This window comes from Gopherus evgoodei, chromosome 5 (genome assembly GCF_007399415.2).
Source record: "Gopherus evgoodei ecotype Sinaloan lineage chromosome 5, rGopEvg1_v1.p, whole genome shotgun sequence".
NCBI classification, from domain to species: Eukaryota; Metazoa; Chordata; order Testudines; family Testudinidae; genus Gopherus; species Gopherus evgoodei.
Window position 1 is genome coordinate 75,881,105 of NC_044326.1, and position 288,358 is coordinate 76,169,462.

Below are 288,358 nucleotides of genomic sequence, written 5' to 3' on the forward strand. Positions count from 1 at the left end.
CTTTCTGATGTGCCAACTCAGTGCAGTGGGAGACAGTTTGAAAGTGATGGTGTATTCCAAGTTGAATTTGAAAAGATGATTATGCTGCTGATGTTGAATAGGGGAATGTGATGGAACTAAAAATATCACTTTCAGATTTGTGTTTTCAAATGATTTGCTCACTAGAGCAGCAGTAGGATGAATTATTTTACATGTGAAGGAAAAATTTCATCTTAATGATTTGTGAAAATAACATTTCCTTTTGTGATATAAAGAATAAATAGTGTTAGTGCAATTAGAGAGTTAACTAAATAGCTAGAATATATAAGAACATTTACCTTTGAGGAAAAACACTTTCCTTTTTCAAGAAAAATAAAGCCATGCAAATCTTCAGTGTCCATTTTAAAATCTGAAAAACTTGCAGAAAGGTACAGTGTAAATATACCAATGGGTTTTCAGAACCAGGGGCTAGCTGAATAAAAGAATCTTCAGGTAACCTTACCCTCATTCACCAACTGGAGCTGAGTTTCATGAGGCAGAGGAATTGGCTAGAGAAAGAGCTCTTCTAGTCATCCTACACTGCCATTTTTAGATCTCTGAATCTACCCTGTGGGGTAACCTGCTCATTTTTACTTCTAATTTAAAATGCCGATCCCAGGGTCTAGGCTTTTTTGTGTGTTATGCAAGCCTTGCTTCTTGTCTTTTAACCAGCTCTCAGATAAGGAAAGGCCATTTTGTTAGGTCTGCCTGCCTGCTCAGGAGCTTATCTCCAGAGGTGGTTCTAGAGACAGGGTGTGGCGCTTTTGAGAGAGAAGTAGTCCCCAAAATCGCAATGGTTTCTCAGGGTGTACAATATATGACATTACACATCCTCAACTAAAAAGGGTGGGGTGAGGGTGGGAGGACAAAGGAGGTGGAAGCATTTCTTCTTGAGTACAATAGTTACGCTATGGATTTATATGCCCCTGCCATTTATAGCATCAGAGAAACTTCCAAATATTTAAAAATAGAAATCAAGCTGTTTCTGTCTCCCCCTGCCTGGCCTATAGATTAGCTTAATTAGTTTATAAGGGTTTTGATTTTCTTTTTTCCTACACAAACAAAACAAAGAGGAAAAATCTATGTCAAAGACTTTTGTATTTAATTCTTATGAGGCTAGTTCCATTGTTCTCTTCACTTGTGGAAGAGCATTGGGGTGGCATATCTAAATATTTAGATTGATTATAATCACCACCATTGAAAAAAATATTGGTTCTATATGCTGTATAAGGTATAGTAGAACCTCAGAGTTACAAACATGTTGGGAATGGAGGTTATTTGTAATTCTGAAATGTTCGTAACAGAACAAAACTGCATGGTTGTTCACTCAAAAGTTTACAACTGAAAATTGACTTAAAAAAAGAAAGGGAAAGTTTCAGAGCTGTAATTAGTAGTTTACGTTTAAACACAGTACTGTTCTGTATTTGCTTTCTGTCTTTGCTGCTGCCTGATTGTGTACTTCCAGTTCCAAATGAGGTGTGTGGCTGACTGGTCAGTTCATAACTCTGGCGTTCTGAACTCAGATTCTATTGTAGACCTAACCACGTTCTGTCCCTGAACCAAGCTGCAGCCTTAGTTTGCCAAAGCTGTTGCTTTGCTTGGGAAAAAGTTAGATCCATATACACTAAGATAAGTGTGTTTTAACTATGTTGGGGGACAATAATATTGTACAAATCCCAAGTCCCCCACTTATTATAGTGTAGATAGTTCCTCAGATGTATTGTACAATTGTTACCCTACACTGCTTGAGTCAATTAATTTTAGAATTAACTCTGCTCATATATTTTAAAAGTGAATGGCAATCTAGGGCAATTCCTTATTTGCTTTACATTAAAAATATGGAAGATACACAATGACACACACTATGTCAAATCAACACATTTATTGTATTTTGTAATCCACAAGTGCAAATCTAGCAACAAGTCAGTTTAGCAAATTACAACACACCAAAAGAAATGTCATGTAAATACTAGGGACACTGACAAAGTAACTTAAAGAGCAGCAAAAAAGGCTTCTCAAGTAAAAACAAAACCACCCTTTTCTAACCCTAGCTAAAATGTACACCACCCACATGAGGAATGTTACCGAACATATAGCCCGCTCTTCTGGAATTAATAGTTTGCATTATTCAGTGTGCAAATGACTGGTCCATGCTCTTTATCAACTGATGGTATTTTGGTTTCTAAAGCAAATTCTGCCCATTTGCTCAAGGTTTAACTGTAGTGCCAGTACCACAGTTTTAATGGGGTTGCTGTATTTGTATTACAAATTTAAGATATATATTTTTTAAAAAATGAAGTCCAATTTCAGTGTTTATAATTATAATGTACATAATTCTACCTGAATCCAAATAGGGTAGCATTATAGATACTTAAAAAATTTTAATAACATTCTTTCAATAGATGACAAAAACTTTCAAGTCACCTATGTAATTTTTAAATTAAAATTAATCTAAGTACTGCATATATACTTTCGAGTTGTGTATAAAATAGAAAAGCATTCCCATTAAGTAGATAATTACATTGCAGTAAGAATTTCCCCTACCATTTAGTAGCCAAGGGACAAGGTATATGCTTAACTTTTGCTTTTAAGGAAAGCAAAATATTGCTTTAATTTGTGATTTGGGCTCAAACTGGTAACTAACACCCAAAGAAAGATGGAAGCAGTTTGTCTGTAGGAGGTTAAATTGGATATTTACTTGGACTTCTTTTCTGTTAACAGTTCTTGATTCTTCTCTTTCTTTTGGTATGAAATATATTGATAGTCTGTACCAAAGATTCTATCCCACCATGTGAAGGTTGAAGCATAGTTGCCAATGAAGTTCATGTGATGGAAATCATGAAAACGAGCCCCGGCATAGAAGGGCACTAGATGCAGGGGGCTCAGAGGAATATCGTAGCCACTAGAGAGAACAAAAAAAAAAAAAAAAAAAATACTGAACTATAGTTTTTAGCATTTTGTTTGGAAACAAAACAAACAAACAAACGCCAGGCACCACTGATTACTTCTTGGTTTTCAGTAGGCTGCTAAAATTAAAATATTAACTACAGTTAAAACTCTGAAGTAGTTGCATGAAGAAATTTATTCCACTGTAATACAGAGAGAAACCCATCTATTAGGGCCATAGCACTAAAACTAGAGATTGTAGACATATGGACCTGGAATACTTAAGATGCTGTATTGTCAGATGCCATTATCAGTCTACTCCATTTCCCAAATCAGTGCTTAATTCCAAAAATGCAGAATGAAAAATGAAAGCCAAAACACCCCAAACATCAGTACAATGATAAATATAGAAGAAAGTCTTATGTGGCATCTAAGCCAGAATGTACAGTACCAGATTGAGAAACACTTACTAAATGTAGCTAAAAACCTCAACGTTTAAGTAGTACAACAGAAAGGGAAATGACATTAAAGGATTTACATGTTCATATTTTGTTGGTACTAGAAAGCATCTTACACCACCTAGTGGCAAGATAGTGTTTAGATTTCATTTTTCTATAATATACCTGTCATCCCACCCGTTAGTGTGACCACTTTAGGAAAAATATCCACTGACAGTTGCATTTCAATGTGAACAGCAGATAGAAATCATATTACTTCAATTTAGTTTTAGCCATTTTTATTTTATTTTATTTACGCTGCTGTAGTGTTGCATTCTTCAGTTCATAAGGCTTCAACAACAGCTTCCTCAAATGGAAGTAAAATCACAGAAAATATTAGTTGATATGAAGAAGCTATTTGACCACCTGAAGAATGAGTCACTATTCTAACCTATAATATTTTATAACATTCTTGATCTTTTAGTTTCTTTCCTATAAGTATGTTATAACTACATTGAAATTAGATTAATTAAAAACAAGTAAAGATTGCCCTCAAAGTCCCACAGAAGACTTAGAAAAATGTAGACTGTCATTATTGACCATCACCTGCATGCAATTTTTTTTGGGAGCTGAACTGGGGCCCCTTAGGTTAAGAAAGACAAGCCTTCCTGCACAGGCTATTGACAGAGAAGGTTACGGTATACTACCTTGAGGTCCCCCTCCATTTTAGTAAAATAAAACCTCATTTATTCCATATGTTAGCAAACATTAGGTAATTTGTGTACTAAATATCAGATACTCTCTCTCTCTCGGGCTCCAAGTTCACCAAAGTGACGTGTAAGAGCTTCACTGGTGTCTGAAATTTACCTTTCTTAAAAACAGATCACAAAATGTATAATTCTGCCACTAATCTCACAAGCTGTGTTTCTGGTAGATGCTTTATGAAGTTGTTTTAATGAGTGCCCTATCCTCCCACCCAAGGAGTTTTGCTATTAATATTGCCAACACAGAACAAGAATTATTATTTTGGAAAGGATAAATGGTCGACTACAATACTGAAATAAAAGAAGCACCACAATCCTCCTCTGGCTGGCCTACACTGTGTGGATTTCTATTCATATTGTGGTAAAGAGCCTCCTAGTATCATATATACTAGCACAAAGATAGGTGGACAAGCCAAGTAAGGAAAAATCACTAACATGGAATGAGAGGATTTTACCTGTGTACATCAATGGTTTCTATTAAGCGGCATATTACCCAGGCCCACAGAAGAATCATATGGTTACAGAAAACAATAATGCCAATGAAAAAACCAGCTCCAAGGATAAGTGTTTCCAGTGGATGTGCATACTCTGCTTGCATCCCAAATGGAGTCTGGGAGGAAAACAAAACATATACACACAGTAAGCACTTTTCTGTAGTATGCCAACACACTCAAGAGTCAGACCAGTTTAGAATAGAGGTAACTGTAAAGAGGATGTTCTTGTGGACAGGGCACTCAAGAGACTGGGGTTCAATCCCTGGTTCATCCACTAGGTAGAAGTGATTTGCCCAAAAAGACACATGATCAAGTGCTTCAGTTTCCTAGGAGTGTTACCCTACCTCAGTGGGAAGGACAAAAGCCACTGATGATTTTGAGTCACTTCAGTACTATGTAGTAAATCAAATGATCTCATTAGGGCAATTACAGCAAGTTTTTGTAAAAGCCTTAACATTTTTAAATACCTTCCACAACACAGGAACACATATGTGAGTTTATAAAAGTTTGTATCTATTAATAGTGCTTCAGCATGTAATATTAATATTATTCATAATGTATTGCTAGATCAAAACAGTAATTTGACTGCCAACCAGAATCAGTAAAGTAAAATCAAAGCAGTTCTCAAAGGAAGAGTGTGGGATCCCTTTTTGTCCCTTAGGGACTAACGAGGTCTAAAGTAAGGAAGTGAAACAGTGATTAGGTAATCTTACCACAGGTGAGAGCCTAAGAATATTTAATAGATCATATACATCACGTATTAGATAGTAGCATATAAGCCAGGGGCAGGCAAACCTTTTGGCCTGAGGCCGCATCGGGTTTTGGAAGTTGTATGGAGGGCCAGTTAGGGGAGGGGAGCGTGGGCCAGCCCCCACACCCATCCTGTTCCCTGACAGCTCCTGCTCCTCCTCCCCCCAGTCCCCTGACCCCTGCCACCCCATCCAATCCCTCTTCTCATTCCTGAGCCCCCCCCACCCCAGACTCCTGGTCCATCCAACCACACCTTCTCCCTGTTCCCTGACTGTCCCCAGAACCCCCACCCATGACTGCCCCATCCAACCCCCTCTCCTTGGACCTCTGCCCCCATTCAACCCCCCTGTTCTCCACCCTCTGACCACCTCAACCCCTATCCACAGCCAACCCCCTGACCAGCCCCCCCAAACTGCCCTGCCCTCTATCCAACCCCCTCCCAGCTCCCTGCCCCCTTATCGTGCTGTCTGGAGCACCAGTGGCTAGCGGTGCTACAGCCATGCTGCCTGCCTGGAGCCAACCATGTCATCGCCACTGCACAGCACAGAGCACCAGGTCAGGCCGGGCTCTGCAGCTGCGCTGTCCAGTCGCCCGGAGCACTGCACTGGCAGCAGAGTGAGCTGAGGCTGCGGGGGAGGGGTAATAGCAGGGGATAGGCCAGGGGGTAACCTCCCAGGCCAGGAACTCAGGGGCTAGACAGGAGGGTCCCACGGGCCATAGTTTGCCCACCTCTGATATAAGCAGAAGAATTGTTGGCCTAGGGCGGTTAATAAGACCTTTGAAGAACCTTTTCGGAAATAAGAAGTACAGACAGAGCCTTTTTGGCTTGCTAGATATCCTGTTCAGTTTTTGGACTGTCACATATTTGGGTACAGTAGACCTGCCAGATATACCTCTACCCCGACAGAACATGAATTCGGATATAACGTGGTAAAGCAGCGGGGAGCCTGGGCCCTTTAAAGCGCCGCCTGAGCCCCGCTCCTTTACCACATTATATCCGAATTCGTGTGGAGCCCTGGGCCCTTTAAACCACCGCCCGAGCCTGGCTACTGGAGCCCCAGGGTTCTGGCTGCCAGAGCCCCGGCGGGGATTTGAAGGGCCTGGTGCTCCAGCTGCTGTGTGGAGCCCCAGGCCCTCTAAATCCCTGCCTGAGCCCCGGCGGTGATTTAAAGGGCCCAGGGTTCCACACAGCAGCTGGAGCACCAGGCCCTTTAAATCAACGCCTGAGCCTGGCTGCCAGAGCCCTGGTGGGGATTTGAAAGGCCAGAGGCTCCAGCCACTGCGGGGAGCACCAGACACTTTAAATCCCACCCGAACCCCAGCAGTGATTTAAAGGGCCTGTGGCTCCCTGCAGTGGCTGGAGCACTGGGCCCTTTAAATCACCGCAGGGGAAGCCGGTCCAGTCCGGCACGGCATACCAGCTCTTGCCAGTACGCCGTACCGGACTGAACCCAATATAACGCGGTCTCACCTATAAGGCGGTGAGATTTTTTGGCTCCCAAGGGCCTCAGAGTAGAGGTGTATAATAAGGATAAAAAAGGAAAGTCCCCAAAATCCCTCTCAAATAATAAGATTAATAGCTTTAAAAGCAGCAAAGAATCCTGTGGCACCTTATAGACTAACAGACGTTTTGGAGCATGAGCTTTCGTGGGTGAATACCTCCTCACATGCATCTGAGGAAGTGGGTATTCACCCATGAAAGCTCATGCTCCAAAACGTCTGTTAGTCTATAAGGTGCCACAGGATTCTTTGCTGCTTTTACAGATCCAGACTAACACGGCTACCCTCTGATAATTAATAGCTTTGTTATTGCTAATAAGTAGATAAACGTTATATAATCTAGCGTGTAATGCAGAATTTCATATTTGGTCATAATTATATAACAAATCAGAATAGCATGTTCATAAAAGTAGGATGCCATTCTGGGTACACAAAAATGCACTGAGACTTAAGCATTTGCCTTGTTTATGTACAGCCTTGCGTTTGTGTACATGCAGTCAATTCATGGGCCTATCATCCCTATCTGATCATTGTGTGTAGCATTCTGTACCAATGCTGAAATAAACCTGTTCCTTGGATTTAAATCTGGAGTTCACAAGTGGCTACTGTCTGCTACACCAAGCAGTGGTTGTCTGTTTGCTAAGTTCATAAGGTAAACTATGGATCTGGTTGGTAGTCCTGAAACATCCTTACAAAATGAGAATTATATATAAAATATACTAATTGACCACATCTAAGTTCAGGAAATGCAACACTAAAACAGTTTTAAAAGAAGAACACTGTCAACTTGAATTTTTTAAGACTACTTTTGGAATTATTATTATTATTATTTTTTTAATCCTTAAGAGCATATAGGGTTTTTTGCTGCCCTACTACGGTTTATTATAAGGGTCTTTTTAAGACTGTACAAGGCAAACAATTAAAAGTGACTATATTTAGAATGTTAATTGCCCAAACCAACGTTGCAGATATAAACTTTCAGCTCAGATTTCTATAATAATCTTCGAGTACAATAAAGATTTTGGCATAGTAATCATAAAGCAGAGGTAGGCAACCTATGGCACGAGTGCTGAAGGCAGCACGCGAGCTGATTTTCAGTGGAACTCACACTTTCCAGGTCCTGGCCACTGGTCCGGGGGCCTCTGCATTTTAATTTAATTTTAAATGAAGTGTCGTAAACATTTTAAAAACCTTATTTACTTTACATACAACAATAGTTTAGCTATATATTATAGACTTATAGAAAGAGACCCTCTAAAAACACTAAAATGTATTACTGGCACGCAAAACCTTAAATTAGAGTGAATAAATGAAGACTCGGCACACTACTTCTGAAAGGTTGCCACACCCTGTTATAAAGTTTACTATAATCTTAGTGAAATTTATAGCAGGTTAAAAATCTTCTAACAAATGTGACTGTCAAACTGACAGTGTGCCATTGAATACAACAAATGAATAATCAAGTAGACAGTCACCATCCTGACAGTCAGATGATATAAGCTAGGTATCAGAATGCAGCTGCCATTTGAGTGAAAGGGAGAGAAGAGAGAGTTGTTACACGACATGTTCCATTATATCTATGATATTTGGGTTATTTTAACAGTTATGGAAACCACCTAGCAGTGGTTTACCCCAGTACTTTTAACTGTGCTTAATTGATATAAGAAAAAACTAGCTAGGTGTAAAAATATTTTGTAAGATTGGCTGTTCTCCCAGTTTCTAAATGGATGCAAGATCTATTTAAATATGCTTTATTAATACAGTTTTTAATATAACCATGATGCTTACAATTAACACTTAAGGTTGAAATCATTAAAGTAGTACGTACTATGAACTCATGATGAACTTTATGGATGTACTTGTATATTCTCTTGTGATGCAAGAGTCTATGCAGGAAATAGTGCCAGGCATCCTCAATCACTGCACATCCAAAACACTGGGCAAGTAGCACGTACCTTTTAAAAAAATATATATATATATATTTTGTTAGCTATGGCAAGATTAAAATATATGGAAAAAAAAACAAAAAAAACCAGTATTTTTCTTTGCTAACAGGCCAAATCCTGAAACTTTTATTAAGGAACACACCATTCTTTCATCAGGATGTATGTACAGGGAGAGGCTCTGCAAACTTGGGATGTACATTTAAGTACAGTTTTAACAACCAGATAACAGCATATGCATGTGCTCACACTACACATGAACAGTTCTTTTATTGATCTACTACTAACAAATACCGCTGTAGCGAGGGGGCCCCACTCCGCCGTGCTCCTGAGGAGAACAGGCCAGAAAGGGTGCAGCCATGGGTGGAGCCCCCGCCACCTGTCCCCGCCCCCCAGAAGTCAAGGGGCGGGACAGGAAGTCCAAGGCCACCGCCGCCTGTCCCCGGCCCCCGGAAGTCAAGGGGAGGGACAGGAAGTACAAAAGCCTGGCCCCAGGGCTCAGTTAGAGGGAGACAGCCAGAGAGAGTAGATGCTAGGGCCCGAGCTCCCGCTGGGCCTGGCTTTCCCCTTCCCTGGTACCTGGAGGGGTACTGGCCTGACCTCCCCTGGGGCCAGCACTCAGAGGAGTCGACTGAGCGGTCTGACGCTCGGCCTGTGGAGGAGCTGCCTGGACCTCCCGACACCTGGGACCCCAAGGAGTGGATTGGACCTCCTGACGCCCGGGACCTTGAGGAGTGGATCGGACCTCCTGAACCCCAGTACCCCGAGGAATGGACTGGACCTCCCGACGGCAGACACCCTGAGGAACTCATGGTCTGGGATGCCCCGGACGATGCTGGCAGAGGGCAGGTACCCAGCGAGGGGGAGGTTGGAAGTGGCCCGGGGGCAGCCGACCGCAGTCAGGCTGCAGGCTCGCCTGAGCCAATGGCAGTGTGTTTCGGTCAGGATTCCCCACTGACCGTCAGCAGCGTTAACAGCTGCTAGGGCCCCAGGCTGGAATGCAGTGGAGTGGGAGGGCCTGCGTTCCCCCTGCCACCCCTCCAAGGGTGGCAGACTCCCCCTCCCCTGACCTGAGGAGGCAGTCTCAGCTACCTTGTTGCTCAGCCCCTGCTGAGAGGCCTGAGCCTAGACTGTGTGTGTTGCCCTGCCCCGCCCAAGGGCCGGGGCATACTTATATACTGTTATCTCGTGCTCAACCCCGCAGCAAGGGATGGGCCCGAGGCAAAAGGAGTGAGGCGAGCTGGTGTGGCTCTCCTTCCCCCCTCAAGGAGGGTCGAGCCCTGGCCGCGCTCTACTACAACTGCTGAATATAGTTCTTAAAATTACACTTTTTTTCACTAACAAAACATGTAAAATTTTAAAGGACTATACTCAGTGGTATTTGTCAGCAGATCAATGAAAATTGTTAAATGAGTTAACGTGCATGTGGCAAACTCAGGACAATTAGCTACCAGGAGAGGGGTAGTAATTAGTCCCAGAGGGGTTAAAAGGCCTCCCCCTATCCACTGAGGGGAGATAGCCACGGAGAAACAAGGTTCAGCTGGAACAGGGGTTACCAGGGAACTAATTAGCTTCAGCTGGCCCCAATTGCTGGGGACCTTTTTAAACCCTCCCTGGCAGGGAAGCAAGGGGGAGGAGAGAAGTAGAGTAGCTGCTAGTGAGTAGGTGCAGCAGGACTCTGAAACTCTTCCTGCAAGATAGATTGTGCTCTCCCCAGAAGGAGAGAGAAACTGAGCAAGGGACCTACTGAGAAAGGATTGGCCAGATCCTGTGCAACTGGGAAGGGCTTTTGCTTTACCCAAGCCTGTGGCTCCAAGGTGGCAAGGGACTGAGCCAGCAGAGGAGAGGCAGGTACTTTGCCACAGTGCAATACAGCAAACGTCTTAATTTGGCTGTTGGTACACACATGTTCTCTTTCTCACACACACACACACACACACACACACACCTGTATATATACAAAAGAAAGCAGCATTAGCACTAGAAAGGAGATAACTTAGTACCCTGCAAGAAATTGCATTATATAATAAAAATAAAGTTACTGTATGTAATATTTCTCCTGACACTAAAACTAGGACGAGAGGCACTTAAAAAACGTAAGGGCTGCTATTTAAAAATGTATTGGTTTATGGACAGAAGGATGTGTGCATGATACAGTCTCTTTCTTAAGGCACATAATGCAGTATGTGGGTAGTGCTTCATGTTATTTCTGGAAATGACCCAGATGGCTCAAAAAACATTAGATACTTGCATATACAAGGGTGCTCACAAGCCCACAGATGGTGTCTTAACTTTCAGCCACACTGTATCCCTTTTTGGATTTAGTTTTTCAAATCCTATCCCTCCAGGATTTGAACAACGTTGCAGGCATTTGGCACAATATCAAATATAGAACCCCAGCCTGGTCCCATTATTGCAATGGGATAAACTTCAGGAAGAACAAGACTGGGTCTATGAACTACACATTCATTCAGTACAATCACATGACTGTGCAGCACATCAAGTTCCCTAGCAGCTGGGAACATTTCACAGGTACTGTCATCTGTTCTTCTAACAGACTGTTGAAACAGAAGTACAAACAACACTTTAACAGTTTCTACCTACCATCTTGGCATCCTTTCCCAGTCATAAGGGATACTGAAGTACTCTGTGAAATAGTAGGTACCACATATCAGAGGAAGTTGAATACAGAAGTGATTGAAGAGAAGCGTTTTTAAACACTTCCACTGCTTCTCCCACGTTTCTGGTTTATCCTAGGAAAAAGAAGTTTCCAATCATCAATCCTACTATGCAATATCATTGCAGAAATTCAGAAAAAGTAATTCTGAAGACTTGACTTCAAGCTACAAAAGAGAAAAAGCATTCACTGAATTTTCTACTTTGCCAAGCTATGCTTTAGTATTACAGACATGCAGTGCTGTAATGAACTAGCTAGTCTTTAGGTCAACCACTGGTCTCTACTGGATAAACCTATTCAACTGTGTTTGATACATACTATACTGATAAAAGCTGATAAATATTTTCCTTTGCTCAGTAGTAGGGGTCTGTGCTTTTGGAGAAATTTCTGACCACTGAGTAGTTCTAAGTAGTCTGTGTGTGCATAACAGTGACAATTGTAAAATCTTAGGTGGTCACAAAACATACAATCATATTTTTAGGTGTTAGAGGTACATATGCAGCAAGTTAGGATAAAGTGAATCCTTAGATGATTTTCACTCTTTTAGTGGGTTTAAGTCAACTCATCAAATTAGAAAGAAAGAGGAGCAAATGAACAGACTGATGTGTTAATTATGTGACCTGGAAAAAGTATAAACGAGAAGCAAAAGCCTGAAAGAAAGTGGGGGGGTTTCCTATAATTCTTTTTACCTTTCTAAAAGAACAAACAAACAAATCAGGTCTTGTCTACCCCGGAAGATTATGGGCCACTGGAGAGCTAGCAGGATGACATCACAGCACCAATCAAGCAAAACTGACTGAGATGAACAGCTGACTTAAGTCAAATCTATTTGTTTTTGTTGACATTTAACTCTATCACTACATTAACTTGGGGACAGGGGAGAGAAATCACCTAAAATTTAGCATCCCACCAATTCAACAATTGCAAAAATTCCTAAACCACATCAAAGAGATCCCTGGTTTTGCTGGAGAATGGGTATGGAGGTGAAGGCAAACCCAATAATTTTCATATTTCTTTAAAAGAGCATGAAACCATTCTCTGCTTCTTACATCTGTCAGTAAACTGGCAAGTTTTTTTTTCTCCATTTGCAACTCAGCCTTCAAATTAACCGAATAAAGTCTCAATGATTAAACATGAGATTATTAATCTTATGTTAGACTAAAATTATTCTTTTGGACACACAAAAGGGTCATTTAAAGTATGGTCAGCCCAACTCTTATTCTACAGTCTCAGTTTTCAACCACCTGGAAAGTAGGTTCCTAAGCAGTTTCAATCTGCTGATAGGTAAAAGATGTGAGAGAAAGGTACCAAAAGGGACTGAAGGGAGAACTGTTTGTAGGGGGTCAAGGGATACATGTTACCTCAGTTTCCCTAGAAACCAACCCAGGGTTACACTTATATTGTTTTCTTAAATGCTGCTATTAGATCAAATAGAAAAAGGATGGAGCTTATTCATGCACGCATACATTCATTGCATTCAGACCCTCATGCACCCACATACTCTCACAGGCGGAGAGTTACCAAGGACAGCAGAGGAAGCAGAGCATAGATCTGCTGTGTCCGCCTGCAGTCATGGATCTGAGACAGCCAGCAGGTCACGAAAACAGCGGGCTTGTGTGCATGCCTTTCCCTTTTGGAACTGGGTGACTTGTCACGTACACTGAGTTTCCCTTCTGCGTCCGTCACTGAGAAGCATGTCCAGGCCTTATTCCTTTCATGCATACTCAGTTCTTCTCTTCTTTACAGCACCCCATGATTGCCTTCTCAGGGCAGATTACATCAGACACACCTGACTCCGGGCTCTTTTCTCCTTGCAGTTCCTCTCTGCCCAGTCCGACACACACTCCCTTGTTCACATTCTCTCTGATTGCGTGATGGAATATTGCAAATCTTGAAGGTTTATACAAGTGGTAACTGAAAAGGTTACATAGCTTGCAAAAAAGTTACAAAAAACTTAAAAGGCTATGCTAACAATAACTAAAGTTACAAAGTTTGCCAAAAGGTTACAGAACTTAATAATCATACTAGCAATGACTGAAAAGTTACAAATCTTACAATCGCATTCATCTGGATTGAGCCAAGGCTTTACATAACAAAAGGCACATTGGGTAAGAGCAGAGACAGGGCAGTTCAGAGTGATGAACGGTCAGTGTATTTCTGAGGGTGGAATTTGGGTACATTATATCTCAAGTTGTAGTTATTTTCTTTTTAATACAAATTCCTTTGTGTTGAATTGTTTTTTTTCTGTCCTTTAATAGCAGGTCACATTGGAGACCAAAACTAAAATTAACTAAAGCAACCTTCTTTTACAGTGGTTTGGCCCACAGGTGCCAACTCCGTGGGTGCTCCAGGGCTAGAGAACCCATAGGGAAAAATTGGTGGCCTCCCCCTCTCCCCAGCTCACCTCACCTCCGCCTCTGCCTCCTTCCAAGTGCGCTGCCATGTCCTGCTTCTCCCCCCTCCCTCCCAGCGCTTATGCCACAAAACAGCTGTTTCGCCTGGCAAGCTTGGGAGGGAGAGGGAACACAGCACACTCAGGGGAAGGGGGGGGCATGAATTTGGGGAGGTCCAATAGGGGCAGGGAGGAGCGGAGTCGGGCAGGGGCGCAAGCACCCACCGGAGGGAGGAAAAAAAAAAAAGAAGAGTTGGTGCCTGTGGTTTGGCCACAAATTGATCCAATTCATTTTTTTTAGCATGTAACTTCCAAGTTCTCCTAAACAGCTTTTCTATAAAGTGATAACAAAATAAGTGTTCATTAGCAGTTGTTCGCATTGCAGTCATACCAAACTCATGGATGACTTTACCACTTGCAAGCCTCATTCAGATTAAAATCTATATCATGCCAACATATGCACTTCTCCACTTCATTATACACACCACACACATCCACACCCTCTTAGACGAGTGCAAGGGTACAAAGAAAAGCTGGGGATTAAAGTCTGTTGCAAGAATGTGTTGGACAGATCATCCCATTTAACAGTCACAGCTATGACATCTATATTTTACTTAATATTTTCCAACCACATTATTTAAGCATTTATATACTTAAGTTTCACAAGAATTTTTCAACACTCACTGTTTTAGAACAAGCTTGATTTTTAAATCCAGTACTTAATATGAACATGTAAGTCAGGCAAGTGGGGAAAACAATCACCAGGTTGCATTGGATGGGCAGATTACCCGTTATTATGGAATGAAATTCATTCAGATGTGGACAGCTTGCTCAATGTTTTCTGTACTACAAAAACATTGCATTGTCCCTTCAAGGGGATGTGGGTGGAGATGTCCCACAGGGAAGGCCAGAGGTGTGGCCCCCATCTTGGCACCAAGCCAACATAGGGGAGTACTAGGAACAGGGGAGGGGAAAGGTTCACAGCAGTGATATTTAGACAGAGGAGTGCAAATGGCTCTTTAATATGTCTCCTGCAGTTCTTTGCAGCACATCATATTCAAGTTATTAGCCAATCAGGATGCTTTTACTGTTATTAACCAATTAAGTTATCAACTTGCACTAAGTTATTAACTTATTTGCTATAAGACTATACATACACATACTTTACATATAAAAACTAAATATTTCCTCTGTCATACTGTTTAAATCTCTATACACTACAGTAAATGAAGCTGGCTCTTTTGGGTAACGTTGATAGCTATTTTGGCTCCTGAACAACTGAAGTCTGAGTATCACTGGGATACAGGATCCAGATTTATGCTTAGCCAAGAGCCCATATCTTCCACACATAGGCATGTAGCTTCCATTACATAGATTGGAATAGAACAGTGATTCAAGAGGATGTGCTGCAAAGTCGTCCTTTGCATTCACTTCAAGAGCAATGGATCCCTTCCCCTCCCACAAAGCTGAAGGAGTTCCATCACTAAACCCAGTAACCCGTGGCTTAGTACAGGTGGAAATGAGGTGTGAGCCTTCTATAAAATAGATGAACATATCAAGAACAGATATTTCTACATTCTAAGATTCCTGAACACTTGTAAAATACCAAGTTAGAATATCAAAGCAATCAGAAACCTGTGAATTCACAATTCTTTCTTACCTGCTGAATTTTATACTTTCGCATATAAGGTATAAACTGAAATATAAATCCAGGCAGACAGAGCAAAAAGTAGGAAAGTTCATGAACTATGAGCGATCCCCATGTTGCAATCTGGAACTTGGTGTAATTGTCCAGCATATAGTTCCAAGCATTTTTAAATGGTTGCTGCAGTGGATTGTCAGGCAAGAAAGAGTCGATGTATTCCACAGCCAGATAAGCTGAATTCAGGATGTCAACACTCTCATTGACTGCCATTGTTCAAATATAACACTTCACACTTGCAGTTTCTCTGCAGAATTCTAGAAACAGCCTATAAATTTTAAAAGGTAAAATTGAATTTGTTATTGGCAAATTGATGCTATTCAAACAGCCATATACATAAATTTAAAAAAAGGTTAAATTCAAGGGTTAACAAGTACACTGTAAAAACACATTGTACTTTAGAAAAAGCACAAAACTATGATGTAAACAGAATCAACAGGTCCAATCCTACAATTAATCTGAAATCAGCTCAAGCGAGTAGAGGGCTGAAGGATAAACTTGAAGAGGGGCGTGCATAAGGGAGGGCAAGCAGAGGCATGGGCTCTCCCCAATAATTGGCAGGGTCACAGAGCTCCTCCACAATGGTCAACATAAGAACAGCCATACTGGGTCAAAACAAAAGGTTCATAGCCCATTATTCTGTCTTCCAACAGCAGCCAATGCCAGGTGCCCCAGAAGGAATGAACTGAACAGGTAATCATCAACTGATCCATTCCCTGTTGCCCATTCCCAGCTTCTGGCAAACAGAGGCTAGGGATACTATCCCTGCCCATCCTGGCTAATAGCCATTGATAGACCTAGCCTCCATGAATTATCTAGTTCTTTTTTGAACCCTGTTGTAGTCTTGGCCTTCACAACATCTTCTGGCAAGGAGTTGCACAGGTTGATGGTGCATTGTGTGAAGAAACACTTCCTTTTGTTTGTTTTAAACCTGCTACCTATTCAGTTCTATTAGTGACTCCTAGTTCATGTGTTATGAGTAAATAACACTTCCTTATTTATTTTCTCCACTGATACCAGTCAGCTCTGTGTTTTGGGGGAACCAAGGCGCAGTGTCTGGCCGCTCTGACTCATGAGGGACACCCCTTTCCCTCCCCGCCAGTCTCTACTTGAACCAAGACCAATCATAGAAAAGGCTTGCAGAGAGCAGTGACAGGCATTGGCAGACACATCTAGATGCCTCCTGACAAGGGTGACAAGATTAAGAGATCTCCATTTGCATACAGAATGGAGAGCAGAGACAACTCCGCTAACCTCATCTGCATGAAAGATGGGACAGGGATTAGCATACAGAATGAAGAACAGAGAACCACACTGAACTCTGGGACCAGAAAAGCAGGGAAGTACTGCATCATGGAAATCTCTCTCCAGATGTTAATAAACCTATGCCTGCCCACACCCAGCTGAGCAGTTATCTGACCAATTCTAGTAATTAATCCTTGATTGATATCCAGAATACTGAAGCAGCCTAGTTGCATTGTGAGGCCCCTGGAAATAAACAACCCATAGCCAAGAGTGAGCAGCTCCTATTGTCTAGCCTAAAGAAAACCCTTGAGTCATCAGTTTACCCATAACCTAATCTAGTGTTCTTCCTTGAACCATTGTTGTTTCTCTGCAAAAACCCCTACCTATGTTCAAGTAAGTGTTCTGATGCTTAGATCCAAACTATGCATCAGTTCCACTGGGACTCCATCTTCCCCTGACTGATCGTGCTGGGGGCTCTGTCTGTCTCCAGCACTCAGGACCCTGAGCTACCACCATCACCTGGGAACCCTGACCAGTTCAAGCCTCATGGAGTGGGTGAGATCCCCCTCTCTCGGTTTTCCTTTCTAACTTAGGTATTAATCTTTAATAATGTATGTTATGTTGATTTAGCCCTCCTTGTGTAGTTATCACTATGATTCAATAAATAATTTTTATGGTTAAACTGGTTGCCCCTCTCTCTCTCTCTCGCTGAACTTTACTCTTTTGTGTTTTTAGACTCCCCCATTTACTCTGCAACAACGCTTCTTTTACACGAGCAGTACATTGATAGAATTACAGAACCCTTCCCCACCAGAAGAGTAACCCAAATAAATGATCATACCCCAAAGTAATGGGCAAATCTGGTAACAAATTGATGGAGATACACAGGCAGCACGTGACCCTAATCACGTGGTACAGACCCAAGTAACCTTTCTTTTCTTTTTTCAGATCAAGCTCCTTTAGCGCACTCTCTCTGGTAAGAGAGCACTAACCTTCTGGTAAGAATCATGCTTAAAATACCTGTAGAACTGTGAAATAAAGAGTTAAGAGTAGTGCCTTAAAAATAAAGGTTTTAGAATGAGCTGTTGGTGGGGATCATTAGTGAAATAAGGAAATAGAGATGGCTGAAAATACTTTTTTGCTGCTCACTTGAGATAGGAGAAAACTAACAGGTTAGAGACATGGATAATGAAGAAGGGGATATGCCCCAGGGAAAGGGGGTGTTTTAAGGGTAAGAATCTCCTGACTGAAGCTAGTCTGAGCTTTGAACAATATTGCACAACTTTTAAGCCACATGGTAGTGCAAAGGATGCAGCTGCTGCATGGGCATTATTTTGTGCATGCCTGGACACGGTTGAAATGGTAAAGAAAAGGCAGGAATTAGAGCTTGAGAAAAAGCAGTTACAACAGCATTTGAATAAATGTGAGACAGATGCATGTGAACTGAGAGCAGAAAAGCTCAGACTGCACTTAGAGATATTCAAGAGGAGAGAGACATGGCAAGCAGGAATGCAGAACAGTATAGAAAAGAGTTAACACACACAGAAATTCTGTTAGAAGAAGCAAGAGCAGCAACTCGCTTCTTGGCAGAAGAGAACAGGGCAGCAAAGGCAGCAGCAGATCAGCAGGTGCGTGAGGCAAAAATTAATAAATTGTGTGCCCAACTTAGTGCCCATAAGGGAGTGGTGGTAGCTGTAAGGTTAAGAGAGGCTTGTGATTTGCTCTGTTAACGTGTGTGTGTTCATCCAGTTCTGGAGCTGGACAAACCCAGCCCTAGGGAACTTAGGTTCTGCAGGATAGCTCCACTGGGAGGGAACTTGCATAAGGGAATAGAGCTCCATATTAAAACCCACGTGACACAAGCAGTACATTGATAGAATTACAGAAACTCCCATCCCCAGAAGAATAACCTGAATAAATGAGCCCCTAAAGTAATGGGCAAATATGGTACCACCACACTTGTCATGATTTTATAGACCTCTAGCATATCCCTACTTAGCTGTCTCTTTTCCAAGATGAAAAGTCCCAGTCTTATTAATCTCTCCTCATATGGAAGCCATTCCATACCCCAATCATTTTTGTTGCCTTTTTCTGACACTTTTCCAATTCTAATATCTTTTTTCAGATGGGGCGACCACATCTGTACGCAGTATTCAAGATGGGGGCATATATGGATTTATATAGAGGCAATATATTTTCTTTCTTAATGATTCCCAAGATTCTGTTTGCTTTTTTTGACTGCCGCTGCACATTGAGTAGATGTTTTCAGAGAACTATCCACAGTTACTCCATGATCTCTTTCTTGAGTGTTAACAACTAATTTAGACCCGATCGTTTTATATGTATAGTTGGGATTATGTTTTCTAATGTGCATTTATCTTTACTTGGCATTTATCAACATTGAATTTCATCTGCCATTTTGTTGCCCAGTCACCCAGTTTTGAGAAATACTTTTGTAGCTCTTCAGTTTGACTGGGATTTAACTATTTTGAGTAGTTTTGTATCATCTACAAATTTTGTCACCTCACAGTTCACCCCTTTTTCAAATTTAAATTGCTATGCATGCCCCTGAATCCAAATGTTTCTAATAACTGGATTGGTGGCAAGCTACTACAGAGAATCTGTACCTAAACGTCTATCATCATAAACTCTTAGTTCTTTTAGAAGTGTAACACTGATATCAATCACCATTATAAAATTCTGTTCATTCACTGAGCAAGGAGGCTTCTTCTCAATTGAGTAAAGCAGCTCTGATTATTATTTCAACCTTAAACAATTCCTCTAAGTAAACACACTGGTAAGTAAAATGGCAGTTAGGGAGGCTGAGATAAAAAATGTTCATTACACTAAAAGTAGAACTTTTTGTGGCTAAGTACAGGTGAATTTCTTCAGACTATTCAGTAGTGTTGGTCAACAACTTCCCATTAAATTATTACTTTGGGAAAAAAATGGGGGTCTGATTAAATAAGAATTTTCATGGAAAGTACCTGGCCTCCTCAAGAACTTTTGATTTTGTTGGAAAACCTTCCCCTGCCCCATTTTTGGCCAAACTTTGTCAGTAAAAACTTGATATTTTAAACTAAATAAAAAACAACAACAAAAAACTCCATGCAGCATTTGGGTAATGTTTTGGATAACCATTGCTCAAGTTTAAACATGGCATGTAATGGAAAATTTACTTGCTTAAAACTATTAAATATTTTAACTCCTGAATACAAGGATCTTGTGTGTTACTGCAAATAGTGTGTATATTCACAGAGCAGAACAAAATGATTCAAACTGCAAGATTACTTACTTATCAGAGGCCAAACAATATATACAATTTAAAATCCAATGGCAAAACAACCCATATGTTAAGTTAAGATGCACTCACAAGACCCCATAGCATATTTTCTTTTCTTTTCTAGTCAAGGAATGGAACAGTTTAGGGCAGATACTCAGACCCGAGTGGTTCAGGAGCCAAATTAACCATCAACATTACCCAAAAGAGCCATAGTAGTGTGAATTCATTGTTTGATTTAGTACTATATATTCCAATGACGGGGATTTATATACATATGTTACTCTCACAGTAAAAGGACTAACCAAGTATTTTATCAACTACAACTGGTTAACAACATGGTAAAAACACCCTGATTGGTTAGCAGCTAAAATCACAGTTTTAATATCATGCACTGGAAAGAGCCTTGCAATGGGGTCACAGTATCGCTGGCTTAGGGATTACTTGTAAGGATGCTTTTCCTTCTCTCTTTTTAACTGCAGCATGGCTACAGGTCTGGTTGACTGGCTCGGTAGCTGGCCCTGAGACTAGCAATTTTCACAATGAAATCTGCTCTGACTCTTGGACAAAATTAAAAGCTTGGCAGCAGCAGGGCAACGCACCCAGCCTCCGAACAGCGCGCAGCCCCGGGCGAGGGGTGCCGGGCACACTGAGCTCCCCCCGCTGCCAGGAGACAGAAGCAGCCAAGCCCCCAGCCCGCCACTCACCTGCACAGCGACAGCACCTGCCCCTCACTCACACACACACCTCAGCCGCTGCACCAGCAGCACCGTCACCCGCTTCTCACTCGACAACAACAACAGCTCGCGACTTTGGTTCCCGAAGTGCGCTCTCCTATTGGTCGCACAACAACCCTGCGCCGCTGTGATTGGCTCTCGGGCGGGAACCAGGCGTGGGGCGGATGGGGGTGACAGAACGGTCCCACCAGATGATGATTGGCAGAAGGGATGGAGTGAGCATAGTGAGATCTCGGAGCGCAGCCAATGAGGAGCGAGGAAGCCCAGGTGACGGCAAGACGCCATTAGAAGGAGACTGGCTGAGGGGTTCGCCCCAGGTGGGAAGGAGAGGCGGGGCCGTTACCATGGTTACTTTTTCCCATAATCACTCTCCTAACCGCTTCAGGGGGCTGCTGGGCTCGTTAGACGCTCCGCTGCGGCCTTGAAGGGCCTGGAATCCGCTTTCGGCGTGGGAGAAAGTACCGTTAGGAGAAGACAGCGGGTTTGGTGCGCGCCTTGTGGCTAGGGCAGGGCCGCGAGAAGGCGGTGGGGGAGAAAGGAACGGGCCCAGGTCCCGCCCCACGCGAGCTGAGCGCAGTCCTTCCCGTTGCCCGGGAGCGGGGCTGTAGCGGGAGGACACGCTGGCTGGCGGACTCGTTTTGGAGCACCCCGGCCGAGGTGATTTTCCTCTCGGACCCATGTGCACGCTGTGTGAGTGCCTGGGGTGGAGTGACTGCTTTCTTACAGGCCAGTGGCTCTGAAGCGTCATTGCGTCACGACCCCCTTAGAACCAGCAACATACGGGGACTGAAGTCTGAGCCTGCCCAAGCCTCCTTCCTCAGTACCGGGGGGAACAAAGCCTGAGCCCCACTAAGGGGGAAGGGGGGCAAAGGCCAAGAGCTTCAGCCCCAGATAGAGGGCTTGTAACCTGAGTCTTGCTGCCCAGGGCTGAAGCCCTCAGGCTTTGGCCCCAGGAAGTGTAAGCCAGCCTTGGTGACCCCATTAAAACAGACCCACAGTTTGGGAACAGCTGTTATGGGCTGTCCATAGAATATCAGGGTTGGAAGGGACCTCAGGTCAGAGCCATTGTATAAAATACCATTTGGGCTGTGGGTTTCATAAAGGAAAGTCTGCTTAAATTTAGTGTCTGGTCTCCCCTATTAATATTATAGCCATCACCTGGCCCTATTAATATTTCTCTCAAATAATTCCAACAGGTTCAGTCCCCCATGGAGTAGGCACAGTGTGGTTGTACTCACTGCTATCCAGGCAAAACCTGGGTCCACTAGCTGAAGGAGGGAGAGCTATCCCTTCCTTGTTCTAGGGCAACTGAGACCACACAGGAGGGGATTTAGCCTGATATTTTCTTTTTCTGACTCAGCTGGTAGCTTGATATAGGCCTGGCCTGTTTCACACTTCTGACAAGGAAATTAACGCTATTTTGGGGGTGTTACCACTTAGATTTTCTGCCTTGGTGGTTACTTCTCATGTCTTAAATCATACTCCTTTGAGAGTTAAGATGTACTTACCTGTAAAACAGATTAGCTGCCTCTGCTGATTACATTTCAGATTGTCACCATATAGGAATTAGTATTATGTGTTATTTACCTTGACATCTATTTACCAGTTACAAAACTACAAATAAGCACAATATTTAAAATGAGCTTCCCTCTTCCAGTGCTAGGGGTTGGCAACTAACACCTAAACCAATATGGCTATCTACAGGGTCTAAGGTAAATAATTACAGAGAAAATATCAAGACACAGACACTGAATATCTCTGGCTAACAACCACAGCTGGTGAGACAGAAGTGAGTGGTGATTGGGCCACTCCGACCTCATGCCCTCAATCAGTCGTGACACTGAGGGTGCATGCCAGGCCCAAATAACACTGCTACCTAAATGTCTCTGTTCAAGTATATGAGGTGCAGGTGTGCCAAGAGTGGAATATGAAAAAAGAGAGACACACAAGCACTTGAAGAACTGTGTTCTCTGAGTTGAATAATGCAGTTGAAATTAGAAAGGTCACATCCACTAGTTCTCTAAATCAACAACTTAGAGCACTGAGACACAGTAGTGACCAAAATATTTATTATGAGCTGACCTGTAGGTCAACAGAAGAGAAGACCTAAAAAACAAAGAGGGGAGGAGAGGTTTGATGAGAATCAAAGCAGCAACAACTGATGCAAAGTTGGATGCACTACCTGTTGGAAAAGTACTTGTTGACTGAAGTCAAGAAGGAACTACCTAGAAGATTCTAGATACTGAGATAGTGGCAGTTGATAACATATGCTGAGTGGAAAGGTAGGCCTTGCACCAGGGTAGGCAAACTTTTTGGCCTGGGGGCCACATCAGGGTTGTGCAACTGTATGAAGGACTGGGTAGGGAAGGCTGTGCCTCCCCAAACAGCCTGACTCCCACCCTCTATCCACCCCCTCCCACTTCCCACCCCCTGATTGCTCTCCTCAGGACCTCCAACCCCCCCCCCCCCGCTCCTTGTCCCCTAACTGACCCCTTCCAGGACCCCTGCCCCTATCCAACCCCCCTGTCTCCTGACAGCTCTCCCCCCCAGGACTCCTATCCCCTATCCAATTGCCCTCTGCTCCTCATGCACTTGTCCTTGTTGAACCTAATCAGATTTCTTTTTGCCCAATCCTCTAAATTGTCTAGGTCTCTCTGTATGCTATCCCTACCCTGCAGCATATCTACCACGCCTCTCAGTTTAGTGTCATCTGCAAACTTGCTGAGGGTGCAGTCCATGCCATCCTCCAAATCATCAGTGAAGATATTGAACAAAACTATCCCCGGGACCGACTGCTGGGGCACTCTGCTTGACACCAGCTGCCAACTAGACATGGAGCCATTGTTCACTACGCGTTGAGCCCAATGATCTAGCTAGCTTTCTATCCACCTTATAGTCCATTCATTCAGCCCATACTTCTTTAATTTGCTGGCAAGAATAACATAGGAGACCGTATCAAAAGCTTTGCTAAAGTCAAGGAATAACACATCCACTGCTTTCCTTTCATCTACAAAGCTAGTTATCTTGTCATAGAAGGCAATTAGGTTAGTCAGGCATGACTTGCCCTTGCTGAATCTATGCTGACTGTTCCTGATCACTTTCCTCACCTCTAAGTCCTTCAGAATTGATTCCTTGAGGACCTGCTCCATGATTTTTCCAGGGACTGAGATGAGGCTGTCTGGTCCGTAGTTTCCCGGATCCTCCTCCTTCCCTTTTTTAAAGATGGGCACTATATTAGCCTATTTCTTGTCATCTGGGACCTCCCAGGATCGCCATGAGTTTTCAAAGACAATGACCAATGGCCCTGCAATCACAACCACCAACTCCTTTAGCACCCTCGGATGCAGCGCATCCGGCCCTGTGGAATTCTGTTCCTCTCACTTTTCTAAATAGTCCTGAACTACTTCTTTCTCCACAGATGACTGGTCACCTCCTCCCCATACTGTGCTGCCCAGTGCAGCAGTCTGGGAGCTGATCTTGTTCGTGAAAACAGATGCAAAAAAAGCATTGAGTACATTAGATTTTTCCACATCCTCTGTTACTAGGTTGCCTTATAGACTCATAGACTTTAAGGTCAGAAGAGACTATTATGATCATCTATTTTGACCTCCTGCACAACGCAGGCCACACAATCTCACCCATCCACTCCTGTAGCAAACCCTTAGCCGATGTCTTCAGTTATTGAAGTCCTCAAATTGTAGTTTGAAGACCTCAAGCTGCAGAGAATCCTCCAGCAAGTGACCCATGCCCCATGCTGCAGAGGAAGGCGAAAACCTCCATGGCCTCTGCCAATCTGCCCTGGAGGAAAATTCCTTCCTGACCCCAAATATGGCAATCAGTTAAACCCTGAGCATGTGGGCAAGACTCACCAGCCAGCACCCAGGAAAGAATTCTCTGTAGTAACTCAGATCTCACCCCATCTAACATCCCATCACAGACCACTGGGCATACTTACCTGCTGATAATCAAATAGCAATTGCCAAATGAATTGCCAAAATTAGGCTATCCCATCATACCATCTCCTCCATAAACTTATCAAGCTTAGTCTTAAAGCCAGGTATGTCTTTTGTCCCCACTACTCCCCTTGGAAGGCTGTTCCAGAACTTCACTCCTCTAATAGTTAGAAACCTTCATCTAATTTCAAGTCTAAACTTCCTAGTGTCCAGTTTATATCCATTTGTTCTTGTGTCCACATTGGTACTAAGCTTAAATAATTCCTCTCCCTCCCTAATATTTATCCCTCTGATATATTTATAAAGAACAATCATATCCCCCCTCAGCCTTCTTTTGGTTAGGCTAAACAAGCCAAGCTCTTTGAGTCTCCTTTCATAAGATAGGTTTTCCATTTCTTGGATCATCCTAGTTGCCTTTTTCTGTACCTGTTCCAATTTGAATTCATCCTTCTTAAACATAGGAGACCAGAACTGCACACAGTACTCCAGATGAGGCCTCACCAGTGCCTTGTATAACAGTACTAACACCTCCTTATCTTTGCTGGAAATACCTCGCCTGATGCATGCTAAGACTGCATTAGCTTTTTTAATGGCCATATCACATTGGCGGCTCATAGTCATCCTATGATCAACCAATACTCCGAGGTCCTTCTCCTCCTCTGTTACTTCTAACTGATGTGTCCCCAATTTATAACTAAAATTCTTGTTGTTAATCCCTAAATGCATGACCTTGCACTTTTCACTATTAAATTTCATCCTATTACTATACTCCAATTTACAAGATCATCCAGATCTTCCTGTGTGATATCCCAGTCCTTCTCTGTGTTAGCAATACCTCCCAGCTTTGTGTCATCTGCAAACTTTATTAGCACATTCCCGCTTTTTGTGCCAAGGTCAGTAATAAAGAGATTAAATAAGATTGGTCCCAAAACTGATCCCTGAGGAACTCTACTAGTAACCTCCTTCCAGCCTGACAGTTCACCCTTCAGTACGACCCATTGTAGTCTCCCCTTTAACCAGTTCCTTATCCACTTTTCAATTTTCATATTGATCCCCATCTTTTCCAATTTAACTAGTAATTCCCCATGTGGAACCATATCAAGTGCCTTACTGAAATCAAGGTAAATTAGATCCACTGCGTTTCCTTTGTCTAAAAAATCTGTTACCTTCTCAAAGAAGGAGCTCAAGTTGGTTTGGCACGATCTATCTTTTATAAAACCATGTGGTATTTTGTCCCAATTACCATTGACTTCAATGTCCTTAACTACTTTCTCCTTCAAAATTTTTTCCAAGACCTTGCATACTACAGATGTCAAACTAACAGGCCTATAGTTACCAGGATCGCTTTTTTTCTCTTTCTTAAAAATAGGAACTATGTTAGCAATTCTCCAATCATACGGTATAACCCCTGAGTTTACTGATTCATTAAAAATTCTTGCTAATGGGCTTGCAATTTCATGTACCAGTTCCTTCAGTATTCTTGGATGAAGATTATCTGAGCCCTCCGATTTAGTCCCATTAAGCTGTTCGAGTTTGGCACTCGATATTACTCGGATGTGGTAATATCTACCTCCATATCCTCATTCCCATTTGTCGTCCTACCATTATCCCTAAGCGCCTCATTAGCCTCATTAAAGACTGAGGCAAAGTATTTGTTTAGATATTGGGCCATGCCTAGATTATCCTTAACCTCCGTTCCATCCTCAGTGTTTAGCGATCCCACTTCTTTCTTTGTTTTCTTCTTATTTATATGGCTATAGAACCTTTTACTATTGGTTTTAATTCCCTTTGCAAGGTCCAACTCTACTGAGCTTTTGGCCTTTCTCACTTTATCCCTACATATTCTGACCTCAATAAGGTAGCTTTCCTTGCTAATCCCTCCTATCTTCCACCCTTTGTAGTCCTTCTGCTTTTTCTTAATCACCTCCCTTATTCAGTAAAGGGTCCACACTTTCCTTCACTTTCTTCTTTTTGCTGACATACCTGCAGAAACCCTTCTTGTTACTCTTAACATCCCTTGCTAGCTGCAACTCCCAAGTGTGATTTGACCTTCCTGATTTCACTCCTGTGTGCCTGAGCCATATTTTTATACTCCTCCCTGGTCATTTTTCCAATCTTCCACTTCTTGTAAGCTTTTTTTTTGTGTGTTTAAGATCAGCAAAGATTTCAATGTTAAGCCAAACTGGTGGCCTGCCATATTTACCATTCTTTCTACACATTGGGATGGTTTGTTCCTGCAACCTCAATAAGGATTCTTTAAAGTACAGCCAGCTCTATTGGACTCCTTTGCCCCTCATGTTGTTCTCCCAGGGGATCCTGCCCATCAGTTCCCGGAGGGAGTCAAAGTCTGCTTTTCTAAAGTCCAAGGTCCATATTCTGTGGCTCTCCTTTCTTCCTTGTGTCAGGATCTTGAACTCAACCATCTCATGGTCACTGCCTCCCAGGTTCCCATTGACTTTTGCTGCTTCTACTAATTCTTCATGGTTTGTAAGTAGCAGGTCAAGAAGAGCTCTGCCCCTAGTTGGTTCCTCCAGCACTTGCATCAGGAAATTGTCCCCTACGCTTTCCAAAAACTTCCTGGATTGTCTGTGCACTGCTGTATTGCTCTCCCAGCAGATAGGGTGATTGAAGTCTCCCATGAGAACCAGGACTGTGATCTAGTAACTTCTGTTTCTCTAGGATGAGAAAGCCTCATCCACCTCATCCCCCTGGTCTGGTGGTCTACAGCAGACTGCCACCACAACATCACCGTTTTTGCTCATACTTCTAAACTTAATCCAGAGACTCTCAGGGTTTTCTGCAGTTTCATACCAGAGCCCTGAGCAGTCATACTGCTCTCTTACATACAATGCAATTCCCCCACCTTTTCTGCCCTGCCTGACCTTCCAGAACTGTTTATATCCATCCATGACAGTATTCCAGTCATGTGAGTTATCCCACCAAGTCTCTGTTATTCCACTCACATCATAGATCCAACTCAGGTGGTGGTTTTGTGACATGGATACTTGTTCACTAGGAACTAGACAGAGACCACTTACTAAGGGCTTGTCTACATGAACATTCCATTCACAGAAAGTTGGTGTGTGACTCTACCCCACGCTAGCCTGTCCTGGACTCTGCTGATGAGTATTAACAGTTCATTGGTTCACGTTGGTCCTCTTTGAAATGGGACTAGATCAATGCATGTTACCCAACTGTTAATACATGTCTGCAGAGACCATACAAATAGTCCATCGCAGGCTAGTGTGGGGTAGATTTGCACCCAGCTTGCTGCAACACAGGTCTGGTCTACACTACAGGTTTGTCAAATATAGCAGCATTAAATCGAATTAACCCTGCACCTGTCCACACAGTGAAGCCATTTACTTTGACATAAAGGGCTCTTAAAATCAATTTTTATACTCCTCCCCAACGAGGGGATTAGCGCTGAAATAGATATCGCCAGTTCGAATTAGGGTTAGTGTGGATGCAATTCGACCATACTGGCCTCCGGGAGCTATCTCACAGTGCAGCATTGTGACCGCTCTGGACAGCACTTTCAACTCAGATGCACTGGCCAGGTGTACGGGAAAAGCCCCCATGAACTTTTGAATCTCATTTCTTGTTTGGCCAGTCGAGCTCATCAGCACAGGTAACCATGCAGTCCAAGAATCAGAGCTCCAGCATGGACCATACAGGAGGTACTGGATCTGATCGCTGTATGGGGAGATGAATTCGTGCTATCAGAACTCCGTTCCAAAAGACGAAATGCCAAAATATCTGAAAAAATTTCCAAGGGCATGGTGGAGAGAGGCCACAACAGGGACTCAATATAGTGTCATGTGAAAGTTAAGGAGCTCAGACAAGTGTACCAGAAAACCAAAGAATCAAACGGACGCCATGGGGCAAAGCCGCAGACATGTTGCTTCTACGCTGAGCTGCATGCAGTTCTAGGAGGGGCTGCCACCACTACCCCACCCTTGACCGTGGATTCCAAGGAGGGAGTACTCTCAGCCATGTCTGAGGATTTTGCGGATGGGGAAGATGAGGAGGACCACCCTGAGGAGAGCACACAGTTCACGGTTCTCCCCAACAGCCAGGATCTTTTTCTCACCATGACTGAAATACCCTCCCAAGGCACTATCCCGGACCATGAAGCCATAGAAGGGACCTCTGGTGAATGTACCTTTTTTTATATAATATATATATTTATATAATATATATATATATATATATATAAATACATGGTTTAAAAGCAAGCATTTTTTAATAATTAATATATCCTGAGGATTTGGGATGCATTCGTGGCCAGTACAGCTACTGGAAAAGTCTGTTAACGTGTCTGAGGATGGAGCGGAAATCCTCCAGGGACATCTCCATGAAGCTCTCCTGGAGGTACAGCCTTTGCAGAAGGTTTGTGGGGAGAACCAGCCACGCGGTGGGGGGGAGGAGTAAAATGATCATCCCAGATAATTGGATGGGGGCGGGATTACTTTGGTTTTTGCTGCTGCACGTTAACATGAAAATCACAGCACTCAACAGGCTTTGCTTGTTTGTATGGGAAAGGAGGGCGCTGTTTTATGAAAGTTGCAGAAGCCAAAAGACTATGGCTTACCATGGCTGCCTGCAAGCCGAATTCTGTTGTCCAGCCCTGCATCTGTGATCTCTAACACCAAAGCCGCAGGCACTAAATATAAAAGATGCAAAATGCGACCTTGTACTGAAATCACATGTGCTATGTAATGTGAATAGTGTTGTTCACCATGAAAGAGTATACCCATTGTTCTATAAAATGCATCTTTTTAAATAGTTCTCTCCCTTTTTTCCCTCGCTCCCGCAGCTGCAAATTTTTCAAGCCTCCTTCCTCTGTCCTGAAGGCTATCTCAGATGAAGCGGCAAAAAAACCAAGCATGCGCGATGAAGTGTTCTCTGAGATCATGCAGTCAACCCACAATGAAAGAGCTCATCTGGATGAGTGGAAGGACACAGTATCACAGTACAAGAAAGCAGCCAATGAACATGAGGACAGGAGGGACGAATGTGAGGTCAGGGGGAACGATCGAGATGAGAGGTGGCAGCAGAAAGATCAGAGGAGGCAGAATGCAACGCTGGGGCTACTGCGGACATGCTCCGGCATCTGGTGGAGCTTCAGGAATGGCAGCAGGATCACAGAGTGCCACTGCAGCCCGTTTAACCGCCCTCCCCAAGTTCCATAGCCTCCTCACCCAGATGCCCAAGAATACGGTGGGGAAGGCTCCAGGGACCTAACTGCTCCACCCCAATGGATAGCCTGAGCAACAGAAGGCTGGCATTCAACAAGTTTTGAAATGGCCTTTTCCTTCCCTCCTCCCACTCCCCATCCAGGCTGCCTTGTCAGTTATCTCCCTATTTTTATAATAAATTAATAAAGAATACATGGTTTTTAAATGATAGTGACTTTATTTCCTTTGCAAGCAAGCTGTGACAAAAAGGAGGAAGGCGGGTGGCTTACAGGGAATGAGTCAACCAAGGGGGTGGGTTTTTATCAAGGAGAATCAAACAGAACTGTCACACCATAGCCTGGCCAGTCATGAAACTGGTTTTCACAGCTTCTCTGATGCGCAGCGCTTCCTGGTGTGCTCTTCTAAGCGCCCTGGTGTCTGGCTGCACGTAATCAGCGGCCAGGCGATTTGCCTCAACCTCCCACCCTGCCATAAAGGTCTCTCCCTTACTCTCTCAGAGATTGTGGAGCACACAGCAAGCAGCAATAACAATGGGAATATTGGTTTCGCTGAGGTCTAAACGAGTCAGTAATGTGTGCCAGCAACCCTTTAAACTTCCAAATGCACATTCTACCACCATTCTGCACTTGCTCAGCCTATAGTTGAACACCTCCTGACTACTGTCCAGGCTGCCTGCGTATGGCTTCATGAGCCACGGCATCAAGGGGTAGGCTGGGTCCCCAAGGATAACTATTGCATGTCAATATACCCAACAGTTATTTTCTGGTCTGATAAGTAAATCCCTGCCGTAGCCGTTTAAACAGACACGAGCGTCGTGAACCCTTCCCAGCCATTCCATGTTGATGTTGGTGAAACATCCCTTGTGATCCACCAGTGCTTGCTCACCATTGAAAAGTACCCCTTGCGGTTTATGTACTGGCTGCCCTGGTGGTCCGGTGCCAAGATAGGGATATGGGTTCCATCTATCGCCCCACCAGAGTAAGGGAATCCCATTGCAGCAAAGCCATCTACTATGACCTGCACGTTTCCCAGAGGGACATCTCCACCTTTGGTAGCAGCAGCTCAGTGATTGCTTTGGGTACTTGCATCACAGCAGCCCCTACAGTAGATTTGCCCACTCCAAATTGATTCCCGACTGACCGGTAGCTGTCTGGCATTGCAAGCTTCCACAGGGCTATCACCACTTGCTTCTCAACTGTGAGGGCTGCTCTCATCTTGGTATTCTGGCACTTCAGGGCAGGGGAAAGCAAATCACAAAGTTCCATGAAAGTGCCCTTATGCATGCAAAAGTTTTGCAGCCACTGGGAACTATCCCACACCTGCAACACTATGTGGTCCCACCACTCTGTGCTTGTTTCCTGGGCCCAGAATTGGTGTTCCACAGCATGAACCTGCCCCATTAACACCATGATCTCCAAAGCGCCAGGGCCCATGCTTTGAGAGAATTCTGTGTCCATGTCCTCATCACTCGTCACAGCGTTGCTGTCGCCTCCTCCTCACCTGGTTTTTCAGGTTCTGGTTCTGCATAAACTGCACAATAATGCATGAGGTGTTTACAATGTTTATGACTGCTGGGTTGAGATGAGCAGGCTACATGTTTGCTGTGGTATGGCATCTGAACTGAAAAAAGGTGCAAAACGATTGTCTGCGGTTGCTCTGAGGAGGGGCGACTTACAACATGGCTTACAGGGAATTGAAGTCAACAAAGGGGGTGGCTTTGCATCAAGGAGAAACACAAACAACTGTCACACAGAATGGCCCCCTCAAGGACTGAACTCAAAACCCTGGGTTTAGCAGGCCGTTGATTTCACAGAGGGAGGAGGGAGCAAATGAATACAAAACAAATCTGATCTATTTCTTGTTTTGATCCACTCCATCTATCTTTTACATCTTAGGCTGGCAGCAGATGGTGTAGTACAACTGCTAGCCATCATCATCTCCTGAGTGCTTGGCAGAAGACGCTGTATTATGACTGTTAGCCATCGTCATCTCCTGGATTCTCGCCAGGAGACGGTTCAGTACGACCACAAGCCATTGTCATCTCCTGGGTGCTTGGCAGAAGACGCTGCATTATGACTGCTAGCCATCGTCATCTCCTGGATGCTCGCCAGGAGATGGTGCAGTACAACCGCTAGCCATCGTCATCTCCTGGGTGCTCGGCAGAAGATGGGAATGACCTGGCTGAGTCACTTCAGGTGCCCCGACCGACCTCACCGAGGTTGGCTAAAAGAGCACCCAGGAGTACGATGATGATAGCTACCAGGCATAATGCACCGTCTGCTGCCAAAAGGCAATGAGCTGCTGCTGTATAGCAATGCAGTCCCAAGTCTGCCAGCACCCAGGAGACATACGGTGACAGTCAGCTGAGCGGGCTCCATGCTTGCCGTGGTATGATGTCTGCACAGGTAACCCAAGAAAAAAGGCACGAAACTATTGTCTGCCGTTGTTTTCACGGAGGGAGGGAGGGGAGGGCCTGATGACATGTACCCAGAACCACCCGCGACAATGTTTTTTGCCCCATCAGGCATTGGGATCTCAACCCAGAATTCCAATGGGCAGGGGAGACTGTGGGAACTATGGGATAGCTACTCATAGTGCAACGCTCCGGAAGTTGACACTAGCCTCGGCACTATGGACATACACCACCAGTTAATGTACTTAGTGTAGACATAGGCACTCAACTTTATACAATCTGTTGCCAAAAATCGAATTCTGTAAAATCGGAGTAATTCCATAGTGTAGACATACCCTAATTGTGTAGACAAGCCCTTAGAGCTATCATGGGCCAAAAAAACAGCCATCAGATGGTGGTAATTTGCAGTTACTTATTTGGGGTGGATTTGAATTGGTAACCTAGAAATGAAAGGTTCTATATTCCAGTACCTATTTCCTGAGCCTGTGTAACATTATCATATTAAACTATGACCATGTAGATCATTGTTGCACTGTTATATAATTACAACAAATCTTGTATAAATAATGTCAAGTAAGGTGTCTATGGAAAGGTTATGCTTTGCTGAATATGATTATGCTATTAGTATGCATGTCTCATTTTTGTATTTGAAGTTATGAGTATTGGCTCTATACCTTGATTTCAAATGTTTGCTCCTGGGGTAACGCCCACAAGGTATTTAGCCTGCACATCTTGAAGGGACTGTTCAAATTAAGTGGCTCATCAAGGAGCACTTAACTCACAGTGGACCATGGGAAATGCTTATCTACACTTAATGGACTTCCTGCTATGACTAAGCGAAATCATGTATGGACGTGTGACATGCCCCTGGGACCCCAAACACCATTTCTACCTGTAATTTTCCACAGTGAGAACAATGGGATGCCCTTCACTTGAGAGAAGCTATAAAAGGTGCTGGAAACATCTCCATTTTGCCTATTTCCTGCTCAAACCTCTGGATTATGGCTTAATGCTAATTGGAGCATTCTAACCGAGGGACTGAGGACCTTCCAATCATCTGGAAGCAACCAGAGACTTGACTTAAGCCAGCAGTTTATTCCATCACTGCTACAAGCCTGAACCAAGAATTTCACATTTATTGTATGTATTTGATTCCTTTAACCAATTTTAACTCTCTTCTTTCTTTTTATAAATAAACCATTAGATTTTAGATACTAAAGGATTGGCAACAGCGTGATTATTTGGTAAGATCCAAGTTGTATATTAACCTGGGTACATGGTCCTTTGGGATCAGAAGAACCTTTTGTTTGATAAAACTGGCTTTAAATAACCACTCATCTTTAACTCTTGTGTCTGGCTGTTGAATCCAGGACTGGAATGCTTAAGGAAACTGCTTCTTGTTAGCCAGTGGGGTGAAACAGAAGTTTACTTTTGTTGCTAGTTTGGTATATCTCATGGGAGAATAACAACCAGTTTTGGGGTTTTTCTGCCCTATTTCTCAACAGTTTGTCCTGAATTTGGTATTCCCAGTTGTAACCCACAAAGGCACGGTTACAGCCTGGCAGTTCCCTCTTCAAATCACTTACATTTTATTCTTGTATTTAGGTTCACACATGTTTTTCCAAACAATTTTTGACTGTTTGTTGATCTTAGAAACTTATTTGTTGTGAAGCTTGTGTTTCTCAAAACAAGTTTTAACCAACTCATTAGTATTATGAAACAAAAATACAAACTTTTATTATTTAAAGAAAATAGTTCAAAGATTACAATAGTTTTGGTCATATTTAAAAGGTCATCCATGAATAAAAAGGAGAGTTGCTCTACAAACATGGGCACATACAGTAAGTTTTCATATTTGTTAATAGCAGCTAAGTTACACACAGACAGTTCTTAATACCATGCAAGCTCAGTTGAGTTCCATACATTCATTATAAACTTGCAGTTATGTTCATGCCAAATAATCACCTTTTGATAAAAAGGTAATAAAGGAATTCATCTAAACATGACCAAGATTAAACAAAGAAAAATCATAAATAAATACAGGCAACTAAACTTTTTAATAGAAGATTTTGGCATTATACCATTCAAAAAATGCTGTGTCTTCTCCATTCTCTTTAAGTGGCATTTACTAGTGTTAACCATTGTTATAAAAAAAATACAACTCTGTTTTACAACATAGTACTGGCATAATTCAAGTACTTTGCCAATTATAAATAATATAATAAAGTTCTGAAGAGTATTACTGGAAAGTAACCTATACTCTCACACACACACAAATGCACACTATATTCATGTAATGAAAACTGTTATAAAAATACATGTTTACTCCCATGCCAGCTTGTACTATTGAGGTGGGATTCAATACCCATCCTGAAGACTTACAATTCATGGATCTACAGTCTCTGGGAAAAAATAAGACAAAAATTTACTTTCACCAGAATACACATCACTTTATCATTCTTCACTGAATAATCCATTTGTCAGTCACAACTGACATAAATTTGTCCTTTTGAAAGTGATTTTTTTGTTTAAAGGCCTTGCAAATAAAAACTGTGGTCCACCAGCATTTATAAAAATTCAGTCAGCTGCTGCTCAATGCAGAATAATCCTACACGTTGCTTCTACCTAGAGTAATCTTCATTATCTGTCGTACGTAATTGCAGACCGTCACATCTTCCACTGTGACTCAATGTGCAGCTACAAGTAGAGAAGTGCTTTGATTCTCAGTCACTTCAAAAACACTTGTTGAAGCCGGCCCTTAGTACCTTAAGTTGAAAATCTTTTTGCTGTTCATAATGGTTTGTCAATAACTGTAACACCTATAGAATAAGAAAATCACAAGATTAAAGTGTAAGTTATTTGACCACGTCTTTTCAAAAAAGACAACTTCCAAAAGTATTAGAAGAAATACAAGACTTCATACAATGATTTACAGCTATCAAAAATATATATCTATATGTGCATTAATTTAAGGCAAATGTCCCAAAATGTTCAACCTGTGTTATTCAATACAAAGTTGTTCAAGTTTCCAAGGTCTAATTAACCTTTCACCATCAACTCAGTTTGATTATCAGTAGCATAATATCTCTATCATGCACTTGTTTATATTACACACGCTTTGTTTTCCAAAAAATGTAAGCCAAGATCCTTAAAGGGGTCTGATTTTCAGTGGGTTGATGCCAAGCACATCTAATGATCAGGCTCATTTAAAGTGTGTCAGAGACTGGTTCCTTTAAAGAGAGTCCTGCTCCCCTCAAAATCAGACCCTAAAGTAAGCTTCCAGCCGCTTTAATGTAAATTGTACTTAGTGAATACCGAGAAGAAAATAAAGTGTGCTATCCAAAACAACCAGATTTTTCACACAGTTTTAGTACAATATTTTGCTTTTAAATGTATTTAAGAAAAATATTTATTGTTTATATTATGATAGTGCCTAAGAGTCCTAATCCTGGACCAGGATCAGGCACTGTACAAAAATATACTTTAAAAAACAGGTCTCTCAGTGCAATAGATTTTTACCTGGGACATTTTACTCTTTGGATGTTTTGTCACACACCTCACTTGAGGTACTACTTTCAAATTAATTGTGAGCAGTTAAAAAAAACCGTATACCCATTACCTGCATAGCTCCTTCCAGTACTCATACAAGAGGACACAACTGTCCATTTATCAGTTGTTGGGTTATAATATTCCACTGTTGACAAGTTACAGGAACCATCATCTCCTCCAACTACATACAACAGGCCATATACAGCACAAACCCCTATTAAAAAGGAAAATAGCTGCAATAAGATAGAAGTTTACAGAAAGTGCACACCCATTTGCTTGCTTACACAGTGAAATCATGCCTTCCATTTTGAGGCTTTAGTAAAGAAGCAGAAAATATTAAAGAGAGGTAGAAGCAGATACAGAACAGATACATAGCCACATTAATAGCATTTTAAAGAACAATATATCTAAACTACAGTATATACCTGCATTCCTTCTGCACATGTTCATATCTGCAACCTGCCTCCATGTATTGGTGGCAGGATCATATACTTCAACACTTTTTCTAACCAAAGGACCATCATGACCACCAACTGCATACAATAAGTTGTTTAACACCCCAACACCTGCAAAAATACAAACCACTCAAAGTCAGATAGAAGAATGGCTATGACCTGGACATCAGGGAGATCCAGTACACAGCGTATTTACAAATGTAAATCCTATTTCACAGTCAGAGTCAGGAACCCTCTCAAAAGAAATTTGGGTCAGAACATGTTAAACTAAATAAATGATTACAAATTGCTAAAGGCAAGACATTGATTAGAGGCCTTGTGTAACTGGGCATATCACAGCATACAAAGATGAGAGCTGTTCTCCAACAGAAGATTTAGAATAAGCAAAGAATAAATGTACTGAGTATCTATGAAAATACAGAATATTGGAAGTAAGCACCAATTAGAAATGATACTAAATTATGGGCTATGATCCAGTGGGTCTAATGGAAACAAGGCAAGATGATCCCTATAAATGAATCTAAACAGAGCTGGGTACAATCTACACAGCAAAAAGAAAAGAGGTGCAAGAGTGGCACTATATATCCATCAGAAGTATGTTGAAACAAGCTGACAATGAAGTTATGGAATACTTTACTGGGCATGAACATACAATGAATGAACAAACAAACAGCAAACTACAGTGGGCATCTGCTACAAACCACCAGGACTGGTGGAGAACACTAAAAATTAGTTGAACCAACTCTGAAAATACTCAAAATCCCAAAGGATTCCATACTCATGGGTTACAGAACCCAGTTCTGTGTCAAATAAACATTTTAGTGTATATTTAGCTTTATGTTAAGAACAACTTTATCAATCTATAAGGAAGGAATCAAGGAACTAGTGAAGTCAGACTGGATCTACTTCTTACTGATAAGTATAAACCAACTGAAAATGTGAGAATCCTAGGAAACCCTGGAACCAGTGATAACAGCTGCGTATTCACCACTATAATAAGAAATGGGATAGCAGAACATAACAGTATTAGCATAGTATATTTCAGAAAGGCAATTTTTTGGAGTTAAGAGACTAGTAAGTAATGTATGACAAACAGAAATATTAAAATTCACCAGTACGGAAGTTGGTTAGGGAATCCCAGGAGACAATTATGGCACAGACTGCTAAACAAAAAAGTGTAAGCTATAAGATGTGGCCAAATGTGGTTTCATAAAGAGCTTCACAAAAGATTAAGAGTTTAAAATAAAACCTATACTGCAAAAAAGGGGAAGGGAATCAAATAGAATACACAGGATCAGTTATGGCATTCAGAGAAAAGATATGGTTAGAAAAAGTTAATCATAGGTATCATAAACAGATAGTAGGAGTTAATAGAACAGAAGTACTTTATATCTCTTTTGCCTGTAAAGGGTTAACAAAATCAGTGAGCCTGGCTGTCACCTGACCAGAGGACCAATCATGGGACAGGATACTTTCAAATCTTGAAGGAGGGAAGTTTTTGTGTGTGCCGTTAGTTTTTGGTGGTTGTTCTCTCTGGGTTCTGCGAGTGACCAGACGTGCAACCAGGTTTCTCTCCAATCTCTCTGATACAGTCTTTTATATGTCCAGAATAGTAAGTACTAGGTAGATAAAGCGAGTTAGGCTTATGTTTGTTTTTTTTATTTGCAAATGTGTATTTGGCTGGAAGGAGTTCAAATGTGTATTTTGCTGAAAGGATTTTAATTTGTACTTGTACACTTAGGCTGGGAGGGAATATAGTTGAAACACCCTGTAACATATTCCATCTTAAATTTACAAAGATAATTTTTACTGTTTTTTCTTTCTTTAATTAAAAGCTTTTCTTGTTTAAGAACCTGATTGTTTTTTTATTCTGGTGAGACCCCAAGGGACTGGATCTGGATGCACCAGGGAATTGGTGGGGAGAAAGGAGGGAAAGGGGAGAGAAAGGTTAATTTTCTCTCTGTGTTAGGATTACTTTCTCTCTCAGGGAGAGTCTGGGAGGGGGAGAGAGAAGGAGAGTCTGGGAGGGGGAGAGAGAAGGAGGGGAAGGTGAATTTTCCTGTTTTAAGATTCAAGGAGTTTGAATCACAGGGATCTTCCAGGGTAACCCAGGGAGGGGAAGCCTGGGAGAGGCAACGGTGAGGGAAAGGGTTTACTTTCCTTGTGTTAAGATCCAGAGGGTCTGGGTCTTGGCAGTCCCCGGGCAAGGTTTTGGGGGGACTAGAGTGTACCGGGCACTGGAATTCCTGGTTGGTGGCAGCGCTACAAGTACTAAACTGGTAATTGAGCTTAGAGGAATTCATGCTGGTAGCCCATCTTTTGCATGCTAAGGTTCAGAGTGGGAAATTATACCATGACAATAGGACTGGAAGGGACCTTGAGAGATCATCTAGTCCAGTCTCCAGCACTCATAGCAGGACTAAGTATTATCTAGACCAACCCTGAAAAGTGTTTGTCTAACCTGCTCTTAAAAATCTCCAATGATGGAGATTCCACAACCTCCCTAAGCAATTTATACCAGTGCTTAACCACTCTGACAGGAAGTTATACCAGTGCTTAACCACTCTGACAGGAAGTTTTTCCTAATGTTCTATACCTCCCTTGCTGCAATTTAAGCCCATTGCTGCTTTTTCTATCCTCAGAGGTTAAGAGCAATTTTTCTCCTTCCTCCTTGTAACATCTTTTTATGTACTTGAAAACTTATGTCCCCTTTCAGTCTTCTCTTTTCCAAACTAAACAAACCCAATTTTTTCAATCTTCCCCCATAAATAATGTTTTCTAGACTTTTAATCATTTTTGTTGCTCTTCTTTGGCTTTCTTCAATTTCTCCACATCTTTCCTGAAATGTGGCGCTTAGAACTGGACACAATACTCCAGCTGAGGCCTAATCAGTGCTGAGTAGAGTGGAAGAATTACTTCTGTGTCTTGCTTACAACATTCCTGCTAATATATCCCAGAATGATGTTAGCTTTTGTGCAACAGTGTTACACTGCTGACTCATATTTAGCTTGTGGTCCACTATGACCCCCAGATCCCTTTCCACAGTACTCCTTCCTAGGCAGTCATTTCCCATTGTGTGCAACTGCTTGTTCCTTCCTAAGTGGAATACTCTGCATTTGTCCTTATTGAATTTCATCCTATTTACTTCAGACCATTTCTCCAGTTTGTCCAACCAAAGTGTGAGGTGAGTATCAAGGACTTTCAAAAATATACTTTGGGGAAAATATGTATTAATGGCCTTACTATATAATATAAAGAGGGACATGACCTCTGCTGAAATACTTAAATTTTCATGTTTGTCTTCAATAAGAAAACTAAAAAGGAGGGAGACTGGAGTAATTAGGGAGTAATAAAAGTCTAAAAAAAAATAGGTACCATAAAACATCACTATACCACCATTATAAAATCACATTATCCATTGCTTTATCAGTGATACTCAATATGGACTATCATTCAGGTCAGCTAATGGGTATTTTGGTTGCTATTGTTTATGGCTGCAACATCAATCATAATGCAGTATTGTGTCACTTTTCTTTCTACTGCTCTGTGATCTCACTTTAGTGTAGAGTATCACACAGCACACGTTATAAAGCTTTCAATATGAGAGGGCTTGAGGAAGGATGAGATTTTTAGCACAAATTTGAGATGCAGTCATACAGCCAAACCAAATATATAAAAAGATTGGGTTTCATTGCTAGCTCTCTGATCTAACTCCACACAACTGTAGCTGCTGGTCTTATTGTTTAGTATATTTACTTCTCAAAACCCAATCATTTACCATATTAATTTTTAATACCGCCTCCCACTCCCCTTTGGTCTATCCTTTATTATCCCCTACCAACACCCATTTCCAAGTCATACCTCATTTCTTGCTGCTTCCATCTGTATCTTCTTGTTGTCGTTCTCTTGCATTTTCTGTTCTTTTGTTTTCTTCTCCTGCCCATTTTCCTGGTCCTTGTCTTACCCTTTACCTCTCCCAAAAGACCTGGCGGATATGGGATTTAAGATCCTCATCCCTTTGTGATGCAGCGCACTCCTCTCAGCTGTAGCCAGGAGCAGATATGACTTCCGTCCTTATGCTGATCAGCTGAGAGGCAGGTGACTCTAAAGGGGCCAGGCAGCTGAAAGTCAATCTGTGTGTGAAGCCAACACAAGCATGCAGTGGGAATGGGCAGAAGTCCTTTGGGGTGACCATATATCCAGGAGGCTTAACTAAAACAAGATCAAACTCCTACTTTAATAAAACCTACTGTGACAATAGGACAAATCCCAATATGGAAACATTCTGGTAAGCCAGGATATCTGGTCACTATGATCATATTAAAATACAGCACACTAATGCAAGCAAAACTTACTTTTTTCCAAATTACTGATATAATTTGTACATGTATTTAACACTTCTTTATATATAACCCATTGAATTATGTTAGTAAAGTTTTACTTGAAGGGGATTAAGTAAAACCCTGAACCACTGCCTATTTCTAGAAGTCATGGAGAACCGAAAAGATAACAGAAGACTGGAAAAAAGACAGATGTGGTACAAAACTTGGAAAAAAGTGATCCTGGCAATTACGATCTAGTAAACTGAATTTCAGTCCTTGGTAAAATAATGGAATATAAGAGGGAAAAAACCTGAAAATTTTTAGAGCTAGATTCACAAAAGGACTCTGGTGCCTAACTACAACTTTAGGTGCCTAAATCCTAGAACCAGGTCCCATTGGGATTCACAAATCCCCAACTCAACTGCTACTGATCTGTGCAGGTGCTTATACTAGCTCAGCACCTAATTTTTTGCAACAAAAGTTTCCTAGATGCCTACGTATCTGCCCCTGCTCATGCACACTGCAGTCCACTCTTGATATCTAGTTGCCCAAGTCCCAGAGCGATGCTGTAACCTGAAGAAGAGAGGTGTTCCTCTACCTAACTCACCAGCAAGGCCCAATCTAGTAGCTCCAAGCCTGTCTGCCAGATTGGGCCCCTATAAATGAGCTTCCACAAAACAGCCAGGGAGAGAAGAAGGAACTCCCTCTTAACTTTTAGTCCAGTGGTCAGGATACCCACCTGGGAGGTGGCAGATCTCTGGTTCAAGTCCCCCCACCACCTGAGGGGAAGAAGGGATTTGAACAGGAATTTGTCATTTCTCAGGTAAGTGCTCTAACCACTGGACATTGCGATATTTTGACATGGGCTCCCTCAGTCTCTCCTGTTGAAGTTGTTCCATTGGGAATAAATTAAAAAAATTCACTGGCGCAAGGGACTGGATTCTAGGTCTTCCACATCATAAGAGTACTCTAACCACCAGGCTACAGCATCAGTCTCATGCTCATTCACTCTGGCTCCATTCCTTGAAGTGTTTATTCACAGTGGAGACACTCAGGAAACACCCCCCTCCTCAATATCTCCCACAGAGATATCTAGCATAAGAGACTTAACGTGCTGCCTTTTGTAAATCCCATTCTGAGGTGCCTCTCTCTATCCATTAATTGTATATGGTGCTAAACTCAGACTTTTGGGAATCCCAGTAACTGTCTAAGCACCTAATAAAGTTAGGAGTGACAATGCTCGGTGTCAGCATTCTTATGTTTCTTTGTAATCTAGCCACTGCTGGGTAACTGGGCCATGGGTATTAAGCAACATTAGTTTGTAAAAGCAAATTCTAACTCCCCGTTGTACCATTGGATAAAATAGACATGAGAGCAGATTGAAAAGTGAAATTTTGGTGCAATTCATCAATTACTACTCTTGTTTATGACTCAAATAACTAGCCTGCTTATATGCAAACATTTCCAATCATAAAATTCAATTACAAACTAGTGATGGCTATCACTAATATTATTAGTGCCCTTTTTATAATCTTTTGGCCAGTTTTTAATCTACCTCTCATCTCCAAGCTAATATAAAAAACAGTTACATACCTTTTGTAACTGTTGTTCTTCTAGATGTGTTGCTCATGTCCATTCCAAGTAGGTGTGTGTGCGCTGTGTGCACAATCAGAATGTTTTTCCCCTAGTAGTACCCGTTGGGACAACTGTGGAGCTCCCTGGAGTGGTGCCCTCCTGGCGGTGTATATAGGTCCCTGCCAGCCCACTGCCTCTTCAGTTCCTTCTTGCCAGATACTCTGACAGAGGGGAGGCAAGTGGATCTTGGAATGGACATGAGCAACACATCTCAAAGAACAACAGTTACGAAAGGTAGGTAACTGTTTTATTTCTTTGAGTGATAGCTCACGTCGATTCCAAGTAGGTGACTCCCAAGTATTCCCCCAGAGGAGGAGTTGGAGTTCACTGAGTTGCAGACTATAGCACAGCTCTACCAAATGAGACATTGTCTCTAGCCTGCTGTGTGATGGCATAGTGTGATGTAAAGGTGTGAACAGATGACCACATTACTGCCCTGCAGATGTCCTGAACAGGGACCTGCGCCAGGAAAGCTGCAGATGAAGCTTGCACTCTCATGGAGTGAGCTGTCCACGGTGGGACTGGCATCTTTGCTAGGTCACAGCATGCCCTGATACAAGTCATGATCCAAGAAGAGATCCTTTGGGATCACACTGGTAGCCTTCTCATCCTCTCTGCAATTGCTATGAAGAGCGGGCTGACTTCCTAAATGGCTTTGTCCACTTGATGTAAAAGGCTAACACCCATTTGACATCCAGGGAATGGAGCACACGTTCTCCGTTACTGGCATGTAGCTTAAGGAAGAACACTGGCAGAAAAATGTCCTTATTCATATGAAATTGCGAAACCATCTGTCATAAACAGATGGTTAATGGTTAATGTCTCTTTTACCTGTAAAGGGTTAAGAAGCTCAGTAAACCTGGCTGACACCTGACCATAGGACCAATAAGGGGACAAGACACTTTCAGATCTTGGTGGAGGGAAGTCTTTGTTTGTGCTTTCTGTTTTTGTTCATTGTTTGTTCTCGGGACTGAGAGGGATGGGAGGGACATCATTCCACATTCTCCAAATCTCTGAACCAGTCTCTCATGTTTCAAAATTGTAAGTAATAGTCAGGCAAGGCGGATTAGTCTTATGTTTGTTTTCTCAACTTGTAAATGGTGCTTTTGCTGGAAGGATTTTTACCTCTGTTTGCTGTAACTTTGAATCTAAGGCTGGGAGGGGTCCCTCTGGTCTATATGAATCTGAGTACCCTGTAAAGCATTTTCCATCCTGATTTTACAGAGATAATTTTTATCTTTTCTTTCTTTAATTAAAAGCTCTATTTTTATGAACCTGATTGATTTTTCCTTGTTTTAAGATCCAAGCGATTGGGTCTGAACTCACCAGGGATGGGTGGGGGGAAAAGGAGGGGGAAGGTTAATTCCTCTTTGTTTTATGATCCAAGGAGTCTGGATCTGTGTGAAGCCTCTCAAGGCAACCCAGGGAGGGGAAAGTCTGGGGGGAAAAGGAGGGGGATGGTTAATTTCTCCTTGTTTTAAGATCCAAGGGATTGGGTCTGAACTCACCAGGGATGGGTGGGGGGAAAAGGAGGAGGAAGGTTAATTCCTCTTTGTTTTATGATCCAAGGAGTCTGGATCTGTGTGAAGCCTCTCAAGGCAACCCAGGGAGGGGAAAGTCTGGGGGGAAAAGGAGGGGGATGATTAATTTCTCCTTGTTTTAAGACCCAAGGGGTTTTGGATCTGTGTTCCCCAGGGAAAGTTTTGGGGGAACAGAAAGTGTGCCAGACACTAAATTCTGACTGGTAGCAGCGTACCAGATTTAAGCTAGTAATTAAGCTTAAAAGTGTTCATGCAGGTCCCCACTTTTTGTACCCTAAAGTTCAACGTGGGGAAAAAACCTTGACACCATCTTTGAGAGGAAAGCTGGGTGTTGCTGAAACTGCATCATGTCCTAGTAAAACACAGTATAAGGGGGCTCGTATGTCAGGGACTTGAGGTCATATACCCTCCTAGCCGAAGTCATAGCCATGAGGAATGCCACCTTCCAAGAGAGGTAAAGGAGAGAGCAAGTCGCCAGGGGCTCAAAGGGAGCGCCCATCAGTCTCGAGGGCACCAGATTAAGATCTCATGGGGGAATTGGCTTTCTTACTTGAGGGTACAGTATGTCTAGCCCCTTGAGGAAGTGTCCAACCATAGGGTTAGCAAATACTGAACGGTCTATTGAGCCAGGATGGAAAGCTGAAATGTGGCCAGGTGCATTTTCATTGACAATACTGCCAGTGCCTGCTGCTTTAAATGAAGTAAATAGTCCAAGATGAAGGGAATCAAGACCTGCATAGAAGGAGCACCTGCCTAATGGAATCTGCGCACAGGAGTTCTAACAGGTTCAGCCATGGCACTTTCATGCTGTGAGATGGGGAGACTCTAGGGTGAGGTGCTCGAGGTGGCCGTGGTCCTGTGTGATCAACTCCGGAATAAGGGGCAGAGTTATATGCGTATCCACCAACAGGTCCAGCAGCATGGTGAACCAGTGCTGACGTGGTCATGCTGGTGCTATCAAGGTTAACAATGCCTTGTCTCATCAGACCTTGATGTGGACCTTGTGGATGAGTGGGAATGGCGGGAATGCATACTATAGGCACCCTTTCCAGGACAGGAGAAAGGCGTCCGCGAGCCAGCCCTGGCTGTGATTCAGGAAGCAGCAGAACTGCTGCCACTTCCTGTTGTGCCATGTCATGAACAGGTCTATCTGGAAAATATTGATGGTGACGTCGGAGTGAAGAGACCACTCGTGGCCGTGAAAAGACCTGTTGAGGTGATTGGCCAGTTCGTTCAGCGAACCCGGAAGATACGAGGCCTCCAATTCTATCAAGTGGGTAATGCAGAACTCCAACAGCTTGAGGGTTTCCTGACACAGGGGAGAGGAGTGAACACCACCTTTGGCTTATATAGAACATTATACAGAATATTGTCTGTCAGTACTGATACAAATCTGCCCTATAGATGGGTTTGAAATGTCTAGCAAGTGAGGTGCATCGCACACAGCTCCTTGACGTTGATGTGCAGCGAAAGTTCTGTCTGGACCACAGATCTCGAGTCCTGAGATCGCCTAGGTGCGCTCTCCATCCCATCGCTGACACATCTGTGACTAGTGACAGCGTTGGCTGAGGTTTGGAGGAGGGTATTCCCGCACATACTGTTTGTGGGTCCCCACTATCATAGGGACTCGAGAACCTGGGAAGTAAGAGTGACCAACCTATATAGATGGTCTTGGTTTGACTTGTAAACTCAGGCTAGCCATGCCTGAAGGGGACATAGCTGCAGTCTGGCATGCTGTACCACAGATGTGCAAGCTGCCATATGCCCAAGCAATTTTAAGCAATTCCATGCAGTCATGCTGGGAAATCTGTTGACATCTTTTATGATGGCATTCATGGGAAGGAAACAAGCTTCCTGAAGAGAAGCCCTGGCCAGGGTGGAATCTAGGAGAGCCCCAATGAACTCTATCCTCGAGTGGGGGTTATGGTTGATTTTGCCATGTTCAGGATGAGGCCGAGCCTGAGGAAAGTCATGCGCACAACGCTCATGTGATCCTCCACTTGGGCCCGAGAACGACCCTTGATTAGACAGTTGTCCAGCTACGGGAATACTTGAACCTGTTATTTCCTCAGAAAGGCTGTCACGACTGCCATGCACTTGGTGAACACTCAAGGGGCTGCCAATAGGCCAAAGGGGAGGACTGTGAACTGGTAGTGGATGTTGTTGACCACAAATCGAAGGTATCATCTGTGGGATGGGATTATGGACACGTGAAAGTACATGTCCTTCAAGTCGAAGGCAGCGTATCAGTCCCCCAGATCCAGAGAGGGAACGATGGAAGCCAGGGAGATCATGTGGAACTTCAAGTTCTTCATGAATCTGTTGAAGTTTTGCAGGTCTAAAATGGGCCTGAGCCCACTCTTGGCCTTAGGAATTAGGAAATAATGGGAGTAGAACCCTTGCCCCTGAACTCCAGAGGAACTTCCTCTACCACCTCATGTTGCAAGAGCATTTGCATCTCCTGCACTAGAAGGGTCCCTGAAGAGGGACGTGGAGGGTGGGTGGAAAGGCGGGAAAGAACAGAATTGGTAGACTATCCCAATTCTACAGTGCTCAAAACCCATTGGTCTGAGGTTATTTGAGACCAGGCAGAGTAGAAATGAGATAGATGATTCACAAAGAGAGGGGAAGGATCCGTGATTTGGGCTGGTGCTCCATCCTCAGGTGCATTTTCAAAAGTTTGGTTTTGAGGCCGAGGGCTGTTTTGCCACCGCTTGGCTGTGGCCAGAGGAGGACTGAGCAGAGCGCCATCTGCTACTCCTTCCCCGCTTCCTATTATAATCTTGTCTGAGAGGAACAGAGTAAAAGCGTGGGGGCGGGCTGAGGTTTGAACAGCTTCTGCTGGGGAGTTGCCTGCGAATCTCCAAGCCCAGAAGCCAAGAGTCTCTTTGCTCTGAGAAGAGCCCAGAGCAGTGAAAGGGAAGGTCCTGGATAGTATTCTGACCTCATGAGGGAGCCCTGAGACCTGAAGCCATGAGCTGTGCCTCATGGCGATGGCAGTAGCCATCATGCGGGTAGTTGAATCTGCCGAGTCCAAGGCGGCCTGTGGCGAGGTCCTTGCGACTACCTTGCCTTCCTCCAAGACTGTGCCAAACTCGGAGCAGGAGTCTATGGGGAGCAATTCCTGGAACATGGCCAAGGTATTCCAGGAGTTGTAGCAGTAACGGCCCAGGACCACCCGCTCATTTGCTATACAAAGCTGGAGCCCCCCAGTGCAGTACACTTTCCAACCAAAGAGGTCCAGCTTCTTAGCATCTTTGGATTTGGGGGTAGGCCCCAGCTATCCCTGCCGCTCCTTGTGGTTAGCCACCTCCACCACCAGCGTACCTGGCTGCGGGTGGGTAAAGAGCCACTCGTACCCTTTCGATGGCACAAAGTATCTGCATTCCACCCCCTTGGCCACATGGGGGGACAGAGGCGGGTGTGTGCCACAACACCTTAGCGGTGTTTTGGATAGTCTTGGGCAATCTTACCCTTGAAGGTCCTTTAAGGACCAGAATGTCTACCATTGGATCAGTCTCCTCAGAGACCTCCTCTGCCTGCATATTTAGGTTCTGGGCTACCTTGCTAAGCAAGTCCTGACATGCTCTGAAGTCTATAGCAGACAGCATAATAGGGGAGGAAGAGGATGACGCCCTTGGGGGCACTGTGTCTTCTTGACCCTCTGGCTCACAAGAGTTGCTCTGAGTGGCAACACCTTGAGCAGCACAGGGGATATCGTTGGTGCCTGGCACTGACCTGGCACCAACAATATCCCCTGTGCTGCTCAAGGTGTCGCCACTCCTTCTAATGGGGAGACTCCTTCTAATGGGGAGACTCCCGGGTTACCGAGGTGGCTGAAGGAGGGATCCGAACCTCTGAGGCCATTGACAGGGATCTGGAGCCTAACCCCTGGGCTTGATGGTAGGCCCACGATGTCCAAAAGCGCCACTGGGATGGCCCCTGCCACAGGCACCACTTGACCTTCATTCTGCCTCAGATGGTGCTGAGAACGGTACCGGCTAGCCTAGAGACATAGAAGTCTGCCTCCGACTCCGAAGAATAGTCCGATCTCAGTGACCAAGGCGGTGCAGACTGAAACAGTGCTGGGGAATGGTGCCGTGGCGAGAATGATCGGTGCCACAACAATGCTGGCTTGCCTTGAATGGCATAGTTCCTCTCTGTAAAGTTGGTGCCAGTGCCAGAGCAGGGGACTGTGCATTCATGGTGATCAAGTCCCCTGCCATTTCAAATGTGTCTGGTGTGGACAGAAGGCCTAGGTCATCCTCCAGATCCTCGTGCACTAGGGAGTCCACCAGGACCAGACTCGACAGACCTCCCCGCAAAACTGAAGTCAACAGTGCCAGTATAGATGGGGCCTAGGCTGAGTGTCCTGATGCGGGACGCACCCCACTGGTACCTGCTTGCTCCACATTCTGTCTGCTCTTTTCTTTTTATACGGCACTGGCGAATGGGAATGGTGCCTTGTGCTGGCACTGGAGGTCGTCTTCGGTGCTCGGGAATTGTGGTGCCATTGAGATTCCTTAACTGAGTCCTTACTCGGTGCCGAAGCCTCCCACATCAAGGCCAGCGCGTTGTGCACCGAAGTACCGAGCGCGGAATCAGATGCTGCCTGGGCTGTCTGGGGATGAAGGGCCAACTCCATTAAAAGGAGCTTCAGCCGAAAGTCCCGCTCCTTTTTAGTTCTGGGCTTGAAGCCCCTGCAGATCTTGCACCTGTCGGCCTGGTGTGCCCCTCTCTGGCACTTCAGACAGGAGTCATGTGAGTCTCCCCTTAGCATGGGCTTCAGGCAGGATCCACACAGCTTGAACCCTGGAGGCCAAGACATGCCCCAGTCCCCGGTGGGAGCAAAGCTAAAACCTAACTACTAACACTAATACTAACTACAACTTTTAAAATTATTTACAGAAAAACAGATAACAGTCCACGAGGAAATCGCTTGCTAAATGTGAGAGAGAGAAAGTGTTATAAGAACAGGAGTACTTGTCACACCTTAGAGACTAACAAATTATTTCAACATAAGCTTTTGTGGGCTACAGCTCACTTCTTCGGATGCATAGAATGGAACACACACACTGTATGTATAAATATCTCCTGTCTGTGTGTTCTATTCTATGCATCTGAAGAAGTGAGCTGTAGCCCACGAAAGTCTATGCTGAAATAAATTTGTTAGGGTGCCACAAGTATTCCTGTTCTTTTTGCTGATACAGGCTAACACGGCTGCTACTCAGAAAGTGTTATATAAAGCTGCTCAATCCAGATGAATGCGATTGTAAGATTTGTAACTTTTCAGTCATTGCTAGTATGATCATTAAATTCTGTAACCTTTTGGCAAACTTTGTAACTTTAGTTATTGTTAGCATAGCCTTTTAAGTTTTGTAACTTTTGCAAGTCATGTAACCTTTTCAGTTAACACTTGTATAAACCTCCAAGCTTTGCAATATTCCATCATGCAATCAGAGAGAGTGTGAACAAGGGAATGTATGTGAGACTGGGCGGAGAGGAACTGTAAGGAGAAAAGAGCCTGGAGCCAGGTGTGTCTGATGTAATCTGCCCTGAGAAGGCAATCATGGGGTGCTGTAAAGAAAAGAAGAACCTGGTATGCATGAACAGAATAACGCCTGGACATGCAGTTAGTGACGGACACAGAAGGGAAACTCAGTGTACGTGACAGGAGCCGCCCAGTTCCAAAAAAGGAAGAAGGCATACACACAAGCCCCCTGCTTCTTGACCTGCTTGCTGTCCTGGATCCGTGACTGCACGTGGACACACCAGATCTACTATACTTTGGCTTCTTGGCTCTCTCTGCTGTCTCCGGTAACTCTCCGCCTGTGAGAGTATGTGGGTGCATGAGGGTCTGAATGCAATGAATGTGTGCGTGCATGACTAAACTCCATTCCTTTTCTGTTTGATCGAATAACAGCATTTAATAAAACCAATATAAGTGCAACCCTGGGTTGTTTTCTAGGGAAAACTGCTCCAACGACCGTCACTGGCAGTAAGAAAGAACTGAAGAGGCAGTGGGTTGGAAGGGACCCATATACACCGCCATGAAGGCACCACTCCAGGGGCTCCACAGCTGTCCCGATGGCTACCGCTAGGGGAAAAACCTTCCAGAAGACTGCACACATGGCACACCCACACTTGGAATTTACATGAACAATCACTTGAAGAAGTTTAGTTAGTAGTATTTTATGAGATACTAAAATGCTTTACAAAGAATCCAGATATCACATATATAGTGATTCCTTGATGCACTAATTTTGTAATTTTAGATTAAAAAAAAATCAAGTTACTTTAGGCAAGTATGATATAAACAAATCAAACTCTTGTTATTTTTTTAGCTAGAATTACAAAATAAGTCTCCCAAGGGAACTCTGTAGATAAAGTATTTGGATTTTAGTAAATATTTTAATACAGTGTCATGAATTACTACTCAAAAATAATTAATTTGGATTGGACTTAAGTACTGCTACATAGATTAGAAACTTGATATAGTTCAATAAATAAAGATAGAATAAATGAGAGAAGGCAAGGTGTAACATTGGAGAAGTGGTAGAAAATGTATTGGGGTGCATCTAGGAATCCAAGTTCCATTAGGTCTTATTTACAGCAATATTTCTTCTGTTCATCAGGAAAAGGAGAAAGCAGCACATTAATGCAAGTCCTGCTGGATACTAAATTGAGTATGCCTAGAAACACCATGGAAGACATCCAGAGTACAAAGGGACCTGAAGAAGTTAGAAATATAGGCAGAGACATACCAAAATTAAATTTGATTTGGAAAAGATCACATGAAAACATCTGGAGAAATAAACTACTATTCAATAAGTTGGAAAAACCTAGAATACCAAAAGACAGAGATGACAATGATCAGCAAACTAGACTTGAGTTCCCAATTTAACAAGGCCTTAGGAAATACTTCTACAGCCCCAAAATGGCCTTAGTATCATCTAAATGAACAAGAAGTGGATGTCACTCTGGCATTTTGAGTTATATTTAAAATAAAAAACACACACATAGCTCTTTGCGAGATTAGACTTAGATTACTGTTTTAGATACTAGGCACTTCAATACCAGAAAGAAAAACTGAAGGGAGTTCAAAGGAGGATACAAGAGATTTACTTATGAAGAAAGATTAAAAGTGTACAGCCATGACTAAATGATAGGGCATGGCACATGATAACCTATACATATTTGAAAGGTGTAAACAACAGGTAACGAGGGGGTTATTCAGGATGAAACAAAGGTTGTATACGTAAAAGTAACAGGATTAAACTAAGGAATGGAAATTTAAGGACAAATATAAGGAGAACACTTCCTAACAGCGAGATAAATTAGACTGCAGAACAAGTCTTTCAAAGGAGGTGGTGGAAGCCCAATCACTTTGCACAGGTCAAGTTAGACTGAAATCCCTATTAGAGAAAGCAATCCTCCACTGACAAAGGGATGACCTAGATGACATAGGCCTCTCTCATCTGATTTCTGTGATTCAATGAGCTGCTTAATGGAGCTTAGTTGGAAATGTAAAAGCACTGGATGTGACGTTCCATGCAGATTACTCCATATGATGATATCAAGAAGCCTAAGAAGTCTAGTAGGTAAATATGAAAAGGTACAAAACAAGGGGGAATAAAACCCCTGCACAGTTAATATTTGCCTAACCTGTATGGGACACTTTTGCATTTGTAACCTGCAGTGCTTCTGTCAACTGCACCGTACAATAAAAGTAAATATTCTGAAGTGTCCTATTAAAGTCAGCCTGTATTTTATATTTTAAGGAATAACGTGTTTCTGTGGTTGCAATATAATTTGCTTTCATTTTGTTAATTCTATTCACTCACCTGCTCCACTCCGTCTAGTGCTCATTTCTGCAACATAGGTCCATTCATTTGTACTAGAATTATAGCATTCCACCGTACTAAGGCACTGACGTGACGCCCCATCGTAGCCACCAACAGCATATAGCATACCTAGAAAGGCAATCGCCAAGCCCCCCGCCCAATATACACAGATTAATCTAAGTATTTTAATACATATACACAGGTATGTAGACTCTGATGTGCTACATATATGCAAACAGGCAAAACATCGATTGATTTACACTCTCTAAATCAGACTATGAAAAACAACAGTAGAGTGGTTAAGGGGAAGGTCCTACATAAAAACAATTAGCCAAAAGTACTAGTCTCTGGTCCCTGTTATTTTAAGTTGATGTGAGTTTCCATGATTCAGCAACTGTATGAACAAAAAATGTTGGGTTGCTCAACTGAAGTACCTGGTGCCACTCACTCTGATTTTAATCAAAAATTCCACAAAGGCGAACTATTTCAGGTGTGTGCAGCACTGAAAGCTAGCCAATTCCTTTCTTGGGAAATTACAGGGTGGAGAATTTTTCTATAGGTTAAATTTTCAGAACAGGGACAGCAAGAGGCTCCTGTGACAGTGCACTCCATATGATTTTATTAAATATGCTAATGAGTGTGAATATAACATAACTGGAATATGCTTCATGCAAAAGGTCTCTTGTAAGGTATCATTCTAAAGCTTATAATCTACTGAGTGTAGTCATACCATTTGTATAAATGTTATCATTCTTGTATATGAAACTAGAAATATGAAATATAACTCTGAGGTCCTATTGTAATCTTGCGAAGTGTGGGCCATTAATGGTGGTTTGGAATCTTGATGGCTCCCATTAACCAGGACAATTGACTGTAGATGGCTCCATTTACTTGCAAGCTTTCCTGTGAGTCAGACCAGGAAGAATGAAGACTTGGAGTCTCACAGGACATGTGACCATGTCACCTGGTACTCAAATCCATCTTAAACCTGGTGCTTTTCCATTAAGAAAGAGGGATGCGGACCCAGAGACAAAAGATTCCCAAAGCTATAACGGGGTGGAACAGAACAAAACAGGTGGCAGTCAGGAGAAACGTAGCTACAACCTGAGCTAACAAGAACTGTACTGGGGAAAGGACTGGGCCCAGACTAGGAAGGAGTCAGTCTGTGACAGAAGCTTATTGGAATATCTCTGAGGGTGAGATTTACCTATATTCAGTTTCCTACTGTATTTGACTTATACTTATGTGCTTTATTTTATTTTGCTTGGTAACTTACTTTTTATATTTAATAGAATCACTTTTTGCTTATAAATTAACCAAGAGTAAGTAATTAATTCCTGGGGGAGCAAACAGCTGTGCATATCTCTCTATCAGTGTTATAGGGGGTGGACAATTTATGAGTTTACCCTGCACAAGTTTTATACAGAGTAAAATGGATTTATTTGTGATTTGGATCTCACTGGGAACTGGGTATCTGGATGCTAGAGACAGGAGCACTTTCTAAGCCGTTTTCAGTTAAGTCTGCAGTTTTGGGGGGATGCGGTTCAGTTCCTGGGTCTGTGCTGGAGCAGACTGGCCTGTCTGGCTCAACAAGGCAGGGTTCTGAAGTTCCAAGGTGCCAGGGAAAACGGGCTCAGAGGTAGTCTCAGCACATCAGGTGGCAGTCCCAACAGGCTTTCTGTGACCCAACCCGTCACAGCTCCCATACCATTAAAAATACACCTCTAACAGAGCAGCTCAAATTTCTGTGTTACATCAATGAAGAGTTATCAGAGAGATGACTATCATATTGCATCAAACTTTGCTAGCTTTGTTTGGAAGCATCAAATTATTAATGTATGGAAATTTTTCAGTTTGCTTTAGGTGTACTAGGCCAACTATTTAACAGATGGTTTCCACATTACTTTGTGCACACTTCTCTGCAGGCAACTTTAAGTACTATCACTTGTGTACAAAACAATGGTTTGACATATCCAAATGAGAGTACACAAAGAAGCTCAACTTGAGGCTGAGTTGAAGTCCCTTTGAAAACGTGGCCCACAGTCTACCTTTTTATCAGCTTCAGAGCACAGAGCTTCTGGATAGCCCTTCACTTCTGGGTTGTATCCTTATTAATTCCTCAACAGGCAGGGTACAAATCTGAGTTCATCTCAGGACCAGTCAACACTATTTTAAAAGTGTATTCTAATATTTTGTTTTAAATAAAATAAACCATAACAAAAGCAGTTTCTACTAAAAGATGTGCCAGTGATAGTGGGTGAATATAACCATCTACATGTTTCTTAAAGGCCATCTAAGATGGGGTAATAAACTAATCTCCTAGTCTAATGACCAAAATATTTCCTATTCTCAGATGGCTTTTAAAAAGCAATTACAACAGTTATGCCATGTCCACACGAGCTGAATAACCATGTTCACAGAGGAGTTTTGAAAAAATATAAACAAAGTTTAAAGTCTGCTCCCCAATGTGGCAGAAAATAGCATACATGGTTGTGCTAACTTTTTCCCTACTTGCAGACATAAGGTTTTCTCTACTTGTCACTGACTGAATGTGTCACTAATCTATCCTTTTAGTTGAGAATGTTCCATTCCCTACCCCATTTTTTGAACACTAGCAGAGAGAAAAGGCAGAAACTTTCAGAACTGTATTTGTCTTATTCTCAGTTAACAACAAAGACATTTGGATGTCTGCCATCACTACTAGACTGCTATGCAAAAACTCTTCCATTCTATATATTTATTGTACATGTAGTATTTGATTGAGAAAAATAAATCTTACAAATGTATAGACAGTGACACAGGCAGGACAGCTAACATTATCAGATGACACAAAAACTTACCTCCGACAACACCTACACCAACACTACTCCTTCTTGTGTTCATTGGAGCTACATGAAACCATTCATTAGTCTTCATATTATAAGCTTCTACGGATGATAAACCTGTTTAAACAGAACAAATCTGTGATTGACATCTTCACAGTATCCAGTCTTTAGAAATTCTCTGTGCTAAGATTTGCAGTCAAGTTTTTTTCTAAGAACAATTAATGGCTATTCATGTGGCCTGGGAAGTATTATTTGGATAGCCCACAACATACTGTGATGTTTGGAGAAGGAATGGTGAATAAAGTCTTTGTAGAGAGTCAGAAATATGTCTTCCTTTCTTTTTTTAAATGATGAGCTATATGGTACAGTCTTCTGCTCACCAACACTTACATGTACATACATACATACATACATACATGTGCCCATCGCTTGTGCGCGTGCACACACACTTCATATGTCACTAAGACTTAGGAATAAGTGTGCATATTTACATTACAGAAAACATACAGAGAATCTATTCTACGTGCACACAGGAAGGGGGCTCCTAAGCTCAGTTCTATCATGAGGGAGTTGTCAGAGTACTGTAGTAGGACAGTGAGGAGGAAATTTGGCTCTGCAGTGGCTCAGATACTGTTGAGTCCTTTTGAACCTGCACTCTAGCAAGTGGGGGTCCAGATCATTGCTCCCACTTAGTACATGATTTGTGAATGTTCAATTACACAAAAGGCTAGTTGTCTTTCCTGGTCTTTTTCATTTGAAATACCAGGAACAATATCAAGATGCGTAAGTAAATCGGACAGGATTATTTCAATAGTAACTAAAACTGTAATAACCAACACAGTAGTATTTAAAGATAAAATACCTGTACTCCCATCAAATCCTCCTACAGCATATAAGAGCCCATTTAATACAGCAGCTCCCAAGGTGCTTCTCCTATCTTGCATATTAGCAACACTGGTCCATTGGTCCTTCACTGGATCATAGGAATCGACTGTGCGAACTCTTAAGGAGCCATTGAAACCACCGACAGCAAAAACCAGTCCACCCATGTACACCATGCCTTGAAAAAACAAGAGTTTACTTTTCCTTACCACTGACTTTTTTCTATGTTCAGGGCATCAGTGTTTAATAAGTAACCATTTATAATACAGATGCATTATACACCTCTACCTTGATATAACGTTGTCCTCGGGAGCCAAAAAATCTTACCGCGTTATAAGTGAAACCGCGTTATATCAAACTTGATTTGATCTGCTGGAGTGCGCAGCCCCCCTCCCTCCGAGTGCTGCTTTACCACGTTATATCCGAATTCATGTTATAATGGGTGGGGTTATGACAAGTAGAGGTGTATAACCAGATTTTTAGTGACAATTTATTCAGTTTAAATGTTAAATTTTACATGACATTAGCGCAAAAACGCTCTGCAGTCTGGATTTATCTCTGCTTACAGCTCCTCAGGTGTATTACATTCAATGCTATTTTAAACAATATTTTTACATAACGGTTCTCTCCATATTCTTTAAACATAAAATGATGCTCATCACTGTAGTATCTGAACATCCTATATACATTAATGGATTTATCCTCAGTATCATTGCAAGTTTCATTTTACAGATTGGGAACTGAACCACAAAGAGATAAAGACCAAATTTTCAAACTTGGGTGATCTAAAGTTAGGCATCTAAATCCATATTTAAAAAGTAATTTAAGTAAGTGGCCTGAATTTTAGAGGCGATGAGCACTTTCAGCTCCCATTGAAATCTATGCTCAGCACTTCTGAGGGCATGTAGAATAAGTAGTAAAGAAAGAAGCAGCATGGTTTCAAATATTGCTGTAGACAGAGCCCTTAAGTTACATGTCACATACCTGCTCTACATCTTCTGGAAGGCAATTCAGCCACCTGATGCCAGCGCTCTTCTTTAAAGTCATAGCATTCCACACTGCGGATGGCCTTTGGTGCTTGTCCTCCAACCACCATCATCAACTGCAAGGGGATCAACAACATTTACTGCTTCTTTGCACATATGGGAATATTTGAAAGGCTTTAAAGTGCTAAAGAAAAACATTTCTCTGTACAGCCAATAATCAAAAGATGTTTCATTCAAATATATGCCTAATATCTTACAAGTCAGGAAAAAATAAAAAGATTTCTGAAACATGCAATTTGTGATCTTTCCAGCAAAGGCAGTATTTGAGGCAAGACAGAAAGAAATTCAGGCCTTGTTATACATGCTGTATGGGAAAGATTCAAATTGCCCTGGCCACACAGGAATAAAAATAAGATGCAATGGATGTAGTTTAATTAGGCCACAACTTCAGTCACTTCATATATCTGGAAATAAATCATACAGTGCAGGTCATCATTCTTTCCTTAATAATTTCCACCTATTTCAGAGGTCTGCTGTCAGACATTCCCCTTTCCAAACTGGTTCCAAACTTATTGCTGGGACCCTGCCATGCTTCTCTCATATGAAGGTTAAGAGAGGGTGAGGGTGGGTATAAAAAGGTGGAGCTGTCTCCTCACTATACCAGAAATTAGGAGTCACAATCTCCTTTTTCCCAGTTTCCTTAGGTGGTGCCTTCCTCTAAATCCACTTCCAACTCCTGATTATCAGTGAATCAGAACATAAGAACAGCCATACTGGGTCAGACCAAAGGTCCATATAGCCCAGTATCCTGTCTTTCGACAGTGGCCAATGCCAGGTGCCCCAGAGGGAATGAACAGAACAGGTAATCATCAAGTGATCTATCCCCCTGTTGCCCAGTCCCAGCTTCTGGCAGACAGAGACTAGGAATACCATTGCTGCCCATCCTGGTTAATAGCCATTGATGGACCTATCCTGCATGAATTTATCTAGTTCTTTTTTGAACACTGTTCAGAGCCCCTCTGTAACAAACCCTGCACAGGACACCTGCTATACACTAAGTTGCAACATCCTGACCTAACCTTACCTACCCCACCAGACATGCTGCAGGGAAGTGACAAAAATCCACCCTGCACTGGCCAATCTGGCAGTGAGGGCAAAATTCCTTACCAATCCCAAAAGAAAAAAGTGTACTAGTGCAATGCCAACAGCAGATCATAAAAATCTGGTTAGACTCTGATCCCATGTGTTGGGGGGTAAATGATGTGGATCGATGACTGATGGGAGAGTTCCTTCCAGAATGCATGGGGTATAAATATCTCCCCTCCCTCCACTGCACATGGTGGGTCACTGCTCCACCTGGTCTGGCCACTTCCTGTTCCCCTTGAGGCTCCACTTAGGTATGACTCTTTTTCCCCCCCTCATAAGCCAAGTGCAGTCAGGACTCTGGAAAGAGCACCGTCTTCTTTTCTTCCACCCACCCAACCATCACATTCAGTTGTGGTAAGCACATTCTGCAGGAAGCTGAAGATAAAAATACTCTGGGAACTTTTGAGGAGGGATTCTGCCCTCAAGTGTGAGAATCCAGCTTCTAGATGAAGTCAGTGAGGACTGTGAATGTGCACCTGAGAGCAGAATCTAGCCTTTGATTTGGTCCTCTTGAGGGAAGACTAGTTGCAAAGCTTCACTGAATATGCAGAAGTCAGAGGAATGGCATTGACATCTAGCTCCTATTCTGCCACTGCTGAGTTGGAATAATAGTACTGTGATCAAACTTCTTCTGTATTTGGGTGAAAGAGGAGAGGAGCCTAGGTATTTAACACAAGTACTGTTAGTTGAAAACAAATGAGATTATTTAAAATACTCCAGAATTAGACACAACCACATAATTTTATCCAGGCTTACATTCCCCGCTCCCACCCCAGACCCATAACTTCAGTTCCTAAGACGCTACAGCAGCACCATAACTTCTGTGGGCTCAAAATAGTACAATTCTATAACATATATTCCTTGAAGAGCCAAAACAGAGACATTTATGAGCTTTATACTCCATAAGAAGTTTCTGTGTCAGTCAGTTTAGGATCTAAGCTGTTACCATGTTGCACCTTTCTCAATGGTGAACAATTCTAGTAGGAAGACTGAGTAATGGAGAACCCCAGTTACAGCCCAATCCAGTGTTACACTTTCATCCCAGACTTTAGACAAAACTGAATATAAAGAAGGCACCAAGTTAGAAGTTAAAGAGAGGTCTTACCTTTGGAAGGCTTACAGGTGTTCTCATTCTGGTTCGAGTACTTTTCATCAACGCTCGTTGCTCAGTTGGCAGTAAGTGATACTTCATAGCTTCAATGAGGTAATCTTTACATGCACTGCTGTTCTTTACCAGCGTCTCCTCTTCAACTCTCTGTGCATTAATGAAAGTTTGACAAGGCCTCAACATTTTAAAGTAAAACACAAATCACAATTTGAAATGAAATAAACCTACATTACAGGGAAAAAATAAAGCACTGAATTAGTAGATCATACCCAAGCCAGTTAAAGGCTGGAAACACCATGATGTTGGTGTCATAAAATTTCTTCCCAGATCTGGACCTTAGCGTCCAAAATATGGGTGTTAGCATGAAAACCTCCAAGCTTAGTTACCAGCTTGGACCTGGTATTGCTGCCACCAGCTAGGAATTATACAGTGCCTAAGCTCACTGTGGTCTCCCCAAAACCTTCCCTGGGGGACCCCCAGACTCAGATGCCTTGAGTCTTACAAGGAAGGGAAATAACCCCCTCCCCTTGTTTCCTTGTTCCTTCCTCCCAGGCTCCCCTCCCTGGACGACCCTAGGAGATTCCCTGCTTCCAGTCCTGGAAACACAAGTACCGAGAGATCTAATCTCTCTTCCCCCTCACCCAGAGGGTATGCAAAGTCAGGCTTAGTAAATCTAACACAAAGAGATTTTCCCCCTGACTTCGTCCTCCCACCAATTCCCTGGTGAGCTGCAGACTCAATTCCCTGGAGTCCCCACTAAAGAAAAACTCCAACAGGTCTTAAAAAGAAAGCTTTATATAAAAAGAATGAAAAAGGACATAAAATGGTCTCTGTAATAAGGTGACAATATACAGGGTCAATTGCTTAAAAAAAAAGTGAATCAACAGCCTTATCCAAAAAGAATACAATTTAAAACATTCCAGCAATTACACACATGTAAATACAAAAAAATATATAAACCTATTGTCTTACTATCCTTGTACTTACAACTTGGAAACAGAAGATTAGAAAGCCAGGAGATAGAAAGATCACTCTCAGAGCCGAGAAAAGAACAAAGAACTCACACACAAAACTTCCCTCCACCCAGATTTGAAAAAGTTTTGTTTCCTGATTGGTCCTCTAGTCAGGTGTTTCAGGTTACTGTTGTTACCCCTTTACAGGTAAAAGAACATTAACCCTTAGCTAACTGTTTATGACACGCCCCCCAAATTGCAGACAGTGGGGAACCTCACTGGCGGCGATTTCCTCCTAGAACTCAAAAATAACCAGATTAATACAACACATGCACCTTTACATATACCACTAAGTATATAACTAACAGACTTCTACATTTTAAGAACACTTTTTAACTACTGGATTCTGGGAAACTCTCACGGGAGAGAGCATCCGCTACTTTGTTAGAAGCTCCTGAAATGTGCTGAATTTCAAAATCAAAATCTTGGAGAGCTAAACTCCAACGAAGAAATTTCTTGTTGTTCCCCTTGGCAGTATGAAGCTACTTTAGCGCAGCATGGTCAGTTTGTAGCTGGAATCGCCGTCCCCAAACATATGGGCGTAGCTTTTCCAGGGCGTACACAATGGCATAGCATTCCTTTTCACTGACTGACCAGTGACTTTCCCTCTCAGACAGTTTCTTGCTGAGAAACACGACAGGATGGAAGTTGTGATCCGTTGCTTCCTGCATGAGAACTGCTCCTATACCACGCTCAGATGCATCTGTGGTTACTAGGAATGGCTTGTCAATGTCCGGGGCCATTAGCACAGGGTCAGACATGAGCGTTGCCTTAAGTTGGGTAACGGCCTTTTGACACTCATCAGTCCACTTAACTGCATTCGGCTTCGTCTTTTTGGTCAGGTCGGTCAGTGGGGCAGCAATTTGGCTGTAGTGTGGTAGAAATCACCTGTAATACCCATCCAAGCCTAAGAAGGATTGGACCTGTTTCTTTGACTTTGGGACAGGCCACTTTTGGATAGCATCCACCTTGGCCTGTAGGGGGTTTATGGTTCCTCGACCCACCTAGTGTCCCAGGTAAGTCACTCTGTTTTGGCCTATTTGACACTTTTTGGCCTTAACAGTTAGTCCGGCCTGCCTGATGCGCTCAAAGACCTTTTCCAGGTGTAGTAGGTGTTCGGGCCAGGAGTCTGAAAAAATGGCCACATCATCGAGGTAGGCAACTGCATATTCTCCCATTCCTGCTAGTAGACCATCTACCAGTCTCTGGAAGGTGGCGGGTGCATTTCGAAGCCCAAAAGGAAGGACATTAAATTCATACACCCCTGCATGGGTGACGAATGCTGACCTTTCCTTGGCAGGTTCATCTAGTGGTACTTGCCAGTACCCCTTGGTTAAGTCTATTGTAGAGATGAACTGGGCACGTCCCAACTTCTCCAATAGCTCATCGGTGCGTGGCATTGGATAGTTGTCCGGACGAGTTACCGCATTTAGCTTACGGTAGTCCACGCAAAAGCGTATTTCCCCATCTGGTTTATGTACCAGAACCACTGGAGATGCTCATGCACTGGTAGATGAGCAGATTATACCCATTTGTAGCATGTTCTGGATCTCCCGTTCTATAGCAGCTTGGGCGTGAGGAGACACCCGGTAGGGTGGGGTTCTAATTGGGTGAGCATTACCTGTGTCAATGGAGTGGTATGCCCGTTCACTCCGTCCTGGGGTGGCTGAGAACAATGAGGCAAAGCTAGTGCACAGCTGCTTGATTTGTTGCCGCTGCAGACGTTCCAGGGTGGTTGAGAGGTTCATCTCTTCCACGCCACCGTTTTTTTTCCCTTCGTAGTAGACACCTTCAGGCCACTCAGCATCATCTCCCTGGACTGTAAACTGACAAACCTGTAAGTCTCTGGAATAGAAAGGCTTGAGAGAATTAACATGGTACACTCTGGGTTTTAGAGAGGAATTGGGAAATGCTATGAGGTAGTTAACAGCTCCCAGGCGCTCTTGGACTGTGAATGGTCCTTCCCATGATGCTTCCATCTTATGGGCCTGTTGCGCCTTCAATACCATAACCTGGTCTCCTACCTTGAAGGAACGTTCTCTGGTATGTTTGTTATACCAGGCCTTTTGCTCTTCCTGAGCATCCTTTAGGTTTTCTGAAGCAAGGGCTAAAGAGTGTCGGAGGGTGCTTTGTAGGTTGCTTACAAAGTCCAGAATGTTAGTTCCTAGAGAAGGCGTAAACCCCTCCCATTGCTGCTTCACCAACTGTAATGGCCCCTTAACCTCGTGACCATACACAAGCTCAAACAGTGAGTACCCTAAACTGGGATGTGGTACAGCCCTGTAGGCAAACAGCAACTGCTGCAACACTAGGTCCGAATTATTGGAGTGTTCGTTGACGAATTTACATATCATAGCCCCCAAAGTTCCATTAAACCTTTCCACCAGGCCATTGGTTTGATGGTGGTACGGGGTGGCAACCAAGTGGTTCACCCCATGAGTTTCCCACAGTTTTTGTATGGTCCCTGCCAGGAAATTAGATCCTGAATCTGTAAGGATGTCGAAGGGCCAACCTACCCTGGCAAAAATGTCTGTTAGGGCCTGACACACAGCGGTAGCCCTGGCGTTGCCTAGAGCTACTGCTTCCGGCCATCGGGTAGCAAAGTCCACTAAAGTCAGTACGTACTGCTTTCCTTTGGGCGTCTTTTTTGGGAAAGGACCCAGAATATCCACAGCTACTCGCTGAAATGGGACCTCAGTTATGGGGAGTGGCTGGAGAGGGGCCTTGACCTGGTCTTGAGGCTTTACCACTCTTTGGCATACCTCATAAGACTGGACATCCTTGGCAATGTCCTTGCCCATCCCATCCCAGTGGAAGGACTTCCTCAATCTGTCTTTGGTTCTGTTCACCCCAGTATGACCACTGGGATGATCATGGGCCAAGCTTAAGAGCTTCCCCCGGTACTTAGTTGGAACCACCAACTGTTTTTGCGGCTGCCACTCTTCCCGGTGTCCACCAGAAAGAATCTCCTTGTATAAAAGTCCTTGGTCTATAACAAACCGGGATCGGTGAGAAGAGCTGAGAGGCGGTGGGGTGCTCCGTGCCGCCGCCCAAGCTTTCTGAAGGGTGTCATCTGCTTCCTGCTCAGTCTGGAACTGTTCCCTTGAGGTTGGGGTCACCAGTTCTTCCTCAGACTGTGGACTTGGGCTTGGTCCCTCTCGAAGCGATGTAGGTGATGGGGTTGTTTCCGTTGCTGGTGAACCGCTCTCCGCTGGTGCACCTGAGGGTATTTCAGGCTCTGGCGGAGCCTTTTGGGTGTGGCTGTCTGTTGCTTCTGCCAGTTCTGGCTCGCTGGCGCCCTTTGGCGTTGAGTTTGAAGATGTGGTTGCAACTGCTGGTGCTGGTTGCTGTTCCAGTTCCGGGCCTGGGACTGGAGGTGCTGTGGCTGTTTCCGTTGTTGGCATGGAATCCGGGTCCACTACCTCTGTCTGGGTCTCTGGTAACACAGACGGGTTTCCTGTGGACTGCTCAGGAACAAGAATGGGTCTGGAAGCTTGCCTGGTTTGGCTGCGTGTAACCATTCCCACTCTCTTGGCCCGCTTCACCTGGTTGGCCAAGTCTTCCCCCAGTAGCATGGGGATGGAATAATTGTCATAGACTGCAGAAGTCCACATTCCTGACCAGCCTTTGTACTGGACAGGCAGTTCAGCTGTAGGCAAGTCTACAGCTTGTGACATGAAGGGGTAAATTGTCACTTGGACCTTTGGGTTGATGAATTTGGGGTCTAAAAAGGATTGGTGGATAGCTGACACTTGTGCCCCTGTGTCTCTCCACGCAGTAACCTTCTTTCTGCCCACTCTCAAAATTTCCCTTCGCTCCAAGGGTATTTGAGAGGCATCTGGGCCTGGGGATCTTTGGTGTGATGGTGGTGTAATGAACTGCACTCGGTTGGGGTTCTTTGGGCAGTTGGCCTTTATATGTCCCAGTTCATTACACTTAAAGCATCTTCCAGCTGACTGGTCACTGGGTCAAGGTGGGTTACTGGAGACTGGTGAGGTGGAAGAATAGGGTGTCTATGGCTTTCCTTGGGTTGTAGGAGGGGTCTTTGGCTGCCCTCGGTTGTAGGGTTTATTGTCATTGTGCCCCTGGGGCATTCATTCCCCTTGACAGTAGCTTTCTTGCTTTCTGCCACTTCCATCCATCTGGCTCCAATCTCCCCTGCCTCGGTGAGATTTTTGGGTTTTCCATCTAGTATGTACCGTGTTATGTCCTCAGGAACACCATCCAAGAACTGTTCCATTTGTATGAGGAGGTGCAGTTCGTCTATGGATTTAACATTGGTTCCTGATATCCAGGCCTCATAATTCTTTCCAACGTAGTAGGCGTGTTTGGGAAATGACACATCTGGTTTCCACTTCTGGGTTCTGAAACGCCGATGGGCATGATCCGGGATTATCCCCATTCTTAATCTGGCCTTGTTTTGAAACAGTTTATAATCGTTCATTTTCTCCTGAGGCATTTCAGCTGCCACCTCTGCTAAAGGTCCACTGAGCTGTGGCCTCAATTCCACCATGTACTGGTCTTCAGAGATGCTGTATCCAAGACAGGCTCTTTCAAAATTTTCTAAGAAGGCCTCTGTGTCATCACCTGCCTTGTAGGTGGGAAATTTCTTGGGATGTGGAACCATAATTGGCGAAGGGTTGTTAGGATTGGCTGGAGCATGCTGCCCAGCCTGCGCTAACTCCAGTTCATGTTTTCTCTGTTTTTCCCTCTCTTCACTTTCTTTTTGTTGTTTTTCCATTTCTCGGTGGTAGGCTGCCTCTTCTTCTGCTTGTTTTATTTTGTGGGCCACCTCTTCTTCTTGTAGTTTTCTGTGGTGGGCTGCATTTTTGGTGTCTTGTTCTCTTTTATGGGCTGCCTGTTTGATCTGTTCTTCTCTTTCTTTCAGCTCCACCTATTTTTCTCTTTTTTCCATTTGTCACCTGTGGTCTGCTTCTTTGAATTGTCTCTCCGCCTCCATTTTTGCCTTGGAAGTCATGGATCTTGTTTTCTTGTGTTGGGGTGCCCTCCGGTGTTTATTGTCTGAACTGCAGGCTCTCTGTTGCCGCCTGGGGTCTGCCTAGCAACAGTGCCTTTTTTTCTTTCTTCCTCTAGCTAATCTTTTAAATGTAAAGTAAACCAGAAAAACCACTTTATTTGCATGTGTATTGTGCTGGGTACTTGACTGTCAATCGGAGTGCTATTGTGTACAAAAGACCCTTTGTCACAACTTAATGGTTCCTTGCTTAATATGCAAGCTACTGTCAGGAGAGAACAGAAAAAAAAATTCTCTCTGGTTCCTTTTAAAACCAAACCCTCTCTGCCTAAAAGCCCCTAGAGGAGAAAAGAAAAATATAATATTCCTACTGGCTTCTGGATTCTATCTTTTCCATAACGCTGCACACCATGTCATAACATTTCTTCCCAGATCTGGACCTTAGCGTCCAAAATATGGGTGTTAGCATGAAAACCTCCAAGCTTAGTTACCAGCTTGGACCTGGTATTGCTGCCACCAGCTAGGAATTATACAGTGCCTAGCTCACTGTGGTCTTCCCAAAACCTTCCCTGGGGGACCCCCAGACTCAGATGCCTTGAGTCTTACAACAAAGGGAAATAACCCCCTCCCCTTGTTTCCTTGTTCCTTCCTCCCAGGCTCCCCTCCCTGGATGACCCTAGGAGATTCCCTGCTTCCAGTCCTGGAAACACAAGTACCGAGAGATCTAATCTCTCTTCCCCCTCACCCAGAGGGTATGCAAAGTCAGGCTTAGTAAATCTAACACAAAGAGATTTTCCCCCTGACTTCTTCCTCCCACCAATTCCCTGGTGAGCTGCAGACTCAATTCCCTGGAGTCCCCACTAAAGAAAAACTCCAACAGGTCTTAAAAAGAAAGCTTTATATAAAAAGAATGAAAAAGGACATAAAATGGTCTCTGTAATAAGGTGACAATATACAGGGTCAATTGCTTAAGAAAAAAAAATGAATCAACAGCCTTATCCAAAAAGAATACAATTTAAAACATTCCAGCAATTACACACATGTAAATACAAAAAAATATATAAACCTATTGTCTTACTATCCTTGTACTTACAACTTGGAAACAGAAGATTAGAAAGCCAGGAGATAGAAAGATCACTCTCAGAGCTGAGAAAAGAACAAAGAACTCACACACAAAACTTCCCTCCACCCAGATTTGAAAAAGTCTTGTTTCCTGATTGGTCCTCTGGTCAAGTGTTTCAGGTTACTGTTGTTACCCCTTTACAGGTAAAAGAACATTAACCCTGAGCTATCTGTTTATGACAGTAGGTATGCCAAGTCCCTAGGGAAAAAAAATGGGAGAATACAGACCCCTCTAATTATTAAATGGAATATATAATTTTAGGCAATGGCAAGTGTTTTTAGTCATTTTCCTGATGGTCAAGCAGATTTCTAGTTTTTCCAAATCACAATGTGAGAGGCTCAGATAAAATGAACTATTTGAACAAGAGGATCCCATTAAACAGAAAATCAATACAGAAAACAAGCAAGAAACAGAGTGAACAAAATTTAGACCACCAAAATGACCTATATTTGTTCTTTACAAACGTGATCTGATCTGGAGAACCACAAGCTTCTTAGAAGGTAAAGAATACACTTCAGCATTTATACTCAACTCTGTTGAGTTTTCTTCTGCTGTTGACCAAGATGCCAATTACCTGTGATAAGCATCTTAACAGTAATCAAACCTTATGTTCAAAATAACCGTACAAAACTGGCAAAACTGTGGTATATCTAAACTACATAAAATAGACTTCCTTTGACACGGAATTCTACATATTTAAAAATGATAGAACATTAGCTACCATGTACTAAAATATAAAACATTAACTTTTAACCATTAAAGTCATGAAAAGAATCACTAACAAAAAATGTGCTATATAAGGGATTACATTACAAAAGGAAGCCCAAATCTAAAGTCAGATTAATAATCACTTATTTACAATATGTATTAAGGGAGCATTCATTTGAAACTATTGGTATAGCATTGCATTTAGACTAAAACATAATTAAATTACTCTGATGTAAATCTGGCTGTTGACAGACAGGATCACAGTAAAACCAGTGTGCGTAAATTCTTGCTATAAGTCGTCTTCTTTTTGCTTACCTGAACTAAATATTCTCGGGAAAGTAAAGGCAGCCGCACATGTTCCATCAAGCGTGCCATTAGCTCCTGCCTCACATCTTTGTCATGGTTTACCCATGCTATCACTGCTTCAAAAACCTTGCAGAAAACAAATACATGCCATGAGTCCCCACCTGTTTTACAAATTCATCAGTATGAAAGTACAAGTGTGACCCCAAAGCCAATTTTCACTTGAACCAAAGTTTCTGAAGCATAAAAATAGGAGGCCACATAAACTGGCCACTCCAATCCTTTCAGCAGAGTTATCCTATATAATATCCCTGTGAGTATGTGAGCCAATCTCTTTTTGAATACATACTCTACTGGTTCCTCAATGAGAACTCCTAGTGGATTAGGACACTGTCAAATTACTCTCACTATTATGAAAGCTGTCAACAAATCTAATCTGAACTTCTCCAATAGGAACTAATTTAGTTAGTGCTGTAAACTCAATAAAAGCCTGCATCTAAGTAAAGATATTTCCCCACTCTACTTTTTCTTAAGGTTCTGAAGTCCATAACTACCATTCATAACTAATTCCCTTGCGTCTTTACTGGTGTCATCACACTTGACTCTCACTAAAGTCTATAACCAACCAACTTGGGCAAGGCAAGTGTGATTTCTCTCCCACTGCACAATACTTCACTGTTTCTATAAAATCAGAGAATTAAAACTGCGTCTTTCTAGAGACAGACATTTATATATTAAAAAGTAATAATAATAATAATAATAGTAATAATAATAATAGGAGATATACCAATCTCTTAGAACTGGAAGGGACCTTGAAAAGTCAAAGAGTTCAGCCCTCTTGCCTTCACTAGCAGGACCAATTTTTGCCCCAGATCTGTAAGTGGCCCCCTCAAGGACTGAGCTCACAACCCTGGGTTTAGCAGGCCAATGCTCAAACCACTGAGCTATCCCTCCCCCCAAGCACTTGTGTGGGAAGAGAACTAGACTTTCACGATACCATGGGAATAACAACATGGCATCAGTTCTAAGAGGATGGCTGTGCCTCCTATGCTCACAAGGGCTTCAAAATGTTTTTTAGTTTATATAAAGCATGTGTGACCATTTGGCTATACATCTTGTGTTCAGATATGCTTATATGTGTTAAGTGCGCCTGAACATAGGGATTTAGCCTTCTCTTGAACAGATTTTATGGGCTGGCCGCAGCTCTCCTTAGAGAGATAAGCACATTATTAATGGGGAAAAAAACATTGTATGTATATGTTCAAAATGAAAATATTTGTAAATCAAATTAGTTAGGTATTTGTTAAGGGCTAATTGTTGGTCCCACTGAAATTAGTGGGAATTCTGCCTTTGACTCCAATGGAACCCAGGACCTGGCTGCCTGTGAAAACATAAAGATACCTTAAAGATGCTTTGGCCATACACAGCTATCTAGCAATCTCTTTTGCAGCCCTTCCCTACTCTTTAATTTTTTTAAATTGGGACACTTATCTCCTAAATCTGAAGACCAATCTAGCTTGACAGCTGTCCACTCTGGTACCGTTTACATTAGAAGTATTAGGTATATAAACTCTTCAAAAACACTATTTTGCCCAGCAAAATTAAAGCAAAATCCAATTTATTGTATGTCCCCTTGTTAGCAGATTACTACATGCACACTGCTGCATTAACACATGTATTAATTGGTTTACCCCAAAGCTGGGAGCTTTAACTTTTTAACTGTGAGTCAACTGGTTAAATGCATTCTTAGAATCCTTAAGAGCTCAAATCTGTCAGGGGATTAATTTAAAGGTTTAACACCTTGACAGCATTTCTGTAAAAACTTCCTTAAGTGCAGAGAACACTATGTATGTTTAACCAAGTAAACCATTTTACTGAGGGATTAACAAAAAAATCCATCCAAAAAATTATGTAAAATCTGAGAAAAATGGATACTTTTTTTGTCTATCCAAAAAGAAGAAAGGATAGATGTATCTTACCTTTTCCTCTGATGCAATTGTAAGTTTGTCACTGGATATTAAACTGCACACCTGTTCTACACCAAGGTTGAGGAATTCTTCACTAAGTATGACATCAGAAAAATGCTGTTCTGTTTAGAAAAAAGTTCTCTTTAGCATACACCACTGAGTTTAGTTTATAAGCAGCAATAAAACAATAGCATGAAAAGCAAGATTGATTTAGCATATTATACGTGGGTAAGTCTATAAACAATACCTTATTTTACAATATTCTCTAGCATCTCAAGTTTTGATCGTTGCCTTCACACAAGCAGAGCAGGCAACTTTTATATACATTTTCAAAGAGGCAAAGGTTATTTTTAAAGTTAAATGTAAAAGTTTCATAAAAATAACTTTTCACATTTTACAGTAATGACACTGAAAGCTTGCATTAGAAGTAATTTTCATAGTGATTAAAACAGATTTTTTTCACTTTAAGATATTCTTTGAAAGTCAAGTTGGCACACCACTTGCCCATAGGGAATTCCTTATTTTAAGATCCCTTGTTCATATTTTGCTAGTTTTATATTGGAAGGTGTACACCAGTGCTTCAAATACAACATGAATATGCTTTTATAGATTGTTTGGATATATACTTACAGCCTGTAGTACAATCCTCAACATTAATAGTAATTTTGCACAGTCAGTATTCTAGAACTGATCTCAATGACCTGCATCTGAAGTGTACTTCAGCAAGCATAAATAATTGAATTACTTTGCACATCTATATTTCCTTTCAGAGCATCTCTAGACTCTTAAAAACATTAAATTAAGCATCACCCCAGGAGCAACTCATATAATCATTTTACAGATTGTGAACTGAGGCACAAAGAAGATAAATGACTTGAGCAAGGTCTACAGTGAATCAGTGGCAGAGCCAGACATTTTTTTATTTATTATTTTTAATAGGCGCCTGCCTCTCACTTTAACAATTAGAGCATGTTACATCTAAAAGCGTTCAGTTTAAGGAAGTACTTGACTGATGCTGGTTTATTCAGCCTCACTCTGGTCATAACTGTCACCTCTGGGTCTAAAGTGACATGCATGGACTGCTTAAGCAGATGCAGCTTAAGCTATCTGGCCCTGGACTTGTGAATCTTGGAAAAGAAGGTTTGGCACACAGAGCACTTATCCAGGATGTAGCACTTTCCTAAGCAGAAGAGGCATCAGCTGTGTCCCTCCTTCAGGATTTGCACCCTGAAGGTTTGGACTCTGCCATGAGCTGTTGTGGTTGGTACTAAGTGCCTTGTCCCTCTGTGTGGACTGGGGGGCTGATAGATTTTTTAAAAATATCCTTTAGAGCAAAAAAGTGAAAAGATGATATTATTCACCAAATGGCTTGAAAGAACTGGTTTAGAGTCTTGGAAGTGACATGGTTGCTTATAAATAGGCATAAAAGGTAGCCTCGTGGTTATTAACTGGAATTTTTTTCTCATCACGTGTCTCATTACAGACAAGAGGCAGTTTGATGTTAGGAATTTAAAAATTTACTTTGAAGTGACAGAAAAGAAAAAGACCAGCCAGCAGTAGACAAAACAGATTAAAACCAAAGTAATATTTTTAAAGCCTTTTCCAGTATTATACAATATAATACTTCATGCATGACATACACTACCACAGATAAAGATGTTTAAGACCAAGAGTTATAAAGAATACTTAAGATTTCTAGGTTGAGAAGCCTGATTTTTCAGTAAAGCACATATATGAGTCTTCAGTAACTCCCTATGCAAAAATCTTTTGATGAATATTTAAACTGATTTTAACAAAAACAAGTGATCATAAAACATAGGAAATGCCATACTGGATCAAGACATCTAGTCCACTATCGTGTCCCTGACTGTGGGAGCATCAGATGCTTCACTGGTCGGTTCAAGAAACCTCAAAATAAGATGTGAAATAATCTCTGCTCTCCCACTCCCTCCCTCACCCCACCACTGCCCACATTTGATGGTCTCACCTAATCTCCAATGGTTAGAGACTGGTTTAAATCCAGCAGCATGCAATTTTACTTCCCTTCTACACTCTTTAGCATTGGATAGTCTTGTTATAGTTAGAGTTATCATCAATAACAGCATCCAATCCCTCTTGGAATCTTCCTAAATTCTTCACCTCAATGACACGCTGGGGCAATGAGTTCTGCAATCTAATTACAAGTTGAGTAAAAAGTATTATCTTTCATCATCTAAATTTGCCATCTCTCCATTTCATTGAATGTCCCCTAGTTCTTGTGATATGAGACAAGGAGAATAGACATTCTTGATCTACCTTCTCTATACCATTCATTATTTTATATACTTTTTTCATGTCTCCTTTTATTCTTTCCCTAAGGTAATCAATGTCTCATTGTACCAGTGTTCCCATTCCCCTTATCATTCTCACCACCCTTCTCTAAACCTCCTCTAATTCTGCAATAGATTTCTGAGATGGGATAATCAGTTACACATTACTCTAGACAGGGCAGTAACATTAATTTATACAACAACATTAGAATATTATCTCTATTATTCTCCATCCTTTTCTATATGTAGCCTAACATGGTTTGCTTTCTTGACTGCACCAGGACTTTGAGCAGAGGTCTTAGCTGAGATGCCCAAAATGATGCCCAGTTCCCTATCCTGAGTTGATACAGTTAATTAAAATCCGTAAGGTGTATGAGTATTGAAATAAGTATATGTTCTCCACACACACATCACCAGTAAATAGATGAACCAAAATAATTGCATGAGTTACCCTGTATGAACAATGTGTGTCACTTAAAGCAGTAAGCATGACAAGGCGATTTGAAACAGCTCCTTTGCTTGCAAAGTATCTTGTTTGGATTCAAGTAGATATTTCAGTGAAAGTTTCCACTCCCAAGAAAATCTAACCTGCAAATCTAGGAGTAGGCTCGAAAGCAAGCTGAAAGATTTACCTTCTAAGTAAAATAAGGGCATGGAGGAATTTCCCAACTCTTATGTTCTCTTTTTAAGACATGTAGGGATATGTTCAAAGTTAACAGAATCTTAAGACTTCCTAGAGAATGAAAAGAGTTGGCAGCCAAGGCCAATTGAATGAACTGAGGCATAAGCCAGTTGTGGAGAAGCACATAAAACAGATAGGCAAGAAGCAATGGAATTTCAAGGGAGAGGAAGGAAGCAGAGCAGGAGAAGTGACTATCCTTAAATTAATCTAATCCAGTGGTTCTCAACTAGTGGCCCAATCCACACACAGCAGCGGCCCATGTGACATTCTCAGGGCCATACAGGTATCATTGGATGCTGACCACATAACACATCATGGGGTGCATATACGGCCCACAATGGTAACTAGGTTGAGAACCACTGATCTAATCCAATCCTTAAAGAAAGTTTAGGTACAGAAGCCCTGGTTTATCCTTCCCTAATAAAACCAGTCAAGATATTTAAGGATCCATGCAATTCAAGTACCCAATTTATTCTATAAACAATAGTAAACCATCAATTTGTAAACACCTTTTTAACAAGTGATTTGGAGTTATGCCATACCATAGATTTACTTAGTACTTTACAGAATAGGAAGAGACATGTTCCTTGCTCAGAAGAGATTGCAATCAGAACAAAATATCAAATACACAAGATGAGCACTCAGGAAACATTATCTATGAGAAAAATCAATGAAGGAAGGAACCTCAAGGACAGAAACAGATTCTAGAAAGGAGCTGGACAAAAAGAAAGCAGGGGTTTGAAGAAGTGGAAGACTGTTTAAGCCAGGGGTAGGCAACCTATGGCACGCGTGCTGAGGGCGGCACACGAGCTGATTTTCAGTGGCACTCACACTGCCTAGGTCCTAGCCACCAGTCCAGGAGGCTCTGCATTTTAATTTAATTTTAAATGAAGCTTCTTAAACATTTTAAGAACCTTATTTACTTTACATACAAGAGTTTAGTTAAATATTGTAGACTCATAGAAAGAAACCTTCTAAAAACGTTAAAATGTATGATTGGCACGCGAGACCTTAAATTAGAGTGAATAAATGAAGACTCGGCACACCACTTCTGAAAGGTTACTGACCCCTGGTTTAAGCAAAGGGGTTGGCATGCGGTTATGCACAAAATAAAGCATAAAGCCAAAAATGAGCAGGTGAAGGCCACAGTGAAAAAAGGAAAAATGAGAACAACCAACCCACAAAATAGTCAATAGCTACAAGGATTCAGGTTCTTGAGTGCTACTGGTAGCAGAGAAAACCTATGAACCTGCAGTCTGATGCACTAGAGACAAAGGAGAACTTCATCACAGCAGGTGGATGCCTGAATAAATTCTAGTTACCAAAATAGGCTAAGCTGTTATCTGCTGCCTCTTTAGAGTTAGACGGTTACCAAGGAGATCCTGTTAACTGTTTGATTCATATCCTGTTAGCAGAAGACAAGTGAAATTGCAGGTAAATGAATTATTGTAATGAGAAATCAAAATAGGGAAGAACACAGTAACTGAACGGGATCACTTTTAATAGCTCATCAACAATAATTTATCTAAAGACAGTACAGTGTTGAAGGTAGAATACATAACTGCCTTCACACAGTATATAATGCTTAAGAAACCTCTTGTGTACTGCTACAACCAACCAGTCTGTACACTTCACATTAACTAACAGAACCACAAGAGGGACAGCAGAATCTTAATTTGAAATTAAGTGAACAAATATTTCCAACCCCATCCATTAAAAACTAACGATCCGTACTCCAAAAATGTGATTGTATTAAAGTTTGTGATGAAATATTAACGGTTGGGGTCTTTTGATTTGCCTTCTGGTTTTGAGTCCTTAGGGTTCACATTTTCAAGCTTCTCTCCACAACCACAAGGGCCAGAAAAGCACCTTACTTTTTTTTTACGTTTTTATTTTTTAATATAAAAGCTGAATTTCTCATGTGAGCACATAATTTCAGGATCTGAGGCTTTTTAAACACCTAATATCACAAAACAGGCAAAGCATCTGCAAGAGCTGGTAACACTAGTGATCCTAATCTTACTTCAAAGTGATATTCTACACCTCTGTACCACTGCTGCATGAAACGACAACTTGGTTGTGGTTTGGTTTTACCTGTTTCACGGTAAGGTTTACCTCAATCTTCTACTCTTCCAGGTTTCCCAGAAATTCCTCATTCTAAATAGAGTGGCAAATAGAAATGGCCAGAAATTTTCCAATGGAATGTTGTTTCATCTGAAAATGCTGACTTGTTGACATTGAAATGCTCCATAGAGATGTGCTGATTTCAATGAATTTCCATTCAAAAACTGCTCTAGTTTCCTGCCAGCTTCCCTAGCTCTCTGACTTGCCTGGGAGTCATCTGCCCCAGGAGCTGGAAGAACCACGCTCCCAAGTTCCCAGCTCCTCAGCAGTTTGTTTCGTGGACTGCTACAGAGCCAGGGCTTCCAACTCTCTGTCAGCTGACAGGCAGAATTTTGTTCTGAAATTATTAAATGTTTCAATTTTTTAATGAATTTTCTTCACATTTCTGCATCTGAGAATTTTGAAATTTAAGGTTTTTATTCCAAATCAGTACAAACACAAAATCTGAAATCCTCTACAAAATGGAATTGCTGTTCTCCACCCAGGTCTAGTGGCAGGTACTCTGAGGATAGCCTCCTCTGAAGTATTCCATTAAACTGGGATTCTTCAAGAACTGCCTTGATTTGAAGCGCATCAGATCCAGAGAGGAACCAAGAGGAAGGGAAAGAACAAGAAACTTCTAACAGAATGCAAGGGGGGAGCAGCTGAACAATTGGGAAGTATAAAAGCTGAAGCTGGAGAGAGTGGAGCAGGGAACAAGGATGAGAAAAGAAAAGTCAGAGAGGAACTGAAGCTGCTACTAGGCTCCCACCTCTTCCTCACATTAACTGCTGCAGACACTGCAATTTGCCCTGCATATTCTACATCCAGAGGCAGCAAACAGCTTTCCTGTTACTGGTAGTAATGTCTGACCTGCTGTCCTTAGGAATGCGGACATCAGCAATCTCACTTCCCATGAGAAACTGTGTGTATGAAATCTACACAAGAAACAGATTATGCATCAAATATTTGTATGCATGAATCAATTAAGTATTAATAATACATTCATTGTAAACATAAGGTTAGACCTTCTTGATTTTGTGGTACTTGAATTTTTTTTGCTTATGATTTGACTAACTACTACTTTTCTGTATGAATATTTAATTTAGTAAAGATCTACTGAAGTTCTCTTGGATGAAAACTGATTTGCAGAATCTCTGTGGGAAGAGCAGTTTGGAGGCTAGTATAGCCCATCTGCTGCTTAGTTTATGAAAATTACTGTCTGTCCCCTAAATTTGTCTCCATCTGCGATCTGCTGTTCAGGACAGCATAGATACATGTTTTACCATTAAATAGATTTCAACCATTTATGGCTATTTTATATGATTCTGTAGTTGCCTTCAATTTCTGAAATATATTTTTAAGATGCATCAAGCTTATTTAAGATTTTGTAGATCTTCAGGAGACTTCACACAAAAGGGTCTTCCCCTCACCCCATCCCCACCTAACATCCCAGCAAACTTGTCAGAAGAGGACTCCTCACATGCTAGGACATACTTCAGTCCTTCCAGAAGCATAACCTCTTACTAATAACAGTTTGCTTTATATATATTTGCATTAAGAGTTTAAGAGAATGCTATGTTAATGCTTCTCAAACTATAAGGTGTACTCTGTGCTGGGGATCCAAAGAATTGATCAGGTGGGCAAGGGCCAACCTCAATTATTCCCCAGAGCCTAAACTGTCATTTAAAATGAAGTCTCTAGCTGTTATACGTATAAAGAAAACCTTCAAAATGTGAAATGAATATAGCTGATATTGTGGTGTCTCACTGTAGTAGTAGAGAACATGAAACAATTGCTCAGAGGACTGAATTATTAATTTCAATAGGAGCTAACTCAGATGTCAATGATTATAGTTAATATCTATGTTTAAAATACGTAACTGCTCAAAGCACGTAGGAAAAAAGATCTACATGAGAGTTGTTGACAGAGCGTGCATGTGTGGGTGAGAGGCGTGCTGCACAGAAAATACAAAAAAAAAGGATATATTATCGTTTCCTATATCTCATACATCTCTTGGCCTGCGCTGCTTCCCCCAGCCCCCATTGGCCTGGAACGGCGAACCACAGCCAGTGAGAGCTGCGATCGGCCAAACCTGTGGACGCTGCAGGTAACGAACTGTCCTGGCCCGCCAGCAGATTTCCCTGACAGGCCGCATACCAAAGGTTGCCAATCCCTTTATAGATCATGAATTAAATCAACTGAACCACATTGCTCTTCAGCAATCGTATGGCGTATCAATGGACTACTTGCACCCATTGGACTCACCTCTTCTAAAATGAAGATGTTGCCAATATCATGGGTAATACCACAGCTTTGATACCTTTGCCCTTTTTCATTTTGATAGAAGACCCTTTTTTAAAAATCCTAGATTTGAAGATTAAGCAGTATCTTCAGTTCTTAATATCACAGTCACAGCAAATGAAGAGTACAAAAACTGGTGAAAGTTTGTCTTCAAAATAATTATCTGAATGTTAGGCTATTACCATAAAGGTACAAAAAGGTTTAGGTGATAGCCTAGCTGATGGTCATACACTAGTTAAGCAATAAGGTAATTTACTTGACTTTTTTATGTTTAAATAACTGCATTCTGGAACATACTACAAAATCATAGCAACAAGGATAAAAGAAGCATAGCAACAGAAATTACGGCTCAAAATAGAATTAGAAAAATGTTTTTGCTAAAAGGTGTCCTTTAAGTGAAGTGTACCAGACTTTACACAAGAATACTGTATTGAGAAATACACTTTTTCAATTCCATTCAGTGATCACGAAAAATGGCAGATTGAGAGCACAGGAATCTGAAGTGTTTTGACCTAGAGAACTGGTACAAGACAGTATAGAACATGCTGCAACAATACAAGCTTCTCATATTGCCCTTCCAATCCACTTAATCCCTAACCTGGAATGGACACTCTCCAGGTGAGAAAATCATTCAGTCTGAATAGGCATTCACTCCCTGATCTCCGCTGAAAATGCCAGCTAGCTTCAGGAGTCCATCTATTGAAATCTCCCTTCAGCTACATTCTTTGATTAGCTAATAGGGCTCATAAAAGAGTGATGAATTGTTTCCACAGAATTTACTCCCTAGCCCAGTGATGGTTATGAGAGTCTGATTAGGAATATATTCTGGATCTCCAGCACGGCTGTGACCAACTAATGGTCAGATTTCTTTACTGGAGAGAAAATTTTGGTGCAACAGACATTAACTCTAAGTGGTTTATACCTAGGTCAGCTATTTTAAAAAATACCTCACCATATATGTCATTGTGTGAATAAAGCAATTTCCTGGGGGTGCCATTCAATTTTAGTCTTATTGTTACTATTGAAAATTTCTAAAACAATTCTACTTTTCAACCTCATCTCTCCTCTGCATTAGATCAGGGGGTGAAAAGAAACTTAATCTAATTGTTTATAGTTGTAATATGCTATAAACTATGACAACTGTTAAACAAGAAATAAGATAAGGAGCTTGATATTTCCCACTACAGTAAAGCCGCTGTGTGATATTAGTGTCATTGCACTATTTTATTTTTAATCTGGATAATGGCTCCATTTCCTGTTAGATGGTTTAAAGAAAAGAATGTTAGAAATGCAGAATAATCAAAGGACATAATATGAAGAACTGCATTAGCTATTTCACTGCTATCAATGTAGAGTATTTTCAGGCTCATAAAAATAGTAGTATAAAATTTAAGTGAATTTTCATTTGTTGATACCAAACATTTGAACTTTTACCAGTGTTTATTCTAATGAGCAATGAAAGTAAGAATTTAACTACTACAACGCACAGTTCTGCTACAAATACTCAATAGCTAACATCTAGGGCATTTCTGTGCATGGTTAAACATTTTTCTGTCAGTTAGCAACTTTGTATATGAAATAGATCATCACTTAAAAGAGTGACTTTTCACTCTGCATCCCTATCTAATGCCATTCCCTGCTCCCTTAGAAAAGCAACCACAAAGACTGCAATTTCTGTAAGGGTGGAAGAATAGGCAGTGTCTTTCAGGATGCCAAAATAGCTCTGGTGAGGCCTCAGCTGCATTAGTGCGTCAAGCTCTAAGCATCAGACTTTAGAATAGGGGTCGGCAACAATTCCGAAGTAGTGTGCCGAGTCTTCATTTATTCACTCTAATTTAAGGTTTTGCGTGCCAGTCATACATTTCAACGTTTTTAGAAGGTCTCTTTCTAAGAGGTTTTTAAAATATTTAAAAAGCTTCATTTAAAATTAAATTAAAATGCAGAGCTCCACCTCAGACCGGTGGCCAGGACTCGGGCAGTGTGAGTGCCACTGAAAACCAGCTCGTGGGCCGCCTTCGGTTGCCATAAATTGCCTACCCTGCTTTAGAAAGATGAGGAGAAACTGGAGAGAATCCAGAGGAGAGCAACAAAAATGACAAGAGGTTTAGAAAACCTGATCTATGAATAAAGGTATAAAGAACTGGCCATATTTAGTCTTGAGAAAACTAGATTGAGGGGGGACTTAACAGTCTTCAAATATGCTAAGGGCCATTATAAAGAAGACTGTGATCAATTGTTCTGCATGTCCACTGAAGACAAGACAAGTAACAATGGGCTTAATCTGCAGCAAGGAAGATTGAGGTTAAACATTAGGAAAAAACTATAAGGGTAGGTAAGCTCTGGAATAGGCTTCCAAGGGAGGTTGTAGACTTCGTTCTCCCGACTCTGAAAGAACTGAATTAGACCAGGCACGCCCAATCAACCAATTGAGCTGCAAGCAGAGTAGATTTAGGCTGTGTGGAAGAACCTTGCCTGTGAAGGAACAGGCAGGGCTTCTATAATGCCAGGAGACTGCCAACAGTATAGTGAGACGGCAGGGATGAAACTACATTCTCTTTTCTTGAGGTAAAGGAAAAATAAATAAAAGGAAGTTCTTCTTCATATAGCACACCATCAACCTGTGGAACTCCTTGCCTGAGGAGGTTGTGAAGGCTAGGACTATAACAGGGTTTAACAGAGAACTAGATAAATTCATGGAGGCTAAGTCCATTAATGGCTATTATCCAGGATGGGTAAGGAATGGTGTCCCTAGCCTCTGTTTGTCAGAGGGTGGAAATGGATGGCAGGAAAGAGGTCACTTGATTATTACCTGTTAGGTTCACTGCCTCGGGGGCACCAGGCACTGGCCACTGTCAGCAGACAGGATACTGTGCTGGATGGACCTTTGGTCTGACCCAGTAAGGCCATTCTTATGTTCTTATCCTTACATGTCATTGGAGCAGCCAGCAGGGTACAGGAACTACGCAACATGTCCCCAGTGTGCTTATAGCAATTTTAGAGGCAGTTGTAAAAAGAAAGTTCCACTTGTACAGCTGATGCAATCATAGCAGTAGCAAGCACATCTGCAATGAGGCAGCTACTCAAGTGAGCAGCATTTGCCTTAATGTTAATTTCAGAGAAGGCCAGCAAAAAGTTTTGCTGTGCCCATTCCTGAACATAATAGATTCTTCTTCATAGTGCCCCAAAACTGGCTCAGTTAACTAGGGACTTGGATGAGCCCAAAAATGTCCCTTCCAATTTATCAATCCAGTGCACAAGATAACCCTGAACTACAATGATTCCAAGCTAAGCGACTCTCTTGCTGGGTCACATGTTTCATGGTTCTGGTCCTGACAATTACAGAACATGAAGATGCACGTCCCCTTGTGCCCACATAACCAATGTTTTGGCCAGAAGACTTTTTCTTCCTGTGATAGATGTTATAGATCCCACTATACTTTTTCAGAAAAAGTACCTATCTCAAGCATCTTGGTTAAATGTTAGGGGGCATACTAGAAAAAGCACCTTCCTAAAAAACAAACCAACCAACCAATTATAAAACAGGTTATTTTCTGTACCACGTTAGACTTGCCTGCATACGTGTTAGCCTTGTTCAATAGATCTGTGCATGCATGCATGTCAGCAAAAGCACGAATCCCTAAGCAGTTGATAGGATGAAGCTGGGATTCTAAAAACTCACAACAAGTCCTCTTCACATCCTGCAACTGTAATAGACCAGCTGCTGGGAGAAGTACCTGTAAGAAGCAAAAACTAGTTAATATTCCATCTGATTTTATGCTATAGTATTATGACAACATCTAAGACAAAGCAGAAAAATATAAAAATTTGACAACAATGGAGAAAGGAAAAGTATCAGAACTACGAGAGTTAGAGCTAAAAAAATCCTACTAGGTCATTCCGATTCACCTCCCTGCAAACATACATTTGTTAGTGTGAAGTTTAGTTCTAAGGGTCACAAGTAGTGGGGCTTTTGCCACTTCCCTTTGGAAATCATTCCACATACTAATCACGGTGTAAGTAAACGCTTCATAACATTCAGTTTATAGGGTTTTTTCCCCCTCTTCCTCACCCTATTACTCCTAGTTATATTCCTAACCCTTTTCACTAACCTAGACAGTACTTTCCCCAAAAGGTATTCTACCCATTGAAATATTTGTAGACTTATGCCTCTTCTTCTTCATCATTTGACCTCATTACATATATTAACCTCCAGTCTTTCTTCATCAGAAAGTTCTCCCCACTCCCAAGTAATTATTTTTGTTCTCCTTCAGAGGAATTACAGTCAAATATTCATGGTATTTTAGGCTTGCCAGTCTTCCTTCTACAGTGGTGGATATTAATTCTGTCACTGAATGTCACTCATGAATTTCTCCATCTTTGTTTTCCTAAAAATCTAATACCACGGCACATATATGATGTAAAAAAAGAAAACAAACAAAAAAAACCACTTTACTATACTCAAGCCATACTAGACACAGCCATTAGTCCCAAATCTCCCTATTTCTCTCTTCTTATTCTTGATCAGTTGTTCTCCAACAATAAGTAGCTGATCCCAGATGGCTTTTTCGCTGATCTGAGTTTAAGTTTTGGATCACAAAACTGTCTTCTGTTTAATTTAGGAATTTCTTTTATGATGCATGTTTTACTACATTTGTTACTCAGCTATCACAGTAGTACAAATTACTCCACAAAAACTGTGGTTTTGAGCATCTTGAAATATCTTAGTACTTTAGATTTCTCACTCTCTCAAGTCCCAGTGATCAGATGACCATGTTATTGTTTGTATGTTAATCTAAAGAATTTCATACCCATCGTTCACTGCTGAATTGCTAGCATTATAAATAATTATGAATCACTGTCTAGTGCCATATTTGTGTGTCTTTCTTTTCGCCAGCACAGGCTGTTACCCTCTAAACTGTTCCAATTACAAGTGGCAACCCACCAGATCATAACTGAAGACTCCAGTAATAAATAAAAGTGCATTGTTAGCTTACATATACCATATTACGTAACTTTCTAGATCAAACTCTTTCAGTGACAATCTTTCAGCAGAGCTTGTGTAAGTTTGTTGAGTGAAACCATATAGGGCCAGGTAACTAAGTTTGGGCCTTGAAAACACTATCCTTTTAAAAAAATAGTTAGCAATAAAAAATGAACTACTTGAAGACAAAAAGAGAAATGTTTTATGCTTTCAGAGGCACAGCAGAGAAGAAATAACTTAATGCCATTACACACACATTGTTCTTCAACCTTAGAACTAAACATGAGACTACTTTGTCCTAAGCCTATTCTGTGCCTTTGAGTGAATTTTTCTTCTGCCATCTACCATTTCTTCATGAAGCATTTTTATTTTTATGTATATTCTAAAATAGAAATCTCATTAAAACAAGTAAATGTGAAATGATTACTAAACCATGTCTATAGGCGACAACAGCAGCAACAACAATTGGAAAGATTTTAAAATCTAGAGTGGATTTGCAATTGTAAATCATGTGGAGAGAGATTAAGTCGGCTGAATTCTTGTTCAGCCTGTAGGTAAGGAAGGTGCTAGTCACACTGCTCATACTGTTCCCTCATTATCTTAACAGATTCTGGAGAATGTATACAGTGTTGTTGTAGCTGTGTTGGTCCCAGGCTATTAGAGAGATAAGGTGGATGACTTTTATTGGACCAATCTTGGAAAAGGAGGTAGACAGTGAGGTGGCAAATTTGCAAATGATGCAAAACTACTCAAGACAGTTAAGTCGAAAGCAGACTGCGAAGAGCTATAAAGTGATCTCACAAAACTGCGCAACTGGGCAAAAAAATGGCACATGAAACTCAGTGTTGATACAAAGTAATGTACACTGGAAAACAATCTCAACTACACATATAAAATGATGAGGTCTAAATTAGCTGTTACCACTCAAGAGAAAGATCTTTGAATCATTGTGGATAGTTCTCTAAAAACATCCACTCAATGTGCAGTGGCAGTCAAAAAAGTGAACAGAATGTTGGGAATCACTAAGAAAGTGATAGACAAGAAGACAGAAAATATCATATTGCTGTTATATAAATACATGGTATGCCCACATCTTGAATACATGCAGATGTGGTTGACCCATCTCAAAAAAAGATTATGGAATTGGAAAAGGTTCAGAAAAGGGCAACAAAAATGATTAGGGATATGGAACAGCTTCCTTATGAGGAGAGATTAACAAGATTGGGACTTTTCAGCCTGGAAAAGAGACCAAGGGGGATATGATTGAGGTCTATAAAATCATGACAGGTGTGCAGAAATTAAATAAGGAAATATTATTTACTCCTTCTCATAATACAAGAACTAGGGGTCACCAAATGAAATTAATAGGCAGCAGATTTAAAAAAAACAAAAGGAAGTATTTCTTCAAACAACGCACAGTCAACCTGTGGAACTCTTTGCCAGAGAATGTTGTGAAGGCCAAGACTATAACAGGGTTTATTAAAAAAACTAGAAAAATTCATGCAGGATAAGTCCATCAATGGCTATTAACCAAGATGGGCAGCAATGGTATCCCTAGCCTCTGTCTGCCAGAAGCTGGGACTGGGCAACAGGGGATGGATCACTTGATGATTACTTGTTCTGTTCACTCCCTCTGGGGCACCAAGCATCAGCCACTGTTGGAAGAAGGAATACTAGGCTAGATGGACCTTTGATCTGACCCAGTATGGCCTCTCTTATGTTATGTTCAAACTATTTTAAAATATGTTGGAAAAGGAATTAAGAAACGTTTACCTTTGCCCAAAGTTCAGTTCTCACTACAGAACAGATGTAGCAGCTGAGCTAAAAAAAAAAAAAAAAGGAATTTCCATCCCACAAGAAATTCCACATTTCAACAACTGTTTTCATCTCTAATCTAAATGAAAATTTGAAAACTTTAGGGAAATTAAAACAGTTCCAAGATATTTCAGAAATGGCAAAATGTTTTGTTTTGTTTGTTTTTATTGAAACAAAACATTAACATTCGTGAATTAAAGTGTTTCAGTTTGGTTTGTTGCTTCGATCCAAAACATTTCATTTTGAGTCAGTTCAACATCAATATTGCGTCGTGAGAGCTGTCGTTGGGATTTCTGATGCCCCTGTTCTTCTTGGGGGTCTGCCTACAACTGGCAAGATGCAATATGTTCTCCCTTCTGGTCACAGATTATGTTGCTTCAAGCTCAATACGGGCGAGCCAGAAAGTCTAACCCAAAAAGAGGAACGGGGGCATCAGGAATCTAAACTACAATACCCATGAGACAATGTACCACAATAGGGAAACAGAGTTTAATGTTCAATTGACTTGAAATGAAACTTTTCAAATAACAATAAACCTAAATATTCTAGTTCGGATCCTGAAATGAAGTATTTTGTTTTGGTTTGTATTGGTATATTGAAATTTTCCCACAGAACATTTCAATTGTGTAGAAACTCCATTTTCCATCAAAATATATTGGGATGGAAGATTTCCTACCATCTGTATTAGCGGCCACTGCAATTTTGGTACAATTACAGTGCTATGATAAAAATAAAAAAAAGATGTGCTTGAGCTTGTCCTCTTCCTCTCTCAGGGGAGAAAAAAAAGTTTTATCATTGAGACAAGGGGAGGGAAATAACATCTTTTATTGGACCACTTCTGTTACTGAAAAGGACAAGCTGTTGAGCTGCTCACAGGTCTTCTTCAAGTCTGGAGAAGGTAGCCAGTGTCCAAGCTAAACACAAGGTGGGACAGACTTCAGCATAAATGATTCACACATGTTCTAGGAGATCACTTAAAGTGAAGGGGGCAATTAACCTGTCTGAAGGACAAAGGTGGTTTAGTAGGCAGCAAGGTGTATTACAAATTATTGTAAGGAGCCATAAAATCAGTGTGCCTGTTAAGTTGACGGATTTAGTGCCCAGCGGAGTAATGAATTTAAGTTCCCAGCCTCCTCTTTTGAAGGTGTTATGCAGGTTTCCTTTGAGAATAAAGACTGAGAGGTTACATATGGAGTCATCCTTTTGTAAAAAGTGTTTACCCATGGGCGATAGGGTGTTTTTATCTCATCATTTCTCTGTGCGAGATCATTTGAGAGAATAGGGATTGTCTAGTTTCATCCACATAGCTGTCACTGGGGTGTTTAGTGCACTGGGTGAGGTAAACCACATGTTGTGACAGGCATGGGTAGGACTCATGTATCTTAAAAGGTTAGTTGTTGGGGGGCAACTCCACCAGAGAGGTCCTTTGGGGCCATCTGCCTGTCCCAAGTCAGGATAAAGGAGAGGGTTGGGCGTGGGGCTAGCAACTCCACCTCGTAAAAAATCAACCTGTTACAGAAACGCCAACAATAGAGACAACAGAGACTTTTGCCCTGGAAAACGAACGGTCTTCAACTCGAAGATGCATGACGCTGGGTGGTAAAAGCCGTGAGGAAGCCACTAAGCTGATTACCCTTCTTGCAACCAGGAGGATTACCATAGGCACATGGAATGTGAGGACCATGTACGAGTCAGGAAAGACAGCGCTGATAGCAAAAAAATGGGCTATACCTGGAACCAGCTAGAGCGAATGGCCCAGGATAGAGGACTCTGGAGATCTGTGGTTGGCGGCCCATACCCCGATTGGGGTGACGGGCATGAGTGAGTGAGTGTGTTGGGGGGCAGGTATTAATCATCTTAGCAGTGGAGATATGTCCACAGATTTTACATCTGTTATGGTAGGGTCTGCTCCCATCTGAGTTGTGTGTCCTTGACTGTGGCAGCTTGCTTCTGATGATGAGCAAGGTGAGGTGGGGGAGGGGTGTTTGAAGGCCAGGAACAGGGGGAGGGAGGGTTGAGACATTTCTTTCAGGATGTGGTCCCCCTCATTCTTTGATACACTTTATGGGTTCTAGTGTGGAGCTTTTTTCCCCCTGTAGAAAAACAAGTTCTCTTAGAGCATTTGGGTGGGCCATTCCAGGATGTGATCTGCTTCCCTGGTGTAGTGTCCTTGTTTAGTGAAGTTGGTTTTAAGTATGTATCCTGGACTTTCTCATTGAAGCATATTCTGTGGATCGGAGAGCTTAACTGTAGATAACAGATTTCTTGGTGTGCCAGGTGTGGTTACTCGATTTGTAGAGGTAAATGTGATTATACATAGGTATCTTGTATATAGATGTCTGTAGAGTTCCATTGCTGAACCTGATCATGGTGTCCAGGAAGTTGATGCTGGTGTGGGAGTGTTCTAGAAAGTCTGTGGGGTGGGTGGTAGTGGCTGAAGTTACAGTGGAAACCTATGAAAGTTTAGGTCACCTGTCCAGAGGATGAAAATACCATTTATCTATATGAGGTATATCTTTGGTTTTCTAGTGCGTTGTTTCCAGGAATTCTTCCTTGAGGTGGCCCATTAAGAGACTGGTATATGGCTTTTCCTGTGGTTTGGGCAAAACTGTTGTTCAATGTAAAGTTGTTTAAGACCAGCCATACTGGGTCAGACCAACGGTCCATCTGGTCCATTATGCTGTCTTCCTACAGGGGTCAATGCCAGATGCTTCAGAGGTAATGAACAGAACAGGGCAATTACTCAGTAATCCATCCTGTCATCCAGTCCCAGCATCTGGCAGTCAGAGGGGTCACGCAGAGCATGGGGTTGCATCCTGAACATTTTGGCTAATAGCCATTTTGGCTATTCTCCATGATTTACCTAATTCTTTTTTTAATCCAGTTATAGTTTTGGACTTAACATCTCCTGGCAATGAGCTACATAGGTTGATTGTGTGCTCTTTGAAGTACCTCCTTTTGTTTTAAACCTGCTGCCTACTAATTTCATTGAATGACTGCTGGTTCTTGTGTCATGTAAAGGGGTAAATAACACTTTATTCACTTTCTCCACACAAGTCATGATTTTAATAGATCTTTATCCTATCCCCCACCCCTTAATCATCTCTTTTCCAAGCTGAAATGTCTCCATTTTTAGAATCTCTCTTCATATGGAAGCTATTCCATACCTTTAATCATTTTTCTTGCCCTTCTCTGCACCTTTCCCAAGTCTAATGTACCTTTTTGAGATGAGGTGACCAGAACTGCATACAGTATTCAAGACGTGGGTGTATCATGGATTTATATAGTGGCATTACAATATTTACTATCTTGTCTGTCCTAATGGTTCCTAACATCGTTAGCATTTTTTATTGCTGCTGCACATTGAGCAGACGTTTTCAGAGAACTATTCACAATGACTCCAAGATCTCTTTCTTGAATGGGAACAGCTATTTTATACCCTATCATTTTATATGTATAGTTTTCCAATATACATTACTTTACATTATCAATACTGAATTTCATTTGCCATTTTGTGGCCCAGTCACCTAGTTGTGAGAGATCCTTTTGTAACTCTTCATAGTCTACTTTGGATTTAATTATCTTGAGTAATTTTGTATCATTTGCAAACTTCGCCATCTCATCGTTTACTCCTTTTTCAAGATCGTTTATGAATATTTTGAACAGCACTGGTTCCAGGTCAGATTCTTGGGGGAATCCTATTTACCTCTCTTCATTCTGAAAACTGACCATTTATTCCTATCCTTTGTTTCCTGTCTTTCAACCAGTTACTGATCCACGAGAGGACTTTATACCTTATCCCATGGATGCTTATTTTGCTTAAGAGTCTTTACTTAGGAACCTTGTCAAAGGCTTTCTGAAAGTCCAAGTATACTATATCTATTGGATCACCCTTGTCCACATGTTTGTTGACTCCACCACAGAATTATAATAGATTGGGAGGCATGATTTCCTTTTACAACAGCTGCATTGATTCTTACCCAACAAATCTTGTTAATCTATGCGTCTGATAATTTAGTTCTTTACTATGGCAGAGAATGAAATGGATGAGTTTGGTGATGTGTTTGGGGTGGATTTCTGAGTGTTTTTCATTGTCTTGTAGATATTTGAGGCAAGCAGCAAAGCTTCATAATGAGGGATGTTGGTGTATAGAGAGATGATGTCCATGGTGGCAAGGGTATTGTTCTAAAGGTGGTTGTTATAGTTGGAGTTTCTGGAGGAAACTGGCTCTGTGTATGGTGAGTGGTTTGAAGATTGTTTCTATGAGTCGTGATACTCCTTCAGCAAGAGTGTTGTGGCCAAAGATGATGGTTCTGCCTTGGTTCCCTTGTTTGTGTATCTTGGGAAGCATGTAAAAGGTCCCTGTGGTGGGTTTGTGAGGGATGAAGTTGTAGAGTTTTTCTTGGGTTTGTTTGGGGAAGCATTTGATGATATCCTTAAACTAATTTTGTGAACTGTGGAGTGGGGTCTTTTATTGAGTTCTTTATAGTAAGTGGTATCAGAGATGTCAGTTGACTTTGTTGGTGTAGTCATTACAAATGAGGACTACAATGGCACCTCCTGTGTGTGCTAGTTAGATCACTACTTGCTGGCTGGATTTCAGGGACTGCATAGCTTCCCTCTCAGTGGTGGAGATAACGTTTATTAAGGATTTCACAGTTGATTTTTTTTCCTGCAGTGTTTAAATGATCAAATGTGTGGTTTCATCCGCTGAGTGGTGTCCAGTCAAGTGATTCTTTTTTTTTTTTATTTTAATGTCTGTTAGTGGAGACAGGGTGGTTGTGGATGGCGGTGTCTGTGTGAAATAATTCTGAGAGGCAGAGTTCGCAAAATAATTATCCTAGTTCTCCACATGTTAGTATGGTATCAGGTTCTGTAGTAGGGCAGAAGTTCAGTCACTTGGATAGCACAAGTAATGCAGTTCCAATCAGGAGTAGTCTTGATAGGTTGATGTTGAGGTGTTGTGTAAATTCAGTGCAGTGGGTCCTGTTTTTTTCTCCAGAGGCAGTGTTCTCTTGGTTGTGATGGTAGTGTAGCTGATTCCACTTTTTGGTTTTGTGCTGGATGGCTGTCGTCAGAATTTTTTGATAGTTCTGGATTTCCTGCACAATCTCCAAGTTTCCTGATATTTTTTTTTCCAGTGTGTGGGAGCTGGAGGTGATTTCTTATTAAAAAGTGGTTCCTTCTGGAGTACATGAAGTGCAGGAGATGAGTCTTTAGTTGTCCTTCTGAAGAGCTGTTCAGCATAAATGGAGCTCTACGTAGCGTTCAGAGTGTTATAAGTGGTGAGTCCTCTGGGGATGATGTTTTGAATCTTGCATTTGCTCAGGAAGTAGACGTCCCTCTTTAGTTTGGATTCCTTCTTCTTCATGTTGCGGAATTTCCATTTAAATTTTTTTAAACATTATTACAAAGATTAAAATGTCTGTTTCTGGAGACAAATACTAAGACAATCACAAACATTTCCCAACCTGAATTTTACAGAGCTATTGCTAGTGTATTGTCTATTAGTGGGTTTTGGTTTGGATTGGTTTGTTTGAAGGCACAAAATAAGCTTAAGAAGATAAAGACTTCTGGTACTGTGGCCATTTAAGACAATTTTGGAACATCATACACTTTCATTCTTTTAGAGTTACTGACGCCTCAGACAACTGAAGATTTGTTGTTTAGTACTGCTTGAACTTCTTATTTCTTCTCTTCCTTAGTCTGTCAAAGACCAGATTATTGTTCCGCATAATATTTATTTCTCATCTGAAGTTTTAATAACCCACTGTAGTATCAAAGTAATCACCTCAGCAACCAAGTGTTTAATCTGAGGACTATCATTATGAGTGTGAAATAAACCAAAGGCCAGATCTTGAACAGAAGTCTGGCTTCAAGCAGAATTAACAATTAAGGGGGGGGGAGAAGGGGGAATTACTTACACTTTTGCTAAACATTATTTTTCAAAAATATGAGAATACACCATTTCTTTAAAAACAAAACAACTGCTGAATCTAAGTAAAAAGACAAGAAGGTGTACACAGTCAGGTATAAAAATAATCTCATTTAAAGTCACAGACCTCAGCTTCCTTAGAAAAATTCACTAATCACTAGATTAAGAGACTATAATGAGCTCATTTAAGTGAACATACAACATAAGCATATGAAAATGTGAAAATTATAGTAATTAGAATAAGGTTTGTAACAGTTTCTATTAACAGCAAAACCATATTATAGTTCTCTATCATTTAGTGGCAAGAGATGGTTTGATGATGAATTTCAGGATAAGAGATGACACTGGACTTCTATGCTGTTTAGGATTAAGGACCTGCTTCTGCAAGCCTTTATACAGATGTTTAATTTCATGTGAGTTAAGCCCTGATACTACAAGCACTTCACGTTTAATTTTGCAATATTCATAGGAAGTTCTGTGCAAGTTTATCAGTACAGCTGAGAAAATAATTCTGTGACTATTTCTTGGGATTTTAAAATAACTTGCTTTTGATCATGTTTGCTCTCCCTGTGTTTTCTTTCCACTATTAAAAGACAGTGAATATTAAGAGTTTTATACTGAAACAGAATTTTCAATTTGCATGCATAAATATTAATATTGAAATGCTTACCCATTCATCAAAACAGAGAACAGAAATACTATGAAAGTTAGAAGACCAATCACAATTAAGCAATACCTATCAGATTTTGCATATCTGTAATGAGTTTGTACAGTAAAAGATTCAAAGACATTGTAGTTCTGTAGGAAATAAATGCAAGGAAGTTTCAATGTGCTCATGTATATTCCACTACTGGGGGAAAAGAAGAGGCTACATTCCATCAAATTTATCTAATTAGAATTACATGCTCAGCTCTAGTTACTAGGCAACATGAACAATAATTACATGTAGCTATTTGCAATTTTGCAACTGTGGAATTAATAGCCCTAAAGCAACAAAGTCCTAAATGTTTAAAATGTTCAAGATATAGACACAAATTCATCAGAAGAGAAAAAATTTAAGCTATTGCTCTCGTATCCATGAAAAAAGGATACGAGTAGGGGGTAAAAAGTTTTATAGCCTGTGAAAGTAGAATTAATTATATTGTGAAAATAGAAAGGATTAAAGAAATGCTGTCTGTACCTTTAAGCAAAATTGTTGGAATGCTGCAATCCAGGTGTCAGGAATACAGACATTAACATAGAACAATTGCACCGTTTATGGGCAACTGGTGAAGTATTAGCCTTAGGGCTTGTCCACATCAGAAAGTTGCAGCGCTGGTGAGGGAGTTACAGCGCTGCAACTTAGGAGGTGTACACATCTGCAGGGCACCACCAGCGCTGCAACTCCCTGTTTGCAGCGCTGGCCGTACTCCCGTTTTGTCTCGGGTGTAGAGGATCCAGCGCTGGTGATCCAGCGCTGGTAATCAAGTATAGACACTTACCAGCGCTTTTCTTGACCTCCGTGGAATAAGCAGGTATCCCAGCATACCTGAGGAAGCCTCTGGTAATCAAACTGGTCTCCTTCCCCAGCTTGCTCTCGCGTTCCCCGAACCCCGAGCAAGCAGGTCTCCTTCCCTGAGGTTTGCTGGGTGGTTCCGGGAACGCGAGAGCAAACCGCGGCGAAGCTGGTCTCCTTTCCCGGTTTGCTCTCTCGTTCCCCGAACCCCCGAGCAAGCAGGTCTCCTTCCCTGCGGTTTGCAGGGTGGTTCGGGGAACGCGAGAGCAAACCGGGAAAGGAGACCAGCTTCGCCGCGGTTTGCTCTCGCGTTCCCCGAACCACCCTGCAAACCGCAGGGAAGGAGACCTGCTTGCTCGGGGGTTCGGGGAACGCGAGAGCAAACCGCGGCGAAGCTGGTCTCCTTTCCCGGTTTGCTCTCGCGTTCCCCGAACCACCCTGCAAACCGCAGGGAAGGAGACCTGCTTGCTCGGGGGTTCGGGGAACGAGAGAGCAAACCGGGAAAGGAGACCAGCTTCGCCGCGGTTTGCTCTCGCGTTCCCCGAACCCCCCTTGAAGCCGCCCAACAGCGCTGCAGTGTGGCCACATCTAACACCACTTGCAGCGCTGGTTGCTGTAAGTGTGTCCACTCTGCAGCGCTGGCCCTATACAGCTGTACTAATACAGCTGTAACAACCAGCGCTGCAAAATTTTAGATGTAGACATACCCTTTGACAAGCCCTAACTATCAGGGCCAGCTTTAGGCCGATTCGCCCGATTCCCAGGAATTGGGCCCCGCGCCTTAGACACTTTTTTTTTTTTTATAACTTACCCTGGGTCCCTGGCTGAGAGCTGCTCAGGGGTCTTCCGTGGTCCCGCTCCCTTGAGGGAAGCGCAGGCAGGAGCGCGGCAAGCCCCGCGGCCCTGCTCTCCTGGCTGGAGCCCCGGCGGGAGCGCGGCAAGCCCCGCGGCCCCGCTCTCCCGGCTGGAGCCCCGGCGGGAGCGCGGCAAGCCCCGCGGCCCCGCTCTCCCGGCTGGAGCCCCGGCGGGAGCGCGACAAGCCCGGCGGGAGCGCGACAAGCCCCGCGGCCCCGCTCTCCCGGCTGGAGCCCCGGCCGGAGCGCGGCAAGCCCCGCGGCCCCGCTCTCCCGGCTGGAGCCCCGGCCGGAGTGCGGCAAGCCCCGCGGCCCCGCTCTCCCGGCTGGAGCCCCGGCCGGAGCGCGGCAAGCCCCGAGGCCCCGCTCTCCCGGCTGGAGTGCGGCAAGCCCTAAGGCCCTGCTCTCCTGGCTGGAGCTCCGGCCGGAGCGCGGCAAGCCCCGAGGCCCCGCTCTCCCAGCTGGAGCCCCAGCCGGAGCGCGGCAAGCCCCGAGGCCCTGCTCTCCTGGCTGGAGCTCCGGGCCTTTAAATAGCCTCCAGAGGCCTGGGGTAGTGAGGGGCTCCGGGGGTTATTTAAAGGGTCAGGGCTCCAGCTGCCTCTGCCACCCTGGTCCTTTAAATAGCCGCCAGAGCCCCGCCACCCCCATGCATTCCCCAGGGCTCCCGCGGCTATTTAAAACGTCCAGGGCAAGGTAGAAGCTGGGGAGCCCCGTGCCCTTTAAATAGCCCCCAAAGCCCTGGGATAGCAGGGAGCTTGGGGGCTATTTAAAGGGCTGGGGCTCCAGCTGCCTCTGCTGCACCCCCTGCCCTGCCCACACCAGCCCCGCTCCCCCTGCCTGCAACCAGCTCTGCACCCCATGCCCACAGCCAGTCCCTGTCAAACCCCCTGCTGTGTCTCCAGTCAACCCCTGCCAAACACCCGTAGCCCTGCCCAAAACCAGTCAGCCCCACACACACTGCTGCCCGCACCAGCCCTGCACACCCTGCCCTGTCTCCAGCCAACCCCTGCTGCACCCCCCTGCCTGAAGCCAGCCAGTCCCACACTCCTCTGTCTCTAGCCCTGCCAACCCCTGCTGCAACCCCCCGCGGCGCTGCCTGAAGCCAGCCCGCCCCACACACCCCCTATCTCCAACCAGCCCCACACCCCTTGCCCTGCCTGCAGCCAGACCCTGCCTCCAGCCAGCCCCATGTCCATTTGTGCCCTGCAGTTCCCAGGGCAGAAACCTTGCACACCTGCTTCAATGAGGGGGGCAGGGAGCAGCTGGGACCCACACATGTGAAACGGCAGTCATTAATAACTAATCAACAGCATATATGATGCAATGTATATAATATATAATTTCATTATTTATTTATATAGTTACGGAAAGTAAATAATACATGAAAGAAATGAAAGGCTTTTTTTTTTCCCACTTTTTTTTTTTTTTAAGTCATCCCTGCCAGGGCACTGCCGAAAATGTTCGAATTGGGCCCCGCACTTCCTAAAGCTGGCCCTGCTAACTATGATAAACTGCAGCCAGGATAACTTTCAGAGTAGATGGTTCTTGCCCAAACTGCTACCATCTCACTCCTTTGCAGGCTACTGCTCAGGATGCTATTCCAACGGATAACCAGTAGAGGACACACTAACTTCCTCTACAGATCACATAGTATATATCTTTTAATAAGCAAACTGCTCTGAAATTTGCTTGAAAATTGAGAAGATTATAATTAGGAAACATCTACTTCAGAGATATTTTTAATAACCTTTGTCATCTCAATATCTGAACACTGAGTACCACTACAGATGGTTAAGTAGAAAATGCATATGCATTGTTTTATCTTGTAGTGCTCAAACTTGAAATTTCTCTAACGTGTCCAGGGACATATTTGAATGAAAAAACATCTAGCCATAGTGCACTGAAGAAAACTACTTGGTTCCCTCCTTTTAATTCTCCCTCATAAATGTCTCATTTTGCAGTTACAGTCCTTCCAGAGTCCTTCCGATAGCTAGAAGTATTTGCAAATCGGACACCGTTTTCCATTTGCAATTAGGAGCAGAGTGCTTCTATCGAGCAGGGTGGGGATTAAGTTAAGAATCTAAATTCTGTGTTACACTACCACTAGGTACCCCATGGCATCCTTCACTGGCATTGTAATATCCTGTTTTATACTCTCTCGAAATAATTTATACATACACAAAACTACATTAAAAGAACAGTATTAAGATTGCAAAAGTCAGACACTCAAAAGCTAGGAGAACACCAAAATAAAGGTTGCCTTTACAACCTTTATTCAGCCCCTTTGTGCATATGTATTGATGCAGCCTTTAATTACATTTTTCCACATACTGTACTATTTTCCCCTGTCTCATTCAGTGCACTGGATGTACCTGCTCTGGGGATGAATCAGGGTTATGCAATGAATGAAGCTGTTGGTCTGTAAGACTCCTTGTCTCATTTTCGCAGAAGCTAGAAGATGTGCCATAAATAAGGCAGAAGATGGATGAGAGAGGTAGGAGAGAAAGAATGGTCTCATGGTTAATGCAGCTGAATGCTGCCTTGGAGAACTGGAGCCTGTGCCTTGGAGTTGCTGTGTGATACTGGGCAAGTTGCTTAAACCCAACTTTTCACAGGTGGTCACTAATTACATGTTCTTCATTTTCCGGGTACCAAATTTGAGACCCTGAAGTTTGACATGCTGAAGTGCTGAGCACTCACAGCTGCAACTGAAGTCAATGGGGGCTGTGCTTTAAATGTATGAAGTGCTATATAATACTAACTATTCTGAAATATCAGTTTCCAGGCATCTCAAATTGGGCCCCTAAAATTAGTTGATACTTTTGACCTTAATGTCTCTATGATTCAGTTCCCCATCTGTAAACTGGGGATAATATTGCCTTCTAATTTCAGAGATGTTGTGAAAATAATTTCATTAGTGTTTGTGAAGCACTCGGACACTATAGTGATGACCATCATAAAAATGCCCATGAGGAAATGAATAATTCTGTCTTCAAAGCAGGGTTTCAATAGCATGCAGTAATTAAGACCTGGGACCACACATTGAACAATGAAGACAAAACAAAACACTGAATGAGGCAGGAGTGGTATGTGATCATCTCATTAAAGCTATATCATAATACATATTACATCACAAAACTGAGTGATTGGGCAACAAAATGACAAATGAAATGTAATGTGGATAAATGTAAAGTAATGCACATTGGAAAAAAATAACCCAAACTATACACACAATATGATGGGGGCTAATTTAGCTACAACAAATCAGGAAAAAGATCTTGGAGTCATCGTGGATAGTTCTCTGAAGATGTCCACGCAGTGTGCAGAGGCGGTCAAAAAAGCAAACACAATGTAAGGAATCATTAAAAAGGGGATAGAGAATAAGAAGGAGAATATTTATTGTCCTTATATAAATCCATGGTATGCCCACATCTTGAGTACTGCGTACAGATGTGGTCTCCTCATCTCAAAAATGATATACTGGCACTAGAAAAGGTTCAGAGAAGGGCAACTAAAATGATTAGGAGTTTGGAACAGGTCCCATATGAGGAGAGATTAAAGAGGCTAGGACTTTTCAGCTTGGAAAAGAGGAGACTAAGGGAGGATATGACGGAGGTCTATAAAATCATGAGTGATGTGGAGAAACTGGATAAGGAAAAGTTATTTACTTATTCCCATAATACAAGAAATAGGGGGTCACCAAATGAAATTAATGGGCAGCAGGTTTAAAACAAATAAAAGGAAGTTCTTCTTCACCAAGCGCACAGTCAACTTGTGAAACTCCTTGCCTGAGGAGGTTGTGAAGGCTAGGAGTATAACAAGGTTTAAAAGAGAACTGGACAAAATCATGGAGGTTAAGTCCATTAATGGCTATTAGCCAGGATGGGGTAAGGAATGGTGTCCCTAGCCTCTGTTTGTCAGAGGGTGGAGATGGATGGCAGGAGAGAGATCACATATGCACCAGGGGGCTGAATTCAGATTGGACTACCTTAATTTTAGCATTTCCTAACTTTAGAGTGCTTAACTTTGCCACCTTAATATTGTTCTTTTAATGCATTTCGTGTGTGCAACTTCCTAATTTAAAAAGCTAAAGTAGTAAATAGAAAATTCCATCATGTGGCATCACACTAACACCTACCTAAGTCATCAACAGGATTGGAATCTTTAAATCCATGACACAGTCCTCTGACACTTAAGCTAATTTACTAATCATTAGCAGTAGTAAGTTAGTGCTATTTGGACCAGCACTAGAGGGGGAAAGGACACTTTCCCAGGGGGTTTCACAGATACTTGCTGACAGCAGAAAAATGGTGAGACTCAGATCTTGGGTTCCATTCCAGGCTCTGGAGGGGAGTGTACTCAAATGGGCATAGACTCCTCTTTCTGCCACTCTCTTCAAGCTTGAAACCTTCTCCCCCCATCCCCTCCAATCTGTTCATTCCCCAGCCCTGTCTCTTCCCCACCACCGAATCCTCATCCCAGGCCCATTCTCCTCAACTAGTCAGTCCCACTCTCCACTCCCTGCCCAATAAATCCTAGTCTCCCTACTTCCAAATCCACTCCCCAATCTCTCTCCACCCTGCCAAACCTCCACTAACTCTCCTCCCTGCCCACTTTCCCCAACCTCACTAACTCCTGCCCCAATCTCCCTTCCTGAGATTTTCAACCGATCTCAGTGCTCCTGGCTCCCGTCTTAGTGCCAGTCTTTAACCAGTCAGTCTCTGTTCTCTCCACACGCTACGGCTCCTTACCAGATCTGTGTCCCCTCACCTTCACTTCAGCCTCCCCATTTCCCAGCCCACAGGCACCCAGTCCCAATTTCCTTGCCCTACCTACCTCAGTCTTCCGCTCACCCAGCTCTTTCTACGATTTCAGTTCTCCCCTCCCCAAACCAATGGCTCCCTATCAATACCCTCTCCACTTCCTGGCTCCCAGACAATCCATTTCCTTGTGCCAACACACTCCACCAGCCTTTCCGAACCGTGCTCTAGGTATGACTTGTTCCCTTTGCATTTGAATCAGATGGCTTCCTCCCACACTACCATGGATACATACCAGTAGGGAGGTTATCGAAAACACAAAAGAGAGGCTCCCTGCTCTCAGTTTCAGTGCTGGCCCCACCCTGGCTCAGAGCAGCCATTACAGGGAAAGTCTGGCTTTGCCCCTATAATCCTGGGCTGAAAGGAGCATGCTTAGTCACTTTGCAGGGATGGCATATGTGCAATCCTGTTACATGAAAGAGGTGTGAGGGAGATGGAATACGCTCAGATGCTCTACAGGGATGGTGCATGTACAGTCTGGCTAGCACTAGGAGCTGAGACAGGCTTGAGCATGCTCCGCAAGGACACAACCTTTGGAGATTTTAGTTGTTACACTCTAGTTAAGTCTCTACTAAACATGTGCAAATTGATTTTTTCTAATGTTTAGAACTTTGCCAAGCTTCGCTGGATCTTCACAGGGACAGCAAAAAGGCTCAGCCCTGACAGAAGGCCACTGCTTCCCTGCCAAGTTTTAAGTCTTGACTACAAATGGGCAAGATAGAGCTTTAAAAGTAATTCTGGTGACTTTTTTTAAAACATTGTTTTTTTCCTAGCCTCATTCTTAGAAGTGGCTGAACAATTTTCGCCGAAACTTTCCAGAAAAATGCAGCCCGAGTCATATACTTGCCATGGAAAAATTCAGCTGAAACAGCTGAAGTTTGGCAAAGCTTTAAGCAACTGAAAGCAGGGTCTTACAATGGAAAGTGTCTGGCAACAATAACCTTTAACAATAGGTGCTGCAACCAGTTCCACATATAATACTTCAATATTTACTCTCCGTTTGAGTCCCGAAGGACTACCACCAGAGATGTTGCTCTGCCACAACCCGAACACTATTCATGTATGGGAAGGGGCAAGAGAAGACCTTAAAAATGGATCTGTCTTTGCAGACTGAAAGATTTGGGAAATTTCTGTGCACTATGAGATTTTCTCCTGAACTGTCATATCATACGGGGCTAAAAAATGTAACTAATGCTACCAATTAGTTTTCAGATGTAAAGAAAGGTTTAACTTTAAAAAGAGCACTGTATGATTTGAGTCCTCTCTTATATTGTGATCTCCACCCTCCTGCATACAATACTGGCATCTGAGAATTCAACTAGAGCATTCAGTCACCACTGTATTGTTTGTCTTACTCTAGCACAGGGGTGGGCAAACTACAGTCCACGAGCTGTTTTAAGCTGGCCAGGCAGCTCCCACTGGCGAGTGGGGTCTGGGGCTTTCCACGCTCCAACACAGGCACCAGGTCGGGGGCCGCACCATGCGGCACGGCCCCGCTCTGGCACTCCGGCCAGGGTGCTGGGTCAGCACCACACAACGCAGTCCAACTCTAACCAGGGTGCTGGCTTTTGGCCATACCTCGTGGCTTGGCCCCACTCGAGCCAGGGCACAGGGTCGGAGGCCACTCCCTGAAGCTGCGGCATGGCTCTGCTGCAGCTCCTAAGCACTCTAATGGGAGCTACGGGGCAGTGCCTGTCAATGGGGTAGCGTGCAGAGCCACTTGGCCGTGCCTCCGGGTAGAAGCCAGAGAAGAGACATGCCACTTCTTCCAGAAGCCACTTGAGGTAAGAGCTGCTCAGAGCCTGCACCCCTGAGCCTCTCCCCATTCTCCAACAACCTGCCCCAGCCTGGATCCCCTCCTGCTCTCCAAGCCCCTTGATCCCATGCCAGAGCACCCTCCTGCACACCAAACTTCTCATGCCCATCCCCACCCCTGAGCCTGCACCCTGAGCCAGAACCTGCAACCCTTCCCGCACCCGATCCCCCTCCTGCCCTCCAAACCCCTCTGTCCTAGCCCAGAGCACCCCCTTACACCCCAAACTCCTCATTCCCAGACACACCTCTAGAGCCCTTGCCCCTTCCCACACCACAACCACAATTTTGTGAGCATTCATGACCTGTCATACAATTTCTATTCCCCAATGTGGCCCTTAGGCCAAAAAGTTTTCCCATCCCTGCTCTAGTGCCTAGCATTTGATTCAGTTTGGAGGGAAGCATTACGGAAAGAAGTAAAATCATATGGCGTTCCAGATAACTTTCATAATTGCAGTTATGCTACATACCAAGACCCCTATAGTGCTGTAAGAATTAGTGGAAAATTAAGAAACTGGTTCAAGATAAAGTTTGGTGCAGGACAAGAGGGCATGGAATTACTGTTACTTTTTATCATGTTCTTATATTGAAGGGTGATAGAATGAGTCTGAGGGCATGATACTGGATGATCTACAGTTAAGCTCTTTAGCTTATGTAGATGATACACAACTGGAGACCTACTTGAATTAATGATACTCTTCACTACCTTGGAAAATTGTGTAGTCAATTTGTACTTAAAATAAATGCCAAGATGACAGCAGTTGAGTCTTGCAAAAGGGATAATAGATAAAATGTTGAAATGCAGCAGTGAAACCACAGAACAAATACAATCTTATGTGTATCTTGATCAGTGCCAGTCTTTTCCTCAAGAACGAGGTTAAAAGACGACGTGATTTTACAAGCATTGCACAGAAGTTGATGAAATTATAGACTGAAAAACATTGTCTTTGGTAATAAAGTGAAAATTTATCAAACCAGTGTATTAACAGTATTACTCTGTGGTCTGAAAGCAGTTGCTTTAAATGCAGATATCAGAATGCTGGAGGTAGCAGAGGGGAAGAGTTCTCTGGAAGGTGGCAGGTAGAAAGTAGAATGATTTTAAGACAAATAAAAAAATCCGGGTATTGGCTGCAGTGTAAAGATTACAATGGTGGGGATACTGTAGAAGACAAACAGATGACAGGATGCTAAAGAAAACAGCGCAAATACAACCCAAGTCAGTCAGATCAAGAAGCTGACCACCACCTACGTAGCAGGCCATTATATGCCTGGACACAACCAGGCTGGGTTTAATGGAGGAACAAGCCTTGAACAGGAAAGAACAGTGACGATGTATTTCTCCCGGTCTCTGTAAAGATGCTTTGAGATGAGTACAAGATGAAAAAGAAGATAGCACCTAGAAATCTCATTAATGACCAGAACCCAGATTGTACCAGATGCTGTACAAATTCAGAACAAGGAGACAGTCCCTTCCCCAGAGAGCAACCATATGCTAATCTACCTCTAAGCACTCTAATTTACATGGTTCTTAATTACCCTTTACTTGCTTTAAGATTTTTTTTCTGTGGATTCTGGTCCCACCCCAGGCTTACTCTGATTCTGAAGTTACTATATTTAATATTTCCACGCTCTAGTTGAAACAGGAATTATTTCAGGGAAGTTCTTAGGCTTGGAATCTATGAAGCCAATCAAAATGAATTTTAACTTTCGTATCACAGGAAAACAAACATTCTCAAATAAACCTGGGAAGCGGACACAGAAACTTAAGATCAGTAATGATTTTTTGGGGCCATTTGGACAGCCTCTCACATGGAAGATGACAAAGTAAAATGCAACAGAGACTAGGAACAAGATTCTATTGTTTTCACTACTTAAATTCCTCCCATTTCTTGGCACATTTTACCTGCCCAGTTCTTTTGCTTAAGACAGGTTGAAAAAGTGCCTTACATACAAAACAGAGACCTTAAAATGATATAGCCAAAGCTAGACTTCTTATTTACTTTAAAAATGCTGACAAATTAATAGCATGGTAAGTGCCTAAAAAATACAAACATGACATCCTTCCTTTTATCACCATGTGCAGGAGACAAGTCTGAATCAGCAACACTGGTGAAAGACTAAATAAGATGAGTTATCTTATGAGTCCAAAACATGAGAGCCCTACATACAGGGTCACATGCCTAGCAATCTCAGATGAAGAGATACTCATGATGACAATACTGTGGCTAGTGAGATATCATTCACCCTTAAGAAAGACATGGCTCCAGAGAGAATTCAGATTAACTGATTAGTTTTTGTATGAATAGTTGATTGCACCATATCTGAACAATGAATCAATACAGAATTTTCCCCCAGACTCCAGTCTTCACCTGAAAAGCTATTTAGGAGGAATTTTGATCTTTTGACCTCATTAGGCTGGCTAAATATTCTCAAGCTTTAGATATGTGTTTAATCTCTTAACCTCCAAGAGCCACATGTGTTTCACAGCTGGTAGCAAAGAGTTAGAAATGATGGGGTTAATAGCATAGTGAGTAACAAAACAGAAGTGACTTTTTTGCCAGAAATTTTCTTCCTATGTAAAAATAACTGTTTGGTCTGATCTTGAATTTGAGACACACTACAGGAAACAGTGGAAAAGTAATGTTAATGCACAAAAAAACCTACAAAATCTAATTCTTAAAATATTCAAACTCTGTACCTTCCATGGTTATATGGTCACAAGTTCAGAAAACTGTTCCTTTTTTTTTTTTAAACCACACTAAACCTGAAGTATAGGTTCATACTTCTGACATATGAAGAGAAGAAAAGAGCTGTACGAAGACCAGGAAGGGTTTGTCCAGATTACGAAAAGAAGTTAAGGTTAGGTCAGGCTGCCAAATACACTTAAACTAGCTCCAATTTAACCTGAGTTTTTAATCCAAATCTGGAGAAACCTGTAGTGAAACTTAACTTTTAGTGAAATGGATGGTAAATACACATTCACATTTTGTCAAGTATCAGAGGGGTAGCCGTGTTAGTCTGGATCTGTAAAAGCAGCAAAGAATCCTGTGGCACCTTATAAACTAACAGACGTTTTGGAGCATGAGCTTTCGTGGGTGAATACCCACTTCCTCAGATGCATCACATTTTGATATTGCAGTTAAACTACACTGCTGCCAAGTATATTTATGCAAACATTACAAAGCACTTAAAGTATTTAAGAAGTACATCTGTGGGAATAATATAAGTGTTACAAACTTTGCAGTTCATCTCTTTCAGCATTTATGTCTGATAATTTGTCCTGGCATCTTTACTGAACATTTTCAGGATACAACCCTCATGTTGGATGCATTGATGTGGTTTTAAAAATACATGTATGAAAATGCAGCATTGGTTTTAGAGCTGTGCAAGGAGCACAAATGTTAGAACACATGAGCTAAAGGACACTTTTATAGGGTTGCATGGTGTCTAATTCATACTGCTCTCACTGATTTAATGGCAATTGGACAGTAGCCCTTAACACTACAAATGTATCCTGAAGCTTCATGAGCCTTACGCAATTCAAAATGGACAATACCCTTATGAAGTGCAATATGTGAAAGTCTCAGATAACTGAACAAAATACAGTTCTAGGCTTGTCTATCCAGCGACCTTTAACGTGCACTAGATAGCTTTTAGTGCACACCAGCAGGATCTACATGGGGCAGTCAGAGCTCAATACGTTCTATCGCTCTACATTTCACAACCCTCTAATTGTCACTACAGTGATTTACAACTCGTTTCCCAACAGCTTTGCTATACAGCAGCCACAGTATTCACAACATATTATTGTTTCAGATGTAAATAAGCATTCAGCAAAATACCAAAATAAAAGATAATTATAACCATATGAAATGCTGTAATAAACATTAAGATGGTGAGGACTTGGAGATAAACCTTCTCTGACTAAACTGGAAACTACAAGCCATCATGGTATTAAGGAAAGCAGTGAATATAGATACTTGCCTTTTAGTTATTTCCTAAAATACATTAGTATAACATTAACAGTCCATTGTAGGTCACCCAAAGCAAGAGTTTAGAGTTCTTGTTCATACTGTACTGCAATACTTGAAAGATTACAAAATATTGTAAAAAGCCCCCACAATTCTTTAGGAACAGGGTGATTTAAGACTAAATTCACAGTCTGAATGGAGCTAGCAGGGTTTCTCCAACCAGAGATTATAACGGTTCCATTAAATCAATCCTATAAATACAGGACCTAAAATGCCAAAAATTTCAATGCTGTGGAAAATTCACCTTCCCCTACGGGCTAAAAATATAGTTCAGACAGAAAGGGTGCTAGCGTAAACCACACTAACAGTATGTATCTCTATCCTTCTCTAGAAGCTGTCCCACATTAGAGGTCTCTGAATCAGTTGAGGCTTCCATCTAACAGGTTTAGTCATTTAGAAGCTCATGCTTTCAGAGCTATAGGTTCTACTTTTAAACCCTCTTAATAGCCCAACTAGGGTTGATTATATTAACACTTATTGCTAACATCATATTTGCATGCATCGCTAATTACAGGTATAACCCTTTCTAAGGGCTAGAAAATCTGACAAAGCAGCTAAAATGTTTATCATCTGTTTAACTACATTGTGTTAGGGGCTTCTCAGATGTTCAAGAACAGTAGTCCTTGCCCCAAGGACCTCACAGTCTAAGGACAAAGATTAAGGGATAGCTTCAAATACAAATCAACACATTTCACTACTGGTAGCATGATGGAAGTCTGTTTTTTAATCATTTAAAATCTGAGAGGCCTAATGATTTGCAACTCATCACAGGAAAAAAAATAGCTCTATTTTTTCCATTTGGGCAAAAAGCCAACACAACACCAAGTCCACAAGCATGCCTAAAAGCATGTTTCAAACATGGTTGTTTTTTTTTTAATAGTGTAGGCAGACTTGGTTGTAATTAACAAAACTTGTTTCACTATTATAATTGAGTATTTGCTATAAGCCTTTAAGTAAAAAAGCATCCACTATAGCCAGAAAACCCCAAAGTCTGGACTGAAAACACAAGGCATGATTAATTCAGACAGAGAAGTACAGCACCAACTCTAGCTGATGTACATTTCTCCCCCACCACACCCACAGGTGGATGAATCAGCTAAATCTCCCAATTTTATAGTAATACAGAGCCCAAATAGCAGGGTTGTAGAAGTGCTTATAGCTAAAATACTTTGCATGTATGCTGCTTGTCTTTCAATGCAGAAAGACTGTAATAGTAGGTGGATGACATCTGAGCAGGCTAAAAATACATGTTGATAACCACAGCACACAAAACTAAGACCAATACTTTACATTTCATCCAGGAAAGCTTTTAGCTATCACTCATCTAATTGTGTCTAAATTCTTCTAGGAGACACTTCCTTGCAAAATTTCTAGAAAAAGCTTTATTTTTAATGACACTTCACTGACAGTAAAGGGTTGTTTAAAAATCAAGGTATTGTTACAACAATCTGATAACCGAGGCAGGGATTTTCAAAGGATTTGTGCCTTTGAAAATTCTCATAAGTACATGAAAATTTAAAGTAGCGTAAGGTTATAATAATACATTTTCAAAGATAGTGACCACTATAGTGAAGGGATTTCCTCTGACTCCTGTGAGCTTCATCCTTGGCACAGATAAGCATTGTTGATTAATACATGTGGTAGGGTGGGTCAGAGAAGAATACGTGTTCTCTTATGTAAATATAAGTTTACCATTCTAACAAAGCACCTTGAATTTCACCTGGAATTGGACAGTCAGTGCAGAGTGAGAAACAGAGTTTTAATATGCACTCACTGGTATGGACACAGAAGACAGGAAAACACATTATGTATTTGAAATCTTCTAAGGGTGACCCTTCAAGACTGGCCCCACATGGAATTATTGCCAAGAATGAGATTCAAAAGTATAGATGCCCAGGGCAAGGTTCACAGATGAGATGAAAGGACAATCTTTCAGCCAGCCACAGGTATGGGGCATTTCTGCCTACAATGCAACTTGGAAATGAGATGACTCTAGTAAAATCTTAAGACTGAAGACCACCTGGACAATGGGCGAACTTAGTTGAGGAAGCAAATTACTCAACCAAGATGTCTTCTTCAACAGTATCTGGTTAAACAGCAACTGGGTAACAGGAAGGTGGCATGTCTAGTGGAGAGGGCACTGGACTGGGAGCCAAACTTCTGTTGGTATTCCTGACTCTACTACAGGATTTGCTGTGTGGGCAAGTCACTTGATCTCTTTGTCTCTGTCTCCCCTCTCACTTTCTGTTTTGGTGGTCTATTTAGATCAGGGATAGGCAAGCTACAGCCTGGGGGCCGGATCCAGCCCCTCAGGGCTTTGGATCCATCCTGCAGGATTGCCCCCCCATGGCCCCGCACTGCTCTCAGAAGCAGCCTGCACCACTTCCCTGCACCTCCTGGGGTGCAGGGGGGGCAGAGGGCTCCATGCATTGTCCTTGCCTCCAGGAACTGCCCCCCGCAGCTCCCACTGGCTGGGAACAGGGAACCGCGGCCAATGGGAGCTTCAGGTGAGGCCCGGCAAGGGCAGCGCACATGGAGCCCTCCGTCCCCCTGCCCCAGGGGCCGCAGCGCTTCCTGGAGTGGCACGGGGCCAGGGGCTTGCCCTGGCCTCAGTGCACACCACTGCCATCACGGAGCCGCTTTAGGTAAGCAGCGCCAGGCTGGAGCCCAAACCTCGTCTGCACCCTGCCCCCCAACTCCCTGCCTTAAGCCCCCTGCCTCCACCTCGCATCCTGCCTGCACCCCAACTCCCTGCCGAGCCCCCTCGTATACCCCACACCCCTCCTGCACCCCAAATCCCTTCCCTGAGCCCCTTGTACACCTCACACCCCTTCTGCACTACAATCCCCTGCCACACCCTGAACTCCAACTCCCTGTCTTGAGTCCCCTTGTACATCCCACACCCCTCCTGCACCCCAACTCCCTGCCCTGAGCCCCCCATACATCCCGCTCCCCAGCTCCCTGCCCTGAGCCCCCTCATACATCCTGCACCCCTCCAGCACCCCAACCCCCTGCCCTGAGCCTCCTCCCACAGTCCATACCCCTCCTGCACTCCTGCCCTGCACCCCCTCCTGCACTTTGCAGCCCTCCTGCACCCAACTCCCTTCCCTGAGCCCCCCTACACCCCACGTCCCTCCTCTGCCCCAATCCCTTGCCCTAAGCCACTTCCTGCACACCACACACACCCCCATACCCTCCCACACCCCACACCCATGCCCTTGCATACAATTTCCCCACCTAGATGTGCCCTTGGCCCAAAAAGTTTGCCCACCTCGATTTAGATTGATGGTTCTTTGGGGCAGGGACTCTCTCTCACTAGTGTTGATACAACACATAGCCCAATAGCCTCCCAATCTTCATTGGGGCCTTTAGGCATTACTGTCATACAAACAACAGGACAATTATAAAAAGATTTTGCAAGCTATTCTATAATTTTAGTTTCAGTAAAAGATTCTCAAAAAATGGCTAAAATTTGCCTTTCATCCGACAATCAAAGCTGGTAAATTGCCTGATGGAGCATCGTTCTGCTGAGAGGAAAGCTTCTTCTTGATGCATTTTTTGGGAAAGCACCATTTCATGTGATCTGGAACTTCTTTTTACCCACTATTCCCCTTACACCCACCTTTTAAATCACTGCTAGGTGGCTGATATCTGACTATAGGAATTCAATGCTTCTTAAATCAGTCTCAATAAAGCCATTACATCAAGATGTTACTAGACAACATACAAATAACCATACCCAATCAGACCAATGGTCCACTTAATCCAATATCCTGTAAGACATGCTGTGACGATGCGGTTCTAGCAGGACCCAACTGAGAGTGCCAATTCAGGACCAATTGCTTAAACAGGGCAGTTACAGCCCAAGGCTGAGGTTTTTCCACCTCTAAGGCAAACCAAACCAGCCAGACAAAAATGACTTCAGTTTCACCCCACTGGCTAACCGCAAGTCATACAAGCAATTTCCTTAGACACTCCAATCTTCCAGTATCACCACCAGTGCCACCCGTTCTGGGGATGAATGGTTATGAAAACCAACACCCCAGTAAAAGAAAAAGGTTCTCTCGATCCCAAAGGACCAAGCCCCAGACCCAGGTCAATATACACATCAGATCTTACCCACAAATCACGCTGTTGCCAATCCTTTAGAATCTAAAATCTAAAGGTTTATTCATAAAGAGAAAAAGATAGAGATGAGAGCTAGAATTGGTTAAATGGAATCAATTACATACAGTAATGGCAAAGTTCTTAGTTCAGGCTTGTAGCAATGATGGAGTAAACTGCAGGTTGAAATCAAGTCTCTGGAGTACATCCCCACTGGGATAGGTCATCAGTCCCTTATGTAGAGCTTCAGCTTGTAGCAAAGTCCCTCCAGAGGTAGGAAGCAGGACTGAAGACAAGATGGAGATGAGGCGTCAGCCTTATATAGGCTTTTCCAGGTGTAAGAAACACTTTGTCCTTACTGTGGAAAGTTACAGCAAAACGGAGTCTGCAGTCACATGGGCCAGTTTCTGCACACCCTCCTGAGTCAAAAGGCGTATCTGCCTCCTCTCAATGGGTCAATTATGTAGCTGATGGTCCTTAATGGGCCATCAAGCAGGCTAAGCAGAGCTAACACCCACTTGTCTGGGATCTTTCCCAGTAACACAGCACAAGTTTGAAATATAGACAGTATAAAGCCAATATTCAGAACTTCAACTACAACATGATACAGACATACAGACAGCATAATCATAACCAGCAACCCGTAATCTGGTTTTAGACACCTTATATGACCCCCTTTACATAAGATCTGGAGCCACTACAGGACCTTGGTTGCAACCCATGTTCTATATGGTCCCAGTTTATATCAATAACGTCACACATGCTTAAAAGGAAGATGCAAGCAACTCCAAAGCCTGCCCATTGGAGAAGTTTTTTCCGAAACCATCTGCTAGAGTTTGGCCTTGAAGCATGAGAGCTCATAATACTTTTAAAAGAGTTTTCATTCTACCTAATGTAACAATAAATGGGGTCACTATCCATATGTTTACTACAGTTTTGAAACCCAGGCAGCTCTTGACCTGAATATCTTGCAGCAGTAAGTTTCACAGGTTACTCATACCTTGTTTAAAAAAAGTAGTCAAGCTTTTAACTGGTTGCATCTCTCTTTCATTGAATGAAATGTTCTCACATCATGAGAAGGTAAACAGGAGTCCTCAATTCACTTTTCAATACTAGACATATACTAGATATTTTGCATTAATCAAGTCCATTCTTACTCATCTACTCTCTAATTTAAAAAGGCACTCATCTTAAATTTCTCTTTATTTTGAAGTCGTTCCATGCCTCTGATTATTTTAATCACCAATCTATGAACCTGCTATACTTCATTAACCTGCTATACTTTATTTGTGATCAGTTTACCACTACTGAATACAATATTCCAAGTGAGGGCATAACACTGATCTACTCAATAAAAGTAAATGTTTTCTATCCCACATTTTTTTTACTTTTTTTTAAACCACCACTGCACATTGAGCAGAGATTTTCACTAAGATATCTGCAATGACACTCAGGCTTTATGCTTTAGTAGTGGCAAGTTATTGCAATACACCTCCAAATAATTCAAATTATTGCTTTCAACAGTCATCATCTTGCATTTCTCAATATTGAATTTTATCTGCCATCCTGTTGCCCATACACCTTGCTTTAGGAGGTGCTTCTGAGGTTCCTTCATTTTCTCTTTTGACTAACCTGAATAATTTTGTCATCTGCAAATGTTACCACCTCATGCACACACCCTTTTTCAAATGTAATATATTAAAAATTAGTCCTACTTTGAAACCTCCTGGCACCACATCCTTTTGCTATGGTGAAAATGACCATTTATTCCTACGATCTCTTCCGTTTTAGTCAATTTTTGATCTATGATAATACTTAACTGCTGACCCCATGACAACGTATGAGGGACTGTGTCAAAAGCTTCACTGAAATTTTATCCACTATTTCAACAATATGCTCATAGAATTATAGTAGATTTCAAACCATCATAGCTTTTAGAGGGCTTTCCCCTCTCTCTCTCTCTCACACACACACACACGTACGTTCTGGTGACACAGACAGAAAGCAGAAAGTCCAAAGTGCAGACAATGCAATGTTTATTGGGATTAGTTCCAAGCAAATATATCCATAGCTCTACATGCCAGCAAGTCTGTTTTCCAATATTTCATTTTAAGCTGTGACACCGCAGAGTGTTTAATCCCTGTCCCTCTTTCCAGCTCTGACACCGCAAAGACTTGCCCTGTGTTCCTGTTCTGCATTCCCCTCTCCTCATTCCCATTTTCCACCTCCTCCTCCTTAGCAGGCCCAAATATACCTGCAATACATGCCCACGGTCCACCCATTTTGTACCCATGGGAGGGCTATGGAGTGAGGTTGCGCTACGGTCAGGGACAGGCATTTTGTTGGTCTTTTAGTGTTGTCAAAAACAGATGGTTAAGGGTCAATGTCTCTTTTATCTGTAAAGGGTTAAGAAGCTCAGTAAACCTGGCTGACATCTAACCAGAAGACCAAAAAGGGGACAAGATACTTTCAAATCTTGGTGGAGGGAACTCTTTGTTTGTGCTTTTTGTTTGGTTCGTTGTTCGCTCTTGGGGCTAAGAGGCACCAGACGTACATCCAGGCTTTCCCAATCTTTCTGAATTAGTCTTTCATGTTTCAAAATTGTAAGTAATAGCCAGGCAAGGCGGATTAGTCTTATGTTTGTTTTCTTAACTTGTAAATGTATCTTTTTGCTGGAAGGATTTTTACCTCTGTTTGCTGTAACTTTGAATCTAAGGCTGGGGTGGGGAGTCCCTCTGGTCTATATGAATCTGAATACCCTGTAAAGCATTTTCCATCCTGATTTTACAGAGATAATATTTACCTTTTCTTTCTTTAATTAAAAGCTTTCTTTTTAAGAACCTAATTGATTTTTCCTTGTTTTAACATCCAAGCAATTGAGTCTGAACTCACCAGGGATTGGTGGGGGGGAAAGGAGGGGGAGATGGTTAATTCCTCGTTTTAAGATCCAAGGGGTTTGGGTCTCGGTTCCCCAGGGAAGGTTTTGGGGGAACAGAAAGTGTACCAGACACTAAACTCTGGCTGGTGGCAGCATACCAGATTTAAGCTAGTAATTAAGCTTGAAAGTGTTCATCCAGGTCCCCACTTTTTGTACCCTAAAGTTCAAAGTGGGGAAAAAACCTTGACATGGTGAGCAGCAGTTGGGATTTTTAGGAACAAAAAGCCAGTAGGATTTTTTTTCTCTCCTTTCTAGCTGCTTGGAAGGCAGCCTGAAGGCAGAGGTGTTAAGTTTTAACAAGGGTCTTTGTTAAGAGGAGGCTTCAAGCTGGGAGCCAGCAGACAGCCAGCAAAAGGCATTTACAAGTTGAATTGTTTTCTTTCTTTCTACCTCTCGGGTATAGCTAGTTAGAAAATCTCTGTTAACCAAGCAGCCTGAGCTGAAGCATCCCAGTCAGTAAGCTGCAGGGGGTGTGGCCCACACAAGAAAGTAGAAAAATGAGTGCCAAGAAAGCAGTTAAAGAAGTAATGGCTAGGCTAGATGCAGAAGAGAAAGCCAAAGAGGCTGACCATAAGAGAAAGCTAGAGATGAAAGAAAGAGAGATGGAGATGAGAGAAAGAGAGCGAAAGAGAAGAAAAAGCCAAAGAGGCTGACCACCGGAGAGCTTTGGAGCTCCAGAGGGAGGCCCACCACCAGGCCCTGGAATTAGCAAAGGTTAAGCCAGATGTACCAGCCAACCCTAACAACCCTTCTCCAGGTACTATTCCCCATCCCAGAAAATTCCCCACCTACAAGGCAGGTGATGATACTGAGGCCTTCTTAGAAAATTTTGAAAGGACCTGCCATGGGTACAACATCTCTACAGACCAGTACATGATAGAGCTGAGGCCACAGCTCAGTGGACCCTTAGCAGAGGTGGCGGCTGAAATACCTAAGGAACACAGGAACGATTATGAACTTTTTCAAACCAAGGCCAGAATCAGAATGGGGCTAACACCTGAGCATGCCCGTCGGCGGTTCCTAAGGTAGAAACCAGATGTGTCACTTACCTGACACGCCTACCACATTGGAAAGAATTGGAATGCCTGGATATCAGGAGCAAATGTTAACTCTCTGGAACAGCTGTCCCTCCTAATGCAAATGGAGCAGTTCTTAGAGGGTGTTCCTGAGGAAATAGAAAGGTACATCCTAGATGGGAAGCCTAAAACTGTAACCGAGGTGGGGGAGATTGGAGCCAGATGGGTGGAAGTGGCAGAAAAGAAAGAAGCTACTAGCAAGGGGAGCGAATATCACAGAGGGCAAACCGAAAATAAACCCTATCACCGAGGGCAACCCAAGATCCCACCTACCACCCCAGGAAGCCCCAGACACCCTATTGTCCCATCTCACCAGTCTCCAGCAACCCACCTCGACCCAGTGAGCAGTCACCTGGGTGATATTTTAAATGTAACAAACTGGGACACACAAAGGCCAACTGCCCCAAGAACCCCAACCGAGTACAGTTCATTACACCACATCACACCAAAGATCCCCAGGCCCAGATGCCTCTCAAATATCCTCAGAGCGAAGGGAAACCTTGAGAGTGGGCAGAAAGAAGCTTATCGTGTGGAGAGACACGAGGGCACAAGTGTCAGCTATCCACCAATCCTTAGCGGACCCCAAATTCATCAACCCAGAGGCCCAACTGACAATTAACCCATTCATATCAAAATCTGTAAACTTGCCTACAGCTGAACTGCCTGTCCAGTACAAGGGCTGGTCAGGAATATGGACTTTTGCAGTCTATGACAATTATCCCATCCCCATGCTACTAGGGGAAGACTTGGCCAACCACGTGAAGCGAGCCAAGAGGGTGGGAATGGTTATACGCAGCCAAGCCAGGCAAGCTTCCAGACCCATCTCTGTTTCTGAGCCGTCCACAAGGGCCCCGTCTGTGTTACCAGAGACCCAGACAGAGGTGGTGGACCTGGACCCCCGGCAACGACTGCAACAGCCATAGTGAATCCAGTCCCAGAACCGGAACTGGAAAAGCAACCAGCACCAGAACCGTTGGCAGCACTGACGCCAGCGCTTGCAAACCCATCTACCACTCCAACGCCAGAGGGCACCAGTGGGCCTGAACTGGCAGAAGCAGCAGACAATCGTACCCAAGAGGCTCAGCCAGAGCCTGAAATATCACATAGTGCAACAGCGGAAAGCGGTTCACCATCAACGAAAACAACCCGATCATCTACATCGCTTCCAGAGTGACCAAGCCCAAGTCCACAGTCTAAGGAGGAACTAGTGTCTCCAGCCTCAAGGGAACAGTTCCAGGCTGAGCAGGAAGCAGATGACAGCCTTCAGAAAGCTTGGACGGCGGCACAGAGCACGTCACTGCCTCTCAGCTCTTCTAACCGATCCCGGTTTGTTGTAGAACAAGGAGACTCTTTCTGGTGGACACCAGGAAGACTGGCATCCTCAAAAACAGTTGGTAGTTCCAACTAAGTACCGGGGAAAGCTCTTAAGCATAGCCCATGATCATTCCAGTGGTCATTCTGGGGTGAACAGAACCAAAGACAGATTGGGGAAGTCCTTCCATTGGGAAGGAATGGGCAAGGACGTTGCTAATTATGTCCGGTCTTGTGAGGTGTGCCAAAGAGTGGGAAAGCCCCAAGACCAGGTCAAAGCCCTTCTCCAGCCACTCCCCATAATTGAGGTCCCATTTCAGCAAGTAGCTGTGGATATTCTGGATCCTTTCCCAAAAAAGACCCCCAGAGGAAAGCAGTACATACTGACTTTCGTGGACTTTGCTACCCGATGGCCGGAAGCAGTAGCTCCAAGCAACACCAGGGATAAAACTGTGTGTCAGGCCTTAGCAGACATTTTTGCCAGGGTAGGTTGGCCCTCCGACATCCTTACAAATTCAGGAACTAATTTTTCTGGCAGGGACCATGAAAATCTGTGGGAAGTTCACAGGGTGAATCACTTGGTTGCCACCCCTTACCACCATCAAACCAATGGCCTGGTGGAGAGGTTTAATGGAACTTTGGGGGTCATAATACATAAATTCATCAATGAACACTCCAATGATTGGGACCTAATGTTGCAGCAGTTGCTTTTTGCCTACAGGGCCGCACCACATCCCAGTTTAGGGTTTTCACCATTCGAACTTGTATATGGCCATGAGGTTAAGGGGCCATTACAGTTAGTGAAGCAGCAATGGGAGGGGTTTACGCCTTCTCCAGGAACTAACAGTCTAGACTTTGTAAGCAACCTACAAAGCACCCTCCGACACTCTTTAGCCCTTGCTAAAGAAAACCTAAAGGATGCTCAGAAAGAGCAAAAGGCCTGGTATGATAAACATACCAGAGAGCGTTCCTTCAAACTAGGAGACCAGGTTATGGCCTTGAAGGCACAACAGGCCCATAAGATGGAAGCGGCATGGGAAGGGCCATTCACAGTCCAAGGGTACCTGGGAGCTGTTAACCATCTCATAGCATTCCCCACCTCCATCTTAAAGCCTAAAGTGTACCATGTTAATTCTCTCAAGCCCTTGTATTCCAGAGACTTAAAGGTTTGTCAGTTTACAGCCCAGGGACAAGATGACGCTGAGTGGCCTGAAGGTGTCTACTACGAAGGAAAAAGTGACGGTGGCGTGGAAGAGGTGAATCTCTCCACAACCTTGGAACATCTGCAGCGGCAACAGATCAAGAAGCTGTGCACTAGCTTCGCCTCACTGTTCTCAGCCACCCCAGGACGGACTGAACGGGCATACCACTCCATTGACATAGGTAATGCTCACCCAATTAGAACCCCACCCTACCGGGTGTCTCCTCATGCCCAAACTGCTATAGAACGGGAGATCCAAAACTTGCTACAGATGGGTATAATCCACCCCTCTATCAGTGCATGGGCATCTCCAGTGGTTCTAGTACCCAAACCAGATGGGGAAATACGCTTTTGCGTGGACTACCGTAAGCTAAATGCTGTAACTCGTCCTGACAACTATCCAATGCCACACACCGATGACCTACTGGAGAAATTGGGAAGCGCCCAGTTCATCTCTACAATAGACTTAACCAAGGGGTACTGGCAAGTACCGATAGATGAACCTGACAAAGAAAGGTCCGCCTTCATCACCCATGCAGGAGTGTATGAATTTAATGTCCTTCCTTTCGGGCTGCAAAATGCACCTGCCACCTTCCAAAGACTTGTAGATGGTCTCCTAGCAGGACTGGGAGAATATGCAGTTGCCTACCTCGATGATGTGGCCATTTTTTCAGACTCCTGGCCCGAACACTTACTACACCTGGAAAAGGTCTTTGAGCGCATCAGGCAGGCAGGACTAATTGTTAAGGCTAAAAAGTGTCAAATAGGCCAAAGCAGAGTGACTTACCTTGGACACCAGGTGGGTGAAGGAACAATAAACCCCCTACAGGCCAAGGTGGATGCTACCCAAAAGTGGCCTGTCCCAAAGTCAAAGAAACAGGTCCAATCCTTCTTAGGCTTGGATGGGTATTACAGGCGATTTCTACCACACTACAGCCAAATCGCTGCCCCAGTAACAGACCTGACCAAAAAGACCCAGCCAAATGCAGTTAAGTGGACTGATGAGTGTCAGAAGGCCTTTACCCAGCTTAAGGCGATACTCATGCCTGTGCTAAGGGCCCCAGACTTTGACAAACCATTCCTAGTAACCACAGATGCATCTGAGCGTGGTATAGGAGCAGTTTTAATGCAGGAAGGACCGGATCAAAACTTCCATCCTGTCGTGTTTCTCAGCAAGAAACTGTCTGAGAGGGAAAGCCACTGGTCAATCAGTGAAAAAGAATGCTACGCCATTGTGTATGCCCTGGAAAAGCTATGCCCATACGTTTGGGAACGGCGTTTCCAGCTGCAAACAGACCATTCTACGCTAAAGTGGCTTCATACTGCCAAGGGAAACAACAAAAAACTGCTGCGATGAAATTTAGCTCTCCAAGATTTTGATTTTGAAATTCAACACATTTCAGGAGCTTTTAACAAAGTAGCTGATGCACTCTCCCATGAAAGTTTCCCAGAATCAACTGATTAAAAATTGTCCTTACAATGTGAAAAGTCTTGTAGTTTACAGAATTAGTAGTATATGTAAAGGTGCATGTGTTTCATTAATCTGTTTATTCTAAAGTTCTAGGAAGAAATCACTGCCAGTGTGGTTCCCCACTGTCTCAGATTTGGGGGGGCGTGTCATAAACAGATGGTTAAGGGTTAAAGTCTCTTTTACCTGTAAAAGGTTAAGAAGCTCAGTAAACCTGGCTGTCACCTGACCAGAGGACCAACAGGGGGACAAGATACTTTCAAATCTTGGTGGAGGGAAGTCTTTGTTTGTGCTTTTTGTTTTGGTTCGTTGTTCGCTCTCGGGACTGAGAGGGACAGGACATCATTCCAGGTTCTCCAAATCTTTCTGAATCAGTCTTTCATGTTTCAAAATTGTAAGTAGTAGCCAGGCAAGGCGGATTTATTTTATGTTTGTTTTCTCAACTTGTAAATGTGTCTTTTTGCTGGAAGGATTTTTACCTCTATTTGCTGTAACTTTGAATCTAAGGCTAGGGGGAGGGGGATCCCTCTAGTCTATAAGAATCTGAGTACCCTGTAAAGCATTTTCCATCCTGATTTTACAGAGATAAAAAGAAAGCTTTTAATTAAAGAAAGAAAAGGTAAAAATGAAGAACTTGATTGATTTTTCCTTGTTTTAAACATCCAAGGGATTGAGTCTGAACTCACCATGGATTGATGGGGGGAAAGGAGGGGGAATGGTTAATTCCTTCTTGTTTTAAGATCCAAGGAGTCTGGATTGGTGTGAAGCCCCAGGGAGGAGAAAAGCTATGGGGAAAAGGAGGGGGGTAGTTAATTTCTCCTTGTTTTAAGGCCCAAGGGGTTTGGGTCTGGATTCCCCAGGGAAGGTTTTGGGGGAACAGAAAGAGTGCCAGACACTAAATTCTGGCTGGTGCCAGCGTACCAAATTTAAGGTAGTAATTAAGCTTAAAAGTGTTCATGCAGGTCCCCACTTTTTGTACCTTAAGTTCAAAGTGGGGGAAAAAACCTTGACAAGTGTTTTATTCCTTCCCCTCAATCCTCCTTTGTCCCTCCCGACTGGTAGCTTGAACATGTCTTGAGATTTGAGGCCATCTTAAAGTGTGCTCATATATTACACTCCCATTTTATCTTGTAACACTGCTCTTATTTGTTTCATTGTACTAACAAACCCATCTAACTAGGAAAAAGCAACACAATGTCTTTTGTTCTTTGTTTACACATATTAATATAAAATATAAAAATATTAAAATGTAAAACCCAAAATTATATCCCAGACTAACAAACAGACCTATGTACTAACAGCCTGTTCATTTAGGGGTTTTACAGTTCTATTTTAAATTCTTCTCTACTAGTCTTTTCACAGTGAAAGGAGGCTCACTTGTCTTTAATTCCTAGGATCACCTGCAATGCCTTTCTTAAAGTTAGATACAAAAAAGGTTACTGTTAGTCCTTTATAGCACTATTAACAACAGCTTATATATTTCTTAGTATCTCAGACACTTCATTCTTACAAGTTACTTCAGCAACTCAGTGAATTCTCTACGGATTGTTGCATGAAATCTGAGGGGTTAATTGCATAATACAGGTTTTGTGCCACACTACGCAAGAAACTCTGATTATTTACTCTAATGGATAAAGCAGACCAACATTTCCATTGTTAGGAGAATTGCCCAAAACAATGTGGAAAAAATTCCAGCAATATGCGAAAGCATGTTAGGTTTCCTCATGTCAAATGCATATTTTTAAGTTTATTTCATCTTGTTACATGTCACTGGCAAAGCAAAAGTAAAAAGGGAATAGTTTTACTCACTCAAGCGAATCCCTTCCCATCAGCTAGCTGAGGTTTATTTTCTGCATTGGCATTCATCACCACACCAAAAAGGAGAGTGACAGTAGTAATTATTTGTAGTCTACTTGTGCTGCTGTAATAACTGGGCCTATATATTTACCAAAGTTTTGAATCTGTGAGAAATTAGATAAAAGTTCATAAAGTGTCACAATAACCTGTAACAAATGTTGATGAGAAAAGGTGCACAAGGGAGTCAGAAAGACTGAGTTAGTCCAAACTAAAAGTCCTATTGCTATAACTCAAGAACTATTAAGACCATGCCTGGTAAGCAGGAGAAGTGAGAGACTGGAAATTAATGAACCAAAACTCCTGTGTTGGAAATTAGGCCTAATTGGTGGACAAAGTAGTGAGAGAATTGGCTATACCACCATAATTCCCTGACTGAATGAAGGGGAAGGAGTGAGCTTCTCCATCATCGCTGCCAACCCAACTATCCCATGGAACCCTGTGATCCAGTGTAACACCACTGTGCTTTCCTCTTTGTGACTCTAAGAGATGCTCTAACCAGATAGAACCAAGAGGGGAAGGATAGCTCAGTGGTTTGAGCAGTGGCCTGCTAAACCCAAGGTTGTGAGTTCAATCCTTGAGGGGCCATTTAGGGAACTGGGGTAAAAAAAAAAAAAGTCAGCAAATTTGCCCTACTTTAAGCAGGGTGTTGGACTAGATGATCTTCTGAGGTCCCTTCCAACCCTGATATTCTAAGAGAGGGACCCAGATGACACCACTGGCTCCAGCGGAATCCCAACCATCACCTGGCCTGTCAGTCTTTGTAAATCCTACTCCCTTACGTCCTTTCTCCCCCTACCTTCCCTTTTTTTCTTCCTTCTTATCTCTCTCCTTTTGCCTTCTGTTTAACAAAATTCTGGTTTAGCCAGCCAAGACTGCACATTTTATGACATTCTGGAAGCCTAGGAGCAAAGAGGCAACTAAAAGTAAAGCCCTAACCAGCCGAATGCTGGCACAAGTTTACCATGTCTCAGAACGGCTGTTTAGACCACGTGCTATGCCTGTGTTTTTCTAGCAGCGAGACTGTAAGTGAGTAAGCACCAGAGACAGAAACTGCATTTTCTATCTTTTCTGTTCTCTTCTTTCCCCATGTGTGGGTTTGTACTGTTTTGCCTTCTAGGAAATGGGACTGGACTTTAATAGCAGCACAATGAGAGCTGCAGCCCATCTCAACTAACTTCCTCTCTTTTCCCCATAAAGGATGGTTATTACCATTGTTGATACAGTAATTCCTTGCTTAACGTTGTAGTTATGTTCTGGAAAAATGTGACTAAGCAAAATGATGTTAAGCAAATCCAATTTCCCCATAAGAATTAATGTAAATGGAGGGGGTTAGGTTCCAGGGAAAATTTTTTCACCAGACAAAAAACTGTATTATAATATATGTATATACACATAGTATAAGTTTTAAACAAATCATTTAATACTGTACACAGCAATGACGACTGTGTAGCTTGGTTGAGGTGGTGAAGTTAGAGGATGGGACATATCCCTGGGAATGCCTTACTGCTAAATGATGAACTAGCATTCAGCTTAGCCCTCAAGGGTTAACACATTGTTGTTAATGTAGCCTCACACTCTACAAGGCGGTATGAACGGAGGAAGGGGAGACAGCATGGCAGAGACTGTGTGTGTGTGTAAAAAAGTAGGACAGAAACCCATGTTTTATTCCCAGCACTGTCTGGTGTGATCTTGTGCCTGCCTCCCAAGATAGAAATGAGGGCTTGGCCACTATCTAAGCATTTGGAATTGCTCATAAATATTAATAGCCGCCAACGGAATATGGAAGATCAAAATTCATGTCTCCTAGCTCCCAAACTCTTTACACCTAGGCTAAAGATTTTTAATTTTAGTGATGGGGGGGAGGGGTATGAGTCATTATGCAGGATATTTTACCTGATATGTGGGCAGGTATGACAAGGCAGATGTGAGTGTCATGCAACATGCATAACACTTAGCAAGTCTTAACATCTGCCAAACACTAGCAGATTCTATTTACGCTAGATCATGGTGAAATGCACAGGGAAACTGGTGCAAGATCACTTTCATAGGTGCTATGAAATTGGCCAATTTTGGTAATTCAAATATCTGAAGTTATGTAAACTTAAAATGTAAAGCTGACTGATTCACCAATATCACCAGTCAAAACTGTCCAGACTGCTAAGCTTAAAGCAGAATTTTATTTGTGTGTTAGAACTCCCTATCAGTGCAGATAAACAAGAGTGTAACAGCTTGAAACATTCTGTATGGTTTAGTGAACATTTGGCCAAACAGTTCATTAAAAATATTACATGCTGTACCAGATATTTAGCTGAGAGTTTTTTTGGCCAGTTAAACCTAAAATCACAGGAAGTAAAAATTAACATATTTTAGCACAAAAGATCCTTATATCTTCATCGCTGCTATTTAAATTAAAACATTAAAATTTCTTCATTGTCATCTGCCAACCTTTTTTAAACAGAGCAACTAAGTTCTTGCACTCTAAGCAGTGCTTTCTGAAAAAAACGTGAATTGATACGTTCCGCAGTAATCACTTTACTTAATAGCAAGTCATCTTTGAAATCCTTCATGGGTTAGAGAAACTCACCAGGAAAAGTGAACTGCTGCAGTCATATTAAAAATTGTTTGGATTCCAATCTGTGACCAAAAATGCTGTGAGAGTAGTTCTCCGATAGATATTGCATTATACAAAACACTGTGGTAGTATATGCAAATGATTCCCTGGGGTGTAAATCAACTTTTCAAAAAAAAATAAAAATAAAAAATGTAATCACTGATTTAAGGACATATCAAGTGTACAGCAGCATAAGTCCAATTCCAGAGAATGAGAAAGAACATGGTGAATGTGTTACTTTGAAAAGTAACTAGAACTGGCATTGCTGATTTCCATGTTTATTGCTTCTCACTGAGCAACTGTGGTCAGTTTTACAAACAAATGGAAGATTTCTTTTTCTTTTCTTTTTTTTTTAAATCATCACTTCTGCAAAGTCAACCTGGGACATGAAAGTTAATTGAGGATGTTTCCTTCTGCATCACTACCAAAGATTTTGTCAAAGCCAAATTATACTTTCCCTTATACCTGAATACTCTTTGTCTTCAACGAACTGCATAACTATAATTGATTGGTCCTGTAATGGGGACCTGCCCAGTATCCTCTTGACACTGCACCACCTATTTATAGAAACAGTCTTTACTAGTTATCAATGAAGGAGCAAATGACAAAACATTCAGGCCAAGTGTTATGAGATATATACGCATATGCCTAATCTTTCACTTTCATATATGCACAAACTTAGCACTGGGAAAAATCATGCACCAGATTGTAATTTTTTCATTTTATTTTTTATATTATGCCAGTAAGGACAATTACAAATGACCAGTTAGTATATCAACCAAGCAAATAAAACTAATTACCAAATCAATACCTACTACTACTAAACCAATTACCAATTAGAACATCAATTTCAAAACCAGTTACCAACTAAAATAAAAAATGTAAAATCAAAGTCAAAATCAAAGTGAAACGTTTCAGTTGACCTCAAATTCATTTGGGGGAAAATTCAGTTTCAAGGAAAATTGCGAATTTTGACTTCTTGTGGTTCAGAATGAAAAATTTTTTAAATGTCAGAATTTCCTGCAGAACAGAAATTCCAAGTTTTGACCAGGTCTCAAGAGAAATACTGTGCTCTGAATCCATGAAATGCTATAGAAATGTTAAGCACTGTGACGGTATCTCAAGGTGCATGCCTAAAATTAATGGATACTTGACAATTTCTGTCTTAACCTGGGCCTCCGATCCTAGTGCATAAAATGTGCTTAGCACCTCACAAACGTGTTGTGAAGATACATTTGTTAAAGTTTGTGAAGCACTTCAACACTACTGTTCCGAGCGCAAGGAAGTTACCTGTAGTCAGTACGGGATTTGGATGATATTGGATAAATAAGGCCTGGGGCTACACAATGAATGATGAGGTTGAAAAGATATATTGAACTGCTACCCTTTCAGTGAGCTTCATCCATCCTATGAACTCAGTGAGACAAGGATCCTGTGGGAATTACAGTTTATGATTGTGTATTTAATACGTACACACAAAAGGGCCAAATTAAGGTTACACAAGCAACCACTAATTCAGGCATCTACATTTTTAATGTTTGAACCTTAGTGTTCTTTTAATACAGTTTTTTGCATGTTATTTCTTAAGGTTTTTTTTAAATAGCGAACTAAAAAAAACCCAGAAATTCTATCATGTGACATCACACTGACTCCCACATGACGTTTTTCATCAGGAGGTTTACAACTTTCAGATTCACAACTTAAACCTCTGTCCCTTGAGCTAACAAAGTAACTGACAGCAGCAGTAGTCAGTCACTCTCTATGTCAGGGGTGGGCAAACTTTTTGGCCTGAGGGCCACATTGGGGTTGCGCAACTGTATGGAGGGCCGGGTAGGGAAGGCTGTGCCTCCCCAAACAGCCTGGCCCCTGCCCCCCATTGCACCCTCCCACTTCCCACCCCGACTGCCCCCCCAGAACCCCTAACCCATCCAACTGCCCTCTACTCCTCGCCCCCTGACCACCCCCTCCCAGGGTCCCCCACCCCTAACTGCTCCCCGGGATCCCACCCCCTTATCCAACTCCACCTGCTCCCTGTCCCCTGACTGCCCTCCCAACCCCTATCCACATCCTTGCCCCTTGACAGGCTCCCCCAGGATTCCCACTCCCAACCCTCCCTGTTCTCCATCCCCTGACTGCCCCCCCCAGAACCTCTGCCCCATCCAACCACCCCCTCCTCCCTGATTGCCCTCCAGGACCCTCCGCTCCCTTACCCAGTCCCCCCCGCTCCCCGCCCCCTTGCCAGCAGCAGGAACTCGCAGCCACGACACCCTGCCAGAGCAAGCTGTGCTCCCCAAGCTGCCCAGCAGGAGCGGCAGGCCAGAGTCCGGCCTGAGTGATGGCATGGCTGCCGGGTCAGTGGGGGAGGAGACTAGGCTCCCCGGTCAGGGGGGATGGGGGAGAGAGAGGGGCAGGATGGTCCCCTAGTTTGCCCATGCCTACTCTATGTGGACAAGCTGCTAGAGGGAGATGAAGCACAGATTTTGCCAGTCAGTGTCAGAGCTATTTGCTGATAGTAAAGGAAAGGAATGTTGAGGCTCAGGAATTCTGACTTCTAGGTCAGGTTCTGAATGGAACATTACAGTGACTGATTATAGACCTATATGGCCTCTTCCACCCCAATCCTAACCCCTTTCTGACCTTGCCAACCCTGCTTCTATTCCTCTCTGTTCCTTTTGCCTCCCAGTGTATTCTTGTTCTCCCTTCTATTCCCCCTAAGCCTGCATCCCCCAAGCCCTTCTGTTCCTCACCTCCTTAGGCCTGGTCTATTCCTAAAACGTAGGCAAACCTAACCCCCACTGTTGACACAGCTAGATTGACGGAAGAATTCTTCCATCAACCTAGCTACTGCCTCAGAGAGGTGGATTACCTATATCAACAGGAAAACCCCTTCCACACATGTAGGAAGCATCTAAGCTACAGTGGCTCAGCTGCAGCACCAAAGCTGTGCCATTGTAGCACAGACATAGGGCTAGTTTACACTACAAGCACTACATTAGCACAGCTGCGAGCGCGCTCCCGTCGGTATAATTACTCCACCTCCACGAGCGTCTCCCGCCGACATAGCACCAGTGTAGACAGCACTTAGGTCACTGCAACTTGTGTCACTCGGGGGGGGGATAGCTTTTTCACACTCCTGAACGATGTAAGTTATATCGACATGAGTGGTAGCGTAGACCAGCCAATAGTCTTGGGCAGCTTCTTTCTCATCTATGCTTGCTGGGCATCAGCACTGGGAGCACTGAAAGCACAGGAGAGTCTCCCTCCTTGTCGTGTGAAAAAAGTGTTTGTTCACAGGTGATAGGGTGTTTTTCTCATTTATCATTTTTCCCGAGCGAGTTCATTCAAAAACATAGTGATTGCCTAGTTTCACCCAAGTAGCTGTTGTTGGGGCATCTGATGCACTGGATGAGGGACTCCACCTATTGTGATAGGCATTGACAGGACCCATAGATTTTGTAAGGTATGTGTGTAGGGGCAGGGTATTGATCATCTTAGCAGTGGAGATGTGTCTACAGGTTTTGCATATGTTATAGCAGGGTGTGGTGTCATTTGGATTGGCGTGTCCTGGTCTATGGGGAACTTGCTTCTGATGATGAGCTTGGATAGGTTGGTGGGTTGTTTGAAGGCCAAAAGAGGAGCTTTGGGAAAGATTTCCTTCAGGATGTGGTCCCAATCAAATATGGGTTGCAACTGTCTGATGATATCCTGTGTGGGTTCCAATATGGTATCTAGTTTTCCTCTACCGAAGCAGATTCTCCCCGGGCATTTGGGTGGCCCATTCCCATGATGAAATCTACTTCTCTGGTGGAATCTCCTTGTTGTGAATGTTGGTTTTAAGTATATTAAGGTGTTTATCCTGGACTTCCTCCTCGAAGCATATTCTGTGGTACCCTAGTGCCTCGCTGTAGATAATATTTCTTGGTGTGTTTGGGATCTGTGGAGGTAAGTGTGGTGATCCGTGGGTTTTTGTACATAGTTGTCTGTAAGGTTGCATTGTTGAAGCTGATTCTAATGTATGGGCCTGTTCTCAACAAAGTTTGATGGATGAGTGGTGGTGGTTGACATTCTAATGGAAATCTAAAAGACAGTTTAGGTCCTCCTTCTGCATCACAGAATCAAATTACCTGATATATATTTTTCCAAAAATTCTTCCTCAACATAGCCCGTGAAGAGGCTGAGGTATTGGGAAGCCATTCTAGCATCCCTGGCTGTTCCTATGGCTTGGACAAAGTGTTTGTTGAATGTAAAATTGTTATGGGTGAGGATGAAATGGATGAGTTTGGCAATGTGTTTGGGATTGATATCCCCGAGTGTTGTCCATTGTCTTGTAGATATTTGAAGCAAGCAGCAATTCTATCATTGTGAGGTATGTTGATATATAGGGAGGCGATATCCATGATGGCACTGATGGTGTTCTGAAGGAAATTGTTAATGTTGCAGACTTTCAGAAATAAATCAGTTGTGTCCTGGAGGAAACTGGCTCTGTGTGCAGTGAGTAGTTTGAATATGCTGTTCTCTTAGCAGTGGAGATATGGTGATGGATGTGATGTTTGTTAAAGATTTTACAATCAAATTTTTTTCCTTAAGCAGTCAGTATAAGATCAAGTAAGTAGTTTCATCTGCTGTGTGGTATCCAGTGACATGATTCTTTTTTCTTATGACTGTCAGTGAGGAAGTGGGTGGTGGTGTCATTTCTATTGTGAAAGAATTATTTGAGGCAGAGTTGGCAAAAGAGTTTTTAGTTCTCCATATTAGTATAGGATCGGGTTCCTGGTGGCAGAGAAGTTCAGTCCCTTGGAGAGTACAGATAATTCAGCTCCACTTAGAGGTCATCTTGATGAAGTTGATGATCATGATGGAATGTTGTGTAGTGACCATGTGGTGGGTTTTGGTGTCATGGTTACACAGCAAACCTGGTACTTGAGGCAATCAAGAGAGGACAGGATCCTACTCTGAGGCAGATGGAAGGATGAGGGGCGAGGGTTACAAAGCAAAAGTCAAAGATATACTTTTTATGTATACATATGCTTGTTCACATTGTCTACAATAATTTTAAATAAAGTTACAAAGTCTCAGTTGTGTGATTTGTGCAGGCTGTACCCTACAGTATCTTCCAATGATCAAAACAGGAATACATATTTGTGATCACTCAACATTTGAGATTCTCTGTTCTAGCATATTCTCTTATCTCGTTATAGTTAGTATGGCAACACCCATTTTTTTCATGTCGTGTGTGTGTATATCTATATATCTTCCTACTGTATTTTCCACTGCGTGCATCCGATGAAGTGGGTTTTAGCCCACGAAAGCTTATGCTCAAATTTGTTAGTCTCTAAGGTGCCACAAGTACTCCTCAATCTTTCTTCTAGCATTGCGTCTGCTGCTTGAAAATTAATCATAAAGCAGTACAGCATGTTTGCCAATTGGTCCGAGTATGTGTGTCCATATACCACTTACCCTACAGCCCCTTCCTACAAAGTGGCAGATAAGGCTTTGGGGAAAGAAAACAAACCCTAGGAGTAGTCCCTGGCTGCGTCCAAGACCACCTCCCTGAGCTCCTGTCCCGATTCCTCCATGCTCAAGAGTTCATTAGGTACAGGCCTGACTAAATATGTACCTAAATGCATATGCTACAGTGTGGGTGAGTTAGTTACTCATAAGCTTCTTATAGTAACTAACTCTCCTACACCACACACTAAGTATTCAGGTACATATTTAATAATCTGGAAATTGAAAAATTGGATGTGAGAAAGTTAATTTCTTTGAGTATCAGAGGGTAGCCGTGTTAGTCTGGATCTGTAAAAGCAGCAAAGAATCCTGTGGCACCTTATAGACTAACAGACGTTTTGGAGCATGAGCTTTCGTGGGTGAATACCCACTTCCTCAGATGCATGTAATGGAAATATCCAGGGGCAGGTATATATATGTGTGCTAGCAAGCAAGCTAGAGATAACGAGGTCAATTCAATCAGGGAGGATGAGGCCCTGTTCTAGCAGTTGAGGTGTGAAAACCAAGAGAGGAGAAACTGGTTCTGTAATTGGCAAGCCATTCACAGTCTTTGTTCAATCCTGAGCTGATGGTGTCAAATTTGCAGATGAACTGAAGCTCAGCAGTTTCTCTTTGAAGTCTGGTCCTGAAGTTTTTTTGCTGCAGGATGGCCACCTTAAGGTCTGCTATAGTGTGGCCAGGGAGGTTGAAGTGCTCTCCTACAGGTTTTTGTATATTGCCATTCCTAATGTCTGATTTGTGTCCATTTATCCTTTTCCGTAGAGACTGTCCAGTTTGGCCGATGTACATAGCAGAGGGGCATTGCTGGCATATGATGGCGTATATTACATTGGTGGATGTGCAGGTGAATGAACCAGTGATGGTGTGGCTGATCTGGTTAGGTCCTGTGATGGTGTCGCTGGTGTAGATATGTGGGCAGAGTTGGCATCGAGGTTTGTTGCATGGATTGGTTCCTGAGTTAGAGTTATTATGGTGTGGTGTGTAGTTACTGGTGAGAATATGTTTCAGGTTGGCAGGTTGTCTGTGGGCAAGGATTGGCCTGCCACCCAAGGCCTGTGAAAGTGTGGGATCATTGTCCAGGATGGGTTGTAGATCCTTGATGATGCGTTGGAGGGGTTTTAGCTGGGGGCTGTATGTGATGGCCAGTGGAGTCCTGTTGGTTTCTCTCTTGGGTTTGTCTTGCAGTAGGAGGCTTCTGGGTACACGTCTGGCTCTGTTGATCTGTTTCCTTATTTCCTCATGCGGGTATTGTAGTTTTGAGAATGCTTGGTGGAGATTTTGTAGGTGTTGGTCTCTGTCTGAGGGGTTAGAGCAGATGCGGTTGTACCTCAGTGCTTGGCTGTAGACAATGGATCGTGTGATGTGCCCGGGATGGAAGCTGGAGGCATGAAGGTAGGCATAGCGGTCGGTGGGTTTTCGATATAGGGTGGTGTTAATGTGACCATCACTTATTTGCACCGTGGTGTCAAGAAAGTGGACCTCCCGTGTAGATTGGTCCAGGCTGATGTCATCAATGTAGCGTAGATAGAGAAGGGGTGTGAGTGGACAAGAGCTGAGGAAGCATTGTTCCAGGTCGGCCATGAAGATATTGGCATATTGTGGGGCCATGCGGGTGCCCATAGTTTGTGTAGAGAGCCTCTACATCCATGGTGGCTAGGATGGTGTTTTCTGGGAGGTCACCAATGCATTGTAGTTTCCTCAGGAAATCAGTGGTGTCGCGGAGATAGCTGGGAGTAAACTAACACCAGAAGAAATCAACATACCCCTAGAGCCCCGACCAGGGTTATTCTATCTACTACCCAAGATCCACAAACCCGGAAATCCTGGACGCCCCATCATCTCGGGCATTGGCACTCTCACTTGAAGGACTGTCTGGATATATGGACTCTCTACTCAGACCCTATGCCACCAGCACTCCCAGCTATCTCCGCGACACCACTGATTTCCTGAGGAAACTACAATGCATTGGTGACCTCCCAGAAAACACCATCCTAGCCACCATGGATGTAGAGGCTCTCTACACAAACATCCCACACACAGATGGAATACAAGCTGTCAGGAACACTATCCCTGATGATGCCACAGCACAACTGGCTGCTGAGCTCTGTGCCTTTATACTTACACACAACTATTTCAAATTTGATGACAATATATATCTCCAGGTCAGTGGCACTGCTATGGGCACCCGCATGGCCCCACAATATGCCAATATCTTCATGGCCGACCTGGAACAACGCTTCCTCAGCTCTCGTCCACTCACACCCCTTCTCTATCTACGCTACATTGATGACATCATCATCTGGACCCATGGGAAGGAGACTCTGGAAAAATTCCACCATGATTTCAACAGCTTCCACCCCACCATCAACCTCAGCCTGGACCAATCTACACGGGAGGTCCACTTTCTTGACACCACGGTGCAAATAAGTGATGGTCACATTAACACCACCCTATATCGAAAACCCACCGACCGCTATGCCTACCTTCATGCCTCCAGCTTCCATCCCGGGCACATCACACGATCCATTGTCTACAGCCAAGCACTGAGGTACAACCGCATCTGCTCTAACCCCTCAGACAGAGACCAACACCTACAAAATCTCCACCAAGCATTCTCAAAACTACAATACCCGCATGAGGAAATAAGGAAACAGATCAACAGAGCCAGACGTGTACCCAGAAGCCTCCTACTGCAAGACAAACCCAAGAGAGAAACCAACAGGACTCCACTGGCCATCACATACAGCCCCCAGCTAAAACCCCTCCAACGCATCATCAAGGATCTACAACCCATCCTGGACAATGATCCCACACTTTCACAGGCCTTGGGTGGCAGGCCAATCCTTGCCCACAGACAACCTGCCAACCTGAAACATATTCTCACCAGTAACTACACACCACACCATAATAACTCTAACTCAGGAACCAATCCATGCAACAAACCTCGATGCCAACTCTGCCCACATATCTACACCAGCGACACCATCACAGGACCTAACCAGATCAGCCACACCATCACTGGTTCATTCACCTGCACATCCATCAATGTAATATACGCCATCATATGCCAGCAATGCCCCTCTGCTATGTACATCGGCCAAACTGGACAGTCTCTACGGAAAAGGATAAATGGACACAAATCAGACATTAGGAATGGCAATATACAAAAACCTGTAGGAGAGCACTTCAACCTCCCTGGCCACACTATAGCAGACCTTAAGGTGGCCATCCTGCAGCAAAAAAACTTCAGGACCAGACTTCAAAGAGAAACTGCTGAGCTTCAGTTCATCTGCAAATTTGACACCATCAGCTCAGGATTGAACAAAGACTGTGAATGGCTTGCCAATTACAGAACCAGTTTCTCCTCTCTTGGTTTTCACACCTCAACTGCTAGAACAGGGCCTCATCCTCCCTGATTGAATTGACCTCGTTATCTCTAGCTTGCTTGCTAGCACACATATATATACCTGCCCCTGGATATTTCCATTACATGCATCTGAGGAAGTGGGTATTCACCCACGAAAGCTCATGCTCCAAAACGTCTGTTAGTCTATAAGGTGCCACAGGATTCTTTGCTAATTTCTTTGAGAACATTTAACTTTTGTATTCCCTGTCTTAAAACATGTAACTTTAATACTTCAATAACAGTTTGATATTTAATTTCCTGGTATTAAAAAAGAACATTCAGAAAGTTGAACATGTGCAGAAAGAAGCTGGTTATGAATAACTAGTGCTAGAATAACCTGATACATAGTGACGGCTATTAGGAGATGCATAACAAAAGAGCGACTCATTCTAAGCACCATGAAAGTTGTGTTCTTCATTTCTATGTATCTCCTGCTCACATAATCGTCTTCTTTGCCTTGTCCCATCAATTGGTACGAGTGGCTCTCTGTTTTTCTCTAAAAATTCTTGTCAAGCACATATTCTAAGTTGACAATTTTCTTCATATCATCCTTCAGCATCTTGAACAGTCTTTTTCCTAGGTCTTCCTCAAAATCTTTGTCCTATGACTACCAGCTCTTGTACCCTGTGGCCAGCATATACTCCAGCTGAGGCCTTATCAGCACAAAGCAGAGCAGAAGAATTGCTTCTTGTGTCTTACTTACAACACGCCCGCAAATACATCCCAGAAAGATGTTTGTTTTTTTTCTGTTAGTGTTGACAAGCGCTGTCAAACGATTAAAAAAAATTAATTGTGATTAATTGTGCTGTTAAACAATAGAATACCATTTATTTAAATCTTTTTGGATGTTTTCTACATTTTCAAATATATATTCATTTCAATTACAACACAACACAAAGTGTAAAATGCTCACTATTTTTATTACAAAAATTTGCACTGTAAAAAAAATAGTATTTTTCAATTCACCTAATACAAATAATGTAGTGCAATCTCTTTATCACAAGAGTTGAACTTACAAATGTAGAATTATGTACAAAAAGTAACAGCATTCAATAATGAAATAATGTAAAACTTTAGAGCCTACAACTTCACTCAGTCCTACTTCATCCAATTGCTCAGACAAATAACTCTGGTTATAATTTTCAGGAGATAATGCTGAACACTTCTTGTTTAGACTGTCACCTGAAAGTGAGAACAGGCGTTCACATGGCACTGTTGTAGCCAGTGTCGCAAGATATTTATGTGCCAGCTGAGCTAAAGATTTATATGTCCCTTCATGCTTCAACACCATTCGAGAGGACAATTCTCCATCAAAGGAGTTCAATAACAAATTTAATTAATGCATTTTTTAATGATCATCATCAGCACAGAATCGTGGGAATAGAAAGGACCTTGAAAGGTTATCTAGTCCAGTATTATGTAGACCATTCCAGACATGGAAACATGTCCTCTGGAAAGGTGGCTGAAGCATGAAGGAGCATATGAATGTTTAGCATATCTGGCACATAAATACCTTGCAACATGAGCAAAAGTGCCCTGCGAACACCTGTTCTCAGGTGACTCTGTAAATAAGAAGCAGGCAACAGTATCTCCTGTAAATGTAAACAAACTTGTTTGTCTTAGTGACTGGCTGAACAGGAAGTAGGACTGAGTGGACATGTAGGCTCTAAAGTTTTACGTTGTTTTGTTTTTGAGTGCAGTTATGTAACAAACAAACAAAAATCTATGTTTGTAAGTTACACTTTCACAATAAAGAGATTGCACTACAGTACCTGTATGAGGCGAATTGAAAAATACTATTTCTTTTGTTTATCATTTTTACAGGGCAAATATTTGTAATAAAAAAGAATATAAAGTAAGCACTGTACATTTCGTATTCTGTGTTGTAACAGAAATCAATATATTTGAGAACGTAGAAAAACATCCAAAAATATTTAATACATTTCAATTTGTATTCTATTATTTAACACTGCAATTAATCATGATTAATTTTTTTTAGTAATCACGAATTGACTGCAATTAATCATTAAGCCCTAGTGTTGACACATATTTAGCTTCGTAGTCCACTACGAACCCCATATCCTCTTTCACAGCACTATTTCCCAGGCAGTCATTTCCCAATTTGTATGTGTGCAATCGATTTTTCCTTTCAAAGTGGAATCCTTCATATTTGTCCTTATTGAATTTCATGCTCTATTCTTCAGACCATTTCTCCAGTTTGTCCAGATCATTTTGAGTTTTAATTCTATCCTCCAGAGCACTTGCAACCCCTCCCAGCTTAGTATCATTCACAAGCTTTATAAGTGTATTCTCTATGCCATTATACAAACTACTGATGAAGATATTGAACAGTACTGGAGCCAGGACTGATACCCGCGGGACACAACTCAATATGTTCTTCCAGTTTGACTGTGAACCATTGATAACTACTCTCTGGGAATGGTTTTACAACCAGTTATGCACCCACGTTATAGTAGCTCCATCTAGGCTGCATTTCCCTAATTTGTTTATAAGAGGGTTATGAGAAACAGTATCAAAAGCCTTACTGAAGTCAGGATATACCACATTTACCATTCCCACTCTATGCACTAGACTTGTTACCTGGTTTGACATGATTTGTTCTTGACAGATCCAGGCTGACTGTTACTTATCACCTTATCTTCTGGTGTTTGCAAAATGATTGCTCCATTATCTTTCTGGGTACTAAAGTTAAGTTGATTGGTCTGTAATTCCCTGGGTTGTCCTTATTCCTCTTTTTATAGATTGTCACTATATTTGCCCTTTTCCAGTCCTCTGGAATCAATCCCGTTTTCCATGACTTTTCAAAGATAATCGCTAATGGCTAGGACTGTCAAGTGATTAAATAATGGTATTCTATTATTGTTTAACAGTGCGATTTTTTAATTTTTTTTAATATTTTTGGATGTTCTCTACATTTTCAAATATATTGATTTCAATTATAACACAGAATACAAACTGTACAGTGCTCACTTTATATTTATTTTTGATTACAAGTATTTGCACTGTAAAGACAAAAGAAATAGTTTTTTCAATTCACCTGATACAAGTGCTGCAATCTCTATCATGAAAGTTCAACTTACAAATGTAGAATTATGTACAAAAAAACTTCATACAAAAATTTAAAAAACTGTAAAATTTTTGAGCCTGCAAGTCCACTCAATCTTACTTCCTGTTCAGCCAATCGCTCAGACAAAAAAGTCTGTTTACATTTGCAGAAAATAAATGCTGCCCACTTGTTTAAAACCTCACCTGAAAGTGAGAACAGGTGTTTGCATGGCATTGTAGTAGTCGGTGTCTCAAGATATTTACATGACAGATACATTAAAGATTCATATGTCCCTTCATGCTTCAACCACCATTCCAGGGGACATGCATCCATGCTGATGATGGGTTCTGCTCGATAACAATCCAAAGCAGTGCAGATCAACACACGTTCATTTTCATCATCTGAGTCAGATGTCACCAGCACAAGGTTGATTTTCTTTTTTGGTGGTTCGGGTTCTGTAGTTTCCACATCAGAGTGTTGCTTTTCTAAGACTTCTGAAAGCATATTCCACACCTCGTCCCTCTCAGATTTTGAAAGGCATTTCAGATTCTTAAACCCTGGGTCAAGTGTTGTAGCTATCTTTAGAAATCTCACATTGGTACTTTCTCCATGTTTTGTCAAAACTGCAGTGAAGGTGTTCTTAAAACGAACAACATTTGTTGGGTCATCATCTGAGACTGCTATAACGTGACATACATGGCAGAATGCAGGTAAAACAGAGGAGAGGATATACAATTCTCTCCCAAGGAGTTGAGCCACAAATTTAATTAACGCATTATTTTTTTAAATGAGTGTCATCACCATGGAGGCATGTACTCTGGAATGGCGGCCGAAGCATGAAGGGGCATACGTATATTTAGCATATCTGACACGTAAATACCTACAAAAGTGCCACGCAAATGCCTGCTCTCACTTTCTGGTGAGACTGTAAATAAGAGGATAGCATTATCTCTATAAATGTAAACAAACTTGTTTGTCTTAGCAATTGGCTGAACAAGAAGTAAGACTGAGTGAATTTGTAAGCTCTAAAGTTTTATATTGTATTGTTTTTGAGTTCAGTTATGTAACAAAAAAAATCTGTATTTGTAAGTTGCACTTTTACGACAAGATTGCACTACAGTACTTGTATGAGGTGAATTGAAAAACACTTGTTTATCATGTTTACAATGCAAATATTTGTAATAAAAATAATATACACTGATTTCAATTTCAACACAGAATACAATATATATAAAAATGAAGAAAAACATTGAAAATATTTAATAAATTTCAACTGGTATTCTATTAACAGTGTGATTAAAACTGCAATTAATTGACAGCCCTACTAATGGCTCAGATAGCTCCTCAGTCAGCTTCTTGAGTATTCTAGACTGTATTTCAAAAGGCCCTGGTGACTTGAAGACATCTAAATTGCACTGCTACAGACTAGGGACCGAATGGCTAAGCAATAGTTCTTCAGAAAAGGACCTGGGGTTACAGTGGCTGAAAAGCTGGATATGAGTCAGCAGAGTACCCTAGTTGACAAGGCGGCTAATGGCATTTTGGGTTGTATAAGTAGGGGCATTGCCAGCAGATTGAGGAAGGTGATCATTCCCCTCTGTTCGACATTGCTGAGGCCTCATCTGGAGTAGCATGTCCAGTTTTGGGCCCCACACTACAAGAAGGATGTAGAAAAATTGGAAAGAGTCCAGTGGAGGGCAACAAAAATGATTAGGGGGCTGGAGCACATGACTTATGAGGAGAGGCTGATGGAACTGGGATTGTTTAATCTGCAGAAGAGAAGAATGAAGGGGGATTTGATAGCTGCTTTCAACCATCTGAAAGGGGGGGGGTTGAAAGAGGATGGATCTAGACTGTTCTCAGTGGTACCAGATGACAGAACAAGGAGCAATGGTCTCAAGCTGCAGTGGGGGAGGTTTAGGTTGGATATTAGGAAAAACATTTTCACAAGGAGGCTGGTGAAACACTAGAACAGGTTACCTAGGGAGGTGGTGGAATCCTCTTCCTTAGAGGTTTTTAAGATCAGGCTTGACAAAGCCCTGGATGGGATGATTTAGTTGGGAATTGGTCCTGCTTTGAGCAGGAGTTTGGACTAGATGACCTCCTGAGGTCCCTTCCAACCCTGATATTCTATGATTCTATGAACTTGTCTAAGTAATTTTTAACTTGTTCTTTCCATAATTTTAGCTTCTGATTCTACCTCCTTTTCATTTGTGTTCACTATATTAGATGTCTCATTTCACCAAAAAGGTTAGGAGCAAACAGAAACAAAAAAGTTGTTCAGCACTTCTCCCTTTTCCACATTTTCTGTTATTGTTTTTCTACTTTCACTGAATAATGGGCCTACCATGTTCTTAGTCTTCCTCTTGCCTCTAATGTATCTCTTGAATGTTTTCTTGTTACCCCTTTTGTCTCTAGATAGTTTAATTGCATTTTGTGCCTTGGTCCCTACATGCTTTCATTGTTAGTTTATATTTATCCTTGGTAAGCTGTCCTAATTTCCATTTTTTGTAGGACTCTTTTTTAGTTTCAGATCACTGAATATCTCCTGGTTCAAGCCAGGGTGGTCTCTTGCCACATTTCCTATCTTTCCTACGCAATGGGATAGTTTGCTCATGTCCTTAACAATGTCTCGTTGAAAACTGGCAATTCTCTTGAACTGTTTTTCCCCTTAAACTTGCTCCCCTTAGGATCTTACCTACCTACTGCCTTCTTGAAATCCATTATTTCTCTGTGCTGTTTTCCCTCCTACTATTTCTTAGAATCATGAACTATCATTTCATGATTCATTTCTTGTTTCTGTTTCACTCTTGAATTTGTCAAATAATATTTTAACATTAAATAAGATCTACCACTGATGTTAAAATAAGAGACTAAGAAAAACCTAAGCAAGAGCCATCTTTTACCTTTAACTTACTAAGTGAGGATAGGTCTACACTAGCACAGTAAATCGATCTAAGTTATACAACTTCAGTTATATGAACTGAACTGAAGTTGCCGTAGTAAGATCCACTTACTGCGGTGGCTACAATGCACTGTGTTGATGGGAAAGCATCTTCCGTTGACTTCTCTTATGCTTCTCGTGGAGGTGGAGTACACAGATTGATGGGAGAGTGCTCTCCCATCAATTTAGCGTGTCTTCACGAGACCCGCTAAATCAGGGGTGGCCAACCTGTGGCTCCAGAGCCACATGCTGCTCTTCAGAAGTTAATATGCGATTCCTTGTATGGGCACTGACTCCAGGGCTGGAGCTACAGGTGCCAACTTTCCAGTGTGCTAGGGGGTGCTCACTGCTCAACCCCAGGCTCTGCCACAGGCCCTGCCCCTACTCCACCCCTTCCCATCTCCCTCCTCAGCCTGCCATGCCCTCGCTCTTCCCCTTTCTCCCCAGCCCCCCAAAACCTCCTGCATGCCACGAAACAGCTAATCGGGAAGTGCGGGGAGGTGCTGATTGGCAGGGCTGCCAGTGGGTGGGAGGCGCTGGGAGCGGGGTGGAGGAGCTGATGGGGGGCTGCTGATGCATTACTGTGGCTCTCTGACAATGTACATTGGTAAATTCTGCCTCCCTCTCAGGTTCAGGTTGACCACCCCTGCGCTAAATCAACACTCGCTGCATTGACTGCAGCAGTGCCGATCTACCGGTAAGTGTAGACATGCCCTGAGTTTACCAGAGGAAATTTAGGAAGGCAAATGAAGTCTCACATTTGCATGCAGGAAACAGTCTATGAACAAGTGTACAAAATGTACCTGTTTTACTAGTTTCTTCAATCCACCAGCAATGCAAGCCTACAGGTGTTCGGTTTCCACATTTTACAGGAAAATAAGCTGATCCTTTTTTGGTTCACTTAATTACCAAGTCTGACCTTTAAAGGAGCATGTTCTCACAAAAAGATTTTTCTAAAAACCAGGCAAATGGTCTTTAACAAAGCCTAAAACACAAGTAATTCTAATACAGAATTTTTAATAAAGGGATCTCTTGCTCATGATCATCTCTAAATTAAAGTAAACAAGGCAGCTTAGCACAATATATATGAATAGCTAGTTAAAACTAACTTAATAGTGACTTAATACCAGCTCACACTGTTTATCCAGGCCCAAAAGACCACTACACTACAATAACTCCATTGTAGTATTTTGTACCTATTTGAAAAAACAAGTAAAACTCAGTACGTTTGTTTCAAATGGAAAATACATCATGTTCATGTAACAGCTATCAACTTTTTTCTGCTTGCCAAAGCAAATTAAGGAAGAAGCTCAAACTCATTTTCCTGTTAACAGATGGACTGAGAGGACAGTCAGTCAGCATAACAATAGTATATATAGAATGGTCCTTCTGCTATTAATCTATAATTATTTGCACATGTGCATAGCATAAACACATTAGTACAGTTGTGTATAGCTATTCTGCACTGAAACTGCAAAACCACACGCTTTTTGAATATTTGTTCATTTAATAGATTTGCTCATTTAGTAGACTAAGTTTCCTAACATGTGATCTAAATATACTGATGATAGCACTTCCAGTCCTATTAAATATATTACATGTTAATATCATAAGACGCTACCTGTAAGTAGGAGCCTCTCAGGTGGTCAGTAAATCAGTCTGCAGACACAGTATAACAGGATCTATTATATTATATCTTAGGTATTTTACAACCCCCATGACCATGATACATGAGCATCTCACAATCATCAAGGTGTTTACCCTGTGCTATTTGCCCAATTTTACAGGTGGGGAACTGAGACACAGAATGACTAAGACTGCCCCAAGGTCACACAAATGCCTGCAACAGAGCAGAAACTGAATGCCCAATCTCCCACTGCCTAGGTTAGGGATGTAACCACTGGATTATCCTTCCAAAAGATTCAGGGCAGCCTTTTTCATCTTAGCTTTTAAATCTCTGGGGCAGGGACTGCACATGTATTTGGACAGCACTTAATGTGAGTATTAGCAGAATACAAATAAAATAGATATTTAGCTAAAATAAACGTGAGGGTGACAGAGGAATATATTTCCATTTATAGCCAGTTCCATGACACAAATGCACGTGATGACATTCAAAAGTGCAACTCTTATTTCAGTAGATCTAGTCCGAATCAAGCTAGACTGTCTTTTCAATATACAAGTAACTACAAACTGTAAGATCACTCACCAGGTCACATTATATAAATTACCAACCCCAATATCATTAGATTCATCTTCAAACAGCCAGGTAATCTGGAGCTGTGAAAATGAAAGCTGCATCAGACTCAGAAGCATTAAACCTGTGGATATCTGGCCTTTAACATCCCTCATACTACTACTAAGATACAGGAATTTTACTTCTCATGACCATAAACACAAAAGAGGAAGCCAACACTGTCAACATCAGACTAAAATATGTCCTCTTAGACAGAACTAGCATCCAAAACACACAAGGCTGCTTGCAGAGTCAGAAAGAAAACTCTAAACAAAAGACCTTACCAGAAGAATTTCATTTTTAATTGAAATTTGGCCATCCATCCTAATGTTATGTACTGAAGGTTAGAAAGAGATAGACTCATAGAAACACAGGGTTGGAAGGGATCTTGAGAAGTGATCAAGTCCAGTCCCCTGCACAAGGAGTCATCAAAGTATATATGGAGAAACTTTGCCCCTCAGGAATCAAACTTTTCATGAATGGGCAAAAAGGAGCTGCCATGAACATGTGAGAAGAGTATTAACGAAATCTCTGTCATTTTTGATAGTGCAAGAGCTCTCCACAATGAGATTAAGAGGTCTATACCATTGTTAGTTTGGCAGGATACAGCACAGCCTCGTCAAAGACTTATTATGTGGCTGACAAAGCCCTCAGACAGTAACACCACAAGCCAACAATATCCAAAGAGAACTAGGTAGTAAGATGTGAAGTTGCCATTTCAGAATGGGAACATATATGGCCTAGATTGCTGCAGGGGCTGGTAATGGAACATTTATTATGATTTGTAAAATGCAGTATGAAGTCTATCACTTCCAGGTCACTGATTCAAACTGGCTAAGACCAGTAGTGACTCCAACTGATGGCTATGCTGTGGCCAAGAAGAGCTGATAATCTCAGCCCAATGCCCAGCAGTAAACTGTTCAGTTCTGGCTGAAAGATTGAAGTGCAAGTATGAGGTGCATATAACACAATTTTTTTCCCCTCAGGATTTACTGTGTGTGAATGGCTAGTGATCAAATGCTCAGAGGAAGAAAAAGGGGGAGTGGTGAAACAAAGGCAGAGGGTAACAAGAGTAACTGGAGACCTAAATAATACAGCTTACCAAACAGCACCTCTTATTAAGCAACCAGCATTAACTCTCCAGAACAGCTACTTCAGATCTTAAGGCAGCAGAAGCAAAAGAAGAGGGAAGGGCTGAATCTGTAAAAGCTAAAATTTTAATCTGTATTTTTCATTGTTGATTAGATTCTTTCACTGTGACATTTCTAATCTCTTTGAAATGTGTCTGCCATGAATGAGTCATAGGTAAGATCAGCTGATTGAGTGAGTGGGATGGGCGAAGTCCTTGAGCTAAATACTGATTGATACAAATATAGAGCTAACTAGCAAGAGTCCATCCTTAAACTGAAAAAAGCCAGACTTAGTAAGCCACTGACAAAGTGAGAACATATAAACTCGGACCAAGTGGTAGTAGGTGACTTAGTGGACTAACATAAAGGAAATGTTCAATAAACTAAATTTTAATATAAAGGGAGACAAAACTCAGTGCAAACTAGCACTATCAGAGTGAAAACTCCAAGGTAGCCTTGCAGATAGAACACTAGCAGCAAACTGAGGAGTGTGGAGGATACCCAGTTTACTGCGCTAATGGTATTATTCAAAGCCCACTGAAATCTTTCCATTGACTTCAGTGATCTTTGGATTAGGCCCAGAGTACAGGATGTGCGAGTACTAGCCTTGGGAGCATGAACTACCCTTCCATCACAAAGGTGGGGAAATTTCCACATCAGCATAGAAGCACATTAGTAGTGCAGAGGATCTTCTAGCTGGTGTAGCTATACTGTGAATAGAGGTCTTCACTTTGCAGTAATGGGGCTTTTCTCAAGCAGGGAACAGCCACATTTCAGAGTGTGTGCGCGCGCACACACACACACACACACACACACTTGACTTTCACTAGAAAAGTTACATGATCTTAGTACAAAATCCCTTTGTTTATTTATTTAAGGGCTTGCTGATACTTACTCTACTAGACAGCAAGATTACTGTCAATCTATCATTTCTGAGAAACTACAAAGTAGTGACTGGTGTTTTCTTTGCAGCACATGAATGTAGTTAATGTCTTGGGGAGCCTGATTTTGCACTTAAGAAAAAAGGAGAATTCTGTGATCATACAATTTCTTTCTAATATTTTTCTCTTTTTCTTAAGGTTAAGATTCTAGCAGTAAATCCTATTATCTTTGCAAGTGTAAGAAAAAAAATCACCTTATTTTGCAAGAGCAAAAATGTCAGACACCACAGAAACACCACAGTTATTAGGAGAAGGTTTTACTCTCTTACCTGTACATTTTCTTCTGTAACCTGAATTTCAGCAGTGTAAGCATAATCAATAAGCATTCTCAGCGTCCAGCCATCCACTTCCTTTATTCGAACTCTCTTTGCTCGACTCTCACTCATTTCACCTGCAATACAATTTTGCAGTCTGATTAATTTAGTCACCAGGAGCTGCACTACTGTCAATGAAGCTACTGTCCCTTGTTAGGGATGGTTTTAAATTTTGTCACTGGAAGAACTCTCTTCCAGCAATAAAGAGCGGCCATACAGCACACCTTACAACAGCTGTTGTAAGGTGCACAGAGTAGACATAGCCTAAAGGTAGATTAACTCGGATTATCTGAAGTTACTAAAAGGCTATCTAAGGTACTTATGTGGCTCCTATCACCATAGAATCTGACAGATTCTTTATCAGGGCTCCTTGCTTCTGCAACTCATATAGGTTCTATCTTTGGATGAGGGGGACATACCAGGGCTAGGAAGGGTGAAACTTCTCCATTCTTGCCTCTTCTCTTGAGTTCCTCTGTTAGAATTTAGGTTCTAGAGCAGTGGTTCTCAATCAGGGGTCTGGGGCCCCCTAGGGGGCCGTGAGCAGGTTTCAGGGGGTCCACCAAGCAGGGCCAGCATTAGACTTGCTGGGACTCAGGAGAGAAAGCCAAAGCCCTACCGCATGGTGTTGAAGCTCTGGGGGTCTGAGCCCTGCCACCCAGGGCTGTAGTTGAATCCTGAGCAACTTAGCTTTGCAGAGTCCCCTGTGGCAAATGGCCCTGGACAACTGCACTGCTTGCTACCCCTTAACGACAGCCCTGGCTTTCATACGCAGAAAAACAGTTGTGGCACAGGTGGGGCATGAAGTTTATATAGCATGTTGGGGGAGGAAGGGGCTCAAAGAAAATGGTTGAGAACTCTTGATCTAGAGGAAACACAGGAAATGCCAGACTGAATCAAATCTGTGGTCCATCTAACCCAGTATCATGTCTCTGATTGTGGCCAGTGCCAGATGTTTGAGAGGATGGTGTATGCAACCTCACGTTATGAAATGTGGGATAATCTGTCCTCCACATTATATCTCCTCCCAATCCCTAGTAGCTAGAGACTGATGGAAACCCTAAAGTGTGAGGTTTAACATCTTTCAAAATGTTAGCAATTACAATTATAACTCTGGATGGAGAAAGAATGGAGAAAATGCCTCCATTCTTCCCTTTGGTTGTAACCAGTTAAGTGAGTGAATTTGAAGGTCAACAGGTAGAAATGTGGATTATTAGATGTGTAACATAAATAGGAATTAAAGATTAAATTTAGGACTTTGTTAGTGGAGAATGGCCACATAGCATAGGCAGCATGGTTGATTCTTATTGGAAGGAAGCATTTGCACCTGTAGCACACAGCCTGCCAATCCTTGAAGCAACACTGGGTGTTGGGTTTAAAACTCCCACCACACCGATTCACTGAATAAATGGTTAGTCTATTTACATAGAGATATTTTGAATGTGTGACATAATACTCAGTATTTAAAATACAGCTAACTTAAAGGGCTTGCATTTCTGCATTATCAACCAGATGGAAAAAAGCATAATAAAAAAAGTTGCTTTCACTTGAGTTTAACAGAAAACTAGGATAATTTTTTTTTAATCTGATAAAAATATCAATGCTCTCTGGTAATCAGAGCCAGAAGGGCATCCAGAAGTCACCTACTAAAAGAAAGGCCCAACAAAGAAAGTAACAGAACGCCACCAGCCGTCACCTACAACCCCCAACTAAAACCTATCCAGCCCATCATCAAGGATGTACAACTTATCCTGAAGGATGATTCCTCACTCACAGACCTTGGGAGACAGGCCAGACCTTGCTTACAGACAGCACCCCCAACCTGAAGCAAATATTCATTACCAACTACACACCACACAACACACACACTAACCCAGGAACCAAACCCTGCAACAAACCCTGGTGCCAACTATGTATGCATATCTATTCAAGGGACACCATCATAATCACATCAGCCACACCATCAGGGGCTCGTTCACCTGCACGTCTACCAATGTGGTATATGTCGTCATGTGCCAGCAATGTCTCTCTACCATGTATATTGGCCAAACTGGACAGTCTCTACACAAAAGAATAAATGGACACAAATCTGACATCAGGAATTATAACATTCAAAAACCAGTAGGAGAACACTTCAATCTCCCTGGTCACTCAATAACAGATTTAAAAGTGGCAGTTCTTCAACAAAAAAAACAGACTTCAATGAGAAACTGCATAACTGGAATTAATTTGAAAGTTGGACACCATCAAATTAGGCCTGAATAGAGACTGGGAGTAGAGGGTCACTATAGAAACTAAATCAATTTGTTAGTTTCTAAGGTGTCACAAGTACTCCTCGTTGTTTTTACAAAAACTAATTTCCCCTTGCTAAATACTCACACCTTCTTGTCAACTGTATGAAATGGGCCACCTTGTTTACACAGGCCTCTAACACTACAAAAAAGTGATTTCCACTCCTTGTCAACTGTTGAGAATTGCCTACTTCCAACTTAAACTGAATTGGTTCGTTAGCACTGATCTCCCACTTGGTAAGGCAACTCCCATCTTTTCATATGCTGTGTATTTATACCTCCCTACTGTGTGTTCCACTCCATGCATCTGATGAAGTGGGTTTTAGCCCACAAAAGCTTATGCCCAAATAAATGTGCTAGTCTCTAAAGTGCCACAAGGATTCCTCATTGTTTTCACTGGTAATCTGTGTATCAACCATAAATGAACACTTAAGAATTAATAATTGGAGAATTATTTAAATGTCATTTCTATGTTGCACTACCTGGGTATTCACAGTGGTGAGCTGGAGCCGGTTCCGACCGGTTCACAGGAACTGGTTGTTAAATTTAGAAGCCCGTTTAGAACCAGTTGTCCCGCCAGGGACAAGTGGTTCGAAAAGGGCTTTTAAATTTAAACAAAAGTTCTAGCAGCTCCCTGCTCTTCCCCCTGCCCCAGCTCACCTCACTCCGCCTTTGCCTCCTCTTCTGAATGCTCCTCCAGCTTCTCCTCCCCCTCCCCAGCTTCCCACGAATCAGTTGTTCGCGTGGGAAGCCTGAGAGGGCTGAGAAGGAAGCAGCGGCATCCCCCAGGTGAGTTGGGGTAGGAGGGCGGGGGCACGAGCAGGAGGACGTCTCCAGGCGCCGCACAGCTCCGGTCTGACCTCCTGCCCGGCCCCCGGATCTGGTCGCGACCTCGGCCCCGACCGCCAGGCAGCGCGATAAGGGGGCAGGGTATAGGGAGGGGGTGTTGGATAGAGGGCAGGGGAGTTGGGGGCTGGATTAGTGTCGGGGCGGTCAGAGGGCAGGGAACAGGAGTATTGAACAGGGGCAAGATTCTTGGGGGGAGGGCAGTCAGGAAGGAGCAGGAGTTGGATAGGGTAGTGGAGGGCAGTCAGGGGACAGAGAGAAGGAGTGGTTGGATGGGGCAGGGGTCTCAGGGTGCCATCAGGAATGAGAGAAGGGGTTGGATGGGGTGACAGGGGGCAGTCAGGGGACAGGAAAGGGAGGTGGATGGTGCAGGGGTCCCGGGGGGGGCTGTCAAGGAATGTGGGGGGTTGGATGGGGCAGGAGTCCCGCGGGGGGGGGGGGTATGATGACCTCGTGAGGTGAGGAGGAGGGAACCGGTTGTTAATATTTTGGCAGCTGATCACTGGGTATTCAGCCAAAAATGTGGGGTGAAGGAGAGAAGAAAGAACAGAATGGAAGACAAGTCAGTCCTAGCAGAAAGAAAATGTTGACAGATTTCAGTCAATTCCATATCATAAGCAAATCCGGTTTATCCTAAATTAACAGTTTAATCTCAATAAAGTGATCCCTGTTTCCCAATACACAGTTGTATATACAACTAGAACTTCTGATCCTAATTTGAAAGTTAGTTGTCAAAATTTTATTTTTGCTCTTTATATATCAGGAATGTAACTGAAGTTGTAAGATGCATATCACAGTGATTATTTCTGATGTCCCACGTCATCAAGAAAAAATAAGGAAACATTAAGGGCCAAAGTATATCGTAGGGTGGGAGGAAAGAGCCAAGCAATTTTAAAATAAAATTATAAAATACACATTTAATAATAATTTTCGTTTTGACAGCATCTTCTATGAGAGGATTTCAAAGTAATTTACAACCTGTGAAGAAGTAAATCTTCAACATTCAAAATCCACTGGGAGGCATTAAGGATCTAAACCTACTTTAGACCTACAAACCCTCTAACATGCTTGCTGTAACAATATAACAGCAACTTATTAGCATGGAGTGAGAAGAGGCAGAATCCAGCCTGCATGGAAAAGTTATGCCAACAATGAACAGCATCTCTGTCACTCAGTTATCCAAAGAATACCAAAATATGCACTCCAGCTGCCAAAACCACTGAAAGCGTTCATGTCTAACAGCTTACAACACTATGGGACTGAGGAATTTACTTAGCGGAAAGAAGAGATGTTAAAGGGACATCATCTACTTAAAGTCCAGAAAAGAGTGATTTAACCCACTGTTACACAGGATTATTACTATTAAAGGAGAAAGAGATTCTCTAACCTTTTCACTTTGAACATGTGATAGCAATTTACATAGTCATTTTCTACTGTTTCCCCTGTTTGTGCGCATCTTTCACAAAGAAAAAAGGAAGAGAAAAATAAAATAAACAGAACAAGAGAGAAATATCAAGCATTGTCAGGAGGACTTAGAGCCCAAACCTACTTTTAACTCTCTTTATACAGAGATACTGGATTTCAAGTTGACAGTTCCCTTTAAAGTTAGAACAAACTAACAAAATATACAAGGTTCCTATAATTTCAATGTTTTATTAATATATAAATAAAGCATAGCAAAACAAAACTTTTTTGCCTGTGCACTTCAGCATAATCTGATAATAGTTAAAGGTAACAAGTGTTAAAAATATTTAGTACCTGTAAACATGGCATGGAAGTAAGGACTGCAAGCGGCTAGCACGACTCTATGAGCTGCAATTTCCATGTCTTCAGCTACTATTGTCACATCACACAACAAGTTTTGACTGTTTGAAAAAAAATATCAGAGGAAGAGTAATTTTACATAAGAAAAACCATAGTAGAAAAGCACATAACATCTATCTTTTAGTAAACATGACTTTTTCCCCAACAAAAACAACGTTGATAAACCAAAATTTTTAACTTTGTTTAAAAAAAACACACAGCTGTATACTTACAGCTGGTGCTTGGGATCATGCAGCTTCCTAGGCGCAAACTAATTAATTCTGCTTTCTTGCTTGGATAAAAGACTTGTATGCCAAATACAGAACAACTTATATCAGCCTGTCAGAGTTTGAGGCTACATACTCTGGAGGAATACTCTTTCCATGCTATGTATCAATATGGACAAATACTAAAAGGTTACGATTCACTCCCATGTAGATCAGGGCTATGAGCTTCCTAGTCAGTGATGAGCCCAAACTTCAGAGTGGCTTTCTTTGTTGTATTACTTTGCAATTTCATGTCTTGTTTACTATTCAAAATCACCATAAAGTCTTCTTTGTTATTACTTCTTTTCAAGTAGATTTCATCACCAAAAATCTCTGAACCAAGAAAAATAGCTTAGGTTTTTCTAGGATGAAACATAGCATGCCTGAATTTCCAACTTCTTTAGTTGGTAGTGTTGTAGTTATGTTGGTCCCAGGACATGAGAAAGACAAGGTGGAAGGGGGGATGATAAAGATTTCTTTCAGGATGCAGGACTCATCCAGTATGGCTTTGTCATAAACAGATAGCTAAGGGTTAATGTCTCTTTCACCTGAAGCACCTGATCAGAGGACCAATCAGGAAACCGGATTTTTTCAACTTTGGGTGGAGGGAATTTTGTGTCTGAGTCTTTGTTTTCTGTCTGCCTGCTTTCTCTGAGCTTTGGAGAAGTAGTTCTGTTTTCTAATCTTCTGTTTCTAAGTGTAAGGACAAAGAGATCAGATAGTAAGTTATATGGTTTCTTTTCTTTGGTATTTGCATGAATATAAGTGCTGGAGTGCTTTGATTTGTATTCTTTTTGAATAAGGCTGTTTATTCAATATTCTTTTAAGCAATTGACCCTGTATTGTGTCACCTTAATACAGAGAGACCATTTGTATGTATTTTTCTTTCTTTTTATATAAAGCTTTCTTTTAAGAACTGTTGGAGTTTTTCTTTACTTCAGGGAAATTGAGTCTGTACTCACCAGGGAATTGGTGGGAGGAAGAAATCAGGGGAGATCTGTGTGTGTTGAATTTGCTAGCCTGATTTTGCATTTCCTCTGGGTGAAGAGGAAAGTGCTTTTGTTTCCAGGACTGGAAACGGAGAGGGGGAGTCACTCTGTTTGGATTCACAGAGCTTGTGTCTGTGTATCTCTCCAGGAGCACCTGGAGGGGGGAAGGGAAAAAGGATTATTTCCCTTTGTTGTGAGACTCAAGGGATTTGGGTCTTGGGGTCCTCAGGGAAGGTTTTTCAGGGGGACCAGAGTGCCCCAAAACACTCTAATTTTTTGGGTGGTGGCAGCAAGTACCAGGTCCAAGCTGGTAACTAAGCTTGGAGGTTTTCATGCTAACCCCCATATTTTGGACGCTAAGGTCCAAATCTGGGACTAAGGTTATGACAGGCTTGTAATTGTTTGATGATATTCCGTATGGACTGCAGTATGGTGTGGTAGCTGAGAACAAGGAGTGTGCGATCAGTGCATTTTTTCCTGTATTCAAGCAGCTTCTTCCAGGATATTTGGATGGATCATTTCACGATGCAATCTACTTCTCCAGTGGAGTGTCCTTGTCTGATGAAGGCAGTTTTAAGTGGGTGAAGTGTGTATCCCACAATTTCTCCTAAAAGAACCATCACGCATCCATTAAACTCTCTACAACACTCCCTCACAAGCATCAACCTCCTGGACACCACAATCAGCTTCAACAAAGAAACCCTACAGCAACTATATACAAGAAACTCACAGATCACCACACTTACTTTCATTTCTAGTACCTACTCCAAACACAACAAAAAATCTGTTATCCACTCACATACCGCAGAATATGCTCCAAGAAGAAAGTCCAGGATATACACTTAAAACTGCTTTCACCAAACCAAGACACTCCATCAGAGAAGTAAATTGCATGATGGAAATGGCCATCCAATACCCCAAGAAAATCTGCTTCAATAAAGGAAAAAAAACCACCAACTACACACCTCTAACTATTACTTACCACTCCACACTGGAATCTGTGTGGGGTATCACCAAACAATTGCAATCCATACTTGATGGAGACCACATCCTGAAAGAAATCTTTCCCAGACCCCCTCTTATGGCCTCAAACAACCCCCCACTGCAGCCAACCTCTCTAAGTTCACGATCAGAAGCAAGTTCCCCACAGACCAGGACACAACAAATTAAATGACAGCAGATCCTGCTATGACAGACGCAAAGCCTGTAGATATATCTCCACTGTTAAGTGGATCAATACCCTCCAACACCTTCCAAGATACATACGTCCTATCAATGCCTATCACGACATATAGAGTACCTCATCCAGTGCATTAAACGCCCCAACGACGACTTGGGTGAAGCCAGACAACTACTATATTCTCGATAGAACTCAAACAGAAAAACGATAAATAACAAAAACACTCTGTCACTATGGGCAAACTCTTTAAAAAATGATCACTCAATATCTGCCTCTTAGTACTTGACCTCAAAGGAAACTTGCACAACACCTTCAAATGACGAACCTGGGAACTTATATTCATAACTTTGCTAGAGACTTAGGGCTTCTCTACACTAGAAAATTAAGTTGACTTAAGTTAAGTTGACGTACAGTCACCACAGTAATTAAAATAGTGGCTCACGTCCATACTCACTCCTTCTGTCAGTGGTGCACGCATGCTCACTAGGAGCACTTCCACTGACTGAAGTGAGGCACTGTGGAACACAGAGCTAGAGCCTGGCAGCCCTGGGTAATTTTTCACCCCCAGCGACAGAAGTTTTGCTGATGTAAGTGCTAGTGTAGACATGGCCTCAATAGACCCACTGGTTTCATTGCTCATTGCAATAATTTGTAACCTACTAACCCTCCTTTGCCCTGTGACTGCAGAGGTGTTAATAGTCACTTCATCTTGAATGGTCTCTTGCAATGTGTTCATTTCTTATGTTTAATCTGTTCCACCTGGTATTTAGCTATGACACTCTGATTACCTTTCCCACATCTGAAGAGCTCCCTGTAGCTTAAAAAGCTTGTTTCCGTCACCAACAGAAGTTGGTCCAATAGAATATATTACCTCACTCACCTTGTAACTTTTCTAGATCCATTTGTATCTCTCTCCTGAGTGTTTACAGTACACTGTTTCCTCCCTCTTCTTTCAGAGAGAAATTTCTTTATTAACTTTTTCATTTAAAATATGGCTTCATCCAGATCTTTGTAGCACACTTACTAGATACTTCTGTCCAGTCTGATCCATTGCAATTTACCATTATTCTTCATGGTCAAATCTCTCAAGATACAAGTTAAAAATCTGGCTATTCTCAGCATTTCTGATAGGCTGGAGTGATCAGTTCCATACTTTACCTACTGCTGCCATCAATGGCTTCCAGTGTTGCAATGGTGGGAAACTTGACAAAAAACTTTTCCTACGGCATAAGAGGCCTATGTGAAAAATGACCTATTTACTGAACCTATTTGAAATACACTGTGCAACAGACAGTGTCACTGAAACTCAAACAAAATCCTTCAAATGTTTTTCATACCCCATAAGCAGGCTTGGAAGGATTAGATTTCTATCAGTAAATGTTGGTAAGCATCCATTTCGCTGCACACACTCAAGTTGACAAATGAATATCTCCATCAATAATAACTAAAATTTACAGATAGGCAAAGTAAAAAAAAATATTGCTTGATATCTTTAAATCAAATTCAAATAATTACTTTGTATATTTTGATGTGATGTTAACAATTTGTTTTAATTATTATAAACTAACTTTCGAATCTCAATATCTACTGTCATTAAATAATTATTGTCTGACCCCCCATAATTTCATGCAACTGTGAAAATTTAAATATAGAAAAATAAAAATGCTTAAAATCCATAATGTTGTGGAACTTTAATAATGTATATCCAGAAAAACAGAAAAATGCTTAGATATAAGTGTTTATTTTTGTTGAAATAATTAAAAAAAAACAACATTGAATTCTGCCAAGCCAACAAATAAGCAGTAGCTCTGGCTAGCTTGTCAAGGGTGATATGAATATATAGTATAGATTCCATCAAATTACTTTATGAAGACCAACAAGTTATCACTTTTTAGTTTTATAATTCGTCTTATTGGTTTACCTGGAAAGCTATGTTCATGGGATTACACATCCTATTTACAGTAGAAACTTAAAAAAAAAAAACTTGTTAGCAACTGAAAATGGATGGACCCCATACATGTGCATAAATACAATACATACCTTCTTAATTCATTCATAACTTTGAAAGCTTTCTTCATATGCCAAGGATTCACTGTAACAGGGCAGTGTTTTTCAGTATTATCATCTTTCAGATCCACAGGCTTCTGATGGCAAAGTTTTGTACATCTGTAAACAAGACAACCAAGTTTAGTTAACATTTCTGTCTACTTGAAAATCATGGTCCCAATTCTTCTTGCCAAACTTTCTTTGTACTCAGAGTAATTTCAAATTCCACATTACCAACACCCAATACATGTTTTGGAAAATATACCAGGAACCTAATAATATTAGTCAGAGGAACACATCTAATAGCCAGGTTGATGATAAAGGAGAATGTTAGCCTAGTAAGCTCCATGAGCAAAGGCATTAATGAGGAGTCCATCCTCCCCCTGACCAATCCTCAGCTGCTGGGAAAGCAATGGATACTGGAATTTTTGCCCAGCTGCTATCCCTGAGTCCTGGTAAGGCAAGGTAGAACATCTTTCCTCTAAACCTATAATTAGTTGTTCCCTGATCATAGCTGAGGCCTGGCTTGACATGAGTGATTAACAAATGAGGGAGACCTCACTTCTTGGATAGAATTAAAGAGGTAAACAGATTAGGCTGAAAACAGAACTTTTGTGCTAAATGAGATAAGTAAATAGGTCAGTAGACTAAAAAGACAACGTCTGAGCCAGCTAAAGTAAGAAGCAGAACACCCAGAGCACCATTTACTAACAATGGGTAAAATAAGTTAGAAATGAAGAGATGAGGTGGAGCATGGGCAATGCATGGACAGAGCATGCTGCACAGGGATTGGTTCCTGCAAAGTTTTCAAGCCAATCCAAAAACATGTTATGCAATGTAATATGTAAATATATATAAAGGAAGAGGCTTTCTGTGTAACTTTGGATGTGTGGCATTCTCTATACCCACCTACACTTGGGCCCGATCAACTCAGGGTAGCTTTGCGACAAAAAAAAAAAAAAAAAAGAATCTGAGTGACAAAATCTGGAGTCAAACTGAGAATTAGATGAAGCACTCTCCCAGAACTGTACAAGGTGTTCCAGAAAAGCTGAGTAGACAAGATCTCAGACATAAGCCCAGTATTGATAAATTTTCAATCTCCAATACCCTTATCTGTCTGTTGGAAGAGAATCAGTTCACTCCCTCTCCCCCAGCCCTAGCCTGCTACAACACAATATCTCCCACAGCTTCCAGGTCATCCTCCCCCTTTGAAAATTCCAATATCTGCTCCTGTTCAGTTTTCCACATCAGCAACATGAAACTGACATGATTATGGGCAATTTCACCACTATCCACAAGACTCTTCTGAAGACAAAGAGTGAAACTGATCAGACATTTTTTAATGAGTTACTGCTGCTTGAAAAGTCTCAGAGTAGCAGCAGAGACAACAAAGCTGTCTGAAGAACAGCATCACTTCTGTTTAGATTTGGCAAGTGATCTCACAACCATAGAGGTAAAAAACTTAACTTCTTAAAAGAAGGTTTAAATTCTACAAACATTGCTTATACCAGCTCCTTTGCCCACCTGAGCTAGCCAGTAATGAGTAGGCAAGTATCTTTTCAAGCTATGCTATTGCCTATAATGCCTAAATGCTGTTGCTATTCCCACAAAGGAGACAAATTACCATTCCATTCTGTTGAACATATGAGAGCTAGTAAATATTGTATATCTGCACTACACAACTTAATTCCCTAAGCTTAAAATTACCCAACAATCAAGCATGAATATTCGGCATTCAAATCACTTGCCAGAGGCAATCCACTCCGACACAAATACTTTAAAAGTTTACAATATTTTATAGTGAAGATTAAATCACTGCTTATAGTTTGTCATGTTTAAGTTTTTTTACCAAATTAGGAGGGTCAAATTCAACATAAGATTTAGGGACCTAGAACTCTCATCTGTTTTTTCCACTGCATCTGCAAAAGCAGTGGTTCCCAAACTGGGGTTCGTGAATCCCTAGGGGTCCGCGAAATGTTATAGGGGGTTCTCGGGAAAAAATTCCCTAATGGAGGACAGAGCTGTCCCTAGGAACCCTGGACAGCATGGGACCAGTAGCCTGGAGCCCCTGGACTTCCAAGAGCTAAGCAGATCAAAGCAAGCATATCTCTCACACTGAGGAGATTTAAACTTCAAGACTCCTTATAAGAAATGGAAAGGGAGGTGGGTTTTTTCGCTGTTTTTAAAATTAAATGGGCTAGTATTCTTTTTAAAATTATTATGAAGAACAAGTTTAAACTTTGTTGTACCGTGCGTTCTTTGCCTGAACTGCTCAAGACCTGAACACTCTGAGCTGGCTTGTTAAATACCTTCATGCTGTTTCACATTTGATACTCCTTGATGAAACATAGGAGCCCTGTATTATAACAGGCTTATTCAAAGTGATACAAGCTACAAGAGTGAGATCTTGGAAGAGTGTTGCCATTTTCATAATTCTAAGATCACTGCTTTTATAATTTATACTCAGGTAAAGAAGAAAAACCCTGGAAATATTCATTTTTAGGAGGGGGGGTCGTGAGACTTGACATTTTAGTGAAAAGGGTTCACAGGTTGTTAAAGTTTGGGAACCATTGTGCTAGAGTATTTTTCTGAGCATGTCTGAAGCAGCTTAAAATATATATATCACCTACATGAAGATAACAGCTTCTTGAATTTAAGATTTAAACCTGTAATTCTAGATGCGCTGTATTCCCACAAATAGGAAAGCAAACCTTTACTATACCATTCAGGATTTTGGGTCTAGTAACATAACATTTTGGACCAAACTGCAAGAAAGACAAAAAGCACTGATCCTCAAAGCAGGGTGGATAAAAATCAATGATTTAAAAGGGGGAAAAAAATCTGATTTTTTTAATTTAAATCAGATTTTTTTGATAAAATGCTTGTTGAGGAAAAAACCTATCTAAACATAGTTTTAATTAAGATACATTATAGCTCAAAGATATCTTATCACAGAATAGGAATTATAAATTCTAATTCTGTAGTATGAGTCAATATAGTCATGTAAAGTTTATGAAAAGTTTTGTAAATGAGTTCCAACAGTTCATGGATTAGGGACCCAATCTTATGGGGTTCCAAGGGCCTCTGTACAGATTATTTAGGTTAATCTTTCTCTGACTCGGTGCTCACTCTAGAAGATACCATCAGCGATGCTTAGTTTTGAAGTTTTCAAACTGTGGATTTGTGTCTCCAGAAGTAACATGCTTTTTAACAGCAAGGTGAGAAATAACAGATCTTCAACTCTATTGTCCTTCTGCAAATTTGTGTACACAGAGTCAATCCCTTACCTCTCTCTAAAAGTGCAAAGTTTCAAAAAGTTCAATGAACAGAAGATTATTAGGAGCGGAATAGATCTGGACAAGGAGAAGAAGTCTGGAGATAAATGTGAGAAGCGAGGGACATATGCTTGTTTTGTTAAACTGTTATATGTTTGCTGTTGAAGAAAAAAATCTAGAATACTTAACCTTGTTGTTTTAGTTAAACAAAACAATTTAAATATCTGTTTGGTGATGTTCTCTTCCTAATACACATGGCAAAACCCTCCAAATATTAATGATTAACCCATTGACTTGAAGATAGTTCACCTCCCAATGACTTCATAAATATCTGCTTCAATTGCCTTTTGGTAAATGAAATAACCAATCAATCAATCATTCATTTTTTGATATAGCTGTAAAACTAATCTGAAAATTTTCAAAATAAGTCACTGTTTAAAAATGTATAGTGTGTACCTTCTAAAAATGAAATCTACATCTATCTCTGAGTTGTGACGAATATGTATTAAGGTTATAACCAACAAGAGTGCACTTTTATGTAGAAAACCATGATTACATCAAGTCTTCCTGACTTTATTTAAATCAAATCCACCCTGTCACAAAGGAAGAAAGAATCATTGATAGAGAGAAAAATATGGTTGTCTACTTCGAACCCCTTGCAACTTAAACATTTGCTACACTCCAGAATTGAAAAGTTTGTTTTACAGCTAACTTTTGAGAAATGTCCTAAACAAAGAGATCCTCTTTTTACTTAAATTGTTTCAGGGGATAATTAGTAGAAAATTTTTGCATCAATGTTCAAAAAAAAAAAAAACAACCAACATCAGGAAGTATTTCTTCCTTACATCTATCACTATACTACAAAACACCTAAATACAGCCCCCGTAGTGCATTTCTTTTACAGTAAACTTTAATTTTCCAATTTATATGTTGTATATAGGGATCATCATTCAGAAATAAAAGCAATCAATCAAAATGATATACTGAAACTACAGGTATTAGGCAATATATATTGTACCATAAGATAATTAACAGTGAAGTAAACATTTACCCTTTTACGTCTCTGTTTGCTTACAACCGACATCCAAGTCAGCAATACCTCTTCTACCATAACTTCTCACACTCCAACACAATACACCACACTCTAAAAACTTAAAGACTATGCCAAATGCTGTCTTTGAGGGTTTCCAGACACACTGGCTGAGGTGGAGGGGTTGATTACATATGAACCATAGATTCACAAGGAAGTGATGAAACTGTCAGATTCTAGGTTACAAAACAGCATTGTCATAAGTTAGCTATGATGTTATAAAGACTACAATGAATTAAAAAGCCCTAATTAATATGCATCCTATTTTGGGGGTTGCTTTACATACTTTAAACTACTTTGGATTTGTTTAGTGGTATCTCTAGCTGAGCTACAGTTGTTTGTGACAGCAACTCCATTTCAGTTGTTTCTAGCGGTCCCATATCAGTGGCATCTGAGACTATACTGTAATGAGGAGGGTATGATGCACATCCATTAGACTACAGTGTAGACAGCCGGGTGAACCTTAACCTAAGCATGGTGGAGGCTGTGGTTTGAATCTTCAATACATAGATGCTATAAAAGATCTTCCAGTTGTCCTGATTATCATGCTTAACCAAACAGGGTGAAAACAAACAGTGTGGTTACCTAAATCAGAGGCATGGTCAGACTCATACTAACTTTTCTCTGCCTATTCTATTAATGCAACCCTCCCCATTTGATGATCCTTTCTCCTCCTGAAATTCCAGGACTACAATAGCTACACTTTGGCGCTCCTGAGAAGTAAGTAAACTTTAAACATTATGGGGCAATATATAACCTCACTTGCATGCCAGATTACAACACACATGATGATGTAGGGAGAAAAGACATAATGCAGGATCTCTCACATCATTCAATCCTGGATTGGTATAAAAAATGGGAGTCTAGATTTGTATATAGGCATGCAACACATTTATTGAAAACCAGAAAACAACAGATGGGACCCAGTTGTCATTTCTAATTTCATATATCAAAGTCTTCACCTGCCAGATCTTGGAAGAGCAGAAAGTGTTGCCATGTACACCGAGCAGAGTTTTCATAAGCATATTCACTTCCACTATCCCATACACACCACCCCATCACGGTTAATTCCTTCTGTCCTCAATCTTCTGCTAACTCCTCCAAAATCCAGGCTCCTACAAGCAGCAGAGGCTGCAAGATTTGTTGCAGACAGGCTTCTTTTTGGAAGACAGCTTGGGAAAGCACAAATTTACCATAAGAGATAAAGAAAGAAACAGCGGGTGGTATATTTTCCATTTATTTATAACAGTGCAGGGAGAAGGTGCCTGTAGCAATTTTTTGGTCAACTGCCTAGGTAACTGCCAAACCATGGGTATTAGAGAGAAAAATAAGTGAGGTAATACACTCCAAATCCTGGGTACAAAGAAGGTAATATGTTGCTTACCTTAATACAAAGAAAACGTATGGTTGTTAATTACGAAAATAAAATTACTGCACCAAGGAGGAAAAGGGGGTTGCAAGTACCATGGGAAAGGAAGGAGTTACACACTTATACATAATACTATTGCTCAATCACTGGAACACTCATTGTGCTTCAAATCTGAGGAGGTTTGGAACTATGGAATTGGTAAAATGTTGTAAAATACTGAGAAGCAGAAAATATACATACCTACATAAACCACCGATGAAACTGGTTATTGCTTAGCAACCTTGCTCTTAAAAAAAGCCACTACATCCACATGCCTTCAACACTCTAGAAATCTCTTAATGTAGTAATACATCTCAGTGCATGCTCTAACAGGTGTACATGCATTTTATGTATACACAGAGCCAGCAAGAGTGTGGATGATACTATAAATGTTTCATATTTTCTGCAAAACCATTCTTCATAAAACAGATGCTATAAAGATGTCTATAGGTAATGCAAAAATGAGAGCATTTCAGTCACGATGAGGGAAATATAACACGGTGGTTACACATTTCCTTTGAAAGCATCCTAAATGAGGGTGCTCTTCCCCTCCTTGGGAAGAGATTTTAAGGGCATTCCTTAGCATCTCCTCTCCTGGTTTTATGGGATGGGAGTGAATTTTATCATGTTTTCTGCTGACCATTTATAATCTTGCTCACTTTCTGGGATCTCCCTCATTCACCTGCCTCTGCTTGTGACAGCCCTTAAGAGTTATCTAGGAAACACTGTTGGCGTTGTACAAGGTACAACGAGACAGTTTACCCCCTGAAGATCTTACAGTACTAGTGCAAAGTATTATTAAAATCCTGCCGATACCTTGCCCACTACCACGTTTTACCTGTTGGGTGCTCCTGTTTTCAGACCAATCCCGCTAACCCAGGCGGGGAATGGGATAGCCGCCTTCACAGGATCCAGCAGGGCTGTAACTGTGCCAGGCTTTACCGTGTCCTAACGCCACCAGGGCAGATGGGACCCAGAGCCAGCCGGCAAGTGGGAGACGCGCATTCTGCCGGGTCCCTGGCAGCGGCGTCCAGGTCTCCCCTGCCAGCATCGCGCTGACACAAGCGAGGGAGCGGGAGGAAGAAGGGCGATGAGCCTGAGCAAGGGGCACTCAAGGCACAGCGGTACCTGAGCACCAGGAGGGGGACCCCGAGCCACAGCTGCCGCCTCCCTCCAGGCAGAGGCTATCGGAGACCGGGGTGGGGGTGGGGGGGGGAAGGGGCTGCTCCTCAGGCCGGAGGCCACGGGGGTGACACGCCCGGGGATTCCCCACGTCATCAGCAGGGCGCGCCCAGGCCATCCCCGAGGCCCCCCTCCCTTTCCCGCCCGCCCGCACTCACACCGGCGGCAGCAGCATCTCCATCGCGGCTCCGCGCAGGCTTCCTCCTCAGAACGCAGGCACTGCACGCTGCCGCCAGCACCATGCCCGCCGCGCGCCGGGACACCCGCGCCTCTCCCCTGCCGGGCCCTACAGCCGCCCAGAAGGAGACGGGCTCCCATCCATCTGCCCGCCAGAGCCGGGCTACGCTGCCCCTGCCGGGCGCCGCTAGCTTAGCCCACTTCCGGGTTCCAGCCAGGAGGGCGGTGACGGCGCAACGTCAGCACGCAGCCTCGCAGTGAACGTGAGGACACATGCATCCAATTTGCGTGGGTATTCACCCAGGAGAACTAATGCTCCAAAACGTCTGTTTGTCTGTAAGGTGCCACAGGACTCTTTGCTGCTTTTACAGATCTCGACTAACACAGCTACCCCTCTGGTACGTGAGAACTTCAGTAATCGCTGGACACCCTGCCTTACCCGTCCTGGCTAATAGCCGTTAATGGGCTGTTAACTTAACTGCCATAAATTTATCTACTTCCCTTTTAAACCCTGTTATAGTCGTAGCCTTCACAACCTTCTCAGGTAAGGAGTGCCACAAGTTGACTGTGCGCTGGGTGAAAAAGAACTTCCTTGTATTTGTTTTAAACCTGCTGTCCATTAATTTCATTTGGTGACCCCAAGTTCTTATATTATGGGGACAAGTAAATAACTTTGCCTTATTCACTTTCTCCACACCACTCATGATTTTATATTCCTCTATCATATCCACCCTTAGTCTTCTCTTTGCCAAACTGGAAAGTCCTAGCCTCTTCAATCTCTCCTCATATGGGACCCTCGCCAAACCCCTAATTGTTTTAGTTGCCCTTCTCTGAACCGTTTCTAGTGCCAGTATATGAAGAGACCACACATGTACACAGTATTCAACATGTGAGCATACCATGGATTTATATAAGGGCAATAATATATTCTCAGTCTTATTCTCTATCCCCTTTTTAATGATTCCTACCATCGTGTTTGCTTTTTTGACTGCCGCTGCGCACTGCGTGGACGTTTTCAGAGAAGTATCCACAATGACTCCAAGATCTCTTTCCTGATCAGTTGTAGCTAAATTAGCTCCCATCATATTGTATGTATAGTTGGGTTTATTTCTGCAATGTGCATTACTTTACATTTATCCACATTACATTTCATTTGTCATTTTGTTGCCCAGTCACTTAGTTTTGTGAGATCTTTTTGAAGTTCGTCACAGTCTGCTTTGGTCTGAACTATCTTGAGCAGTTTCATATTGTCTGCAAACTTTGCCATCTCAGTGTTTACCCCTTTCTACAGATCATTTATGAATAAATTGAATAGAATTGGTCCTAGGACTGATCCCTGGGGAACACCACTAGTTACCCCTCTCCATTCTGAAAATCTACCATTTATTCCTACCCTGTCTTTTAACCAGTTCTCAATCCACGAAAGAATCTTCCCTCTTATCCCATGACAACTTAATTTACGTAAGAGGTCCCTTTAGTGAGGGATCTTGTCAAAGGCTTTCTGGAAATCTAAGTACACTATATCCACTGGATCCCCCTTGTCCACATCTTTGTTGGCCCCTTTAGAGAACACTAATAGATTTGTAAGACATGATTTGCCTTTACAGAAACCATGTTGACTTTTGCCCAACAAGTTATGTTTTTCTATGTGTCTGACAATTTTATTCTTTACTATTGTTTCAACTAATTTGCCCAGTACCGATGTTAGACTTACCGGTCTGTAATTGTCTGGATCACCTCTAGAGCCTTTTTTAAATATTGGCATTACATTAGCTATCTTCCAGTCACTGGGTACAGAAGCTGATTTAAAGGACAGGTTACAAACCGTAGTTAATAGTTTCACAATTTCACATTTGAGTTCTTTCAGAACTCTTGGGTGAATGCCATCCGGTCCCAGTGACTTCTTATTATTAAGTTTATCAGTTAATTCCAAAACCTCCTCTAGTGACACTTCAATCTGTGACAATTCTTCAGATTTGTCACCTACAAAGGACGGCTCAGGTTTGGGAATCTCCCTAACATCCTCAGCCATGAAGACCGCAGCAAAGAATTCATTTAGTTTCTCCACAATGACTTTATCGTCTTTAAGTGCTCCGTTTGTATCTCAGTTGTCCAGGGGCCCCACTGGTTGTTTAGCAGGCTTCCTGCTTCTGATGTACTTTGGCTAGCTGTTCTTCAAACTTCTTTTTGGCATTTCTTATTACATTTTTACATGTAATTTGGAAGTGTTTATGCTCCTTTCTATTTACTCACTAGGATTTGACTTCCACTTTTTAAAAGATGCCTTTTTATCTCTCACTGCTTCTTTTACATGGTTGTTAAGTGAGTGGGACGCTCACTAACCTCGTGCCCTCCCGTGCCATGTCCCAGCTTGAGCGTGGGGCATGAGGCAGGCTGGGATGCGAGGGCCTGGCTTCTTCGGGACCAGGCACAGTGGTGAGTCAAGAGGGCTTTGCGGGGATGAGCCAGTTGTGCAGGGGAAGGTGGAGCTGCAGGGTGACCCCCACCAAATGCTGCCTGGGCACAGCCCGGGGGTTGTTGCTTTCTCACTGGGAGACTCAGGTCTGGAGTCAAAGGAAGAAGGAAAATGACCCTGCAACTGTGCTAACAGGTCTCCGCTTTCCCTGAGTCCTTCTCTCTGGTGTCACCACTGCTGGAATAGTGCATCCAGTTCTAGAGCCCTCCATTCAAGAAGGATGTTTCTAAACTGGAAAGGGTTCAGAGAGGAGTCGCAAGAATAATGAAAGGGCTAGAAAACATGCCTCACGGTGACAGACTGGAGGAACTCAGTCTATTTAGCTTAACAATAAGAAGAGTAAATAATCTATCAGTACCTACCTGGGGAACAAATATTAAGTAACGGACTCTTCACTCTAGCAGAGAAAAGTGTAACACAAGCCAACGTCTTGAAGTCAATACTACAGGGATTCAGATTTGTAATAAGGTGTAAATTTTTTATAGTAATTAACCATTGGAACAATTTACCAAAGGACATAGTGGACATCACTGGCAATTTTTAAATGAAGATGGGATGCTTTTCTAAAAGATATACTTTAGGAATTATTTAGGGAAGCTCTTTGGCCTGTGTATACTGGAGGTCAGACTAGATGATTACAATGGTCATAGGCGAAGGCTACCTCCGAACCAGGGGGGTGCTTAACCCCTCATTCCACCCTAGGTCCTGTCCCCTTTCCCCAAACCTTCAGCCCCATCCCACCCTTGCTCTGCCCCAGGCCCTGCCTCATCTCACCCCTTCTCCCAAGTTCCCACCCCCGCCCTGCTTCTTCCCCTCCTCTTTCCACTAATTCCGCCCCATCAGGGTTTTTTCCCCCACTTTGAACTTTAGGGTACAAAAAGTGGGAACCTGCATGAACACTTTTAAGCTTAATTACTAGCTTAAATCTGGTACACTGCCACCAGCCAGAATTTAGTGTCTGGCACACTTTCTGTTCCTCAAAACCTTCCCTGGGGAACCCAGACCCAAACCCCTTGGATCTTAAAACAAGGAGAAATTAACCATCCCCTTCCTTTCCCCCCTAGACTTTCCCCTCCCTGGGTTGCCTTGAGAGGCTTCACACCGATCCAGACTCCTTGGATCTTAAAACAAGGAGGAATTAACCATCCCCCCTCCTTTCCCCTCACCAATCCCTGATGAGTTCAGACTCAATCCCTTGGACTTTTAAATGAGGAAAAATCAATCAGATTCTTAAAAAGAAAGCTTGTAATTAAAGAAAGAAAAGGTAAAAATTATCTCTGTAAAATCAGGATGGAAAATGCTTTACAGGGTACTCAGATTCATATAGACCAGAGGGACTTCCCCCCAGCCTTAGATTCAAAGTTACAGCAAACAGAGGTAAAAATCCTTCCAGCAAAAAGACACATTTACAAGTTAATAAAACAGACATAAGACTAATCCGCCTTGCCTGGCTATTACTTACAATTTTGAAACATGAAAGACTGATTCAGAATGATTGGGAAAGCCTAGGTGTACCTCTGGTCCATCTTAGCCCCAAGAACGAACAACGAACCAAACAAAAACAAAAAAAAAGAGTTCCCTCCACCAACATTTGAAAGTATCTTGTCCCCCTATTGGTCCTCTGGTCAGGTGTCAGCCAGGTTTACTGAGCTTCTTAACCCTTTACAGATAAAAGAGACATTAACCCTTAACCATCTGTTTATGACATGCCCCCAAATCTCAGACAATGTGGAATCACAATGGCGGTGATTTCTTCCTAGAACTTTAGAATAAACAGATTAATAGAACACATGCACCTTTACATATACTACTAATTATGTAAACTACAAGACTTTTCACATTGTAAGGACAATTTTTAACCAGATTCTGGGAAACTTTCATGGGAGAGCTACTTTGTTAGAAGCTCCTGAAATGTGTTGAATTTCAAAATCAAAATCTGGGAGAGCTAAACTCCATCAAGGCTGTTTTTTGTTGTTTCCCTTGGCAGTATGAAGCCACTTCAGTGGAGCATGGTCAGTTTGTAGCTAGAACTGCCGTCCCCAAACGTATGGGCGTAGCTTTTCCAGGGCATACACAATAGCTTAGCATTCTTTTTCACTGATTGACCAGTGGCTTTCCCTCTCAGACAGTTTCTTGCTGAGAAACACGACAGGATGGAAGTTTTGATACGGTCCTTCCTGCATTAAAACTGCTCCTACACCATGCTCAGATGCATCTGTGGTTACTAGGAATGGTTTGTCAAAGTCTGTGGCCCTTAGCACAGGGTCAGATATGAGTGTCGCCTTAAGCTGGGTAAAGGCCTTCTGACACTCATCAGTCCACTTAACTGCATTTGGCTGGGTCTTTTTGGTCAGGTCTGTTAGTGGGGCAGCGATTTGGCTGCTTTGGCCTATTTGACACTTTTTAGCCTTAACAGTTAGTCCTGCCTGCCTGATGCGCTCAAAGACTTTTTCCCGCGTGTTCTAGGTGTTCTGCCCATGAATCAGAAAAAATGGCCACATCATCGAGATAGGCAACAGCATATTCTCCCAATCCTGCTAGGAGACCATCTACAAGTCTTTGGAAGGTGGTGGGTGCATTTCACAGCCCGAAAGGAAGCACATATAATTCATACAGCCCTGGATGGGTGATGAAGGCTGACCCTTCCTTGGCGGGTTCATCTAGCAGTACTTGCCAGTACCCCTTGGTTAAGTCTATTGTAGAGATGAACTGGGCACATCCCAATTTCTCCAATGGCTCATCGGTGCGTGGCATTGGATAGTTGTCAGGATGAGTTACAGCATTTAGCTTACGGTAGTCCACGCAAAAGCGTATTTCCCCATCTGGTTTGGATACCAGAACCACTGGAGATGCCCATGCACTGATAGAGGGGTGGATTATACCCATCTGTAGCATTTTTTGGATCTCTCGTTCTATAGCAGCTTGGGCATAAGGAGACATCTGAGAGGGTGGGGTTCTAATTGGGTGAGCATTACCTGTGTCAATGGAGTGGTATGCCCGTTCAGTCCGTCCTGGGGTGGCTGATAACAATGGGGCGAAGCTAGTGCACAGCTTCTTGATTTGTTGCCGCTGCAGACGTTCCAAGGCTGTGGAGAGGCTCACCTCTTCCACGCCACCGTCACTTTTTCCTTCGTAGTAGATACCTTCAGGCCACTAAGCGTCATCTTGTCCCTGGGCTGTAAACTGACAAACCTTTAAGTCTCTGAGAGAATTAACATGGTACACTTTAGGCTTTAGGTGGGAAATGCTATGAAGTAGTTAACAGCTCCTATGCGCTCTTGTACCGTGAATGGCCCTTCCCATGCCGCTTCCATCTTATGGGCCTGTTGCGCCTTCAAGACCATAACCTGGTCTCCTACTTCGAAGGAACGCTCTCTGGTATGTTTATCATACCAGGCCTTTTGCTCTTCCTGAGCATCCTTTAGGTTTTCTTTAGCAAGGGCTAAAGAGTGTAAGCAACCTACAAAGCACCCTCCGACAAAGTCTAGAATGTTAGTTCCTGGAGAAGGCGTAAACCTCTCCCATTGCTGCTTCACCAACTGTAATGGCCCCTTAACCTCGTGGCCATACACAAGTTCAAATGGTGAAAACCCTAAACTGGGATGTGGTACAGCCCTGTAGGCAAAAAGCAACTGCTGCAACACTAGGTCCCAATCATTGGAGTGTTCATTGATGAATTTACGTATCATGGCCCCTAAAGTTCCATTAAACCTCTCCACCAGGCCATTGGTTTGACGGTGGTAAGGGGTGGCAACCAAGTGATTCACTCCATGAATTTCCCACAGATTTTTCATCGTCTCTGCCAGGAAATTAGTTCCTGAATCTGTAAGGATGTCGGAGGGCCAACCTACCCTGGCAAAAATGTCTGTTAAGGCCTGGCACACAGTTTTATCCCTGGTGTTGCTTAGAGCTACTGCTTCCGGCCATTGGGTAGCAAAGTCCACAAAAGTCAGTATGTACTGCTTTCCTCTGGGGGTCTTTTTTGTGAAAGGACCCAGAATATCCACAGCTACTTGCTGAAATGGGACCTCTATTATGGGGAGTGGCTGGAGAAGGGCTTTGACCTAGTCTTGGGGCTTTCCCACTCTTTGGCACACCTCACAAGACGGGACATAATTAGCAATGTCCTTGCCCATTCCCTCCCAATGGAAGGACTTCCCCAACCTGTCTTTGGTTCTGTTCATCCCAGAATTGCCACTGGGATGATCATGAGCTAAGCTTAAGAGCTTTCCCTGGTACTTAGTTGGAACTACCAGCTATAATTGAGGATGCCAGTCTTCCTAGTGTCCACCCAAAAGAGTCTCCTTGTATAAAAGTCCTTGTTCTACAACAACCTGGGATCGGTTAGAAGAGCTGAGAGGCAGTGGGGTGCTCCATGCCGCTGCCTAAGCTTTCTGAAGGCTGTCATCTGCTTCCTGCTCAGTCTGGAACTGTTCCCTTGTGGCTGGAGACACTAGTTCCTCCTTAGACTGTGGACTTGGGCTTGGTCACTCTGGAAGCGAAGTAGGTGATGGGGTTGTTTTCGTTGATGGTGAACCGCTTTGCGCTGGCGCACTGTGTGATATTTCAGGCTCTGGCTGAGCCTCTTGAGTAGGGATGTCTGCTGCTTCTGCCAGTTCAGACCCACTGGTGCCCCCTGGCGTTGGAGTGGTAGATGGGTTTGCAAGCGCTGGCGTCAGTGCTGGCAATGGTTCTGGTGCTGGTTGCTTTTCCAGTTACAGTTCTGGGACTGGATGCACTGTGGCTGTTGCAGTTGTGGCAGGGGATCCGGGTCCACCATCTCTGTCTGGGTCTCTGGTAACACTAACGGGGCCCTTCTGGATGGCTCAGAAACAGGGATGGGTCTGGAAGCTTGCCTGGCTTGGCTGCGTTTAACCATTCCCACCCTGTTGGCCTCCTTCACCTGGTTGGCAAAGTCTTCCCCTAATAGCATGGGGATGGGATAATTGTCATAGACTGCAAAAGTTCACATTCCTGACCAGCCCTTGTACTGGACAGGCAGTTCAACTGTAGGCAAGTTTACAAATTTTGACATGAATAGGTAAATTGTCACTTGGGCCTCTGGGTTGATGAATTTGGGGTCCACTAAGGATTGGTGGATAGCTGACACTTGTGACCCCGTGTCTCTCCACGCGATAAGCTTCTTTCCGCCCATTCTCAAGGTTTCCCTTCGCTCCGAGGGTATTTGAAAGTCATCTGGGCATGGGGATCTTTGGTGTGATGGTGGTGTAATGAACTGTACTCGGTTGGGGTTCTTGGAGCTATTGGCCTTTATATTTCCCAGTTCATTACATTTAAAACATCGCCCAGCTGACTGGTCACTGGGCCGAGGTGGGTTGCTGGAGACTGATGAGGTGGGACAATAGGGTGTCTGGGGCTTCCCTGGGGTGGTAGGAAGGGTCTTGGTTGCCTTCGGTGATAGAGTTTATTTTCGGTTTGCCCCCTGTGATATTCGTTCCCCTTGCTAGTAGCTTTTTTCTTTTCTGCCACTTCCACCCATCTGGCTCCAATCTCCCCCGCCTCGGTTACAGTTTTGGGCTTCCCATCTAGGATGTACCTTTCTGTTTCCTCAGGAACACCATCTAAGAACTGCTCCATTTGCATTTGGAGGGACAGCTCTTCCAGAGAGTTAACATTTGCTCCTGATATCCAGGCATTCCAATTCTTTCCAATGTGGTAGGCCTGTCAGGTAAGTGACACATCTGGTTTCCACCTTAGGAACCGCTGAAGGGCATGCTCAGGTGTTAGCCCCATTCTGATTCTGGCCTTGGTTTGAAAAAGTTCATAATCGTTCATGTGTTCCTTAGGCATTTCAGCCGCCACCTCTGCTAAGGGTCCACTGAGCTGTGGCCTCAGCTCTATCATGTACTGGTTTGCAGGGATGCTGTACCCATGGCAGGTCCTTTCAAAATTTTCTAAGAAGGCCTCAGTATCATCACCTGCCTTGTAGGTGGGGAATTTTCTGGGATGGGAAACAGTACCTGGAAAAGGGTTATTAGGGTTGGCTGGTCCACCCTGCTTAGCCTGTCCTAAGTCCAGTTCATGCTTTCTCTCTCTTTCCCTCTCTTCCATCTCTTTTTCTTTTATCTCTGTCTCTTTTTGTTTCATCTCCAACTCTTTTTGTTTCATCTCTATAGCTCTCCTGTGGTCAGCCTGTTTGGCTTTCTCTTTTGCTTCCAGCCTAGCCTTTTCCTGTTTAACTGCTTTCTTGGCACTCATTTTTCTGCTTTCTTGTTCTGGCCGCACCCCCGGCAGCTTACTAACTGGGATGCTTCAGCTCAGGCTGCTTGCTTAACAGAGATTTTCTAACTAGCTATACCCGAGAGGTAGAAAGAAAGAAAACAATTCACTTGTAAATGCCTTTTGCTGGCTGTCTGCTGGCTCCCAGCTTGAAGCCTCCTCTTAACAAAGACTCTTGTTAAAAACTTAACACCTCTGCCCTCAGGCTGCTTTCGAAGCAGCTAGAAAGGAGAGAAAAAAAATTCTACTGGCTTTTTGTTCCTAAAAATCCCAACCACTGCTCACCATGTCAAGGTTTTTCTCCCACTTTGAGCTTCAGGGTACAGAAAGTGGGGACCTGCATGAACACTTTTAAGCTTAATTACTAGCTTAAATCTGGTACACTGCCACCAGCCAGAATTTAGTGTCTGGCACACTTTCTGTTCCCCCAAAACCTTTCCTGGGGAACCCAGACCCAAACCCCTTGGGTCTTAAAACAAGGAGAAATTAACCATCTCCCTCCTTTCCCCCCTAGACTTTCCTCTTCCTGGGTTACCTTGAGAGCTTCACACTGATCCAAACTCCTTGGATCTTGAAACAATGAGGAATTAACCATCCACCTTCTTTCCCCCTACCAATCCCTGATGAGTTCAGACTCAATCCCTTGGACTTTTAAACAAGGAAAAAATCAATCAGGTTCTTAAAAAGAAAGCTTGTAATTAAAGAAAGAAAAGGTAAAAATTATCTCTGTAAAATCAGGATGGAAAATGCTTTACAGGGTACTCAGATTCATATAGACCAGAGGGACTCCCCACCTAGCCTTAAATTCAGTGTTAAAGCAAACAGAGGTAAAAATTCTTCCAGCAAAAAGACATATTTACAAGTTAAGAAAACAAACATAAGACTAATCTGCCTTGCCTGGCTATTACTTACGATTTTGAAACATGAAAGACTGATTCAGAAAGATTGGTCTGGTCCCTCTTAGCCCCAAGAATGAACAACGAACCAAACAAAAAACAAACAAACAAAGAGTTCCCGCCACCAAGATTTGAAAGTATCTTGTCCACCTATTGGTCCTCTGGTCAGGTATCAGCCAGGTTTACTGAGCTTCTTATCCCTTTACAGATAAAAGAGACGTTAACCCTTAACCATCTGTTTATGACAGCCCCCCTCTCCTGAGCGTGCCCTGTCACTGCTCCTCCCTCTCCCTCCCAGAGCCGCCTGCATGCTGCGAAACAGATAATTGCGGCAGGCAAAGGGCACTGGGAAAGAGCAGGAGGAGCTGTTTGGAGGGGGCTGCCAGCAGGCAGGAGGCACTGGGAGGGAGGGGGAAGCTTACTGCCAGTGAGTGCTAAGCATCTGCTAATTTTTTTCCATGGTTGCTCCAAGAGTCAGCACCTATGACAATGGTCCCTTCTGGCCTTGGAAGCTCTGAGTCCTTCTGAGGGGCTCAGAGCACTCTACAAAAGATGGGTATTATCCCTATTTAAAAATAGTCATGATTTTTAAGTTGTATAATAAATAAGCATGTTCCAAGGGAACATAAATGAATAGCCCAACTAATTTATCTCAACAATTACATATAAAAATCCTAACAACCTAACCAGCAACAATTAAGGCCACTAAGGATTTTGAGGAAGATAAATGTCACAGAAGAGAATTTTAAAATAAGCAAGACTCATCATTAACCACATTTTAAACCTACAAGACTAACTTATGGATATTATTAGTCAACAGCAGGCCTCCCCTAGTTAAGATTGCAATTGAGTTCACATTATTCTCTTGATTTTTGCACACCTCATTCCAAAATATTTATTGCTTTGTGGAAAATGGGCCTCTGTGATACTGGCAATTATAATCTTAGAACGAGTATGTTTTTGACAAGAGCTGTCTTGCTCCCAGTGCCATTCAGTATGAGAACGTTCCATAAAGGTCTGGTGTGGATTCCTAGGAAGTTGGGGTCAACAAGGCAGCAATTTCTGTAAACGAGGTTTGGGTCACATCCATCCTCACATGCAGAGCACACCTCGCCAGTATGGTGCTGTTGTTGTGGTGTGTCATGGCTGATTGCCCTCCGTTTCACTCTGCCCCCTTGAGTCTGGGGACACATAGAAGGGTTTTATTTTGAGGGATACCATTCCCCCTTCTCAGTAACTCTTCTACCAGATGTTCTTGGTTCTGAGGGTGTGGATGACCATTATGAAGTTCCAGCTCTTCCATCTGATGTGGTCCATGCATCCACTGTTGGGGCTCATCCACCTTCATCACTGTTGGGGAACTTGGTCCTCATCCACAGTGACAGTTGTTGGCATTTGCTCATTACTCTGAGCAGGAGCCTTTATCAGGTATAGTTAGACACAAAGCTTGTGTGGGCATGGATGACCACATCCTGAAGAACAGCGGCTTATGCCACTACTACCCATTACTATGGAGGAGCAACCTTCCATCCACACCAAACTCAAGGTGTGGACTTGTTATTAGACAGCTCTAGTACTGACTTTAGCCACATGAAACCTCTGTTCTCTAGGCTTACTCTATACTTGGCTCCAACATCATTGTGGACACATCTCTTGTTGTGTCCCACGCACCAGCTGTGGAAAAGGACCCATTCTAGTACCAGCTAGTAGAAACATTCTAGTAACACTGCCACATGACACACTGTTAATGCTTGGTGATTTCAATGCTGCAGCCGAACTAAGTATGAAATCCAGCAACCCATAATAGGCCCCTTTGGTTTGGGTTCTCAAATGACAACACTACCTCGCTTTTCCTGTATACCACCTTGTCTGTGGGTCTTTGGTGGTTCAGAAGCACCAGCAAACTCAAAACGCAGACTGGTTGTCACTCAGCTCTCACTGCATCTTCCAACTTCTTGCAGACCAGATGTTCGCTACCAATAAAATGTCCAGAATCTTTCTGAGGATCTTGTTGAAGCCATGAAATACACTCAGGCCAGCATGGATCACATATGTAACCTCAGTACCAGTATGGACAATGTGGAGAGGATCTAGAATAGTATCGTAACACTATATCATATTCCACTGCTGGAACAATCAGCGTCAGATGGTTAACCAAGACATTTTGGCTTTCTGAAGAAGTCTTTGTTATATTATCGAAAAAGGTAGAAGCACATAAGCAGACAGATGTCCAAGAATGTAAACTGCTGAAAGGCATTTTCTGGACCATGGCAAAATGTAACCGTAAAATCTATGGCAATTTCCTCACTGATGACACAGAGGACAGCCTAAAGAACAATCTGCATCCTGCCTATCAAGCCATAACCCACCTGGATGGCAGCCATGAACAGCCTTCTAACATCTCCATTATGAAACAAGATGGCTCTTCCTGCTCATTGAGGAGGTGCTAAACCAGGGGTGGCCAACCTGAGCTTCAGAAGGAGCCAGAATTTACTAATGTTCATTGCCAAAGAGCCACAGTAATATGTCAACAGCCCCCAAACAGCATCCTCACCCGCTCCCAGCGTCTCCCACCCACCAGCAGCCCCGCCAATCAGTGCCTCCTAATCAGCTGTTTCCCGATCAGCAGAAGGCTTGGTAGGGGGAGGAGTGAGGGCACGGCAGGCTCAGAGGATGGGGCGGGAAGGGGTGGAGTGTGGGCAGGGCCTGTGGCAGAGCCGGGGGTTGAGCAGAGAGCACCCCGGCACATTGGAAAGTTGGCACCTGTAGCTCCAGCCCCGGAGTCGGTGCCTATACAAGGAGGTGCATATTAACTTCTGAAGAGCCGCATGTGGCTCCAGAGCCACAGGTTAGCCACCCCACCCATATGGAAAACACATTAAAGCATGCTGAAGCACAGACCTGCTGATGACTGTCTAGAGCTACATGACCTGGCAAACCTCACAGCTGTAGATCCAGGAACAAACATTGATCTTTGGTAACTCAAGGAAGTATGAAAGGCCAACCGAGAGTTACACAATGGACGTGCTGCTGGATCTGATGGTATGTCATTGCAACTGCTCAAAGGTGCCTTGGAACCAGTGAGCACCAGCCTGCATCAACTGTTCTTAAAAGTGTGAACATTAGGCAAAGTACCAACAGACTGGAAAGACAGCATCATAGTGTTCCTATATAAGGGCAAGGAATCTTGCACCGATTGTGCCAACTAATGGCCAATGTCATTTTTATTGGTCCCTGGAAAGGTCTTTGCACACATTCTCCTTGGTTGGTAGGATGCAGTTGTTCCTTAACAGACATTGTCATCCACAGCAGTCAGATTTCACTGCAGGGCAATCAACAGTGCTGGTTTTACACTCTCTGGCTTCTGGCTGAGCTGCATCAAGAATTTAACAGTATGCTCCATGTGGCATTTTGATTCACTTGACATGTCAGGTCTTTAGCTTGCACTGAAAGGAGTTGGTGTTCCAAATATTCTGCTAACTCTGACGCACGATCTTCATACCTGTATTGGTGGGAAAGTAGGCGCTGGTTCCTAGCCTTCACTTTGTTTCTGCACTACCTCAGGTGTGCAGCAGGGATGCATTCTTGTCCCAGTACTATTCTGTCAAGCTATCAACTGGATAGTAATACTTGCTGCTACATACATTACAATCATGCTTGGTCAGAAGAGTTTAGCCTCATCAGCAAAGTTTTGGTTGGTGCCTTTTTCATGCAGAAGTCAGAGAATTTCAGCCCCACCCTCCAAAGCTTTCAAGACACTACCTGCACTGTGGTGTTGAACATCTCGTGGCAGATGACCAAGGTCCAGAACCTTGGAGCTGGGTCACCAGAACCCCAGTGCAGGTGGAGTTGCATACTGTGGAGAGAGTTGACGAGTTTATCTAATTAGACCGCAAGCAGAGTTCAAATGGTCACAGCAAAACAGATGGGCTTCGACAAATAGGTCTCACCACTTCCTGCATGAAGTCCATATCTTACTTATGAATGCAAAAATATCTTTGCACTGAGACAAAGTTCAGGATCTATCAATCCTGTGTACTACCTGTACTGTGTGACAAATTTCCTCCTCTACTTGGGGGGTCCTGTGTTTATTGGTGGATTTTGCTAGCCTCAGAGATCTTTCAGTGTTGGATCAGGAGTTGGGAGGTTTTGGGGGGAACCCAGGCCCGCCTTCTACTCCGGGTTCCAGCCCAGGACCCTGGGGATTGCAGCTGTCTATAGTGCCTCTTGTAACAGCTGCATGACAGCTACAACTCCCTGGGCTACTTCCCCATGGCCTCCTCCAAACACCTTCTTTATCCTCACCACAGGACCTTCCTCCTGGTGTCTGATAATGCGTGTACTCCTCAGTCCTCCAGCAGCACACCCTCTCACTCTCAACTCCTTCCACCTCTTGCTCCCAGCTCCTCACACGCACACCACAAACTGAAGTGAGCTCCCTTTTAAACCCAGGTGGCCTGATTAGCCTGCCTTAATTAATTCTAGCAGCTTCTTGGTTGGCTGCAGGTGTTCTAATAATCCTGTCGGCCTTAATTGTTTCCAGAAAGTTCCTGATTGTTCTGGAACCTTCCCTATTACCTTGCCCAGGGAAAGGGAACCTACTTAACCTAGGGCAAATATATCTGCCTTCTATCACTCTCCTGTAGCCATCTGGCCTGACCCTGCCACAATTGCTCAGAAACGTGAACCCTCTTCAGGCAGACTTACAGCGGCTAGAGGCATTCCATATGCATTGTCAGTGCCAAATCCTCAGTGTAAAATGGTTTGACTTTGTGCGAAATGTCATAGTCTTGCAAAGATCTATCGTTCCTTCAGTTGTTCACTATATGCAAAAGTGTCATTGCATGTTCTTCATCCATGTCACAAGGATGGACTAAAAGACTACAGCACACTGTACCCTCAAACTCTCCATTGACATGTGAAGGGGTGCCTTCCCTGAACCTACCTGGTGACACTCAGGGCTGTCCCAGAGATTCATGGCTTTGCAGGAGTGAGCTGGATCTGGGAACTTTACTACATGACACCTGGTGCAATACCATCAGCCATGGTCTCTCTGGATGGCACAACGGCCCTTAGTAGACTATGTGTGTTTGATCTGTCCCCACAAAGTCAGCTCTGTCTCAAAATTGGTGCATAACATCTAGGGCTAAGAGAGAAGTTTTCTACATTTGAAATGAACTAGACAAGAGGTTCCTGAATTATGACATCCTTAAAAAGTGTTCAAACAGAACTTTAAAAGGCTAATAGCCTGTTTGACTTGTTGCTGAGTTTTGGAAATCATGAGGAGTTCAGGAATTCTGGCACTTGGTAACAGATTAATCCACCAGAGGCTGAATATCCTAGCCTAGTGAAACAGCTGCCTTTTGAAAATCCCTGAACCTGAGTATTCATCAAGCATAAGATTATGCAGGTTTAGACATCCAGAGAGCCCAGAGCTGAATTTTCAGAACTTCTCAAACACTCACCCTCAACTTTGAAAGCTTTCTTTGCTGTAACAGCATCCAAAACAGAGCACTCTAATTCCCTACTGTGTGCCTAAATGACCACCTTTGAAACTGACTTACATGAGTCAGTGGTAGATCCAGAAATAAAACCCAGAGCTACGCACATTAGATCATGCAATAAGAAACAGCCAATAGCAAATCATTTGTATTATGTATTGTTTTAATGTGCATTTAGATTATGTCAGATGTGTATTGCTTTCACTTGCCTGTAAAGCATCGTGTACTTAAGTGGTGCTGTGTAAGTGAAAGAACAACAATGTTTGGGGAGAAATCCCTCTCAAAAGTTTGGAACAACAAAAGAAAAAGGCAAACCTTCCTCTCCTTTCTCCAAAGGATCAATCTCAGGATTTACACTGGAATTGGTGTATTCTAGAACAAGACTAAAGATGATCAAATGGTGAGGGCACTAGCCTGGGACTCTGGAAACCTCAGTTCATTTTTCTGCTCTGTCACAGACATCCTGTGTGACCTTAAGACTTACTCTTTCACTGCCTCAGTTCTCCATCTGTAAAATGGGATAATCGCACCTTCCTACATCCTAGGGATGTTATGAGGATAAATATATTAAAGACCTAGTGGCATTCAGATACTACAGTATTGGGGATCATGTAAATACCATAGATAGTTGTACATGTCACCACATAAGGCTTGATTTCCAAAGCTGCTGAGCATCATCCACACTTTGAGTTGGAAATCAATGGGAGATGTAAGTGGTCAGCTCCTAAGGAAAATCAGGCAACAATCAGTTAATTCAGTATTGAGTTAGAGCCTAATTCTCAATTACACTAAGGGCATTTTACACCAACGTGGTAGAGTGGGGTAAAAGAATCTTAGTGTTGCTGAAAATCAGGATTTTTGTGTTTTAAAAGTGTTCTAAAAAGAAAAAATACTGGACTTATGCCCCTTTTTTGCTTTTTTATGATAAAGGTCTGAAAAGATTTTCTCAACAACAAGGAGTTTCCTCTTTAGCTTAGAAAGTCATGTTCTTCCTATTTTTAAGGTCTCTGTGGAATCTGGAGAACTAGTGATCTGATCGCATTACAAGAGTTGAGAATGTAAATCAAGCATTTGAAAAGGTCAGGGACTTTTAGTCAGTCTATTTAAAACTTATTTTTGTTAAGATTTATTTCATTTCAATGCCTAATTAACATTTTGGAAAAAGGAGGCCATTTAAAAATATTTAACACACCAGTCCTTCAATTAAGGTTATTTTTTTAATTATTGATATTGCTGTTACATCAATAAACTATATTAAAAGAATGTTATGGTTGCAAAAATCAAGCACTCAAAAGTTAGGAAATGCCATCATTAAGGGTTCCCTGGGCAATCTTCATTTGGCCTTCCTGTGTGTATGCATTATGATAGTGTTTAATTATGTAATCACATATTATTTTTCCCTTAATGATGGCATTTCCTAATTTTTTGAATGCTTGACTTGCAACCTTAATGCTCTTTTAAAGTATTTTTTGATGTGATACATGAAAAAGAAGCAAAAAAAGGCATAAATCTGTTTTAAAAAATCATACATAGGTTACTTTTAATTCAAACAGCTGTCAGAAACCCAAGATACTATGCATAGCTGCTTTCAACCTGGAGGATTCCAGGAGACTTTACCCTGCTTAAACCACTGACATTTACCTCTAGGTCACATAGAGAAAAGAATGTAATGGAAATAATGCTGCATCTCAGAATGGACAAGATTAGGAAGGTTTTAAGAAGCCTGAGAGGTTTTAAGTGTGTCTGTAAAAAGAAAATCCTTCAGAGTGAAAGAGTAATATCTGCTTTAAAATTAATCCAAAAAGAATTACTATCCCAGCAAATGACCAAGATTTACTAATTCTAAAAAATCTTTTCATTAAAAAAGTGAATGGGTGCGTTAGAAGAACACATCCTAGGAAGAAAATGTCACTTGAGTGAAGAATAAATAAAGGGATACAACAATCTTTACCTATGTTTCTAATAACACCTGAGATTATTAAGACTAAAAGCAATTTAAAAATACAATTTACATTTGACTATGTGTTAATCTTAAAAATTCCTCTCCAGTTCAACAATGAAAGCCACTGGAAACATTTTTGCTTCCACTCTGTTACCATGCTGGGATAGTTAATTTGCTAACAGTGCAATGGAACATTTGAGGGAAAGGGATTTACAAACTTCCACGAGATTTTTTTTTAAAAATTGATTAGTACAAATGTTTCAATCTCCTTTTTACCATCTAAATTTTGAACACCACACAGTTTTGAAGCTACGCCTGCTCAGGAGGTACCCAGAAATGTTTGCATATTAGCAGAAGACAGGCTGCTTGCTACAGCTTTGAAAGAGCTGTTGCAAAATCTGCTTGCTAGGCAGTCTGTAGTAAACGGACTAGGAATAATGCTATCAATAATGCTTTCTGAAGTGCAGATTTAACAGTGTTCCTTCCATTCTGTTCAGTATAGAATATATATTTATATATATATAGGTGATACATAAGCCACTCTTGCTGCAGTATATTAGATTAGTACAATTCCCTGTCACATCAGTCCTTCAGGTTTCCACATACAGAAGTGAACTGGTATAGAACTCAGTCTGCCAGGGCAGAGCATTCTTAGTCTCACTGGGTCACATGACCTAATTGTGTCCAGTCAATCCATAGTTAAAGGGGCCTCATCAGGCTATCTAATCATTGAATGATGTGTAGGAGCTTAAACTGCTGTCTTCTACATTGTTCTAAGACAGTAGTGACCCCCTCACTTTCATAACTCCTAAATGTACACAGTAAAACTTTGCCACTTTGTTAGGTGTAGCAGAGTAGTCTGATTCTGCCCCTTATTAACAAGAAGAAATTGAAACATTATATGAACCACTTCACATTTCCAATTCAGCCACATTTCATTCTTTTGCAGTGTTCATTTCCTTTTCACCCTCTTCAGGCTCCATTTTTAATCTTTCATGTTAGTTTAACTTTTAGAAAGCTTGATTCTTTCTATAATGTTTTCTTTGAATATGAGCACATTTTGAAGGGCAGCATGCAGAACCAGAGCCACGCAGAGGTTTATGGGGGCCCAGAGCAAAATCTGAAATTGTGGCCTCCCCAACCCTTCCAAAAAAATTACCACTGAAGAAGGACCAGGGTGGGTCCATGGTGCATTCACCCTGCAGTGGCAGATCCTGTCCGACAGAGTTGGGGCTGGCTCCTCGATTGGTCAATTCATGGCCAATGGGAGCGTGGAGCCGGTGCTCAGGGCAGGGGCAGCGTGCAGAGCCCTGTATCCCCCCCCGCCGCCCTGCCTAGGAGCTGGACTTGCTGCTGGCTGCTTCCAGGTGCAGCACGGTGTCAGAACAGGTGGGAACTAGCTTGCCTTAGCCTGGTAGCATTGCCAACGGGACTTTTAACGGCCCGGTCAGCAGTGCTGACCAGAACCACCATGACCCAGTGCCTAACATTCCGCAACCCAGTACTGGGTCACGACCCGCAGTTTGAAAACCACTGGACTAGTGAGACTCATGCAGAGGAGCAGGCAGAGAGAGAAAGAGAGACAGGACAGATAAGAAAGAGGCCTTAGCTACACTGGCGCTTTACAGCGCTGCAACTTTCTCGCTCAGGGGTGTGAAAAAAACACCCCCCTGAGCACTGCAAGATACAGCGCTGCAAAGCACCAGTGTAAACAGTGCCCCAGCACTGGGAGTGCGGCTCCCAGTGCTGAAAGCTAATCCCCATGAGGAGGTAGAGTACGTCAGCACTGGGAGAGCTCTCTTCCAGCACTGGCGCTGCGACCACACTCACACTTCAGAGCACTGCCGCGGCAGCGCTCCTGCGGCAGCGCTTTGAAGTTTCAAGTGTAGCCAAGCCCAGAGATATGAAGCAAAGGAATGGGGAAAAGTATGACTACATTTCTGCCCCTAAAACACTTATTTTGGTAAAAATACAATTTAAATCAATTGACACACAATTAAAAATATTACATTTCTGTCCTATTATTTTGCCATGTAAGCAATTGCTGCAGCACCATAAGGATGTTGTACTATAAAGGGGTAGTCTATGTGACTGAAAATAGGAGGAGAGGCAGTCCTCAAAACAATGTCTCAGTTAAGATATGATTTATTCTCTGAAAAAGTTAAAAGACCCCTGTACTAAAGACATAAGATGAACAGGCATAAGCTGGCCTAATTACCAAAAAAGTTGACATAACACACACTGAGCCTGACAAACAGGTTCTCACCACTTTTGATCATGGTCATGGTAAGGTGAGGGTGTTTTAAAAAGCAGATGGAATGAGGCATGTGGGCATCATACAGTGGACTTGCAACAAGCAAGATAAAGGATGCTATAAGAGGTGACAAGTAATTATAGTCAAGAACTGTATACTGAGCCAGGCTATTTATATACACTATCATGTTCATTGTTGGTCCCTCCCAAGTTCATTGCCTCTGTGAAAGAAAAAGATATCACAGTTCATTTTGTATGTATAGCTGGGATTATGTTTTCAGTGTGCATCACTTCACATTTATCAACATTGAATTTCATCTGCCATTTTGTTGCCCAGTCATCTAGTTATGTGAGATCCCTTTGTAACTCTTCACAGTCTGCTTTGGACTTAACTATATTGAGTAAGTTTTTATCATCTGCAAATTTTGCCACCTCACTGTTTACCCCTTTTAGCAGACCATTTATTAATATGTTGAACAGCACTGGTTTCAGTACAGACCCCTGGGGGACATAGCTATTACTTCTCTCCATTCTGAAAACTGATCATTTATTCCAACCCTTTGTTTCCTGTCTTTTAATCAGTTACTGATACATACAAGGACCTTCCCTCTTATCCCATGATTGCTTACTTTGCTTAAGAGCCTGTGGTGAGGGACCTTGTCAAAGTCCAAGTCACTATATCCACTGGATCACCCTTGTCCACATGTTTGTTGACCGCCCTTGAAGAATGCTAATACACCTCTACCCTGATATAATGCCAGCCGATAACACACGAATTCGGATTTAATGTGGTAAAACAGTGCTCGGGGGTGGGGGGGGGCTGCGCGGTCTGGCGGATCAAATCAAGTTCAATATAACGCAGTTTCACCTATAATGCAGTAAGATTTTTTGGCTCCTGAGGACAGCATTATATCGAGGTAGAGGTGTCAATTGTTGAGGCGTGATTTCTCTGTACAAAAGCCATGTTGACTCTTCCCCAACAAAGCATGTTGATCTTTGGCCTTGTCTACACTGGCAATTAACAGCATTGCAACTTTCTCGCTCAGGGATGTGAAAAAACAACCCCCTGAGCACAGCAAGTTGTAGTGCTATAAAGTGTCAGGGCTTGGCTACACTCAAAACTCCAAAGCGCTGCCGCGGGAGCGCTCCTGCAGCAGCACTTTGACGTGCAAGTGTGGTTGCGGAGCCAGCACTGGGAGAGAGCTCTTCCAGCGCTGCAGGTATTCCACCTCCCCATGGGAATTAGCTTGCAGCTCTGGGAGCTGCTCTCCCAGCACTGGGGCACTGTTTACACTGGCACTTTGCAGCGCTGTAACTTGCTGGGCTCAGGGGGGTGTTTTTTTCCCATCTCTGAGCGAGAAAGTTGCAGCGCTGTAAAGCGCCAGTGTAGCCAAGGCCAAAGTGTAAACAGTGCCCCAGCACTGGGAGCTACGCCCCTCACTGAGGTGTTTTTTTAGAGCGCTGAGAGAGCTGTCTCTCAGCGTTGTGCCACGACCACACGAGGCACGTTAAAGCGCTGCCGCGGCATCACTTTAGCATTGCTAGTGTAGGCTAGCCCTAAGTGACTGGTAATTCTGTTCTTAACTAGTTTCAACCAATTTACCAGGTACTGAAGTTACACTTACTGGCCTGTCATTGCCAAGATCACCTCTGGAGCCTCTTTTATAAACTGGTGTCTCATTAGCTATCCTCCAGTTATCTGGTACAGAAGTTGATTTAAGTGATAGGTTACATACGACAGTTAGAAATTCTGCAATTTCATATTTGAGTTCCCTCAGAACTCCTGGGTGAATGCCATCTGGTCATGGTGACTTATTATTGTTTATCAGTTTGTTCCAAAGCCTCCTCTATTGACACCTCAGTCTGGGACAGTTCCTCAAATTTGTCATCTAAAAAAAATAGCTCAGGTGTGGGAATCTCCCTAAGATCCTCTGCAGTGAAGACCAGTGCAAAGAATTAATTTAGCTTCTCCACAATGGCCTTGTCTTCCTGGTCTACTTTGAAGGCCCCTTTAACACCCTGATCATCCAGTGTCACCACGGATTGTTTGGAAGCCTTCCTGCTTCTGATGTACTTAAAAAAAGAAATGCTGTTAGTTTTTCTGTCCTTTGCTATTTGCTCTTTTTTGGCCCGCCTAATTGTACTTTTACACTTTGACTTGCCAGAGTTTATGCTTCTTTCTATTTTCCTCAGTAGGATTTGACTTCCAATTTTTAAAGGATGCCTTTTTGCCTCTAACTGATTCTTTTACTTTATTGTTTAGCCACGGTGGCACTTTTTTGGTCCTCTTGCTATGTTTTTTTAATTTGGGTTATACATTGATTTTGAGTCTCTATTATGGTGCTTTTTCAAAGTTTCCATGCAGCTTGCAGGCAATTTCACTCTTGTGATTGTAGCTTTTAATTTCCATTTAACTAGCTTCCTTATTTTTGCATAGTTCCCCTTTCTAAAAATAAATACTATGGTGGTGGGCTTCTTTAGTATTTCCTTTCTTGCCCTCCCCCAATGATGTTAAATATAGTTATATTATGTAAAAACAGCAAAGAGTCCTGTGGCACCTTATAGACTTACAGACATATTGGAGCATGCACTTTCATGGGTGAATACCCACTTCGTCGGATGCTTTTTTTAATTGGCCTTAATTCAGAGAATGTTAATCTCTGTATCTGGCTCTCACACTCCCTCTCTAAAACTGCCTTGCAAAACAGCCCTGTTTGCCAGTTCCTCTGGAGTTTCATTAAGATAGCATTTTGTTAGCACTGTTTTAACCATCTTTGTTAGCAATGTAGAAAATAAATCCAACTTTCTGTACTATACTGAAGGTAAAAGAGTATATACATATGTGTGTATGTTTAAACTCAGTAATAAATAAGTGCAATCAATTAAAATTACTACTTTTCCCAAATCGTTATAGTGCCATCCAGTGGTCAGTGAATAAATGTTTGAAAGGAAATTTTTTTTAATTATAATAGTACTCTTGATAGCAGAATGTGGCTTGTGACAATAAAGGGAGTACAAAGTCATCAGCAGAATGGACTCAGATGTGTAGTGAACTTAATAATAAGTGGAAACTGCTAAAAATTATGAAAAGTGATGTGGAATGCTAATGGATCAGTACTGGAGCTAATTTTGTTTTATTTACATATAATTTGGATTCAGGAAACACCATCTGCAGATGATATGATATTTGGGGATCAGTCAGTAGAGAAGGGAGGCAGCCAAATTTAGAAAGCTTTTGTGGGTCAGGAGCAATTGCTGGCATGCGGCATATATAATTCAGTGTACAAAGAGCAACAATAGGCAATGAACTTAGGGACAAAAATAGGAAAAGAGAATATAGACAAATAATCTTGAGGGTGAACATTCAGCTGTGTGCTTAGTGAATATAATTTTGGAGTCTATGAACAGAGGTATGAACACAAAAGGAACAGTATACACAATAGAAAGAATTGGGTAAATGTGTGTTTGGAATAACCTGTTAGATTTTTAATCATATAAGAAGAATTTACCGAAGGATTATAGAGAGATCATAGTGAAGGTTAACGAGGTGATTCATGGAATCAGGAAGCTTAATTATGCAGAATGTCCAGAAAAACTAGATTTGTTATTATTAGAAAATAGAGGCGATCAAGGAGAAAATTAATTGAGATACATAAAATTCCGAACAGAATAGTAGCAGTACAACAGTGGTATGGCATATGCTAATAATATGAAAATTCTGTAGCTTTCCTGGAGTAACACCTTCACCGGCACAGAGAAAGTTTCTTCTCAATTCTCCTGTGCAAAAGAAGAGCATTGTGATCAGACTTGATATAGCTGAGAGGAAGTCTGAGATCCTCAGAGTCTAATACCTATAGGAATGCTAATATATATAACCCTATAGGCCAAGTTTTCTTCTGGTATAACTCCATTGAAGTCAATATTAGTATAGTGTGTATTGTAAAATTCCTCTAACTGGTTTATGCAAATTAGTCCATATCATGTCCATTTGATGGCTTTCAGACAAAACATTTAGAAATATGAAACAGGGTCCAATTTGCTGCTGGATCCCCATTATCTAATTTCTGCTGGTTTCTGAGGCAAAGTATCCCAAACACTTATTATCTTCTAGTGTGTATAAAATATAACCTATATTTAATTATTTCCAAGAGTGCCCATGTGTTTTCATGACTTCATATAGTTGCTACCCAACTGTGATTCCCTTTTAAATGCAGTGTGCACAGAAAACCAATTACGAAAAATGGCACAATCTGACTCCACACATCAGCTCTCCGTGTGTTAGCAAGTCATATCTGCACACTTTTCAGAGAACATATACCAGCTGAGAATCTCCCCCACTTATGTGGGCAAGTGAGCTGTAATTTGTACTGGCTCATACAGCAACAGTAAAATTATTAACTAAAGTTCCAGTTTCTAAAGTTTATTTTTGATGATGCCACAGCCAAAAAGAACTTAGCTTGATTATCACATCTCAGGCTGCCTTATAAAGTATGCAATGAGAAAACTCTTTTTATTTGTAAATTGAGCAAAGCTGATTTAGTAGTCACTGAAAGATATGGGACCTCTCAACACCCCAATTTTAGTCAGTTATTAATAGAATGTCACTTTAAAATATTTATAAAATGCAGAAAAGATCTCATCCACCTAGCTTGCTCTTCATCTACTGTATAGGCATATAAACTTTTCTTCATAGCTAAGGTCCTCCATGTAATTAGATGATTACAGTGAGGTAATTCTTTAAGAAGGTACATTCCTTTTCAACCTAAATTGTACACAGTTAAACCTGTGTAAACTTCAGTGCACTAAGTTATAGGAAAGATATAAGGTAACTAAGCAAGTGAAGTTGGTCTAATACAAGATATTACCTCATGCAGCTTATCTGTCTTGCGTGTCACTGTCAGTTACACAGGGTATTTAACCTTGCATGTCACAAGGCATAATAATAGTAATAGCTTTGTATCATCAAGTGAAGCTGTAAAATTATTTAATTGCTGTACTATAGGTAGCAATGTGAGTGTGACATAGCAGGGTACAATCCAGACTAATGCGTAGCTGTGTCATCCCTGCCCTGTAACCTGGGGTGCCCTTCACAATACCTTGCTACTGTAGCCACCAACCTGGACTGCTCACAAACAGCCTTCAGCACATAAGTCACTCCCAACTTCGTCTGTGTGTGCTGCAGCCAGCCAGCCACACGTTGGCTCTTGCTAGCCTTAAAGACTTTCACAGGATGATCCCAAACACATTCCTAGTTCCAGATTTCCCCCCATAAATGTATGTGCTGTATTGCCCATCCCTCTCCTGGACAGTACAAATATACTGAATCCATTATTCCTTCAAGGGAATAATATGCACACATTATGTTACCCCAAATGGATTTACCCAGTCACTTCAACTTGAACACACTGGATTAAATAAAACAGTAAAACAAGTTATCTATTTAGACTGTAAACTCTTTGGGGCAGGGACAGTATGTTGGGCAGGAACTATCAGGGCTCTAATCTCTGTTGGTGCCTCTAAGAGCTACTGTCATACAAATAATAACACCTCAACTGCTATCAACAAATTCTAATAGGAAAATAGGAGCTACCATACTGGATCCATCTATCCTGTCTCTGGGTATGGCAGTACCAGATGCTTCAGAACAAGGTGACAAACTACAGAGGACTGGAAAAGGGCAAACATAGTACCTATCTTTTAAAACAGGAACAAAGGCCACGTCCAGACTACCCGCCGTATCGGCGGGTTAAAATCGATTGCTCGGGGATCGATATATCGCGTCTAATCTAGATGCGATATATCGATCCCCAAGCGCGCTTATATCGATTCCGGAACTCCATCAACCCGAACGGAGTTCCGGAATCGACAGAGAGAGCCGCGGACATCGATCCCGTGCCGTCTGGATGGGTGAGTAATCCGATCTTAGATATTCGACTTCAGCTACGTTATTCACGTAGCTGAAGTTGCGTATCTAAGATCGATTTCCCCCCCTAGTCTGGACCAGCCCAAAGAGAACCAAGGGAACTGTAGACCAGTCAGCCTAACTTTGATACCTGAAAAGATACTGGAATAAATTATTTAACAATCAGTTTCTAAGATCTAAGAGCAGAGGTGGGCAAACTACGGCACTTGGGCCACATCCAGCCCGAAGGACCCTCCTGCCCAGCCCCTGAGCTCCTGGCCCAGGAGGCTCACCCCCTGCCTCTTCCCCACAGCTTCAGCTCACTGCGCCGCTGGCACAATGCTCTGGGCAGCAGGGCTCTTGCAGAGCCGCAGTCTGACCCAGTGCTCTGTGCTTCACAGTGGCGTGGCTGACTGAAGCCGGGCAGCATGGCAGCCTGTCCTGGTGCTCTGGATGGTGCGGCTGTAGTGCCATCAGCCATTGGTGCTCCAGGCGGAGCGGTAAGGGGCAGAGAGCAGGTGGGGTTGGATAGAGGGCAGGAGAGTTCAGGGTGGTCATCAGGGGGCAGGAGTGTAGATGGGATTGGGGGGTCAGAGGGCAAGGAACAGGGGGGTTGAATCGGGGCAGGAGTCCCAGAGGTAGGGTGACAAGATGTCCCAATTTTATAGGTACAGTCCCAATTTTTGGGTCTTTTTCTTATATAGACTCCTATTACCTCCAACTTCATCCTGATTTTTCACACTTGCTATCTGGTCACCTTACCCAGGGAAGCAGTCAGGAAGGAGGCGAGGCTGGATGGGGCGGCAAGGGGCAGTCAGGAGCAGGGGTCCTGGGGGGGGGGGCAGTCAGGAATGAGAGGAGGGGTTGGATGGGGTGGCAGGGTCAGTCAGGGGTGGAGGGTCCGGTGGCAGTCAGGGGACATGGGATGGGTGGGGCAGAGTCCTGGCGGGGGGCCATCAGGGAACAGGGAGGTTGGATGGGGCAGGAGTCCCAGGGTGACCATCAAGGGGCAAAAAGCAGGGGGGACGGTGTCGGATAGGGGGTGGGGGCTGGGCCATGCCTGGCTTTTTGGGGAGGCACAGCTTCTCCTAACCAGCCCTCCATACAATTTCAGAATCCCGATGTGGCCCTCAAGCCAAAAAGTTTGCCTGCCCCTGTCCTAGAGGATAACAGGGTTATAAGGAATAGCCAGCATGGATTTATCAAAAATGAGCCAACTTTCCAACTTTGACCCCTCCAGCCATGCATATCTATGATTCTATTAAACTATATAATGGACCATTTTGGAATAATCTACAAAAGGGGAAGTTTCTTCTTAAACCCAGAGAGTTAGTGGTTGTCTTATTGCCTGAAATTTGAAGATTTATATCTCTAATTCTTTTTAAACTATCTAAAATAACGGTGACTATAAATATTAGATCTTTGTTTTGAATCACACTAAGCTTTGGCCTCAATATATTGTGGCGTTGAGTTCCACAAATTATACATTAGAAAATTATTTCCTTTCTTCAGTTTCAATTAATTTTACTTTGCATTTAATTGAAGGGCCTCTTTCTGTACTACGAGAAAAAGTAAATAGGCATGCCTATTCACATTATCTTTATCATTCATTTATTTAATATACTTCCACTATGTTGACTCTTATTTATATCCTCTCCAAATTAAACAGTCCAAATCTTTTCAAATTCTCTTGATATGGAAGTCTTTTCATGTGTAATAATTTTTGTCACCCATCTCTGAACTATTTTAATGCACTTTGCTAATTATTTATGTTAGTAAAGTAGCAGAGCAATAAAAATATGTAAAACACCGTGCTTAATGTCTGAGATTAGAATTTTACCCTGAAAATCTTGAAAGATTGTGGGAAGATTTTTTTAAACAGCATTACATTCTCTTCTTCTAAGTAGGTAACACTGAGTGTTACGATAATCAATATATACACACGCTTTCCTATTTTCAATATTTTTTGTTTAAACAGATACGAATTTTGGACAGCAAAATTCTCAGTAAAGTTATGCTATGAAATGAAAGTTTCTAGATATTTTTGTCAATCTTTTGTTTCAACATTAATGTGAGTACTCCTGGTTATAAGTCCTGTGCTGCTCACCTGAGAGAAACTGACAAGAAATGAATTTGATTCTATGTAGCCATTAAGAGCTATATTAAAAAATAGGCATTTTCCTTTATTTTAAATAAATACTTACCAGTAAATTGGTACTTAATTTCTGTAGAAATTTAAAACTATGTAGAAGTTTAAACCCCCAAATGATAAACTGTCTCTAATTTGAGGCTAGATTACAGGCAGAATTAACTGCACTGTGTCTACTCTGACCATTATAACCACATATTTATTATTGTCTTTATTAATACCTTGACCCCCTTACCTCCCATGTGCCTGTTTATCCACATGTTGTGTTTTGTCATAATCTCATATTGTGAACTTGGGGCAGGGAATATTTTTATTATATAGAGCCTAGAACAATTGAGTCCAGACTCAATTGCAACAGGGCGGGCTCCAGGCACCAGCGAAGGAAGCAGATGCCTGGGGTGGCCAATAGAAAGGGGCAGCACATCCAGGTCTTCGGCGGCAATTCAGCGGCAGGTCCTTCACTCCGTCTCTTCCTCTTTGGCGGCACTTCGGCAGCAGCTCAATCAGGTTTTCCTTTTTTTTTTTCTTCACCACTTGGGGCAGCAAAAAAGCTGGAGCCATCCCTGGACTGCTGTCTGAACAATAAATAGTAGTAATAGTAATAACTACACACCTGAAGTCTTTAAATCATGATTTGAAGACTTCAGTAACTCAGTCAGAGGTTATGGGTCTATGGGTCAGGAATGGTTGGGCAAGGTTCTGTGGCCTGCAATTTACAGGAGGTCAGACTTCTAGATGATCATGCTGGAACCTTTTGGCCTTAAAGTCTATGAGTCTATTACAGACTGATAAAAAAAGAGCCTGTGGGCCCAGTTCTGCTCCACTGAAGTCAAAGGGAACTTCATTGGGAGTAAGAGCAAGCCCTGTGGTGGTAAGAACTCTTTGTCAAGTGGCAATTATGAAATTTGGTCCCCAAATATTGGAATTGTTGGTTATTTAGAAGAGGCCCTGGCCAGGGCAGACCCTGGGGAATTTCTCTAACCTTTGTCAGTTGACAGCAGTCCCTAAAGAACTGTCTGCTGAGTGAGGATAGTCATAGTACAACACTCAGGCCACCGCTTTATTCTTCCTTGCCCTCAACAGACCCTTCACTATTACCATTATTACCCTGCCCTGTAGTAAAGGCTGCAAGGGAGGTGGGTATAGGAGCTGGTTACACTGATTGTACAGCTAATAGTTGACTCCCTAACACTGGGGCAATCCCAATTAGAGAAGATAGGTACTAACATCCAGGTGACAACATTTACAGGTGACATTTGTTAGAGTTATACAACAGGGATGGAGCAGAAGAGAGAATCTGCCTAATTTATATCACTGTAGGCTGTCTCAGTTTAATTATCTACAAGGCTGGTAAATCAGTAATTACACCTAGATACAATGGTGATGGGTGTGGCATAATAACACTGGCCTACAATTTTTGAGAAGTCGTCTGCTTCAGAGATAAAATGTGCTATTTATTACGTATTTTGATGTGCTGAATTCAAATATGACAATTAAAACAAATGATTGGCTACTGTTTCTAAGATATTTAAGTTTTTACATTTTATGTCTATGTATATTGTGTAGATAGTAGAGTTTTAATCATAAATTGTAAACCTAGGTCTTTTCATGTGTTTATGGTTATGGTTGCTTTGCATGATAATATTTCACCTGTCCTGTTTATGTAACACTTTAAAAATCAGCAAAAGGGTTATATAAATAAAATTGATTATGAAACAAAAGGCAAAAAACTATTATGTACATAGTTTAGTCCTATTCAGTGTCTTCTCGGCGCTTCTTGGCTTGTCTCTTGTATTCATTAAATGGAGCATCTCTTGTCACTGTCCAGCAATAGTCTGCAAGCATTGATGGGCTCCATTTGCCCTGATAGCCTGCCAGGAGATTCCACTGCTGTAGTCTGGAGCCCAACAGCTCTGCCTTACTCTTGGGTAGTTTCAAATCCCTGACAAGGTCATTCAGTTCACTTTGTGTTATGAGGTGTGGTTCAGAGGAGGATGAGGATGTGAGAAAATGTAGGTCCTGTGACATTGATGGTTCAGGACCAGAAGTTTCATCCTCTTCCTCTTCCTCGTCTGACTCAAGTGAGAATGATTCTGGTGCATCAGGAACCGGCAGTCCTTCTCCGTGGGGTACTGGGCGTATAGCTGATGGAATGTTTGGATAATGCACAGTCCACTTTTTCTTCTTTGACACACTTTTCCCAACTGGAGGCACCATGCAGAAGTAAAAATTGCTGGTATGATCTGTTGGCTCTCTCTAAATCATTGGCACTGCAAAATGCATAGATTTCCTTTTCCTGTTCAACCACTGGCGAAGATCTGTGGCACAAGTGTTGCAGCATATGTGTGGGTCCCACTTCTTGTCCTGATCTCCAATTTTGCAGCCAAAAGAAAGGTGATAGGCTTTCTTAACCATAGTGGTTATACTGCGCTTTTGTGATGCAAAAGTCACTTCACCACAAACATAGCAGAAGTTATCTGCACTGTTCACACAAGTACGAGGCATCTCTGCTCACTTTGGCTAAACAGAAATGTGTCCCTTTGCAAAATCAAACACTGACAAATAAGAGAGCACGACACTGTAGGATTTCTAGAGCTGATATAGGGCAATTTGTTCAGCAGAGTGATGTAAGCTTCGTTATGATTGCATCATCCATGACTTCTAGGAATAACATGATGCAATTCATATCATGTATGATGCAATACCAGCTTCAGATTGCATCATTCATTGTTTTGCCTAAAAAGCAAGTACTGTCCAAACCCAGTCATAGATTTATTCAGAGATCTAGTCAAAGATGTATGTTTGTCATTTCTGGTTTAAATTGAGATCCCTTCCCTTTATAACTCACTTATTGTCCGCCATTCCCAAGTCAAGGGTCGTATATACTGACCCAATAGCATATCTTGAAAACTAGAGCCTATCAACAATTTTAAGCATCATTTTTGTTCTCAGTGACCCAGAATTAGTAAAGTTGGACTACATTTATTTCAGAAGCATTTTGGCTGTAGAGCAGTGTAACCAGAATAGAATAGCATAGATACTACAAAGATTGGTGCTTTAGATAAACTGATTGAAACAAACAAACCAAACCTGAACTGCTCTTAACAACAGTTGCAGTATTTGGAAACACTAGATAACCTGTAGTATGTACAAGAAATGTTTACTTTTGTGTGAAAAATTTACAATAAACTTTTAATTCTAGCTCCAAAAATATATTCTTTAATAACTGATTGAAAGAATTATTTCAGTTTACATTCAGTGGAAACATTACTTATTATATCATGTAATTTTGCATACTCAAGCCAATATTGATAGATGCACGTTCACTAGGCTTTAGGACATCTTTTTTTATAACCCATGCACCCTAAAGGGTATGTCTACATCAGGGGTTGGCAATCTTTCAGAAGTGCTGTGCCGAGTCTTCATTTATTCACTCTAATTTAAGATTTTGCATGCCAGTAATACATTAAAGTTTTTAGAAGATCTTTTTCTATTAATCTATCATATATAACTAAACTATTGTTGTATGTAAAGTAAATAAGGTTTTTTAAATGTTTAAGAAGCTTCATTTAAAATTAAATTAAAATGCAGAGCCCCCCGGACCAGTGGCCAAGTCCCGGGCAGCGTGAGTGCCACTGAAAATCAGCTCGTGTACCATCTTCGGCACACGTGCCATAGGTTGTCTACCCCTGGTCTACATCAAGACATTGCAGCAATGCCGCTGTAATCCATAGTGTATATGTTTTCTGCAACAATGGAAAGGATATTTCTATCACAGTAGGTAATACACTTCCCTGAGTGATGTAGCTAGGTAAACAGAATAATTCTTCCCTCAATTTAGCCATTTCTACACCAGGGCTTAGGTCACCTGAACTACAGTACTCCAGAATGTGATTTTTTCATACCTCTGAATGATATAACTAGGTAAATCTAAATGTTAACTGTAGACCAGGTCTCAGATAGGCAATTGCATAATAAGCTACACCATGTAAATTCTCTATTACATATCCCTGTGCAACCTACAGAGTAGATTATTCAAATTATGCAGCAGTGTGTATTTGTAGATTAGAGAATAGACTCAAATTCTAACTATTTGACCATCTTGGGCTAGTATCACACAATTTCCACTGAACTGGCATAGGAAAACAGACAGCTACTTAGCTAATGTATTAGTATATTTTAATTTGCTGGTGACATGAATCACTATAAAAGAATTATAGGTATATTCTTATCTTAAAACATTGTAAAAGATATATGTAAATACTTAAATTTTGGGATCAGAATATACCAAGTAAAAAGCAACTTTTATTGAAGGAGGCAAGGATGAAAAGAAATGCTTCTATAAATATTATTGTAATTCTAATACAATTGGACTTACAAGGGGAAAAAACTTGTGTCACCAAGTGGTGAATCAGGCCCCAGGATTTCATCTTCTTTGTTCATAGCTTTTAGAACAACTGTGCTAAGCCACTTAATCTCTTTGATTATCTTTAATATTTCTTCATTGGCATCAGCTCAAATGACACCTATACTAAATTCAGAATCCAAATCCAAGGCTGTTCAGCTGTGAGCTCTGTGCTTTTACAAAACAAGTCCTAATTTTTTTCATAGGCATAGAAAACATAAAATTCACCTAAAGTGGCACCAGTTTCCTGCCTATAGTAGCTCACACTGACTATTAATGCTTCTGTTTAACTTTAACCACTGGTAGCAATGGTGGGTTTTTTGTATTTTGCTTTTGTTTTTTTTTTTTGGCAAAAAAGCCTGATACAGGCACCTACAAACGCTGCTTCTACCTGTGAACAAGCGAATCTGAAATGGTGATAGATCACTTGCTTAATGTAATAATAGTTTTTGTATTCATATACTATCTATCTGCACATGTAAATCCCCAAAGCACTTTACAAATATTTATTAAGCCAAACTTTGGTTCTCACTTTTTGGCTATGATCAAGTAGAATTAAACCTCACAATAGTTTTAGGAGGTATGTATTATCCTCATTTTATGGATGGATAAACTGAGGCAGAGACAGTTTAAGTGGCAACCAAAGTGGCACAAGAAATTAGGTGCAAATCTAGATGTAGTATCTAAGAGTCCTGACTCTCTGTTCCCTAGTCTAACTACTAGACACACTCCATCTATAGACTCTTAGGCCCAGAATCTCAAAGATATTTAGGTGATTTCAATAGGAGTTAGGTGCCTAAATACTGATGAGGATCTGGGCTTACTCTGAATTTATCAATATAAGACTGAAATATTAAAAAGCCAGACTTCATTAATTAAAAAGAACAGTTCCAGCTACCAACTAATGTAAATAGATTTCATACCTCCTTCATATGTTTGAATCTGACTCTCATTTTCACTAAGGCCACTGCTCTTAGTTTCACTGCAAAAAGAGACCTTAAAGTAGATATAAATTACATTTACACTTACTACTGCCAGAGCAATGTTAGGGGGCTTTGGATCTTATCGGCAAACAAAAGTTGTACCATTTTAACTAAATTGGTTTAGAAATGTTCATCATTAAAATGCCCCATATTGATTTGACAAGTCAGTAATTAACTGACTTAAGCTAAACTAAAATAATGCATTCAAGCCAATTTAAGAGTACCTACATTCCCAAGAACACCATAATAATTGGCACTAGTTGGAGTCCTTATAGGGCTCCTTATTAGCTGCCTCATCTGAATGAATGGGTGTGGAAATGTAATGACATCTCAAACTAGTAGTTCTGGTTGCTCCAGAACAGGCATGTTGGTAGGGAAATGTGCACTACAGTTGCCTGTGTTGTAACTATCAATACCTTTCACCTCCATGCCTATCAACCCAGGCAAGCATCATGCAGTGAAATTGTGTCATGGTCAGGAAAGATGGAGAAATCCTACAGTGGGTAACAGATCACCTGTGCAAGAGCTGCATGACTGGGGTTGTCAAGGAGTCTGCTGAGACAACCCCCCACATTCGGTGAGTGGATCTGCATAGTCGCAGACCGACTGGCCATGCTACACATAGCAGATGGCGATCAATGGGATTTGCCCTCTAGCAAGGAGTGAGAAAGCACATCCCTTCTGTGAGTGACTGAGCTGGGCAAGGATGAATGTAGCCTCCTGATTTAATATGTGCCCCATCCTGTAGTAAAGGGGAAACAGAGAAAACCTACAGAAGTACCCCCTTCACCTCTAATCCCAGCCTGGTATGGAGAGGAAGGGGCCAGGGTTGGACAAGAAGCCCTCTACTGCAGGACAGAGCTGGGCTTGGCTCCCGCTACCAGACTTTGCTACCTGGCACACAGGATTGGAGCAGATCACCATTTGGGTTTGGCACCCTGGGTTTCATGATTTCCATGGTGCACATGAACCCATGCCAAAGCCAGCCCTGGAGCTGAGCAACCTTGAGCAGTTTCCCCTAATGGGAGCTTAGCACTCTGGGGTTTGCTTTGATTTTGTGGGGGTTAGGGACTGTCTCCCCTGTTTGTACAGAGAGAAGCACCCAGGCTTGAGCTGTGACCCGGTACTTTGATACATACAGGGCCGGTGTTACCATTAAGGCGAACTAGGTGGTTGCCTAGGGCACCAAGATTTGGGGGCACCAAAAAGCAATGCCCCCAATTTTTTTTTAAAAGCAGTTCCTCCTGGTACACAGTGGCTGCTCCACTTCTCCGGCTTCCCAGGCTTGCAGCGCCAATCAGCTGGGAGGCAGGAGAATTAGTGAGGGCAGCATGCTCAGGGAGGATGCAGAGCAGAGGGCTGGAGGGAGTTGCAGGGTGGGGGCGTCTTAGGGCAGGGGGGAGCTGCTGCAGGGGGCATCTCAGGGCAGGGGCGGAGAGCTGCCACAGGCTGGCTGGGGAGGGGGGAGGCGCAAAGTAGATGTTTCACCTAGGGCACGAAACTTCCTTGCACCAGCCCTGAATACAAAGCTTAGAGGTTTTTAAGGTCAGGCTTGACAAAGCCCTGGCTGGGATGATTTAGTTGGTGTTGGTTCTGCTTTGAGCAGTGGGTTGGACTTAATAACCTCCTGAGGTCATCCAACCCTAATCTTCTGTGATGCTAATGCTATAATAAATAACTGGGTCAAACCACCAGCAAAGCTCAAAGCAGTTGCTGGGGCTGTTGCACGTAGCTTCCCAGCCAGCCAAAACACTGCAGCCCAGGGGTGCGTACCTGGCCGGCAGCAGGCCCCGACCTCCCCGTGAGCTACCTATGACAGAGCTGCTGCTGCCTCGGCTAAAGCAGCCGGGAGCCGGAGCAGAAGAGGTAGGTAAGAGCCCGGTTGCCTAGAAATCACTGCCAGGGAGCGCCGGCCGGCCGGCGGGTGGGGCTAGGCTGGCGTGGGGACGGGCTTAAAGCGGGTAGCGGCGGGCGGGGCCGGCCGAGGCCTGGGCTGTACCCGGGAGGCCGCGCCCGCTGCGGGAGGGGAGTTGCCCATTAATAGAGCTGGGGACTGCAGTGGGGGCGCTACAGCCAGGGAACCCAGCCCGGCAGCTGGCTAAGATGGCGGCGGAAGCAGCTGCGGGGCCGCAGAGGGAGCTGGATAACGTGAGCACCGGGACGCAGCCCGACAATGAGGGCTCTGCCCTGCCGCCGCAGCACGCGGGGGTCGCCGGGGGCGAGGCTGTGCGATGTGCTCTGGGGGGTGTGGGGCCCCGGGCTCGGGTGGCAGCCCCCTAGAGCGCGCTATGGAGTCCTCCCTTCCGCAAACGCGGGCTTGGCGGCAATCGTTAGATTCCCTGGGTCATAAGGAGGGGGGGTTCACAGCGCAGATCCAAGTTTTCACTTTTGGCTGCGCCTGCCCTGCCTCTTAGGAGCGGGGGCCCGTGGATCGGGACTCCTGCACGGGAAATCATGGGGCTGGGTCCTCTCTTGGCCAGCCCTGCACAGACTTCTCATCATGTGACATGTACCTCAGTTTCCCCAACTGCACAGTCAGACTAGTGATTCTACTCTTGTAAAAGTGCTTTGGAGGCTGTTTAAAAAAAACAGGCGAGAAGTCTCTATCACAACAAACTAGCATCCAGCAGGTAATCTTGCTGTTGGTAGTTTACTCTTCTCCTGCCTCGCCCTGCCCTGTTTTTTTAACTATTACTATTTTTTTAACTATATACTATTACTACTATTACTATTAATATTTTAACTATTAGTTATTTTTAAATGACTTAAGAAATATTCCTTACAAGGTAGGTCCAATGGCATACAAGTAACTTACACCTTCAGGCTGTCTTTTAAACTGATGTGTTGGAAAACACAAGGCACCCTGAATTTATTTGCTTATTAGAAAACAGATTTATTATATATATAAATTTATACCAAAGTCTATTCAACAGAAGTGTCTTCTCTTTGTGGTTTTGGGTAGTTTCTCAGTTTTCAGAACACTATATGGATGGGCTCAAAAGGCCTGTGGGGATGGATGCCAGTGGGGAACTCCCATAGTGAATTGAAATACATGTGGAGGGATGAGTCAACAGGATTGAGAGCAGCTAAAAGGTAATTGTAGGTGGATCAAATGGGATTTTTTGTAGGAAGGAATGGTCGTTATGTTAAACTCCAAAACTAAACAATTTAAAACTCTTTCTGAAAAGGCTTTTAGGACAGAGACTTTTTATTTATGTTCCTACATAATCTATTCATGTTTCGTTTGGGCTCTAATACGGAACAGTATTTGCTTTTTTTTTTGGTAAGCATGTAAAATACTGACTGCTATTTTGATGCATGATTGATTTTTTCAGACATCACTTGTAGGATACCTTTTTTGTGTGTGTGCACATCTATATCTATCTATAGAGTGTGTGTGTGTGTGTCTTTGTATATGAAAGACAGATACTTAAATGTATGCAGCAAAGTTGCTTCCATAATGTAACAACCCCAACCCCCACCCAAATTTTATCTATAGCAGTGGTCCCTAACCTTTTTTGTCTGGCAGGCACCAGATGAAGGACTGTGGCGGCGGTTGAGCATCAGCTGAAATGCTGCCAAAATTCCGCAGCATTGCGGCAGCTGCGACTCTGGATGACGTCGTTTATCGGCAGCAAGCGGCATCATCCAGAGGCGTCACCACCGAAATGCTGCCGAATTTCGGTGGATGCTTGACCGCCAGTCAGGACGTGGACGCATTTAGATGGCTCTGTGGTACCTGTTGTCAGCGTGTTGGGGACCCCTGATCTATAGTACCAAACTTGGTAATGCTGCTTCCTTCAGGAGGAAGTGGAATGGCCATGAAACTTAAGTTCTCTATTTAATTCACGAAAGACTCTGACCTTAAAGTATATAAGCTGTTGATACAGTACAGTGCCCTTCGAGACCAGGACCCTGTCCTTCCATGATGCCTGAGCTCAAAAAGTAGACAAATGTGCTCCTTTAGCTGAAACCTTGAGAGCTAACGGTTAGCAGGTCCAGACGCCTGCACTGATTGTCAGAGCTTTAGACTCATGGGACACCAGTAATGAGCGAGTACTTAGAGAATGTGGAATCGGTCAACACTTGGCTCAGCTGATGCAGAACTCATGGTGTCGGACGCAGTCAGGTGGTCAAGGAACATCAGCAATGCCAGGAGGGATGAGCTGGAGTGCCGATGAGAAGTGCAGTCAGGAAAGTAACCAATACTTTCCTCATGTATTCTATTTTCTAAATAGACGACCAACCTAATCCTCAATTACTGAGGGACAAGCTCCATTCATTGATATATTTTGCTTTCCACAACCACATTTCTGTGCAACTCTTCATGAGTGCTGTACCCAAATACTCAGATTCTAATACCTTAACTGTATTGTTAAATGTATTCACCTAAATTTGGGTTATTGCTGATTATGTACTCTATGTATCAATGACTTTTACAAACTAACTTTATATTTGTGGATAATATAAGCACTATACCTGGATGTACACTCTTCCCAACCTATATATTATAAAATTTTATTAACATTAGCTTTAATAAAATTTTAAAATCTGTGCATCTGGGTAGCTAAATGCACAATCCCTACAAACAAAATATAGATAACTTCTGATTCTGGCATGGAAATCTGACTAGAGGGTTTTGGAAGCTGAGGCTCTATGGTGTGAGAGTAACTAGAATTAGTATAAAGAGATGGTTTTTGTACTCTTGAAACCATAACTGCAGTAGCAGGCCACAAATGTGACTTCCTGTATCTTTCTCCTCCTGAGGGTACCCCCACTTGCTTTGACCTAGAAAGGTAGCCCAGGCCTCAATAAGTGAATGCACTATGATGATACTTGTTCTGACAGATCACTTGTCAATTAATTCTCATGCCATCAGGGTATCTTAGAAGCCATCAGATTTAGCCATTCATGTAAAACCTAAGAGTACTATGGTGACTACAGTAGCAAAGAGTAATGTCTGAAAACAGACTTGTCATGGGTTAGTAGTGCTGGTAAAAGGGGGAAGTGATACGTACTTGTAGGTATTTTTTGCTGTTCACATGAAACTTGCAAAATTACACCCACATCTTGTACTCTTCAGTCAGTTGAAGGTGAATATTCACACTTCTGATTTCATTTGTATTATAGTAACATGAGAGTGTTAGTGCTTTTTATTTGATGGAATGAGAGGCTAGGAAACAGGATTGTAGCTGGAAAGATCTTCAGAGTTGAGTATTGGTGTCTTGCAATATAGTGTGACCAATTCTCATATTTCATGGAGTTTGATTGATGTGCTTCTCTGAAGGAGCATTGACTATTCTTCACTGGTTTTTGCCAGCTAGGAGATGCATAAATCAGTTCAACAGGTTGAGGCTTTAATACTCTCTTCTCTCTCCCTCCCCCCCCCCCCCCCCCGGCTTCTTTAGCTTCAGCATGTGGGACAAGGAAGGAAGGCTTGTTAGGATGGCATTTTCTGTCTCAGTTGGCTCTCCATCTACTTCACTGACCATATCAGTGAGGTATGTTACCCAAGCCTCAGCCACAGTGAGAGAGGTTATGGGTTGACTTAGCGAGTTGACCAAGCAATATAGCTCTGCTTGTTGTGATTCTGCCTTGTTAATTGCAGAGGCTAGTTTTGCCTCCTTTAAGGCAGTGATGCAGTCATGTAAGTGTCTGCACTGTTGGCAGAGGAGTTCAGAGTTTTGTATGGGGGTTTTCTTTCCTTTGCCCCAATGGCTTTCTAAACTACTTACTCAGCACTTCATCTCCCACAGGTCATCTGTGAACCTTGGTGATTTTTCTTGGTTGATGTGGAGGGCTTGGGGGTACGGTATCTGGATTAGCTTATTGTAACTTGGCCTTATATTTAGATGATGGCCTTATATTTAGAGTTGAAAACCTAGGGGGTTCTGGAGTCTTTAGGGCTTTGGTTGCTCACTGTCCTGATAGGATGGATTTTAACACTGCCTGGATGAGATGATCAGATGAACTATTGAGCCATTGAAACTGTATGTGATGGGTGAGGTTACTGGGCCCAAGAAATCTGGGGGATTCTGGTACCATGTGGGGCTGCAGCTCCTAGGCCTTCCTGGAAGGTGACATGGTTTCCATTTGAAGGTCTGTTCACCCCTACAAGTGCTAGGTTCCTGTTATCTGTCACTTCATAGCATATGTATGCACTCAAATCTCTTCTGTAGCAGAAATGGGGAAGGGAACCAGGACTGCTTCTCTGTATTTTATTTTATATTTAACATGACAGACTTCTAGTGTGGACAAGGCATGACATTCTATTAACTTATCATAGGATGAGCATGCTAAAATGCATATTCTAACCTCATCCAAACTAGACAAGCTAGTATATGGCTGCAGGCTACTTTGCTTTTCACTGTTCCCTGAGCTGGAAGCAGTAAAGTTACCTCTTGTGGTGCTGGTCTTTTCCTTGGTTGAGATTTCAGTGTGGTTGAAGAGGTGTTCTGCTGCTTCTTAAATGTGGAGGTGTCAGAAGTCTCAATTACACTCAAATATTTGAAAAGTATTTTGAAGACTAAAGGCCCTCAATAGCAGTACAGCCATTCTAGAACTAGCCAAATGGCATATCATCTGCCATGTCAGTTCTTAATGACCTAATGATTAGTTTAAATTACTTAATTCTGTGTTTTCCCAGAAAATTAAAGCTGCTTGAAATTTTGTGGTACAAGATGATGGCCTGCCTTGGAAACACCCATTGAAAGATTAATGTGGGAAAATTTAATCTGAAACTCACAATTAAATTTCAGGGTTCCTTGGAGGTAACGCAGAGCACAGAAGATGATCCTCTACTCGATGCACCACTTCTTCCACCTCATGCATTACATTCCCAATTGAGACCGAGATTCCATGCTATTCCTACAGTCTTGGTTGCCAATTTTCTGTTGCTTATACATGTAAGTTTGGGGAAGAATCATCAGACTTTTTTTTTTTAATTAACTTGGGTATGAGGAGATAATGGGAAATTCTGGTTCTCTAGCTGTGATGTATTGGATCTAAAGCAGGGATTGTGGGGATGGAGAGAAGTAACTTGTGTTGCATACTCCTCTTACCTTGTATTTTAAACATTCCATCCCAACACTACAAGCTTCTCACTCACATGGATATGGCAAGTAATTTCTAATCTAGTCAGAGAAGAAATAATTTAGCTTGAGTATATTGGATAATGTCAGTGCTACAAAGTGACATTTAAATTAGGATGTTGCCTAAGGACCAAGAAAACATTGTACTTAAACTTGTGTAGAGTTGATTTAAAAGATTTAGTAATGTTAAACACTAATCCAATCTAAATTTTTGACTTGCTTCTTAGTTTGTTGTACCAATTATACTAGACCAGTAAAAACCAGCAGGATCTTATTAAAGGGGACAAGGCAAAGATGCCGCATTTATTATGATAACAATTTATGACTGATAACTAATATCTCAATTCTTATACACACACATTATACCTAATACCTATATATACACACACACACACACACACATTCACATTATACCTAATACCTATACATACATACACACACATTCATCAGGTGTTCTGCAGCTGCTGCATAGTTAGCAGTCCTGAAGATAGCTTAAGTTCATGGCTTGATTTTGCAGCTTGGGTTCGTAGCTTGTGGCAGCTAACTGGCCAGGAAAGCTGGGCACAAGGCTGAGCTGGATCTCTGTTGGGCAGGCACCGATGTTCTTCCATGTTGGCAGCAGAATGTTACCCAGAGTCTCTCATCTCGCCCTTCTTTTTTTATAGGCTTTTAGTTTGGATTCAAAGTCTATAGGTCTTGCTGTGTCACGCTGCCTCTGGGTTTAGATTGATCACCCATCAATTGCAGGCGTGACTTTCAGCCTTGGACCTGGCTTTGATCTTCCTTCTGTTGTCCTTTTTCTTTTTAGGGTGGATGCTTCTTACTTTGTTTAGGGCTGTTGTCTAGGTCTTCAGCCGATGGTATTTGAACTTTATCTCATCAGGACAGGCTGGGGCTAGAGGTTGATTCCATCATTCATACATACCTCATTCATACATCTAAACTAAACTAATAAGATTACAGCAGGGTTTGCAAAAATGAAGGTTGGAGGAAGCTTTTACAAAATGGAGTGAGTGTTTTAAAATGGGGTTTGAATTACGATATGGAACAGAAGTTACAGTGTAGGCAAGTGTAGTGAATGGTGAACAGAAGTTACATTAATAAAGTGAACAATTAAAAACAAATAATTTCATTTATCAGTTCTACAAGTTCTAGTAAATTTAGCCTTGTTTGTACTCAGCTACTTCTAGTGCCTGATAAAGATTCCTGGGTTGTTGTCCTAGCCCACTTTCCATCTGCTCAGGTTAGGAAAAAAGTCTTAGGCCTCATCTGTAAGGAAACTTGGACTAATGTATCTATATCACTGTGGTTAACAGAATTGGGGTAGATCTAATGTGGACAATGCATTAATGTCACCTCTGCAGCACTCCTTCCCTTTTTTTGTTTGTTTTAAAGGCTCAGTCTACAATATCAACTAAACCAGTTTCCTAAAATGGACTTTGCTAGATTTGAGCAACCCCCTTGTGCGGAGACTCTTAAACCAATTTTAAGAGTGCATAATCTCAATTCAGAAATCAATGTAGTAGTTGGTCTAACTTCTGTATGTAGACAAGCCCTAAACTCCCTGCATGTTGGTAACTAGAAACATTTAAAATATAGGCCATGTCTACATCTAAAATTTTGCAGCGCTGGTTGTTACAGCTGTATTAGTACAGCTGTATAGGGCCAGCGCTGCAGAGTGGCCACACTTACAGCAACCAGCGCTGCAAGTGGTGTTAGATGTGGCCACACTGCAGCGCTGTTGGGCGGCTTCAAGGGGGGTTCCGGGACGAGAGAGCAAACCGGGAAAGGAAACCAGCTTCCCCGCGGTTTGCTCTCTCGGTCCCGGAGCCAGCCAGCAAACCGCAGGGAAGGAGACCTGCTTGCTCGGGGTTCCGGGACCGAGAGAGCAAACCGGGAACGCCGCGGTTTGCTCTCTCGGTCCCGGAGCCAGCCAGCAAACCGCAGGGAAGGAGACCTGCTTGCTCGGGGTTCCGGGACCGAGAGAGCAAAACAGGAAAGGAAACCAGCTTCGCCGCGGTTTGCTCTCTCGGTCCCGGAACCCCGAGCAAGCAGGTCTCCTTCCCTGCGGTTTGCTGGCTGGCTCCGGGACCGAGAGAGCAAACCGCGGCGTTCCCGGTTTGCTCTCTCGGTCCCGGAACCCCGAGCAAGCAGGTCTCCTTCCCTGCGGTTTGCTGGCTGGCTCCGGGACCGAGAGAGCAAACCGCGGCGTTCCCGGTTTGCTCTCTCGGTCCCGGAACCCCGAGCAAGCAGGTCTCCTTCCCTGCGGTTTGCTGGCTGGCTCCGGGACCGAGAGAGCAAACCGGGAAAGGAAACCAGCTTGATTACCAGAGGCTTCCTCCTTCCACGGAGGTCAAGAAAAGCGCTGGTAACTGTCTACATTGGATTACCAGCGCTGGATCACCAGCGCTGGATCCTCTACACCCGAGACAAAACGGGAGTACGGCCAGCGCTGCAAACAGGGAGTTGCAGCGCTGGTGGTGCCCTGCAGATGTGTACACCTTCAAAGTTGCAGCGCTGTAACTCCCTCACCAGCGCTGCAACTTTCTGATGTAGACAAGCCCATAGCTTCTCTCTGACAAGCTTTAGCTGGTATTCTCAAGCACAGCTCCATCTGAATTTTTCTCACCATCCCTTTCTCACACCATCCAGATACTAATCACTTGGGACAGAGGGGTCTTCCCAAGCTGGGGGGAGAATGGCAGGAGCCTACCTAGGTTGGCAAGGGTTTGGGGGAAAACGGTGGCAACCAAATGAGTGTCTTACGGATCATATCGTCGAGGCAGGAGGGAATAGGGAACATTCATTCCCCAGTACATGTAGCTCTTAAACTGCTAAGTTTGGGGAGCAGAGAAGGCTGGGGAGCGGGAGGGAGGGAAAAGGAAGGAACACTCAATCACCTGGTTGTCTGAGGGAGTCCTGCTACTCCAAACCAGATGTCCAAATGCTTTACCTCCTGTCAAACTCAAAGTCCTCTTGAAATCAATTTTCACAAGTGTGCATGCTTAAAACCTCAGATTTACTCCCTTTGCAACCTTCTTTTTGCTTTCCAGAGACTCCAGCTCCATTCTCACCTATGTATCCATAAGCATTTAACTTTCCTTTACCTCAAAACTGAACCTTTACTGAGTGTGTCAAATTGATCGGTTGACCTTCTGGAATACTGATCTATCTATTTCACTCCATTATCATATTATCCAAATGTGATCAGTTAAATCACAGAAACTCCCTTGGGAGCTGCCACCTCATGTGCCAAGACTACTTCTGCTCCTGCTTTCCCTGCCAGCTCGGGACCCCAGCACCCTGTCTTGCTGAGCCAGACACTCCCGTCTGCTCCAACAAATACCCAGGATCTGAATTACTTGCCCCAAAGTTGCACGTTTGTCTGAGGGCAGCTCACAGAAGTGTGCTCGTCTTTAGCACTCGGATGCCCAACTCCTAATAGGGTCTAAACCCAAATAAATCCGTTTTACCCTGTGTAAAGCTTATACAGGGTAAACTCATAAATTTGTTCACCCTCTATAACACTGATAGAGAGCTCTGCACAGCTATTTCCCCCCCCCCCCAGGTATTAATACATAATCTGAGTTAATTAATAAGTAAAAAGTGATTTTATTAAATACAGAAAGTAGGATTTAAGTGGTTCCAAGTAGTAACAGACAAAACTAAGCAAGTCACCAAGCAAAATAAAGTAAAATGTGCAAATCTATGTCTAATCAAACTGAATACATATCATCTCACCCTCAGAGATGCTTGAGTAAGGGTGGTTTGTTTTTGTTTTCCCTCAGACTGGACACCTTCCAGGCCTGGGCACAATTCTTTCCCCGGTACAGCTCTTGTTCCAGCTCAGGTGGTAGCTAGCAGATTCTTCATGATGGCTCTCCTCTTTGTTCTGTTCCACCCCGTTACATATCTCTTGCATAAGGCGAGAATCCTTTGTGTCTCTTTTTGGGTTTCCACCACCCCTCACTAGAAAAGCACCAGGTTAAAGCTGGATTCCAGTTCTTGTGACATGATCACATGTTTCTGTAAGACCTCAAGCCTTCATTCCTCCCAGCCTGACTCACAGGAAGGCTTGCTTGTAAACAGAGCCCCAGTCAATTGTCTTGGTTGATGGGAGCCATTAAGATTCCGAACCACCATTAATGGCCCTCAGAGTTCTATTTCATATTTCTAGTCCCAGATACAAGAATGATACATTTATACAAATAGGATGATCACACTCAGTAGATTATAAGCTTTGTAATGATACCTTACAAGGGACCTTTTGCATGAAGCATATTCCAGTTACATTACATTCACTCATTACCATACTTTTATAAAACCATATAGACTGCACAATGTCACATCAAGCACTTAACAATTTTTAACGCATTTGTCCTTGCAGCATTCCTGGGAGATAAAGAAGGGGATAAATGCACTTCCCTATCACAGATGGGGAACTGAGCCACAAGGAGACTTTGCAAAGCTCACACAGGACATTTGTGGCACAGTAGGGAATCAAACCCAGGTCTCCCAAGTTTCATTACCGTAAACATTAGGCCATCCTTCCCTCTCCAGTCAATTCTGAGGATGTACACACTGCATAATATTTGCTCAGTTTCCATCCTAATCCTGGTAATTTAAAATATACATACTTATAGTTCCATTTTGGAATACCTGAGAAACAGCAGAGGTATTAAAAATACTGTTTAAGTAACTGGACAAAATAAAAATGAGTGGCATTCTAAATTATATGACTAGTGGACAAGACACTGGGCTGGAAGATGGAAAATCTGAATTTTATTCACAGCTTTCACACTGACAGGCTGTGTGACTTTGGGTAAATCACTTAATCTTTTCTATGTGTGTTTTTTGTTTTTTGTGTTCTAATCTGTAAAATGGCAATGAAACTCTTTAGTATTCTGAAGTGTAAGGATGAATTTGGAAATGGAAGGATGAAGAGCTATGAGTACTGGTAATGGTAGTTTAGTGCCATAACGAACTTTTTCAAACAGATGCAGAGTGAGAAGTCATATCCACTCTCCAGACATAGAAACAATTTCTGGCTGATCTCCATTACAAGGGGCTCTTTTAATGAGTGGATCCAATTCAAGTGTTGTATAAAACAAAGTATTGTCCAGAATTAATTACTTGGATTAAGGTAGTAGAGATGTAGTTATTGGACACTTAATTAAATATCCCAGAAAAAAATAGCTAGCTGTTATCTCTCCCTCATGATTTCTAAACTGAAATCACTTGGCTTATAAACTTAAATTAACTCTTGGCACCATCTCTTAGAAAAATGGGAATCCTTAACTGTGAGTATTTTGGTGAGGAGGAAGACTAAACTACATGTTAAATCCACATGCTTCTAAATGTCAAAAATTTGCAGAAGTCTGTCCTGTTAGTTCTCTGTCTAGAATGCATGGGCTTATACTGTGGAGAATTATTGTAACAGGATATGGAAGATATAAATCATAGGAGGAGGGGAAAAATGTAAGGCATTTACTTTCTTTCCTGCAAACTTAAGATCACTCTGAAGTGGACCCACTATTAAATGGCAGCTTAGTATTATAAGTACTTATGGATAAAAGTTTGGAGAGCTTGGAGTCCAATTTTGTGTGTGTTTTGGTCTCCTCAGAATTTAAAATGCTCTTGTTCAGGATTTTAGTAGAATCAAAACCTCTGTCACTTTTTTGGTTTTTAATTGTGTAGACTAGTTTTGTAGGTACCTGGTATATACAGTATAAACTAAAAACAGACCAACCTTGTTTTCTCACAGGATGATTATATTTGAGCACTCTTACGGGATTGTGGTCCCTTTGCTACAACTAGTTTACTGTTGACTGCGACAATCCCATAAGAGGATAAGGCAGTAGAATAATAATTTAAATGCCTCCTTTTAACTAATCTTTTTTTTTAAAGCCACCATACCTATCCTCTTCAGCTTCTTGAAGAAGCCTGAGTCATCAGCTTAATCTGCAAAAAACATCTTGTAGACAGTACAAGGAAGTATGTTTGACTTAATACCGTTGACTAAAAAGCTGTGTCCTCTTACCTGATTCTTCAGCCACTCAAGGCCTTGGTCCACTAAGCTGCTTTCTGGTGGCTTTTTGCTTTTTTAAAAATGGCACTAACAGGATTGGAAGTTGGTGGTTACCTACAGATCAGCTGTCATGACCTGATTACATTCAATATGGGCAACCAGAGGACAGTCCCAAACAGTAATGTATACTTGGTGTTCCAAAAGGGCTAGTTTCCCAAAGCTGAGGAAAATTATGAGCAACGTTGATTGGGAGGAAAAAATTAGAAAAATGGGAGAGTCCTCTGAGTTGATTAGGTGGCCAAAAAGCCACAGCTTCACAAAGAGGACAGCTTTGGCTAAAAGTACATCCTGGTGCAGTGAAGGCAGCAATTATAAATTACAAAAGCAATATGGCACATGTAAATAGAAATAGATAGTAGTTGACATAAAGTAGAAATCACGAAATGTATAAAATAAGGGAAGCTAAAGACTTCTGGGAAAAATCCATCACTGGTAAAGTGGAGGACACTAAGTAGTCTTAGTCCTGTATGCTAGGAACCAAAACAAAAAAAATCTTAGCAGTGTTATTGGTCCATGGGTAGATGGAGGTGATAAAATTTAATGATGATGCAAAAAAGGCAGAACAGATATTTCAGTTCTGTATTCAGGAAGAAGGAGCATGATGTACTTATTGTACAAGGATGAAGTATCTTCTAGAAGACTGTATTAGGGATTCTAGGGATTTTTTTTCCCCCCCTTTCATTTGAACCAGTCCAGAAAATAAGGCATAGTAGTCAAATTTTGGTAATATTGTTTATATTCTAACTATTAACCTTAAGGTCTTTCTTTTTCCCTTTCACAGGTTGCTTTTGTTGTCTTAGTATTTTTAGCAGGTATATATTGTTCTTATGTAAACCCAAATGAGGATGAATGCCCTGGAAACTACACCAACCCACTTAAGGTGCAAAGTGTCATAATCATTGCGAAGGTAATTCTGTGGATTCTGCATGTTGTCTTTGAACGATATGTTCAGCATCATCATGGTAAAGTCAGATGCAGAGGATACCTCCTGATCTACCGATCAACAAGACATCTTAAAAGGCTGCCACTCCTTATACATTCTACAGGTGAGATAAACCGATTTGAATTTTTCTTTTATGGATTCTGTATCAACAAATATTGTGAACTGAACTACTTCATCTATGCTTTATGCACTCATAATTTTTAAGGTGTGGCACACTAGTTTGTTTGAGTGCTGTGCTTAATTGTTAAATACAAACCTCCCTACTCTTGTTTTTTTTATCACTAGAGCAGCAGGCCAGAATGCACCTGAGTTGAAATAAATTCAGAAATAATAGCCAGAGACTGGATGTCTTGTCCCATCAACTAAATGTGGTAGCCATAATGTCCTTAGAGCAAACATGCGCTGCATTTGGCTGCTAGTAATTTTAACCTGTTTCTGATGGACTGTTGGCTGTTAAAATGGTGACTTGCATGCATCCATGGGACCCCAGGAATGCTCTTGTCTGACTTTACTTTCTGAAGCCATTGTAGGCTTCATATATTAAGAGTCTGCACTACTTAGTCAGTGTGCAGGCTTCTGATCTTGACTCTGCAGTCAAACTCCAGAACTGAAGAGCAAAGGGTGTTCAGGTTGGAGAAAAGCAGTCATGTAGTATGCCCCACTTTACAAAAAGGGCTGGGCTGGGCTGGGGAACAATGTGGTCTACTCTGTATCATTATGAAACAGCACAGACTTTTCCATTTGAATGTATGGAGAGATCATATGCATGTGGAGAGTGTTTCCAAGGGGTGCATTCCATAACTGCAAAATGGAAGAAAGTCTGAAGAGGTCTCATCCCCCTTTGCCATTTTCCACATGCCCCAACTTCTAATATGTCTTAAGTCATATGTACACCGTAGCGGCTCAGCTATAGCACTACTGCTGGTGTGCTGCTGTAGCATAGATGCTTCCTGTATTAGAGATAATGAAGGAAACCCCTTCCACCGAGGTGGGAATTAGGTTGATGGAAGAACTCTTCCATCGATCTAGCCATGTATACACTGGGGTTAGGTTGACATAACTGTGGCAGTCAAGGCATGATGATTTTTCACAGCCCTGAGTGATACAGTAAGGTTGATCTGATGGCTCTTTTTTTTTTTTTTTTTTTTTTTTTTTTTTTTTTTTTTTTTTTTTTTTAGTGTAGCCCAGATGTAGATTGCATGTTGCTGAAGTTTCAAGCAAAAAAAACTCCTTAATTTGCAGCAGGATTCATGTTATGAATGCTACTTCATCCCTACTTTCCCTGGGGTGAAGAAGATTCTTGGCAGCATTTTAACTCTGTACATTCTTTAGTTTTACTTTTTTCTTAGTGGCGACAAGCATAGAAGGATAGCAGCAGCTGTCCAGCTTTTTCCAGAAACTGAACTTAATTCTTGCCTAAAATCAAATGGTCATGGCTCTTGTTTGTATATGGGTCCTTTTTATAGGAAGGCACTGATTGTGGAGAATAAAACCTAAGCTGAGTACATAATATGCTTCAAATAGCTGAAATGGAAACTTCTCTCAGTTAACTTGATAACGTGTGTGGTCTTGCAGTTTGATGTACTAATTTCCTTATGTTTAACTATGTTCCTTTGGCAAGCTTAAGGCTTCTAGTATATGTAATGGTTAAAATTCCGAGTATGTAAACACCTAAGCCAAACTTCCTTGTTGGGGGTGAAGGTCAAGTTCCCTCAAACACTACTGAGAAGTGATGGTGGAAATTAAATGTAATGCCACATGTCATAAAGTGGCAATTTGGCCTTGACAGTTCAGTCATCCAACATAGTATACTGTTCGTGCTCTGCTTTAAAGTACCCCGATATAATGTGACCTGATATAACATGAATTCGGATATAATGCGGTAAAGCAATGCTCTGGGGGGGCGGAGCTGCGCACTCCGGCGGATCAAAGCAAGTTCGATATAACGCGATTTCATCTATAATGGAGTGAGACTTTTTTTTTTGGCTCACGAGGACGGCGTTCTATCGGGATAGAGGTGTAGTAAATGAGTTCTACACCTACCTCACAGCTGAAAGATGTCTTATGTTCTCTAGAATGTTGTAAAAAGTCTACAGCACAAAAGAAGGATATGGTTCCTACTCTGAATAACTTAGTTTCTATTTTATATCTGACACAAGAAGTGTTGGGGATGGAAATGATGACACATGGGAGGAGAATGGGAATTCAAATGTCTCTTCTGCCTGGTTTTGGAACAGGGATTGGATCTTGGTATCCCTCATCCTAGGTGAGTAGCCTAACTACTAGGCTACTGGATATTTTGGGGTGGGTCTCACAATTTCTCCTGTTGGAGCTATTGCACTTTATATAAGTAAGAAAGATTTGAATTAAATGAAGCTAGTGCTTTGATATACTAGATTTGGGAAATAACTTCAAGCATCACTCAAGTAAAAATCATATTTCGATAATGGGCTGTACAGCTGAGTGAGTAGAACTGTACACATTTATGTATGTAAAACTTCTGATCTGCGTGTGTGGTTTTTAGAAATGTGCACATAACTTAAGAACTAAATTCTCTCAAATTTGCAACTCCTCTTAAAGTTAAACTGAAATGATGATGTGTTTGTAGTACAAGACAGACCCATAATTGGAGTTCTATATTGGATATGTAGAATGAGATTGATATACTGAAAGGTCAAATATTAAACAATAGGCTTAACATTCATGTCAAACAATAACAACATTACTGATTTATTGTATATCTTGGCTGTCACTGAATTTTGTGCAATCGCCTGAAGGCTTCAAGAACTATAGAATGAAGCAGTCTGGTCCAGTAGGACTTCTAACTTAACAGTTTCAGAAATAACTGTAATTATGAATAGCTTTCTTACTTTTATGCAACTTGAATCACACGTCAGTTATGTTTTTCCATTCCATAGCTATAATCTATCTAGCCTAACAAACAAGGGTCCACTGGGATGTAGATATTGGAGAAGGGAATTTTTGAGCCATTTTTGGTTTAGCTAGACTAAAACACGTAAATGTCATGTCTGTTTTGTTTTGTTTTTTTTCTCTTAAGGAAATGCAGCCTTGCTTCTCATACTGTCAGCTCAGCATTCCTTTCCTAACTACAGTAAGAAGTATCTCTACCTTATCCTTGGAGTCTTGTGTCTGGAGCTGATTTGTTCTTTGACATGCATAGTCATTTACACAGGTAAAAACTGTAATTGTTGCCTTGTTGCGTGACTGCCTTACAATAGGCACTAAACTCTATTTTCTCTGTTCTCTTAACATAGTACAATAATTTTTGGCACTAGGAGACTTGTTTGCAGCTATGATTGTAAAACTGGCTTCTCAGTATCTGTGCCATTGCAGACAATCAGATGTTCTTGTTTAAAACAAACTGGAAAGTCATTGTCATGGCTTGAACTCTAAATGTTGCTAAACTAAAACTAGGCTGGTTGTTGGAGTGTAAAGCACTTTCCCATGAAGCTAGTGATATGGTGAAACTGCAGTAGTTAAAATACAAGTAATTGTCTAACACAGTTTGCTAGTGTGCTTTCATGACCATTTTGTCAAACACAGATGGGGGGGGGGGTTATACTGTGACTGGAAGAGAAGTAATATTTTTCTTGTCTAGTCAAAACCACTTTCCTTTGGCATGTGGAACTTATGTTTAAGCTGGTATATGGCATATATCCATCTTCAAACTTGCAGTGTCCTTCCAGTTCCTCTTCTCTACCTCTTCCCCCAATCATATCTCCTGTGGTATTTCTTGAAGGATAGTAGTTGTAAAGTGACACTCAGACTCTTGGAGTCCCTTCTTAATTATATGAAGCAATATGTATCTCTAGCCCACGTTGACTATAACACTAATAGCTAGTACAACATAACATTTAATGTAGAATACTACATAGCATTACTGGCCTGATGGGTTTGGTCTAATCTTCCAGGGCCATGTTTTTGTTTGTTTCTGTCTTGGCTCACTCTATTAAACCATCACAATAAAACTCAAATTTAGATGGCCAGATTGCTTGTATGCTGTTCTGAGGGTGGTTGCCTCCACTCTCTCGATTTTTTTGGGCTTTCTACAATAGCACTTGTTTTTTCCTAACTGTCTTCTGAACTGTCATATTCCTCAAACTTCTTCAAACTGCTCGATAGACCTAAGGGTTTCTTACTGCAAACGTTACATTCTAAACAAAGTACTCCATTGCTTCCCTTGCACACACTGCTGTTCAAAGAGCAAAGAATTAGGTATTTCTTTCTCAGCGTTGATCTGTTGTCCTATTCTAACTAGATAAACAACCAAGAAAAAGCTGGTCTCCATACTAGTGTTGGAAGCCGAGCTTCATTCTCTAAATCTTCATATGCCTTAACACACACATTCATTGAAACTGAGCTTCACACCCCTTTTAAAAGACAAGGAGTCTCTGTAATCCCATCTAATTGATGTCAGTTTAAGATACACTGCAAAATTGGAAAAGCAAAAGAGGGCATTTTGGGTAGGGGGAGCAGGAGAGACTTGAATTGATATGGAACCACAGATAGTAACTTCATGCACAAATTCTGTTAAATGCCAAACTCCTGAAGTAAAACTAATTTGGGATGGGTTACAGCAATGAAAAGGCATAAACTAAATGGTGGGATAGACCCTCAGTTTCTGTCTTAGTGCTCTGCTGTCAGAAATACCACCTGAGTGCAAGTATTAAGGCTCTCTGGCAGGATGTTTAGTTTCTTATTGCAGAACTTGGAGCATTTTTCTCAAATGCTTGAATTTCCCCCTCCAAAACAAACATTTGCCTGGCATTCTTTCTAGTACACAGATGTCTGTTAAAGTATGTGGCTCTAAGATGAAAGCAGTGTTGATGAACATTTTAAGTCAGTTTGAGGACAGGCTTACATTAGAAACTTTTGCCAGTATAGTAACATAGGCTGGAGGCATAATTTTCTTACAACAGATGTATATCAGCAAATCCTACTATGGAAATGCAGTTTCTACAAGCATACAAATATTTTTGCTAGTACAGCAAACAAGCATAAGCTAGTATAAACTGTGTCTACACTAGGAGGGTTTGGTGGCAAAATTATACCTATCACTATAGCTTCAGGTGTAGACCTGGCCTAAGGAACTCTGAAGCCTCTCAGGTTAGGTAATTCTCTTTATGATAAACTACTTTTGGTAAGCTTTTCTTCTCCCCTCCAGAAGTGTTATACTTTAATCTATTCCTGATGTAGCCTTCTTATTTGTTTTTAAACTAAAGTAATCTTTTCACTTACAAATTACATTAACTCAGCTGAAAGATCATAAACAATCTCAAACATACTACCTCTTCTGGCACCAGAAAGTAAACTTTCTTATTCTCTAACAGGTGTGAGCCAGAATGAGTTGGTAGATTTTTGTATAGCTAGCAAAACACTTGCACTGTCACTTGAAATAGTACCACAACATTGGTTAAGGATTGTCTTGCAATTGTCCTCAAAACATAGTGGGGACTGTACCAATCCCAAACATTCCCTGCCCTGAAGAGTTTACACACGTTTTCAATGCTCAACTTAATTAGTTCTTAATGGAGCATTGTCATAACTCTAGTCCCAGATTTGGACCTTAGCGTCCAAAATATGGGGGTTAGCATGAAAACCTCCAAGCTTAGTTACCAGCTTGGACCTGGTACTTGCTGCCACCACCCAAAAAATTAGAGTGTTTTGGGGCACTCTGGTCCCCCTGAAAAACTTTCCCTGGGGACCCCAAGACCCAAATCCCTTGAGTCTCACAACAAGGGGAAATAATCCTTTTTCCCTTCCCCCCCTCCAGGTGCTCCTGGAGAGATACACAGACACAAGCTCTGTGAATCCAAACAGAGTGACTCCCCCTCTCTGTTTCCAATCCTGGAAACAAAAGCACTTTCCTCTTCACCCAGAGGGAATGCAAAATCAGGCTAGCAAATCCAACACACACAGATCTCCCCCTGATTTCTTCCTCCCACCAATTCCCTGGTGAGTACAGACTCAATTTCCCTGAAATTTCCCAGAAAAGAAAACTCCAACAGGTCTCAAAAAGAAAGCTTTATATAAAAAGAAAGAAAAATACATACAAATGGTCTCTCTGTATTAAGGTGACAAAATACAGGGTCAATTGCTTAAAAGAATATTGAATAAACAGCCTTATTCAAAAAGAATACAAATTAAAGCACTCCAGCACTTTATTCATGCAAATACCAAAGAAAAGAAACCATATAACTTACTATCTGATCTCTTTGTCCTTACACTTAGAAACAGAAGAGTAGAAAGCAGAAACTACTTCTCCAAAGCTCAGAGAAAAGCAGGCAGACAGAAAACAAAGACCTCAGACACAAAATTCCCTCCACCCAAAGTTGAAAAAAATCCGGTTTCCTGATTGGTCCTCTGGTCAGGTGCTTCAGGTGAAAGAGACATTAATCCTTAGCTATCTGTTTATGACAAGCATACAGTAACTATACTGGCTAGGCATAAATGTCTCTAGTCTTTTTTATGCTCTGGAGTTCAGTTAACTATATGGCTCAAGAATGAAAACTGTCTGGAAAAAGGTGGGATGGGAAGAAGTCAACATGTTCTTATTGTTAAAAAAAAATACAGCCCTGAAGCCAGAAAACCCTAGTACAGAAACAAACAGCACTGAGTCATAATTGTCCTGTTTCCTTGTATTTGTTAGCTATACAGTTCATTAGTATATTGAATAATCTGTGAAGCATTGATGCATTTGTATGAACACAAACATTAAAATCCAGTATGCAGTAGTAGATGTAAAGCAAGTTTTACATAGGTTCTTGAAGTCCGTGATATCCCATTTTTTGCTATTGGTCAAACATGTTCCGGCACAAGCTTGTTAAGGAATGAGTAGCTTTGTATTCCTAGTTGACCCACTGCCACTCTTGCTGCCATGGGAGACAATTGATATGGAATCAGTATTGACTATCATACACTGCATAGTAATCTCCAATATCAGAGAATCTCTTGGATTGAGATATTCTTGATTTATGGGATACAATGTAATGTAAAGAGCTCTATAAAAGCAGGCTAACATTTAATAGACTACTCTGGAGTCAAAATTCAGAAAGTTTATTTCCTTATCACACCAATATTAAATCCTCTTTTAAAACACTTCCTAAATGCAGGCATTAAAAGCTTCTGGTTACACTCTGCCCTACATACTTCTTGCTGAACTGTTGAATGTCTGTTCAGAGGCTTGCAGCATCCCAGACCAACTTGTCTTCCTGCAATGAATCTTTAAACTTCCTTGTATACAAAAGAGTAGACTGCCTACAATCAACTGTGGTGTAATTTCACGTCCAAGCAGAACAAGCTGGGCTGTAATACTATTTTAATGCCTAATACCATAGGCCAAATCAAATTTCCCTACATGAAGCACTCCTTGTTTCTCTGTGACACTGACAAGATACTGTAAATCCTCTTTCTACAAACCAGGTACATCATGGGCACTGAATGCCAGCTTTTCCTTCTCCCCTGTCAGTGTGCCTCCCTCTTCTGGAGGAACCACCTCTGGAGGGTGGGACCAGTTTTGTATCCAGTCCCATTAATTCCTTAGCTGCTGACTGATGACTCATCTTGAAGGGTACTAATAAGTACTAGTTGCAGTGCAGGAACCTGTCCACCAAGGCCTTGTCTAAACACACAAACTGTACTACTTCAACTACACTGGCAGAAAAATCACTCCCCCTAACCAAAATAGCTACTTACTTGTCTACAGTTTTATGCTACTTTCAGTCTTTAATTAGGTCATTGAATGAAATGGTAGCAACTTACTGTCAATATAGAGCTGACGTAAAACGTAGTGACATATATGTGAGACTTGATATCTGATCCTCCTGAGTTGGCAGGGGTGAGAGGAAATTTTAAAATCTGTATTTAACTAAAATGATTGGCTATTTTCTCTGCTCTTGGCAGCAATGGGAGGCACCTTATGACTTGTTTCTATTGTCAGCAGAGATGTAATTCTTTAAACTCTGCGCTACTGCCAAATAAAAGATTAATCTCATGGACAAGTCATGTTGGAAATTCCTGGTATCTCCTTAAGCTGGTTTTGTCTGTATAATACTATGATAGGTGTGATAACTTCCTAGCCTGACATGGCTAATCTCTTGAGGGTCTTGTAGTATTCTAGCAAAGTGGCCTTTTAATAAACCCTACAGCATTCTTGACTGGTAAAGGACAATTTCTTCCACATAGTTAAGTGCCAAAGTAGCTTGACTCATTTTCATAGATCCAGATTGTGATAACCTTCCTCACAGTTAGGTAATGCCTTACTCCAGATAATCTCAGTTACTCTAACATTACTCCACCAGCAGCCCTACTAAAGTGTCTGTCTGGCCTGTAAACAATATGTCTTCCTAATGGTTTACCTCTGCTCAGAGTAATGACACTAAGATCTACACATTCCCAGCTCCCATTGATTTCAAAGAGGATTGAGGGTGCTTGGCACCTTGCAAGATTGGAGCATATGTGGGGGATCAGAACAAAGCCTTCTATATATCTAGTGTATATCTAACAGGCATGACAAATTCTACACTTCCCTCTCAATTCCATATTGTTCTATTCCCCCAATTAAATATAATGAAGATGACCATTTGAAGGACTTATGTTTCCTTTCTCAGTGCCTGTGAACTTGCAATAGGTGTAAACTTCATTCCCACACTTGAATGGCCCTTCTCAGATAAAGTTTTAGGTGGAAGCAGACCACTGAGGGACAGTCTGGTTTGATGACTTTACAACTTGCTGAGACACTTTAGCCTTAGTTATTCCTATGATCAGTCAGATAACCTGCTTCTATATAGCAGGTGGCCTAGTAAAATTTTGAGGGGTGAGAGATAAACATCCTTTCCTTGCTAGAGAGGCTGGAATAGAAGAGAATGGACTATTGCATAAAATAGGTCATCCAAACTCTTATTTAAATGTCCCTCTTCTAACCAGATATACTATGTGATACGTCTCTAGCTTAACCAGGGTCTGAGTCCACGCTAACCTGGATAGCCTAGAAAGGATCGGAGACTGGGGCTCAGTTCACTTTCAAGGGGTAATATTTTCAGAAAGGTCTGTTATAATTATTAGCTTAGTTTTTAAAGCTGAATGTTTAAAGTCATTTTGATGTCTCTGTACTTGAAACTGTATCTTAGTAGAGATTACACTGCTTCACATGCATTTGCATGATACTGCAGTATTTGAATTGCAGAACTGCTGGGGAATAGTATTAAAAATGTCTTTTAAACTGCCATGGAAAAATTAGTACAATTTATACATGCTTATGGGGGACTATTCTTGCACTTGGATCAAATTTGTAACCTAACTATTTCTGAATATATTAAGTATTGATTATGGACATGTTTCCAGCTGGCACCATTAATGGCAGTCTTGTCAGCAAACTGAGTGTGAATTGATTTTAGGCATGAAGATTGAGCTAACGTTATCCCTGTAACTGGTCCTCTAAAATATGATTGGGGCATACTGGCCCCAGCTACACTACCCTTTCCTATGTTTAAAAGTGATAGCTTCTAATAATTGTTACGGCCAATATGAAAAGGGTAAAGTGCATCAAGAACTGACTAAAATCTGCCTTTAGTTTAAAGCATATTCAGCATGGACTATGATAATGGAGACTCATCTAAGTGGTGTCCTATAAATGCACACATGGGGCGCACAATCATAACTCTTCAGGAACTGACACAATCTGAGCAGCTAGTAAGTCCTTAAATAATGTATGTTAACAATACAGAGTGAAACGCCACACAAATATCAGGACTTTCATGGGGATTCTCTGAAATTTAATATCGTTATTAGGACTGGTTTATTGTAACTATACATGTTGTACGTGAGATTGGAATGCTGCAAATAGAAAAGGAAAATGACCGCTAATGATACAGACAATGTGGCTCCTAGCCTGCTCGCTAAAGAGTTGTTTTGTAAACTTGGCAGATTTGTACACAGTTAAGAACAAGACAGTACAGACAGGTGAGAGCAAGCAAGTTTTGTCATCTTCCTGTATCTTTTTTTTTTTTTTTTCCTTTCAAAAGTACTCTTTCAAAGAGCCTCTTATCATTTCAGGAAATATAACATTCCCCAGCTCTTGGAGTAGGATGCCTGGTAACAGCCTTAAGTACAAGCGAGAGCCCCAAGCAGCACTCTGCAGCTAGTGCAAGCACCACAATTCTCAGGCATGACCTTATGGAATTTTGAGCAGCAGGACCAAAGGAAATGCCAATTCCTAATGTGTAACCTGATCCTCTTGTTGGGCTTCCTGGTTATCTCCCTTACTGCTATCTTTTGAGGCAGATTTTAACCCTGTGTAGGACTCTGAGTTGAGGAGCCAGACCATGCTATTAAAAACTGTCTGCATTAACTACCTCTTTTTATTTTAGTGAAAATAAGCAATTTCAACAAGGCAAGGCCAAGGCCTGATATAATTGAAGAAGAAAAGATGTATGCTTACCCCAGTCACATTACCTCAGAGATTGGATTCAGGTAACCTCTTTTGTTATCTTCAGTTAGTTTATCTGGGTAACTGAATAAACACTTAGCATCAATTTCTGTACAGAATGGTGTGTGGGATCTTAAAGCTGTAAGGAAAAGTAGAAAGGTGATGATATTAAAATCCTTAATGGACTTCTGTAGCACTTCAGCTACTGTATTATAGACACAAAAACCTGAAATTGTAAAGATAGTCGTCCCCCCTCAGCAATGGTAACTTGATAAAATACCCTTTTCATGATTAAGTATTTTTGTATGTCATTGCCTTAAAAGATACATTGGGACCATATGACCATTATTGGTGAAATTTTATATGAATCTCTACTATGATGTGCTAAACATAACTGGCTGTGCTTATTAAATTAACTGCACTTAATTTCCTAACATAGTTGTTTTTAAGCAGTTTGCAGAGAAATACTGCTGTCTTGGATGTTATTTCAAATGTGTCTCTATATAAACCAAGAAGCTCTTGCCGAGAAAGAGGTGGGTTGATACCTGGGAGAGAAGTGAATTGGGTGCTCTTTGCTAGAATGTAAGAAGTTGATGTGCAGCTTGAGGTCAGGGATTTCTCTTTTAGGCTGGGGTCAGGAGTATCTGGCAGCTGGTATAGGGTGGGAAGTATATTTCCACTTTAAGGGAAATTCTACAGATTGCATATTTTGTGTGTGGTGGCAGAGGGCAGACAGACTGTGAATAAGCCTGTTTGGAGAGACCAGTCATTCAGCCTGCTTATGTTAACCTGACAAACACCCTGACCCATGTACCCTTTTGACTACTACATATTTTGGCAACTGGAAGGAGTTCAAATGTCTGTATTAAAAGATTAGTGTACTGGTTGTGGGGGAACTCCTCCTCCTCCTCCTCCTCCTCCTTGCTAGATTGCACATGTAGATCAAATCTGTGACTAAATTTGGAAACAGTCTGTTGGCTGGGTGCTGAGAACCCAGCAGAAAGATCTAACAATTCTGCTAGTCAGTCTCTTCTGAACCTTGATGATAACAATTTCAAACTTCTATGCACTTGCTGGAGAAACTGAGGTGTGGCCCCTCCCTAACAAAACTGAGCAGAGCAGAAACCCAGGATGTAGGGAAAGTTTTCAGTGCTGTTACCTTATCACAGTGTCTGCCTATCTGGGTATAAAACACGTGTGTGTGTGTGTACACGAGATCACAACCCTTATTGATTCAACTGCCCTCTTGACTCAGTCTCAAACATTCTGAGAACATTTCTGCACCGCTCTGTCGTAAGACCACCTGTACTGAGCAAGAGACTTATTGACCCCTTGAGTAAATTTGTTTAAAGAGCAGGACTACTGTGAAAAGCTCTGTAAAAGGAGGACAGAGATATTCGAGAATTCCACACTTTCTTGTTCTCTAGATTAGATGTCTACTTAAGAATAACTTTGCAGGGCTGACAATCCAAGTTGGGATCTGAGAAGAGCTGTTCGCTCCTTCTCATAATTAACCAGTAGTAAAAGTCCTACAGACCATCTTTTGCCCTCAATAACTTGTGCAGCCCTGTTGGCTTAAGTGGATTTGTACTGGTGTAACTGACAGGCCTGGAACTGTAACTATATTAAACAACTCTTGATGTACATGAAGAGACTGCAGTTCCATTCTCAGGGCTGTGCTGGTTCTGTAGGGTTAACAAGAATACAAACTAGTGAAGCTTCTTAAATGTGGCACCTTCTGTGCCAGGTCATTCTTCAGAGTAGAACTCACTCTGGTACATGTAGTATTGTACTTGGAAGTCCATAAAAGTATGTATTTGGGTCTATGTGGACAAGACTATATGCATGTTCAGTCACCTGTTTCAAGCTTTATAAAATTTATTAAATTTATTAGAACACAAATTCTAGGATTTAAGTGTGAAGTGCTCCTCCTAATGTGTGTAAGTAAAAACAATCCTTTGGATTGCCAAAGAATTCTTCTCTAGGCCAACAAGAATGAAACTTCAGCCAGCATGTAATCTTGACTGTTTATGTCTGAAAAAAGGCCATTGGGTGGCACTACTAGCACCAATTATAGTTAAGGTTGCACAACGTTCTCTGTTAAAGACCCTGTTTTCTGTTGTATAACTACCAGACTTTTGCTGTTTGGGCTGAAATTTTCCAATTCAGATACCTACCTCTGAACTTTTGGAACATTTTCAGCAAACATGGTTCAGCCATCTCAAAGAAAGAATGTGGGAAAGATTCTTCTTATCCATGGCTTATTTGTAGGAATTACTGTTTTTTTTAATTGTGTGGCAGACCAGCTGTAGTATTTCCATACTCTGGAGGGACTCAAAACTTGGCACATTACTGTCAGGGGTTTTGTTCAGGGGATGGAGGGGAAATAATACTACATAAGCACAAGGAGTTGAATTAAAGTTGCACCAGGTAACCTTAAATCTGGCACTTGCTAATTCTAGGTGCTTGACTTCATAACTTTTAATGTTTAAATATAGTTCTTTTGGATGTAATTATTAGCATAATGGTGTTGGTGCTGAACTACAAAGGAAAAACCGATCCAGTAATCACTTAGTATGGAGGACACTGCTGCTTGCAGTTGAAAATAGTTCACAGGAGACTTCATCATACAAACAAGTGCTGTTCATTATTAGTTTAACTATAAATTGGAATGCATTTTCCTGGGAGTCTAAGTGAACCTAATGGGCTCTGGCAATGACCACTAAATTATAAACCTTCCTGTCTATTCTTCTTGACTCTTTTTATGGTAATTTCTTAATTCAGGGTATAGGAAGAAGCCATTACAGCATCCTTTAGTACAAGAGAACTGACTTAATTCTAGCCAACAGCAAAGCACTTTGCATTTGATACTTTTTTGTAGGGTGACCAGATGTCCCAATTTTTATAGGTACAGTCCCGATTTTTGGGTCTTCTTCTTATATAGGCTCCTATTACTTCCCCCCCCCCCACTTCCTGTCTAGTCACCCAATACTTTATCCTTTTTTACAGAACCTTTTCTTAACATCAAGCCATGTAGTATATTTATATACATGTTCTATTTTAGTTATGATTTGATAGCAAGATATTTGGAGGCATTTCAAAGACTTATATCCAGAATAGGGTATTTCAGTGCAAGTACACTACATGGCTTGAAGCTTAAAAAGCTCTATGCAAACCAGAGCAAACAATATTAAGCTAGCTACAACAAAATGAAACAAACTTGTTTATATATACACTATTGAGGCACCAAAGAAATCTTTGAATGATGAGTACAACACTAGCATAACTTAACTTAAGTTTATAACTTTTTTACCAAAACTCTTCTGAATATTATTGTAATGGTTGTCACGTAACCATGTTGAGTTTGGCAGAAGATGCTTAACACTAAAGTTTTAAACTATTTGCCTCTACAAACCAGGCCCTGGAAGAGGGCCTGTGTTTAATGGCTAACTCCCTATTCTTCCCTCTTAAGGTAATTCTGTTAAATTTGAGAGACCAGGTGGATTTTTAACCACTTTATTGGAAAACCACAGTAGAATCCAAATGAATGCTTACTTTACTTGCTGCATGGTATCCTGGGATCAATTTCACTCCCTCCCCAGGCAGATGAACCTTCCTCTCTGTTCAGAGTCTCTTCTCTCCACTCAGAGAAGCTTTTAACTTGAGGGGGGGGGGGGAGGTTATGCATGTGCCTTGTAATCATCATATGCATAGGCTTCCCAGACAGATCCAACCACAGTATCCCCTGCTACCAAAGAATATGGAACTCAGACATATACTACAACATTAAACAAAACACATGGTAAAATGCTGATGGGATGAACTAGAAGGGCAAAAGTGCCTTGCCTCAGGGACCCAGGAAGATCTAAGGGTGCTGCCTGTACGGGGCCTCTCCAATCCCCTAACATCCACATAGTTTTGCTAAAGGCTCAGATATTCCTCTTATGGCCCAAACTATTGTCTCAGAGTAGGAAAGTAATCAAGAGGAACTAAACAAAAGTCATGAGAAGGGGTTTGTAGAAGTATCATAAGTTATCTCCAATCTCCTTTATGTGTAGTGATAAAAAAAAATTGTAATGTTCTTCTGTAACACAAATTGTGAATGACTTTCCTCCTTTTCTTATGTATTCAAGGGAAAGTTCAAGTTTGGAAGAAATAGTTGAAAAGCAAGGAGATGTGATAGACTATCTCCAACGACACAATGCGCAGCTCAGCAAGAGACTACTAGCACTAACATCACAGCAAATCAGAGGTTAGAGATATTCAGGAAGCTGCTACTGCATTTTAAGAGGAATCCAAAGCAATGTAATTTGATCTGGAGGACAGATAACTCCACTTGAGACTTGTACTACTTCCATTAAAGACAGTAATCACGTTGGAAGTATGAATTCTATTAAAGTGTAAAATCTGCAGCAGGAGATGCTGTCTATTTTGAACAAACACTTTCTCTGAGGATATTAACTTTTGCTGGGCTAAAGATGGACCTGAGCTCTCTGACTAAACTTTGTTTTAATGTTGTTCAATTGAGATTTTTTGCACTGCTGTAACAAACTCCAAACTACCAAACTCTTCCGTGCTTCTAAAACTCAAACATTTGTTTTCCAGAAACATTGCAGGGTATGGCCCCTCCTGACTTTCTGGGTTTCTTATGGTAGAGGCTGAGATGAACTCAAGTATTGTAACATGCTATAACAACTGTGCTCATTGAGTTTTTAAAAGCTATTTATTTCAATATTCCCTAAACACACTTCTACAGTTGGAGTGGAAGAGTCTATAGGGCAAATTGAAGAAACTCAGTTTCTGGATCAGTGTCTTCTGCTGTTTGGGGTTTGTTTTTTTTTTTGTTTTTTGTTTTTTCTTTGCCCTAAAAAGGGTAACTACACAAATGTGGAATTGAAGCAAAGATGAAGAATCAGGTGTTTGGTCTAAAACGCATTTCTCCTTTGTATGCAGGAAAAGTAGGATTTCACTTCACTAAGCATAGTATGTAAAAACTAGGTTTGCAGACATTTGATCAAATTGATGGCTGATCAAGCATCTAAACAAAATTTCAGTGTACAATGTCTAAAACTGATTTTTAGAGCTGTCCTAAGTATTTGTGGCTTTTTTGCTGAACTTTTTCCCCAGGAACTATTCTGCATTAAATATAAATATTTGGAGAGAGCTTTTTTGTATACTATACTCTATAAACTTCATGTTGACTCTTTAGTTCAATATATGAGAATTTACAGTATTTATTCTTCCCCCCCCCCGCCCTTAGGATGGTGCACTGTTAAGTTAGATGCTGTAAAAGATGCTACTATTGCAGTTGCAATGATAGCAGCTTATACAGTTTGACAACCTTTCTCTAAAGTGTTGTCATTTTTCGCTCTGAAGCCAATGGGGTCATACCATGAATGGGAGTTGAAAATTCTAATCCATTACTCAATGTCTGTCTGTAAACTTCCACCTCTATGTACTTAGAGTGAATTCTCTAGAGAAGCTAGTCTTTAAGCCTGAACACTTGCCTGCTCAGATGGAAGTGGAGTATACCCAGACCACTCCTTGAAACTTTATGTTAAAAGCCAGAGAACCATTCTCTTCTGAGTTTCTGCCACCTTGTTTTCCATACCTTACCCTACCCATTGTGTATCCCTACTCAGTATTTCATGGAGAGACAGGCTAGCCTCTGGGCAAAGTAGGAAGAATCTCAGTATAATGCTGGGAGTGGTGGTCATCTCAGAACACCAAAGGAAAACTACCCCATCTTGTCTTGGTTCTGGGACACAACTTAGTGTCCAATTCTATTGTAATCATTCAGAGTAATTAATAACATATGATACTTGTAGTTGAGGGACAATAGGAAAATTGGAGACCTGCTGCTATCCAACATTGTTCTTTTCTCCCTAGCTGTATTTTTCAAAATACAGCTGATTTTATACTGAATATTTGAGGGATATATGAATCTTTGTTTTTAGAACACTCAGGTTTTGATGTAACTGCGTATAACTTTGTACATATATCTGTCTGAAAAGCTGAGAATGTGACTGAAGTTCATGCACAATAAATGCAATTGAGGAAAAGTTTAAAGCCTTTCATTACAATGATCCTATCTACTCTTCAAATATTTAAAATGGAATCTCTTAATTTAAGGATTTTGGACCAGTCTGGAAAAGCAAGAGTTGGATATTGCCATTTAATCTGTAATACCAGACAGCAGCATTTAGATGGAGAAGGCACTTTCCTAAACTGCTGATCGCAGTAAAACCCTGCAAAGAGGAAGAACAGGATCTACTCATTTATGAATACTCTAGGTGCCTATGTTCTAAAGGTAACATGAGGGCTAGTAAAAACTTCTTAAGGACATCTCTCTCCAGCAAGTTCCTACAAATGTGGTGGCAGCCTTATCTATCATGAATAAGTTCCTCTAAACTCCTGCTGCCCAGAAAATAGTAAGTTTGGATTAGCTTGATACAGCTGGTTTCTACCGGAGCATCCTGCTGAAGTTAGCTTGTAGCAAAGTATTTAGGTGATACCATTGTCACTTACTTGGCTGTCCTTTAAAGCAAACTTCTCCACTGCATCAGTGGAAGAAACTATTGCACATGGCCCATTAGAGTAATACTTGGTACTAAGCCATGTGGGAAACCTACCTAAGTGAGAGGATAGCCCAAGCAGAGCACTTGATGGCTTCGCTTACAGTGAATCCTCTAGCTCCACACCGATGGAGAAACTTTAAGATCTGAATGAAGTGCTCGCAGACTAGAATCTAGCACTTCTTCACAATCTCACTGGAACTAGGGCTTGGTCTACACTTGGAACCTATGTCGGTATAACTACATTGCTCAGGGGTGTGGAAAATCCACACTCCTGGGCAATGTAGTTACACCAATCTAACCCTAGATGTAAAGTGTGCTATGTCAATGGGAGGGCTGCTACCACATCCTGGGGAAATAGAGTTCCTACACCAATGGAAGTAGCTCTCCCATTGGCATAGGTAGCATCCTCATTAAGTGCTGCAGTGGTGCAGCTTCACCACTGCAAGTGTAAACAAGCCCTCGGTTTTGTTATTACTGTGTAATAATAGGAGATTGAATCTTAAATTCAGATTTGGTTCAGCTATAGCTGCCTTCTGTGACCTCAGTTTCTTTTCAGTCCTGTTCTGAGACTTAATTGCTCAATCTCTTACAAGCTTCCTTTAGAGGATCCTAGGAAAACAAATCATAAGAGGTCTTTGAGCCTTGTTAGGGGTGAGTCTGGTGGCTCAGACAATGGCAGAGGGCAAAAAGGGACAGGAGGGGCTAGGTACCACGAGGTTTCCAGCCCCCAAAGGATTTCCAGAGTGGGCTGGAGATCTTGTGAGATTTTGCAGGAGATTTGGAACCATGATAGAAGCTCTGTACTTAAGGCCACTTCCTGTGTTTTCTAGTAGACAGAGTATGGAGATAATCACATGGATTAGAGGCAGCAGTTTGGCAATGACCAAAACCAACTCAAGTATGCAGGGCATGTGGTTGGCCAACTGCAGCATTGGGACCAAGAACCTGTGGGGCAGCAGATGGGCTAACAGACCTGGGGCAGCTGCTTGATGCAGGGGGCTCTGTTGCCTATGCCAGGTGGGAAAGCAATGGGGGAAAAGTCAGGAAGGCAAGAGGAAACAGCAAAAGGCTAGGAAGGGAACCACATCCTAAACAGCCAGGGTTAGGGCAACTCGTGGTGATAACCTGCAGCTGGAAAACAATGCACAGGCACAATGCAACACCTCTGTCCTTGCAGCAGAGTGATTTCACAAACAATTGGGGCCCACTATGAGGGCAGGGGGGAGGCCCCAGGTTCCAGCCTCCTCGGTGGGTGTGTTTTGAGTTCAGCATATTCTTTCACTGAGGCCTTATGATCTCAGGTGAACGCATCTGGTGGAAGTAATGGGAGGAGCTCCAGGTGGCTTCAGGGTCTGGCCTGTAGGGAACCATAAGAGGACTGAACAGCAGGTCACAGAACACACTCTTCAGGTATTGGAGATGGAGGAGGGGGAACCCAAGGCCTGGGCTTTCCAGCATCTCAACAAATGGCCTTACATCTTCCAGCCAACAGGCTCCCTCATTCCCAACCCTACAGCCTTGGGTTCTGTCTGTCTCTGTCCTCCCCCTTCCCCCCCCCCCCCATTGGCTCTCTACAGCAACCCATTGGGTCATAAGAATGGTCATACTGGGTCAGACCCAGTGGTCCATCTAGCTCATTATCCTGTCTTCCAACAGCGGCCAGTACCATGTGTTTCAAAGGGCATGAACAGAACAGGGCAATTACCGAGTGACCTAAGCCCAGCTTTTGGCAATTGGAGGTTTAGGGTCTACTAATATTGGTCTGAATCCAGTGTCTTATACAGCTGTTACTGATCAGTTGGGGGCCCATCTTCTCCGGTCAATATGTGAGAAGATATGGCAGGCAGAGTATATGGACAGCAGCTCAAGTCCACTCAGAGGGTGGCTGGTGCCACACAGCTAAAAAGAGCAACATATCTAATTAACTTGGGTGGTTTAGCCCCTCTTTTCAGGAATTACAGCAAGAAGGAGGATTCCATATACACCTCTACCCCTATATAACGTGACCTGATATAACATGAACTCTGATAATGCGGTAAAGCAGTGCTCAGGGAGGGGTGGGGCTGCACACTCCAGCGGATCAAAGTAAGTTCAATATAATGTGGCTTCACCTATAACACGTCCACACTTCAAGAAAAATGTTGAAAAATTGGAGAGGGTTCAGAGAAAAGCTGTGAGACTAATTCAAGGATTAGTAAACATGCCTTACACTAATAAACAGATAGACTCAAGCAGCTCAATCGTAACAAAAAGGTTAAGAGGTGTCTTGATTGCAATTTTAGTACTATGTGGGGAACAAATTGAACAATAGGCTCTTCAATCTAGCAGAAAAAGGTGGTGGCCTTTTTTTTCTTTAAAAAAAAATGATTCAGTGTCTAGAAGCTGAAGCTAGATATTCAGACTGGAAATAAGGTGTACATTTTTAACAGGGAGAATAATTAGTGGTGGGAACAATTTACTAAGGGTCTTGGTGGATTCGGTATTCCTGACATTTTAAAAACAAGAGTGGATGCTTTTTAAAAAATATATGCTCCAAGAATTACTTTAGGGAAGTTCTATGGCCTATATTATATGGGAGGTCAGACTAGATCGGGGTAGGCAACCTATGGCATGGGTGCCAAAGGCGGCATGCGAGCTGATTTTCAGTGGTACTCACACTGCCTGGGTCCTGGCCACCAGTCCAGGGGACTCTGAATTTTAAATGAAGCTTCTTAAACATTTAAAAAACCTGATTTACTTTACTTACAATAGTTTAGTTATATATTATAGACTTAAAGAAAGAGACCTTCTAAAAACATTAAAATGTGTGACTGGCACGCGAAACCTTAAATTAGAGTGAATAAATAAAGACTTGGCATATCACTTCTGAAAGGTTGCTGATCCCTGGACTAGATGATCAGAATAGTCCCTTCTGGCCTTGGAATCTATGAATTTACTTAATCTGTAAAATAGTGTTATAATCTGTTTATACTAACCTTTAACTATAAATGCTCATCACAGCAGCTTGATGTTTGTTTCCAGAATGAAGACTGCTCTGCATATATATTTATGCTAATATGAAGCACATTAGTGGAAATGATTAGAGTACCCATATAACCGAGTACCAAAGTCTATGGGCACAAAGCTAAGGCAAGCATAGACTTTCCAATTTACACCAGCATTCAATGTCACGTGCATTCAAACTGAATGAACAGGACCTATCTCTTTCTATAAGTAACGTAATTGTTAGATGTGTTTTACAACATTTGTTCTAGTAACCATTACTTTTCTCAAATCTGAGTTACTCAATGTATCTAAGGATTGAAACAAGTTGTGCAAATTAATACAAAAGTTAAAGTAGCTGTTTTCCCTTTCAAGCAGTTTATTATGTGACCAGATACACAAATGTTGTGAATGTTACTGAATAAAGCCATATGTGTCCAAGTTTTGCAGTGTCTTTTGTATTACTGTCCCCTTCTGATTTTTGTGGCAGGTATTGTGCTGCTTTTTCTTCAGCTTCGTGCTTACTTTTCACTGAGAAGTCTATTTCTTTAAGACAAGATACATTTAAAACTGCAGGAAGAGGGAAGCAATCTGGGTGCTACCCTAACTAAAAAAGGGTCCATGTGACAGTAACAAAGAAGAAAAATCCTCTGCAGAACAGAGCTGTCTAACTCAGGACATGAACTAAATTAGCTTTGGGTGAACATTTCAAGTGCCAGATGAGACAGTTCTTAGGGGTTTTTTTGTTTATTTTTTTCCAGATCCTTTTCCTACTTGAAACAATTGCCATCTTTGGTGACCAACAGATATGTTATTCAAAATCACCTACCACCACATTCCTATCCAAGTGCTGATCTGCCAGGGGAAAGAATGTTAGTCAGACCCTACCTCTGTGAAAAAGGCCCTGATCCTAGGCAGCATCAACTCTTAATGAGGTCAAAGGTTGGGGAAGAAAAATCTAAAATTCTCTTCCAATCCTCCAACTAGAAATTTAAATTCCAAGCAGAGACAGAGTACTTCAGGGGGAAGAAAGGCTCTAAAAATCAGACCTTAGTTGTGGCAGTGGGTACTTTGGCACATTTAGACTTTTACTAAACTAACCATTCAAAGAAACACTAATACATTTTTGAAAATCTTTGGAAAACCTCCTCAACAACCCATAGCCTCTTCTTTGCCACCTGATGAGGTGGTAATAACAGTCAATTTCTCCCCCTCCTGATTATTTCAGAGCTCATCAAAACATATTGAGGAGGCTGGCTGCTGCTCTGAATATCCAACCAGAAGAGGTGTAAGAAGAGTCTCTCAGACACATGGACATTATAGCCTCTGCAGAAGCCTCTTGGGTAGCTCTCCCTGTTAGGGTATCCTGGAACCTGGGTTTTATGGCTGACCTCATCTTCCCTGCCTCCCTCTGCTAAAAGGATGGGGAAAAGAGATGTCTCTTCACAGGGATTTGAGCACTTCTCTAAGCGCTTTTCTCCATGCTCCCTGCTAGTCACTGCTGCTAATGAAACATAGAGACAGGGACACCAGGCTTCTACTTCCAAAAGGAAAGAAGCTAAAAAGCTAGATCTGGTTAGCAGGTAACTTTTTATTCCACAGGTTTACATTTTAGGATTGGGATTTGCAAACCAAGAGGCTGTGCTGAGTTGATATGATTGCAGCCTGTGGGATAATATCCTGAAGTTCAAAGACAAGCTTCTTGATGAGGCAAAACACGAATTCAGTTGCTATGGTGTAAGAGGGTAAATTAGTAGCCAGAACAGCACTGCAAGTAAGCCTGGATAAAGTGGACTCTGCGGCTTGAGCTATGGTTTCTGTCATTGCGATGCAGGGTTCATCTTGGCTGCAGTCATCAAGTCTTCTTCCCCTGATGTGCAACAAACCATTCAAGACTCCCATCTGAAAGCTCCCTGCTGTTTTCCAAGCTGGCTTTATAGTCTTAAGGTTTCATAGGTGACCCCCTAAGTCTCTAGAGATTTATACACTGTCAACAAAAAGAAAACTACAGCAGCCCCAACAGTTTCAGCCCTTCTTGTCATGTACCCAAAAAGAGGAGCAGAAGTTACAAGAGGCATCTTCCTTCTCCCCCCTCTTCTGCAGCTGCCAGTTCTCCTAGTCAAACTGGATCCTCAAGAGCTGTCTACCACTTATCAGTGAGTACCATCTTTCCCCACCCCAATTTTTCCAACTACCTTTCCCACTTCTTAAGTGCTTGGACCTGTTATGCCAAGAGGCAATTCTCTAGATTTTCTGCCTCTCCAGTTCCATCACCCTGAAAGCTGCATACGTTATGGGAATTCAAAACACTCTGGCAGACTATTTGAGCACAGAAGTGAAACATAACTCTTGATAGTGGGAGGGGGGCAAGAACTTGTATTTTGAACCAAGTCCCCACCCCCAAAAAAGAAGAAAAAGGTATAAACCATGGCAGAAATCTGGGGGCTGCCCATCCCACATGTCACCTCTACTTGATTGGGTCACCACTATGGGGTCATGTGCAGGTCACCACTGAGTGATCTTTTAACCTAGATGTATCTAGGGCCATTTTCCAGCAGTGGAGAATTTCCTAAATGGACCTATTTGTAACAAGAGGAAACAAAAGAATGTCTCTTTTGTTCCTGAGCTGGTCATCGCCCAAGTTCACTGATAGATACTTTCCTTATACCCTGGTCAAAAGGCCTGCTGTATGCCTTCCCTCCAGTTCTGCTCCTGTCAAAAGTCAAGCAAGGGTCTGCTCACCTTATTCTACGGGATGCAGGAAGCATTGCTAAACTGTAGAAAACCTTCAACAAAGTTTACTTAACTTGCTAAATGGAGGAGTTTCTCTGTCTCATACAAAAAAGTACCCCCCTCCAGCTCAGGCTCTGATTTGCCAAATCTTGAACTATCTTTTGTTTCTGAAACAGCAAGGATTAGCCCTTAGCTGCCAGATGAACTCTGATGGAACTATCTGTTTTCCACCCTCCTGTGGATAACTATCAACTTTTTTCAAAACCTATATCCATCCATCCATCCGATTTCTAAAAGGTTTTCTCAGATTGTACTCTAAGGTTCATAGTCTGGTTCCACAGAGTTGTTTAAATTTAGATTCCAGCAAAACTGGTGGGTCCCTTTTGTGCCGCTAGTGACTTGTTCTCTGTTCTTCCTGTCTATAAAGGTGGCTTTCTTGGTTGCTATAACCTCAGCCAGAAGAGCAGGAGCTGGAAGCTTTGGTATCAGAGCCTCCCTATACAATTTTCTTCAGTGACAAGATTTTCTTTTGACCCTAAATTCCCATCTGAAGTGGCTTCTGATTTTTCACATTAATCAAGCAATTTATTTACCAACTCTTTCCAAAGCCACATTCAAGAAAAAGGGATGAAAAACGTCATACTCTAGCTGTTAGAAGAGCTTTGGCTTTTTACCTGGATCAGACTAAACCATTCAGGTCTTCACTGTGGTTTCAGACAGAGTAAGGGGCAACCCTAAACCACCCAGAGGATCTCTTCCTGGATTTCCACCTGTATTCATTTATGCTACTGATTGGCTGATGTAGCTCACTCAGCCAGGTTGCAGGCAGCTTCTGCATCCTTTCTGTACCCATATTGGACCTTTGTAGGTTGGCAATCTGGTCATTAGTCCATACGTTTGCCGCCTCTTATGCCATCTCCTATCAACCTAGACACAATAAAAGATGATGACGCAGGGTCCTACAATTCTTGTTCAAGTAGACTCTGAGCCTACCTCCAGTTCAAACTGCTTGTGAGTCACCTACAGGGGAATGCATATGTAAAATCACTTGAAGAAAAAAATTATCTACCTTCCCTTGTGTTCTTTGAGATGTGTTGCACGTGTCCATTCCATGTCCATGTCTTTCTGGGAGGAAAGAACTGAGGGGCGGGGGCAGCATGCCCTTTATACCCTTTATACTTTTGTGCATATTTAAACTGTGACCTTACTGCTGCTTTGATTTAGGGTTTTTTCCGTTTAGTTTCATTTGGAGGGGGGGGGGAATCCATAAATAATGTCATAGCATTCCTGTAGCTCCAAATCAGATGTGGAGATCCCCACCTCATCAAAAATAATGGAATGAGGAGAGATGAATCCTGGAAAAAGAGTATCCACATAGCAGTTTATACCAAAGTTACTACTCGGTAATAATTATTCCAGAATGGGCATTTTCATAAGCTTCCAAATGTTAACAGGCCCTAGTAGGCTACTTGGAACCTCTTGCTTTTTTTTCCTTTTTCAGTTTACCCTAAGCACAGAACTTTCTGTAAGATTTTGGGGGGGGGGGGGTAGAGTAGGAGGGAAGAGGAATGGTTGATGCTGTGAATGTCAGTCTGATTATGGTGAAACAGTTTTGTTAAAATTTCACTTGGAGGGACAAATTTTGCCTTCAGTTATGTATGTATACAAACCTCTTAAAGATAACTGAACTGGATCTGTAATAGGATTATAATTTAATCTCCAGAATCTTTATTGATGATGCCTAAACAAAAGACAGATTGACTGTCAGTGCTAAGAGTGAGTCTGCAGGACTGACACAAAAATGAACAAAACTTCTATTAACTTCTAAACTGAACAAATTTGGTCTAGAATTAGTAAAACACATGAAACTCCATTATACCATTTGACAATCACCCGAAACTAATACCATGTTTTAGGGTAGAAAAAAGCCATTTTATCCCCAAGCTTCCTAAGTTAAAAAACAAGTTGACAGATTTTCCTGAACTTTACACAAAAAATCATGAATATTTGAAAACAAGAACTTATAGTGGAAGCCTAAATACCACTTTAACTGCCGTTTGCACTCCCAGCAAAAGTTAACATATATCATTCCGCTAACAAAAGAGCCATACTAGCATCAACGCATGTAACTTTCTATACATCAGTCTTGTTTATAAAACTTGCAGACAATGTCATCTTGTATCAGTTTACTCCTTGATAACCTGGATTCTCCCCTCCACTCTGGAGGAGAAGGGGGTATCTACCAACAGCTAACAAGCCAATTCTTCCATTAGTTAAAAGAAAATATGCCTTCAGTTCGTAGAAAGAAATTACTGTGAGAAGGTCAACAACTGTTCTAATGGTTTTGAACTCTTGGTTTTTTTTAATTCAATGTGTGGGTAGTCGGTGGAGTTGGTGGCCTAGGATATACAGGAACTTAGCCTGGATGATCTGATGGTCCGTTCTGGCCTTAAACCACCATGTCTTCAGTTCATTATTAGAAATGAAGATGACCACTTTAAAATAAAATAAATTTAGAAAACCAGTTTTTTTTTAAATGTCCTGATTTCATTATTCCCACTCTGTAACAGGTCGGATTATCAGAGGAGTTGTATGGACTCCAGGATAAAAAAAAGGGCGGAGTTTCTCTGTAAAAGTTTCAGTGAAAGTGTAGATGTGAGAATGGTCATTCAGATTGTAAAATGAAATTTCTCCTAGTTCATAATCCAGGAAAATCCCAATCCGTTTAGGCTTCACTCTCAACAGTAGGGGAGTGGGCTTGGAAGTAAGAGCTGTGTAAACATCTTTATTCCACAGCCTGAGTCTCCAATATCCATCCTCAGGTGATGGTCTAATCTTTCCTTTCCTAGTCACAGAGTCCCTACAAACTCCCAAAGTCCATTGAGTCTTATCTCCCACCTCCACCTCCCAGTAATGTCTTCCTGAGACAAATCCCTCTGACCCCAGAACAAATGGATAGTAAGTAAATCTCTCAGGATTGTCAGGCAGATCCTGCCTGGTCCCTCCGAACCTCACACTTTTGCGGTCTTCAGAGAGTATTAGATTAGGATGAGCTGTTTCTGGATCCAGCGTCACATCTGCTTTGAATTTCTTTATCATTTTCTTCAGGGCAAAGTGCTGCAATGGAAAACTGCAACTGTCCTTCTTCAGCTCAATGGAGATGGCCTTGGGGATCCTGATGTTTTCACACCTGTTCAGAGTGCTCCTGATTCCCTTCAGTAGGTCAATGGCTGGTTGCTGGCACCTCTCCTCAATCTCTGTGATGAGCTTACTAAGGCTGGTGCTGTGGTCGGCAAGCTTGGCAGCGTTCTCACTCAGCTTCTGCAGAATCTCCTTCTCCTCATCCTCTAGCCGCCGAAGCACGGCCTGCTGCTCCTCCTGCAGGAATTGGTGCAGCCTCTCAAACTCGGATGCAATTTTCTGCCGCCGGCTCTCAACTTTCTCCCTCAGCTCAGCTGGCTTCTTCTGCTCACTGGAGAGGAATTTACGAGCATCTTCTACCTGTCTCTTCAGGGGACCCAGGTAGGCACGCAGCTTCTTCTTATGGGCCAGGGCGGCCCTGTCAAGGGGAACCACGGCATGGTCACGGTGGTGGCAGGAGATACGGCAGGTTAGGCACACAGCCTCCTGGTCCTTCTCGCAGAAGAGACTGAGGACCTGATGGTGCTTGTTGCAGAGAGCCCTGGCGGCATCAGGGCGGGGGCGCCGGCGGCGCTGGCTACGCTTGGCACGGAGCTGCCTGGCGATCTCAGCCACATTGCCCAGCTGGCGGTTGGTACGGAAGCAGCGGAGGTGGAAGCGCCGGCGGCAGACTGGGCAGGGGAAGTGGCCTTCCAGCTCCTCCCAGCAGCGGGCAATGCAGCCCCGGCAGAAGTTGTGGCCACAGTCAATGGTGACGGGGTCACTCAGGTAGTCCAGGCAGATGGAGCAGCTGGCCTCTACCTGCAGGCTCTCCAGGGCCTGGGCCGTCGCCATGCTCAGCCCCGCCGAGTGCCTGCGCGCTCACCAACGGCCCTAAACCGACAGTTCCGGAGACAGGCCCCGCACGTGACGAGTCCCGAAATTTCTCCGGTTTAGCTCGCGCCCCGCGCTCACGTCTCCTTGGGCCCAGCACCTCTCCCCTCCCTTCCGGGAGACGCCGCAGCCAATAAGGAGAGCACTTTCCACCCCAGCAACCGGGTCGGCCTCGGGCCCTGTATCCAATCAAAATGAGAGCGGCCGGGGTTAACGGTCTTTTTTCCCGCCCCTCGCTTTCCCTTCAGCCAATCAGAGATAACCTCTTCCCTCCTCCATGGCTTCCCAATGCAGCGGAAGTTGTGAAAGGCGGAGACGAGCCTAGCTGAGTCTTTCCGGCTGCTCCGAAGAACGCCCTCTCCGCTCGGGACTGGAACGGAGCCGCCCGTCACGAGCACTCCCCAGCCGTGCGCCTTTCCGCGGGGAGGAGATTACAACGGTGACCCTTCCGTGCGCCGGAGATTACAGATCCGAATGTAACGGGCACGAGCCCCGGCCGGGCCCATGGCAGAGCATTGCCTGCCGGGAGCACCGGAACGCTGGGAATTGTAGTCTTAGGGCTGCCGGAGGAATGTTACATTCTGTTGCTGCCGCACGTTGCTGATTGGCTGTTGCTGAGCAGCTTTGGGCGGTGGGTGGAGCCTGCGCAGTAACTTCGGCTGCGCTGATGCGTGGCCGTTACTGTGCGCGGGGCTAGAAGGGGGGCCGAGGGGCCAAGCGCGGGGTGAATGCACAGGAGACACGCAAGCAGGCGGGACCGTGAACGAGGCACTAGGGACGGCAGAGGGGATAAGTTACCCAGCTGGTGAGGCCAGCTCGCTGCAGTGGTTGCAAACGTAAGATGAGGACCAGAGGCGTCTTTTCACCCTCGCAGGATGGTACAGCTCAGCACCCCTTTCCCCAGACTGTGTGCACCCCCGTGTCTAGACAAGGCAGCTCTTCACTGTCAGAGGTGGTGCTGGCGTTTTCAAGGAGACCAGTGAAATAGTTACATGCAGTCTCCCTCCCCGTCTAAACATTTTCACATTTATACATGGCGTTAGTGTTTACAAGAATCCTTTATCAGCTCCCATGACTGCATAGAGCGTCACAGCAATTCCCAAATGCGTTTGAGCTGCTGTTCTGATTGCCTTTTTCTAGTGATGCACTGTAAATGTGGTTTTGCTCCTTTAACTTGTTTACTTTTTAAAATGCATTTCTTATTCTTAGCACTTCATCATTTACATTTTTGACTATTGGATGGATATAATTGTGCATAGGTTTAGTAAGAATCCTTGAAGTTACTGGGAGCTTCAGCAATCGCATTTCACAGTAGTTCTGGTATAACACTTCCTGTTTATATTGCTATATTAGTTTTTAATTCTAAATGCTTGGTGGTTTTCCTCATGTGTGGTGGGTGTCCCCTCTTCTAGGGTGCCACCTGACATACTGGGGTTCCACTGAGCCTGCCCATTCCACCAGCCTGGGCTTACACACAGGTGAGGACACTCTCCACTGTAGCATCATACAGAATCTGTGTGGGAAGACAGCTCAGGGATTGCCTTGCACTCAAGTGCCCACACTGGAGTGTAAACCCCAGATTTTATTGTCTTGCGCTGTACAGAGCTATACAGCATAAGCTCATTAAATTCGCTCCCTCCCTCAATTTGGAGTAAGATATGCTTCCCCGTCCCCCCCCTTATGAATTACACAAACTAGTTATAGAATAAACAAAGTTTGCTAACTACAAAAGGTAGATTTTAAGTTATTATAAGGAATAGCAAACAGAACAAAGAGGATTACTGAGCCAATAAAACAAAACACAAACGGTGGTCCTGTCTACATGTACAATTTTGCAGCGCTGGTTGTTACAGCTGTATTAGTACAGCTGTATAGGGCCAGCGCTGCAGAGTGGCCACACTTACAGCAACCAGCGCTGCAAGTGGTGTTAGATGTGGCCACACTGCAGCGCTGTTGGGCGGCTTCAAGGGGGGTTCGGGGAACGCGAGAGCAAACCGGGGAAGGAGACCAGCTTCGCCGCGGTTTGCTCTCGCGTTCCCCGAACCCCCCTGCAAACCGCAGGGAAGGAGACCTGCTTGCTCGGGGATTCGGGGAACGTGAGAGCAAACCGCAGGGAAGGAGACCTGCTTGCACGGGGGTTCGGGGAACGCGAGAGCAAACCGGGGAAGGAGACCAGCTTCGCCGCGGTTTGCTCTCGCGTTCCCCGAACCCCCCTGCAAACCGCAGGGAAGGAGACCTGCTTGCACGGGGGTTCGGGGAACGCGAGAGCAAACCGCAGGGAAGGAAACCTGCTTGTTCGGGGAACACGAGAGCAAACCGCAGGGAAGGAGACCTGCTTGCTCGGGGGTTCGGGGAACACGAGAGCAAACCGCAGGGAAGGAGACCTGCTTGATTACCAGAGGCTTCCTCAGGTATGCTGGGATACCTGCTTATTCCACGGAGGTCAAGAAAAGCGCTGGTAAGTGTCTACACTTGATTACCAGCGCTGGATCACCAGCGCTGGATCCTCTACACCCGAGACAAAACGGGAGTACGGCCAGCGCTGCAAACAGGGAGTTGCAGCGCTGGTGATGCCCTGCAGATGTGTACACCTCCTAAGTTGCAGCGCTGTAACCCCCTCACCAGTGCTGCAACTTTGTGATGTAGACAAGCCCTAAGCTTATTACTCTAAATCAAGTGCTTAATAATAGCAAATTCTCATCCTACATGTTGTTTTATGCAGATTGCAGAGTTTCTCAAAGGTAAACTGCACTGCTTGCAGCTTAAATCTCCAGGTTTTCCTTTCACAGGTTAGATCTTTTTTGCCTGGGCTCAGCCCCTACCTCCCATTTAATTCCTTTGTTTCTTCAGGTGTTTTCAGCAGCCTTCCTTCTTGGATAGGGAGGCAGTGGAGAAGAACGAAGATTAACTCAGTCCCCAGCCTTAAATAGGATTTGCATATGACAGAATTCCTTTGTTTCGCAGTTTGACCTCTCACTGTCTCAGTGGAAAAACTAGAAGTCCAAGATGGTGTTCAGTACCAGATGATATGATCACCTGATCCTGCACTGTTCAAGCAGCATCCCCGGAAACTTCTCAGGAAGGAGGGAGATTAGCATCTTCAAAGTCCTGTTGTCTTTCCTAATGGCCCATCCAGGCTGATTGTGTACTGTCTGGTAGGCATTCCCCAAGTGTAAACAGTTGTAAATTGTTACATAGTCAATACCTAACTTCAGATACAGAAATGATACCTGCATACAAATAGGATAATTCTATTCAGTAAATCATAGCCTTTCCAATGATACCTTACATGACCCATCTTGCATAAAACAATCTTAGTTATGCCATATTCATATCAGAAGCATATGTCTATGAAGAATATGGGGTATAGGGTCACACCATGCACAGGTTTGTTCTTTGGGATGGTGTCACTTTAAGGCTGACTAATTTCCTGGGTTGGTCTCGAAACTTTGTTTTTTGATTCACCAATGGAGATTGTTTTTGTCAATGATTATCTTGCCTCTGTCTAGCACGCTAATGTGTGTGGTTTTTTTTTACATGTTGCAATTTGTGTATAGAATTTGGGTTCCGAAACATTCACTAATAACCTTTAAAAATCTGGTCAAAAGCATCTAGATGCTTTTGAAAATCCCACTATTTTCCTAAATACCTTTTAAAGATTTGGCTCTAAGGATACTACACTGTTTTGTATAAAGTCCTTCTCAAAGGCAATTTTATACTGTAATTTTTATTAAATATAGATCTAAAACCCCAAGATAAATTGGCAAGTATAAGAATTAAAAAATCTTGAGTTTTATACCTGGAAGTCACTAAATTAAAAAAAAATGTGTTTTTGTTTCTTTTAATTTGCCTTTTTGTTTCTGAACCTTTAGGGTACATCAACTTCATACTTCTGTTACCTCTAGAATAATTGTATATTTCTACGATAGTTAATATCATTTTGGGTATCCAGTAACATGATTTCCCTGCCGCCCCCTTTGTCAGCTGAGCAGAGGAATTAGTTTTAAGTGCAGTATACTACCCCAATGAGCCACATGATAGAATAATGGTTGTAAAAGTATTCTTTTGTCTGGTGTTCTTCAGTGAAAGGGGAAATTCCACCTTTCCCCATCCACCAGCACAAACCCAGATGACTTTCTGAAAGTATAAAACAAGATGTCTGGTCATCTTTAGTTTGGCCACCAAATGACGTACTACAAAGAAAACAATCTAAAATTCTGTAGTGGAGAAATACTAATTATACTGAATCACTGCTTTATAAACACCACAGCTCCTGGCTTTGATGCTGAATCAGCTGGTTAATTTCTTTTTGTTTCTCTTGCATTTTACATTTAGATAGAACTCTTCATTCCAGAATGTTCTGTTCATTTAAACTGTACACTGCTCATTTCATCTGCTATTGAAGTGCAGGCAGTTTTGGGACCATACATGCCAGCTGTTTAACGGTGCATAATTGAAAACACAGGATGTATTTGGTTAGGCAAAATGTCATTAGAGTTTATTCATAACAGCCAGGTGAACACCTGTGCTCTTGTGAAACATGCACTAGAATAATTAGTGACTGCACTGGTCGTGCTCTGGGTTTAATATTTTAGCCAAGACAGAAAAACCTCCACAAAGAAGTGTGGGGGCATAGTTTCCATGCTTAAGGCATGGGCAAGAAGAGTGGCATCTAATGAATTACTTCTTTTGCTCTCTACTTGTTAATTAGAAATCTAACTATTTAGCCCAACTCTACTTGGCATGATCCTGCCAACACTTGCACACAAGTAGCTACAGAACTCATTGGCACTAGTTTTGTGTATGCAGCTACTCGCACGCATAAATGTTTGCAGGTTTGAGGCCTTAAACTGTGTGATCTGTAGGATCACAGCCAGAATAGTATGAACATAAACATTAAGAATTAATCATTAACACTGAAGTGGTGGCTATGAAGTAAATTACAAAGTATGTATTTTGGTTTGCAGTTAATAAAAGCTTTGTGTCTTTCAGGATTTTTTATTGTTTTCTAAAATGTCTTTATTTCTCCAGAAAAAATAGTGCTATAAAAACCATGCAAAAAGTACATACAAAATCTAGTTGCACCAAAATGCACATATTGTATTAATATTATTGTTTGAGGTGCTGCTCAGATCTGTTCAGCACTTTCTAAACATTCAACAAGGGATATTCATTGCTCAAAGGAGCTCTCATGTATGTATGCTAGGTAAAGCAAAACAACCCCCCCTCCCGCCGCAGTAGACATTGGTGTACAGTTATGTCTTTGTGAAGACAACTTTTTTCTACCTAAACAGTTATTAATGTATCTTGAATGATCTCTTGCAGTAAATGATCTTTTACCAAATCTCTACTATTTCAAGACTCTAATCTGATCAAGACTAACCCAATTTAATGAACAGTAATCAAGGAATAAAGCCATTCAGCTGACAAGTCTATCAACAGCCTAACTCTGAGAGTTAGGCAAAAAAGCACCATCATTACTAGATTTAGCTAAGCACTTAGGCATTGCTCCTGAATAAAAAGGTATGTTACAATGTTTTTTGTATCAGAATTGTGCTATGGTTGACAAATATATTGATTGCTGTTACTAGAAAGAAATAAGATAAATATTATAGACTCATAGACTCTAGGACTGGAAGGGACCTTGAGAGGTCATCGAGTCCAGTCCCCTGCCCTCATGGCAGGAATTAGCAGGAGATCAGTTACAAAGTACTGGTCTGTATCAGTTTGTTAAACTTGTCCTATGAAGTTAAAATATTTGAGTTTCGCTTACTAACCCTAGCATTTGTGGGTCAAATTCTGCTCTAGGTTACACTGGGATAAATGTACTGTGGCCGAGAACAGAATTTGTGTATAGCTTTAAGACATCTGGGGGAGGGTGTGTGTGTGCAAAAGAGAAGCATTACCAGACTTATTCTTCTTTAATTTCCTTTTTCTATACTGGAAAGGGAAGAGGTGAATTGTTTATCATTTGTGAACATACCGCTCTGCTGTTTCTCACCACAGCCTATTTCCTGCTGACCTGGTTTTATATCATTTTGAATTTCACTCTAAATAACTAATGTAATTTAAAGAGTTGATGAAAGGGAGTTGGAGATAAAATTTGTTAAATAGTCCCACATAATCTCAGATTCCTTCTCTATTTTGGGTTTTTTATTTAGGTTTCAAAAACCCACATTTTGACTGCAGCAGCTTGAGAACTAAACACTACTTAATTAAGGCTTTTTAAAATTCAAGTTAGGTTAGTTCTTTTGTAATTGAGTTCTGATTTTTTTCAGCAGCTTCCATTTGTGTGTGTGCAACCCTGCAGGTGTATACACACACAATGGCTCTAATACTGTTAACACCGAGGCAGATGAATAATTTGATTCAGTTCAGTTGGATTACTCATGTGGGTTTGTTGTGGCAGGATTGGGGCCCAAATATCTCCTATTTTTGTGGGTGATATCAGATTCTCACATGTAAAAGCTCATTGGTCTAAATGGGCTTGCATGTGTATATTCTACACTCCAAGTGAAAGTGCACCTTAAACAAAAAACAAAACAAACAAAACCACAAAAAAACAAACAAACAAAACCCTTGTACATAAGTCAAGGGTGATTTGAGGCTCAATTGACTAGCAGGCCTGTTAAGTTCCAATTCTGCTGTCACTAATGTTGATGGCAAAATTCCTGTTGACTTCAATGGCTACTACCACTTTTTTTCCATTTTAGACTCCATTAAGCACCATATTATTTACTTGTAGTATTCATCCTTTCCAGGAATGAGTTAATGCTGATTTTGGCTTTTGCTCTCAATTTTGAAATAGGACCACCTCTTTTACTGCTTGAGTTGCTGCTTGCCCTAAAACAGGGCAATGATATTTCATTTTATTTACAGGACAATTTCAATTTTCAAGGTCCAGTGTAGTTTATAGGACAGTTAAAAGACTCACATTTATTTCAGACTTAAGAGATGTGGAATTATGTCTGCATCCCAACGCAAATCACATTGTTTTATCATATCAAGGGACATGATGCAGTATAATGCTTTGACTATACTGTCCTATAGGTTAAATGCAAGAATCTCATAATAAGTTGTTCATATGTATCAACATTACTAGAATTATTTTTAATACTTTCAGAATGCAAATTAAAAATGAGGGAAAAAGTCTGCTGAAAATGTAATATCAAGTGAATAACTGATTTTTATTTAACTGTATGTCAGAAATTGAGTAGGAAAAGTTTAACATTGACCCCTTTTGAAATTTACAAAAGAAATGAGGTAAATTCTTTGGGTGCAGGACCCTTTACACATAAGGAATATAAAATTAAAAACAAATTGTACAAAGTTTATTTAAAAATGAGACATTAATTGAAGAGCATAATTATTTTTTTACAAAATATACAGGCACATAGGTATTTCATAAACATAAATAACCATCAAAGATCATGACCTATGTCTTTATCGTATGCAACATGACTTAAAACAGAGCTAAGACATTCAGGATTCTTTTCTAAAACCTAGATCAAAGATTTTTGCTTCCTAAGAGAGTTTAGCACTTACAACTTTCTGATAGATACATTATGTTTTTCTTAGGAGTATAGTAAAGTTAATTGCATAATTATGGCTACATATAAACATCCAGTACTACCATAAACATTAAAACCCATATATTTGTCCAAAAAATGTAACTATTAAATATTTATTTTTCACCATTCTTTTTCATGTTCTTTACTAGGTATTATATCTAAATAGAAATACACAGACATATGTGAATGGTAAATAATAACTATATTAGCTCTTTCAGTGGTATAATGTTGGTCTAATTTTTGAAAATGTTCAAAGCTACAATGCTTTGCTGTTACCCAGATGGCTATTTGTTGGTATGTAGAAAGAATGACTTATCTTTTTATGGCACTCTTGATTTTCCCAAGTTCCTGAAAGGGGTCCTTTGTGATTCCATTGTTTTTCCCAACTTAGAGAAATCTGAAACTCGTGTGAAGTTGTTCCAGGAGGAGTCTGATAAGGTTCTGAATGTGGTGATGGCTTTTACGTGGACACCTGCACTGATTAGAATGCTGCAGCTATCACATCGCATTTTCGTGATTGGTTTCCTCTTTCATTCTTCTTTCTGTTAGAAAGTATGGTTTGGGAAGGCAAAAATCATACTTGATTTAAAATCATTGCACTGTCAATTCCATTAATCTTTAAAGAGGTTCATGGATGTTCAGTAGCTCCCTACATTTTGACACAGAGAAAGTGTATTGACTTTACAAGGCCACCATAGTTTGTTTTTGTTTGTAAGTTACCAGAATTTCATCTCATTATTTTGATTGCAAGAATTAGGCACCTCACCTCTGCTGATGTGTGGTTGCAAGGAGCTCTGAAGTGTGTGGATTTTAAAAAAATCAAATGCATTCTTGACCTTTGGCCCAGGAAGGAATGGCTTTCTTTTTATTTAAGTTTCTCTTTCACTCTGGTGCCACATTCCCAATAGTGTTTTCCTTTTAATTAGAGGACATGATTACTACAGAAAATCAGGGTTACTCAAACAATTATTTTCTTTGGTGGTTTGTTTTTTATTTGTACTGGTTGAACAGGGTGTTTGTAATGGAAGCCAATATCCTTAGATGAAGTGGTCATAGTTTGCTTATTCTGCTTCATTTGAATCAGGTAAATAGTAGATATTCACCCAGTGGGCCTCATTTTGTTTAAATCTGTTAAATAAGTAAATCATTCAACAGCCCTCCTGTTTGTGTAGGCTTGGAGGAGCCTGTGAGTCTCATAATTTTGTTTCAAGTGGTCTGCTAGGAAGGGCTAATAGATCCCAACTACTGAATTCCCAGATACATTACAACTGTCTCCTGTGACAGCTCAGATTCCAGAAAACAAATGGTAAGCTTTGCAATAACAGCTCATTAGATAGAAGGAAATATGGTCTTGTGCTTAAGGCACTGGAGTGAGGCTTGGAAGATCTGGGTTGAGTTCTGTCCCAGATTTTTGTACCACAGTGGAGAATTCACTTAGGGCCAGATCTACAGAGAGATTCAGGTACCTAACTTCTACTTTTAGGCACCACTGTGAGCCACAAAATCCCCACTTGGCTGCCACCTAACTCTGTAGGGATCTAAGCTCACACAGGCCTAACTTTTGCTGTAAAAAAGTCTCCTAGGTGCCTAAGTTTCTGCCTCTGGGCATGCACGTTGCTGCCTTAGGCATCCTGGTGCCTCTCTATCTCCCATCTAAGCCCCAGTGCGATTCTCAAATTAGGGAAGATAGGTGCCTATAGTTCTAGCTCACCTGCAGGGCCTGATCTGGTGGTTACTTAGAGCACACCAAAGGGCTGGTCTGCACTGGAAACTTACATTGGCATAGCTATATGTCTCAGGGGTATAAAAAAATCCACACCCCTGAGAAATGTAGCTATGCTGTCCTAACCTCCAGTATAGACCGTGCTAGGTCAACAGAAGAATTCTTTTGTCAACCTCATTTCTGCCTCTTGGGGAGGTGGATCACCTATAGCAATTGAAGAGTAGTGAGTGCACATTGAAGTGCTCCAACGGCGCAGCTGCAGCATTTTAAGTGTAGCTGATAGCTATGGCCCTACCAAATTCACAGCCATGAAAAACATGTCAAACCATGAAATTTGGTGTCCCTTCCCCCTTGAAATTTGGTCTTTTGTGTGCTTTTACCCTATACTATACAGATTTCACAGGGAAGACCAGCATTTCTCAAATTGGGGGTCCTGACTCAAAAGGGAGTTGTAGGGGGGTTGCAAAGTTATTTTAGGGAGTCACAGTATTACCACCCTACTTCTGCACTGCTTTCAGAGCTGGGTGGCTGCAGAGTGGCAGATTTTGGCTGGGTACCCAGCTCTGAAGGCAGTGTCCTGTCAGCAGCAGTACAGAAGTAAGAATGGCAATCCCATACCATGCCACCCTTACTTCTGCGCTGCTGCCTTCAGAGCTGGGTGACTGGAGAGTCGTGGCTGCTGACTGAGGGCCCAGTTCTACAGGCAGGAGCACAGAAGTAAAGGTAGCAATACCATACCATGCCATCTTTACCTCTGTGCTGCTGCTGGCGATAGCTCCGCTTCCAGAGCTGGGCTCCCAGCCAGCAGCTGCCGCTCTCCTGCTGCCCAGCTCTGAAGAGAGCGCTGCTGGCAGCAGTGGCACAGAAGTAAGGATAACAGCACCACAGCCCCCCTACAATAACCTTGTGACCTCCTCATAATTCCTTTTTGGGCCAGGAGAACCATAATTACAACACTGTGAAATTTCAGATTTAAATACCTGAAATCATGAAATTCATGATTTTTCAAATCCCTGGACTGGGAAATTGACCAAAGTAGATCATGAATTTAGTAGGGCCCCAATTCTGTGCAAAAAGCTGGGTGGAGATGGTGACAGCAGTGGCTTCCCTTAAAACTGTTAGTCCAGTGGTTAGGGCACTCACCTGGGCTGTGGGAGACCATGGTTTAATTCCCCCTTCTGCCTGATGAGGAAAAAGGATTTGAACAAGGATCTCTCAGGAGAATGCCCTAACCAATAAACTGTGGGATATTCTGATGTGGGTCTCTCTTGTTAAGGCCTGTCCATTGAAATTAAATATTAACTGGGTCAGAGAGTGTGTATATGAGTGTGTGTGTGAGAGAGAGAGGGAGAGAGAAGGTGAAGCATTCTGCAGGCCAGTGGTTACAGTATTCAACTCCTCATCAAGCATAGGTGAGAATTGAAAGTGGGGTCTTCCACGTCTTGGTTGAGTCACAGGCTTGTGTAGAGACAGACAGGTTCCTAAGCTGGGTGTTGCAAGAACTGGCTGTTTCAAGGCCTAACTTGCCTGATTCCAGGAAGGAGGTGTCCAGCTGTGGATCACCAGCTAGATTCCTCCCTGCAGCTGGACTTAGGTGCTGAACATTGTCTGGGGCAGGGCTTAGGATACACCCCTCTTGTCACCACCTCCCATTGGCTAGCTTAGGCGACTGCTGCCCAGCATGCTGGCTTTTATGGATCCCATTCTAAAGCAACTCTCTCTCTCTCGCTTCCTTGTATAGGGAGCCTAGGTGCCTCACTGCAACTTGTATATCCCAGTGATTTTCAAGACATCTAAAGTTAGGTTGCAACCTATCACTTCAGTCTCTCTGTGTATCCAGGCCTCAATTCTCTGTCTGTAAAATGGGAATAATAATACTTGCTTTGTCTTTCTTGTCTGTTTAGACTAGGGGCAACCTGTGGCTCCAAAGCCATATGTGGCTCCTTTTATAGGCACAGACTCCGGTGCTGGAGCTACAGGTGCCAACTTTCCAATGTGCCAGGGGGTGCTCACTGCTCAATCCCTGGCTCTGCCCCCCCCTTCCTCGTCCTCCCCCAGACAGCTGATCAGGAGGTGGTGGGGGGAGGGAGAGGTACTGATCAGTGGGGTTGCCAGTGGGCTGAAGGTGCTGGGAATGGGTGGAAGGAGGGGGAAACTGGTGGGGGGGCTGCTGATGTATTACTGTGGCTCTTTGGCAATGCACATTGATAAATTTTGGCTCCTCAGGCTCAGGCTGGCCATCCCTGGTTTAGACTGAACTCTTTGGGGTTGGAACTGTCTCTTACTATAGGTATATCTAGCTACAATGTGGTCCTGATTGTGGTTGGGGTCTCTAGATACCACTGTAAATAAAGATGCTAAATTACAATTGTGGTAAATACGCAAAAATAAATTTCCAGTTTAAAACTGGAAAGGAACTGGAACTCAACAGTAAAGCCCACTTAGGATATAAGGCCTGATTTTTTTTTTTCAAAAGCACAGTTACCCACAGCTCCAGTTGAAATCTGTAAGAGCTGCAGATGCTAAATCCCTCCTCCTCCCAAAACCAAGCCCTGTAGACTTCTAAACAGTTTGACAGAACAGAATTATAACAATCTTTAGCTAAACGCCTATAAAATTGGGTATGCATTAATGAGTACCTTTTTTGCTATATCACTGACTTTTTGTTACTAGAAATCAGCTCCCTGAACGAAGCAGATAACTTTGAAAATAGCTTTTAGTCTGGCAAATTGATATACTGTACAGGGAAGAAGGGAAGAAAAAACCAGAATAAGTGCATATTTATCACCCAGACAGTGCAATCTGAAGCCAAATGTATGATATACTATTTTGGGGGCAAATTAGAGAAAATGTAGATAGTCTGTGCACAGACTCTCTCTAGCCTATAGATGCAGGGTTGGTGGGAAGGGGTGTTGAGTCCACTGTCTTAATCAGAACTGAAGCAAGTCATTCAGGAGTGACTCAACAAACCCCTGCTCCTAAACTAAATTCTACTATCCCCCTCTACATTCAGCTCACTTAGCGCCTGCCTGCCTGCCTGCTGAGTGAGCTGATCTGATTTTAGCTGGTTATGTTTATGCTGATACTGATGAGGGATCTTGTCTCAGACTCTGTCCTTTGAAATGAGCAGGCAGGTTGGCCTTGGTGCTCAATACTGAAGCACCAGTTAGGCAGATCTCTCTTTAAACGCTTTAATATGAGCATGTTTTTTAAACCTGCATCCTGAAAATATTCTAGTTATTGCCTCAATGCAGCCTTGCAGTAAATCAGGGATTATCCTGAAGATATCTCTTAGGCGTGCAGTTTTCCAGCTTTCTGTGCTTTTTCTATGTATGTCATATACACATACCATTGTGTTTATAGACCAGTGTAGCCATTTGCTACTTGGTCATGGTAGCAGCAGAGAAACAAGGATGCCCTTAGATAGGTAGTTTTGGGAGTGGTGTGGGTTTGCTTTATGCAAAATAGAAATTATATTTATGGCATTGTCAGCTCTGCTTTGGTCTTTGTTTTATACAGTCAAATGCTTACTTAGCAAATTGAAACCTCTTGGCTCCTCCTAGTATAGATTCTGTCATTTATTTATTAATTATGCTGACATGCCTAGGGCTAGCAACATTATCTTTACTATAACAAAGAGTTTAAAAGATGCAAAACTATTGACTGCATGTTTTATTCATTCTTAAATTCCATGCTTCCCTGAAAGGGAGTCTTGATATCCTTTTGATGCCTACCCTACTATATTTACATATGCTACCTGTATGCTTCTGGAGTCACAGGAATGCGTTTGAATAGGCACATATTTGAATGCACATTCTGTAATCTGCTATAGAGCATTAATGTTTTTCTCATGCATAGTCTTTCATCCAAGGATCTCAAAGCCCCTTGCTGACATTGTGTCACAATCCTCTTTGAAGTAAGTAAGTGGTATCTCCATTTTAGTGAGGGGTGAACATAGGGCAAAGAGTAAGTAAGATCAAGTGACTTGTGCCACCTCACACAGCAAATCAGTTACAGGTATAACCGAGTACTCTTGGTGCCTAGTCTGAAGTTCTCATCACTGTCCCACACTTCCTTTTTAAACATTGGGGATTAGCTTTTAATACATAGAGAGATGTACTCAGAACTACAATAGTACAGGGGGAAGTGTTTCTAGCCCAGCAACGTTTCAGATACAACAGATTCAAGAATGTTCAGCCTGTGTAAGGAGGGGAGGGAGTTTGAATTTGCCTAGAGAAGTATAAGGGAACGCTAATGTGGGACAGTACGTTATCCAAACGAGCTAATTTCTTGTGCAGAATCTGCCGTACTGAAAACACTGTAATCAAGTCCAATAATTCTAGCACATCTGGGATCCTGCCATGGAGTTTAAATAAAGCATACCCTCCCCTCCTCCCTACTGCTTTTTCAAAGCCCTGTTTTCAGAACAAAGAAATCGCAAGGACTGGAGACCAAATGAAATCATGTCTGTGGTTTGGTTAGTAAAATGCAGCGTAAACTGTTTTGAAATGTAAGCAGAATTTGGAAATGTGCTTATTCTGGAGAGCATGTTCAGCAGTGTTTCCAAAGAAATGTATTGGGAAGCTTTGATAATTACATCCTCGGCGCCTAGTTTTATTACCAGACTCTCCTGACTTTAAGCAAAGTAAGGTTGGATTTCAGATACCTCAGGGAAACGGCACTCTGGAGTGGAGAGGCATACAGCGCCTGTGGGAGCAGTTGTGTCTGTGCAGCTTTCTGCGCAGGGCCAGGTTAGCTGAAAGGCAGAAGCGGGAATTGAAACCACACGGTTTGAATCGAAAACTTCAACAATCACACAATTACACTTGTGTATACTCAGCATGCAAAAGAACCTGCTATTCAGGCATCACTGCGGGCCTTGATGTCCTACACCAACCTGTTTGTTTTTGCATTTTTCCCCTGCTGAATTTCTGGCAAGTGCTATTGGATATTAAGCAGCAAAGCAACAGAAAGAAAGATCAAAAGTCTTTTCACTGAACCATACCGCGTCTTCCATATTCGCCCTAGTTGTCCTCACAGCCTTTCGCTCCCCCCCCCGCCACCTTTTTGGGTTAAAAACATCCCTTAAAGTAAGATTTCTTCCAATTTCAGAAATAGCAGTGTCTCCCCCGCCCCCCCCCCATGTGCCATAAGCTTATTGACAAGAGCATATTCAAAAATTGCAGCCACCATTCCTGGAGCAGAAGGTATATCATCACCCTCAAACATTTTGAACAGTTGCGTAAAATAAATGCATTTCTGACTCGGGGCCATAGTGCTCTCTACCTTACAGGATGAGTCCCTTCCTTATATACTTTTGTATATCAAGCCCCCTTTCTATGTATCTAATTTCAAGTTAGGGCGCAATCTGGCTCTACAGCGGGCGTAGTAGTCATGAAGTTTGCGTTGATTTCCGCACCGATCAAGACAGACATAGGGTCACATTTGAGATGCCCCCCCCCCCCGATAAAACTTTCCCTTAACCAAGAAGAGTCAGAAAGGCAACCATCAGTGGGGCGCCTTGTTATCTTCTGTGCTCCTGCTGACAACTTTATTTTTCCTTAATCACAAAATAGAGTGAAATTAGTTTATTTTGCTGTAATTACTACAATTGCATAACTTAAAGACTATAATTATACCGCTTGGAATTTTGCTTCCCAATTTTGTTCATTCAAAAACCTCCTGACGTTTTCTTAAATAGGTGTGTGAAAGTTTTGAATGGCTGGTTGTTTCAGATCAGTCTAACAATAATTGTACAGGAAACAAGCTGCTGCTTTTTTTTATACTACCGCTTTTTATGATAGATATGATCAAAGCACTGCTTTAAAGCCGTCATAGGAAACACTAAAATTGCAATCAACATAGATACCAGATTTGAATGATAGGTTACCGTCAATGCTAAGTAATAAACAAATTGCGTCGCAGCAAGTGTAGAACTCTTTCCCTCCCCTCAGCCAATATTCGTAAAGATGCTACTTACACCCTTTTAAACATATGTATTGCTCCGTAAGTGTCCGAATTCATCTGTATCACCACAGTGATTATAGCTGTTGACGTCTTAACAGCTTCATTTTGTTTCACCGTGATTTTTATCAGGGCGTAAACTCAACCTAGTCAAGTCAATCATCAAAAGCTAAGTGCTGTGGATGCTACATAGCAAGGTACGTTTGATGTAGCTGATACAGCATTTGTCTGAGCGGGTTTTCTCATGAGCAGACATGGAAATGCAACATCTTTAGATCTAGTTTAAATTAATTTCTTTAGACCTTTTAGTAGTTACACTATATACATGTATATCTTTATTACTATTCATAGGTCTGTAGACCCAGGGCTTTAAAAATTCTGCAAAACAATAGCAATGAAAGTACAATAACTAAGAATTCATAAGTGGAACAAAGTCATAGCAATAACCTTAAACTGTATAGTCGGTACTCATATAAAATATACATATTAACATGTAACGTGAAGACACAATTCCTACCTGGCCTCTGTCCATTGATAAGGAGTAGACTCATCAAGAGAAAAAATAAGATATAAAGGAGCTGTTGGAATCTCATTTTGCAGTTGCACAAAATAGGTGAAATATTTATAATACTTGCAGCAAATCAAAAAATCCTTGAAATGCCTCTGCAGTATCTGTGTCTGTGTTCACATTCTAATAACAAGCTCCAGAGTGAACTGCCAGCTGCATTTTCCAGCAAGGTTAATGATCACATAAGACAAGGTTATTGGGTGGTTCTGCACTGTGGTCAGTGCCTCCCTCTTTCCCCTCTCTTCTCTTCCTTTCCCTTCCCCTTCTCTTCTTTGTCACCGCCCCTTATTTTCCATAAGCAAACAATGTCAATGTATATGGGGCAGGGAGTCATGTGAACAATGGAGCAACTTCATGTTAAATTCAACCCAGTCGGGGAGAAATATGTAAAACAAGGCACGATGTTCCCTCCTTCCATTTGCAACTGTTTAAACTCTGCATTGCCCATGTTGGTCCCACATGCAGAAAGCAATGGAAATGACAGGAAATCCCCCCCCCCGCCCTTTTGTCCCTTCTGAAAATTCTGAAGCACAAACTTAAGCTCCCCTAAAGCATTGTGGTCCTTGTTGCTGCCCAAATGCTTTCTCTTCTAAACTAGCTGCAAAGTAGTGTCTATTCAAAGTGAAACTGTAACCTGTTAAACCTAATGTGTGGCTTTTGTAACATCAAGTGTTCCTAGAAGCTCAGAATATCCTGGAATGAATATATAAGACTTTTGACACTTCTTTTGGTAAAATGAAAAGGTAGAGGTATGGCTTTGTTAAATGATATTATTAACTGTGCTGCAACAATTTGAATATGGGGAAGAGATTAAGAAGGATTTAGTATTTATAAAACCCACCTAGATATTCATTACATTCTTTACTCAAATAAGGTGATAAACTACCTTTTAACAAAACTGTGCTGAAACAATTTAATATACAATAAAAACACAGCTATATAGAGCTCAGAGAAAAGAGACAGTCCTAAGGACTAATCCTGCAAAACCCTTGTTGAGGCACATAGTGTCTTTGAAATACTGGCATGAGTTAAAATTTTATTAAAGTGATCCGTATTATTTATTCTCAGTCTGCTGATTTGCTGGAAGAATATAGACTAGTACCATAGAAAATGGGGAAAATATCCTGTAGAATTTATAGAGAGACTTTTCTACAGAAAAGTTTACCCCATCATATTACATTTAATAGAGAATTAAATCCTTGTTAAATAATTCTCTAAGATTCTTTAAAAACTGTATTCCATTTCCCCCTATTAAATTCTATAGAACTTTTCCATAAGAGAAAGGACATTGTTATGGGACTAGTGATCTGATATGAATCAGAGATGTGTGTGTAAACCACACTGAATAATAAAAATAGCTTGCAACTTGATCCAAATAATTATTTGAAGGTTGAAACTTATTGAGGAAGGTGCTAGACTGACAGCACTAGAAAATGAAGTCCTTTGTTGATGGATAGAATCATAGAGCTAGTGTAGTACAGACATTAACTTCCCCAGATTGCTCTTTAAAAGTTAGGGTATATTTATGCTATGGAAATGATGCCCACTATAGCAGTGTGGTATAGACTCAGCCTACACTGCCAAAAGGAGTTTTTCTGTTGGTGTTTGAACACCACCTTCCCCAGTTGATGGAATACTTCTGCTGAAATAGCTGCATTGATACTAGAGGTTAAGTCAGCAATGGTCAGTGGTGTGTCCTCCCCCCCCCCCCAACCCTGACCAATATATCTGTCTTTTAAGTATAGACCAGGTCTTAGAGGTTAGTTCATTTTCTCTGTCCATTCAGTCCTTAGCCCTTTAGATTAAGCTTCCAATTATTATTCTAGTGCCTAGAAATCTCAACTGAAATCAGGGCCACTTCTGCTAAATGCTGTATAAATCCCTATTGGCAGATACTCCTTGCCCAAGGGTTTACAATCTAAAAAGACAGATCTGAATGAGAAACTGATTTGCCCAAGATCACACAGCAAATAAGTGGCAGAACAAGGATTAGAAACCAAATCTTCACCTTTTTGGTAGTGTGGATATCTGCTCACTAGGAATTAGAACGTTGTGTCTGACTCCTTTCATACAGGCTCCTAAAGGATAAAGACTTTCAATCAGCACTGACCTGCCTTTGATTCAAACCAATAACTTAGAGGTGAAAAGCGCTTAAATTCCAGGGTGATAGGTACTTTGTAAATACTTAAAAAGATAGACCATTGCCAATGTCCCCAAGCTATGCAGTCCTTTCATGCTATAGAACCTACAAATATTTTGAGCAGAAGTTCTTAAAGATACAACTGAAATATTTGAGGCATAAAATTAATATACAGCATTCTAGGCTCTATATTCTCTACCTTTTCTGACTATATTATTTATTCAGTATACTATCTAAAATTATACAAAAAAATAATTTACATGTCTGGTCCAATGCATTAGATTAGAGAGTTTCTTGACATGCTCCTGCTGTAGAAATTGCTGAGAAACCAATAGTTTGACTTTTGATGTATAATTCTTTTGAAATTTAGATTTATTTCAAATCTACACTTAATTCTTTTGTCATATTTAGTGCTTGAACAGACACAAATAAAACAAAAACATGATGGTGTATTTCTTCTCCCCATCTTTATTTTTTTTTATTGGCCCAAAAGAAATGGGAAAGCAATCAAAAGTGCATTGGAGATCTGGACAAGTGTAGGGTATGTTGCTGGCAGATGCTCTGTGCTGTAGGGATGGTTCCCTGGATCAGTGGATTTCTACCCTCTATCTCTTTAGTTGTTGAGAAACAACAGCAGCAAAAGAAGCAGAGGTTGACTTTGTTGTTCGTTACCTGGCTTATTGCTGCTGCTATTCCAGCCCAGGGTTCTCTCCTGTGAAAAAATGGGTGGAGTTATCTGCTCACAATCAATCAGGAAGTAAAGGTGCAGTTAGTGTTAAAATAGTGGAGACTAGAATAGGTAATTTGTTATTTATTTTAAAGAAAAGAGCAAGGCTTGTCTCTTACTTCCCTTCTCTGATCTTCCTTAATATCAATATCATTATAGACAGTGCAGGTAGCAATGCCTAAAGTTAAGGATGCCTGACTTATTCCAGTATAAGACCCTGTTTCCAGTTGTTTAAAGCTTTCCCAAACTTAAACCATTCTGAAAGAAATTTTTCTGTGCTTGGCTGCCTGCTAAGACTGATTATTTTTTCTCCTCCCAAAATGTTTCTAAAATCTAAAATGATTCAGCCATTTCTGAGAGCAAGATTAGAGGAAAATACATTACTTTGCCTATATTTTAAAAAATTAAAGTATTTCATTGAGAAGCTCTGGAAACTCATACTTTGGAGCAACGACTTAAAATTTGGTGGTGGGGGAGAATCTCTCTACTGTTAGATAGCTGCCTCTCTTGTAAGAGCTTTTGAACTCTACTGATGAAAAGTGCTATATAAGAGCTAGGTATCATCATTATTTATTTTACCATTTCCATGAACATACTCCCACATTTTGTCAAGTTATCAGCCTCTGAAGAAATCTCAGTTCACTTACGCAGTAGAGACTTAGTTTTCTGTGGCTACATTCTCTGAATATTTTTACTGCACTGTGATGACCAGATTGAACATGAACCATCTCTACTGTGCAAGAGTTTCATCTCAGATCTGCAGGGGCTGAGCAGGACAGTAGAACTGGAGCAAGACTGTTTTCTGTTTTCATTGCCCCCCCTGCTGGCACCCAGAGTATGCTGAAAAGAAGTATGAGGCAGCGTGACATGAATGCAGAGGTATGATGAATGGTGCCATACGTGGGTGGGTGGGTGGATGGGGGACTAAGAGTAGGAGATGTAGAGTGAGGGGTGGGAGCAGAAGCTATGGAGAGTGAGATGATAGGAGCAGGGGAGAACAAAGGTGTGGGGTGGGGGAACAGACAAGTTGAGGAAAGAGCAGTAGCGAAGGGATAGAAATGTAGAGGAAGAGAAGATGGACATGGACTAGGGAAGTATAGGAGTAGGGGGAAGCAGGGATGCAGTGTGGGGGACTGGACAATAGTTGGGAGGGGATAATAGCGGGAAAGGGAGGGAACAGGAGTAGGAGCTGAAGAAACAGGGATTAGGAGCAGAAAGGAACTGGGAGAAGGTGGGTGGATGGGGCAGAAGGGTCTGTAACTGTTAAAGAATGCTTCTATGGTGTTGAACCCTATTCCTGAGTTTCAACATTCCTTTACTAGCTGGAAAATAGCTGTGAAACCCACTAGCAAAGGGACTCCTTCCCCTTAAAGGCAGGTCCACATAGAAGATAACAACCTTCTATTGCTACCAGTTATTCTGTTTGCTCAAGTGATAAAGGACTGTTCTGTGGGGATCAATATTATTCTATATGATGTAATTTTTATGTTTTTAAACAACTTAGATTTTTAATGTAATTTACTATGTTAAAGAATGTTAAGGTTGCAACTTGTGTAAATCAAACTTCTGAACGATGACCATTATGTGTTCCTTATTTTCTGGTGCCTAACTTGAGACATCTGGGGTTTGCTTTGCAGAATTGTTGTGCACTCACAACTGCAACTAAGATCAATGGGAGCTTAATTCTGGACATGTGAGATGCTATAATGCTTCAGTTCCCTATGTGTAAAATGGGAATAATATCGCCTTGCCTCACAGAGGAGTTGTGAAGATACATTCATTAGTGTTTGTAAAGATCCAAGATACTATGTTGAGAGTGCCATAATTCTGCTCCAGAGAGTCACTGTACAAATGTAGGTCCATATTTATTTTGTCTCATTGTCTTCAGATCAGTTTCAGTTTACATTAAAGTTGGTTTTTCCAATTCTCAGCCTGAGAAGTGAAAGACTAAAGATTTTGCAGTTGGAATTTACTTAAGAACTCTGATGTGGAAGCCAGGCCAGAATTCGCCTCACTGACCAACAGACGTATTTGGCTGTACAATGCTAGCAGGTGTGAAAATTGGTGGTTAATAAAATATTCAACCAAATAATTAGATCTGATATTGAGTATTCGCCAGGAGAAGCTCTGAGTAAGGAGGTGCCTGTTTGACATAGCAAGAAGGCATATGAATTGTGCAACAAGGGACTAAAAATGCAGTAGGCCTTTCTGTGGGTTACTGTTTTGGGATGTTTGAGAGAAAATTGTCAGCAAAAAATGTCTGAACAGATGAGATTTAAAAATGGTGCTTGGGCATACAAAGTGTGTGTGTGGTTTTTTTCCTTCCCCCAAGCACAATTTCGTTGGGATTATTATCCCATGGTTTTACTGGCCGTTGTGCCAATTGGAATGATATGATATGAGGGCATAAGGGCTACTTCAGCTAGAAAACAGGGCCAAAATACATATTCCTGCAATAGTCTGTAACACTAAGACCCTTCTACAGTGGAATTTTAACTCTAGGGACCTAGTCTAGGGTATTTCTTAAAGATGTGGTTTTGAAATGGTTTGGGCCTCATCCATACTGTGGGCCCAAACCTCATTAGAAAGCATTTTAGCAAGAACTGTCCTTTAACCGAGTTTAAGCATGGTCCTAAAATATATTTAACGCCTAGGGCATATTAGGCCTAAAAGAACTATGTGGTGGAGTCTGTGTGCTAACATATGTTTACTCCTAAGCATTCACTTGACTGATATTGTGGTGTATGCTTTCTTTTTTGGGGATAAAGATGCATTTTCAGAATTAGGAGGCAATACAAATTAAGGGCCAGATTCCATATAAAATTACACCACAGAAAAGCCTAGGCAAAGTCTGAAAAGTTGGCTTTTGGTTTGTACATTGCATGGTTGGACTATTTAACTGTGATAGTTCTTTAGGGTGACCAGATGTCCCAATTTTATAGGGACAGTCCAGATTTTTTGATCTTTTTCTTATATAGGCTCCTATTACCCCCCACCCCATCCCAATTTTTCACACTTGCTGCCTGGTCACCCTATAGTTCTTGCACATATGTAGAAAGTTAAACTGATGGCCACATTTAAGGTTAGGAAGTAATTTTCTTTCCAGGCCTTACCAGCAGGGGCTCCGAGGTGTACTGGAGGGGATCTCAAAAGGCCTTTATTAAAAATTCCACTACTAATTTGAAAGGAGAGTTAGGGATATTTTCTACCCTCTGATGAAGTCTCTCTCTCCATCTGGAAAAGAGCGTCATTAAATCATGACTAAATCAACTCTGCCAGAGATGACCTCATAAAAATACTTATAAAATTCAGTGGTGTTCTTTGGAATAGCTCAGGTTGCTCCAAATATCAGGTAATTAAAAATATGAAGGGGGGTGGAACATTTCCCTCCTCTCACACAAAGAATTTTACACAACATCAAATTATACAAGCAGAATGCTATTCTATCAATATATGCAATGTATGTTTTGGGAGCAAAGTATAAATGTTGCATCAAAATACAGCAAAGATTGCCTCCTTTCTTGGTTATAATTCTGGGGAGTCTTTTGTACCTAAAAGGTGATCATCAACTTGAAAATCACACTTCTATCAGAAATGTTGTACTGTACCCACAAGTACCAACTAAGATTACTTCTACATTTCGAGCTAGCAGCGTGCTTTCTAGCTCATTTAGACATATTTGTGCTAATTCTCATCTGAGCTAGCACACTAAAAATGGTAGTGTAGCCATGTCGAACAGGAAGCAGCGGTGGTGGCATGGGCTAGCCATCACGCATACAAACCCACCTGAACCCTGTGAGTATATACTTCTGACAGCTATCTCATGCTACTGCAGGAATGCTACTATTTTAGTGTGCTAGTTCAGATGAGAGCTATCATGAGTATATGTATGTGATCTGGTAATCACACCCCCAGTTTACAGTGTAGATATAGCTTAAGGTGACTATAACCAAAGATGATTGGGGGGGGGGGGGCAGAATCTCTTTCTTGCTCCCTTTTCTTGTTTTTCTTAGCTTTGTGCATTTGGAAGCATTTTGTATAAAATCAGTTTCACTGTCTGGTGGTCAGCTGCCCTTCTTATCTCAACATGAACTAGCTTCATGACATCATGCTCAGGTGCTACTCTGGGGAAAATTCATTTTCATAGTGTTCCCCAGGCCCTCAACATAACAGCAGTGACAAAGCTGAAACTGAAGATGCAGTAGCAAAGTAGCAATTGCAGGGGTGACTCAAGCATGGGGTGAACCCTCTGGGTTTCCCCTTTCCTTTGGAGCACTGAGAAGATACTAGTGTAAGGTATAGGCAGGTACAACCTACACATAGTACATGTCCTGCAGTTGTGGATTGTAAGCTCTTTGGAGCAGGGACTGTCTTTTGTTCGGTGTTTGTACAGTGTCTATCATAATGAGGTCCTGACCCCTAACTAGGGCTTTTGTGCGCTCCTGCCGTACAACTAATAGTACTAATAATAAATGAAAGGAAACTCTGATGAATCTCAGTCCTTCCAGTCTGTCAGTTCTTTTGTTTGTTTGTGCAGAATTGATATTTTTATATTTGAATCTAGACAAAGTATTTACTAACTCTAAGGGCTCCTATGCAGACATTAGGGTTTCTTAGGTAAATTATGAATGCATCTATCTACTGAGTTATGTTGTTGCTTTTTTTCCCCCCCTCTTGCCTTTTTTCAAGGAAAAGACACAGATGCATTGGGGCCACATTCATTTGTGACAAAGGTTCCTGTAAAATTTTCAGAAAATGTCTTTTAGGTATTTGGATCTAAGGAAAACAAAATAATTAACAACAACAATAAATAAACTTCTAAAGAAAATTAAAAAACAGACACTCCTTCTCTCTCACCTGCAGAATGACCACACATCTGTTTCTGCAGTATTCTCTGCTCTCACTGCTTTGGGATCTGAAATCTGCTTCTTACAAGACACTAGCCATAATTTTTTTAGCATTTTCAAATTAAATAAATGTGTATGTTCCATGAAAAATGCTAAGCTTGTGCAGCAATAGTAATTCTGAATCTGATCATCCCTGGCTTGTTAACCTTCAAATGTGCATCCATCCTATGAGACACACTTTAGGCCTCTGGGCTTGTCTACACCAGACAGCTTTTAGCAACAAGGCTGCGTTGACACTGCCTTGTCACTAAAAGTCAGCGTGTGTAAATGCTTTATCAGTACTTTGTCAGCACATTTGCCAACAAAATATTTCCAGCCCTGTGAGCACCATTAGCTTTGTCGCTGCTGCCGACAAAGCTACATTCAGGCCTGGTCTTCACTATGCATTTAAACCGATTTTAGCAGCGTTAAACCGATTTAACGCTGTACCCGTCCACACTACGAGGCCCTTTATATCGATTTAAAGGGCTCTTTAAATTGGTTTCTGTACTCCTCCCCAACAAGAGGAGTAGCGCTAAAATCGGTATTACCATATTGGATTAGGGTTAGTGTGGCCGCAAGTCGACAATATTGGCCTCCGGGCGGTATCCCACGGTGCACCACTGTGACCGCTCTGGACAGCAATTTCAACTCGGATGCAGTGGCTAGGTAAACCGGAAAAGCCCCACAAACTTTTGAATTTCATTTCCTGTTTGCCCAGCATGGAGCTCTGATCAGCATGAGTGGCAATGCAGTCCCAAATCCTAAAAGAGCTCCAGCATGGACTGTACGGGAGATACTGGATCTGATCGCTGTATGGGGAGACAAATCTGTTCTATCAGAGCTCCGTTACAGAAGACAAAATGCCAAAGTGTTTGAAAAAAATCTCCAGGCTGCACAGTGCTGCGTGACAAGCATAACGGAAAGCCAAAGAATCAAATGGACGGTCATGGAGGGAGGGAGGGGAAACTGAGGACTCCAGCTATCCCACAGTCCCTAGCAGTCTCCGAAAAGCATTTGCATTCTTGGCTGAGCTCTCAATGCCTGTAGGTTCAAACACATTGTCCGGCGTGTTTCAGGGTATAGCTCGTCAATGTACCCCCTCTCCCCCCATGTGAAAGAAAAGGGTAAAAGTAGGAATGATTCCGGGTCATTCCCAGCAGATGGTACAGAACGGCTGGTAACCATCTTCATCATAGCAACTGGGGGCTGAGCTTCAATCAGCCCCCTCCCTTTCATGTGTAAAGAAAAGATTCTGTACTGCCTGGACTGTCATAGCAGCGGGATGCTGGGGTCCTCTCCCCCACATGGCTTAATGTCCTGCCTGGACTATCATAGCAGCTGGAGGCTGCCTCCCTCTCATTTTATCTCACTAACAAATCACTGTTTCTTATTCCTGCATTCTTTATAACTTCATGACACAAATGGGGGGGACACTACCACGGTAGCCCAGGAAGGTTGGGGAGGAGGGAAGCAACAGGTGGGGTTGTTGCAGGGGCACCCCCCATGAATGCCATGCAGCTCGTCATTTCTGCAGGATCTGACACGGAGCAGCTGTGCTCTCTGGTACACTGCTTCTCTAGTACACTTGCCCCATATTCTAGGCAGGACTGACTCTATTTTTAGATACCATAAAGGAGGGATTGACTCGGGGAGTCATTCCCATTTTTGCCTTTGCGCCCCCGGCCGACCTCAGCCAGGGGCACTCATGACAGCAGCAGAAGGTACAGAACGACAGATAACTGTCATCTTAGTGCCAATTTACAATAGCAGCAGATGGTACAGAACAACTGATAACCATCTCTGTTATCATGCAAAAGCAGATGACTGCTGCTGTGTAGCGCTGCAGTATCGCCTCTGTCAGCGGCATCCAGTACACACATACGGTGACAGTAAAAAAAAAAAAAAAAGCTGAACAGGTGCCATGGTAGCCGTGCTATGGCGTCTGCCAGGGCAATCCAGGGAAAAAGGGCGCAAAATGATTGTCTGCCGTTGCTTTCACGGAGGAAGGAATGAGTGATGACATTTACCCAGAACCACCTGCGACAATGATTTTTGCCCCATCAGGCACTGGGATCTCAACCGAGAATTCCGGGGAGCGGGGGAGACTATGGGAACTATGGGATAGTTATGGAATAGCTACCCACAATGCAACACTCCGGAAATAGACGCTAGCCTTGGACCATGGATGCACACCACCGAATTAATGTGCTTAGTGTGGCCGCGTGCACTCGACTTTATACAATCTGTTTTAAAAAACTAGTTTATGTAAAATCGGAATAATCCATAGTGTAGATGTACCCTCACACTGCCACTTGCATTGGCAAAACTTTTGTCTTTTGTGGGGGGCTATGTGTGTGGCTTTTTTAAGTAGCCGTGAAAGACAAACTTTTTCTCGATAACTTTGCAATGTAGACATACCCACAGGAGGGAAAGTTTTTAAACAAATGATCATTATACTACAGTGATATCTATCTTGAATGATCATCTAAGGGAACAGCAAAAAAAAAAGTTTGCATTTTTGAGATGGCCTTTAATGTGGTTACTTAAGGCAGAGAGTTGCTTATTGCAGACTTTAGTTCAACTTTGATCCATATTTCCCAAGAAAAAATTCAGTGAATAATTGCAGAGCTTTTTATTCTTACTCCTAGTTTTTATGAAAAATGATTAAATACTTTTACAATGGTATGTTGTCTGTCTTGAGTATACTTGATGTGCGGCTACAAAGTATTTATTTTTAAAACTGTATTTATCTAGGAAGTTTTAATAGGTTTACAAATCCTTGCCATGTAAATATCAGAAAAAATACAATAATAATTACAACAGTGAGTACAAAATAACTGTTTTTAATAAACCTGCTTTAAATCAATTAACTTCTACAGTTTTCAGCGACTCTTCTAAATTGCAACTTCAAAGTTCTTAAATGTCATTTTCTGTTTAAGACATACCTCACCCACCTTGTCTCTCTAATATCCTAGAACCAGGGTGGCTACAACAACATGGCATATTTTCTGTTTAACTCATCCTTTGTCTCGTCTGGATGTGGACAGTCATTAGCAGATACAACTTTCAGTAGGAGAAGAGTTAAGATGTTCCTGGTGAATTTCTTGTGTAGACAGGAAGAGACTAAAGAGGAGAGTAGTTATCTGAGACAATTTCAAATGACTCTCCCAAGTTCTTTGCTTGTCTACAGTTCTGACTTTGGAGATTTAATTTGGTTTGCAGATTTAATTGAAACCTTTAAGTATTGCTACAAATTATCATAAGGAATATTTTTGTCATAAAGCAACATTGTAGTAACATACAGACATTTAGTTTCCCTACTGAGTCAAGTATGGTGTACTCATATTAATATTTTGACCAAGGACTTTAAATCTATAAAAGTCTATGCCAATCAATTTGAAATATTAACCCTTCTAAAATCCTGCAAACAGTTGCCACCTCTGCACCAAGGTGCTATATGTATTTTACATATGAATCTTCTTCCTGGGTTATACTAGGAGCATCCTGATGTTTTCCTTTAATCTCTTCCTCCTGAGAAAAAGTGGATTGAATCTTTGCCTTTAGTCCTCTTAAATCAACTGCTGAACATCTTTCTTTTTTTTTTTCTCTGTTTGATTCATTTATTTAGCTGCCATGGGCAAGAAGGTTAGTCTTTTTACTGGTGACACAGCAGGAGAGGAGAAAATTGCAAAGGCAGAAGAGAGGTGTATGATATTTTTCACATTGGTGACCTCTCTGCTCCCTGAAAAGTAGACCTTTCTCATTCCTTAGAAAGTATAAAGAAAGGAGGATCCAGGTTTAGATCCAAATAAAATAAATATCTAAGAGAGAGGGCACAGGCAAAAACTGCAGTTCTATGTAGTAAAGTGTTTCATTCCATAAGAATTACTGAGTTCCGCTTACCCTTTGTTCTGTGTGTATGCATATGCAGTTAGGCTATGACTACACTACAGCCTATGTTGGCAAAACATATGTCACTCAGGGATGTAAATAGTCCACCCCCCCGAGCAACATAAGTTACACTGACATAAGCATTTGTGCACACAGCCACTGGCATAGCTTCTGCTGCTCGCAGAGGTGGGGTTTTTTTATGCCGACAGGAGAGCTTCCTCATGTTGGCATACAGCGTCTTCACCAGACGTGCTGCAACAGCAGAGCTATATCACTACAGCTGCGCTGCTGCAACACTGTATGTATAGGCATAGCCTTGTTATGGAAAGGGACAGTGCCTTGAAGGTAACATATTAAATATCTTTGTTTAGTGAAATGAGTCAGATTGTCCATTCTTAATTTGATTAGTTGCAAAGGCATGGTAACTAGCCTGGTAACAGCTCTCAAGTGGTGCAGGGGTTTTGTTAGTTGGTGTGAATATTTCCTGTTTCTAAATAAATATGGATACAGCCTTAACTTCTGTGTATCCAGTTCAAATGGATTCCAGGTAAATAGTGGCTAAAAGATGTTAACACCAGAGGCCTTGTGTATGCTAGACTACTCTGGTTCATTTTGTGTTTTCCTTAAAATTGCTTACAGCTGCTAACATTGGGATGATCCATCAGTGGTAGCAAGTGGCTACACTGTTGTAGACTGCCCACCAGCAGCTATCAGTATTTTAACTTCCGGATTGTCTACACCTGCTGGGAGCAACAGTGCTGGAGCGGTACTAATAGTAGCAATGGAAGGAAATCTTGAGGAGGGAGAGGAGTCTAGTGCAGACAGAACCTTAAAACCTGCTGAGGCCTCCTGTGAAGTGCTAAGCTCCTTTAAAGGTGATGAGAACTGAGCCAATCAGGATTCTGTAATCAAGCTCTAGTGGTTTTTGACACTAATGGGTATCCATGATAGCTGCCTCCATTGAGAGGCAAAAGATTGAATCAGCATGGGCATTGAGCTAGATACTGCTAAAATGCCATAGCGATGGGCACAATATAAGAGCAGGAATAGAATTGGCTTTTACATATTTTAGGAGTGGTGCCTCCAGAGTTGAGGCTTGGCAGGAAGCATTGGCAGGCAAAAGTTTGTTTCTGGAAGGGCAGGGGCGGCTCTATGTATTTTGCCGCTCCAAGCAGGGCAGGCAGGCGGCTTTTGGCTGCACGTCTGTAGGAGGTCCACTGGTAACGTGGATTCAATGGCTTGCCTGTAGGAGGTCCGCTAGTCCTGTGCCTTTGGTGTACCCGCCGCCGAATTGCCACCAAAACCGTGGAACCGGCGGACCTCCCACAGGCAAGCCACCGAAGGCAGCCTGACTGTCACTCTGACGGCGACTGGCAGGCCGCCCCCCGCAGCTTGCCGCCCCAGGCACGCGCTTGCTGCGCTGGTGCCTGGAGCTGCCCTGGTGGAAGGGGAAGGGTGGCATTTCTACTGCTACTGCTCATGCTGTACGTGTTCTATGGCTGAAGGGCCCATTCAAAGGGCATTGAAATCAATGGGAGTCTTTCTATTGACTGCAAAGAGGTTTGTGTCTGGCCCCAACAGAGGACTTCAGTCTCCATGCTAGTCAAAGATTTTTTTATGGGCATTACTAAATAAACAACTAAATACAGGGATAAAAATCTGATGCACTGGGGACCATGAGTGTGTGTGGAGGGGAAAAGCGGTGGGAGTTAAATTAGGTTACACTGCAAAATTTGACCTAGCATTAGGAAATGCAGTTCATGAGACATATTGCATCACATTTTTAGAGAGACAGTTGAATTTGGCAGTTACCCAGTGGTGTTCTGTTTGGTTTTTGTGGTTAGTAAATACTCTTAAATTGCAGATTTCTAGTAAATTGTCAGCAAATTGTGTGGCCTGAGGCCCTGAGAAATTCTAACTTACAGAGTCCCGCTTTTTTTAAAGTATATTTTTCCAAAGGAGATGCAGTTCCTTCCCCTTTCAGCTTGTCCACTTTTGTGTTTTCTGCATCTTTTGAGAAATACAAGGATGTTTGCTATTAGTACAAAAGATAACTCTGATGTACACCAGATCTGCAGGCTTTACTATTTTTTTAAACAAATTATTCAATTAGGTAGTAAAAGTCTCTGAATAGATATGTTCCCATTCATACACCAAGTCCTTATTATACTTTTTGGACATCTTTATAAAGGAAATGCATTTTCTGTACAGAATGGGAAATCATGTTTTCAGCTGAATTTCTTATTGTTGTTTGTTCTTATGAGAAATCTGCATTAACCCTCTGTACATTGACCAACAATTAAATCCTATACTGGAAATGTTTACAGTTTTACAGTCTGCAAAGGCTTATACACATGCTCAACTTCTTTGCACAGTGAAGCATGTAAGTAACTCTTTGCAGGACTGAGACCATAAGTACCTCACAATCTATTGGCCTGATTTTATAGCCTTCAATCATGTGAATAGTCTTTTTACTCACTTATTAATTTAAATAGAACCATTTGCATTCCTGATTCTTGCAGGACTGGGTTTTATATGAGGTTTGCAAATATAGTGGAGCAAGTGTGTCCTAGCAAACAAATTAGTTAAGGAATCCTTCAAACTGATATGCATTAGGGATCAGGGGCTAATTCTACTGATCAGATCACACATTTCCTTGAATCATTATTCGTCTTTCAAATGTATTTAATAAATAGCCATTCTGGTGTGGTTTTTTTTCCTCTAGGGATTGATCATGCATAATCTAAATGCAAGCTGTGTTGCTCAGTTGTGATTGGTCACATAAGTCAGATAATATTGTTTGTTTTCATTGATTGGGTAAATACACAAACACTTCTACTATAAACACTAAAATTCAGTTTGAAATTTGCTATGCATGAACATTTGTATCCCGGGTCGGCTCCAGGCCCCAGCACACCAAGCGCGTGCTTGGGGCGGCATGCCGCGGGGGGCGCTCTACAGGTTGCCAGGAGCGCGGCACGCCTGTGGGAGGTCCACCGGAGCCGCGGGACCAGCAGACCCTCCACAGGGATGCCACATCAGAGCCATGGGACCTGCGAGTGGCAGAGCGCCCCCCGTGGCGTGCCGCCGTGCTTGGGGTGGCGAAATGGCTAGAGCCGGCCCTGTTTGTATCAATACATTTGGATTGTGCAAATGTTTGGCAAAAAATTGACACAACGGAGTTCAAAATGATTTCATTTAAAAAAATTCAAGCAAATATTCCTAGAAAATGTATTTGCATTATGCCTCAGCTCTAAGTAAAAGCATATGAATTTCATTAGTTCAAGCTATGAAATAAGAGCAAGTTCTTACAATAATTTTCAAACTTAGTAGTATGCTTACAAATACATTTTAATTGAAGTGACTGCCTATATTTGAGGTTGCACAAGCAGTTTCTATCTTTAAGCTCCTGTTTCATTGGATCATAGCTTTCTGATACTATTGCCTCTAAGAATATCACTGTCCAGGGTTGGTTTCTACCAAAAGATGCATTTATTCATTTATTAAAAAAAGATAAATGGGAGCGAAATAGTGGAGGATTTTTTTCAAAACAAATAAACAAAAACAATCTCTCTTGTGACTGCTTTCCGAACAGCTCTATAGTTAGAATTAGGAATTGAAAGTTGAAGTCTAGTACAGAAATCGACCTAATTGAAAAGTGCACTTGAATGTTTGTTTGAAAATTAGTTTTGATTTGGCTAAGTTTTGAACTATTCAAAGTTGTGTGCCATGCATAGTATAGTATGTTGAGTATTTTTTCCATAGTTTTCCATTGTTGTGATTGTGTGTTTGCTAAGCTTACAAGGTGTACAGCTTGGAGGTGGGGTGAACAGGTGTAACTGAGGACATAATTTGGAGACAATGGGGGTTGCATGGGTTAGATGAGAGACCACTGTAATGGTCTTGTAGCTTTATTAATAGGCAATAGTATATCATTTTCTCAACATATAGTAGATAGAATGGCAGAGCTATGGTATAGAGGTGTGAGGGTAAATTTTGGAATGTCTGTACTATGGGAAATCTGTCTTATGAAAAATCAGTACTATTTTTTTAATCTAAACTCAAGATTGAAGTTTGTTTGATTTTTTTATCAGCATTTCTTAAATTTTAAAATATCCAATTCACCAAAAATTTTAATGATCAAAAGAATAATCAAATAGTTACTTTGGATTTGTTAGAATTGCAATGTCAGGTTGAAACAAATTGTTATAATATTGTTACATTGCTGCAATTGTTACACATTAACTAGTGGTGTTATAAGGGCCAGGTAAAGATTTGAACAGAATCAAGATGAGATCATAACATGCAGAAAGGTTCTGAGTGCCTGTAGTTCCCACTGACTTCACTGTGTACTGCAGGCACTAAGCACCACCATAGCTCATGGCCCTGATCTAGCAACACAATTAAGCCTCTGCATTACTTTAAAGCAGTGCTTCTCAAACCTCATTGCATTGTGATCCTCTTCTGACAACAAAAATTATTACAAGACCCCAGAAAGGGGGACCAAAGACTGAGCCTGACCGAGCCCCACCATCCTGGGTGGTAGGTCAGTGAGCTGGGGTGGGAAGCTGAAGCACTAGGGCTTCTGCTCTGCTTGGAGGGCATGTAACCTTAGCCCTGGACAGTGGAGCTTGGACTTGAGACTTTCTGGGGCCCGGGGCCCAGGGCCAAGACCAGCTTTAGTGACCCCATTAAAGCCAGTGTTCCCTTTAATTTTTCCCACTCATGTGCAGAATGAATTTTGTTATATGCACTAATGTGGAGGTGATGTATTACACATCACACACATGCACATAACAAAATTCATGTGGTGGGGGTGGTGCTGAGAAGCTCAGAGTGTGGGAGGAGACTCAGGGCTGGGCAGAGGATTGGAATGCAAGGGGTGTGAGGGCTCCAGCTTGGGGGGGGGGGTTCTGGGGTGGGGCCAGAGGGATTTGGTGGGATGAGGGATTTGGAGTGCAGGAGGGTGCTCCTAGGCTATGGCAGGGAGAGAGGACCTCCCCCCCCCAACTCTCTGTCTCTATGGCAGTACCTCTTCCTGCTGCAGCAGCTGTGGGGCTGGAGCTGCAGGATAGGCCCCTGGCCCCTGTAGATCGGGCTGGGGCTGGGGCTGGGTCCAGGCTGGGTTGCCCGGGTCCAGGCCGGGCTGCCCAGGTTCAGGGCTGGGCTGGGCCACTGTGGCTGAGTCCGTGCTGTGCCGTGCCGTGCCGTGCTGTGCCGCCCAGGTTCAGGCTGGGCTGTCTTTGCTGCATCTGGGTCCGGGCTGCACTGCAGCTCACCACTGCAGCTGTGGCAAGGTCAGGCCGTGGCATAGTTGGGGCTAGGGAGCTGCCCCAGCCATGGCAGGTTTGGGGCTGGGCTAGGTTGGGGCCAGAGGAGTTGTGTCCCTCCCCTGGCTGCAGCAGGTCCTTGAGTGGGTCTCTAAGAACCTGCATGGCTGCACATACAGGGAACTTGGGTCACAACCCACTTTGGGGTCCTGACCCATAGTTTGAGAATCCCTACTTTAAAGCATGAGCAATCCTATAGGTTTAAAGTTATGCACAGGTCAGAGCTTTGCAAAGTTGAGGTGGGAGAGAGCAGAAAAACAGCTATTGGGAAGGTTTAAATATATGTGAAGAGGCCATTGAAAATTTTCATTATCCAGCATACTAAGTTGTGGCTCATTGATTTGTATTATCAACATTTGATTTTAAAACTGTCTTTTGATTTGACTGCAGCATACAATAGCACCAGAAAACCATATTTAATGCTATCCTTGTTATACCCTTGCCTAAAAATTATGCTTTGAGCTGATATGATGCATGCAATGCCAAGAAAGAAATGAAATTTGCCCAGTAAACATATTTCTTTTCATGTTAGCTTCTTAATACAAAAACACCCCTGCACTTCAGTAATCGTGAAGGGATATTTTGCATTCATCTCACATTATCTCTGGTAGTTTTGATATAATTTGGATTGACAGCTACTACTGCATTGCAGGGTTGCTGACAGGAAAGCAGGAAGATGCTGCCCATAAAAGAAAAGAAATACAATCTTAAATGAGAATTTATAGGAGAAATAGCTTCTTCTGGACCACTTAATTGGGGGACAGTGGAGGAGAGGTGCTGTCTGGAATATTTTTTGAGGGCAGTCTTGGTACTGACAGTTGAGGATTTCAAAGCCTTAACACTTGGATGCTGGGACACCAATCACCCATGCATTACACAGGACAACATATTTAATGGAAATGGAAGTTACTTAGGCCTGGTCTACACTATGCGTTTAAACCGATTTTAACAGCGTTCAACCGATTTAACGCTGTACCCGTCCACACTACGAGGGCCTTTATATCAATATAAAGGGCTCTTTAAATCGGTTTCTGAACTCCTCGCCGACGAGAGGAGTAGCACTAAAATTGGTATTAACATATCGGATTAGGGTTAGTGTGGCTGCAAATCGATGGTATTGGCCTCTGGGCGGTATCCCACAGTGCACCACTGTGACCGCTCTGGACAGCAATCTGAACTCGGATGCAGTGGCCAGGTAAACAGGAAAAGCCCCGCGAAATTTTATTTTTCATTTCCTGTTTGCCCAGCGTGGAGCTCTGATCAGCACGGGTGGCAATGCAGTCCCAAATCCAAAAAGAGCTCCAGCATGGACCGTACAGGAGATACTGGATCTGATCGCTGTATGAGGAGACAAATCTGTTCTATCAGAGCTCCGTCACAGAAGACGAAATGCCAAAGCATTTGAAAAAAAAATCTATAGGCTACACAGTGCTGCGTGACAAGCGTAACGGGAAGCCAGAGACTCAAATGGACGCTCATGTAGGGAGGGAGGGGGTACTGAGGACTCCAGCTATCCCACAGTCCCCAGCAGTCTCCAAAAAGTATTTACGTTCTTGGCTGAGCTCCCAATGCCTGTAGGTTCAAACACATTGTCCGGCGTGGTTCAGGGAATAGATCGTCAATTTACTTCCCCCCCCGCATGTGAAAGAAAAGGGAAAAAAATAGTTTCTTGACTTCTTTCAATGTCACCCTATGTCTACTGAATGCTGCTGGTAGACGCGATGCTGCAGCAGTAAAGAGCAGTATCCGCTCCTCTTCCCTCCCCGGTGGCAGACGGTACAACATGCTTGATAACTGCTGATTACCCCTGGCTGGCCTCAGGGGCGCCTGGGTAAAAATAGGAATGATTCCTTGTCATTCCCAGTAGATGGTACAGAACGGCTGGTAATCGTCTTCATCATAGCAACTGCGGGCTGAGCTTCAATCAGCCTCCTCCTTTTCATGTGTAAAGAAAAGATTCTGTACTGCCTGGACTGTCATAGCAGCGAGATGCTGGGGTCCTCTCCCCCACATGGCTTAATGTCCTGCCTGGACTATCATAGCAGGTGGAGGCTGCCTCCCCCTCATTTTATCTCACTAACAAATCACTGTTTCTTATTCCTGCATTCTTTATAACTTCATGACACAAATGGGGGGGACACTGCCACGGTAGCCCAGGAAGGTTGGGGGAGGAGGGAAGCAATGGGTGGGTTTGTTGCAGGGGCACCTCCCGTGAATGGCATGTAGCTCATCATTTCTGCGAGATCTGACACGGAGCAGCTGTGCTCTCTGATACACCAGTTCTCTAGTACACTTTCCCCATATTCTAGGCAGGACTGACTCTATTTTTAGATACCATAAAGGAGGGATTGACTTGGGGAGTCATTCCCAGTTTTGCTTTTGCTCCCCCGGCCGATCTCAGCCAGGGGCACCCATGATAGCAGCAGACAGCACAGAAGGACAGATAACCGTCATCTCATTGCCAAATTACACCAGCAGCAGATGGTACAGAACGACTGGTAACCATCTCTGTTATCATGCAAAAGCAAATGAATGCTGCTGTGTAGCGCTGGAGTATCGCCTCTGTTCGCGGCATCCAGTACACATACGGTGATTGTAAAAAAAAAAAAAAAAAAAAGCTGAACTGGCTCCATGGTTGCCGTGCTATGGCGTCTGCCAGGGCAATCCAGGGAAAAAGGGTGCGAAATGATTGTCTGCCATTGCTTTCCCAGAGGAAGAAATGACTGACGACATTTACCCAGAACCACCCGCGACAATGATTTTTGCCTCATCAGCCACTGGGCTCTCAACCCAGAATTCTAAGGGGCGGGGGACACTGTGGGAACTATGGGAGATAGCTACAGAATAGCTATCCACAGTGCAACGCTCCGGAAATCAACGCTAGCCTTGGACCATGGATGCACACTGCCGTATTAATATGCTTAGTGTGGCCGGGTGCGCTCGACTTTATACAATCTGTTTTATAAAACCGGTTTATGTAAAATTGGAATTATCCCGTAGTGTAGACGTACCCAGAGACATAGTATGCAGACCCTGCAGTCAGTGGATGGTAATAGGTCACCAAGAAATACTGGATTTAGAGAAATTATTGAATCCTTCTTCAGAGATCACCAGCCTATTAGGTATCTCGCTCTCACTTCTTTAGTTAGCTGGAAGTAATGCCTTTGCTGTAATGGCCCCTAAGTTGTGATCCTCTCTTGACCCTTCGTATCAATCTCATCTTATCTATTCCAACTTCTAGGGCCTGACACAGAAGTTAGCCTTGAAGGAAGCAAGCTGTATCTGTTTAGCATGCATATAGAACATTGGGAACACAAGGGATGAATTCTTGGTTCCACTGAAGTCAATGGCATAACTCCTGTTGACATCATTGGGGCTGGATTTCACCCAAGATATGTTATAAGCATGCTAGGGGACTATGTTGTGGTTAGTACAGGAAATTTCTCTAGTATAGACAAGCTATTATGTTATAAGCTCTTCTGGGCAGGGACTTCACCCTCCTAAGGGTCTGAACAGTGGAAAGTACACTAGGCTCTACTATAACAGATTATACTTGTTCAGCATAGATTGAATGTTGAGCACCTAGAACTAGTCACAAAATGGATTTTATTTTCCATTAAAAGTTTGTTTTATTCCAAAGTTTTTTGTTTATCGGGGAAAAAAGCTGGGTGGTTTTACAATTATAATTTTTTATTTTTATTTATTCTGTCCCCTGTTGCTGTGTGAAAGACCTACACAAACAGGAGAAATTGACTAAATATGGGTGAGATACTGTAAACACTTAGTCCCATTGATTTCAATGTATATTTCTTTGCATAAAGTTAAGCATGTGCATAACTGGTTGAGGTTTAGGGCCTAGATGCAAGGGAAACTATAGAGAACAGTCACGAACAAAATGAAAAAATCACTGACTTTTTTTCAGTTCAGTCCTAGGTATTCAATGAGTAATAATGGATGGAGCTTTTTCAGACAGAACTGTGATTTTTTTTTTCAAGTTATCAGTTTAAGAGCATGGTTTTATTTTTCAGTATTTCTGTGGGTTTTTTTTAAACATTCTATCCTGAGTTCATGTACAGTATCATGTCCATGTGTGACATAGATTATGGAACTGTTTATATAAATAGGTTTATTATCATCAGGAAAGAAAAAGAAATACATGCAACATATGTGTATTTTTATTTTTACCCTGGGGAAGTTATAATGGGTCCTATTTTTGCAGAACCATATCAGACTGAAAAGCCTTTCGGAGAAGAACATAATTTCAGAATGGTTTCATGTACTACATATAGATATTTGTGCCATAAATATGGCAACCAAGGTATAACTCATTTGGGGATCTAAACAGCACAGTGAAGATGTTCATTTGAACTATACTTAGATAGATTTTGAAGTCATTCTACTCCCTCTCTAAAAGCATTAGCTCTCTTCTTGATTGTGCAAGATTTCTTAGCCCCTTTCCACCTATGAGCCCATTGGGCATATATTCAGATAACCTTGTGGCATTGCCTCTGTTTTCAATTTACTCTGTAGACATTTCCAGCTAATAACAGACCAGCTAGTAGTAACCTTCTGAACATTGTGTGTACTCCTTCTGTGTTCATAGATCCAAAACACACTCCAAAACTGACAGAGCCTGCCTTTGTCCCATTGACATGTATGTTTAATTTATGCAGCCTTATAAACCTTGAGTTTATGGGACTATGTGCTTTACAACCTAGAGTAGACAGAGTGTCCCCTTTCAGAACTGATTTTGTAAATGCTGAGAAACAATGAAGTTCTCTCCCCCAGCTTCCTACCCCACCCCAGTAAGATACCCAGCTTTAAAGCTAATGAATTATCACATCAGTGCCAAATATCTTCATTTTACAAGTCAATATAACTTGCCACCTACATTGTTTTTCAGAAAATAGCACGGTACTTCAGTACAAGTGGCTGGGAGGAGCGGGGAAGAAAATTGTGGCATGGTAATCTTTATGGAAAGTCCTGTAGAATTTTTAATAGAAAATAATAGCCTTTGTATAAGTGCTGGGGTGTTTTTGTTTTTTTGTTTTAAGCCCTTATGTTGAATTAAACAGAATTATATCCCTAAGAGAGTGTCAATCCCTAGTATATTCAGTAGGACCAGAAGTTCTCATACATATTAGTGGTGCTAACATTTATCATTTTTTATGTATACTATGTACTAACACAGTTAGGCCTTGTCTACACTACAGAGTTTTGTTGACAAAAGTCATGTCAACACTCAGAAAGCTCTATAATAAAAATTGCTATTGCATGTTCACACTTGCTCCCTCTGCTACCACACGTCCACAGTTAGGGCACTATGATAGACAGTGTGAGCAATGCATGATGGGACATGTTCTGCGGGTAGGTCTTGTGGGAAGGCAGAGCGGATGACGGAGCATGTTGGACTGGGCTCAATGTACCATGATGCATTGCTGTCTGTCCCAGCATTTCATGAGCTTCCAGCTTTCTTTTTTGGCATTTTTCAATGGCCCTTGTTTGTTGTGCACCCCAGCATCTTTGTGAGACAGGATGGATCCCACACTGCTTTCCTATGTACTGCGGATGGCAATACAGTTAATCACGAAATTCCAAACTGAAGAAGACTCCCATTTGCCTGTATGGATAGGAGCAACTTTAGATTGCTTTTGGCATTCACAGAACTGTGCAGATGGTGGACTGTCACTTTTGGGCTCAGGAAATAAGCACTGAATGGTGGAATTGTATCATCATGCAGGTCTAGGATGATGAGCTGTGGCTACTGTTACCAGCTTTACCTGTTACTTTTACCTGTCCATTTATTTGGGTTACTCTTCCGGGGTGTGTGTCTGTATGTCTATCAATGTACTACTTCCATCACTTGTGTTCCCATACGGAGCTCTACTTCTCCCGTCTGCAACTTTCCTTGCAATGGAGCTATCCTGCAGGACCTAGGTTCCCCAGGGCTGGATTTCTCCAAGCCCCAGAATCAGACTAATACACACACTATCTCTCTCTCCTCTCTCTAAAAGAGCGTGTCTGAGAGGACTGGGTTAATCTGCACTCCCACGCTGACCCCTTATATGTCTCTGGACTCAGTAGGCTGGGTAGAGCAGCACCTCCAAGCTGTCACCCTCATATGCCATCAGTACTGCACCAGAATAGAGCATGCCTGAGGAGGCTGGGATGAGCAGCACTTTCAATCTGCCACTCTCATAAGTGGCAGATTGAAAGTGCTGCTGATCCCAGCCTCCTCAGGCGTGAGGAGTCTAGGGAGAGAAAGCAGGGTTCTCATCACTCCGTGAAGCTTGAATCGCTCAGGGGTCTCAGGCGGTGGTGGTAGCTGAGGGAGACAGGCAGAGACCCCAGCATGATCAGTCAGGAGAAGTCCAAATGGAACTGATGCAGATTTTGGATCCAGGCATCGGAACACTTACCTGAGCATGGGTTGGAGTTTTTGTAGAGAAACAACAATGGTTCAAGGGAAAACACTAGATTTGTTTATGTGTAAACAAGAGAGAATACTAAAGTTGTTTTGTTCAGGCTAGACCATGGGAGCTGATCATTCCTGGCTTTTGGTGGTGTTTCTTGGAGGGAGCTCACAATGCAATTAGGGAGCTTCACTATTTTGGATACCAATAAAAGATTTATTATTAGAATTGGTCTGATAATTACTGAGCTGGGTGTGTGCAGACGTAGGTTCATGAACATCTGGAGCAGAGATTCCCCCATCATGCAGTGCTTCCCTGCTTTTCTGGTCCCAGAGTTCCATGTGGTTCTTGCCTTGGAATCTCTGTTCTCCATTCTGTATGCTAATGGAGATGCCTCCTTGTCCCATCTTCGATGTAAATGAGGCTAGGGGAGTTTCCTTAATCCTGTCATCCTTATCCCGGGAGGGATGGGGGTGTCCCACTGCCTGTTCATTGCTTTTTTGTAAGTCTTTCTTCTGATGCAGATTTGGTTCAAGCAGGGCTGAGGGGAGGGGGGGGGCCTTTTGTGAGTCACACAGGCTGGGTACTGAGCCCCGGTTCCCCAAGAACACAGAGCTGCTAGGTAACACTACAGAACTTTCGGATGCAGAAAGCCACCTTCCTGGAACTGTGTGCGGTACTTGTCCCAGCACTACGATGCAAGGACACCAGAATGAGAGCTGCCCTATTGGTAGAAAAGCATGTGGCAATCGCTGTGTGGAAGCTGGCAACTCCAAACTGCTACCAGTTGGTCATGAATCAATATGGAGCGGGGAATTTGACTGTTGGAGCTGCATTAATGCAAGTGTGCAGGGCAATTAGTCACATCCTGCTATGGAGGATCGTTACTCTGAGAAACGTGTGAAATAGTGGACAGCTTTGCAGAAATGGATTCCCCTAACTGTGAAGGGGCAATAGATAGCACACACATTCCAATTTTGGCACCAGACCACCTTGCGATGGAGTACATCAATAAGAAAGGGTATTTCTCCATGGTGTTGCAGGCGCTTGTGGATCACCATGGGCATTTCACTGACATCAACGCAGGGTGGTTCAGGAAAGTGTATGATGCACGCACCTTCAGGAACACCAGCCTGTATAAAAGATACAAGTGTAGACTTTCTTTCCAGATCAGAAGATTACAGTGGGGGATGTTGAAATGCCTATAGTGATATTGGGAGACCCAGTGTACTCATTACAGCCATGGCTCATGAAAACTTACACGGGAAACCTGCAAAGCTGTAAGGAGTGGTCAACAACAGGCTGACTAGGTGCCGGATGACAGTGGAATGTGCATCTGGCATATTAGAGGCACGCTGGCGATGCCTTTATGGCAGGTTACACTCAACGAGGATAATATTCCCATGGTCATAGCCACGTGTTGTGCATTGCATAATCTTTGGGAAGCTAAGTTTGAGAGGTTTGCTCAGGGGTAGTGTGTTGACTAAGGCAGACCACTTGGCTGCTGATTTTGAGCTGCCAGATACCAGGGCTATCAGAGGGACCCAGAGGGGGCAATTCAAATCACAGAGGCTTTGAGGCAACACTTTTTGAAAATGAGAACCAGTAATGTATAGCTCTGTGATTGATGCTGCACTGTTACATTATGTGTAGTTTTCCTAGGAAGTGATGGAGAAATTTGGGGCCTTACATTCCAGTAAGCAAATGATTAAACTGCTTGTGTATGTCTTTGGTAGTGCCTGCTATCTCAGTTTGTAGGGAACAAATAAAGATGATTTACCGTTCAAAAACTTTGCTTTTATTGCATGTGCATGCGTGCGCGCGCGCACACACAAATACACTTGGTGGGAAAGGAGGTACCAGGGAAGGGCAGACTTTCAGAGCTGTTTGTAGGTCCAGTTATCATTATGAAAGTGGTCTAATGGCGTGGTGTGAAGGGGAAACCGAGAAGTCCTGGAAAGTGGAAAGGAATGGGTGGGCAGAGTTGGGAGGGCACAGAAAAGAGTTCTGAATGTGCTGCAGGGGAGAATGGGCATGCATCTGCTCAGTGTGCAGCATTATTAAGGATTTCAGCGTCTGTTTGCTCCTCCATGACTTTAATAATCCGCTCAGTAGCATCCTTAACAAACTCTTCATTTTCTTTTCTGTCCTGCCTTTCTACTTCCCTCTATTCCTTGCATTCCCTTTTCTCTGCATTGGAGAAGTGCAGTATCTCCCGGAACATGTCGTCTTTGTTCCATCTTTGGCATTTTCTTATATAGCAGAGATGCTTGGCAGGTGTGTGTGGCGTGCTCCTCAAGGCCACAGCTGCTGAAGCACAAGGAATGATGCATAGCAGCATGATTGTTAAGTTCATGCACAGCAATGACACATTTCAGTAAAATATACTCTGGTAACATAGCAATCACTTTCTCACTGACCCTTGGCAAGCGCACATCTTGGCGAACACTCAAAGCATGGTGAATGTTGGCTGGGGGTGGGAGTGGGGTGCTCTACATGGGAAAAAGAGCACTCTGCAAGGGTTGTGGTGCAGTCAACTAGGGAAAAAATTATAAAATTCTTCCACACTTTTCCATGGGCAGGGGTCATTGTAGCAGATATCGCATTGCTGAGTGTAAGCAGGGAACTGACGGTACATCTACTACATGGCTGCGGCTTCTGCTCTGGTCCCTGTGCTGCTCGCCTGTGTACTGCTTTGGTCCCTGCACAAGTGATTGCCAAACAGCACAGGAAAGTTTCCTACCATGTGGGAAGGAACAAAACAGCTCTGGCAAGGAACCTTTGGCAGAGGATTGCCAAGAACCTCCAGGAAACTTTCCTAGAGATCTCTCTGGAGGATACCCATGAGATCTCAGCTTGCATCAGTACCCTGTTCTGCTGTACCGATTAGCTGCCCAGGAAAATGTCCAGCTCACAGAAACACAGCCAGCCTTGTACACTTCTATAACCTGAACCCACCTCTGTACTACACAAACCACAGCCACTTACCAGGCATCTCCTCCTCCTGCTTCTTGCTCGCTGGAGAGTGACTGTTGAGACTGGCTAGACACCTCTAGAGTGGTGAACAGTTCCTGGCTGCCTGTCCCCCTGAGCGACCCACCTGGGAGCTCCACATTGTGGTCTAACTCCACCTCTTCATCAAAATGACTTTGTCCTTCAGGTTGGGTCCTCTTTCTGCTGCCTCCAGGCCCACCGATGTATCCATGGAGCACTTGGTGGTGGCATTGGGGTCGCCACCGAGGATAGCATCCAACTCCTTATAGAACCGGCAGGTCTTAGGTGCAGCACTGGAGCAACATTTTGCTTCCCTTGCCTGATGGTACGCCTGGCTCAGCTCCTTTATCTTCACTCTGTACTGCAGCATGTCCTGATCACAGCCCTTTGGCACAAACCTCCAGAAATCTGCCGTAGCCTTTCTATGGCTCAAGCATAGCTGAGACTGCACAGCCTCCTCTTTCCATACACTGAGCAGATCCAGCAGCTCCTCAGTGCTTCAAGCAGGGGAGTGTTTGCTGCAATAAGCCACCATGGTCACCTGGGAAGATGCAGTGAGACCTTTCCATGCCGAGCCAACAGGAAATGGAATTTAAAAAATTCCCAGGGCTTCAAAGGGGGAGGGGTGAATGGTTGTTTGCCTGGTTGCACGGCAGTGGAGTTCAAACTGCTGACTAGAGAGGTCAGGATGGGTATTCTGGGACACCTCCTATAGGCCAACTAAAGGTATAAAATCACGTGTGGTGTCTACACTGGTACTTGTTGACAAATCTTTTGCACAAAAAGTCTTATGTCTCTCATTGGGGTGGTTTTATTTTGTTGCCAAAACGGCATTTTTGCTGCCAAAAGTCGTATCACAGCGTGTACATGTTCACTGTTTTGTTTACAAAAGCTGCCTTTTTGTCAACAAAACTCTGTAGAAAAGGCCTTACTTTATCTTCCTTCCCCCATTTCCCAAGATCTTTGTTTAACCTACTTTTTTCCTTTTGTCATTAGATCCTGCCCTTAAAAGAATTATGCACATACATAACTTTATATTCCATGGAATTATTTGCAGTGTTTAAAGTTAAACATGTGCATAAATCTTTACAGGACTGGGGCATCAGATTGTAAATATTTTGGGGCTGAGACAATCCTTTAATACATATGTGTAGCTTCTAGCACAAGGGCAACCCAATCCTGACAATTTAAAAGACTCGCTTGTCTCCCCAGCCAATGCAAAACTCAATTTGTCTCCCTTTTCTTTGATGGATAACGAAGTCCAGAGAGAGAGAGAGAGAGGGCGTATTCTGCTTGGTTTCTAATCTAGAAATTCAGATTTTGTCTGTCCTGGAAGGCACTATGGATAGGTAGCACATTGGAAGGATAACTTCAGATACCAAGGAAGTGAAGCCTGATTAACTGAAAAGAGTATGAATTTTTTTCATTGAGAATGTTAAAAACCTATTTTTGTTATCGCTTTAACTTTACCTCTTGGCAGAAAATGCCCTTTCTCCATCTGCACCCATTTAACTAAGGTATGACAGGTGTCCAGTACACTTTTCTAGTTATCCAAGAAGTCTTATAGCCAAAAAGGTGAGGACCAGATTTACTATTCCTATGTCAATGAAAAATAAGCATAGGGAAAAAACCTCTAAATTACATGAAATAAAAACAACAATATCCTCTTAAGCAGTCTTCATAATTCATAAAGAAGCAAAAAAGGGACAAACATCAATTATTTCTTCATTTTTCAGGTCACTTTGTAAAAACAACTTTGTGGCTGTATGTGTCTTGGTTCCACTTCTTCCTTTACTAACTTACAAAACTCTTCAGCGTTACCCATCTTGACAACTGAGCTCTATCTCTGAAGGGAATAAAGAATGTTAAGTGTTTTTTTGCCATAAGCCTGGTCTCTAAACAAGAGTTGTACTGATTTAATTAATTGATTTGGAAACAGATGTAGTTAAATTGGTACCACCCCCTCCATGGACACCCTTAAATCAGTTAGAGTAGCTTTTTATTAATTTAATTTAAATTGGATTAGAATTAGATATTGATGTCAGATTAGAATTTCTTGCCGCGGAGGAAGGTCCTTCCACCGAAATGCTGCCAAAGGCACCGGTAGCCAATTGAGCTGCCGCCACTGACAATTCCAGGACTACTTAAGGGCATGGGGCCTGATTCCGGGGAATTGGCTCAATCGCCCTAAAGCCGGCCCTGGCTGTACTTAGCTCAGAAATCATTCATTATTATCAGAAGACACCTTACTTCAGAGTTATCATAGGAGTTACCTAATGAGAACAAATCTGCGGTCTGTCTAGTCTTGTTTTCCACAGAGGCCTAGCCTGGATCCAGAAAAACCATAGAAAATTGAGATGGAAAAGAACTATTACATCATCTAATCTAGTATCTACACTTGCAAGAATTTCTAGGGGTATGGCTACACTTGAAACTTCAAAGCACTGCCGTGGGAGCGCTGCCGCAGCAGCGCTTTGAAGTTTCGAGTGTAGTCACAGCGCCAGCACTGGCAGAGAGCTCTCCCAGTGCTGCACGTACTCCACATCCTCATGGGGTTTAGCTTGCAGTGCTGGGAGCTGCGCTCCCAGCGCTGCGGCACTGTTTACACTGGTGCTTTGCAGCGCTGTATCTTGCAGTGCTCAGGGGGGTGTTTTTTTCACACCCGTGAGTGAGAAAGTTGCAGTGCTGTAAAGCTCCAGTGTAGCCATGGCCTAGGTCTTTATTCAGTTTGTTTCAGAAAAACACAAAACCAACCTCACCTGGCCAATTGAGCCATTAGGGTGTGGAGTAAAGATTTATTCTTGATTGCAGCTGGTAATCATTTATTCTGTGATACATATCCTGTGTTCTTTTTAGTTTTGCTAGTGTAAATGTAGATGTGATTCTTATTCCTGTCAGTGTTTAATCTTACTAGATCTTCACTTCCATAATATTCTAGAACTGTGTATGTATTTCCATGTCTGCATCTTAGCTCCCTAGATTCTTAAACTATCAGTAGAAGATTGTTGAGTGGAGATCCACAAAGGGGATTCATTTCTAAAATCTAGCTCTTGGAATTTGCTAGATAATGGGCATTGTGGCCCCAGGCTTACTGTTCAGCTAATGAAAGTTTATTCAGAATAATATTATTCACACAGCAACTGCAACTTGCTTGGCACATTATAAAACAAACACACACTGACCCAGCTCAAATTGCTTACATTCCATTGGTTCTATCTACAGTAGAAAAGTTAGTACTGTACTACAGCAGTGGACATCAATAATATAGCTGAACTCATGGTAACAATTGTGTAAGCACTAATGTGGACAGGACTCAGGTATTTTTACCATTGTGACATGAAACTGAGTTCAGAACAGGCATGTATGACATGGTAAAAATGCCTGAGCCCTATTTATTTTATCGGCCCAACACCAGTGCAGCTTCACCTTTCCTGGCTGATATTGTAATATGACTTCTGTTTTTTCTAGTATAGATGCATTCACTCATCTACAAGCAAAGCAAAGCAGAGCAGAGCAGACCCATAGCATGCAGGCTGGTATGAGCTGGAGCTAATGGAAAATCTGGCAGTGGTCACTCATGAAAGGTTTGCAGATGAGTTGTGTTTGAAGGAGGAGAGAGCTGGTTTGGTATTCCAGAGGGTAGAGGATATTTCAACACATGAATGTGGTAGAAGGATACATAAGGGAAGATAGGAAGGAAAGATATTGATACCATTTTATGACTATTTGTGTGGTTCGATCTTGTAGTGCTTTACATGCAGAAAGTACAACAGAAATTGCCTCTTGTGCTGCAGCTCAAAAGAGCTTAATTAAACAGTATACTGTAATTACTGTACCGTGACTACCTAATCAAGGCATATTCTGCATTTTTCTGTATATTTGACGTTCTTTGTTTATCAGCTCTGAGCTCGTCAATTCTGGTGCATAAATACCATAAACTAACTCTCTCTCTCTCATATTCCATTTTTAACCTCCAGTGTCATGGATGCAATGGTGAAATAAATTACACTGAGTAAAGAAAGCCAAATTGCAATTAATTAACAACAAGGATAGGCTCGCTGAATATAAGAATGCAATGGGACATTATTATAATTCCCTAAACAGACCCAATTCCTCTCTGCCTCTTTAATACATTCTGACATTTACTAGAGCACAATGTCATCTGGTTATTTTAAAAGTAAAATGTTAAATTTTCTGCCAGATGACTTAGTGAATACATCAATGTCATAGATTACATTCACCATTCATCCACTTTTCTGTGTCTCTTGCTTTGGACATGTATTTCATTAATGCTTTCCCCTCCCATTTGTGTTGTATCACATGTCTTCATTATGCTTCAGTTAAGAAGCTATGAAATGAGTTTCATTAATAAATGGCTATATAGAAATTTGCTATGAAGTTGACATATAGGTCTTTGTTAACAAAAGGTTTTTTGTTTTTGTGTTTTGTTGTTTTTTTTTAAACAATAACCTGAAATGAAATGCCAAGACATTTCATTTATACTGTTGCATTTTAGAATAAATGGAAGCAAAGAAATGTGCTTGTGTAGTGCCAACCATGGGGTCTGGGTGAGGGATCTTTGTGTTCATAGCTGCTGTAAAGAGGGTAAATTCTAACTGGACAACTTAAAAGGGAAGACAGCAAAGGGAAACAATAAAAGCAACGTGAGTAAAGGTTTGAGGGGCGGGGGTTGTTAACTTAGGATGCATTTTGTTAGTTCTGCGTATGTTTGACATTTGTGCCTGAGCACATGCATGCTCTTCTTTGCTTCATAAGCTTTGCTGAAATGTGTTTACAGGATATACTGGAAGGAGAAGATAGATGTTTGTTGGACCAGGTCAGGGAGTGGATTTCAGGGCCTTTGTGAATATAAACATGGGAGGAAGTCACAAAGGGAGATGTTAGTCCTGCAGCTTCAGCAGGCAAGTGAAAGGCATGTAAGAGTCGGGCTGTAGAGAGTGCTGAAGCCAAGGACAAAGAGCTTAAATTTGAAGTACAAGCCATGGAGAAGCCAGTGTAGGGATTTGAAGAGGGTCCCAATAGCCTGAACAGACGAGATGGGGACAGCCCAGAATAAAATGCAAAAACTTGGGTCTGATCATCAGTATATATCATTAACAGGTAAAGCAGGGCACCAATGTGATTGGCAAACTTGCTTGGAATCACAGTAAGCAAGTCTCTTTGAGCATATCAGTCAAGAGAACTTCAGCTTAAAGTTGGCAGTTTTTAATATATTGTTGTTGGCCATGCAAGTTATTAGTAGTCATTGTTTGCATTTTTATTTTAAAAAAAGCTATCGGTCTGGATTTTCAACCAGGAAAATCATGTATTAATCAGAGTTTCATTCTTAGAATGATCATTGAAAGGCGACAAACACTAATTTTATGAAATTATGTCATGATTCATTTTGGAACATCTTTAGTGTTATGGTATGTTAACAAAAATATTTAACATAACCAAGTCTTTATACCAAGTGCTGTTTGCCCACGTAAGTAAACACAGATTTGAGTGGATGGTTTAATGTAGGCACTGGTGTGAAAGATGTAGTCTCTCTCCTCTCCTTTGGCATGGCCATTGATTTTTCTTATAAGAAAAAAGTGTAAATGGCTATAATGCAGGCATCACATGGTTTATCAACTGTGAACTAGAAGATTTAGATTTTGCTGACAACATAGCTCTTCTAAAATAACAGCCCAGCCAACATGCAAGCAATGACTGAAAGACTGTCCACCACAGCAAAAAAAGACTGAGTTAATAATCAATTATTTAAAAAAAAATCTCATTAGATTTTTTTTTTTATCCCCCTTGGCAGTGCAGCCTGGAGTCCGAGCAAATATTTATTTTATTTTATTTTATTTTTTTTTGCTTTGACAGTTTAGTCGGGCGCAGAGGGTGCATGCTCAAATTTTTTTTTTACTGATGGGGTGCACGATCAAAAAACTTTGGAGACCACTGCATTAGAAGACAAACGAATACAAGAAGTGAGTGAAGTCACATACTATACAGCAAAAGCAGGCAAATGGGGACATCCAGAAGGAAATTTGTCACGAATTGGCAAGGTGGCAGCTGCATTTGCCAGATTAAACACTGAAAATCTATAACCTAAAGACCAACCTACAAACCTTCAACTCTTTTATGTTTTATTTCCACTTTAACACTGTGATGCTGGCAGGCCAGGTGCCAGCTCATGCCTAGGCCTAACTGAACACTGACAAATGCATAGCTGGAAACCAGTCTGGCTCACCCATGTGTTAGTACTGTTAAAATAGATATTAGAGTTATTAGAATGTTTAGACTTTATGAAATGCTTGTAGGATGCTGCATATCTCTATGCCATGTTTTTAGGTAATATTTAAGTATTTGCTCTGTAACTATAAACATATTTTCTAAGACTGTAAACCCCACAGTCAGGAGAGAGGCATTACCAATTGTGAAATACTAGTTTATCACAAGAGATGTCATCTCATGCCCAACAAAAGGTCTACAGACACCAGACAAGCCATTGTGGAACATCAGTGGACAAAAGAAAGACTTTGTTGATTGCGCCCCAGATGCCCATGAAGTGGAGACATGCACAGATCCTCGTCCCATCAGCTTGAGCTCTGGGGGGCAGGAGATCAAAATCCTTGTCAAGAAAAGTTATCACTATGCTGCTTGGAATTCTGAGAAGGCAATATTTCTAAGCATAAGCAGGGGATCCCCAAGCTATTTGTTTTGGATTAGCCCTAAAGGACATATAGAAGTTGCATATATAGCAGTTACTGTCACCTTTTGGAACCTAAGACTATAACTCATGTATGTATGTGTACCTGCTTTAACCTTGTAAATAACTTTCATTTCTTTTTCTTAGTTAATCTTTACTTAATTATAGGGTTGTCTACAAGCATCTTTGGTGAGAGATCTGGGGTGCAGTTTACCTGACATAAGTGAGTGGCCCTTTGGGGCTGGAAGTAACCTGCATATTATGATTTTTGGTGCAAGGGATCATCTATCACAAAGACAGGCTTGCCTGGGTGGCAACATAGACTGAAGAACCCAAGGGAACTGTCTGTGACTCCATGTTAAGGCTGTTTATAGTGCTCTAAGAGTTCACACTGAGGGCTTGTCTACATCAGAAAGTTGCAGCGCTGGTGAGGGAGTTACAGCGCTGCAACTTTGAGAGTGTCCACATCTGCAGGGCATCACCAGCGCTGCAACTCCCTCTTTGCAGCGCTGGCCGTACTCCCGTTTTGTCTCGGGTGTAGAGGATCCAGCGCTGGTGATCCAGCGCTGGTAATGCAATGTAGACACTCACCAGCGCTTTTCTTGACCTCCGTGGAAGGAGGAAGCCTCTGGTAATCAAGCTGGTTTCCTTTCCCGGTTTGCCCTCTCGGTCCCGGAGCCAGCCAGCAAACCGCAGGGAAGGAGACCTGCTTGCTCGGGGTTCCGGGACCGAGAGAGCAAACCGGGAACGCCGCAGTTTGCTCTCTCGGTCCCGGAGCCAGCCAGCAAACCGCAGGGAAGGAGACCTGCTTGCTCGGGGTTCCGGGACCGAGAGAGCAAACCGGGAACGCCGCGGTTTGCTCTCTCGGTCCCGGAGCCAGCCAGCAAACCGCGGGGAAGGAGACCTGCTTGCTCGGGGTTCCGGGACCGAGAGAGCAAACCGGGAACGCCGCGGTTTGCTCTCTCGGTCCCGGAGCCAGCCAGCAAACCGCGGGGAAGGAGACCTGCTTGCTCGGGGTTCCGGGACCGAGAGAGCAAACCGGGAAAGGAAACCAGCTTCGCCGCGGTTTGCTCTCTCGGTCCCGGAACCCCGAGCAAGCAGGTCTCCTTCCCCGCGGTTTGCTGGCTGGCTCCGGGACCGAGAGAGCAAACCGCGGCGTTCCCGGTTTGCTCTCTCGGTCCCGGAACCCCGAGCAAGCAGGTCTCCTTCCCCGCGGTTTGCTGGCTGGCTCCGGGACCGAGAGAGCAAACCGCGGCGTTCCCGGTTTGCTCTCTCGGTCCCGGAACCCCGAGCAAGCAGGTCTCCTTCCCTGCGGTTTGCTGGCTGGCTCCGGGACCGAGAGAGCAAACCGCGGCGTTCCCGGTTTGCTCTCTCGGTCCCGGAACCCCGAGCAAGCAGGTCTCCTTCCCCGCGGTTTGCTGGCTGGCTCCGGGACCGAGAGAGCAAACCGCGGCGTTCCCGGTTTGCTCTCTCGGTCCCGGAACCCCGAGCAAGCAGGTCTCCTTCCCTGCGGTTTGCTGGCTGGCTCCGGGACCGAGAGAGCAAACCGCGGCGAAGCTGGTTTCCTTTCCCGGTTTGCTCTCTCGGTCCCGGAACCCCCCTTGAAGCCGCCCAACAGCGCTGCAGTGTGGCCACATCTAACACCACTTGCAGCGCTGGTTGCTGTAAGTGTGGCCACTCTGCAGCGCTGGCCCTATACAGCTGTACTAATACAGCTGTAACAACCAGCGCTGCAAAATTTTAGATGTAGACATGGCCTGATTGTGTGAAATCTAATTATAGAACATAGAGCCAATTTGGGGTTTGTGCCCTGTTCCTTGACAGTCTGCCCTGAGGCTGGCATTCACAGCTGTGAACCACTTCAGACAGTTTGACAAACATATAGCTGGGAAAGGTGGAAATTCACTAACGGTGTTTAAATGTCTTTGCAAGCAAATGCCTCTGGAAAATACTAGGTATTAAATTGAATGAATTTATAACAAATACTGAAATTCAATAGAGTTCAAAAACTTACAGATGTTATCCAGAAAGGAAGATGGAAATATCTGAGATGTGTTAAGAACGAAGCTAAAGTGTCTGCCATGACAGGCATGCTACTGGGAAGCTGAAAGAATGCACAAAAACAGCTAACCAAAAGAAAAAACGCCCTAATAGCAACTATGTGGGAGAAACCAGACAGTAACTGAACTCTTGAATGTACTTACACAGGAAATTAATAAGATGGAGAACACCCTATCACCTGTAGGAGAGCACTTTTCACAAAGTGATCACTCTATATCTGCCCTATCAGTCCTCATCCTCAAAGAAAACCTGCACAACGCTTTCAAAAGATGAGCCTGGGAGCTTAAATTCTTTGCAAGACACTAAAAATCATGGACTGAATAGAGACATTGGATTTATGGCTTATTACAACAATCTATATAACCCACTAACATCTTCTCCCTCCCCCAGCCCAGCTGTTCCCCAGACCTTCCTTTACTCCCTGTGACTTGAGAGGCTACTTCATCTTGAACAGTACCTTGAAATACGTGTAAACTACTTATGCTAACAATCAGTTCCACCCGGTACTCAGCACTCAACAGCTAAATACATTTCCTAGACCTGAAGAAAAGCTCTGCGTAAGCTGGAAAGCTTCTCTCTCTCTCTTTCTCTCTCCCATCAACAGAAGTTGGTCCAATAAAAGACATTACCTCACCTACCTTGTCTCACTAATATTCTGGGACTGACAGGGCTACAACAACACTACATATTTCAATTTCAGCAGAGTGGAAGATAGTTTAGTCCCTCAATGTGTCCATTACTACATTTATAAGTAAAATGTGCTCCAGATTTGAGTATCATGTTTATATTAAAAATATTGGCATCCTCTTGATTTCAATATGCTTACAATATGATACCTGTATGGCTTTTGGCAATATTTGGGATGACAAGAGGTCACTACTGTCTGCAGTGGAAACTTTACACCCATGATGTTGGTGTTCAAAAGTAGACAGTGGATACCGTGTGCAAAGTATTTTGAGGATATTGTAAAGGGGTACAAAAATTGTCTGAGATTATGGCCATTTTAGATGGTCTGAATTATGGTAGGCTATGTGATGTCCAATGCTTAAGAGAAATCTTGGCCAAGGTCTGGTTCCAGCTGCTGTGCATAACAAGAACTTTATAGTGCTCTGCCCAGAATCTGTCCGGGCATCTCAGCCCTTAAAGGTACAGTTCCCGATACCACAGGCTTTACATTAGAAGCACTACAGCACCACAGCTTTAGTGCTTCAGCTTCGCCACTGCAGCATGATAGTATAGACATGTAAGCAGAGTCTGAATGAGCTCTCCCATGACATCTAGTGGTGAGCTGTGGAAAAGGAGTTCAGGAGCTGATCTTTTTTGCATGGAAACACCCACTCTGCCTACGTGCTCAGCATGATGGGATTGCTTGCTGTTGTTGGATTCCCAGTCTCTGTTATTGGGGAAGGAGTAATAAAGGATTGTTGTTCTTGTTGTGTGAACTGAGGGCAGCAGAACTGTACCTGGCATATCCCAATGGAGGGATTCACCCTCAACTGAACAGCACTCTCTAGGAAGGGTACATGGGTTCCAAAGCCTAATGAGTTGAGAGAGGGTGGGGATTTGTATTTGGTTGTGTGGGCCAGCCCTAGACACCATTTGACTTTGGGAGACTTCCTCTCTCCTTGGTTTAATAAAAGAGCTAATTTAGACTCAATTGAGAGTCTTATTACATCCTGTAGAGCTGAAATCACTCGTACCTATGTCTAATATTAGACCTGATTTGGGACAGTGTTTCTATTGCAAGAGACTGCCCAGTTTACACCAGCAGTGAGGCTTCCCCACTAACAATCACTGAGAGCTGTGTTAAGTAGTGGGCCCCTGAAGACATCTTGGCGAATGGAGAGGCACAACAAGCAGCCGTCAGGGTGATGAGTGAGTGCCCAAAGCAGAGAAGCATGTAAGGTGCTTCCTTACTGTCTCTTCCACCCAGGGTGAGAGGTGAACTCTGTGCATGAACCTCTAAACCCTGGGGCTGCATTGGCCCAGGACAGCAACTGTGAGTGGGGTGCAGAGAAAGGCTGGGCATGTTGAAGGGACTTTTGGATTGCTGAACTTAAGAACCTGAGGGGAAAAGAACACTGCCCAACTTACTTGGGGGGTGAGTCTTTTGCTTGTGGTTTATATGTATGAACCCTAGTTGGTGTGTGTTCCCACATTAATGCTGAGTTACTTTTAATAAAAGTTTTTGCTACACTCGGACACTGTTCTTGTGACAGGGTAAGTATTACCTCTTGGAGGCACCCAGGGGGTGGTGTGTAATTGTCCCAGGTCACTGGATGGGGGCTCAAGCTAGTTTTGTGTTGTATTGTTGAAAGGGAACCCCCAGATATTAAACCCGGCACTGGCTGTTGCTGGCTTCACCTGGCAGAAGGGGTATAGACACTTACTGCGGTGATGGAAGGGTTTTTTCCATCACTGTAATCAGGGCTGCCGAGAGTGGGTTTGGACCCTGGTGAAAAAATTTTTTCGAGCCCCCTAGCAAGGGTGGACTGGCTAAACAAGGCCGGGGAAGCTGGACCACCGGACCCCCTTCTGGACCACTGGGCCCTGGTAATTTGTACCAGTTCCCACACCCCACCCCCTCCGGCCTTGGCTGTAATAAAGCCACCTCCTTGACAGGCAGTTGATAGATTGACAGAAGACTTTTTCCATTGACTAAGGCCATGTCTACGCCATTACTTATGTCAGCAAAATTTATGTCACTCGGGGTGTGAAAAAACTTCTCCCTCAGTGACATAAGTTTCACCAGCATAAGTGGTAGTGTGCAGAATGCTGTGTCAGCGGGAGAGCTTCTCCCACCAACATAGCTACCGCCACTTGTTGAGATGGTTTAATTATGTCAATGGGAGAGCTCTCTCCTGTCGGCACAGAGCGGCTGTATGAGCAATCTTACAGTGGCATAGCTGCATCAGTACAGCTGTGCCGCTGTAAGCTCACTAGCATAGACGTGGCCTTAGTGGTGTCTAGGGTGGACATCGATCAGCGTTCATGTTGCGCTCCCCATCAGTACCCAGCCTAAGCCAGGGAAGCTAATGATCCAACCAATGTACCAAATTCAGTGACAAATCCTGGTCATGTGCCTCCTGAGGCATGTTGCGCATATACTAAGTGGTGCCTACACTAGGCCTTAGGTTGGCGTAACTATGTCTCCCATGGGTGTGCTTGAATAATTAACTGCAAATCATATTCATTGCTAATTTAGGCCTCTTTTTTGACTAATTTTTCACAATCAAATGTTTCCATATTTTATGGGGTCAATGCAGGGATTTTGTAGTTTTTTGTTATACCTGGAATGTATAAAGTTTTTTATTTATAGATTGCTTCTGTCATATTATGGACACAAATTTGTGTACTATGTGTAGTTGTATTCCAGGGTCACTTTTATAATAAGATCTTTTATAATAACACTCCTTTCTTAAAACTGAAAAAGAACAATAGCCTGTTAAATAACTGGCAAATACTGACTGCAAATTATTGGCTAATTTGCTCCCTGGATGAACCCATCCCAGGTAACAATACTTTTGGTGTAAACAGTTTCTGACAACAACAGCCTGTGAAGAATTTGCTTTGTGAATGCCAAATAATTCTCTTACTTATGTAAAAAGAGCTGGATGGCAGCAGAAAGGCTGATCCATATCTCCCGGTGACAAGCTATCTATAAAAGATTAATCCTTAAGGAAAAGTATGTTCTTTCATCTTAGAAGTGCTTCTCTTTTATCTTAAAAGCTGCCTACTCCTCCAACAGATAGATTCTGATCTTGACCCTCTGTTTGGTCACTTTTATCACCCTGCTTTCAAAACCTGACAGCTTCTAAAGTGTTTTATTTCGGAAGGAGGGACAAATCAACAACCTTTCGGCTGAGTTCATGCAGATAAACAGCAGTTTCCATCAGATCTTGCTCATGTTAAGCCCTTGAGATGCAGAGCCTGAATGAAAAATGAGACTGGTTGTGCATCAAGTTATGCAGTATGTAACCTCACCTATAGAATCCTGGATAGGATCTAGATAAAACATTTCTCTTGGATAAGCCATTGTTGGATAAATTAATGAACACAGCAGATACAGTCTTTCATTCCTAGTACTTTTCCATGGCATCAATATTGTTATAGCTTATACCAATGTTTAGGACCAGACTCTGCCACTCTTAGGCCTGGTCTACACTGGGGGGGCACTACGAGATAATGTAGCTGAAGGCGACGTATCTTAGGCCATGTCTACATCTAAAATTTTGCAGCGCTGGTTGTTACAGCTGTATTAGTACAGCTGTATAGGGCCAGCGCTGCAGAGTGGCCACACTTACAGCAACCAGCGCTGCAAGTGGTGTTAGATGTGGCCACACTGCAGCGCTGTTGGGCGGCTTCAAGGGGGGTTCCGGGACCGAGAGAGCAAACCGGGAAAGGAAACCAGCTTCGCCGCGGTTTGCTCTCTCGGTCCCGGAGCCAGCCAGCAAACCGCAGGGAAGGAGACCTGCTTGCTCGGGGTTCCGGGACCGAGAGAGCAAACCGGGAACGCCGCGGTTTGCTCTCTCGGTCCTGGAGCCAGCCAGCAAACCGCGGGGAAGGAGACCTGCTTGCTCGGGGTTCCGGGACCGAGAGAGCAAACCGGGAACGCCGCGGTTTGCTCTCTCGGTCCCGGAGCCAGCCAGCAAACCGCGGGGAAGGAGACCTGCTTGCTCGGGGTTCCGGGACCGAGAGAGCAAACCGGGAACGCTGCGGTTTGCTCTCTCGGTCCTGGAGCCAGCCAGCAAACCGCGGGGAAGGAGACCTGCTTGCTCGGGGTTCCGGGACCGAGAGAGCAAACCGGGAACGCTGCGGTTTGCTCTCTCGGTCCTGGAGCCAGCCAGCAAACCGCGGGGAAGGAGACCTGCTTGCTCGGGGTTCCGGGACCGAGAGAGCAAACCGGGAACGCCGCGGTTTGCTCTCTCGGTCCTGGAGCCAGCCAGCAAACCGCGGGGAAGGAGACCTGCTTGCTCGGGGTTCCGGGACCGAGAGAGCAAACCGGGAACGCCGCGGTTTGCTCTCTCGGTCCCGGAGCCAGCCAGCAAACCGCGGGGAAGGAGACCTGCTTGCTCGGGGTTCCGGGACCGAGAGAGCAAACCGGGAACGCTGCGGTTTGCTCTCTCGGTCCTGGAGCCAGCCAGCAAACCGCGGGGAAGGAGACCTGCTTGCTCGGGGTTCCGGGACCGAGAGAGCAAACCGGGAACGCCGCGGTTTGCTCTCTCGGTCCCGGAGCCAGCCAGCAAACCGCGGGGAAGGAGACCTGCTTGCTCGGGGTTCCGGGACCGAGAGAGCAAACCGCGGCGAAGCTGGTTTCCTTTCCCGGTTTGCTCTCTCGGTCCCGGAACCCCGAGCAAGCAGGTCTCCTTCCCCGCGGTTTGCTGGCTGGCTCCGGGACCGAGAGAGCAAACCGCGGCGTTCCCGGTTTGCTCTCTCGGTCCCGGAACCCCGAGCAAGCAGGTCTCCTTCCCTGCGGTTTGCTGGCTGGCTCCGGGACCGAGAGAGCAAACCGGGAAAGGAAACCAGCTTGATTACCAGAGGCTTCCTCCTTCCACGGAGGTCAAGAAAAGCGCTGGTGAGTGTCTACATTGCATTACCAGCGCTGGATCACCAGCGCTGGATCCTCTACACCCGAGACAAAACGGGAGTACGGCCAGCGCTGCAAACAGGGAGTTGCAGCGCTGGTGATGCCCTGCAGATGTGGACACTCTCAAAGTTGCAGCGCTGTAACTCCCTCACCAGCGCTGCAACTTTCTGATGTAGACAAGCCCTTAGATTGACTTAGAATCACTTAGTTTGTGTCTTTGTGGCGCGGGATCAATGGCTGCCACTTCCTCGTCGACTCCACTTCCTCCTCTAGTCGTGGTGGAGTTCAGGAGTCGACAGGGAGTGCGTTCGGGGATCGGTATATCGTGTCTAGATGAGACGCAATACATTGATCCCTGATAGATCAATCACTACCCACCGATCTAGCAGGTAGTGTAGAAATACCCTTACCCATGAGGTGTAGCACCTTTCTTTATGAGTTAGAAGGCACTAGGTACTGTGGAATAAGACTAGCAGAATCTGGCTCTTGTGAATTATGTTTTAAATAGCTTTCACTTTGTTTATTACTTAATCTTTCAGGGTAAATTTCCATTAAAGTCAGTGGGAGTTTTGTCTTCATAGAGGCAACAGTGTCAGACTTCAAATTCTGACTGCTTTTGTGCAGTTCTTAATCTTTAACTATTTTGAATGCACCAGGAAAAAAATGTACACAAAATGCACAGACTACACATTTTTTGCTTTATAGTGTTTTTCCTAAATTCATATTGTAGGCCAACGGTGTCAAACATACAGTCCTTAGGCCTGTTGTGGTCCACATGATGTGTTTATGGGCCTGCATGACCTATTGAGATTTTCTAGAATCTTAACTTTCATTTTTAAATGAGGAAGTTTCTAGCCCTCACCACTGCAGAGATTATTAGTTGTTGTTTTGTTCTGTGATCGCTCCTAGGAACCCCATCATGGACCAGGATCCATCACTGTAAAAACACAGAACAGAACATGGTTTCTGCTCCAAAAACCGTACAGTCAAATATGAAGTGAATATAACTGTCTGTCTGAGTCTGCAGACTGCCTGAAACAGTGACTCACAGGCATGCACTCCTTTGTTCACTACTAATGTGAGTGGAGTATCAACTTTATAACCCAATGATGGTCTTTCAGTGTCAAAACCAACTATTTCAATCAATAATCATTATAGTGAATGGAATGAGGAAGGAGGTGGGAGAGAGAAAAGTCAATGGGTATGGAATTGCTACATCGAAGGAAGCACAGATAAAAGAAGAGAAGATACTCTCAAAGACAGGGAAGGGGACAGAAGAGAAAGAAGGCTGGGAAAGGGTTAGAAACAAAGGGCAAAAATAGCAGTGAGCCCAAAGGGGAGCATGCTTTCTCAAATAAGACACTGAACAAATAATAACAAAATGTTTAGTTACTACATCACAGCCATATTCTCCTCTTGATTTTTATGCAGACCTCCTACTGACAGCTGCGGACATTCCCCTGTTCATTGTGGGGAGTAGGCAGTCTAGAATTTATACCCCAGCCCATAGGTCAGGATTGTACCTACAATTTGGCTCTCTCCTCTGAATTAATTTGACATCCCTGTTTTGTTGTAGGCCCTTTGATGCATGCGCCTAATAGAGATGAGGAGATGGGGTAGAGAGAAACGAGCAACAGTTAACTTACATTTTATTTCTTTAGCAATGAAGAAAATAAATCTTCTGCAGACTGTCAACTCTTCAGCTCTCAGACTCTCATATAAGGACAATGCCTTGTAAGCGGAGAGATTTATAGCACTATGCTGCTTAAAGTTACATCAGCTTTACAAGAGAGTGAAAAGAACTATTCAGAAGACAGAGGAAACAACAGTAAGGGGCAATAATTTATCAGAGGAAGACAAAACCAGTCCAAGGTGTTGGTCTCAGTAGACCTGAACAAACCCATTAAACTGGATATTATAGACAGCATTAATCTGATGTCTCTAATAGTCATGAAACACGAATGTTCAGCATGGGCAGGAAATCATGTGCTTTTGGAGAGCCCATACTTTCTGTAGGCATTGCAAAGCTTGGCTAATATATTAGGCAAATTTAGTCATTGAAAAAAAGAGTAAGTATTTGTATAACACTTTTGCCACAAAATGAATGAAGATGCCCATTAAATTACATTTATTTTAACCATGTATGAGTTTTTACCACCTCAGGATCTTGAATTTAGAACCCAATGGGAGAAGGTGAAAATGTAAGTGCTGGTTATTTGAGGATTTAACTTAATTCTACTGTCCATCATTCATGATCACACAGTTCAAATCCAAGTTTTAATAGGACTGTATGTATTTTCTTCTTTGCAAACATAAGTCCAGGGTGAAAGCAACTTAAAGGACTTGCCGGTACTCCAGAGTTCTGCGGAGGGAGAAAGGCCTCAACGGGGAGAGGTCTCAACCAGGAGAGGCGTTGCCTCTATCAGAAGAGGTGGGGCTTTTAAATCCCAGGGCTTTTAAATCAGGATTTAAAGGACTCAGGGATTCAGCTGAAGCTAGGAGCCGGGCCCTTTAAATCACCCCCAGAGCTACCAGCTGCAGAGGCAGCTGGGAGCCCTGGGGTTTGGGCAGGAGTGAAAGTAATTTACATTTCTTACCCATATGGTCCAATCACAAGCAACCCACCTCTCCTAAGTACTTCATGGATCCCTCCCATTGCATGACATAGATAGAGAAAACAAACTACTATTACTACTACCAGTACTGTCTGTAATAAAACTTTTACTGTTGGAATAAGCCTGAAAAAGTGAAAACTCACTGTCACATTTTTCTCAGTGTCTTCCCTCCTCCTCCAGCCAGGCTCCATACTTTCTCCCTGCCTGGCACTGAGCAGCAGCTGCAGGGGCTTCCCTCTAGCTTGCAGCAGGGAGACTGGTTGAGGGAGGGAGAAGCCTGCCTCCTGCATAAGAACAGTTTAAACTCAGCTGTTCCCTGTATGGTTCAGTAACATTTCAAAGAGGATCTGCAAGCAGTTTGGACATCACAGCCATGATCCTTTGCTGGGGAGGGAATGGGATAGATTTGAACTTGGAAATGATTCCTGATTTTGATTGTGTTTTTTGTGTATAGGACATCTCCTCATCCCGGGGGCAGAAAAGAACTGCCCCTGCCATAGTCACACACACCCTTCCCCCTCAGAAAAAACAACTGGGAGTGAAATTAACAAGGATGCCAGAAATGGCTTCTAACCCTGGGGGCTGAACTGCACAGGGAACAGCTGAATTTAAACTGTTCTTATGCAGGCAGCAACAGCAGGCATCTCAGCCAGCGTCCCTACTGCAAGCTAGAGCCTAGAGGAGAACCCCTGCTGGGAGTGGGAGAGGAATGCAGAGCCTTGTCTGCAGCCTGGTTGGAGGAGGGGGAGGGAGGAGAGGAGAAACCAATGTGACTGTGAGTTTTCCCCTGCCATCTGCTTTTATTAGCTCTGGATTTAAGCTGTGCAGCCAAATGCTTGTATTTGTTGTGTATATTAGTATTGGAGACAAGATCCCCTCATCCCGGGGGCAGACAAGGACTGCTCTTGCCATGGTCAAACACACCCTCCCCACTCCCCCCAACTACTGTGAGTGAAATTAACAAGGATGCCAGAAACCACTC

General features: G+C 42.4%; 4 protein-coding genes and 1 pseudogene across 8 annotated transcripts; 1 reads left to right on the top strand and 4 right to left on the bottom strand.

Annotated features, from left to right (window-relative positions):
• Positions 1 to 1,885: 1,885 nt before the first annotated feature.
• Positions 1,886 to 20,924, bottom strand: MSMO1 (methylsterol monooxygenase 1). Of its 2 annotated transcripts, XM_030563903.1 has the most exons (6): positions 20,796 to 20,924; positions 15,522 to 15,831; positions 11,397 to 11,545; positions 8,678 to 8,804; positions 4,561 to 4,715; positions 1,886 to 2,920 (listed from the first exon to the last, which is right to left on the bottom strand). In XM_030563903.1, exons 2-6 carry the CDS (start codon positions 15,774 to 15,776, stop codon positions 2,713 to 2,715), a joined length of 894 nt encoding a protein of 297 aa, XP_030419763.1. In that variant the 5' UTR covers positions 15,777 to 15,831; positions 20,796 to 20,924; the 3' UTR covers positions 1,886 to 2,712. The 2 variants fall into 2 exon arrangements, with proteins under 2 accessions (XP_030419763.1, XP_030419764.1); XM_030563904.1 differs by lacking the exon at positions 15,522 to 15,831 and having other exon boundaries at positions 20,796 to 20,922.
• A 13,161-nt stretch (positions 20,925 to 34,085) lies between these two features.
• On the bottom strand, positions 34,086 to 154,747 carry KLHL2 (kelch like family member 2). Of its 3 annotated transcripts, XM_030563389.1 has the most exons (16): positions 154,559 to 154,747; positions 152,773 to 152,982; positions 147,440 to 147,565; positions 142,920 to 143,026; positions 137,983 to 138,104; positions 79,744 to 79,906; positions 68,787 to 68,896; positions 66,820 to 66,936; positions 58,683 to 58,832; positions 56,430 to 56,547; positions 55,426 to 55,623; positions 54,579 to 54,680; positions 51,739 to 51,867; positions 36,367 to 36,507; positions 36,012 to 36,155; positions 34,086 to 35,211 (listed from the first exon to the last, which is right to left on the bottom strand). In XM_030563389.1, exons 2-16 carry the CDS (start codon positions 152,805 to 152,807, stop codon positions 35,183 to 35,185), a joined length of 1,791 nt encoding a protein of 596 aa, XP_030419249.1. In that variant the 5' UTR covers positions 152,808 to 152,982; positions 154,559 to 154,747; the 3' UTR covers positions 34,086 to 35,182. The 3 variants fall into 3 exon arrangements, with proteins under 3 accessions (XP_030419249.1, XP_030419250.1, XP_030419251.1); XM_030563390.1 differs by lacking the exon at positions 152,773 to 152,982; XM_030563391.1 differs by lacking the exons at positions 79,744 to 79,906; positions 137,983 to 138,104; positions 142,920 to 143,026; ... (1 more) ...; positions 152,773 to 152,982; positions 154,559 to 154,747 and adding an exon at positions 70,762 to 70,936.
• A 34,603-nt stretch (positions 154,748 to 189,350) lies between these two features.
• On the top strand, positions 189,351 to 229,982 carry TMEM192 (transmembrane protein 192). 2 transcript variants are annotated; one of them, XM_030563258.1, is made up of 7 exons: positions 189,351 to 189,472; positions 194,083 to 194,229; positions 201,285 to 201,549; positions 204,505 to 204,639; positions 211,835 to 211,937; positions 216,027 to 216,145; positions 229,613 to 229,982. In XM_030563258.1, exons 1-7 carry the CDS (start codon positions 189,428 to 189,430, stop codon positions 229,816 to 229,818), a joined length of 1,020 nt encoding a protein of 339 aa, XP_030419118.1. In that variant the 5' UTR covers positions 189,351 to 189,427; the 3' UTR covers positions 229,819 to 229,982. The 2 variants fall into 2 exon arrangements, with proteins under 2 accessions (XP_030419118.1, XP_030419117.1); XM_030563257.1 differs by lacking the exon at positions 229,613 to 229,982 and having other exon boundaries at positions 216,027 to 220,514.
• On the bottom strand, positions 225,989 to 228,323 carry LOC115651931 (annotated as a pseudogene).
• Positions 229,983 to 235,407: 5,425 nt separating the features above from the next.
• APELA (apelin receptor early endogenous ligand) lies at positions 235,408 to 244,263 on the bottom strand. The gene is made up of 3 exons (XM_030564270.1): positions 243,976 to 244,263; positions 242,161 to 242,250; positions 235,408 to 236,313 (listed from the first exon to the last, which is right to left on the bottom strand). Exons 1-2 carry the CDS (start codon positions 244,049 to 244,051, stop codon positions 242,162 to 242,164), a joined length of 165 nt encoding a protein of 54 aa, XP_030420130.1. The 5' UTR covers positions 244,052 to 244,263; the 3' UTR covers positions 235,408 to 236,313; position 242,161.
• Positions 244,264 to 288,358: the final 44,095 nt, after the last annotated feature.

What these genes read in the sequence shown, in the direction of transcription:
- APELA (XM_030564270.1), bottom strand. Translation starts at nt 244,051, where the DNA reads ATGAGATTCCAACAGCTCCTTTATATCTTATTTTTTCTCTTGATGAGT. An exon ending in TATCAATGGACAGAGGCCAG is followed by an intron (nt 242,251 to 243,975) that starts GTAGGAATTGTG and finishes TCTGCCTTTCAG; the next exon opens with CTAACCTGGCCCTGCGCAGA.
- KLHL2 (XM_030563389.1), bottom strand. Translation starts at nt 152,807, where the DNA reads ATGGCAACACTTTCTGCTCTTCCAAGATCTGGCAG. An exon ending in CTTCCATGCCATGTTTACAG is followed by an intron (nt 138,105 to 142,919) that starts GTACTAAATATT and finishes ATTGTATTGCAG; the next exon opens with GTGAAATGAGTGAGAGTCGA. An exon ending in CCCGAGAATATTTAGTTCAG is followed by an intron (nt 58,833 to 66,819) that starts GTAAGCAAAAAG and finishes ATTAATGCACAG; the next exon opens with AGAGTTGAAGAGGAGACGCT.
- MSMO1 (XM_030563903.1), bottom strand. Translation starts at nt 15,776, where the DNA reads ATGGCAGTCAATGAGAGTGTTGACATCCTGAATTCAGCTTATCTGGCT. An exon ending in GAAAGTATAAAATTCAGCAG is followed by an intron (nt 11,546 to 15,521) that starts GTAAGAAAGAAT and finishes TCTTTTTCCTAG; the next exon opens with GATAAACCAGAAACGTGGGA. An exon ending in TGGGAAAGGATGCCAAGATG is followed by an intron (nt 8,805 to 11,396) that starts GTAGGTAGAAAC and finishes TTTTTTTAAAAG; the next exon opens with GTACGTGCTACTTGCCCAGT.
- TMEM192 (XM_030563258.1), top strand. Translation starts at nt 189,428, where the DNA reads ATGGCGGCGGAAGCAGCTGCGGGGCCGCAGAGGGAGCTGGATAAC. An exon ending in ATTTTCTGTTGCTTATACAT is followed by an intron (nt 194,230 to 201,284) that starts GTAAGTTTGGGG and finishes TCCCTTTCACAG; the next exon opens with GTTGCTTTTGTTGTCTTAGT. An exon ending in ACTCCTTATACATTCTACAG is followed by an intron (nt 201,550 to 204,504) that starts GTGAGATAAACC and finishes TTTTCTCTTAAG; the next exon opens with GAAATGCAGCCTTGCTTCTC.